The 236,716-nt window shown below is 39.1% G+C and overlaps 2 protein-coding genes across 6 annotated transcripts in view; both read right to left on the reverse strand.

The window, feature by feature from the left end:
• nrxn3a (neurexin 3a) overlaps positions 1-26,296 on the reverse strand; it is a 283,641-nt gene extending 257,345 nt beyond the window's left edge. Inside the window, exons 1-2 of the mRNA XM_044375060.1 lie at positions 25,816-26,296; positions 12,147-13,316 (exon numbers count right to left, since the gene is read on the reverse strand). Coding sequence (XP_044230995.1) covers positions 12,147-12,831 — 685 coding nt within the window. The 5' untranslated portion in view covers positions 12,832-13,316; positions 25,816-26,296. The remainder of the gene's footprint in view (positions 1-12,146; positions 13,317-25,815) is intronic.
• A 41,055-nt stretch (positions 26,297-67,351) lies between these two features.
• On the reverse strand, positions 67,352-195,971 carry adck1 (aarF domain containing kinase 1). 5 transcript variants are annotated; one of them, XM_044374960.1, is made up of 13 exons: positions 195,863-195,971; positions 195,715-195,787; positions 191,443-191,518; positions 188,614-188,753; positions 182,397-182,480; positions 126,365-126,568; positions 120,364-120,522; positions 110,181-110,339; positions 103,756-103,872; positions 96,792-96,941; positions 94,255-94,452; positions 82,178-82,371; positions 67,354-69,663 (listed from the first exon to the last, which is right to left on the reverse strand). In XM_044374960.1, exons 2-13 carry the CDS (start codon positions 195,742-195,744, stop codon positions 69,504-69,506), a joined length of 1,671 nt encoding a protein of 556 aa, XP_044230895.1. In that variant the 5' UTR covers positions 195,745-195,787; positions 195,863-195,971; the 3' UTR covers positions 67,354-69,503. The 5 variants fall into 5 exon arrangements, with proteins under 5 accessions (XP_044230899.1, XP_044230897.1, XP_044230898.1 ...); XM_044374962.1 differs by lacking the exon at positions 195,715-195,787 and having other exon boundaries at positions 67,353-69,663; XM_044374964.1 differs by lacking the exon at positions 103,756-103,872 and having other exon boundaries at positions 67,352-69,663; positions 195,715-195,971.
• Positions 195,972-236,716: the final 40,745 nt, after the last annotated feature.

Raw genomic sequence — 236,716 nt, forward strand, 5'->3', positions numbered from 1 at the left:
GTGCCAGTTTATATCTCATAATTAGCTGCAGGAATTGAGTGAAAATTTTTCCTTTCCTCATGTTCAATTCATTGTATAAAGTTAGGTCATGATTAGCGAAAAGGGGAGTGTTTCAATATTGCAGTCAAAACACTTAGATTTCACTGTAGGTCCTAGAGAGCTGAATTTTTTTCGGCACATCCACTGATGCGTGATAAAAGTTTGCCTTACTGCAACCTATGGTCAATTCAGAAGTCTGTCACTCTATATTTTTCAAGATATGCAAAATCAATTAACATCTATATCTCCACAAGTCTTCATTCATATGCTACCAAAATTGAAACACACATTCTCTAGATGGTTGCTATCAAGTGTTTCAAATGGTGTTCAGATTGGTCAACTAGTGAGTCCACAGTGATATTCACTATCTTGCTGTAATTTGTACTGTGTGCACAACATTTTCTATTTCATCTATTTTTTTAAACAAATTTCACCAAAATATTTGACAATACACTTGAGAAAAGCAAGATGATGTGTGACTTTTTCAGAATTTTATCACCAACATTTTGACTGTTTTAAGTTTTTAAAATGCCCCAGTCTTGCACATGTGTAAGAAGGTGTGTAGAAACCATGTCCCCCCAGTGGTGCAAGCAGTAAGTCACCTTCTCTGGAAAGACAAAGGTCCCCAGTTTGAGTCGCAGGGTGTACAATTCTAACCTGCCAACCATGCTGCATGTTTTTAAATTCTTCTGAAGGTCATATTATATAAGTTGAAGACTGTTTCCTGTGCTTGGACTCATTGCCACTTGCGGCTATATTTTTCTTAATATCAACAAATGTCATGTGCAGAGCAAAACCAACAATGATCTGATCTACTAACAAGTAGGGATGTGCAGAGAGCCCAGTATTTGTATTTGTAACTGTATTTGTTGAGGCAGCAACATTATTTGTATTTGTATTTGTATTCGAATAAAGGTGGAAAGAGGCTCAAAAAGGCTGTTTTTGTTTTTATTATGCTTTTAATATTAGAAAATTCACGTGCTACATTAAGTATCATCAATAAACTACCTTAAGAAGGAGGTTCCCACCCTGGGTCTTGAACTAGAGTCTCCCAGATCATAGACGACTGCGACTACTGAGCTAAAACTTTACTCATCACCTCATTGCAGACAAACCTCTACCTATTAATATACCCAGAACACAGAGACAGCACACCATGTAATGTGTAGGGAAGAACTTCAAAGGCAATTATTGCTTTGCCCTTTCATTTATCACCTATTTTTTACAAGCTAACTTTGTAGAAAGGAGAGCGAGAACAACAGGTTATGGAGAGTTTATCTGTGTGGAACACCCCTAAATGATGTCCAAATTAGGAAATGTGCATCATGCAGCAGGTGGAAGCAATTCCCCTCGTTAAGACCTGCTGATAGACATAACAGTGAAGCAGGGGACAGAGACTGAGATAGCGATGTAACCGACCTGCATGCTGGTATTTGACATGTTTTTTTTTCTTCCTGAAAACAAATCATTTTTAAAATATTTGTATGAAACAAATATCTGTAAAAAACACTATTTTTCTTTGCCGAATAACATATATGTATTTGGGCACACCCCTACTAACAAGTACTGTGTGTGTATCCAAAGCCTGATATATCTGTGCTGTAGATCTCCATTGTTGTCCAAAAACTATTAAAAACACATCAATGAGCCACATCGCTGCATGGGGTGACATGTTCCTTAGTTCCTGAAGAGTGTGATTTTGGTCATTTGTTTGGAAACGGCTTGAGTAAAAATGGCAATGAGATCATATCTCTCAGGATAGAAGTTTCTTGTACAGGGGTTCGCGGATCTATTTACAGAGCTTCACTAGCTTGTTGTACCACATATCACAACCTCCTGACTTTGTACTGAATTTCTTTGAGAAATTTATAATGTGGTACATAGTCAAGAGGTGCTTTTAATCGTTTTAGGACAACAACAGAGGTCTACAGCACAAAGGAATATGATTTATCAGACTTTGGATACACACACAATACTTTTGTTGACAATAAGAAAATTAATCACAAGCCAAATCCTTTAAGTGTTTGACCAAATGACCAATGCTATTATTCTTCTATTGAGGACATGCTGTATGTTCAGTCTAAATGGAATGACTGGGTTAATTTCCTAAAAAATGGGTACTTCCAACCAGAGTAAAAAGAAAGAAGTAACAACAGGGAGACAATAGACAACAGATGATTTTCTGACTAGTCCATCATTCAAATCTCAGTCTGCCCCAGCCCTCTCTCTGTCCTGGTGATCAACTGTATTCACTTGCCCTCCCTCCTGCACTGCTCTATCATTATTTTGTTCTCTGTCTTGACCTACTTCCTTTGACAATTTACTTCCCCTGTATTGTGCCTCTGTTTCTGTTATCAGGCAGGCTTTAGTGTGTGTGTGTGTGTGCGTGCGTGGTGTGTGTGAGAGAGAGAGAGAGAGAGAGAGAGAAATCAGAGGCATGCACCCACACATACATATTTAATAAGATACTAGTCAACAAACCACTCAGAGGTACAATTCCCAGTGGCAGGATTGCCAGCATTTAACTCAACAATTACTGTATCATCGGGGAGCTCTGAAACATTTTTTGTGTTATGAATGTAACAAATCTATATCCTGCAGCTCTCCTCAGAAATTCCTCCAAAAAATCCCAAAAAACTGATCATGATTCTCTGAAGAGACACACCAGTGTTTTGACAAATGTATTTCTTCACCAGTGGACACATAATCTAGGTAAGAGTACGACTGTCTTGTTTAATTCAATACCCAAAAGGTGAGGTAAGCATAGCGGGGGTTGGAGCTCAAAGTAGATTACTACTAGGGATGATTCACGATTTATTGGATAAAGTGGGAGAATCTAGTGATTAATGTGGTATTTCAGATTTTTCTTTCTTTTATCACTGCTGGCTTAATTGATTGTTTTCTGCACATACAGTACATGGAGGGTAAACCGGTATTTGGAAGTTTAACACACATACCATTCCCAAAGGATGAAGTCATTACTGAGTCATTTGATTATTATTGTTTTCATCATCATCATTGTAATAGTCATAATCTTCTCACTGACCAATTTCCCTAACAGCCATGTTTCATGTTTATGTGAACATACGGGCGGCTGGAGAAACAGCTAGAGAGGGCCGCTGATGCCATCTGCTCACATTAGGGTGTCAGCAGCATGCAACTGGTAAATTGTCAGCTGTGTGATGGCAGTGCAGTGCTGAGATTTGTTAGAGAGGGGGCTGCAGATTGAAAGTGGTTGTGTTTCCTAGTTCCTGCACAACAGACAGCGCTGCTGTGAAAATGAAGTACCAAGTTAATAGTGGCTTTAGTCCATGTGGTTAGTGATGGCTTTTATGTATATATTTTTATGTACATTTTTTAAGAAAATTCCTCTTCCACACTGTTTATTGATATACTGTATACTATCAATATAACAATATTTTTTTTCTTTGCGTTGGGTTATCCTACACACAAAAAAATGTGTGACACAGATTCATGAATGCTGTGCACTCAGACTCAATTTACACTTGTCATTTCAAGTTCCATATATCCAGATAAAATCCAGATTTAACACTTTAATTCATATTCTGAAACTGCTTTTCTCCCTGTCTGAAGCAACAGGGAGAATGACGGTGTTATGACCCTTGATTTATTGTGATTTTGCTCCTGCTGGTCATTTGTGTTTCTGCTTTCTTTGAACTTCATTAATGCCATCAATTAAACAAAGGCAAAAACTCTTGCTTTTAAGTAAAACAATATATTTGTGTCCTGTTGTTCAACATGTTACCTAGAGACCAGAGAAAAACAGCTCCCACCTTAGATGGAACACTGACTCTCTTATCTCATCAAATCTTTAAACTTTAACCCAGATTCCTAAGGACTTTTGTGAAGCATCCCTGCAAATCTGAGCCAAACTTGAAATTCATGTAAATTAAATGTCTAATCATTATGCAAGTTATATCATGTTATCTGTCATGTAAATACACAACCCAGTCGCCAGAAGAAAACGTTGGCATTGAACGTTTCTGCAAACCACAGAAACGTTGAATATATACGTTTCAACACGTGAATTATGTATCATATCAACATTTCTACAAACATAGCATATTAACATTTCTACCCATTGAATAATGATGTTTTATGGTGTGACAACGCTGTGGTTATGGTCTGGTTAGGTTTAGGCACAAAGACCACTTGCTTAGGGTTAGGGAAAGATCATGGTTTGGGTTAAAATAAAAATAAAAAATAAAATAAAAAACAGCCGATGTCTCACTAAAAAAAAGCCAGTTTTCTTACCAGAAAAACAGCTGCAAATGTCCTGACGTCTAGCTAAAAACACCTGCTCTTGTTGGTTGAAATGGGAAGCAGACATTGGTTTCAGTTTCAAGGTGGTCTCGAACCGTATTCTCTGCTGATTTCCAACTTGCTGCCAAGAAACTTGCTAACCATCCACCTGTCCCTCCTCCTCCTATACAGGAAAGATATACTCATATAGATCACATGTGAACTACGTCACTTTAGAAATGTTGAGATGATACGTATTGTTCAAATGTTAATATGCTACGTTTTGTAGAAATGTTGAGATGATATATTTTGTTGAAATGTTAATATGCTACATATTTCACATGTTGAAACGTAGATATTCAACGTTTCTGTGGTTTGCAGAAACGTACAGTGCCAACGTTTTATTCTGGCGACCAAGCTGAAATACAAGAAGAATGGTATAACTTTCATAGTTGTGTGACTATCTACCAAAGAGATATTAAACTTTATACTACATGTAACAATACTGCCCTCTAGTGACAACAGTTAAATTCCCTTATGTTAAGATTTGATGAATGTTTGGGAACTATGTATTTGTATTTTAAAACACCTAATTGTTTAACTTTTGATCTATTAACCTCATCGACAATAATATTTTAGTAGTTAAATTAGATAAGTAGTTTTTCTGAAGTAATAGGAAATAAATATATGTTTGAAGGATTTCAGTTTAAAGTTTTCTTTAAACAGTAGTTACATTGAATGCTTGAAGTAAGGGTTATGTTGAACTTGTATTTAAATATATTTCTGAAAGTAATCTAATCACATAAGAGTCGCCTAACTTTATTTCCTTCCACTATTGTGTTAAACTTTTATTTCAGTGTACATGGTTTGAGATGTGTAAATAGTCTGAGTAAGTTGAATCATTGAACGTTGTATGCTTAAACATCATGAAATGTTAATATGAAGGTTAATGTTTGTTACGTTATTAGAAGAACTGACTTATTATGAAACACATGTAAACTGCTTAACTGTTTTCTTGAATGGTTTTACAAATATGATACAAGCTGACAGGAAATGTTCACACCTGACTTTGAAGTAGGGGTGTGCCCAAATACAAATATGTTATTCAGCAAAGCACAAATAGTGGATTTTTACAAATATTTGTTTCATACTAATATTTAAAAAATTATTTGTCTGGGAAGAAAAAAAAACAAATACCAGCACGCAGGTTGGTTACAACACTATCTCAGTCTCTGTCCTCTGCTCCGCTGTTATGTCTATCAGCAGGTCTCAATGAGGGGAGTAACATCCACCTGCTACATGACACACATTTCCTAATTCGGACATCCCCCTGGAGTTGGGGGTGTTCGCCAGAGATAAAGCTGAGTTACTGACAAAAGCGAAGTGCCTTCAAGGGACTCTCCATAACCTGTTGTTCTCCTTTCCACAAAATTAGGTAAATAGACAAAATAGAAAAATAAACAATAAATGTAGGGTTGCAAAGCAAGAATCGCCTTTGAAGTTCCTCCCTACACATTTACACACTGTGCTGTCTCTGTGTTATTGGTGTATAAATAATAGGGGTCTGTCTGCAACGAGGCAATAAGTAAAGTTTTAGCTCAGTAGTCAGCATAGTCATTTATGATCTGGGAGACTCCAGTTTGAGACCCGGTGTGGGGACCTCCTTCCTAAGGTAGTTTATTCATGAACACTTTATGTAACACATTCATTTTCTAAAATTAAAAGCATAATAAAAACAAAAACATTTTGATAGATTTTTAAGCCTCTTCCCACTTTTACTCAAATACAAATACAAATAATTTTGCTGCCTCAGCAAATACAAATACAAATACAAATACAAATACTGGGCCCTCTGCACATCCCTACTTTGAAGTGTGATTGTTGTGTGTAAAAACTCAGAATTAGACTTGCCAAAAAAAGTTTACTTCAAAATTACATTAATGTACATAGAAATACGAGACTTAATGTTACATATAAAACAGAAGCAAACACGTACACTATTTTATTTTGAAGTAAACGCCGCTGAAGATTTGAGCATAGTCAGATTTTTTTCCGACACTCAACTCAAGTTACTACAAGCCAACCAAAGTCTGAATCCTCAACTTAAACTCCCGAAGAAGAAAACAGCACTTGCAACTGGACTTCTAACTGCTTTCAGAGAGCAGTACTCGAAACTAGAAGTTAAGCAGGCCTAAAAACTCTTTCAGAGCAGCCTGAAATGGCTTTACTCTTTTTACCAGTGTTCAGCACTTAAGCACCTACGAAGATGTGCCCACAGTCCGAAGCCTGATTTGGGCTCTTTAACTGCCAGACACCACTAGTGATGCTGCACCAAACAGTGCTGGACCTGCCGAGATGACGCCTCTACCATGACGCAACACCTCCACAGCTTTGTGATTAAGGGTTGATGTCGTTGATAACGATAAATTAAAAGATAATTTATTTAGAGAAGTTAAATTAGCGTTCCCTACGTTTAACGTATTGCAAAGGGGAATACGTTAAACCTTGAGTCACACACTTCTAGCCACTCTAGCTGAGTCATTTTCTTTATTATTTTTAATACAATTTATTGACCTTATTTATTTATTTTACTTTCTTTTTATTCATTATTTTCTGTATATTATCTTATGCTTTATCATGTATCCTCAAGACATTTAGCTATTAATAAATGTCTTCATTCATCCTAAAAGTGGTTGTTGGTTTCTTTTAGCTGTAATAAACAGAGATCACTGTTTGGGACAAGAACTTACGATTATGAGACTGATTCATTGATTAAATTGAACAAGGGTTATTGCTCCCTCCCAGCACTAACAAATCCTAACCAAAAACAAAGGGGTGCCCACAATAACGAAGTAATTCAATAATAAAGTATTAAATGGCAGGGATTGCCATGGTACCTGGAGTACCTTGAGTTTGTTCAGCAGAACAAAGTCTATGACTTTAATGGCCTTAAACATGGCCAGAGCCTGTTTTTTATTCATTATCCAAAAACATCCAGGCTAATTGTCTTATTATATTAGTATATGTTATAATGTATGGTATAGTGTATAATTTAGATTAGTCACTTTGAGATAATTAACAGGAAGACAGACTCCAGGGTTTGCATAATATATTTTGTTTGGTGGTTTGCTTAGAGCATTTGTCTACTAAATTGCCAAATGAGCTCAGAAAAAGGTGCTTTTTATTTGTCATTGTTAATATTAGCCAACTTGACTATAAGGGTTCTGCAAAACAGGAGACTGACCATCAACAGTTATTTGTATGCATGTAGCCTATTAATTTATTTTTTAACCTATTATTATTGTTATCATATATAATAATATTATAATATATTATTGCTTATAAAAAATTCCACCCACTGTGTGTACACATTAACAACACATTCTGGCCACCTCTAGACATGCCTTGGCCACCCCTGGGCCACCCAGGCCCCAACTGCCTCTGGTTTGCACTGGTTTTTATCAGATATCAATAAACTGGCAAACACACACAGTAGCATGCACACTGCTTTCTCTACATGTATTTAAACAGGTGGAACCTATGGATGGTCTAAACTGTTTGAATTTTGGGGTTATAATTCTTTTTTAGAATGGACACAAATCTTTGGTAATGGGTTTATTAACAAAGAACTGAGAGCATTTGTAGAATTTCCACTATATGATTTTGTGGAGAATGTATACGAGGTACTGAGATATGAGAAGATGGCCTGTGAGTTTTGAGGGACAGGTCAACTGAGAAAATGCTAAAATAGTATCTGGCACATTTATTTACTTCAACTGCAGAGAAAACTAGGCCTTTATTTGAAATTGGCTTATATAAGAAACAAGCCTATATTTTTATATATTTAATTATATTTCAGTAAGAAGCCTCTGTTTTCTGATCTGCTCCTATTTTAATTTGCTGTTAATGCAAACTCCACATTTCATCCGCATGTTGTCTTAATGAATTAATATGATGCAAATTCACACAGCACTAATTCCATTTGTACGTTTTGTCATACTCACCACTCTGCTACTCACTCTTTCTCTTCTCTTTCAACAGAAACACTGTTTTCATTCTCACATTTCCAATACCTTCCATTGTGAAGCTATTTTTGTGAATTAAATGGCACTTGTGCTCAAAAGAGAAAGTTAGAACAGCAGAGTGGTGAGACAATATGACTCTGTTGTTGTACTGATGGAATTAGTGCTGTATAGGTGAATCCAGCCCTACACAGTGTCTACAGTATACTCTCATTTTACTGCACAGTGCTTTCTCTACTAGCATCTGACCTTCACTGTTTTTTTCTTGCTCATTATTCCAACATTTAATAATTTGAGAATTTAAGGTATATAGTGCATACATTTTTACAGGTTCAAATAAAATAGTGCCAAGTTAATATGGTGCACTAGGTAACAGAATGATAGTGGACACTGTGTCATCCAGTCTATCTTTATAGATTGAGAGCATTGACAACATACATTTTTTTCTTTCTTTCTCCACATCTTTCATAGTCTGGGAATATTTCCCAAGTTTGTGTTGTAAATGCTTGTTAAATATTTGAATAAAACCCATCAGTTTGACAATATGTATCCTATAGACAACATAGTCATAGGTTTGTTTTTCTCCAAGCCTGGTTCAGTAATGTCATATTTTCTCCCTGATGTATTCAAATAGCAGACCTCAGCCAGCCTCATTAAGCACATTATTTATCCCTTTACAATCAACAATCCAAAGTCCCTAAGGGCTGCTTGAGCTCCCTGCTTCCTCTCACCTATCAGTGCCTCGCAGGAAACATCCCAACATGGAGGCTGTAAATCAACACTAGGGAAAACAGCCTACAAGGGTCACCAGTGCCCTCACATCGATGCCTCACTGAGTCACGCATCACAGTGCTGAGGGGCTGGAGGGTGGTGAGGTGGTGTATTTGTGCTTTAGGGAGTCAGGAAAAGGAGAGGGAGGATATCTAGTGATACCTATAAGCGTAAGAGCTGGAATATCAGTACTAACACCATATTCAGATTCTCCTAAATGTAGCACAGAACTCTATCCTGTGCTGAAAATAATTATTTTAGACAGCTTCTGTGTAACACAGTGTTAACATGGCGGTAAATAGAATCTTCATGGTACTATAGAGGCCCATGTAAAACTGTATGAAATGCACCCATATTTTCTGACTTTTACACTGATATTTTTTATTAATTAATTTGCTTGTTTTCATTATATATTTGCTGTGGTCCCCAGAGGATGATTCCCAATGATTTTGGTGGTCCTCGCTTCAAAATTTCCCTTTGACCCACACTGCAGCATTTTATAGTGCAGGCGCCCTGCCACTAAAGTGTCAGGTACTGAAGTAAATTTCTATGAAACATAATATTAGGCTTAATAAGTGTAAGGAAAAACCAGAAGTGGTGTTACATGACAAAGGTCATGTATTTATTAGCCACTTTCACCAGCTCTGCTAAGCAGTTTCCTGGGGGAAACCCCAAGGGGACATGTGCTTTTTGTGATTTTTTGTCATTTATATACGGTTTTTATGTCAGATGTCTATGTTAAACATAGTCAAAGTTCCAAAACTTGAGGTGAATGTACAGTATGTAGAAATGCCAAGTCTACTCTGAACACTTTGTTTGCAATGTTAACCCTTGGAAATGACGTCAGATTGTTTGCACATGCCCACAAACAGCTATCCATTTCATAGACTTTGTTGCTAAGGTTGTTCCACAGGCATGGATCAAATCAAGACTTGAACATGTACAGCTGTATCTGAGAAGTTTATTTTATAAGTAAAGAATGGGAAAAAGAAGCAAAATCTGATTACTACTGTTTTTTTAAGTAGCCTCCAGAGCCGGTGGAAGTCTGCTGAGGAGTAGTAGAAGCTAACCGATCAGAACATAATGGGCTCATTGGGGGGGGGGACAGGAGCTAAAACAGTCTGTTTCAGAAAGAGGGGCCAGTATAAGATAAACTCGTTGTAACTCATACAAAGATATTCCAGTAGATCCCCAGAATATAAATATAGACTAGAAACGTGCATGTTATGTCCTCTTTAAACATTACTGTGGGATTTCAATGACCCTATTTTAATGCATAATAAGCCTTACACATTTGTGGATCTGAGAGGCTAGGCTAACAGGGACAAAAGCAATCAGATGCTAGACTATGTAGTGCTGTGACTATAACAGAACTCTCATGTATTTGACTGATACTCAGAGCAGAGAGGTCAGTACAGATGAAGCATGGCTCCTCCTCTGGGTGTTAGTCAGCAGCTGCAGCCAGTCCTCTGCTTGCCTGCACCAACTGAGCCCACAGATTATGTTTAATATTTTACACACCTGCTAGTCTTCCTGTTGTTCTTATGTGTCTGCACTGGAAGACAACTAAAAGAGAGGAACTGGCACACAAACATTTCTTCTCCTAGAGATTACCTTGTTTGTCAAATGCCACCCATTCCATCAGTTGAGCAAAAGTCAAGCAGTTCAGCCATCAAGACACGGAGAGGAGGAAAAGCCCCAATACCTACCCCACCCTACCCCACCCTTTCCTTTATTTCAAACACCAGCGGAGATAGATTAAAAAAAAAGAACAAAAAAAACCTAATCTTTAAATTCCAGATTCCCTGGCCTTTTGTCTGTGTGCCGGGGATTTGGCATCAGCCCAAATGGTATGTAAATTCCATATTTGTAACAAGTTAAGAAGAGATCTTGAAAGTCAAAGATGAAGGAAAAAATAGCCAAACAAATATTTTAAAACAAATTACCTTTGATCTGAATTAATTAAATGGAAAAAGAGTTCAGCCATTTTCTTGTGTAGGTGGTATTGATTGTCTTATAAGGAGTTAGATTATTGTGTACTCCTTACCTGCTGGAAGCTGCTAGTTTGGAAAGCCTGAAAAATGTGCATTGATTGTGAATAATTGCATAATAAGAGTTCTTGTTTAGAGCACAGAAAAATATGAATCCATTTCATGTGCTGAGTGCATGTTCATCAATTACCACAACAAAACAGGCATTATCACAGAATGTTCTACATGCAGGATTTATCAAATCACAGGAAATCTAAGTTTTTACATAAAGCAAGTGAGTGCCTTTTATTTGGCCCGCAGGGAGGAAATAAATGGGGGCAAATGAGTAAAGGCCTTTCTTTTAATAGAAATCAATTTTGGTCTGGGTGCAACCAGCTGTTGAGATTGACAGCAAAGCTCTGGCAAAATTCTCTATACAAAGGGATGTGATATAAAATACCTGCCATCTTGTGATTGGGTGAAGAAAAGGAGCTCAGGAGGCCCTATTCTCTCTGTTGGTGTCCTTATCACTGCCTGCAGGACCGATGCCATTAACCTGTGCCTCACTGGCTAACAGTACTTAGATTAGCTTTCTGATTTTACAGCTCAGTCTCTCTCTCTCTCTCTCTCTCTCTCTCTCTCTCTCTCTCTCTCTCTCCCTCACTCTCTCTCTCTCTCTTTCTCTCTCTCTCACACACAAACAATTCGTCAAGTAGAGGAATAAAAGGCAAGATATGTGGCAAACACTGTAACTTTCAAGGTCATGATGCTGGTCATTAATTATTATTATAATTAATTCCTGTAAGGTGACATGACAAATGGATTCACACTGGACATGTGAAATCAGTAATATCAAAAAAAAACAAAACAAAACAAAAAAAAAAACATCCAAAATGCTTTTTCTATGCCATTTTGCCATAATGGCCTCACAGCAATAAATAAAAATAAAACTTGGTTAGAATACAAAAAAGAAATTATCTACATTCAAAGTTGAATTGATCAAGTCTGTTTCACAATTGAGTTCTGCCAGTGTGTCAGGGTGAATGACAGCAGTGTCAGGGACTTTAAAGATGTTTGTTACCTTCATTGCAGAAGCGGCCCTTGTATTCTGTTTTCGAGCAGTCACAGACCGGCTCTCCGTCCACCACTGAGCACGTACCACCATTCTCACACGGGTTCACGGTGCACCACCCTTCTGACTCCAAGGGCACCTTAAGGCTTCCCAGGAACAGGGGTTGTGAGTTGCCGTATTTGAGGTCTGTAATTGTGCCCCTGAAGGGCTGCATGTTTCGCACTGTGGGAAGCGTGAGTGCACCGTTGCGGATGTCCTGAGGCACTCCACCCACAAACAGATCGCTGACTATTTTCATGAATTGACGCTGAGGCTGTACTTCATCTGCTTTGGCCTGGCCGTCCAGTGCCAGCACTGTGCGCAGGTTATACCTGCTCAGCGTGGCAAAGTGCCAGCTGCCATCATCCACCCGTCTTTCAGACACAATTGTGGTCTCAGCACAGTCAATGCTGAAACGCAGCTGTAGTCGGCCTTCCACCACTGACAGCTGCAGAAAGTCACAGTAACCACCATCATCAAAGTACAGCAGCAGCGCCTCTGGGGCCTCTGTCTTGAGCTGCAAGCTGAGATCACCACGGGTGCTGGCATCCCAGCGGAGGTAGCGTGCCCACTGACCTGGTGTGCCTAAAAATTCCAGTCCCATACATGTGCTGAGGAACACCTGCAGCCTGACAGAAAAACTTACAAGATCCATAGCTGCAAAATGTATATTAATCCAACAAGATGTCTTGAGTGGAATTCTGGTTGAAATTTTCAGATGTTTATATTAGATATCTAGGATCCACAGTTTTATCCACAATATGTGCAGAGATATATTCAAATAAATACTTCTTATAAAAATATGTTTTTAAAGGGACATGGGCAGTTGCAGGAGAACAGTCGTTGTGGTTAACAGTCTTAAGGCCGATCACATTGGTTAATTGTCCAGTAACTGCAGGGCAGTGGTCGTTTTTTCTCCTGAGGGTTAAAGAGAGGAGCAACAGAGGGAGAGAGGAGGACAAGGTGATGTTTTAACTGTCTGTTTTTTTACACTTCAGAACAGATGCTATCGAGAGTCATGATGCAAGGTCCGATGGGCTGGACTCCTCTAGCTATCAGGGCAAGTGGAATTTCCTCCTTCATGTTGTCCACTAGGAAATGAAGCTGTCAAGGGATCTGCTGGCCTCCTCAGTTCCATCACTGTCAAAAACAGAGAGGCAGGGGGTTACACTAGGTCCGTCAGCACTACTACAACACATATCACAGGGTGCTTTGTTGCATCTAAATTCAGTCATAGTTGCTGATGACAATGTATATATACAAGAAGAGCCCTTGATGAAAAAAAATGGAATGTTGGTGAATGACACAATGATGAGGATATCTTGAGAGCATCATCATGCTTATATGGCAAATTAACAAAGGCAAAAATAGAAGGCTGTGTTAAAAGTCTGATCCATTACAAAGTGTGTTTGTAGTCAGGAAAACTCATGGTTAGGTTAACAGAGCCTAAAGCATAAGGACTGTTGCTGTGACTACTTGCAGTTTACTGTACCCAGTGGTGGACAGTACCTCATACTTGTACTCAAGTATTTCTACAACTATACTTTCCAGTTACTTTTCAGAATAAGATTCTAAATAAATATGCTGAGCTTATAAAATGCACTGTATCAATACACATTAATTGAAACAGTAATTAAAACTACAACAGTACAACAGTGAAATGCTACATGTGCGCTGATGAATCAGTATTAACAATGTACTGTTATATATATATATATATATATATATATATATATAACAATATATGACTCACACTCATAGTTTTATTTTGATATTATATGTACATATATTATATGTATATATGTGCTGAAAATACTTGTTTGTAGGATATTAAAGCAAGGACTTGAACTCATATTTTATATTGTTGTACTGGTGCTTAAAGCAAAGGACCTGAGTACTCCTTTCACCACTAACTGCACCGTGCACATTCATTCAGAGCACAAATTCAAAATCACTAAATTTGGAAATACATTTTTGTTTGTTTTTTTCTGGTTACAGCAACTCTGTAGACTGCCAATAATAAAACTGGTGGCAAAATAACAAATCATTTATTTATTTATTAAAAGACTACTACTTACTAAAAGATCATAAAAAACAGAGGACTCAGTCAATAAAATATCCACCAATGTACAATGTAAACTTACTAACACCTCCAAATGGCCCATGTATGTAGGATTTTGTTTTAATGAACAAAAAGTCTTTTGTAACACATAGTGAGCATACAGTTTCTTAGAAAGAAGAAAAGACTTTGATGCTATCTTTGTGGACTGTTCACAGCTAATGTGTGCTGTACTGGTAGAAGTCACCAATGTTAATTAAAAGTGTCTGTGATATTGCTGCATTTTTCCCTCCTCCATAAAGGTTGTTGGGAGTTATCGGTCATCTGCTGGGTAAATTAGTCTCATTATTCTCATGGCAGTGCATGACTATCAGTCAGTCAGGCAGAATGCTTTTATCTGATGACCAGCCTGGAGAGTCAGCTTTCGGCTGAGTCCTGCTGCATACTGAGAGGGGCACAAAGAAACACAACTAGGTACTGATTCAATATCCAGAGGCTTTGTTTATACAAATCTGCCTTTATATAGAAAAATACTGATACAAAGCAAAAAAAAAAATCTCCATTTTAAGAGATGAAATGCTCGAATTATTAACTGTACAGCATACAACATGGCCAGAATTTGCTGTATTATGTTTCAGCTTTTGAAAGAAAATGCAAATGTACCATCTAGAAATTAGTGCCAGGTCCTTGAAATAAGACAGAATAGGGCAGGCTGCATTGCAATCAAGCAAAAGATGCTTGATTTTAAGACATCTTCAATAATCTGACTTAGTTTTGGAAACATAAATAAAATAATTTTGAAAGTCAGAAGGATGACATAGGAGATTTTTCAGTGAATACCATTTCATTATATCACATAGTGGTATACATCAACCCAGGAATTGACTGCTGGTGGTGACAGTATCACAGGGCAGCTGATTCTGGAGGCTGACTGCCTACTTTTGGAGGTATACTATATATTCTGAGGGGCCAATAATCTGCTGCTACAAAAGAGAAAGTTAAGATGCTACAACATGCTGGATCAGCACTGACAGCTACCATAAAAACACTGATGTAGACTTAGTGTACAGTGTAGGTTTTGGATTTTTCTTTAGGAAGCAAGACAACAACTATTATTTTGACACAGTTACACAGGCAATATTGTGTCATTTGTGGAAAATGATTCAGTAAAACAGTGGGCCACTAAAACAGATTTGACAATTTATGTTTTGGTATTTATCATTTTCTCCTTTCAAAAGTGATATATAATCATTTTGCAATGCATGCAGCTATGCCAATCTTTTGTTGCTGATTCTGATTTTTTCTCTTACCAAAAGAATCATATTTAGCCTTCGAAATATGTGGCATTTTTTATTAAATGGATAATGGCCATGGTCAGATATGTAAATGAGCTGCATTTCATGCAGGAAAAATAATGGTTTCTATATCCAACTCTCACATGCAAGCAAATATGAAAAAAGTAAATACATGCTGACTGTAGTAATATATCTTGTTGCTCACTTATGTTATAATAGGGATAATAACAGGTGCAGATGACAGTTCTCCAAAGTACTCAGGTAATGTTTTTACCCAATGTACCAACTTGGTTAGTGATTCCAAATGTCAGGTAAATTTTCCCATCATCACAGCTCTACAGCCAATCAAACATATCAGTTACCATCCAATGTAAAGTGTGTATGGGATCTGATTGTTGTCTTGCATAGCACTGACTGGATTTAGTCAACCCCCTCACGTTGCTTTGCTTGCAAAATGGATGACTGGTGATCAAACCCTATTCAGACTGCCTGCCTTGCTAGTGCTGCTAAGTGCAGGACACTCACTTCAGGAGAGCAGAATAAACAACCAATGGTTCTGGTTATGGATTAAACAGAGTAAGATATCCATGAGGAGTGTTTAATAAAGACTTACAGTGTAGCACTTTAAGTCCCCTCTGGTTTGCACTGAAATACCATCAGCTGGATGACATCAAGCTGAACACCAATAATGAGTCGGACATTAACTCAGTGACATACAGCAATGACACTGTCAGGATGTGGGCATGTAATAGCGACAGGATGGGCTATGAAAAGATCTCATAGCAGGACTGATACAGTTCCATGACAACAAGGCAAGTAAGGCCTTTTCAGCATTAGCTCTTCACTTCAAAAACACAGCCCTTTCATTCATTTGAATGAAGCTAGTCTATTAACGCAGTGGGCACCAAAACTGGGGGCTGGTAGCCCTGGTACCAACCAGGGCTAACTTGAAACAATCTCCTTTCAAAACCAAAGCTATGTCAGTAGCTGGGCTTTTTAGGTATTTAGAGGTAAGGCCAGAGTGAGTCATCAGATGAAGACCTGCAGACCTTACTGTGTTGTGTCCAAACCAGCACACGTCAAACATACCAAGGGAAACAACACCTTTTCCCATGCAGTACAGTTGTATGGAAAACTGTTTGCAAGATTTAATCTCAGTTGCTCACAGAATGGTTCAGCATGGATATCACCATACAGAAAAAAGGCAAATGAGGAGGCTGTTTGTAAATGGTAATTTCTCTTTGCTGACAGGCCACAACTTTTAAGACAGCTGACAGCCATAGTGACAGTTTTACACCGGTGTATGTTGTGAGCAACAGCTTTAGAGAGACTACAGAACTCTCCAGTAACATCAACAGAGAGTGTTTAATACTCCATCTCATCACTGAGGTCGCAGATGCTGAAATTTAGTTCAGTAGCAAAGCTGGTTTTCTACACATGTGAGGTGAAGTGAAGCATTTTGTGAACCTCTTTTTTCCAAGAGTGAATATTCCTAACTCATTGACTGACAAACACACATTGTCAAAATGTGAATGTATAAAAGTAGGGCTAATGGTGTTTTCTGCCAAAACATTACAGAACATAAGCAATCAATACAACAAGCAAAGTTTAAAACTTTCTCTCTCATACAAGACTTTACCAAAACTGTTGTTAAACAACAGCTCAAATCATTTACAAAGTTAGAAATTAATTAGTACCTGAAACTACCCAAAAGTTGACTCAAATTAGAGAAAGTCAACATGACTTGAGAGGAATTTGTATGTTCAAAAAACAATTAGTGAGGACTAATGTAAAATATCATTGTATTACAGTCAGATGAGTTAATTTATGGAACAACTGTAGTGAGGAACTGAAAACATGAAAAACATTTAGTAGGTTTAAAAGAAATGTTTAAAAATAGCATATTAAATAAATATGAAATGGAAGATCATAAAGAGACTAGCATAGAAGGACAGGATACAGGATATGTAAGTTGTTATGGATTTTTATTGTTTTGTTTGTTTTCTTCTGGTTGTTTTGTCTTGATTGTTTTGGGTTTTTTTTGTTTTAATTGTTTTGTTTTGTTTTGTTTGTAATTGTTTTTTATATCTTGTTTTGATTGTTTTGTTTTTGTTGTTTGAAGTTACCTTTCGAGATTAAACTATAACATGTTAAAAGGGTAGGCATTATAAGCTGCGGCTTCAGCCTGTTGTTTTGGACTGCAGAAAAAAAACCTTCAAATCGGGTTATTGTGCTCTTTTGAGCTTAAGTATCTGTCTCTTTTTGTATGCACACCGGGAAAAATAAATTCTAAATTAATTAAATTAAATTCTGAAAAATTAACTAATAAGTGGGGCATGGCAGCATATGCCAATAAAAGTTGCCCCATTGACAATTTTATGATAATACCCAATGACCAAGCATTCAGTGTCATCAGATAGAATCTAAAGTGTGAGGTAGGCCCGTGCTGTTATATATAAGCCATTGTTATATTTGTATTTACAATATTATATATTGTTGTTCTAAAAATGCATTTTTATCTAAAAGAATGTGAACGTCTTACACCACATTTGGAACACCATTTCCTATTAAAAAAAATACAGATTAAATAATAGGCACATGTTGTTTAGAATTTTTCACACATGAAACGAAATATATTAAAACATGAATATCACATTTTGGAAAACATATATTCCTCCAAGAAATTTTAGATGGTACCTTACCAATGTCAACATAAGGACTCACCACTCAACCAGATAAAAGCTTTCCCAGTACAGGTGCTTTGGGCAGCTGTCACCAATACAAACTATAACACCCCATCATCATTCAGTCACATGCTTCATCATCCCTTCGCTGATTTTCTAAATATTCATTCAAAGCAAAATGTCTGCAACATCCTGAGCACTAAAATTCGTGATTTAATAATAATGCATTATTTTAAAAGGAATCTTTCAGACAGTACAACCCACACTGCATATTTGTAGCTGTCAGTGAATCCTGATGGTTGTTAAATAGTGTTCATTTTGTCAGCTATTTTTTATTTAGTCTTAGTCTTAGTCCTGTGTCAAATTGTTAGTTGTTAGTTTTTATCATATTTAGTCAACCTCATTCTGTTTTTTTCAGTCAAGTTTTAATTGATTAAAAGTCTGGGCATTTTAGTTTTATCTTAGTCAAAGAAAATCATAACTATTTTAGTATTGTTTTAATCAATGAAAACTGTTGATATTTTAGTCTTTTTTAGCCATCAGATTATATTAAAGATTGTAGTGATTCAGGGTTTGGCGGGCTGCCACAGTTTAATTTTTCCTGCTACAGTTTCACATCAGCATCCCCCCAAATATAAATGACGCTTGCAACACCAACACACACACTGTCACACACACACAGCATATAATCGACACTTGCACTCACTTATTAACAATAACTTACTTTTCTGTAAAATAGTTGATGTAAACTCCTCACTGGGCTCAATGTGCTGGCGTAGTCCTGATATGGTGCACGCAGCACAGGACATGAAACTGCTGCACATGCCATTCAATGAACAGGATATTTGCATTGTCATTTAGAAAAATAAAAAAATATATATATTTTGTTTCCTCTTTTTTATAAACAAAAATAAAAAGAGGATTTGGTAAAGTTTTTATTTTTTAAACTACATTTTAGTCTCATCTTTTTTCATTAACAATATTGCATATTGATATAGTCACAGTTAGTGTTCAATGATAGCAGTGCTGTCTTATCATCATCTTGTCTTAGTCATGGAAAAAAAAGTCATTGATAAGCATATTAAGTTATAGTTTTCGTTAATGAAATTAACACTATTGTTAAAAACAAGACTTAGTCAAAACCAAGTATATGGCTGGACTGTGTATGAAACACTACTTTTAATTTGAAATGAGGGCTTTTAATTTGAAACAGATAGGAAGTGGCCGTATTCTGCCAACCAATGTTGTAACTTCATCACACAGTCAGTTAATCAGTCACAGACTTTCACGTTTAAAGGGCGTTGTGGTCCAGCCAATAATATTCTTCAAACTTTTTTTTTAAATTCATGATCGATTTATTGTAATAAAGGCAAATATGTAAAATAATTGCAATATCATGTTTTGGTTATATCAACTAGCCCTAATCGCAATTCCATATTCACTAGTAAGTCACCATAACCTGAATTTATTTTGGAAAGTATGTCTCTTACTATTTTGTCTCTTACTATTATCCATTCATTCTTAATTCTAGAATTAAAAAAATATATACAAAAGAAATACAAACCTTTGTTTTTCATTTAATCCACAGTGTTTAGCAGTTGAATACTGAGAATTATTTCCAAGCTGCCCACATTAACATATAACATATTACCTCCACCAACAAACATCAACCATGAGAGATTTATTTTGTTTTAATTCACGCTGTTATCAAACCTCAGCAGATCCTTTTCTCTTGTGCCTCAAGGTTAGACCTATACATACTGACGCGCTTATCAAGCTTCTATTAAATAGGAGATATCAGCCAATCAATGTTGTCCTTCTCTGACATCATAGCTATGTATATATTGTATTATGTATCATGATTCATTGTCTTTTTGGAGCAATGTTTGGTTATATTTGATCAATTTAGTGTCATTTCATGAAATTAAAGATTGACTATTACTGTCAAATATTTAAAACCAGGCTTTGTCATTCATTTCAAGACAAAATTTGTATTTTGTCACTCACTGAGAACATTAATAAATTGCAACACAATTCTATTAGTTATTATTTTAAAGAGATTCATATTCTCTTTGATATCTTTTGATATAGTTAACATTCTATAATTGTGCAGATTTTCTTTTTGTTCTGAGCATCAAAATAGTCAGAAGTGCTGAATAGGAGCACAAAATATCAGCTCTCTGCAGCCCCAGTCCAAAAGTATTGACCTTTAAAAACTTGTCTTAAAGCTATAGCTGAGCTGACAGTTAAATATTTTTGACAATCACAAAGGGAAGCTGTTTATTTTTTCCTTGTATTTTCATTTTTGACTTTTTTGTATTTGTCTATAGCAGCAGTACTTTTACAATGTCTCATTTACATTGAGTACATGTTCTACTATCACACAGTGTCAGCTAATGAGCACATAATTTCCCCCAAGTTGCAGCTTGAAGCACCCAGCAGCACAGCAGCACCCACACTGAGGCTAGATGACACTGGGAGAGGACAGATGAAGGATGGAAAGATGGAGAGAGAAAAGATGGATTGGTGACACACTACTGTGGCATCAATACACACATGCACTTGTCCAAAGCTGCATTCAAACAAAAAGAGTACTCCACCAATTTAGCATTGCACTCCTAGAACATTGTTGGATGATGGACTCACAAGTGACATCACTTAGGGCAATTCATCAGATTTCACACAGCCCCCTCTGGGGCCATGAAAGGCTTGATACTACTTTTTACACATTATGCAGCAGTACTCCCAACACCTGGAAACACACACTGAAGTGTAAAATTGGTTCGACTTTGCCTTTAAGAGCATAAATATACTCATGTTTACAAATGCAGACATGCACCAGCATCATTTTTCATCAGTTTTCCACTATGTGTGTGTGTGTGTGTGTGTGTGTGTTTGTGTGCTTGTCTTTTGTTGCAGTGTTGGGAGCGTCAGGGGTTAAAAGGCTAAACGGCATGGATCATTGTTCTCGGTGAAAGGCTCTTTTGACGAACACCACAGGGACGAGTCCACATACACACACTGACAAAAGGCAGCGGCACTCTGGATCCTATTAACAACCACACGAACTGGGATGGAGGGTGGGTGTGTGTGCGTGTGTGTATGTGTGCGTAAATGTAAATAAAAGCAGCCTACAAGTAGGCCCCCCGTGTTTAAATGGATGGCACTTGCCAGTAATTTTACAGCAGGTGCCCTGATCACATACTCGTCACACAAAAACACACACAGTCACGTCGTCCAGATGCAATGACAAAATGTCCTCCACAGCTTGCAAATGATATCTCAAAGGACAAGCTGCAATTTTTTTGATTGGCTCATATCGTTCAGTTTTAGGCCTTCTCACGGTAGATTCAAAGAGGTGCCATTTTCTTTTGCCTGTCTTTGTTGCGACAGTGGTACAATTCAAAATCATTTGACCACGACATGCAACCTGACAGTGGAGTGAAGGAGGACAGACAGCAGAAGGAAAGATGGGTGGAAACACAGAGAGAGGGAGTGACAGAGACTGAGGGAGGGATGTTCCACCTCATCCACTCCCACTCATGCGTCTCATGAAAAAACCCCGACATAACCCTTCCTCTCCTCATCATGTTGCAAACACACTTCAAGTCAGCCACAAACCTTTTTAGGCACATAGAACAGCATTTCCACATTTTGGTTGGGTGGAAGATATGAATAACATTCTCAATCATGGAATTTGTCATTTTACATAGAAATTTGTATACTGTCAGAGATTCTGCTATATCCATGACACATATGTATGTGTGTGTACATATATGTATATATATACATATATATACACACAAATTTATATCATATCATGGTACATATTGCCCAACCCTAAAATAACTATACCACATGGTTAGTCATCGCAAAATCACAAATTAACAAATTAAATCATCTCCTTACATACATGTAAGCACTGTTTGATTTGGACACTGTTGCAAAAAAGGAAATTGATCAAAATGTAAAATAGGTTAATCAAAATATATTTCCAATAAACTTTAATTGCAAATATGCACATCATATCTCCTTCAGAGAGGAAAAAAACAATGTACATAAATGAATATCAGTATTTGGTGCCTCAGCTGATTTTTTTTTTCTTTTAGTTTAATTTAGTTGATTAGCAGTTTTGTGATTATTCACTTGTGAAAAATATGTGAAAATATTCACAATCATACTGGATTTGAACACTGCACAGGGGGACAAGGTAAGGATGGCACTTCCCTTGTCACCATCTACACTAAACTCCCATGCACTAGATTTTAAAAGACAGGACGGTATTTGTCAGCAGAGGGACACTAACACTGCAGAAACAGATTTTTCAATTAAATCAATCAACTGATTAAATTAAATCCCTGAATGAAATAAGGGAATTAGTCAGTGGTTTGTTTGAAGAATGATTACTCTTTGTACATCTGCCCTCTTTTTTGCATTTACCCGTTTTCTGTGTCTAATCTCTGCTACTCTGATTACATATTTTACATCAAAGACAAGACTAATAAATGTCAGGCAAATGTGAAATGAAAGTAAGAAATGGAGGGTGTATGTTTGTGGGTGGGTGGGGGTTATTTTGGCGTTGTTTGTCGGCAGGTGCAGCGTGGGCATCATGTTGTTATCCATCTACTCTGCAGGCAGGACACGCCTTCTCTGGGCAACGTGGTTCTGCTGCAGCACCCTTCACGGCATTACATCACCCAGTTAGAGAGCATCCAGCACCCCATCAAAGCCTGCATATACTGCACACACACTCCAATGTCTGTTGACACCTCACCACAGTCTGTACAGCAAGTCCTACACTATGAGACAACATCACATATGTAGTACACACAAGCACACTCCATAAAATGATAATCATACATACCACACGACTGTACACAAATGCACAAATGACTGCTCAAACACAAAATACACATATATACATATGCAAACCAACAACCAAAACCTGGATACACACAGCGACACGCACACTTCCATCTACACACACTCCACCAAAAACACACCCACCTCGCTTTTTCCCTCACCAGCAGCAGTTTATATAACATCACATTGTCTTTCTCATTGAGGCGTTGACTTTCTTTTCTTTGTGACTGAATTGTTTTTCATATGATTTACTATCACTTTTTTATCTTCTCGCTTCGTGGTTGAAAATACTCTAATTGGTCCATCAGCAGAAATTAAACGATGAGATGGCTATATCATGCCTGTGCATTTTAAAGCCTGGACAAATGTGAAATAATTGCAACAAACAGAAAATCGATTTCCTTACTATTTAATTTCTATTTTAATACCTTACTTAAAAGAATGGCACAGCAGATAATTTATGTAGGGTACGGAATAGAGAATTTTATGGCCCAGCAATGCCACACAACAAGACACGAAAAGTAAAACGAAAAAAAAACAACACCGTACAGAAACGCTATCAAATTAAGAGAGAGCATTCTCCAAAATCCTGCGTAATATTTTACTCTCCCCGCCCAGAGGGATCGGTGTTACCTTGAGAGCCCTTGGCTTTTTGCGGTTGATTTGTCAGCGCAGTTAATCGGCTGCCAACCAGTAAAGAAAAGCAGGACAGCCAAATTAGCCTCCATCCTACCCCCGACACCCCCACCCTTAAAAATAAGGGGAAAAAAGACAACGAGATGGAAAATCAAATCGTCCAATTGGAAAGGGGGTTAATATTTTACAGAAAATATGCGTGTAGGCGACATTACACTGAGGGGATGCACATTTTAAGTTTTTTGCATATAAAATAACATGAATTTCGTGGCTCAAAATGTGTCAATAATGATCACACATTTACTTGTCATATTCAATACGGCCTGATCATGTTATACACGCAATGCAGCAATGAATAAATAAATTAATAAAATAAAATAAAATAAAATAAAATAAATGAAAAGGAGGGTAAAAATATTACACTTGTTTGGACCAATCAAAAGGACAAATTGTCTTCTTTAGCGAAACATATGATATATTAACTGTTATTGGTGTTTTGATACTGGAAATTATTGTGTTTAGTCTAGGACCAGGTGATGAAGCACCTTTGGGCCCTTTGCAGGGAAAAGAGACGCATTCTCTCGCTGGGTCACGCCCATTCTGAAGCCCGGTTAGGAAAAAGCCTGATTAGGAATTCCCTCTGCACAAATTCACAGAATCATCTAATCCTATTAAGTCTTCAGCACCGACACATCGAAATCCGTGTTATAGCGATGAATAAAAATGTAATTGTCATCTTCTTGCCTTCTGAATTCGCAACCGTTTACATCAGCTGATCATAAAGAAAGAAAAAAGTGTGTGTATTAAAAGATAGATAGACAGAAGATAAGAGGCCTACACACCTCACGACTTATTTTGCAGCAGGTAACCTGGTGGATTTCTGTGGCGCACTGCATAAGGCCTCGTATTTTCCTGCGATCAAACTGCTAAATTTGCTGTATAAATGGGACATCCAGCATCGTCGCAGTTTCAATGACAAACTGTGGAAAAGGCAATAATAATGTAAATATTTTTAATTAAATGTCCTGTCAGTAAATGCATTTGAACTCCATGCTCTACAGAGCAGGCCCAAACTGTGGCTTTTCAAATGTGGATTGATGAAGGGAAAAAAAGTTGTCAGCTGAATGTGCAGCATAAAATGCAGTTTATTGGGAGCAGAGCAGTCGCATTTCAACCAACCTCCCTGCAGTCCCTGCGGACGCCATTTGATCCACTAGGGAACCGAAATAATCAAAGTCATAATAATCATCCTTTCACTAAAATTATTTTACCCCGCACCTAATCATTCTCATGTTACGTTTTAAAATAAAAAACGGACTGGTTAATGTATTTTGATATTTCGAGCCCATTTTTAAATGCATGATGATGCCCTTTTTAAACCTCAATCTGCTAAATGTCATAGCTTTTATGAAATGCAGGAAACGTCTCTACCTGTTCAAATAATGTGGGAAATGTGTTCATAAATAGCACCCAGCACCTGGAATTTAGAATACAGATACAGAGAGGAAGAGGGATTACGGAGGAATGTGAGGGTTATTGCATGGTGTGGAAGTGTGCAGCCGGCTGGTGTGTGCTGTCCATCTCCGTTAACAGAAGGTCATGTCTCAAACTACATGTCATATTGAGTGATCGAATTACATCAGAATATGTATCTATATAAATAATAAAGACTGTATTGCTCTGGGCAGAGGGATGTGCGCGGCGTATCGGGTTGTAGGCTATTTCTCTGACACTTTAACATGAACCTGCAGATGAGAACAATGCGTGGACACTGGACACCGGCGTTCATGTTATTTATAATTCATCATTCTAAAAACGAGGTGAAGGAAATCCTGCAGGTCATGGTTTGTCTTAATTCGGGGCTGGTGCTCCTCATATTAGATACACAAGCATAGCTTAAATGCTGCGTTGGCCATATTTGCAAAATATAATAAAACTAAAATTGATCGCTCATATAATAAACGCCGCTTCAGGGAAATGGAGAGGACGTGTGCAGGTCTATACCGGTGCCTCTATTCCACCGAGGGAATTTCGAGGCCATCATGGCAGAAATTCCCGTTTTAAATCCTCACAAATGTCGCTGTTCCTTCAAGGAGGCTTACCTTCTCCTGCTCGCCACATTCACAGCTCTGGTACGCACAAACTGGAAACTGTCCTGAAAAGGTGGCAAGTTCCGTGATACCTGTGCGTCAGGAGTGTAAACTCAAGACTTTTCTGTCCCCTTTTTTCTACAGAATCTGCTCCTTCTTCTCCTCTGTCCAATAAACTGAATTCGGTTGTTTTTTTACGCAACATGAAAAGGTTGGAGTAAAACCTAAGACAATGCCACTGACCTTAGTTAAACAGACTACCAATAGTATCCAAAGGGTAAATCAAGCTGTAAACTCCCCAGAGACACGTAGTTTTTAAAATCCAGGATTCCACTAAAAGAAGCCGTGTTTCTGCTGCTGTCGGTGCTGGTGCGGAGCGGTGAGCACTAGACGGTACCGGGCTGGGTTTACCGTCCCTCACAGGTGCGTCGAGTACGGTGCATCATACGCACAAAAGCCGCTGTCGGCTTGATAAGACTTGCAGCGGCTGCAGGCAAGGGGTGCGCGCACGAACGAACGCACGCACGCACACGCGCTCGGGTCCGCCCCCTACTCAGCATCAGCACACGCCATTTAAAGGCATACATGCTCGTAAGTGGGGCCGACACACACACACACACACACACACACACACACACACACACACACACACACACACACACACACACACACACACAAATATCATCTATGATATGTATGCTTCAGAGTGCTTTAGGGTCTTACTAAATATACAATTCCCATGATTCGTGCTCGAGAGTGAGTGGTCTTACTACGATGTGGGAGCACTCAAGTTTCAAGCTCAGCTTCAGTCACCGCGGCTCAGTTGAAACTACAGATTCACAGTATGGCAGTCTGTAGTGTGCTCACTCTGAAACAAGGATAAAATTAAGTATCTAGACATTTCAGCATGCAGACTAAAATCCCCTAATTTTTGAGTGCAGTGTTGATGACTATTGCTGTCCCAAGAGATGCACGAGATACTTCGCGCAAAAACATTAAATACTTGTCCTAATTTCATGTTTCATACAAATGATACAAAATAAATGTCAATATTTACTAATGTGCAATATCTTCACAGTTTGCAAGAAATAGTGTACAGTATCATATCTGTAGAACATTGGTTGCTCATTGTTTGTTTTATTTTTAGTTATTAGTATTTTAGGTACAGCTATTGTTATTGGAATCAGAATCCAGGACAAGACTTTTCAAGTCAGAATTTTCAAGCTGAAAACAGTATTTTGTTCTCCTGTAATGGTAACCATCAAAAAGCTGAGGTGAGCAGAATTTGTTTGTGTTTACAAACTGACTTCAAAGGTAATTTCCAGTTAGCAGCATACGTCTCCAATCCGGTACAGTATGAACGCAGCACGTAGCTGTCCAAGGTCCTGAAAATGTTTGACGATTACTCATGTGGATAAAATCATTTTTTCGTATTTGTTTTTTTTTCCTTGGGTGGGGGGACTTTATATGGCAGTGTATTGTGAGCCGAGGTTATGCTGTTTCAACTGTGTAATCTTTGAGAGTGTAATTTCTGGTACATTGTATGTTGCCTAAAGTTAAATCAATACCTAGTCTGGGTGTGTTGTGTGTTGTAAGAGAATATACCTCTTCCTTCAACATTATCTCCACCTGTCTACTTCTACACCCATTCTCCTTCATGTCAATAGCACACATGTCACCATCGGGGATAGTGTTACTAGGATATCTAATTCTGTTCGGAGAACACATGTTGCTTGTATTATGTTGAAAGAAAAGTTATCTTACACCAGACACAGCTGAAATACACTATATTCTGCATTTAACATCAATTTGACTAACTGTAAGCTACCATGATCAATTCATTATAGCTCTAAATGATGTTTCAGTTTTCTCCTACGTCTGTGACTTATCTATATCTGTCTCTCCTGACACACACAATAACACTGTAATACATAATTAATTAATTATTGTATCTGATCACAATAACAATCCAGTACTCCAGGTTGTACAGCTTTCAGATCTATGAAAGGACCTCAAAAGACAAACTACTGTAGGTTTCTTGTCAGTGTCTTCAAATACAACTCATATGGCACAATCTGTCACCACCATGTTGTGAAGTTTAGGCAACTAAAAGTTCTTGGTTGTGGTTAGGCATAGATGGTGGTCATGCTTAAAGAAACTATCACTGACTGTTTATACTGGACAAGATGTGCAGTCTCCTGTGCCTCAGTCACATGACCCATCCATCCACCCTAACCTACTCCATAAGACATTTTGCACCAGCAGAATGTCATGCTTTCTGATTCTGCTGTTCAGAGAGGACTAATTACTTTTTTTTTACTAATTACTAATTAAGAGGTTGCATAATAATTTGTTTAAATGATTGACCAATTCTGTAATTTCTCTTTCAGCTCACTGATTTGATTTCTGCTTTATCTGGTTGAGTCCTTCCAACTCTCACCAAGGTAAACAAGTGGCTGATTATGACATAAACACATCTAATAAGGTCAAAGGAGAGTCTTTTGGCTCCCTAGGGGTCTCAATTACCCTTCTGTAATTTTAGCCATTCATAGACATTATGCATGTTTTTTCATACTGTATGTATGTATGTATGTTGTGTCTCTACTTATATCAGTCCCACACTCTATATTCAATACAAACATGGATACTGTCCCATAGGTGAAACAGAGAAAAGACATTCAGGACATGATGCCTCTTTTAAACCAACTTTGTCTTCTAAGATATGTTCATGTACAAGTATTTTACAAACTTTCTGTAGGAAATAAAATTTTATCTCTTGTGGCTCAGGAGGTAGAATGGGTCGTCCACTAATAAGAAGATTGGTTGTTCGATTCTCAGCTCCTCCAGTCTTCATGTCACAGTGTCCTTGGGCAAGATAGTCAACCCCAAATTGCTCCTGATGGCTGTGCCATCAGTGTATGAATGTGTGTGAATGGTTAGTTCCCCCTGATGGCCAGGTTGGGACCTTGCATGGTAGCCCCTGTACCCATTCAGTGTATGAATGTGTGTGAATGGGTGAATGTGACATGTAGTGTAAAAACACTTTGAGTCGTCAGAAGACTACACACACACACACACACACACACATATATACATATATATATATATATATATATATATATATATATGTGTGTGCAAGGAAAAAGCCTCTTCTCTCCAAAAAAAACATTGTTGCCATCTAGGGTTTGCTAAAGACCACGTGGATAAGCCAGAACATGATTGGAAAAACTGTTCTGTGGATGGATGAGACCAAAATCAAACTTTTTGGCTTGAATGAGAAGCATTATGTTTGGCAATGAGCAAACACTGCATTCCAGCATAAGAACCTTAACCCATCTGTGAAACATGGTGGTGGCATTATCATGGTTTGGGCCTGCTTTGCTGCCTCTGGACCAGGGCAGCTTGCAGTCATTGAAGGAGCTATGAGTTCTGAGTTGTACTAGGACATTCTATAGGAAACTGTCAAGGTATCCATCTGTGAACTGAAGCTCAACAGAAAGTGGGTCATGCAGTAAGACAACAACCCTAAACACACAAGTTGTTCTATCAAAGAATGGTTAGAGCAGAGGAAAGATAATGTTTTGGAATGGCTGAGTCAAAGTCCTGACCTTAATCCTATAGAAATGCCATGGAAGGACCTGAAGCAGGTAGTTCATGCAAAGAAGCCCACCAACATCCCTGAGTTGAGACTATTCTGTAAGGAGGAATGGGCTAAAATTCCTCCAAGCTGATATGCATGGCTGATAAACAGTTACCGGAGACATTTTGTTGAAGTTATTGCCGCAAAAGGGGGTCACACCAGTTACTGAAAGCAAGGGCTTACATACTTTTGCCTCACACAAATATCTAAGATTGGATAATTTTCATCAATAAATAAATGAAAAAGTTTTTTTGTCTCATTCATTTAATTGGGTGCACTTCATCTAGTTTTAGGACTTGTGTAAATGTCTGATCATGTTTTAGGTCATATTTATGCAGAAATAGAGAAAATTCTCAAGGGTTCACAAACTTTCAAGCAGCACTGTATATATACATATATAGGGGAGAATGGGGTAACATGAGCCACTTTTTACATTTGATGATTTTACTGCAAAATAAAAGTGTTTTTTCATGGTAATTAGGTGGTTATTAGCAAGTAACTTCTTTGAAATTACTCCGAAATTATCTCAAAATTTGTCTTAACTTTTCATGGTAAGGAGATACAAATTTCCTATATATCGAGAATCAAAAATTGTAGCCACCATAAATTGCTAGTTACTGACAAATACAACTTCATAGTCAAGAATCGAGTTACAAAATGCCCATTTTAAAAGTCCTTGCTTCCTTACTGAGGCCTGATAATAATGTCTTCACACCACTCAACAAAGGTTACTTTTATATTTTGAGATAACACATTAACATAGAAATTAAATTTATACAAGGTTTCTGACATAAAAACACATTTGTGTTGTGCTACTTTTACACATTAAAAAACACTCTGATGTCTTTAAAAAGGCGTCCAACCACTCCATCATGTTTTTTGGCCAACCGGTGGTTCCACTCGATGAATCTGAGGTTCATCTTAAGAGCTGTGGCTGTTCACTTCCCCGTGAAGCAGTAGATGTCCTCCTTATAAAAACATCAGGCTCTCTCAATATGTTGTGTATGAGACCCTGTCTGTAGATACACAAAATGTCGCCTATGGTTTGCATGATAATGGATGGAGCCATCTTGTGACAGTCTTTGATAAGCTCTCCAACAATCTGTGATACAAACAAAACTAATGAAAACAAACTATTGAAAATTGAACTGAAGCTAAACCAAATTCAACATGAAATTCAAAAATAGTGTAGCAATAACAGGCTAATTCAAAAGAAAAAAATATAATACCTCTACAAGGAGAAAAGACCTCCAGGCCACACAAAACACATAACCGCTGACTTAGGAAAAATAATAGAAAATATATTTATAATGGCATCCTGTCCTTTTTCATTTTCCTGATAGCTTCTTTTTATACATACAAAGCATCTCTTTAGAAAAAACATTTCTTTGTTTGATGCAAATCTTTAACTCAATGATAAGACAAAAAATAAAATTAAAAACAAATTAATGTACAACCAAAACTGCAGTAAATTAGAAATTAAGAAGTATTCAACTCTCAGTGCTTCATACACAAATTAAATGTATCCTCTGTTGGATCAAAATGCACTTATTATCAGTTATCGGCTCTTTTCTCCTTGTAGAGGTATTATATTTTTTTCTTTTGAATTAGCCTGTTATTGCTACACTATTTTTGAATTTCATGTTGAATTTGGTTTAGCTTCAGTTTAATTTTCAATAGTTTGTTTTCATTAGTTTTGTTTTTTATCACAGATAACAATCTTAATAAAGAGACCATCTTGTGACTGTCAAAGACTGTCACAAGATGGCTCCATCCATTATCACCATAGGTGACACTTTGTGTATCTACAGACAGGGTCTCATACACAATAAGGAGAACATCTACTGCTTCACGGGGAAGTGAACAGCCACAGCTCTTAAGATGAACCTCAGATTCATCGAGTGGAACCACCGGTTGGCCAAAAAACATGATGGAGTGGTTGGACGCCTTTTTAAAGACATCAGAGTGTTTTTTAATAGCACAACACAAATGTGTTTTCATGTCAGAAACCTTGTATAAATTGAATTTCTATGTTAATGTATTGTCTCAAAATATAAAAGTAACCTTTGTTGAGTGGTGTGAAGACATTATTATCAGGCCTCAATAAGGAAGCAAGGACTTTTAAAATGGGCAATTTGTGACTCGATTCTTGACTATGAAGTTGTATTTGTCGGTACCTAGCAATTTATGGTGGCTACAATTTTTAAAAATGGATATATAGGAAATTTGTTGCAAGGTTGGACTGAAATTATACAGAAATTGGTGAGAATGAAAATGGCTAAAAATCATACTTCAATTTACTGGCCTGCAGAAGTTAGGCAGAAACTTCTTGGAAATTAAGCTACAGCAACTCATTTCAATTTAGGGGTCCGCTCAGTAGAAATTAGATAGAAACTAGTTGGAAGTTAAGCTGGTATGATCCCCAGAAGTTAAGCAGAAATTACTTGGAAATTAGGCAGCAACAACTCACTTCAATTTAGGGGTCCACTCAGTAGAAATTAGACAGAAACTAGTTGGAAATTAAGCTGCAACAACTCACTTATTTACCATGAAATTTGAGGTAAGTGCTGGGGTAATTTTGTGGTAATTTCCACAAAATTTCAAATAACTTACTAGCTTATTATATCTCCTTACCATGAAAAGTTAAGACAAATTTTGAGATAATTTCGGAGTAATTTCAAAGAAGTTACTTGCTAATTATCACCTAATTACCATGAAATTTGAGGTAAATTTTGGGGTGCTTTCAAAGAAATTTCAAAGAAGTTACTTGCTAATTACCACCTAATTACCATGAAATTTGCGGACCCATAAAATGAAGTATTACCTAGTAACTATATATACCTCAGGTTGTTGTGCACCCATGGAATTAGAACAAGTTATCTAATCATTATGGTTTTAGAGCAATGACCCATAAAAAAAGTTAGTCCTATGGCACAGCTTGCCCCAAGGTAGGGGTAAATGAGCATGGGGATGAGGTATATTGAGCGCTCTAGGGGTAAATAGTACTACCATAAAATACTGATGTAAAAATGACACAAAATCAAACACTTCTGAGATAATTTTGAACTTTAATAATGCCATCAATTTAACAAAGGCAAAAACTCATACTTTTAAGTAAAATGATATATTTGTGTCCTGTTGTTCAACCTGTTACCTAAACATTTTCAGTAAAGATTAAACTGTGATCTTTGTGTGTTAGCTACAGACAGAATGTGTGTGTAAATGTGCTTTTGTGTGCATGGTTTGGGTCCACTTGTCCACTTAGAGGGAAGGGTCACTGCAAATCAATACAAGGTTGTTCTGAGATCACCTTTATCATATGATGAAACAGCCTGTTCTCACTCCCAACTCATCACATATCGAAGCTTGGTCAGGAACCCGTTGCGTCACTTTTTAACGCTCTGGGTACCCCCTTTGTGTCATTTTTAACGTGCAAGGTAGTCCGATAGACTTCTGTTCTCCCACAACATCTGAAATAGACACTATGCGACCGATGACGTCTACATAAGGTGACAAATTTCAGCCTGGTTGCCAGAATAAAACATTGGCATTGTACATTTCTGCAAACCACAGATACATTGAATATGTACATTGCAACACCTGTAATACATAGCATGTTAACATTTCAACAGTACGTATCATATCAACATTTCTGAAGTGACGTACTTCACATGACATCTATATAAGCTGACTTTCTTATTAGGAGGTGGAGGGGTCAGTGGATGGCTTGTTGGCAGAAAGTTGGAAATCAGCACAGAGTCAGCACAGAGCACGGTTCGAGACCACCTTGCCATTTGGGCTCAGGCCCTAATGAATTAATACACCACTTCAACCCTAAATTTGACCCCCTAAACATGCTCAAAAACTCACCTAATTTGGCACACACATCAGGTCTGGTGAAAAATTTGATAAAATGTAAAAATTAACCCCCAAAATGCCAAATGTGCTCGAGAGCGCCACATATGTATCTAAAATGGCTGCCACGGCCCATAGGAATGTCATAGAGAGATTGAACCAAAACTCAATTATTCGTCTCATTCGCCTGAGCTCAAAGGGCGAAGACCCTATTGTATTTCGCGTATTTGTTTCTTTCTTTATTAATCCGCCAGTTCAACTCTAAATTTGACCCCCTAAACATACTCAAAAACTCACCAAATTTGGCCCACACATCAGGTCTGGTGAAAATTTGAGAAAATGTAAAAATTAACCCCCAAAGTGCCAAAATGTGCTCTGTACTCTCATTTCACAAGGAGAGTACTCTGAAATCCTTCTCTCCAGCTGAGAGGGAGAGAGAGAGAGAATGGGAGGGGGGGATGGGTAAAGTAAGACCTGTCAGCCCAGGTCTGAAAACATCTACATGCCTGTGACAGAAGCCCTTGGACTGCGCCACACTCCAGTTACTTAGTGTTTCTACACATCTGACAGCAGTGTTCAGTCCTCACACTCCAGTTACTTAGTGTTTCTACACATCTGACAGCAGTGTTCAATCCTTACTTTTTTTTCAAGGAGTACATGTGCTCCTAAATGAAAAAAAGTAGGAGCCCACATATAACTTTAGGAGCACACTAAACAATGTTCAAGTAACAGTTTCTTAAAGAAAACAATTCATTACATACATATTTACAATTTATCACATACATATTTAAACTCTGTGTGTGTGTGTGTGTGTGTGTGTGTGAGTGTGAGTGTATGTAAATCACAATTTATGTTGTTTTTAGGGGTGCTCGATTATGGCAAAAATCATAATCATGATCATCTTGTTCAATATTGGATCACAATTATTTAACACAATTACTTTTTTACTTCTTTTACTTTTTTGCCAGTTGCCGATGCCGATATATGCACATATTTTTTCCCACTTGGCTGGGGAGACTATTACACATGCAATCATATATTGTACTAATGATCAAGAAAGACTATAGCCTATATGAGGGAAGAACTTTAATGCTGAGCTACTGAACTCCAGTCTTCCTAAGTTCTTCCTTCATATATTGTCTTTCTTGATCATAGTATAATCTATGCTTGCACGCATAATAGCCTCCTCAGCCAGCTGGTAAAAATATGTGCATATATCGGCATCGGCAATCAGCCACAATGGGTTGGAAATATCAGCATATTGGCAAAAATCGAATGTCGTGCATCCCTAGTTAAAAGTCTTTACATTCCTAAAAATAGACTTGATGAAAATTAGGAAATTAATTTGTTTTACACACAAACTCATCAAGGGTTTTCAATTTACTAATTGAAATTCAAGTGAATGGGCACAAAACTTGCATGATTTTTATGACACAGGTGTGAGCAAGGCAGCCATGTCTCACCCTGCAGAAAATTCTCATCCTCACACTGTTGAGATTTGATGTTTTGCCATAACAGAGGAAGTTGCTATAACTTTTTTGTAAATGCTCCAGTCTGCACCAAACTTTATATGTTTGATAAGACTCCCAGCCTGAACACGTGTACATGACAATATTCCATCAGTGATGCAAACTGGCTGAATAGCGCCCCCTACGAAATTTCAGTAAAGTAGCCCCAACAGCGGGCAAAATAGTAGACAAAGAAAGTGATGTTTATCTCCTTCTTGCACTGTCTGAAAACAGCCCGGGTCTGAAGACATCTACATGCCCATCACAGAAGCCCTTTGATTGCACCGCGGTCCGACGTGCGCAAGGGTGCAAAGGCCCGTTCAACGCTGCTTGCAGCTTTAATTAGGGCCTGAGCTCAAAGGGCGAAGACCCTATTGTATTTCGCGTATTTGTTTCTTTCTTTATTAATCCGCCAGTTCAACTCTAAATCTGACCCCCTAAACATACTCAAAAACTCACCAAATTTGGCCCACACATCAGGTCTGGTGAAAATTTGAGAAAATGTAAAAATTAACCCCCAAGGTGCCAAAATGTGCTCTGTAGCGCCACCTATGTATCTAAAATGGCCGCCACAGCCCGTAGGAATGTCGTAGAGAGATCGAACCAAAACTCAATTATTTGTCTCATCAAGACCTACAAATCATACACTGACACCCCTGACCTAAATCCAACAGGAAGTTTTCAATATGCCCATCAAAGTATGACTTTATGCCAATTTTGGACCCCGATCAAACGCTATCTCCTCCTAGGGCGATAATGGTATCGGCTTCAAACTTGAATACATGACTTATGACACTGTGCTGAACAAAAGTTGTTAAAAACTTAAAAAAAATAACTCGAACGGTTTAGACATTGTAAGCCCTGAAAGTTGTAGTGCCACATCACACTTTACAATGTAAACCAATGGGGAGGCAATCTCTAAGCATGGACTTTGTGTCAAACAAATGGTTCTGATGTCTAAACTATAAGTCTGACCACTTTGAAACCTGTATCAATGGATTTGTGACGAAATTTTAATGTAGAATTTGGCCAAAGTAATGGGATTTATGAGGATATTTCACAAGAAGAGTGACATTCTCCTCTCTAACTGAGAGGGAGAGAGAGAGAAAATGGGGGGGGGGGCATTAAGTTAATGCTTTATGTGGAGAAACACATAGAAACTGTTTTTGTCAAATTCAAGATGATTACATTGCAGCCATTGATGGACATCATCTAAGTATGCAGTTAAGATCTCCGCTGCCTTGCTAGGTGACTTGGCTGGTACATATATGACCGCGTCATCTGCATAAAGCTGGCAGTTGGCCTCTGGGCAGCTTGTAGGTAGGTGAACTAACTTCAATGATTTGTTCAGCTAAACCATCAACCTGTCTCTTAGACCCCATCCCAACTAGGGTGCTTAAGGAAGCCTTACCCTTAGTTAGCGCTTCTTTAATATGATCAATCTGTCTTTAGTAACAGGCTATGTACCACAGTCTTTTAAAGTAGCCGTAATTAAACCTCTTCTTAAGAAGCCTACTCTTGATTCAGGCATTTTAGCCAATTATAGACCTTTATCTAACTTTCTATTTCTCCCTAAGATCCTTGAGAAAGCAGTCTCTAATCAGTTATGTGACTTTCTACATAACAATAGTTTATTTGAGGATTTTCAGTCAGGATTTAGAGTGCATCATAGCACAGAGACAGCACTGGTGTAAGTCACAAATGACCTCCTAACTGCAAAGGATTTGTGTCCATACTTGTCCTGTTAGATCTTAGTGCCGCATTCGACACAAATGTCAAATCCTTTTGCAGAGACTGGAACATTTAATTGGCATTAAAGGAACTGCATTAAGCTGGTTTAAGTCCTATTTATCAGACCGATTTCAGTTTGCACATGTTAATGATGAATCCTCTATGAAGGCAAAAGTTAGACATGGAGTTCCATAAGGTTCTGTACTTGGACCAATACTATTCAACTTGTATATGCTTCCTTTAGGTAAAATTATTAGGAAAAACTCCATAAATTTTCATTGTTATGCAGATGATACACAATTATATTTATCAATGAAGCCAGATGAAACCAATCAGTTAAACAATTCCAAGCATGCCTTAAGGACATAAAGACCTGGATGACCTGCAATTTTCTACTGCTAAACTCAGATAAAACTGAAGTTATTGTACTTGGCCCTGAACACCTTAGAAACACATTATCTAATGATATAGCTACTCTGGATGGCATTACCCTGGCCTCCAGCACCACCGTAAGGAATCTGGGAGTTATCTTTGATCAGGATATGTCCTTTAACTGCCATATAAATCAAATTTCAAAGACTGCCTTTTTTCACTCACGTAATATTATAAAAATCAGGCACATCCTGTCCCAAAAAGATGCAGAAAAACTAGTCCACATATTTGTTACTTCTAGGTTGGATTATTGCAATTCCTTATTATCAGGCTGCCCAAACAAGTCTCTAAAGACTCTCCAGCTGGTCCAGAATGTAGCTGCACGTGTACTAACAAAAACTAGAAAAAGAGACCACATTTCTCCCATTTTAGCTTCGCTACATTGGCTTCTGTAAAATCTAGAAGATAATTTAAAATCCTTCTCCTAACTTACAAAGCCCTTAATGGTCAGGCACCATCATATCTTGAAGAGCTCATAGTACCATATTATCCCACTAGAGCACTGCGCTCCCAGAATGCAGGCTTACTGGTGCTTCCTACAGTCTTTAAAAGTAGAATGGGAGGCAGAGCCTTCAGCTGTCAGGCTCCTCTCTTGTGGAACCATCTTCCAGATTCGTTCTGGGGTGCAGACACCCTCAGAGTAGGCTTAAAACTTTCCTTTTTGATAAAGTTTATAGTTAAGGCCGACCAAGCTCACCTTGGATCAGCCCTAAGTTATGCTGCTATAGGCCTAGACTGCTGGGGGACTTCCCATGATGCACTGAGCTCCTCTCTCCTCCTCCTCCTCTCCATCTGTATGCATTAATGTAACATCAATGCATGTCACTAACTTTGCTTCTTCCCCGGAGTTTTTTGTGCTTTCTCATTTCACAGGAAACCCTGGGTTCTGGGCCGAGCCTTCGCGGTCCTTCACAGTCCTGTTGGCATCCTTCCCTGGCTATTGCTACTGCTATTGCTGCTGTTATTGTTATTGTTATGATTGTTGTTATTCTGCCCCCCCGGCGCTATATAAATAAAATTGATGAAATAAAATTGATGATTAACAAGACTCAGCACACTACAGGATTTTCAACTTTTTCATCTTCAATCTTTTGATGAGATTTTAAAACAAGCACAGTCACGAACATTGTTTCTTTCTGTTACTCAGCTCAAAGGAATATAATACATCTGTGTTGAACTAAGCTAGTGAACTCTGGCTATGTTTGAAAAAAATACTTTTACTTTGTTAGGAAACTGAAACACAATCTTACTGTTCTGAAGCATCCTTTTGAAATTTCAAATGATAAATGGACTGTACTTGTATAGCGACTTTCTAGTCTTCCGACCACTCAAAGCGCTTTTACACTACGGATCACATTCACCCATTCACACACATTCATACACTGAATGGCACAGGGGCTACCATGCAAGGTCCCAACCTGCCCATAAGAGGAAATCTAATCATTCATACACATTCACACACTGATGGCCATCAGCCATCAGGCGCAATTCTGGGTTAAGCATCTTGCCCAAGGACACATTGACATGTGGACTGGAGGAGCCGGGAATCGAACCACCGATCTTCCGATAAGTGGACGACCCGCTATACCTCCTGAGCTACAACTGCCCCATTCAGGATCAGACTGTCTCCGGCTGAAGACATTACTCGAAGTAAAGATGCGGTGTAAGGGAGCTTGAATTATTCATTAGATAGTATTCCAATTGGCTACAGATGAAGGTGGGGGCCAAACCTCCACCCAACAGGAGTAGGTGGTCATTAAAAATGCTGATTTTATGTAAATAGCTTTGGAAACAGCCTGCAGTAGGACAGAGGGGAATCTAGTTTGTAAGGAAAGATGAATATAGAGAAATCTAAACAACTTTTGGTGAATAAAATGTCAGAATGTTTACAATAGACTGACTTATAAAAATGAGTCAAAAAGGGCCATAATACCAGATCTTTAATGCCACTAGTAAAAAGTAACTAAAGTACTAAAGTATAATAAAGAATTTTGAGGTGCTTGTACTTAATAGGGTTGTGCCCGAATACAAATACGTCATGTTTTTTGTAATATGTATATTTTGATTTTTCGTGCCCTTTGTAAAATGTTCACTTGAGAAAATGAAGACTGTGATAATTAGTCATGTGACTCAAATGCATTTATTACACCTGTGAATACTCAGCAGTTGTACTGAGTGAACCTGAAGAAGCTACAGGCGAAACGCGTTGTTCACTCCTAATAAAGTCACACTAAAGTCATTACAGTGTGTGGTGGTTAATTTTGATTTTCACCTTATATGTTCCTGCGACCGACTAGCACCTGTCTGAAAATACTGGCTGTGCATGGGGAGTTCTGTCCTTTTATACAAATACAAATAATTTTGCTGCCACAACAAAGACGGATACAAATACAAATACCAGGCCCTTTGCACATCCCTAGTACTTAACTTGAATATTTCATTATCATACACCTGTACACATCTACTCCACTTCTACTTAGTATCTTTCATATCAGTACGGAGGTGTGCATCCATGAGATTTGATGATCAGCATAATCAATGTACCTAAAATTGCAATATAAGGCTTTTTGTCTGTTTCAATTGGTTTGTGGGCGAGTTCAATTCATAAAAATGTTACCAAGGAATAAAAGAAGAATTTCACACTTAGCTAGCTTGCTGTGCTACATATCTCAACCTCTTGACTTTGTTCTGAAGTTCTTTGAGAAGTTGATGCTCATGCACAGTGGCATCTGCTGTAAAAGGCGCTTCTCTCCTGAGACTAAAGAGAGCATGAGAGAGAATTAGCATGAGAAAATTGTTGAATACCACACATTTTCTTAAATCACTTGTACGAGCAAATGAGGAATGAATACCAATACCTACATTCTCAATTAGAGATAGGATAGATAGAGATAGATAGATATTTTACACACATTTATATATATTATAGATACATTATACACATATTTATTTTTCAATAAATATGTGGCCTGTGTGGTAAATGAATGTTTAGGTTGTCTGATTATTCTGTCAGTGCAGAGGAAAGAGAAACCGATGATCCTCACACTCCTCAAATGCATAGATGCATCTCAACAGCCATTTGTATCTGTCACAAAGTGACTATTTTTGTGGGATTGCACTATATTGTTTCAGTGATTGCAGTGGTTGTGTGTGACAATGATTTAATTCACCAGATTGAAGTGTTTATCTCCTGAGTATCTTAAGGACCTCCCCTGCATGGATATAGCACACCGGCAGCGAAGTAATAATCATCATTCCAGTGATTGGACAGACAAATAAAAAAGGGACCTAGAGCAGGGCTGCAGATCTGCCGGCTCAGCAGGAAAGACAGCAGGAAGGAACAGACACAGAACAGAGAGCCTGACAAATTAAAGCTGCAAGCAGTGATGAACGGGCCCTCACGCCCCATGCACGTTGGGCTATGACGTGGTCGGTGGGTCTGCACATGGACTTCTTCATACGCAGCTGTTTTCTGGACAGTGCATGAAGTGGTGAAGCTATTTGGAGCTAGAAAACATCCACAAAGAAACAAACATACCTGTGAAATAAAGGCATGTTGTAGTTCATGTTGTTGAGAACATACTATGTAATATCATGCAAATCTGATGATGTGTGTTGTAAGGCAGACTTCCTGTGCACAGTAAGTGGCACTATGAGAAAGAGACAATATGGAAGCATACTGAGTTTCTGTCTAAAACAAATTAATTTCTTAATTTTCATCAAGTCTGTTTTTAGAAAAGTAAAGACTTTTAACCCACATGACCTGGTCAAAGTTTGATTGAAATGTGTACTGTCAGGTGTGTAGAGACAATAAGTAACTGCAGCTGGACACAGAAAAATACTCATATATTTGAATGGAGAGTGTGAGCGAACCGCTAGGTGCTTGGGTCCTAATAAAGGAAAAACTGCAGTACTGAGCTACAAATTTTAGTTTTGTTTTTATTTTTCTGCAGCACTTTATCACTAAACTGTTACTCTCACTCCATTTTTTCCCTTCTCCTCATAGGTCATCCCCACTACTGATGAGACAAATAATTGATGAGATGAATAATTGAGTTTTGGCCTCCCCATTGTTTTACATTGTAAGGGTGATGTGGCACTGCAACTTTGAGGGCTTATAAAATCCAAACCGTTCGAGTTATTACAAAGTTTTTAACAACTTTTTTTCAGCACAGTGTCATGTATTAAGTTTGAAGCCGATACCATTAACGTCCTTGGAGGAGATAGCGTTTGTTTGGAGGTCAAAATTGAGGCAAAGTCTTATTTTGAAAGGCTAATTGTGGACTTCCTGTTGGATTTGGGTCAGGGGTGTCTGATGAGACGAATAATTGAGTTTTGGTTCGATCTCTCTACGACATTCCTACAAGCCGTGGTGCTACAGAGCACATTTTGGCACTTTAGGGGTAAATTTTTACATTTTATCAAATTTTTTACCAGACCTGGTGTGTGTGCCAAATTTGGTGAGTTTTTGAGCATGTTTAGGGGGTCAAATTTAGGGTTGAAGTGGCGTAATAATAAAGAATAAGAAGAAGAAAGAAACAAACACACGAAATACAATAGGGTCTTCACCCTTTGGGCTCAGGCCCTAATAAGAAAGAAACAAACACATGAAAAATTAAAGCTGCAAGCAGCGTTGAACAGGCCCTTGCGCCTTTGCACACGTTGGGCCGTGGCGCAGTCGAAGGGTTTCTGTGACGGGCATGTAGATGTCTTCAGACCCGGGCTGTTTTCAGACAGTGCAAGAAGGAGATAAACATCACTTCCTTTGTCCACTATCTTACCTGCTGCTGGGGCTGCTTTGCTGCAATTTCATGGGGGGCGCTATTCAGCCAGTTTGATTGCACTTCTATGCGGCGTACGTTTAAATGTACATTGTTACGAGTATTTGCTGGACAAAGACGTGTAACTTTAGGTTTTCACTGTTATCTAACATTGCATGAAGGAGTTAAATATCGTTTCATGAGTCCACTATATGGTGCTAGAAAACACCCATTAAGTGAACATCATGTTTACTGTTTTACAGTAGTCCTCTGCCTTTTGGGCTTGGTCCCTAATAAAGAAAGAAAGAAACAAACAAACAAACAAACAAACACAAGAAATACAATAGGGCCTTCACCCTTTGGGTTCAGGCCCTAAAAACAGACCTGCTGGCAGTGTGGATCATCGCCCTCAAGCATGAGAGGTGAGTAAAATGATACATGGACTTTTTGAACGCCTCCTGGTGAATAGTGTTGGTGCTTCACCCTCTCCTCCTCCTGAGGCAAATACAGAGCTGACTTGTTGGACCAAGCACCCTGTGTTGGCACATTGCAGACAGCTGGCTACAGTGAAAGAGCGAGGCAGCACGAGTGAGGAGCAAGGCCCTGGAGCAAGGAAGGTGCACCAGGCCACAGCCATACCAGTCACATGAAAGCCCTTCTAAGGGCCCAGAGTCTCACAAAGGAACAGAAGATTGATTTTCTTCTCAGTGCCATTGAAGGGGATGCCAAATAGGAAATCCAATTGCTTGATGAACAAGATAGGAACACAGCAGACAAAATATTTGATTTTCTCAGTGGATTGTATGGGGGGATCTCATCTGCTGAAGATTCCTGTGTGAAATTTTTTAGCAATAGGCAGGACAGTGGGGAGGCACTAACTGATTTTAGCCTTCGTATGTGGGAAGCCTTTCAGTGATGGAGGGTGGTTGAACCAGATGGAACAGCTCACAAGGAAACCACCTTAAGGGACCAAGTAATCGTCAGTCCACAGGCTGGTCCATTGAAAAAGAACTACAAAGGCAAGTACGCAGAAATCCTAAAATGACTTGTTCTGAGCTGTTCTAGGAGGTTAAGGAGGTTAAAGAAGGAAGGTTGGGATAATGACTGTGAAAGCCAGTCCCATCAAGTCACCACAGTGTCCCCTGACAAAGCTTGGAATTGTTTTGAGGAGCAGCAAGCAAGCTTCTGTTCAGGCAGAAAGGGCCTCCACCTCTGATGCCCATTGGCACACCCTCATTGGGATGAACAGGGGCAACTGCTTGCATTATGGATAATCGGGGCACTTGGAGGCTTACATGCTGACCTGCTTCAGTACGCGTATTGTGTCATTTCTGGTTGTTGACTGTGTTTACTGATAGCGTTTTTGCTGCTCTAAACTCAATTAATTCTGCTATATTCCTCATTACTGTGGATAAATACCTGCTGTACATTTAACCTTATGCTAGTTCTAATCAAGCACTCTTAACTCTCTCCTTCTTTTAGCAACTTTTCTTACTAATCCCACAGTTTAGTTAGCGATGGCTTCTCTCTCTCTCACTCTCCTGCTCTCTCTTGCTCAGTGTGTCATATGTTTAGCCATTCCTCTGCCTCCTTTAGTGATAATGGTACATGTAATAAATGTAGTTTATTTGCAGCGTTGGAGGCAAGGCTCAGTGAATTGGAAACGCAGCTCCGCACCATGGAAAACCAATTACTAGCTATTGTAGTTAGCCAGTCCCCAGTAGCTGGTGCGGACCAACCTGGTGTAGCTCCTACTCCCCCGGTAATTCCCAAGCAGCCGGGAAGCCAGGGTGGTTGGGTGACTGTCCGAAGGAAGCATTGCCCTAAGCAGAAGCCCACGGTTCACCACCAACCAGTTCGTGTTTCAAACATGTTCTCCCCATTCAGTGTCACACCCACTGAGAAACAAACTCTGATTATTAGTGAGAAACATGAAATTAGCAACACCAGCAGCCATAGTCAAATGTATTCCTGAGGCCAGAACAGGCAACACTGAATCAAATTTAAAATTGCTGGCTAAGGATAAACTTAAATATGGTACAATTGTTATTCATGTCAGTGGTAACAACTCCCAATTACGCCAATCGGAGGTCACTAAAATCAATGTTGAGTCGGTGTGCACATATGCAAAGACAATGTTGGACTCCACAGTTTTCTCTGGGCCCCTGTCCCATGCCAGTGATGACATGTATAGCCGCATGTCATCATTCAACCGCTGGCTGTCCAGCAAACGACATGAAATTCATAGACAAATGGCAGATTTTCTGGGGAAGAAAATAGAAATATTTAAGTGGTCTGTCCCCCGACCACTTAAATAAATTAAATCTAAATACAAACAAAAGAGGAGTCACTCATAAAAATCTAAGAAAAATTAACACTACCTCTGCAATAGTACAACAAAATAGGAGTATTAAATGTGGACTCTTAAACATTAGATCACTATCATCCAAAGCCATATTAGTAAATGATCTAGTCTCAGATTATGGTATTGATTTATTCTGTCTTACTGTCATGAAGAATATGTCAGCCTAAATGAATCCACTCCCCCCAGTCATATTAATACACACATTTCTCGAGACACTGGCTGAGGAGGTGGAGTTGCAGCCATTTTCAACTCAAGCCTAATTATCAACTGTAGACCTATATTTAATTATAACTCATTCGAAAGCTTTGTTCTTAGTCTTTCACACCCAACCTGGAAAACTTTACTGCCAGTTCTATTTGTTATAGTGTACCATCCTCCTGGCCCGTACTCTGAATTTTTATCTTAGTTTTTATTAAACTTAGTCCTTAGTACAGATAAAGTAATTATTGTAGGTGATTTTAATATTTCTTCTTTTTATTTTATTTGATAAGGACGATGCAATTTAACATAGTTCCGATACAGAGCATGAAATTGATGTACTGCACAGAGAGTTTATAGCTATTGCTAATTTTCAACTCTTGTCCCTAGTTGGGCTTTACATATACAGTGTAATTAAAATATATAGCTTTCATCATCATAAAAACCACAGTGCACTACAGATATGGGAGTACAATAAAATACACATACTGAATTACATTGATTGTGATGTACAGTTTGAAAGAAAAAAAAAATTACAATACAATACAATTATCTAAAAATGGGTACAGCTCTGGTTTGCTTTTAGCCAGCACTTAACCTTTGTTGTAAAAGATTTTATATCTGAAATTAATTTGATTTCAGTTGGTAATGTGTTCCAGAGTTGACAGCCCTGTATGGAGAAGGCTGATTGTCCAAATTTAGATCTACGATATGGTATTTTACAGTTGCCATTCACCATGCTCCTAGTTACTCTGGTACTGTCTTGTCTTTGGATATATCTAGAAAGAGGCTCGGGGGCTAAAGTATTGATACATTTGAAAACTAATTAAGAAAACAAAAATGAGTAAAGCTCTCAAAACTAAGTAGATTGTATTTTTTCAGTATGTAACAGTGATGCCACCGAACAGGCTTTTTGTCCATTATTTTTAGTGCCTGATTGTATAAGGATGTGAGGTGTCTTATTGTGGATGGTGATGCTTGAGTCCATACTGTCATACAATATGAAAAATGAAAGAAAATCATAGCGTGCATAAATAACTGAGCTGCCTGAGTTGGTATGTAGTGCCTGATTAGTTTGAAACAACTGAGGTTCAACTTTACTGTTTTTGAAATCTTCTTGTTTCATGTTTATCAAATTTGAGTTGCGAATCTAAGATTATTCCTAAAAACTTGAAATCATTGACCTCCTCTATTTCTTCATTCCGTATCTTGATTTCAAAATTTTCAAGTGAGCCCTGTTTTCTAATGGAGAAACACATAGAAACTGTTTTTGTCAAATTCAAGACAAGATGATTACATTGCAGCCATTGATGGACATCATCTAAGTATGCAGTTAAGATCTCCGCTGCCTTGCTAGGTGACTTGGCTGGTACATATATGACTGCGTCATCTGCATAAAGCTGGCAGTTGGCCTCTGGGCAGCTTGTAGGTAGGTCATTTATAAACAGACTGAAAAGCAGCGGACCCAGGATCGAACCTTGAGGAATACCCATTCTGTTGTTTAAAGGGGATGACCTTTCTTGGTCAACTTTCACACACTGCTCTCTGGTTTGAAAATATATATATATATGTCATAGCTGACAGTGTCAAATGCCTTTTCCAGGTCAAGAAACACTGCCCCCACGACATTACCTCTGTCCAATGAATGCTTTACATTTTCAATGAAATAACAATTTGCAGTTTCTGTGGAACATTTTGGTCTAAACCCAAATTGTTGTGGATGAAGGAATTGATTGGTCTCTAGGTGGTCAACTAGCTGTGCTGCGACAACCTTCTCAAGTACCTTTGACAGGTCAGGAAGAATAGAAATAGGGCGATAGTTGCATATCAGATCATGATCCCCTGCTTTAAAGACCAGTGTGATGACTGTCTTTTTCCAGTTGTTTGGGAATTTACTTGTCCTAATTGAAAAGTTGATTAGATGAGTCACAGGTCTTATTAATATAGAGCTGTATTTATTGATGAAACAAGTATCCAAATTATAAATGTCTTTTGCCTTAGTATCTGATAATTTCTTAATAATTTCTGCAATTTTTGCTTCATTGACCTCTTTGATGCAAAAAGAATCTGAAGATTCAACTTTTGTGTTATTAGTTATAGTTGGGGCATCAAAATTTTGTGTCAATTCCTCTGCTGATTGTATAAAATACATATTAAATTCATGCACCATGGTGGCTTTATCTGTGATGGCCATACCATTTATTTTCAGTTCCTTAATACCTTTTTGATTGGATGATTTGTTGGTTAAATTATTTAAGTGTTTCCAAAGAGATACATTATGGCCTTTGGTGTTTCTTATAAGTTGTGTGTAGTATGAGGCTTTTGCTTTGCGTAATTCTAGGACTACTTTATTTCTTAAACTTTTGTAGATCAGATGATCAGTACTGAGTTTAGAAGACAACGATGTTTTCAAGGCCAGATCTCTTTTTTTCATAAATTTATGTATTTCATTATTGAGCCATGGTAAAGTTGCTTTCCTTTGTTTACATTTCATGTTTTTGGTATATTTTGATGTCAATTTCACTAGAGCAGTAGTCATGAAGTTACAACACACATCCGCGTCATCTATTTCTATAAGCTGATCCCAATTAATATTCCCAAGATCACGTTCAAATTGCACAATTTTGGACTTAGGGATGACCATCTTCACCCGGTCAGGGTTGCTGCTACCCTGCCTGCCCTGGGCGATCAGATCCTCCACCAGTCTGATATTTGGCACTTGTGCTGGGGTGAAGCTCACTTTTTGTTCAATCACTGATGGTCCAGGATTGAGATGTACATCACCAGCTAGTAGTATTAGGACCAGTAGGATTCTTGATAAACACCACTTGCCATACTGTGTTGAGAGTTGTGTAACAGTTTTTGTTTTCTTATGTTTAATCAGCCCCTTTAGTGGGCAGATGGAGTATAGTGCAAGATATCCATGTCCAAATGAGTACAGCTTTGTTTGATCAACAAAGGTTACTGACCATTTTAGGGTTGATGCAGCCGGTTTATCCTCAGGTTTAAAACAGTGTCCAACAGGAACCAGTAGGAGCAAACAACAGAGGGACAGCATACAAACTTTCCCTTGATCAAACAGCTTCAGTTGAAGGATTTTCCTTTGCTTGGAGTCATCATGGGCAGTGTTAAAAACTTGCTGAGAGATGTAGGTCAAGATACCAAGTAGCGACAGTGTTAGAATAAGGAGGATTTGAGTGGAGCCCAACAAACCACTCTTGTTCTCGGCAGCCATCTTGGAAACTTTTATTCATGTTGATGTCGATAATGGTAGTCTTAGCACTGTGTTTAACTCATTATTAGACTCAACTGGTTTCTCTCAGAGTGTAAATAAACCCACTCACGGTCTTAACCACACCCTTGATCTTGCTCTGACTTATGGCATTGAAATTGAACATTTAATGGTTTACTACAAAATCTTATTTTATCAGACCATTACTTAATAAGTTTTGAATTCCTGTTAATGGATTACATGCCTTTAGACAAAAATGTCTTCACTAGATGTCTATCTGTTAGTGCTGTAGCTAAAGCAATTCCATCAGTATTGAATTCAGTGCCATGTCTCAATACTACAGAGGACTCTTACGCCAAATTGATAGAAGACTCTTCCCAAATTGATAATCTTGTTAATAGTGCCGCAGGCTCACTGCGAATAACACTTGATAACCAGCAGCCATGGTCAAATGTATTCCTGGGGCCAGAGTGGGTGACATTGAATCAAAATTTACTAACTTCAGCGTTTTCCTCATCTAAACCATCAAGCTGTCTCTTAGACCCCATCCCAACTAGGCTGCTTAAGCAAGTCTTACCCTTAGTCAGCACTTCTTTGCTAGATATGATCAATCTGTCTTTAGTAACAAGCTATGTACCACAGTCCTTTAAAATAGCTGTAAAGTAGAATGGGAGGCAGAACCTTCAGCTATTAGACTCCTATCCTGTGGAACCATCTTCCAGATTCAGTCCAGGGGGCAGACACCCTCTCTATGTTTGAGTAGGCTTAAAACTTTCCTTTTTGATAAAGCTTATAGTTAGGGCCGACCAGGCTTGCTTTATTATTATTCGGCAAAGCATAAATAGCGTTTTGTTTTTTTATGAATAATTTTATCATACAAACATTTTAAAAATTATTTGTTTTCGGGAAGAAAAAAAGCCCATGTCCAATACCAGCATGCAAGTCGGTTACATCGCTATCTCAGTCTTTCTCCTCTGCCCCACTCTTATGTCTATCAGCAGGTCTCAACAAGGGGAACCACATCCACCTGCTACTTTACACACATTTCCTAATTTGGACATCACTCCTGGAGTTGGGGGTGTTCCCCAGAGATAAAGCTGAGCTACTGACACAAGCGAAATGCTTCAAAGGGACTCTCCATAAGCTGTTGTTCCCCTTCTCCTTTCCTCAAAGTTAGGTTGGAAAAAATAGGCAATAAATGAAAAGTGCAAAGCAAGAATTGCCTTTGAATTTCCTCCCTACAAATTACACACTGTACTGTCTCTTTATTATAGGTGTATAAATAGGTAGAAGTCTGTCTGCAATGAGATGATGAGTAAAATTTTAGCTCAGTAGTCTGCACAGTCATCTATGATCAGGGAGACTTTGGTTTGAGACCCGGTCTTGGGACCTCCTTCGTAAGGTAGTTTACACTTTAATTTTCTAAAATTATTCGAATACAAATACAAATAATTTTGCTGCCTCAACAAATACAGATACAAATACAAGAACTGGGTTCTCTGCACATCCCTGGTAAAGACTATGCTACACCCTCAATGTCATATGAAAACATACATGAATACATATACAGAAACCTCTGTTTCTAAGAGATGTCCATTAACCTTTCATCAGTTACTGGAGCAATGAATTCTGAAATGAGCATGTAAAGGTTAAAACTGTGAGCCCTTTCCAGGTTAAAACTGTGAGCCCTTTTCAAGACATAGATAGAATAGTTCCAAGATCAATTTTTCCTCTTATGAATTGCTGTGAATGTAATGATTTTTTGCATATTCAGGATTACTTTTCCTTCAACCCTCCAACATTTTGTTTGAGTGTCCGAATTCTGAGTGCGTAAATTTATCTACTATATAGTGCCCTCAAAAATTCCATAGTGAAACAAAAAAGCACTGGAACTTTCTGTCATCATTCAGCCGCTCACAAGTCCCCACAGTTAGTTAAGTTGTTGTGGAATGTATGAGAATGTAGTAAAAATTAATTAGTGGAATTTACTGTAGTAATCCATGTTATGACAAGAACCTCTCAACTAAGTAGAGTAGTGAACACATCCCAACATCATTACTGTAAGACATGAAGGTCAGTCAATCTGGAAAATTTAAAGTTAAAAAGTTTCTTCAAGTACAGTCGCAAAAACGCTATGATGAAACTGGCTCTCATGAGGACTGCCCCAGGAAAGTAAGACCAAGATCTACCTTTGCTGTACAGGAAAAGTTCATTAGAGTTACCAGCTGCAGAAATCACCAGCAGCACCTCAGATTAGAGCCCAAATCAATGCTTCCCAGAGCACTGATGTGTAGTTCAAGTAGCAGATAAATCTTAACAACTGTTCGGAGGAGACTGCATGACTCATCTCCAGGCTCAGATGTCCTGGCCCCCTCAATCACCCAACCTAAACTCAATTGAGATGGTTGGGAGTTGGACCACAAAGTGAAGGAAAAGCAGCCAACAAGTGCTCAGCATATGTGAGAAGAGATGTGGCAAGACTTGGAAAAGCATTTCAGGTGACTACCTCATGAAGCTGGTTGAGAGAATGCAGAATGTGCAAAGCTGTCATCAAGACAAACAGTGGCTACTTTGAGGAATTTAAAATATGACACATATTTTGGTTTGTTTGACACTTTTTGTTTACTACATAACTCTATATGTGTAATTTCATGTGTAATTTTTTGATGTCTACAGTATTTTTCTACAATGTAGAAAATAGTTAAAATAAAGAAAAACGCTTGTATGAGTAGGTATGTCGAAACTTTTTACTCCTTCACAAAATCCCTGTACACATGTATCCTTTCATCCCATCATCCCTTCCTCTACCCTTTCTTCAGCCACTCACAGCAACATGGCTCCTGCTCCTTCCTTTTCTACCATCACCTACATGGCAGCAGGAGAGTCCTGTTAAGCAACTCAGTGGGTCCCACCACAGGCTAACCAAGTTGGTGATCCTCAGCCTCCTTCTTTATTTTCAACTGGTCCATAGCAGGGGAACCTCTCTAACGCTTCACAAGAAGCCACCTGAAACAGCCTCGTCCCAAGCACACTCTCAGCTTACCTAACCAGCTGGAATTGTTTCAAGGCATATCACGCCACCTACTAGTTGTCATTTTCCTCTCTGGAAATCATGTCTATCTGCAATTTTATCACCAATGCTCATTTCATCCAAAAGATCTGGTTCTCCACCATCCAGACCTACTTAGCAGGAATCAACTTCATCAAACTAGTCACTGGCCTTCATTGTCCTTCAATCTCCCATTCCCATGTCACCATGTTAATCAAACGCTTGCATAAACAGGAACCAACTCTCCCCGCTAGACGCTTGCCACTCACTTCTGACCTTCTCAGCTTCTGCATCTGTTCCCTACATTCAAGCTACATATCCCCTATGGTTGACTTTACCCTAGAAGCCAAGGAGCAAAACATATCAGCTTGGAATTTCTTTGCCTCTCTACATCTTCCACTTAAAATCCTATCTAATGGTATCCCGCTAAGGCATCACCCGGCACCCACTCTTCTCACCAAAACAGGAAAAATGGCCACTCGATTCTGGTTCTAGCATTTGCACAGAGTCAAAGAAGGATTTGACTCCTTTGACTTGAGTCCTCCATATTTCAGGTATATCTTTAGAACACTATTCTAGCCATTTCTTCTGCATTGGTGCCACGTTCACACCAGCCAGATTGGGCATCTCAAACCAAACCATTCGAGTCCTCAGCCACTGATCATCTCACGTATATTGCTCATACATCCACAACAATCTTAATGATCAAGCTCATATTCAACTCAGCTCAATTTAAATCTGACTCTTTTGGGGGCCTGTAATCAGCTCAGGTGGAGACAATGCTGAGACCAGCCTAACAGGTGACATTTTCTTTCCATCTTCACCCACATCCATTCATCTGTGCTCAGTACTTCCTGAATTTCCATTAAACCTTTAAATGACATATTGTTGTGGCGTAGTTCTTGCTAGTGAAGTGCAGAAGTAGAGATCAGTTTGTGCTGACAATCAGGTGGCAGGAGAGCCTTGCTGAACCCTGGCTTGTGGTGGTTCAGGTATTTGACAAAGATGCTTCTTGCAGTGAAAATGTCTTCACATATATTTTTCTTATATTCACTTTCTTTTCAGTCCTATCTACAATTTCAATTATCTAACCACATGCTGTTACATAAACTCAGCTTGGAGTGGATCTTTGCGGAAGATGGAAAGAATAGTTGCCCTTAGAGAAAAAGATATTTTACAGCTGGGGATGGAGTGCTGAGGGACAGTAATGGCAATACATATATGGTGAAATAAAGAGAGAGGAAGAGAGAAAGTGAATCCATTAGAACTTTTACTGCCTTCCAAGAGTATATATCCTAAGGGCACAGGGAGTGGTCACCACCAAAGTGCTATTGATCACATCACTCTGTTATCTCCTCCACTTCAGAGTATTTAAGTCATGCCTGCCCACAGGGAGTATTGGTGTGTATGTGTGTGTTAAGGAGTTTGTGTGTGTGTATGTGTGTGTCTATGTGTCTGTGTGTGTCTGTGTGTGTCTGTGGTCTAACCCGATTCACAGAACAATGAGTATCAGCTGTGTGTGTATGTATGGGTGGGAGGGTGATTGAAGCATGTATCGACAGAAGCAGCATGACATGCCAGTGACCTGCAGTGTCAAATTATTGAGCTGGTCCATAATGCAGAGTGATTACGCAGCAATGTTAATTCACTCCAGCAAGTCCAATACCAACAGTGTCACCCTGGACTCACACACCCACACACACAAACAAAGGCTCTGAGTTTTTTTCTGGTTGGTTCACTTCAGATGAATACTAAACCCTACTAAGAAAAAGCATTTCTTTGTACATGACACACTGCGGTAACAAATTCTGACATGAAATAAGCAGTCATGAAGATAAAGAAGATAACTTCTATCCGAAGTTTGCTGCACTGTAGTCAACTTGAAATAGGACGCTCATTAATTAAGTGAGCAGTGAATTAGCAATGTGAATTGACTGTAGGCTGCTGTTAGCTAACTCAGCTCGAAACAGTAGCTTCGTCTGGACTGCTTCCAACCTGGAAACAAGAGACAACAACCAGATAGCATAGCCATCTGGGAATGCTCAGAATTCCTTTGGCAACACTGGATAACCATCAAACTCTGTGAATATGCCCGAGTGCTGCCATCGTGCTCATGGATAAAGACCGGTGGACTGTTAGCTTTCTCTGGAGGACCACATAACTCAAAAAAAAATGTACCACCCTGCTTTATTTGTTTTGTGCTCTAATTTGAGTGAAGTGTCCGCTAAGTTTTGGGTCCCTACAATCATAAGCACTGAATCAGGCCTCAACAATTTTTATCTTTTTTGTTATCCAAATCTTTATTGTGTGATTGCTGAAAGGCAGCTGTGGCTCAGGAGGTAGAGTGGGTCGTCCACTAATCGGAAGATTGGTGGTTCGATTCCCGGCTCGTCCAGTCCACATGTCAATGTGTCCTTGGGCAAGACACTTAACCCCGAATTGCTCCTGATGGCTGTGCCATCAGTGTGTGAATGTATAGGAATGATTAGATTTCCACTGATGGGTGGGTTGGGACCTTACATGGTAGCCTGTACCATTCAGCGTGTAAATGGGTGAATGTGATTTGTAGTGTAAAAGCGATTTGAGTGGTCGGAAGACTAGAAAGGCTCTATACAAGTACAGTCCATTTACCATTGTTCTTTATTTCCTCTTTATTCTTATTCTGTCTTCCATATGTTTTTTGCCGCATTTCAACTGCTGCATACTTTGTGCTATAAAAACCATTCAAACATCAATCTGTACAGCTCATTCAGCAGATGTGTGCTTGTATTTTTCTGAAATGTAACATGTTTCAGCAATTTTATATAATTTTTTAAAACATTAAAATTTATAATGGCAGTCTATGGGATGAACCATCCAACCGAGTTGGAACCTTGGTCACTTTGACACTCAACTGCTCGGAAGTCCCTTATTGTACAGATGCCATTCAAACTGTAAAATGTTCACAAAACTTTAAACTTTCAAAGTTATCAGATTGTTTAGTGATATCTTTTGTAGTTTTTGCCCAATTTAAGCCCAAAGTCAGGGGTTTTTCAGACTTTTTCAGGTCTCACCAGTGTGTCATGTGATCAAGCACAGTGGAGAGCACAGATAATTTTAGACCAGAAATGTTTTTCTCAAAATGTAAATACATTTCACATAGGACTTATAGTTTTTGAGATCTGAACCTTAATTGATAGAGAGTCCCTGTCATGTTCTCATTGACTGCAATACAGTCTGCAGGACTTAAACTTACAGATTCTCTCTTCCTTCAAACACTTTTTACACATATCATTCATTTTCATGTTAAACTAGTCTTGCTTTCACTAATGATGTACAAATCTCTGGGCTTCAAGCTCTGGTTTGAGACAAATACATCATCAAAATGGAGATTTTTTCCTCTCATTTTTGTGAATGTCTGTTGGCTCAGTGGTTTAGAATACTGCTCTCATGATCAGCAATACCTTAGATGACAAGGTTGTGTGTTGAATACATGCTAATTACAATCCTCCTCATAATATTGCTGTCATGTACAAAGTTGCCTCACATCTTTATCCTGTACCAGGATTCAATTCCTCTCTAGCTTACCTTACTTACCATTACTACCTAAAATATGGAATGATATGCTTGTTAAATATGTCTTTTCCTGTGCTACACAGCATGTGTGAGTAGTCCAGTGGTTTAAGGTCATGTCATTTCTGAGCTCCTTTTAGATCCAAAGGTTGTGACTTTGAGCCCTGCTTAGGGCAGAACTCAGTAGAGATGAAGGAGTCCAGGTGATGTCAATCTGCTTAATGAGCTGAGCTGAGCTGAGCTGAACTGCTTTTTTGTCAATTTCATGCAATTGACAGACTAAATACCAAAATCTGGCCTAGTATTGCTGTGTGACATGTTAGCTCAGTGCATAGCATGTCTGTCTTACAAACATGAGGGTGAAGGTTCAATTCCACCCATTGATGAATTTAATCTTGCTAGATTTTTCAATACTCTTCAGCTTCCAGTTATGCAATCTAAATTCGCTTTCAGCAATCACATGCAATTTCTACAGAAATTGCATTTTCTAGTTCTTATTCCGTCTTCTGTACGTTTTTTGCCACATTTCAACTGCTGCATACTTTGTGCTATAAAAACCATTAAACTTTCAATCTGTGCAACTCATTCAGCAGATGTGTGCTTGTATTTTTCTGAAATGTAACATGTTTCAGTGATTTTATATAATTTTTTAAAACATTAAAATTTATAATGGCAGTTTATGGGACGAACTGTCCTACTGAGTTGGAACCTTGGTCACTTTGACACTCAACTGCTCGGAAGTCCCTTATCGTACAGACGCCATTCAAACTGTAAAATATTCACAAAACTTGGAACTTTCAAAGTTATCAGATTCAATCTTATCAATTTAAGCCCAAAGTCAGGGGTTTTCAGACTTTGTCAGGTCTCACCAGTGTGTCATGTGATCAGACACAGTGGAGAGCACAGATATTTTTAGGCCAGAAATGTTTTTCTAAACTCAGTATATTGCCACAAGCCTCCTCTCTCTCACAATGTAAATACATTTCACATAGGACTTATAGTTTTTGAGATCTGAACCTTAATTGATAGAGTCGCTGTCATGTTCTCATTGACTGCAATACAGTCTGCAGGATGTGTGTCTCCTCTCACTCCGGTTTCTTAAACTTACAGACTCTCTGATCCTTCAAACACTTTTTGTGTGATTGCTGAAAGCACTCAATTGCTGAAAGCACTCAACTGACAGTCAACTGCTCGGACATCCCTTATCCTACAGATGCCATTCAAACTTTAAAATGTTCACAAAACTTTGAATTTTCAAAGTTATCAGATTATAACACAACTTGATGTCACCAATTTACTAAAGTTGTACAGATGGGGATGCTAAACAAGTGTGTAGAACATGATACAAGTGCACCTGTAAGTGGCATTAACAGATTTAAAAACAATCGCTGCTGAATCAGCAACTTACAGCACCAGCAGTTGGAGCAGCCGCTAACACCTTCCAATACTTTGACCTTCATAAACTATTCAAATATTAAAACATTCTGCACCACATTACTGCTATCATCCACATTTTTAAAAAATAACTTTTATACTTAAAGATATTAACATTTCAAATATTACAATTTGTAATGTGAAATCTATGTGAAGAATGTTTAAAGCAGATATCTCAAAAACTGAAAGTGCTGAAGTATATATACTTTATGGAAAGCTGTCCCATGTAGAAATGCTTAACATATTAAAACATAATACCTATAGCACCACCATGTAATCAGTTTTCACATGTTTTACATCTTGGCTAATAACTCATGAACTATGAGGCTTGTCAAAACAATATTTGGACAGTGGTCTTTGGATGAAGCTGATTTAATTGATATAAGGCACACCCTTTTGCACCTTCAAAAACTTCCATCATTTTAGCTAAACTTTTCTTTTCCTTCTTTTGGCACATATTTCATCTTATCTTCATCAATCTCAATCTCTGGTATATACTATATTTAGACAACCTCTATATTAACTTATGAGTTCCTTTTTTAATATCACTTCATTACCAAACCTTTGAAAACATGTCCTGATTAACTTAACAGGCCATAACTCTTCAATGCTAAGATGTATTACAACCAAATTTGGAAATGTTGTACATACAGCAACCCTGCACAAGTGTGTAAAATGTCATACAAATATGCCCACAGGGGGTGCTAAAGTAAGGTTATATAGTGATGCTTCTGCAATTCTATTCTCTATAATTAAATGAAACTTGGTAGACAGGCTCAGCGTGACAATCTGAACAACATACTGAACCATGGCACCAACAGCCCCACCTTGTGGTCATTAATAAAAAAACATCATACTATCATACTATCATAATATCATAATATTCCATGGTAACAAATTCAGCTAAGTTGTACAGATGGAGATGCTTAACAAGTCTGTATCACTTAAGACGATTTCACCCATAGGTGATGCTACAACATTTGGGAAAAAATTCCTGTTGAAGCAGCAGCTTACAGTGGTAGTAGCAGTAGCGGCAGTAGCTAGCAGTTTGCAGCTCTCACACATAATTTCTTTAGAAATTGCAGAATTTTCTAATTGTGTGAGAGCTGCATATGTCAGTTTACTGTATGAGGACTTTAACCCAGAGATTAAAGGACATATACAACTAGAAAATTCTGCAATTTCTAAAGAAATTGTGTGGGAGCTGCAAACTGCCAGACACAGCCGCTACCACTGCCAGCTGCTACCACTGCCGGCTGCTACCACTGCCAGCTGCTGCCACTGCTGTTATTGCTACTGTCGCTGCAAATTTCTGCTTCAGCAGTAGTTATTGAAAATTTTGTAGCGCCACCTACAGGTGAAATTGTTTCAAATACCACACACACTTGTTCAGCATCCCCATCTGTACAATTTTGCTGAATTTGGTCACCATGTAATGTTGAATTTAAGAGATATGGAACTTAATAGGTAGTTTCACTAATGGCCACAAGGTGGGGCTATTGGCACCGTGTTTCACTATGTCATGCAACTTGTGTACCGAGTTTCATTTCACTGAAGAAAACAGAACTGTAGAATATCATGTCATCGTATTACAGTAGCGCCCCTTGTGGGTAGAAATGTATCAAATTTTACATAATGGTGCACTGTCATTATCTGTATAAGATTATATACAGATAATGATAATTTGGTGCTGATCCAAATCAGCATTGAAGAGTTATGGCTCGTCAAATGCATCAGGCCACGCCTTCAAAACTTTGGTAACAAATTACACAAACGGTAAGTGAAACCAAAAAATGAACATATAAGCTCTGTTCAGGATCATCTAAATATGCTATGTACCAAGTTTGGTGAAGATTGGATGAAAAATGTGCCAAAAGAAGCAAAAAAATGCGTTTATGAAAAAATTCAAAGTGGAGGAAAAAATTTCTAGGCGCAAATGGGCGTGGCCTATATCAGTCTACTTGGTACCATCCAAGGGATACACTGTGCAGAAATTGTTTGGATAGGCCTCACGATTTATGAGTTATAAGCCAAAATGTATAACATATAATAACTGACCACATGGTGGCGCTGTTGGTCCCATTTTAAAATATGTTAAGTATTTTCACATGGGCCACCTGTCAATCAAGATTGAACACTTTAGCACTTTTAGTTTTTGAGATATGAGCTTTCAAACATTGCTCCCATTGACTTTCCATTATAAATTTTAATGCTTTAAAAAATTATATAAAATCATTGGAATATGTTAGAGATGAGAAAAAGTAATAGCATACATCTCCTCATGGGGATGTCCAATTTGACACTGAAACAAAGTCGATACGACAAATCCTGTAGGACTAGTTAGATGACAAAAAATGGTGACATAATAACAACTAGAAAATGCAATTTCTGTAGAATTTGCATGTGATTGCTGAAAACTGATTTAGATTGCATTACTGGACGCTGAACACTATTGAAAAATCTACCATAAATCTATTAAAATCAGCAATGGTTGGAATTAAACCTACACCCTTATGTGCATAAGACAGACATGCTATGCACCGAGCTAACATGTCACACAGCAATACCAGGCCAGATTTTGGTGTTTAGGATCTAACAGGAGTTCAGAAATGACATGACCTTAAACCACTGGACTACTCATACATGCTGTGTAGCACAGGAAAAGATGTATTTAACAAGCATATCAATCCATATTTTAGGTAGTAATGTTAAGGTAAGCTAGAGAGGAATTGAATTCTGGTACAGGATAAAGTTGTGAAGCAACTTTGTACATGACAGCAATATTATGAGGAGCACTGCAGTGAGTGGGTATCGAACACACATCTAAGGTGAAGCTGATGAGGAGAACAGTGTTCTAAACCATTGAGCCAACAGATATTCACAAAAAGGAGAGGAAAAAATCTCCATTTTGATGATGAAAATGTATTTGTCTCAAACTAGAGCTTTAAGCCCAGAGATTTGTACATCATTAGTAAAGCAAGACTAGTTTAACATGAGAATGAATGATATGTGTAAAAAGCGTTTGAAGGAAGAGAGAATCTGTAAGTTTAAGAAACTGGAGTGAGAGGAAACACACATCTTGCAGAGTGTATTGCAGTCAATGAGAACATGACAGGGACTCTCTATCAATTAAGGTTCAGATGTCAAAAACTATAAGTCTTATGTGAAATGTAAACAATCTGATAACTGAAAATTCAAAGTTTTGTGAACATTTTAAAGTTTGAATGGCATCTGTAGGATAAGGGACTTTTGAGAATGTAGCTAGATATGCTACACACTGAGCTAATTTGTCACACAGCTTGCCTGGCCAGATTTTTCTGTTTAGACTTTAAATTGTATGAAATGTATGGGTTGTAATTTTTCAGACAAAGTTTTCTTGACTATTATGTGTGCACGCCAGTATCTGATGTTCTTTTTGTATGTATTGTTTTTGTGTGTGTGTGTGTGTGTGTGTTTCTGAGATGAAGGTAATTTTGAATTGAGAAAGAGAGAAATTTTATCACAAGGACTTTGTTTTGCAGTCTTAATCAGCAGATTGACAGCAGCTGTGTGGAACTGTATTTTTTCACCTTCAACTCTACTGAGTTCTGCCCTGAGCAGGGTTCGAACACACAGTCTTTTGATCTAAAAGGAGATCAGAAGTGACATGATCTTAAACCACTGAACTACCCAGATATGCTATGTAGTATAGGAAAACATGTCTTTAACATACATATCAATCCAAATTTCAGGTAATGTTAAAGAAAACTAGAGTTGAATTGAATTATGGTACATGATAAAGATGTAAAGCAACTTTGTACATGAGAGCAATATTATGAGGAGGATTGCAGTTAGCATGTATTGAACACACAACCTTGTCATCTAAGGTGAAGTTGATCATGACAACAGTGTTCTAAACCACTGAGCTAACAGACATTCACAAAAATGAGAGGAAAAAATCTCCATTTTGATGAGGAAAATTTATTTGTCTCAAACTAGAGCTTGGAGCCCAGAGATTTGTATATCATTAGTGAAAGCAAGACTAGCTTAAAATGACAATGAATGAAGTGTTTGAAGGAGTGAGTGACAGGAGACACACATCCTGCAGACTGTATTGCAGTCAATGAGAGTGTGACAGGGACTCCCTATCAGTTAAGGTTTAGACCTCAAAAAATATCAGTCCCATGTGAAATGTATTTACATTTTGAGAGAGAGGAGGCTTGTGGCAACATACTGAGGCAAGATATGTCCTTGAGGAGTTCAAATTGTGGGAATGAGAGCTGTTTAAAAAATCTTTTCTGGTTTAAAAATATCTGTGCCCTCCACTGCCAATCAATTTTTATCAATCAATTTTTATTTATATAGTGCCAAATCACAACACAAGTCATCTCAGGGCACTTTTCACATAGAGCAGGTCTAGACCATACTCTTTAATTTACAGAGACCCAACAAATCCCCCATGAGCAAGCACTTGGCAACAGCGGTAAGGCAAAACTCCCCTTTAACGGGTAGAAACCTCAAGCAGAACCTGGCTCTTGGTGGGTGGCCATCTGCCTTGACTGGTTGAGTTGAGAGATTGTGATTGTGCCTGATCACATGACACACTGGTGAGACCTGACAATGTCTGTAAAACCCCTGACTTTGGACTTCAATTGCTGAAAAATTACTAAAGATATCACTAAACAATCTGATAACAATTGAAAATTCAAAGTTTTGTTAACATTTTAAAGTTCGAATGGCATCTGTAGGATAAGAGCCGTCCAAGCAATTGAGTGTCAAAGTGACAAAGGTTCCAACTCAGTTGGACAATTCCCATAGAGTGCCATCATAAATTTTAATGTTTTAAAAGATTATATAAAATCACTGAAACATGTTACATTTCAGAAGAATACAAGCACACATCTCCTGAATAAGCTGCACAGATCGATGTTTGAATGGTTTTTATAGCACAAAGTATGCAGCACATGTATGCAAAAAACGTACAGAATGCGGACTAAGAATAAAGAGTGAGAAGAACAATGTGTGATTGCTTTCAGCTTTCAGCAATCACTGTCACATCCTGAATGGACTTCCTGTTTTTGGACTCTATGTTTTTGTTCTCTTGGGTTTTCTGTATTACACTTCTGTTGAGTCTAGTCCTTCTTGTATGGTTTTGCTTGTCATGATTTGGGTGGGGGGATTAGAGGACTGCCTTGGTGGTTGGCTTAGGGTATTGTGCTTTGTAATATTGTATTTAGGAGATATGAAATGTAAGTGGTATTGTGGTGTGTCACTAATGGCCACAAGGTGAGGCTAATGGTGCCAAGTTTCAATATGTTGTGCACACTGAAATGGAGAACTTGTGTACTAGGGGTGTGCCCGAATACAAATACCTTATTCAGCAAAGCACAAATAGTGGGGTTTTTTACAAATATTTGTTTCATACAAATATTTTAAAATTTTGTTTTTGGGAAGAAAAAAAACATGTCAAATACCAGTGTGCAGGTCGGTTACATCGCTATCTCAGTCTCTGTCCGCTGCTCCACTGTTACATCTATCAGCAGGTCTCAACAAGGGGAGTCGCATCCACCTGCTACATGATGCACATTTCCTAATTTGGATATCACTCCCGGAGTTGGGGGTGTTCGCCGGAGATAAAGCTGAGCTTCTGACACGCTTAATGAACAAGCTTCATTAACACTTATTGTAACACTTTAGTTTTCTAAAATTAAAAGTAATAAAAACAAAAACAGAATATTTAAGCATCTTTCCACTTTTATTAGAATTCAAATACAAATAACTTTGCTGCCTCAACAAATACAGATACAAATACAAATACTGGGCCCTCTGCACATCCCTATTGTGTACCAAGTTTCATTTTATCAAAGGCACCAGAACTGTGGAAATATCAAGTTATAATATTACACTAGTGCCCCCCTATGGCTAGAATTGTATTGGCGAAATAATAATAACAATAAAGAGTGAAGATAACATAGTGTGTGATAAAGGTTTGGATAACAGAAGTGTGATTGCTTTCATCGATCACACAATAATAAAGCTTTGGATAACAATAAAGAGCACTTTCAATAGGTTCCTTGCACTTTTGGCCCAAATTAAAGCTGAAAGTAGCGATGAACGGGCCCTCACAACTCGAGGAGGGAGCGGCAGCTGTGGTAAAGCTACAGGAGGTTGGACGACGTGGCTCTGAATTTTGAGGATTATTGGACACTGTGTGAATGGGTAAAATATTTTCTGTGTGCTGTGCGTGGTGCTGGAGATGACATATTGGAAATTGTGTATACATTTGCTGAATTATGTGTAATTTAGGCTTCACTTTCTGTTGCCTGTAGGCAATACTATGTAAGTCAAATATTAATGCAGCAATACATTTACCAGAGGGCAACTGACATTGATATGCATTTTCATTAATATAGTACATTGCATGTAGGAGATAACTATCACTTCCTGTGTCCACTATGTGGCGTTAGAGAGCACCCACTAATTTTAGTCACAATTTTAGTCCAGGTGCCATGTGAGGAGGACACAGCCTTACTGAGCTCCTCGACTGAACTATTTTATTTTACAATTTTCAGCTTATCTCTTGCCAATAATTTAGCTCATGTGGCATAGCGAAAACTTGGGAATACTTTGACGCCTGCCTGATAACTGGGAAACTTCAAAATGTTGACTCGTATGAAGAAGACTCCGACGGCACACCTGCTATAACGATAGAGCTGACTGAACAAAATGCTATCCTCCATGCAATTGGCAACTTGAAGATAGAGCTGCTGGCAAAAATTGAGGAGAAGGCTGAAAGCCAGTTGGCAATAATAGGTAGTCAAGTGGACCAAGTGAGAGAGAATTTGAAAAGAGCTGATGAGATGGCTGAAACAGACAGCTTGGCATTGAGGAAACGAATAGCCTCCATTGAGCAGGGGGCAACTGACCATTCAGACTCCATTGCTGCCCTTCGACACAATGTGACTGAGATGAAAAACAAGTGGCCAGGCTTAAAGCACGTAATTAAGAACTGGAAACTCGATCATGCCACTGTAATCTATGTATTACTGGTATTAGGGAGCAACAGGAAGATGGGAAGCACCTGGTCCAATACATTGCTAAGATGCTACAGGATGCACTTGGCTTGGAAAATCCACCACTGCTAGACCGCACACACCACACTCTACGAACCCGGCCAGAAGACAACCAGCCCTCTAGGGCCTTTGTCATCAGAGGCCACTACTTTCAGGATCGGGAGGCTATCATTCAAAAGGCCAGAGAGCAGAAACAAGTGATGACCAAGGATGGACACAGGATCCGTATCCTACCAGACTACACCCAGACAGTGATGGAACAATGTGTAGCATTCAATGAAGTACGCAGCATGCTGAGCAGCTGTGATGGGGTGCGCTTCAGCTTATGGTATCCAGCAGAACTGAAAATAACAGTGGACAGCAGCGTAAGCAAAAGTTTCAAGGATCCAAAGATGGCTAAAGACTTCGTCATGGCTAATTTGAAAAGAAAAGACTCTTAAACCCCTTTGGGAACTTTTATAGTCAGTGACATTACTTCTCTTATTTTTCCTGTTTCTCAGCAAGGACTGTGACAGGAGAATTGTTCAAGCCCACTGAGCTGGTAATTTGTTTTTTTTTTTCCAGGTTAGCTGGACAACCCGATAGACCCAGATAATATATGCAGATTATATGATGTCTACTTCATTTGACACGTGATGTGAAGGGTATGTCACTAAGATTCAACCTAAATACAATTTTGCAGAAGTTCACCCCCAGGTTTTATTTATCTTTCCAATTATTGGCCCAGGTTAAGTATTAAGTATTATAGTAAGCTATGCTCCTTAATTTTTTTATTTTCTTATTTTTCTTTTTTCTTTTAAGGGGAAAAAGCTATTGACTTTCAAGTTTTATATAGTTCTAGGAGAGGCTCTGACTCATTAGTGAGGTGTTATGCAGAATGAGAGTGAGCAGTGGGAGCCAAGAGCAGCTTTTCATTTGGGGAGAGGCCAGCAGAGGGCATTATACATCCAAGTCTGGATGTGTATGTATGTGTTTGTTACGGTTTGGCGTTGTATTTTGTTTTTTCTTTTCTTTTGTTGTTTTCATTTGATTGCTACTTCAAAGTCCATACAAGAGATCATCAGCATTTTTCATAATGACATATTCTAGGTCTAGTGGGCAGGACGATATCAGACTAAATTTACTTGCTGGAATACTTCCGGACTTAATCATCCAGTGAAGCGAAATAAAATGTTTGCACACCTAATAAAGCTAAAAACTGATCAGGCTGGCGACAAAATTAAAATAGACCAATTTTTTGAAACAATTGAAATGCCCACTCTTAATGCTGATGACAAACGAGAGTTAGATAAGGCTATACCAACAGCCGAAATAGAACAGGCAATTAAAAAAAACGAAAGGTGGTTAATCCCCGGGGCTCAATGGGTTCTCCATCGAATTCTTTAAGAAATTTTCTGGTACCACTCCTATGTGAGGTATATAATGAAGCATTTCAACAGAGGACTTATTTAAACATAAGTTTAAGCCTGCATTGGAGAGAGCTAAATTGGATCTTACTCACTGGTCTACACTTCCCATATCACTGGCTGGGAGAATAAATTCTGTTAAGATGGCAATTTTGCCCAGATTCTTGTTTTTGTTTCAAACAATTCCTATCTTTATTTCTAAATCATATTTTAAGGAGCTAGATCAATGTATAAGTATTTTCTTTTGGAATAAGATTATTCCCTGGTAAAGGAAAGCTTTTCTAAAATGTTATAAAGAGGATGGAGGCTTGGCATTACCAAATTTTATTTACTACTACTGGGCAGCCAACATTCACAGGATAGCCTATTGGGTCTCTGTGTACCATGAATCATATGGAGCAATATTTTAGTAACCCGGTGTCCTTAGCCTCTTTAGTATGTGCTTCAGTTCCATTACAACGTCATTATAAAAGGCTCATTGAAAATATGGAGCCAATTTAGGAATCATTTTAGATTCAAGCAGGCCCTGCCCTCAATGCCAATCATGGCTAATTCATTATTTGGTCCATCACTCATGGTTTAGATGGGGGTTGGAATGTGTGAACAACCTGTTCAAGGATCAAATGTTTACTTCTTTTGACAGAGTGGTAAGGGAGTATGGTATTCCACAATCACATTTTTCCAGATATATGCAAGTCCACCATTTTGTGAAAGAAAATTTCACTTCTTTTCCATCCCAGCCACCAGGTGGCTGGTTGGCTGGTTGGAGGAGTGTATAAATTTAGATCCATCGGAAAGAACATGTATTTCTAAAATATATGATACACTCTTGGCAGTAACCTCACCCTCTCTTACATATTTGAAAGATTTATGGGAGAGAGACTTTGGTGGGGAGATTCCTGACAATGTTTGGCAACACTCAATTGAGAAAATACATTCCACTTCTATTTGTGTTGAGCATGGCTTACTACAGTTTACGGTCTTACACAGACTCCATCTTTCCAAAGACAAACTTTCCAGAATATACCCGCAATTGGATCCAACTTGCTCTTAGTGTAACCGAGACTCTGCCATATTCATACATATGTTTTGGTGTTGTCCAGCCTTGAGCTCCTTTTGGTCTGATGTTTTTGAGACTTTTTCCTATATCTGTGGCAAAGATATACGACCCGCCCCTATAGTGGCAATGTTTGGAGTGGTTCAGAGTGGACTGAAGCTATCTGTGGCTCAGTCTGACGCTATAGCCTTTATGTCACTTTTAGCTACACGCCTCATCCTGCTCGAGTGGATGTCTGTTACACCCTCTTCACATAAGCAATGGGTTGGAGAGGTGATGGCTCTTTTAAACTTGAAAAGCTTAAATATTCAATTCATGGATCTGTCCAGACATTTTTTTAAAGTCTGGCAACCATTCTTGGATTACTTTGATTCTATACACTGTGATGAAGAGTAAAATGATCGTCTGTGCTTTCTGTTTTTGTGATGGGTTATGATGTGAGCCTTAGGAAGTAGCTATCATCTGTTAGAGCTTTTGTTGGGTTTTGTTTTTGTTTTGTTTTGTTTTGTGTCTGTTTGGGTTTTGGTTTGGCTAATGTATTTAGAGATATGACTTAATGTGCAAAGGATAGTTAATGTTATGTGTGTTTTTTCTGTTTAGGAAAAATTTAATAAAAAACATTTGAATATGTAGCTGTATATCATGTGTAGACCACACCATGTAAATTTCATGTAAATCGGATGATGTTTGCCATATAAAGCTGACTTCCTGGCACCATGACTATGACTCACTATTGACATGTAGATGTGTTTAAGCTTGGATTCTTATAAACCAAAAAAGGTTTTGGGCAAAATTGACCGGCACACCATGCCAAGGGCGTTCCATGAAAAGTCATGACTGTATTCAAATAGCCAAAGATCTAAATAGGGCAAGGATTCTGATGGTAATACATTTTCATGTAACTTGTCGGAGTCAAGTTTGTTATATATACTTAGAGAGAGAGAGAGCTGAATAGCTATAATAGTGTGGTTGAAACAGTTTACCTGAAAAAGTGATTTAAATATGTTTAATTAAAGATGACATTTTTTATGAAAAGAAATGGTGCTCTGTGTATTCAAAGGCAAAGCATCCTAGGTATAGATTTCATATTATTTGAAATTAGAGTAACTGTGTGTGTGTGGAAACGTGTGCTCACACTTCATTTGGTACTCAAATGGTTAAGGAGTAGAAGGCAGGGCTGGAGATAAATCTAACCATAGTACCACAAACAAATACATAGTAATAATTCTTAGAGAGAGAATAGGTGTGTGTGTTGTCAAGTTTTTGAGCAGCTATTTAAAAGAGGCAACATTAAGGGTAAGTGCCATGGAAGTGTGACATTATCAGCTCCAGTTAGTACATGTTTTATATATATATTTTTTTTAACCTGGCTAATAATGTAATGACCAGCCAATGATACATTATGCATAAGTTCTTACATTATCAACTATTATTACATGAAGAATGGAAATATTATTACTTTATTGGCAGTTATTACATTTATGGTAGTTATTACATTATTGGCTGCTACAGGCCCTTATAATTCTTCGAAATACAAAAGGGCCACTCTGTGCTCGGGCCCTAATAACTGTCAACTCAAAACTCATACCATGGCAGTCTTTTGAGGCATGTTACTGTTTTTATGCAATATTTAATTCTTAAGGAGGAGATATTTGGCCTATGAAGTAAACTCTTACTGATGGCCAATCCAGTCAAGCCATTATTTCTCATGTTATTATATAACAGTTGCACAAATTCAGCTTCTCTCTCAAACCTTTGAAAAAGTGACAATGATTGAAATTTCATAGAAAACCTGGACTCATTACACTATAAAATATGATATTAATATATCACCCACTCTTAACAACTGTTTAAAGAAACAGTTCATCTCAGAACAGGATGGGTCTAGCCTTGCTTAGCACAAAGACCGGAAGCAGGGGGGAAACTGACAACCTAGCTCAATCAAAACAAAAACACCTCAGCATTTTTTTTTTCTTCTTTGCATCTTGTAAACTATCAGTTTGCCAACAAATAAAAGAGTAAAAAGTCAGCTGGGTTGTAGTCGGTTAGGACAGAACTCAAACCTGAGAACCCCACTGTGAAGACAGAACAGTTGAGGTGCTGCCTGTAGTCACTGCACCCTGCGGTTGTTTTGTCAAGAGATAGCTGTAATGTGTAACTGCTGGTACAACAACATCCCATTCCTACATGATTTGTAAGCAAAGAAAGCTACAGAGACAGAAAGAGAGATTTTTGAAAGTAGGTATAACTTCTCATAACTTGCCTGCTTTGCTGAAAACTGACACAATAATTCTGTTGACACTACTAAATACTGGAAACCTAAGTAATATGGCAGTCTTTAAAGTTGTCTCATGTACACAAAAAAAAAACAAACAAATGCGCTCTGTGGTGGGATTTTTTCTGTTATAGAGGAGAATTCACAAACAGCTCATTGTCTCTAAGAGTCTTTATTGCAATCTCAACAACAGCATTTGCAAATGGATCAGACAGCTTGAGGCTGAAAGATGCTGTATGAGGTTCAGTGATGGTATTTGTACACACAGATGCATGCGTCACAAACATCCCATCACCCTAACAAGTGACTTTTACTTCATTCACCATATTTCTAGGTAGTTTCTTTCTATCTCTGTCTGCTTTCCTCCCTAGGAAGTTTCCTTCTCTGCCTCTGTCTAATGAGAAGTAAAAGTTGAAGGCCAAATCCCACAGCTCACTTTATTGGGAACATTTTCACACTGGAAGGAGAGAAGACAGAGTATTACATTGTGCACTTATCTGTTAGACAGTATAACATAAGAATACAAGCTTCCATTTCACCCTTAAATGAGATGCAGTACACAGACTTGTCATTATGGCTTTGTTGTGTTCATTTCCTTTAATCTCTTAGCCAAAGTCACATAACTGTATCCACAGTACACAAAAGTTTGACATTTAGTAAAAGTCCAGAGCAATGGTCATCATTTTCAAGAGCTGTCTTATTATTTTTTGATTGAAATTCACATCAGTATACTATAGGGCCTTGCTTTGGTGTGATATGTGATAATGCTATAAAACAAACAGACCGTCATAACACTTCACAGCTTTACACTCAGCAGTGACATACTGAAGTGTAAGAAATGTGGTTACAACATTTACAGCAGTGACACAAATAAAGATGGCTGAAGCGAATACATAATTTAAGCCACTTTCTGGGGGGGAAAAATAATAAATGCAATGAGCCAGAAGAGGAAAGTAGAAACTTTTCTGCTGGGCTTCACAGTCAGTAATGCCAAATTTTAGACCATCTGTAGTTAGGCACATAATGTCACACACTGGGGTAGGGTAGCATGAACCTACCAAAATCTGTTTCTTGAATACTAAGTTACCTTCAGAAAAGAATGAGATTATCAGCAGGAATGTAAAAATTGAAGAGCAAGCTGTTCATTTCTGATCAGAGCAACAACCAAATAGCAATATGACAAACTGGTGTGCTTGTGGAATGAGTGTACAGTATTTGACCTAAGAACAACAGTACCAATTAAATACTAGACATGACCATTATTATACAATATTTCAAACAATGAATACATCGAAACTATTGAGGCATTCAGTGCATTTTGCATCATCAGGATGCAAACTTCATGCTGAGGTATTCTGTTGAGGAGCAGGGATACACCAGCAGTCTAACAGTGTCCTGGCAAGAAAAACTGTCAGGGTTGAACTACTGATCACTCTTGCAGCCAAAGTGGTCCACTCTAAAATATACCTGCTATCACATCTAAAGCTCACAAATCAACATGTATCTCATTAATCTGAGCTGTACTCAAACAGAAATTTAAAAAACACAGTTTGTGTTTTTAGGGGCCCAATACTTCTGTGCAGCATCTCTAGCTATAGTGTGGGTTGCTAGATACAGTTGGTGAGCACAGATTTTAGTTTTGGTTGGTAAAGGCACGATGGGACCAAACCTGGCAACCTCAATGTGTGATGACAGTGATGACATGCAGCTCCTTTTAAAACCACAAATTGTTTTCACATTTCTCCTTGAGTATGAATTTAACCAGTCTGACACTGTAGGCCCCCCCTCAGACAAAACTTAGTCAACTGAGCCCCCCATATCTACCCCCAACCCAGGGATGTAATTTCAAATTGTGATAATTGAGTTTTTTGTCTGTATGTCCACTGCTTTTCAACACAGGGCAAATTTCTGGATGATGAGTGAATGGATAAAGGAGTGTCAGTGTTCCAGGTATATCAGAATCTGAGCAATGTCACGAGTAATGTCATAAAAACTGTATTATTAACATAAGTTGAATTCATTCATTCATGTGTGTCTGTGGGCACATGTTCAAAATGTTTCATGTTTGTATGTGCTAATATGCATTATATAAACCCCCGTGAGCCACCAGTTGCAGCCTGTTGTTAATGTTATAGCATGAAATCCAGATGTGTCTCAGTGAAGAAATCCCAGCAGAGCAGTCAGCCAGAGTCCCAAAACTGAGCCCTTCAGCCACAGAAACAGTTCATACATGCCGAGTCTCCACAGGCTGAAAGACTCTGCCAGTGTGATCTGCAGACGCCTCCTCTTGGACTGAGCCTTACTCCTCTTGTGCCTGTCAGTCAGAGAGGGAAGAAGATGAAGGGGAGGGATCAAGAGTTGGGAAAAATTGAAGGCATTTGGTCGAATCATCAAGATTTCTTACATTTGATCTTGAAGTTTTAAAATAATTTGCTATTGATCCATATATTTTAAAAAAACAGCAACAATATAACATTAATACATGTAAGTAGCATTTTCACAACTGTAGAACAGCTTAGAAGACTTGGATAAGACCTTTGTAGTGTGAAATATAATGAATGAATATGAATATTCTCTGTTTCACATCCTACACATGCCAGTTATTAGACAGGGTTGTTATTATAAACAATAACCAAAACGGCTTATATATTTAGCTTTATTTAAATCATATTTCAATCATCATGGGGTGTAGAAACATTATATATGTAAGGGTAATCTAAAATCAATTCAACAAAAAAGTTTCTCTGCTGTGATTAAGAGAGTAACAAAAATGCTCATTAATCAAAGTGAGATGGCAGGCTGAACATCTACTAACACAACACTGGCAAACATCTGTTCATGAATCCTGTGAGCTGCATCTGTCTTCTTTAAATGTCTCTGTGACTGCAACCATCAAAGACTAAATGCAGGCACCTCTAAAAATAGGTTTTATGTAAAAGTATACATTTCCACTAGCAACCTCTAAAGCATACATACTCAATAGGTGGACTCCGGTCCAATCAGGACTGAATAACAATTTACAGGATCAGGAACAAAATTTAACTGCAATGTGACTCGGACCGCTTTTGAGTGACACATCACGCCACCTCAGCTGCCATCATTCAGCCACCTGCTAATTGCTGGTGGTTACCAACGTTGTTGTAGAATGTTGGTGCTCCGGCTGATAAAGTACAATGCATAATTCAAAACGCTCAGATACAAAAAGGAAAGGCTGACAGTGAAAAACATGCATTTAAGGATGAGTGGGCTAAGAAATATGTGCAGTGAAGAACTCATACTGTGGCAAACTATATAATGAACACTCAAACCAGTGTGCCTGCCTGACCATGTACAGAGTCCTGGAGTTTTTGTACTAAAATATCATCATTTAATGCAGCCTTACTGAATTTTTGATGCAGTGGAAATTTATTAAGTGGACCTTTAAGACTCGTATTTAACACCCACCCTACAGGCTGCAATGTCTATTACTGCATAAACATAAACATGCATACCCACACCAACATAACAAATTTAGTAGTGTCAGTAGGGGACCTAAAATAATTAGAAAATGAGCAACATTATGAGGATCACTGCTAAGAGCAGGTATTGAACTCAGAAGCTTTTAATCTAATGGGGAAAGCAGACCATGAGAACAGTGTTCTAAACCACTGAGCTGGCAGACAATCCCTGAAATGGGAAAAAAATTCCCATTTTGTTGAGGAGAAATTTGCTTGCTTAACACTAGAGCTTGTAGCTCAAAGATTTTTACACCATAGTGAAAGCAGGATTAGCTTACCATGAGAATGTATGATATGTGTACAAAGTGTCTGAAGGAAGAGAGTTAAAGAAGTTAATTAAAAAAAGTGGAATGAGAGGAGACACACATCCTGCAGACAGTATTGCAGTTAATGATAGCATGACAGTGACTCCATATCAAGTAAGGTTTAGATCTCAGAAAGTATAAGACCTATGGGAAATGTATTTACATTTTGAAAGGGGAGGCTTGTGGCAACATATTGAAGTAAGATATGTGCTTGAGGAGTTAAAACTGTGAGAGTGAGGTCTGTTTAGAATTTTTTTCTGGCCTAAAAGTATCTGTGCTCTCCACTCAGCCTAATCACATGACACACTGGTGAGATCTGTAAAAAGATGTGAAAGCCCTCAATTTGGAAATAAGTTGTTTCAAAAGTACAAAAGATATCACATCACAATCTGATAACTTTGAAAATTCAAAGTTTTGTGAACATTTTAAAGTTGGAATGGTCTCCACAGGATAAGGGATGTCCAAGCAGTTGAGTTTGAGACTCAGCTGTGACAAAGGTTCCAACTCAGTTGGACAATTCCTCCCATAGACTGCCATTATGCATTTTAATACTTTAAAAAATTAGATAAAATCACTGAAACATATTACATTTGACAAAAAACACAAGAACACTTCTCCTGAATGAGCTGCACAGATTGACATTTGAATGTTTTTTATAGCACAAAGTGTGCAGCAGTTGAAAACGGCCAAAAAATGTATGGAATGTGAAATAAGAATAAAGAGTGAGAAGAACAATGTGTAAAGATTTGAAGAATAATAGTGTGAATGCTTTCACAATAACTAGAAAATTCTTCAATTCTGAAGAAATTGCAAGTGAGAGAAACTGCAAGCTGCCAGTCACAGCTGCTGCTGCAAGTTTCTGTGCCAGCAACAATTTTTTAAAAATTCTGTAGCGCTACCTACAGGTGAAATTGTGGGCATGCAGATGTGTTCAGGACTGGGCTCTTGTCGGGCTCTTGCGTGAATGACTTACATATTACTTCCTCTGTCCATTATGTGGCGCTAGAGAGCAAACAGTAATATACAACATGTTGCTGCATATCATGTGTAGACCACACCATGTAAATTGGATGATGTTTTTCCTATAAGGCTGACTTTCTGTTGTCAGTAGGTGGTGCTACGACTATGACTCAATATTGATATGTAGATGTGTTCAGGCCAGGACTCTTATCAAGCATGACGGAATTGGTGCAGGTTGGACAATGCATTCAGGTTACAAGAACTTCCTCCTTCATGGCAAAACATTGAAGTTCGCCATGGTGATGACGTTGAATGAAAGCTCAAGATTTTGATAACTTTTCATTGCAAAGGTCTTTAGATGACACTGTTGGGTTAAATCTATAGGAGGAGTTTGTCAAAATACAACAAAAAGTACAGCACCTGTAACTTCCTGTTGCCAGTAGAATAGAAAAGAATTCCTTTATTGTCATTGTACTGGTGTGTAACGAAATTCAGGTGCACTGCCTGAGCAGATCTCAATATCCAAGAATTATCCTGTTCATTTCACACGCACTGACAGACACGCATCCAAATCCAAACATGCATTAAAATTAGCCTACATATGCATTAACAAATATCAGTATTGCACAAAATAAACATAAAAAAATATAAATAAAAGTATTGCACAGAATTAATGACAATATTGCACAGTACTGTACATTAAGAGTTATCTATGGGGTGGTTGTGCTTTCAGAGCAGAGTTCAGTGTGGTGACGGCTTTGGGATAAAAACTGCTCATTAGTCTTGTGGTGCGCACTTTGATGGACCCGTAGTGCTTTCCTGAGGGCAGAAGGTCAAACTGGTGATGGGTGGGGTGAAATGGGTCCTTTAAGATGCACAATGCCTTCCGCAGGCAATGGGACATATAGATGTCTTCCAGGGCAGGCAGATGCGTGTAATTTTCTGGGCTGTTTTGATGACTCTCTGCAGAGCCTACTTGTCAGCCACCGAGCTATTGCCATACCACACCAGGATCCCATGTGTCAGAACACTCTCAATGGAGCAGCGGTAGAAGGAAACCAGCAGCTGTTGTGACAGGTTGACTTTCCTGAGTGTTCTCAGGGAGTAGAGCTGCTTTTGTGCCTTCTTAACCAGAGAGTTTATATTGGTTGACCATGTGAGATCATCTGAAATGTGGGTGCCCAGGAACCTAAAACTGGAGACTCTCTCAACTCTCTCTCCATTTATGTGAAGTAGGAGGTGGTCATCCTGCTTCTTCCTGAAGTCGATGATAAGTTCTTTTGTTTTTTTGGTGTTAAGTGCCGAGTTGTTCTCTGCACACCAGTCTGTCAGCCTCTGTACCTCCTCACTGTAAGCAGACTCATCGCCCTCAGTGATCAGCCCCACCGCTGTCATGTTGTCTGCAAATTTAATGATTGTGTTTGTGTTATGAGTTGGTATACATATAAAAGTGTACAAGATGTGGAAGGGGCTCAGCACACAGCCTTGTGGAGCCCCTGTGATGAGTGACAGAGTGGGAAAGTGGTGAGGGCCCATCCTGACTGACTGTGGCTGGTCTGTTAGGAAGTCCTTTATCCAAAGGCATATGTTGTATTTGAAGCCTAGTGTGCGTGTAACATCAGCAGTCTGTATGATGAGTGTCTGGCTGTTGGAAGCTGAAGCTGGGGCAGTAGTTGTGACAATCTCTGTTCTCTCCACCTCATGGTGGCTGAAGAAATGATTGAGCTGCTCTGCCAGTGAGGCACTGCCACTGGTGGTCGAGTTGGTGTTATTATTTTGATTGGTGATGTGATGTATACCTTGCCATGCACGACGGGGGTCTGAGTTGTCAAAGTGGCTCTCAATCCTTAATTTGTGGGCTGCTTTGGTGTCTCTGATGCCCCTCTTCAAGTCTGACCTGTCCGCACTGTACAGCTCCGTGTTGCAGGACCAGTTGTTGTTCGTGTATACACAAAGTCCTCCTCCCCTGCTCTTACTGGAGTCTCTATTCCTGTCGATCGGTGTGCTACATGGTTCGGTAGCCTGATAGTCTCCTCCAGGATCGTTGGGTTGAGCCACATTTCCATGATGACCATAATGCAGCGATCCTGTATGTTCTTCTGTGTGGATATAGTAAGTTCCAGCTCTTCCATTTTGTTGGCAAGTGACCTTGCATTAGTGATGAAAAGACTTGGCAGCAGAGGTTTGTGCGGGTCTCTTGCTAGCCTAGCATGTATCCCGGATTGGCAGCCTTACCTCTCTCTGTGTTGTCTTCATCGCTTTCCAAGTGAATAAATAATCCATGGCGACCCTGGCGGTCTGACCAGCTCTGTCGGGATGTTGTGTCCAGAGTTCTCATTGTTGAAAACACAGCCACTATGCATTGAACTGATGCTTAGTAGTTCCTGACGGCTGTATTTTCTGTTAATGTATGCATATGTGGTGCTCAAAAATAAATAGACTAGAAGTATACTGATTAATAAGTGCCGGCTCATGGAGTGCTGAGCCGCTGCACGTACATGCGCCACCATCTTGCCATCTTCCCATCTTCCCACTTCATGGCGAAACATAGAAGTTAAATGTGGCGCTATGACTATGACTAAATATTGACAAATAGATGTGTTCAGGTTGGGACCCTGATCAAGCATGAGAAATTTGGTGCACATTGGATGATGTAAGTTTAAGTTCACTGTGTTGCCTCAGCAAAGGCGTTCAATGAAAACTCAAGATTTTGATAACTTCATCACAAAATTCCTTCAAATACAATATGGCCTTCACACCAGTTGGTGCTCGGAACTAATAATAATAAAAATAACATAGGGTAAAGTCCCTACATGTTTCGAAAGGGAGACAGCACAAGCCTCAAACAGACCTCATCTCTTTCTTCAAACCCCAGGAATGATGGCCAATAATGTATAAGTGAGAGTCCCAAACTCCTCACTGACCAGACCATCTAAATGATGCATGTACCAAGTTTTGTGAGTTTTCAAGCATCTCTAGCCCCTCAAAAACAGCTTCCTGTTTCATGGCGAACAATGCATCACCATGGCAACAGCTTTTGATGAAAACTCAAAAGCGTCAACTTAGCTGATGAAATTTTAGGTGGATCTGGTTAAGCTGATAGGAGTAATTAGTAAAAGAATGGGGCTTATGACTTCCTGTTGCCAGTAGGTGTCGCTGTGATTGTGATTCAATATTGGCCTGTCCATGTCATCAGACCGGGACTCTTATCAAGCATGTGGAATATGGGGGAGATCCAACAATATGGAGTCAAGTTACAACAATTTGTATTTTCATTTCGAAACATCAAAATTCGCCACGTCGCAACGTTAACGGCGTTCCATGAAAACTCACAAGATTCACAATATAGCATCACCAAGATCTTAAGACTTTTCTGACCAAATTTGACATGGATCTGGTCAAGGTCCTGGGCAGAGCTCATGAAAATACAGAGACTGTAACTTCCTGTTGCCAATACGTGGCGCTATGACTTTGATTCAATATTGACAAGTAAATGTGTTCAGCCCGGGACTGTCAACAATCACCAGAACTTTGGGGCAGATTGGACAATGCACATTCAAGTTACAACAACTTCCTTTTTAATGGTGAATCATCGAAGTTCACTGCGTCGCCACGTCGAGTTCAATGAAAACTCACTATGCTGATAAGGTGTTTAGATGACACTCACCAAATTTGAAGTTGGTCGGTTTATATCTCTAGGAGGACTTTGTCTAAATACAGTACTTGGAAATGGCAAGAATTGCACAAAAACTGCAGTTAAATCAAAATGGCTGACTTCCTGTTGGACTTAGGATTTTTTGTATGTCTAGACATGATACATGTGCCTACCAAATTTCGTTCATCTGAAGGAGGAGGAGGAGAGAAATTTTCTAGGGGGCACTATCGAGCCATTTTGCCACACCCATGCTCAAGACATATGAAATATTACATTTTTCACCACTTCTGATGTGTAACGGGGGACTATATAAATCTGGTGACTCTCCTGGTAACCCCCCGTTAAGTTTCTTTTATATTGCTGATGATAGTGACAGCCTACAGTCTTTGTGCTGTGTTGTGATGATGATGGTGGACTAACAGCTGACAGTTAGTAACGTCAATTGACTCCAACGAAGACACCCACGCAGGTCCGATGTCGATTCAATGATGACTGTTTATTGCTTACGGGCACTTCGGGATCTAGGGGATACAAGCCCGGATTCTATGTGAATCAGTACACATAATCACTCTGAATGTCAATATAGTTATAATTAGGGACTGAGCCCAAAAGGCAGAGGGCGAGGACCCTATTGTTTTTTGTGTGTTTGTTTCTTTCTTTATTATTGCAGGACTTCACACCTAAATTTGACCCCCTAAACATGCTCAAAAACTCACCAAATTTTGCATGCACATCAGGTCTGGTGAAAAATTTGTCTCATGACTGGTACAATTGTATGAGAATGTCAGGTTGTTGATCATCTGAGGCCACTTGTTCTTCTCACAAGTGGGCAAAGCTTCTAGCATACTGCCAAGGGTGTGGTTAAAGCGCTCCACGCTTCCGTTCCCAGCGGGATGATAGGCTGTGGTATGGGATTTGTGAATGTGGGCTATGTCAAGTAGGTCGCGAATGAGCTGAGACTCAAAGTTGTAGCCACAATCTGAATGGATCCTCTCTGGGAAGCCATAAACAAAAAATAAATCATTCCACAATCGCTTGGCCACCTGTTTCGCTGTTTGGTTTGCACAGGGGAATGCATGAGCAAGGCATGTGAAATGATCTGTAACCACAAGGACATCCATAGAGCTGTTGTTCGAGTTCTCAGCACTCCAAAAGTGTATGCACACCAACTCAAGTGGAGCGTGAGTTTGGATGGAATGAATGCCACATACTCCTTCACTTCCTGCTTTTGGCCAACCCAGTAAAACCGCTGATGAGCCAACTGAAGTGTGCGACTCTGGCCTTGATGCCCTGCATCATCATGGATGCCCCTGAGTACTATTGGTCTCAGACCTGGTGGGACAACAAGCTGGTGGACCTTATGGCCTGAGGAAAGGTCTTTGGTTACCCTGTACAGAAGACCATTTATCAACCTCAGCTTTTCCCATTGCCTCAGAAGTCTCAGGACCTGAGCGTTCTCATGGCTTCTCTCACACCTGGATGGGCACTGCTTTCACTGAACATAGAACATGGCTCTGGATATGGTGGTGTCTTTCTCCTGCTTCCGTTGGAGTTCTACATGTGAGAGGGCTGGAAGTGTTCTTTGAGAATGGAGGGAGTAGATATTGCCAACTGCCTCTATAGTAGCTACTCGGTCTTGTGAACAGGGCTCCCATACACTATGAGCAGAAAGGAAGGCTGCAACAGTGTTGGTGGTGACATAACCAGATTTTGCCTTTGGTGTTCCAGATTCTGAGGATAGGACCAGAGTGTTCATAGTCAAGTAGAATGCATCTTGGACATCATCGGGCTGAACCTCCTTCGCCTTGTTGACAAGAGACTGGTAGGGCTCTTGGAAAATTCGCCTGGTGATACTGCCCTTAATGAAAGGGATTCTGCTGAGGCGGTCAGGGATGACATTTTGCACGCCTGGAACATATTTGAGAGCCTGTTTCAGAGACCGGAAGGCTTCCTGGCATTCTGTAGTCCAGTCAGCAGGAGACAGCTTATGCCATTTTGGGTGCTGGGAACGGAACCTCCACAGCCCACAACTATTGTATTTGTGTCTCTGCTACTGGAAATGGCTGATCCACCGCACTCAAGGAGGATGTGCTCTGTCTCCATATTTATAGTGCAGGCCATTGAGCCGCTGTCTAAATGTCCACAGAACTGTCTGCCTGCTGTCTCAACTGTTGTATAAAAAAGACTGTCACTGTCCATTAAATGCGGTGTTCTTTGAAATATCACTTTATCATCCTCTTCTTTTTCACAAAAGTAACTATACACTGACTGAAGGTCATCTGCATCTGAACTGTTGGGGGCAAACTCAGTGCCCACACTCTCCCCTCTGAATGTGGACAGGCTAGTTTTCCATTGGAGTAGTGTTGGCATGAGCAGGACTAGGAGAGGCACTGACAGTGTGCTGGCGTCTGGGGCAGTCTTTGATGCTGTGGCCTCTTGAAAAGCATGAGAAGCACAGGTGGTCACGAAGACAGTGTGTTTTTGTGCTGTGACTTCTGCTGTCACAGACATGACACATGTTACGAGGCCTAGGGTACTGGAATTGAGTGTTAAAGGAGGGACTGGGTCTGCTGCTCTGCTGATCATGGAGGAGCTTGGAGAGCATGTCTATCAAGTGAGACAGCAATGTGGCATCAGGGTTGCTGGACAGAGGAACTGGCTGTGAGACAAGAGGCTGGGTGGGCTCAACACACTGGGGCTAGGCCTTGCCTCCACGAGGGACTGAGTATTCACATTATACTCTGACTGTGACATGCAATGCTGTAGGATTGTGTGTTGTCTTTTACTTGCAATTCTGAGCTCTCGCCAACGGCTCTCAAGCATGTCCTGCACCTCCACAACAGACCATTTTTCCAAAGGCTTGCTTCTGAAGAATGTAGCTAGGTGCTCATAAGGACAATGATGGATGAATTGCATTGATACCTGAGGTCCAGGTTCATCAACTGAGCGACCCCTCCAATTTAGACAGTCAACAACATGCTCCATAGCTTTATTAAGCCAGAGCAAACAATCAAACGCACTCTCACCAGTGCTTGGCAAGGTGGCATAGAAGTCAAATAGGGGAGTTGATGAAGAGATGGCTTCACCAAAGTGCCGTTTAAGAATATTAAACACTGCATCAGGGTTATACTCAAGGTTGTAGGGGCTGTTTCTCACTGACACTTTGACTATTTCCTTAGCTTTGCCTGCAAGTCTTTCCATTATTTCCCTAAAACATTGCTCTGTTTCAACGTGTCTCTTGGAGCCATCATCACCTCTATCCACTCATATACTGTGCATTTGTCAGTGTGATCTCCTCTAAATGTGGGGGGCTTTGATATCTGGTTTCACTACCAGATTGACTTTGGACAGATCAAATGTATTGGAACTGGTTGTGCCACTACTGAACCCATGGGAAGGAGTTTGGGTGCTTTGATATGAGTGGAGTTGTTAACTTGCTGAATAAAGCCATTAGCAATCAACTGAGAAGTAATAGATGCTCCAATTTGCTGCCCTAACTGCAGAATTATCTGAGACAGTTGCTCCCCAGGTGCAGTAAGTGTTCTGCCCCATTCTATCATTCACATTACCAGAGTTTACATTGTAACCACTCTGAGAATATACATTATCATATGCATAACTTTCTCTGGGCCCATTATTTACATTGTTGTTTGCTGCTGCATGCCCTGCGGGCACACGCCCCTCGTGACATCACCGCACATCAACACTGACAGAGCGCTGCAGCCACTCCCCTCCTCTTTAGGAATTGCATCTTTAGAGGACATGGCTCACAAAGAGACACTACCCAGGCACGAAATAATGAAAGGTGCAAACAATTAAAAATAAATAGATGTATCCCCTTTAGCATAATCAGCCAAAATAATGCTTTTTGAGCATGTTTAGCCCCTGAAAATGCAATTCTTTGGGGGGAATAATAATAACAATAATAATTAAAGCTGCAAGCAGCGATGATCGGGCCCTCACACCCTTGCGCACGTCCGGACGCGGTACATAGAAGGGCTTTAATTGTAGGCATGCAGCTGTGTTCAGGACCGGACTCTTATTGTACATTGCACAAAGGAGTTAAATATCATTTCCTGTATCCACTATGTGGTGCTAGAGAACACCCATTAAGTAAACATCATGTTGTTGTATATCAATTGTAGACCAAATTTTGAAAATTTCACATGAATCAGATGATGTTTGTCATATAAGGCTGACTTCCTGTTGTCATTGGGAGAAGCTATGACTATGAATCAATACTGACATGTAGATGAGTTCAGGACAGGATTCTTATCAAGCATGAGAAATCTGGTGCAGGTTGGACAATGTACATTCAAGCAGCAGCAACTTCCTGCTTCATGGCGAAACATCAAAGTTTGCTGCGTAGCCATGGCAAGTGCGTTCAGTGAAAACCCAAGATTTTGATAACTTTTCATCACAAGCTAGACTAGCTGACACACATTGATTTTGAAGTTGTTATGATGAATTCTGTAGAGACGTTCGTTAAAATACAAGGCATGGAAAATCGTCAAAATTGAGTAATAAATTCAAAATAGCCAACTTCCTGTTGGGTTAAAGCTATGGGTCCAAGAGACTTTTTTGTGCACACTGGCATGATTCATATGTGTACCGATTTTTGTACATGTAGGTTTAATGTGGCGCGGGGGCTGCTTCCTTAAAATATTGTGGGGGGCGCTTTCGAGCCATTCTGCAACACCCATGCCCGCCACCTATAGAATATTACAGACTTTAAGACCTGTCATGTGTGTGCAAAGTTTTGTCAGTTTTCAAGCATGTCTGGCCCCATAGAAACAGCTATGTACAAACAATATGTCGCCTTGGCAACGGCGTTTGATTATGGGTCATGAGCTGCAGAATGTAGCATCACCAAGGTTTTGCATCTCAACTCAGTCAATTTCAGGTACATCGGCCAAATTTACTATGAGTAATTAGACAAAGTATGACGCATGTTATTTCATGTCGACAGTAGGTGGTGCTATGACTGTCACTAAATACGGGTCTGTACATGTCATCAGACCGGGACTCTTAACAAGCATATGAAATTTGGAAAAAATCAGACCATATGGAGTCAAGTTATAAGGCTTTGAAATTTCATGGTGAGACATCAAAATTCGCTGTGTCGTCATGGCAACACATTTCGACAGAGAGTCACCAACTTCAGAATCTTCAATCTCCAAGGTCTTGAGGCTATTCTTGGTAAATTTGAGGTGGATTCAATCACCATGCTACCCACAGGGTGTCAAAGTGTAAGACATGTAACTTCCTGTTGCCAGTAGGTGGCACTATGACTCAGATCCAGTATTGATGTATGGATCTGTTCAGGGCGGGACTCATTTCAAGCACAAACGGTTTGGGTCTCATAGGATCATGTATGCCGAAGTTATGGCCATTTAAATTTTCATGGCGAAGGACTGAAATTCACTGCCCGGCCACGCCCCCCAGCAATGTCGAAAATCACTGTTTTAATAAATTTTCATCTCCAATTTCTGTAGATGATACTGATAGAATTTGAAGTTGCTGAGGTCAAATCTCTAGGAGGAGTTCGTTAAAGTATGCGGGCTGGAAATGGCAAAATCGGCAACAAAATCACAACTTTGATCCAAATTGGCTGACTTCCTGTTAGACTCAGGGTATGGCTCCAAGAGACTTTTTGGTGCGTCTGGTCATGATACATACACATACTGAATTTCATTCTTCTACAACAATCTGTATCGAGGGGCTCAATTTTCTTAATTTTCTAGGGGAAGCTATTGAGCCATTTCGCCACGCCCATGTTCAGGACCTCAAAAACAACAAATTTCGCCACTTTTGATGTATGGTCAAAGTTTAACAACTTTTTGTGCACGTTCAGGCCTTAAAAATGCCTTTGTTTTGGAAGAATAATAATAGAGAATAATAATTGCTTCAATTACAAGAATTAAATTAAACTAATTAAAGCTGTAAGCAGCGATGATCGGGCCCTTGCACCCTTGTGCACGTCGGGGGAAAACAAAGTTGAAGGGCTTTTTTTGTAGACATGCAGGTGTGTTCAGGACCGGCCTCTTATTGAACATTGCACGAAGGAGTTAAATATCATTTCCTGTGTCCACTATGTGGTGCTATCAAGTAAACATCATTTTGCTGTATATCAGCTGTAGACCACACCACACCACAGTGTGTGAGTGTGTGTGTTTGTCTGTGTATGAATAAGTGGATGAGAAGGCAAAAATTGTAAAGTGCTTTGTCTGTTAAGGTAAAAAGGTGCTATATAAGTGCAGTCAACTTAAAATTTGCTCTACAAGGCTTATATTTCTACAAATGTCAGCAGGCACCAAGTCTGTGTTGTTGAACTTGAAGTCACAATCCATGCAGACTATATGTAGCCTATCCTATCACTATGTAAACAGGGAAAAGAGTACAATCTTGTACCTGGCTATGGCACTTATGCAGGAGCGGGACATGTTGATGAAGGAGGAGGAGGAGGCTCTGGTCTGTAAGATGGTCTCAATGCCCCTCAGCAGGTCGTTGGTCTTCAGCAACAGCAGCATCTGCCGGGGCACTCGGTTCAAGAGATCACTGATCTGGGGCAGGTACAGAGCTGCATTGGTCCGTATTTCAAGGTCCTGCCGATGGACAGTTATCATAATCACAATAATGATCATCACAGCAAGACAGGCAATCTCTTTACTGGTTAAATTATTTCGAAATCACACACACTGATGTTTTCACAGATTTTGATAGACTAAGTCTCTTCCAAGTGGATGGACAGACCCTCCTTCCTTGATTCTAGGTTGTTAGGGTGGACCAACATACCATACACATTTATGATTTTATTAGTTTATGAGGAGAACTGAGCTCAGCAAATTCTCGGCATAGCCCTGTCAAATTTCAGCCTGAGAAGAGATCAAATAGTGTTCACGTGTATGATCAGTGTGTTGACAGTCAGGGATTTGGGTGGTCTGGCACCAGGCTGAAATAATAGTGAGTGATGTACTGTAAGAACATGCTGTGCTGTTAGTCTTTTTAAAAGTATTAAGTGTTATTGTTGCATGTGTGGGCAGCCATGTTGTCACAGCTATTTCATATCTTGAGAGGAACCTGAGGTCGAGAAAACGTACCCAAATTCCCAAGTAGGAACTGCCTTAAAAGAAACTTTTTTAGTATATTTCCAGATTATCAGCAGGAAATGGTGGGTTTCCATTTAATCAAGCAAAGAGTAATGAATGGAAGTAAATCAGAGTTCCGCTTTAAGGGATTTTTCCATTGGTGGACTTGTTAGAGGTATGGAGTATTTATTTGTAAGTGGGGTCTAGTGCTCATTTCCATGTGCATGCATGAAAGAGTAACAGAGAGAGAGAGAGAGAGTGAGAGAATGTGTTTAGACGCACATGCATGTCTAGAGCTGCCCGCTCAGTGCTCCAAAATTGTCATTTTATGATAAGGTGACCTAAGAATATTTCTTTTAGGTTCTTTTAATTATGAGAATATACAGACTGTGAGAGGATATGAAGCATACTTAAGTAAGGAAGGACAGGAGGAAGAACCAGGAAGGAATAATGAGGTTGAGAGTAAGAAAGGAAGGAGAGATGAGAGATGAGGGGAAGGAAAGAGGAAAACAAATTAAGTACAGGTGAAGAATGAGGGGATCAAAACAAGAATAGTACTGAGTTTTGCAACAGCATAAATGGCAACATACTGTAAGAGACACAACATGAAAAAAGAAATAATGAGGGAAGAAAAAGAAACAGAGGGATGACATTTGCCTCCATGATGACAATTTGTTCTCTTTGATGTTGAAGACGGTTGCTTATGTCTCCATGCGAGCGTTAGTGTCCTGCTCTACTCCACTTCAAAGGCCTCTCCAAGCTGCACATCAACAGGCCTAAATTACACTATTAGTCATGGAACAAAGTTGACTGCAAGCTTTCAAATACATCATTTAAGTATCTTTGGACAGAAAGTAAAATCAGGAGGTGCACAATCTGTATGAGTACAAGACATTACAAGAGTGAACTGCAGAACTGTGAAATTCTAAGCTAATTGGAAACATACGAATGCAGTATAATCTGCAATCACCATGTCTTAATCTACACACAGCACACAATTGTGAGATGTATACAAGCACGATAAACAACATAGATCCATATGACGTGGCAGCCCAAGACTGGATTACAGACCCTGATGCACTACTTCTACAGTTATGTGTATTTGCTAACAAGATACCATTAGGTAATTAGCTCAACATTATTTCATTTTTCTAGGCATAGCTTGTCCTGGCATAACGTGTTGTCCAGAGTCAACTGTCACTGTGTTGCCCCTGAATGAAAAGTGGGCAATGCCCCAAGGAAGCTTTATATGCCAGAGATGCAAGAAAGGTATTCTATCAGATACAATATACAGAACAACATTGCGATTATTTGCAAGAATGGCAATATTCCGACAACTAAGTATAATATGTTGTTTGTGTGTGCACACTTGTTTTGGGATTTTTTTTGGATGGACATGCTCCTAAACTCTCAATTTTATACACTTTGCTATTAATTGTAGTCTCACCCATTTATTTCTTATGGCTGGTCATTTTTGTACACCCCAGGTGGACAAAATTTAAACAAAACACCCAAAATTTAATGAAAATGGTCAAAATTTATTTTTTTGTTTTCATATGATCTATGTGGAGGATATCATAAAGCCTTATGCCAATCAGATGAAAAAAACTACATTTTTCAAACATAAAATTTGTAAATCGGTCAAATTTGACCAGAGCACAACAGGAAGGAAAGAAGTGTACTGACATCTCCTCACAGCATTTCCAAGTAAAGCAAAAACAAAAAAAATGGGTTACTTAGTGCATGTGTTTAGTACAGTTTCATTTATTGCCCTGAGTACTGCCCTGAGTGCAGTTGCTTTTTCCTTCTCTGCAGAGCAAAACTGGCACTGGTAATAAAGAAGATAATAGCAGATCTTACGGTGGATTCTGACCTTCTTACGCCCTCTGTCTCTGCCCACCATTTCCTAATGTCTGCTTTATGAAATCATCCTGCCGACTGTCTAATACACTAGGGAGAAAAGATAAAGCAGCACAGTACAGCACAGATTCTTCCTCCCCCCAACTGCATTCCCTTTGCCTTTTGCATGGCCTATTATCACAGCACTCACCATACAATATGTCTTTATTGAAGCTTTCAGATGCAAATGAGAGTACTGTCGCCTTCTCTGTGTCCTGCTGACAGCTGTGAGGCTTGCTAACCAACCTCCTATAATTGCTACTAATTGTTATTCCCCAAGCAGGACTCAGTAGAGCACTTGAGAACATCCAGCCCCCTGTTATTTGGACAAGGGAGGCTGAGGGTTTGTGGAGTATTACATTGTTGGTTTATGTATATAGCCTGGTAGCTCTTGGGTTAGATTTGTTTCAAGTAAATAAAGAACAACTGGAGTTGTAACTGAGGGGGGAAGCTTGTAAGGGTTTGCAAGCAATGAAGGAAAATTAGGTGGGAAGGATTAATGCTACAACCCGGTCTGCTACAAAATATGTGCAAGTGCAAAGTGTTCAATGGCAATGGTCACTGTCAATACAGGAAGTAGTGTCACATTTGTATTGAGCAGTTAACAGTCAAGGAGAGTAACAGGTAGGCAAGCTTTAAATCTCACCTGATGCTCTTCTTGACATTTGGACTTGCATTGAATTAGACTTGCAGAGATTCTGTTTATAGACACAATAGTGGGTTTTTAGGGGGGGCAACCACCACTCACCAAGGGGGCACATAAGATCACACCTTACTTACTACCTTACTACTGTACTATGTGAGGCAGAAAACATTTAAATAAATATCTGATTTATTATTAGTCAAGTATGGATTTTCTTGTACCCGTCCTTTCTTGTGGCACTGTTCATACAGTGTTGTCTGTCTCATATCCTTTGAAGGCCTCCTTGACCTTGATTTGATTGATTGCTTTGCTGTTTTATATAAAGACAGAAAAAACAGTGTGTGTGTGTGTGTGTGTGTGTGTGTGTGTGTGTGTATCAATAAAAGTCCCCAGAAAGATAGAAAAAACAGTTTGTGTGTGTATGTGTGTTAATATGTGTGTGTGTTTCTGTGTCAATATATGTATGTACAGGCACAACATGTGTATATGTATGTATGTATGTATGTAAAGTATGTATTAGGGGTATCACGATAAAACTTTTAAAACTGAAATATTGATATCATGTTAATAATACACATATGATAATATCTTGTAAATAATCCAGTACCTCTTAAAACCCGTTACCATTCCAGCGGCCTGTGGACGGGCCATCACACTGTACACAACTATGCTATGTACAAAACTCCTGTCTTTAAGTGGGTACTCATGCAACACATCTTTGGAAAGCTAAGATTCTTGTGATGCAAATTATTTCAAGATACAATCACAACAGCAGGTACAATCAAGCCTCTGTCAGACCACCAACAAACAAATAAATAATTACAAAATTCACATTACTCTCTTATGAAGCCTCATATTACAGATTTCCTAATCTTCCAACGTATTCTCCATCCTAACTCGCAGTAGCATGTAAACATTAGCCACATTTTGGTATCAAAATGGCAGCTTTACTCTGACCTTTCGATTGACACTTAACTTGACCCAATAGGACATTCCACGTCCTGTCCACAGCCTACAATAGCACGACAGTACGCATTGAAAGGAGGTGCCTGCCCCTCTTCTTTTGTGTAAAGATGGAGCCAGTAGGAACAGATTCTGCCAATACCTGGTGCTTCAAATAACTAATGAAATTCTGAAAAAGACCATATGCTGCTTTATTGTTTTTTATAAAGCCACAACATTAAAATTATGTAAATATAAATAGTTTGCTGTGATTCACTTTTTATATGAACTGCTTTTCCACCATAACACTTGTTTTGACTCTTTCATATGCACAAAGTTTAGTTTCAACAGGGGAACAAAACACTATAATGTGTTTATGCTTCAGTTACTCTGAAGCAGGGGTTAGTTGGTGTCTAAATGGCCTTTTTTTGGAAGATGCCTCTACATACCCTTAGAAAAACATGTAAAATATTCATTTTCTGTGGTATTGTTATTAAATTTGAACTTGGACTAGGTAAGGCTCCATGCTGTGGTGCCATTGTTTTTTCCAGCTAATAAGTCACAGCTATAGTTCATCTGCAGGCATCTGTTTGCAAAAAATATTCAGGCGAAAATAAAAAACTTACACTACAGTGTGTTCCAACTTCTTTCAAACTCTGTATAGATATGGTTACTGACTCTTTCTCCACCTCCACCTAGTATTTTGAGTGTAATTCATTTGCGAGAAAAGACTGGATTGGACTGATAGCATTTTTTTCTCCAAATTTTCTACAGATATTGTGAAAATATCGTTATTGTGAATTCTTTTTGCCACAATAATTATGTTGTGAAAATCTGATATTGTGACAGCCCTAGTATGTATGTATGTATGTATGTATGTATGTATGTATGTATGCACTGTATGTATGTACATATGTATGTATGTACAGTATGTACATTAAGTATGTATGTATGTGGGTCAGTATGCATGTGTATGTGTCTGTATGTGTGTCATTTGCTCCCATCCACTTACATTGTAAAAATATTGTTATAAAAAGCTTAATATCTTAAAAATGATAAAAGTTATGAAAAAAAAACAAATGATAGAGGTAATGTCCTGATCAAGTTGAACATTTGGATATATGAAGTTTTTGTAGCTGAAAGTATGTAGGAGTAGTTAGTGGTCAAAAACATATGGAAGAAAAATAAATAAATGAATAAATAATAAAGAGTGAAGATAACAAGACTGTGCAAGCTGTACCACAGCTCTCACATAATAAAGATTTTGATGACAATAGTGTGAATGATTGTCAGCATTCACACTAATAAAAAATAACAGCATGTGAGCTGCTATGCTGCTGTCACACAATAATAAAGAGCGAAGACAACAGTGTGCGCAGCTCCCACAGAACTAGAAAATTGCGCAAATTCTGAAGAAATTGGGTATGAGAGCTGCAAGCTGCTAGCTTCTGCCAGCTAACGCTACTGCTGCTGCAAGCTGCTGCTCCAGCAGCAATGTTATAAAATCTTATAGCGCCACTGTCAGGTGAAATTATATCAAATGCTACAGACTTGTTCACCATCCCCATCTGTACAACATAACATATTCAGGGTCCTCAGAATATGCTATGTACCAGGTTTGGTGAAGATTAGATGAAATATGTGCCAATAGAAGTAAAAAATTTGTTTACCAAAAAATCCAAAATGGAAAATTGAAAATGAAAAATTTTAAGAGGAAATGGGCGTGGCCTATATCAGTCTACTTGGCATCTTCCAAGGAAAATATTGTGCAAATATTCTTTTGATAGGCCTCACCGTTCATGAGTTATTAGCCAAAAAGTAAAACACATAATAACTAACCACATGGTGGCACTGTTGGTCTCATGTTTTAATATGTAAAATATTTCAACATGGGAAACCTTTTAGTTTTTGAAATGTGAACTTTCAAACATTCCTCCCACAGAGTTTCCATTATAGATTTTAATACTTTAAAAATTATATAAAATCACTGACACATGTTACAGTAAAGGAAAGTCATGGCATACATCTCCTTGAGGAAATATACGTTTTGACATATAAACAAAGTTAATACGACAAATTGTACAGAAGTAGTTAGACACCAAAAAAGGTGAAATAATATATAATAAACAGTGAAGATAAGATAGTGTGCTCAGATAAGATAGCGCAGCTCTCACACAATAAATAAAGAGCGAAGATAACAGTGTGTGGGCTGCTTCACAGCTCTCACACAATTGACACCACCACCACCATAGTACAACATAATAGGAAATTAAATTTGAACTCTTAAACTTTAGCTCTCTGTCATTTAAAGCCAGTTTTTATTCCCCTCTATTAATGATGAGTAACAGGCAGCTCTGGCGTTATGGAGGGCCATCCTATATGTTTTAAGACTATTTTGCCAGACTAAGTGAGATTCTTCCAGTTTGGTGGAAACGCATATCCTTTCAAGTTTTCACAATGTTTCTTTTAATTTGTGGGTTTAGGAGTTATATCATGAAGCTAAGTGCTTTTGTTTTATTATCTTCATTTTCACAGGGGCGATGGAGTCAAGTGTCATTCGTAATGAGCCTGAAACACTATCAACAAGATGATCAATTTGGGAGGGGCTGAATTTAGCATATCTAACCTCTGTTGTATTGAGAAATGGCAATGAATACAATGCTGATGGAATTGCTTCCTTAAATTTATCCATAGCAGATAGACATCTAGTGAAGACATTTTTGTCTGAACTAACTACAGCGATTTCTTCATCTAAACCATCAACCTGTCTCTTAGACCTCATCCCAATTAGGCTGCTTGAGGAGGTCTTACTTTTAATTAGCACTTTTTTACTAGGTATGATCAATCTGTCTTTAGTAACAGGCTATGCACCACAGTCCTTTAAAGTAGCTGTAATTAATCCTTTTCTTAAAAAGCCTACTCTTGATTCAGGCAGTTTAACCAACTATAGACCTATATCTAACCTTTCCTTTCTCTCTTAGATCCTTGAGAAAGCAGTCACCAATCAGCTGTGTGACTTTCTACATAACAATAGTTTAGATGAGGATTTTCAGTCAGGATTTAGAGCGCATCATAACACAGTGACAGCACTGGTGAAAGTTACAAATGACTTCATAATTGCATTGGACAAAGGACTTCTCTCTGTACTTGTCTTGTTAGATCTTACTGCTGCATTTGACACCATTGACTATCACATCCTATTACAGAAACTGGAACATTTAACTGGCATTAAAGGAATTGCATTAGGCTACTTTAAGTCCTATATATCAGACCAATTTCAGTTTGTACATGTTAACGATGAATCCTCCATGAAGGCAACAGTTACACGGAGTGACACGGATTTCCACAAGGTTCTGTGCTTGGACCAATACTATTCACCTTATATATGCTTCCTTTAGGTAATATTATTAGGAAACACTTCATAAATTTTCATTGTTATGCAGATGATACCCAATTATATTTATCAATGAAGCCTGATGGAACCAATCAGTTAAACAAACTCCAAGTATGCCTTAAGGACATAAAGACCTGGATGACCTGCAATTTTCTACTACTAAACTCAGATAAATCTGAAGTTATTGCGCTTGGCCCTAAACCCCTTAGAAACACATTATCTAATGATATAGCTACTCTGGATGGCTTTCCCCTAGCCTCCAGCACCACTGTAAGGAATCTGGGAGTTATCTTTGATCTGGATATGTCCTTTAACTCCCACATAAATCAAATTTCAAGGACTGCCTTTTTTCACTTACATAATATCACAAAAATCAGGCATATCCTGTCCCAAAAAGATGCAGAAAAACTAGTCCACACATTTGTTACTTCCAGGCTGGATTATTGCAATTTCTTATTATCAGGCTGCCCAAACAAGTCTCTAAATACTCTCCAGCTGGTCCAGAATGCTGCTGCATGTGTACTAACAAAAACTAGAAAAAGAGATCATATTTCTCCCATTTTAGCTTCACTACATTGGCTTCCTGTAAAATCTAGAATTGAATTTAAAATCCTTCTTGTTACTTACAAAGCCTTTAATGGTCAGGCACCATCATATCTTGAAGAGCTCATAGAACCATATTATCCCACTAGATCACTGCACTCCCAGAATGCAGGCTTACAGGTGGTTCCTTTATAAGTCTTTAAAAGTAGAATGGGAGGCAGAACCTTCAGCTATCAGGCTCCTCTCCATCTTCCAGATTTGGTCTGGGGGGCAGACCCTCTCTGCGTTTAAGAGTAGGCTTAAAACTTTCCTTTTTGATAAAGCTTTTTAGTTAAGGCCGGCCAGGCTCGCCTTGGATCAGCCCTTAGTTATGCTGCTATAGGCCTAGACTACCGAGGATCTTCCCATGATGCACTGAGCTCCTCTCTCCTCCTCTTCATCTGTGTGCATTCATGTACCATCAATGCATGTTACTAACTTGGCTTCTTCTCGCAGGAAACCCTGGGTTGCAGGCCGGGCCTTCGCGGTCCTTCGCAGTCCTGTCAGCGTCCTTCCCTGGCTATTGCTGCTGTTATTGTTATTGTTATGATTGTTATCACCCCCCCTTTCTCTCTTTCAACCCAACCGGTCAAAGCAGATGGCTGCCCATTAAGACCAGGGTTCTGCTTGAGGTTTCTATCCATTAAAGGGGACTTTTTCCTTACCGCTGTTGCCAAGTGCTTGCTCATATGGGGAATTGTTGGGTCTCTGTAAATTAAAGAGTACAGTCTAGACCTGTTCTATGTGAAGAGTGCCCTGAGATGACTTTTGTTGTGATTTGGCGCTATATAAATAAAAATTGATTGATTGATTGATTGATTGATTAATAATGGCAGTCTATGGGAATTGTCCAACTGAGTTGGAACCTTTGTCACTTTGACACTCTACTGCTCGGACGTCCCTTATACTACAGATGCCATTCGAACTGTAAAATGTTCACAAAACTTTGAATTTTCAAAGTTATCAGATTGTTTAGTAATATCTTTAGTAGTTTTTCAGCAATTTAAGTCCAAAGTAAGGGGTGTTACAGACGTCAGGTCTCACCAGTGTGTCATGTGATCAGGCACAGTGGAGAGCACAGATATTTTCACGTCTTCTCTCACTGCAGTTTCATAAACTTACAGATTCTCTCTTCCTTCAAACACATATCATTCATTCTCATGTTAAACCAGTCTTGCTTTCACTAGTGATGTACAAATCTCTGGGCTTCAAGCTCTGGATTGAGACAAATACATTTTCCTCATCAAAATGGAGATGTTTTCCTCTCATTTTTGTGAATGTCTGTTGGCTCAGTGGTTTAGAACACTGCTCTCATGATCAACAATACCTTAGATGACGAAGTTGTGTGTTCGATACCTACTCACTGCAGTGCTCCTCATAACATTGCTCTAATGTACAAAGTTGCCTCACATTTTTATCCTGTACCAGTATTCAATTCCTTTCCAGCTTACCTTAACATTACTACCTAAAATACGGATTGATATGCTTGTTAAATACATCTTTTCCTGTGTTACACAGTATGTGTGAGTAATCCTGTGGTTTAAGGTCATGTCATTACTGAACTCCTTTTAGATCCAAATGTTGTGAGTTCGAGCCCCGCTTAGGGCAGAACTCAGTAGAGTTGTAGGATGAAGGAGTCCAGGTGATGTCAATCTGCTTAATGAGCTGAGCACACATTGTTCTTCTCAGTCTTTATTCTTATTCCGTCTTCCATACGTTTTTTTGCCGCGTTTCTGCTGCATACTTTTTGCTATAAAAACCATTCAACTGTCAATTTGTGCAACTCATTCAGCAGATGTGTGCTTGTATTTTTCTGAAATGTAACATGTTTCAGTGATTTTATATAATTTTTTAAAACATTAAAATTTATAATGGCAGTCTATGGGACAAACCGCCCAACTGAGTTGGAACCTTGGTCACTTTGACACTCAACTGCTCAGAAGTCCCTTATTGTACAGATGCCATTCAAACTGCAAAATGTTCACAAAACTTTGAACTTTCAAAGTTATCAGATGTTTAGTGACACTGCTCTCATGATCAGCTACCCCTTAGATGACAAGGTTGTGTGTTCAATACCTGTTCACTGCAGTGTTCCTCATAATATTGCTCTCATGAACAAAGTTGCGTTACATCTTTATCCTGTACCAGAATTCAATTCCTCTCTAGCTTACTTTAACAATTAATGGTATCAATAGCACCACCATGTGGTCAATTATTAAATGTTTTGTGTTTTGGCTAATAACTCATGAACGGTAAGTCCTATCAAAAAAATATTTGGTCAGGATGTTCCTTGGATGATACTGATTAGACTGATATAGGCCACGCCCATTTGCAGCTCTGAAATTTTTCGGCCATTTTGAATTTTTTTTGTAAACACGTGCTTTGCTTCTGTTGGCACATATTTCATCCAATCTTCACCAAATTTGTTACATACCATATTTAGATGACCCCGAAATAAACATATTCATTTGTTTTCAGATATCTCTTATGGTTTGTCTGTAATTGGTTAGCAAACTTTTGAGGGCATGGCCTAATGCACATAATGGGCAATAACTCCTCAATACTGAATTAGATTGCAACCAAATTTGGGAATGTTGTACACAAGGTGACCTTACAGAAGTGTTTAACATTTCATAAAGTTCTGCCCAAAGGGGGCGCTAAAGTAACTGTATAATACGATATTTCTGCAATTCTGTTGTCTTTAATGAAATGAAACTTGGTAAACAAGTTTTCCATGAGAATCTGCATGACATACTGAATCATGGCAACAATAGCTTCACCATGTGGTCATTAATAAAACACCACCATACTGATTATTAACTGCCAAATCTCTTAAATGTAACATGCCATGGTAATTGAATTCTGTTTCTACAGTTGGGGATCCTGAACGAATCTTTAGTATTTTCGGCAATGCTTTGCAATTGCTGTCAGAATTCACATGCATTTTCCGCAGGAAATGCATTTCTAGTTATTGTTGTTATCATGCTTCTCTGTCTCTCTCCTCTCTCACGCCTCCTTTTTGTATAAACCCAAATAATCAAGGCAGATGGCCGTCCACCTAGAACCTGGTTCTGCTTGAGGTTTCTTCTCGTTAAAGGGCAGTTTTTGCTTGCTGCTGTCGCCAAGTGTTTGCTCATGGTGGAATGTTGGGTCTCTTCAAATTAAAGAGTATGGTTTTGACCTGCTCTATGTGAAAAGTGCCCTGAGATTACTTCTGTTGTGATTTGGTGCTATATGACTTGACTTGACTTGACTTGACTTGAACTCAACTCAACAACTGAACAACTGAACTGAACTGAATCAAGTCCTGGCTCCAAATGGAAAACATAGGACCCTCAGAAAGCTGCAACTGTGGGCTTCCAAGTGGCTCCAATGCAAACCAAAGAGTGGTGTCACCCCTCACTATGCCTGTCTTTATATGCGGTTTGTAGGTTGAAACACTGCAGCCTCTAGGCTTCAGATGTTTTTCTTCCACCATGTCTACACTGAAAGGATTTCAGCCACGTTTTTCAGTCGTCTTGTCTCATGCGCCTCTGACGGAACAGATACACTTCTATTTTAATCAATCCAGGTATCTATGTAGGCTGTGTAACAGCTCACTCTTCACTTGAGGTATACATGGTATAAACACAACCTAAAGCATATTATTAGGCTTCAAGTCTGTTCAACGTGTGTGACCTACACTCAACACTGTACTTGAATTCCTGCAGTGAAGATACACATTAAGGGCAATCGCTACTACTGCTGCTCTGCTAAACGTGCTACTCATGCTATGCTTTCTGTGTAGATAGAGTGTTAGTCTTTCTTATATTTTTATGCTGCCTTTCATTCAGTTTTTGTGTTTTTTGTACTGATTTGCCTTATGAGCCTCTTTGAAGCACTTTGTAACACAGTTTATCATTTGCATTAATACTATTTATATGTCTGTGTGAGATCATACCTCAGAGTGCGTGACAGGCACAGAACTGATGCCAGCATTGACAGCGGTCCAGGAGCGAGCAGTAAGCACACAAGCAAACAGTGGGTAGAGATCTCCAGCTCCCAGTCTGCGGCTGTAACACTCCACCCCAGACATGTCACCTTCAATCAGAGCCTGCCACAGGCGACAGTAGTCCAACCTGAAGTCTGGTTGCAAGACCTGGGAGGGGAGGAGAGATAATAATGGGAGATTAAGTGTCTTGCGTTAGGGTTTTATCTACTTAAATGGTATGGCAAACTATATTTACAGTAAATTGCATTTATATTAAAAACAATTGTATTGTTCATTTTCTATTGAACTCATTTATTTTTAATCAAAGACCATGTACACTATCACCTGTGCTTGTGGTTATGTGAATGAACACTAATTAAACAATGAAAAAACTGGCAGTGTTGGCTGGTGGGAAGCATTCAAGGGATTTCATCCTCGTCACTGTACTAACAACTCTTACTGGTTGTCCTGAGCTCCTGCACAGTGTGGGTGGAACTAGGGGGGTAGTATGAATTTTCTGCATGTCACACCCTCCTCGTTTGTTTTGATTACACTTTTAATTTTTGTAAAACTGAAGTGTTACAATAAGTGTTCATAAATAAACTGCCTTACAAAGGAGGTTCCCACACTGGGTCTTGAACTGGAGTCTCTCAGATCATAGACAACTGTGCTGACTACAGAGCTAAAACTTTACTCATCAACTCATTGCAGACAGACCTCTACCTATTTATACATCCATACCACAGAGAGAGCACACCGTGTAACGTGTAGGGAGGAACTTCAAAGGCGATTCTTGCTTTGAACTTTTCATTTATTGCCTATTTTTTACAACCTAACTTTGTGGAAAGGAGAAGGGGAACATCAAGTTATGGAGAGTCCCTTGGGAGCACTTCGCGTGTGTCAGTAGCTCAGCTTTATCTCTGGGGAACAACCTCAACTCCGGGAGTGATGTCCAAATAAGGAAATGTGCATCATGTAGCAGGAGGATGTGACTCCCCTCCTTGAGACCTGCTGATAGATGTAACAGCGGAGCAGAGAACGGTGACTGAGATAGCGATGTAACTGACCTGCACACTGGTATTTGACTTTTTTTTTTCTTCCCAAAAACAAATAACTTTTAAAATATTTGTATGAAACAAATATTCATAAAAACCCCACTATTTGTGCTTTGCTAAATAATGTATTTGTATTTGGGCACACCCCTAACATTTACTGTGACAATTATTTACTGTACAGGCAATTTAGAGTTTCTACTTTAAACTCCATGGTGGAGATTCCATAAAACAAAAATTATGTGGAAATTCAGTGTTTCTCACAAAGTAGTATTGTGTGTATCCTTAAAGTCTAACAAACGTGGTGAATGCACTTCCTTCTTCATAGAACATTTGCAAGGCCAATATCTGAAATGTTTCAAATCATGCATGCATACAGCCATGTTTACTTGCTAGCAGTCTTTTTCTTCACTGCCTTTGTCGTTGCATTGCTGTTTGTTGGTGTGTTAGTGCCAACATCTGCTCAGTGAAATAGCGTGAAACCAACAGCATAATATAAATCACGCCACTAAATGCTCCAGAGCGCAACTTGTGGTCAAACGCTCCACAGTGGACCTTAACCTGACCTGCTTGTCCTTGGACTGTGTAGACGGAAACTGGAGCACCAGGAGAAAACCTACACAGACACAGGGACAACATGCTGCACTGAATGGATTTTTATATGGATTATTTTTGTGTGGGTATATATTTAAGTATTTAAGTATTCAAGTGTCCATTTTTATATTGTTGAGTTGAAATTTTCTAATGTTGCTACTTTTAGGTTGCTGGATTACAAGGACCATACACAGTTTATCATCACATTGTAAACAGCCTTATTAATAAAGTGTGTTCTTATGTAATAATTTGTTTATATACTTTCACTGACATTTAGATCTTGCTCAACAGTTTTTCATTTTACATGTCTTACTTAAAACCCATTCAATCTCCCACTTAAAAACCCTCTGCCATTAACAGTCCAACTACAGCACTTCAGACACATATGCAGTGTGTAGTGCACAACTGGTAATGAGACTGAAAATGATTGAGTGTGTGTATGTGTATGTGAGGAGTGGATTAACATTTGTCTCCAAAATGACAGCTAAAATCAGAAGTCATTAGGAATAAATTGGTGCCATTATGGTCTGAGGGAAGTGTGTGTGTGTGTATCATGAGTGCACATATGTGCCTGTATGATTAAGGCTGTGGTGCACCATTCCAAATACAGCACACTGCACTCTGCTAAGAACACATCAAATGAGTTGTTTATCAAAAAGCTTTTAGCCCGCTGGAGTCCTAATAAGAGTGTGTGTCTGCCTGTAAAGTGTGTTCTGACATCCATGTTTTTTATGTGCATCTTGACAGTGTGTTTGCTGCTCTACCTTTTTACTCAAGGTCTCAGTCAGCAGCATGAAAAATGGACTGCAATATTAGAACAAATGGTATTTTTTATGTCTGGGAAGCTTGGAGATTTCCAACCTGATAAAGGCCATGATCGAGCAGGACAATCTCTGTCTTCTTGCTTTGGGGACACTTTCGAACCAACACATTGCCAGGGTGGGGATCACAGTGAACAAAGCCATGGACGAAGATCATTTCACTGTACATCTTGCCCAGGTCCTCTGAAATCTATTGGGAACACAGTGCAGGAGAGTACGGTTAAATCCAAATAGATTTTACCCAAATGATGAAAAAATATAAATAAATCCCCACAGTTAGAATGGCTGATCTCACTGCTATGGTCTGACCTTTAGTACGTGTAACAATATTAGATTATTGGTTTATTATTGTTATTATTAATAATGTTTAAGCACATAGTGCTGAATCTGGCCACTATAAGCAAAACTGAACAATCTGAAAAATTGAGATAAAACAAATTTGATGTTAAAAATCCATCAGATACAACAAATACACTTAATTTTTTTCACAAATTTATCAATCCATGTGGGGCCCTATTTTAATTGTGCAAGCACAACAACAAGCGCAAAGTGGTAGGTATTGGGTGCACAGACAGTATGGGCATCCAAACTCACCTGCTATTTTGTTTCATTCATGCGCAGCAGCACAAAGTGCAAAAGGGCTGGGTGAAGGTGAATATAGATCACAGGGTGTGGTGCTTAATCAATACACTCTCAACCAGTCACATCACTGGTCTCATAGCTCTAAAACAGCTGAGCCAATCACAGTGAAGCAGGACAACATCAGCTCAATAAATAGAAAGATGCTTCTTCAAGAAGGTGCAGATCTTCACAATGTGAACATATATTAACACAAATCTGCGGCTGAAGGCAGATGGTGTGGCTTTTACAGTTAATTAGTACAATGATGATAGAAATAATTAGTTAAAAATAGTTTGGTGAAGCTATTAAAGAAAAAGTTTGATGAAACTATTATGATTACATCTGCAGATTAATGAATATATCTGTGCTGCAAAGATTTAACTAACTGATTTAAACACATCTACTTTTTTCTTTTAATTTTAAAAATTCAAATAGTTTACTTACATTTTAGGCATTAATGCTTAAATGCTGCCCGCTCCTTTTTGTTTTTAATGTAATCTGTTAATAAAAAGTGTCAATCTTAGTATCCTGATGTGCACTGGAATATTGATTTTTAGGTTTACTATGGTTTACCCTGCACCAGCTGGCACACGCCTCCAGCTGGAGAGAAGCCTTGCAGTGCATAGGGTACCTTCAGTTTTTAAGTTTGCTCTTGTTGATAAAATCACCAAAGGGGCAACTCCAGTGACTTTGCTCCAGAAAAGTGGTTCAGAGATGTCTATTCTCAGTGAACAACCAAGACCTAATCTCCACCAAAATACCAACAAGTCACTTTGCAGTGCCTCACTTGAATGTACATCCCTTACCTCAAAAATAGAAGCTCCTCCGTCAACATAGTCAATTTTTCCTCACCCCCAGCTAGTCCCTCCTGTGGTGTCCCACAAGGTTCCATCCTGGGTCCCATGCTTTTCTCTATGCTTCCCCTTGGACAAATCATTCAAAATATGACTTTTCCTTCCGCTATTATGTTGATGACACTCAGCTTTATCTCCCCCTGAAACCAAACAACCAGTCCAATCTAGTCAGCCTCTTGAACTACCTTGAGGACAAAAGTGTTGGATGGCACAAAACTTCTTAAAGCTGAATGAAGGCAAATCTTAAGTTGTCCTATTTGCCCCCCCTGACTCCATGAAAGTGATTACCAACAGCCTTGGCAACCTGTCCACCCTTGTCAAACATCATGTCAAAACCTTGGTGTGATATTTCATTCCATCTTTGACAAGCAAGTTAATGTAGTAGTATAAGCCTGTTTTTTCCAGCTTCATAATATTGCCAAAATCAAGTCGTTTCTCCCTTTCAAAGATCTCAAGAAAGTCATCCAAACCTTTATATCCTCCTGCTTGGACTACTGCAACTCCCTGTATACTGGGTCCCTGTCCCACCTGTAACTGGTCCAGAACACTGCAGTCAGGCTCCTGACAGGTACCTGGAAGAGGGACTATATTACCCCTTTCCTGGCTTCTCTCCACTGGCTGCCTGGATGGTTCAGAATTGATTTTGAGGTTCCTCTGTTTGTTTATGAAGCCTTAAATGGGGCTGGCCCATTCCTATATCGCAGATCCTCTAACCCCTTATTCTACCTCCAGGTTCCCTAGGTTGGCTGATGTGGGGCTCCTGGCTATCCAACGATCTAAACTTAAGCTAAGGGATGACTACACTTTTATGTGTTAAAAATTCTTTATGAAAAGTTTTATGCTCCATCCAGGGCATGCAGTCATATATTATATCTTATCAATATGGGTGAGAATACAAAAGAAATGGAGGAAAGCATCGGTCCATTATGGTCACGTCATGGAATTCAGAGGAATGCTATTTGGGCCCTCATCCATCTTGTGATTACACACACAGACACAGGGTCCATCCAGCACCACTGTCATTTGATAATTCTATTCATCCTGTCACTCTGTGTGTGTGTGTGTCTTTTATCATGTCCTCTATCTGTCTCATCAGCTGTCTTATAATACTCATTATCACTGCTTGATGGTCAGATAGTGTGTCTCTGTATTTGTGTGTGTGGGAATGTACATGTTTAATAAATAATTTGTGTGTTGTGTATTTGTTATTGTCTTCTCTATCTGCTCTGCGTGTCTGTGTGTGTGTGTGTGTTATTAGCCAACCACAATGGGGAGTGACATACAAATACTGTGTTTCCATTGTGTTGTTGTCCTGTGGGACACAGATTGACTGTTGAAGACCATAACATAAAATCTAGTTGAGCATGACATGAAAGCCATATTCAAAGACCACTGACAGTAAATCTAATTATCTCAGCTTTCAGATTTGTTCGATTGGCGTTTCCACTATTAAAACAGTACCGCCAACTATGCAAGTTCAAGTAAACAATTCTAAGTAATAATAAAAAAGATAATTACAATATTATAATTATAACTAATTATATTGATATTGTAATTGATTCAGTGTTAGTCATGTCTGTGTTTTTGATGTAGGTCGTGTTATATAATACTTATACTTAATACTAATGTATCTTATAAGTGTAATGGTGTTGAAAAAAAAGCTTTTTAAAAATTTTATAATGCTGGAGACTAGTGATGAAATGATTAGTTGATTGATCAGTTACAATTTATCCACAGCAAACAACATGGCATGTACTCTTACAATACAGTCAAATTAGGCTAATACTTTTATTCATTCATTCATTCATTCATTCATTAAGAACAATTTAAAACTGTTCCTGGTTGCCAGGATAAGGGCTCTATACTCGCATTTTGTTATACTGATAGCGTTTTTGCTGCTCTTAACTCAGTTAATTCTGCTATATTCCTCATTACTGTGGATAAATACCAGCTGTAGATATGATCAACCTGTCTTTCGTAACAGGCTATGTACCACAGTCCTTTAAAGTAGCTGTAATTAAATCTCTTCTTAAGATGCCTACTCTTGATTCAAGCAATTTAGCCAACTATAGACCCATATCTAATCTTCCATTTCTCTTTAAGATCCTTGAGAAAGCAGTTGCTAATCAGTTATGTGACTTTCTAAATAACAATAGTTTATTTGAGGATTTGCTTGTAATGTGATAGACAGTATTCATTTAAGATAATAAAGCAAAAATAAGCACACACAATACATTAAAACAACCCAAAATTTAGTAGATTTTAATTGAACCATCGAATTTGAGATTTTATTTCATCACAAACAGTTCAAAACAAAGTGTGAGTATTTGTTGGAAAAGCCAACCAGCATACAATGCAGGACACATGGCCACTAAAATGCAAGATTCAATGTGGAGCAGAGAGAGCAAAATTAATTTGCGAAAACATTAACCATTAATCATCTCCCAACAAGTAACCCTTCAACACATAAACAAACAAATACATAAATAAATAACTGGTAAGGCCCTTGACCTCAACTTCACCAAATATCTTTTGAGAACCTCTAAAACGGCAAAGGCAAAAAACATGACACTCAAACATAAAACTTACAAGCAGCATCTTTATTGGTTTAAAATCTGTGGAAAATCTGCAGAGGTGTCATCGGAATTCTGCAGGCACAGATTCCGTGTGGGCCTGCTTATGCCATAGCTACTCTAGATGGTATTACCCTGGCCTCCAGCACCACTGTAAGGAATCTGGAAGTTATCTTTGATCAGGATATGTCCTTTAACTTCCACATAAAGCAAATTTCAAGGACTGCCTTTTTTCACTGCAAAAATCAGGCACATCCTTTCTCAAAAAGATGCAGAAAAACGAGTCCACGCATTTGTTACTTCAAGGCTGGATTATTGCAATTCCTTATTATCAGGCTGCCCAAACAAGTCTCTAGAGATTCTCTAGCTGTTCCAGACTGCAGCTGCACATGTTCTGACAAAAACTAGAAAAAGAGATCGTATTTCTCTCATCTTAGCTTCACTGCATTGGCTTCCTGTAAAATCCAGAATTTAATTTAAAACACTTCTCACCTACAAAGCTCTTTATGGTCAGGCACCATCATATCTTAAAGAGCTCATTGTACCCTATTATCCCACTAGAACACTGCACTCCCAGAATACAGGCTTACTTGTGGTTCCTACAGTCTTCAAAAGTAGAATGTGAGGCAGAGCCTTCAGCTATCAGGTTCCTCTCCTGTGGAACCATCTTCCAGATTCAGTCCAGGGGGCAGACACCCTCTCTACGTTTAAGAGTGGGCTTAAAACTTTCCTTTTTGATAAAGCTTATAGTTAGGGCTGACCAGGCTTGCCTTGGACCAGCCCCTAGTTATGCCGCTATAGATCTAGACTGCCGAGGGACTTCCCATGGTGCACTAAGCTCCTCTCTCCTCCTCCTCCTCTCCACCTGTATGCATTCATGTACCATTCATGCATGTTACTAACTTGACCTCTTCCCTGGAGTTTTTAATGCTTTCTCATGTACCGCTGTCACCAAGTGCTTGTTCATGGGGGAATTGTTGGGTCTCTGTAAATTAAAGAGTATGGTCTAGACCTGCTCTATGTGAAAAGTGCCCTGAGATGACTTTGTTGTGATTTGGCATCATATAAATAAAATTGAATTGAATTGAATTTGAATTAATATTTTCAGAGATTCTGATTATTCAAGAGAATTTTTCTCTATGAAGCCAAACGTAGTACACTGTCGTAAACGTAATGTGCTCTACCATATTAAACCGAATATTAGCCCTTAGGCCTACGTAGTGACTGTCAGTCTGTGCATCCTGACCAGAGTCTCTCACCCACATCAAGTCAAGTCAATTCATGCCAAATCAAATCAGTTTTTATTTATGTAGCCAAATATCACAAATTACAAATTTGCCTCATGGGACTTAACAATGTGTACAACAATACAACATCATTTATCCTTAGACCCTCGATTCAAATAAGGAAAACTCCCTCAAAAAAAACCTTTAACATGGAAAAAATGGAAGAAAACTGAAGAAGAGTAACAGAGGATGGACAGACGTGTATCTTCTGTGTGTACAGAATAGACCTGGTAGTAAAATTACAGAAATGCAGCATGGAGAAACAGGATGACAAAATTATATATAATTTTGGTGGTTAATGTTTTCCTCCTGACACAGTGGATGTTTTGTTTTCCTGATTAAGCTGTTTTAATGCGATACTTCAAAATAGAAATAGGTTAATAGAAACACAGCTATAGTGAGTTGCAACTATCAGCTGTTACCTCTCTGAATGGCATTCTGTGAGCCTTTTGCACCTCAAAGTCGTATGTAATCTGCTCTCCTCAAAAAATTTGAGCATGTACCTGTCGTCACGCAACATGTTTGATTTGGGTCACTGTGTGCTCGCCAGGTGGTGCATTAATTCAGTGATTTAGATAAACTTATTTTAAACTATGCCAAGTTACAATAATGCTGACATTAACCATAACTTATAATGACGTCTTTTTTTGTACTGCTCATAAACAGCGAGGCCTGGCCCAGGAGCAACCACACCCCTCATTCCCTGATACTCCAACAGTGAACGTACACATTTAGAACATGTATCTTCTACATACATGAAGCTCTGCCCTCCTGCAGCCGCGGACACACCAGCAGCTTCTTCAGAGTACATTACTTAAGATAAAAAAATACAGATTCAATGCATCCAACAAGATGCTGGACATCTTCTACCAGTCTGTGGTTGCGAGTGCCATCTAGTGTGCTGTGGTCTGCTGGGGGAGCAGCATCAGCACCAGAGGTGCCAGTAGAATCAACAAACTCATTCGCAAGGCTGGAACTATCATTGGTCAAAACCTGGAGACGTTTGAGTCAGTGAGGAACAGGAGGTCACTGAACAAACTGCTCTCCATCATGAACAATCCATCCCACCCCCTCCATGACACAATACAGAGATGGAGGGGCTCATTTTCCAACAGACTAATTCAACTCTGCCGTCATAAAGAACAATACATCATTCTTACTGTTTACCATAACACTGCACAACAGCTCACCTCTGTGTGACAGGTGAACACACTGTTGCACTACACACCATTGCACTACATCTGTAAATACTGTTTTTCTTCAGATCTATATTGTATACAGTATATTTATTATTGATTGCCACTTTGTCTTGTGCACTTTATTATGACTCTTTTTCTCCATTACTATTACTGCTTTTGATGTATATATTGCACATACTGTAACACTTAAGGTTTTGCTATGCAGACCTGCAATTCTGCCTTTTAATTTAATGTAATTTGTTTTTTGTCATTTGTTGTCATATGTTATTGTCTTATTGTCATTTTTATGACAAAAAGACATCTACCTAAAAATAAACGAAAAAAGGACTGTTACAGTAATGAAAGTGGTGAATGTAATTTGTTACTTTCACCCCTGTGTGTGTGTGTGTGTGTGTGTGTGTGTGTGTAAACTGTTAGCTTCAGTAGCCTAGCCTCGGTCTCAGAGAGAGCAGGCAGAGCAGCAGACAGTACCTTGTTAACATTAATGCCATGTTTCTTCATGTATTCCCTGTCATTGACCTGACCCCCGTCAGCAAACTCCATGGTCAGGATCCTCTTAGTGGACAAGTCCCAGTGGATCATGGGAACCTGAAGACAGAGAGGGACAGTGTTGCTTTTTCCCCAACATTTTTTGTTCATTCTTCTCAAATGTTTGGCTGACAGAGTGCTGGAGTCTACCACTTTTCACTAAATTCAATTCTTCTGTCTGACACGAGTGCATTAGATTATAGGCTTGGGTTCTGATAGCTGGTTCTATTTCAGATCCGGTTCAATGTTGGATAAGCAACAGGATTCATTAAGCTCACAATCCAGGGAATCGCTAATCAAAATTTTTATCTCCCTTTGTTTAATAGCAAAGAGTAATGTAGAATAAACTCAGGAAGTATTTCAACTAAACAGCATATGTAAACATGTAATACGTAAGATATTTGGAAGAAAATTTCAGGGTATATTCAGAGAGAGAGAGAGAGAGAGAGAGAGAGATAGCATCTGGATTATCATTATCAGTCATTCTGTATATTTCATTCTGTATGTAATGACCTTCCATATTTTGCTCTATATTTTGTTTTACACTATTATGGCTAATCTTGAATGACTGATAATCCAGATCCAAAAACTAATCAGAGCCTGAGGACTGTTCGAAGCCCACTTTTATCAGAGGTGTGATGAGGGGCAGAACTCCGGTTATCTGACAGGCTCCTTCACTGTCAGCAGATACACCATTTTAAAGCACTATATTTACATTTTATTCACAGGGAAGAATTTTCTGTGACTATTGTTCATTGCGTCAATATACAGTCACCAGCATAACATTCAAATCATTCTGCTTTTTGAAAGTGTTGTATTTCAGATATTGAGAATATCTACATTAATCACTGCTCCTGTTTAAATTGGTAGAAGACAGCAGATTTCTACGAGGCTTTGCAATTAAACATGGGCCTATGCAGAATCAGTCACCAATGTTCATCACACAATGAATGCCATTTAGAAGGTTCATCCAACTAGCTCATAATTGAATATGGTGTCACACTGAAATCTTAATAAACATGGGCTAATATCATTAATATGCTTACATTTGATTTGATTTGAAAAACTTTATTTCAAAACATGTATAAAAAGCAAACATGAGTAAAAACAAAAAATAAACAATAATAACCAATAGAATTTAACATAAGCAACTAACTCCCAGTAAACAAACCAAAAAATACCACATGTCCGAAAAGGAGCAGGAGGTAGTTAATACTTATAATTTCCTGCCCCCTCTCTCTATATATATATAATATAATATACTATACATAATATGCTTAGTGTTTATCACACATCCAAATATACTTATCTTATGCTCAGCAATAACAAACACAACAATAATAGCATCCACAATGAGTGTCACAGTCATGAGAGAAGCCTCCTCATTCCTGTACCTCTCAAAAACATTTTTTTTGTATATCTTTCTGAATTGATTTATACTTATGCTTTGCTTAAGTTCTTCCTCTAACCCATTCCACAAATTAACCCCACAATTTGAAATACACATACTTTTCAGAGTGGTTCAAACACAATGTTTTTTAAAATTAAAATTTCCTCTCAAATTGTACCCCCCCTCTCTGTCTGAGAACAGTTTTTGTATATTGCCAGGAAGTTGATTATTTTTTGCTTTATATAATATTTGTGCAGTCTTAAATTCTACCAGGTCCATGAACTTCATAGCCTGTGATTTTAAAAACAGTTTGCTAGTGTGTTCACGATATCAAATGTTGTTAACTATTCTTATAGCTCTTTTTCGTAGTATGCATAATGATTGTAGGGTGCTTTTGTAGGTGTGTCCCCATACCTCCACACAGTAATTCAAATATGGCAATACAAGTGAACAACACAGAATGTACAATGCTTCATGATCCAGAATGTGCCTTGCCGTTCCCAGAATCGCTTTTTGCCAACTTTGTTCTCACATATCTTTTGAGGTTTCCAGCAGATTTTGTGGTAAGTATCACACCAAGAAATTTATTTTCATATACTCTTTTGGTGTTGATATTGTTTATCATTACTTGTACTTGTGTGTCTACTTTACGATTTCCGAACAACATAAGTTTGGTTTTGTTCAGATTTAATGATAATTTGTTTCTGTCAAGCCAGATTTTTTAACTTTTTCATTTCTGCTGTGATCAACTCCAAAATCTGCTGTAAGTTCTCCCCAGAATGATAAATATTTGTCGTCCATGAATAAAATAAATCTCAATAGACTTGATACCTTACATATGTTATTAATATACAAAACAAACATTTTAGGGCTTAATACTGACCCCTATGGGACTCCACAAGTAATGTCCAAACACGTTGATTTTGTAGTCGCCAATCTGCACAAATTATTGTCTGTTTCCCACATGACTTTTCAGCCAGTTCAGCCCCACCCCTCTGATACCATACCATACTATACCATACCTTACATGATTTAAAGGTAGGGTCAGTGACTCTGGAGAAAGATTGTTCAATACACTTTTTGTCAAATTCAGCGAATATCCCCTCATGGTTCACTGAATGTCCATTCTGTGTGTGCACTGAAAAAAAATTAGGTGTTCATACACAGCCATGGTTCTGTAAATGGGAAAGGAAAAAAGTGGCTCAGACCAAGTCACACAACATTATTTCAGCCAATCAGCAGGGGGCGTTCGTGCTCGTGCACAGGACAGGGGGAAATCATCAGAGCAGCTGTCTGTGTGAGGACATGACAGTCTCTTGTCTCCAGCACCCACTGAACTGGAGAGAGAGAGGCCATGGCCAATTCACATAGAAAGTGTTTTCTCATGGAACAGATACACTCTCATTTTATTAAATGTATCAATCCACACTGAATCTGAGACAGTCTCACAGAGATCCCCTGTATTTTTTTATGCTCTGAATCTGTTTCTGTCGGGTTTTTTGCGTAATCTGAGCAGGCAGCTGTTTAAATCACACAAATATCCCGCTGTTTATGTGTTCTGAAATTATTAACTGTATCAATTAATCAATATATACAAACACTGTTGATTTCTTCCTGTGGAGCCAACATGCAAATTATCTTGGTTCTGTAGGAGGACAACTGCTTGTTCTTCAATTGTGTTAACTCATCTTTGATTCCTAAGACGAAGAAGAGACAGACTTGCCTAAATTCCAAAGTTGATAAAAGTGGACCCTTGGCCTGCAGAGCTGACCTTTGTAACCCTTAAGTGGGGGTTGATCAGTGATGCTTCACAGACCCAGACAGACCTCCTAAGAGACCATTTCTGATCAAATATCTAAAAATTATGGCCTGAACTAAAAGCATAAACTGACCTGAAGGCCACTTGGACTGAGGAAAAACAACTCCCACCTTAGATGGAACACAGACTCTCTTATCTCACCAACGCCATAAACTCTAACCTGCATTCCTGAGGACTTTGTGAAGCCTCCCTGCAAATCTGTTATGTTATGTAGTTAGTTATGTAATGTCCATTGTCATGTAAATGATAAAACAAGAAGAATGGTATAACTTTCATAGTTGTTTGACTATCTATGAAGGAGATATTAAACTTTGATTGTATTAACTTTCATTAACTTTATACTACATGTAACAATACTGCCCTCTTGTGACACGAGTTAAATTCCCTTATGTTAAGAGTTCATGAATGCTTGGTAACTATGAATTTGTATTTTAAAATCTCCTGAGTGAGTAACTTTTGATCTATTAAGCTCATAGACAATTATATTTTAGTAATTAGGTTAGATAAGTAGTCATATCAAGACAGTGAATCTTCTGAAGTAATAGGAATGCCAAGATATAATGTTTGAAGAGTTTCAGGTTGAAGTTTTCTTGTGTTATTAAACAATAGTCATATTGAATGCTTTATCTTATTAAATAAGAGTTGTGTTGAATTTATATTTGAATATGTTTCTGAAGGTTTAATCTAGTCACATAATTGTTAACTTTAATCATGGATAAGCACATGAGCTGAGCTTTGAGCTAGCCTCCAGACCCTGAGAAAAACTCTGAAGACATCTCTTTGATTTGTTTTTCAACCAAGTGTATGTGTATTTAATGTTTTATTGAAACAAGTTAGTTTGTTTTGTTTTATTTGTAACTTTACGTCTCGTATTTCCACATACAGTAATTATTTTTGAAGTACACACTTACAAAATTTTATTTTGAAGTAAACGCCGCTCAAGATTTGAGTGTAGTCAGATTAAACATTATTCGGCACTCAACTCAAATTACTACAAGCCGACCTGAATCCTCAATTTAAACTCCTGGAGAAGGAAACAACGCTTGAAACTGGACCCCTACCTGCCTTCTGAGATCAATACTACAAACTAGAAGCTAAGCCGGCCTAAAGATTCCTTCAGGGCAGCCTGGAACGGCTTGACTCCTCACCGGTGCGTTCAACACCTTTGCACCCACGAAGAGGTGCCCACAGTCCAAAGCCTGATCCAGACTCTTTAACTGCCAAACACCACTGATGACGCTACACAAAACAACACTGGACCTGCCGAGATGCGATTCTACCACGATGAAACACCTTAACAGTAAGGCATAACATGGCTTTGTGATCAAGGGTTGATGTCGAACAACGTCACACACTTCGAGCCATTATTCTTATCACAATTAATAGGCCTTATTATTTATCTATTTATTTTACTTTTTTCTGTATATTATCTCATGCTTTATCATGTATCCTGAAAACTTTAAGCTATTAACAAATGTCCTAAAAGTGGTTGTTTGTTTCTTTGAGCTGCAGTAAACAGAGGTCACTGTTTGGGACAAGAACTTAAGATTATGAGACTGATTCATTTCATTATATTGAACAAGGGTTAGTGCTCCCTCCTGGCACTAACAAATCCTTACCAAAAGGAGGTGGAGCTGCAGCTGACAGACGGCTGCTTCTGCGGACAGAGACACTAAATGCAGGTTGAGTGAGATGTGGAGAGGCCGCAGAGAGGTGGAGAGTGTGGATGGACTTTTGTGCTCACATGAGACGATTTTTTTTTCCACACATGATAAAGTGTGAGAGGAACAGAAGTGACTCTAAAGCTAATGCATTGCTCTGGTTTCTGCCATATTTCCCTTTTAGTCATTGCCTTGGCAATGTGCGTCCATGAATTTGGTGGATGGAGCTTCTGAAGAAGCATGAAGGGAAGGGTGTATTTGGGTGTTTAGTTCAAATATAAACAATCTTTCTCCAGAATGACTGACTCTATCTTTAATGATTTGACATTTCTGTAAAAAACGTTGCCTATACATTATAACAATGGATTGTAACCTAACGTCAACTTTAATTAAAATATTTTTCATTGATAATTGAACAAATGTCTGATTGCTTAATATTATTAGCATGAAAGATTGCACATATTTAGTATTGTACATCAGAAAGAAATATTTGATTGATTTTCTATATGCATGTGCAGTTTTTGTCCCTGTCGTCAACTGCTCCTGCAGCCAACCTACATCTTAAGTGAGCCAAATGATTGGTTTACAGGGCAAAGCACTGATAGCTAAGATCATCTATAAGATGTTTTTTACGAGCGGATGTTGTAAATAATGAACATAAAGTATACTTAAAGGATCTTGCTCAGCATTTGCACAAGGGTTTGAAAACAATGTTTGTGCCTCCTCTTTTGTCATACTGTTCACTGTATTAAGCCAAGCCAATTTACAAAGCACTGGTGTATCAAAGGCACTTAATTAAACGAAATTTACTAAATTAAAAACTAAAGTACATGATTAAAAAATCAAAAAGTACAAGACCATGAGGTCATCTAAGGTCATAAAATGCTAAAAAATGGTAAAAGTCATTTGACTTTTTAATTACTATTATCTTTAGACTCCACCTAGGCCAACTGGAGCCATACTGGATGTCTTCGAGGTCATTTGCACAATATTATCCTGCATTCTGCCTAATTTTATGTCTCTTTCACATACCAACTTATACATTTAGAACAAAACGAATAAAATGAAAGAAAAGAAGACAACACTAAGAAGTTTTAGCTCTGGGTTTAAAAATCGAACAAAGGAAGACAGCTGGAAGTCCAATTCACATTCGATGGAGCTAATAAAGTTCTGAAATAGGCATATCAAGAAAAAGGACACCAGGAAATTAAATGATAATGGACATGAAGTCCAACTCTCTCTAACAGATGAAATATGATTTGTACCATTCTATGAACTCTGTTTTATGAAGAGCTGACAGGCTGCACAAAGGAAACTGTCACCACATGTCAGAGAACTCTGACCTCTATTAACTGTGTGGAGCACAATTTTAAATACTAGGGCCTTAATTTCTAACTGACTTTCTCAGATTATTAGTAGCTGTGTACTAGTGTGTGTGAACACATCAGATCAACAAAGTAAAAAATAAATCCAATTCCCATCTCCATAGCGTGTGTACCTTGAGAAAGGGGAAGTGGGCCAGCATGCTGGACACCCTCTCTGCATTGTGTCCTTCATTAAGGAAGTCCAGCTCCAGCGGCATGTTCTTCTTGGCCTCTTCCACCAACCACATAAAGGCAAAGTCTGGGAAGACCCAATGGACTGCCCTCAGCAACACCTTCAAAATATAAATCAGAGCCAGTGTCACTGTAATGTACGAAAGTAAGAAAGTAATATCATGCCAATGACTAACATTTTATGCCAGTATTTGCTTTCAATTTTGGACAAGGGCAGTTGGTAGGTGTCTCTACTTCATTACTTGGTAAGTTGACTCTGAGGACAGAAATATATATACAGTGAATTAAAACACACTTAATGTTGCACAGCTAGCAAAAATGCTACCAGCAAAGCCAAATCAGATGTGTTTCATCACCTGTGGAAGAAGCATTCCACCATTCTGCCATTCTACACATTTAGATCTGTTGATCAGTTGTGATTAGTACTACTCAGCCTGTCAAAACTGTTGTAGAATGTCTTTTATGGCATTTTGTCAAATCTGTTGATGTCCTGAGGGTCATCTCAGCTTAGACTTGCAGCAACCATATCGGACATCTTTCTTTTCTTGCACCTTTTTTGCTAGTTGGGGTGGCTGTAGCTCAGGAGGTAGAGCGGGTTGTCCACCAAGATTGGTGGTTCGTTTCCCGGCTCCTCTAGTCCGCATGTCGATGTGTCCTTGGGCAAGATACTTCACCTCAAATTGCTGGCTGTGCCATCAGTGTGTGAATGATTAGATTTCCTCTGATGGGCAGGTTGGGACCTTGCATAGTAGACCCTGTACCCATTCAGTGTATGAATGTGTGTGAATGGGTGAATGTGATTCGTAATGTAAAAGCGCTTTGAGTGGTCGGAAAACTAGAAAGGCACTGTACAAGTACAGTCCATTTACCATGGATTACAAGCACTAAGTCCATATTTGAGGCCACTAAGGGTTGTAAAAGCTGGTCGACCAATGGACTTTACTACCCTGAGTTGATGTTTTCAACTTGACTAGTTGCTGATCATGTGATTATGACACTAACAACCTGACAGCAAACAGCAGGTGAGGAGCCTTGCACCTCATTAGAGCAAACCAGCATCTGTGCATCATGTGTGGAAATACTTCACGAAAGATGAAGCCAGCACTACTGTCACTTACAAAACTTCCTAAATTCCACCAATATGTCCACATCCCCACCAGGGGAAGTAATACCCTGGACCATGTTTATACAAACATTCCTGGCAGCTACAAAGCTCTTCCTTGTTGCCATTTTGGTCTGTCAGACCATATTTCCCTGCTTCTCCTGCCTACTTACTCTCAGCTGACAAAAAGGGTCAAACCATCAGTAAAAACTGTTAAAGTGTGGACAGATGAAGCTAGAGCAGCTCTGCAGGACTGTTTTGAGTGCACAGACTGGCACATGTTCAGATATGTCGCCACCCAGGAGAGCCACATCAACCTTGAGGAATATACATCAACAGTGACATCATACATCATCAGTTGATGATGTGGGGATCACAAAGACAATAAAAACATTCCCCAACCAGAGAACCTGGATGAATGGAGAGGTGAGGGCTCTATCCAGAGCCAAAAAAGCTGCCTTTCGGTCAGGTGACAAGGACGTATACAACACTGCCAGAGCAAGACTGAAAGCTGGCATCAAGGAGGCAAAGCAGCCACATCAGCAGAGACAGGAGAGAGACCTCAACACCAAAGATATGTGGCAGGCAATCCAGAACATCACAGGCTACAAAAGCAGGAGCGTCTCCATAATGTGTGAGGCCACGTTGCCAGATGAGCTGTACAATAGTGCTGTACAATAAAATAACAAAAGTAAATTAAAATAACAAAACATAACAAAGCATAAAACATAACAAGGTAACAGCAAAAAAAAGAAAAGAAAAAAAGGAGTAGAGATGACATAACAATACTATCCCAAATATAAACAAAAATAAAAAAAATAATACTAAAACATAAAGCTTTAAAGGGGCTATATTATGAAAAACTCACTTTTTCAGTGCTTATGCTTATGTATCTGGGTCTCTGATGTGCCTATTAACACACAAGCTGTGAAGTAAGACCACCCAGTCAGTTTGGTTTGGGCTGGCTTGCTCTGTGATTCAACAAGCCTTTCAGATTTGATGCCCTTTCTTACGTCACGTGGGGCAAAGCTAGGCTAAGCTAGGCTAAGCAAAAGGCGAAAAATTCACCCGTATCATGAAGCTGAACTGGGGGACAGAGTAGAGATGCCCATTACGGTAACTGTTCACTACACATCCCCAACACATGGAATCTGAAGGTCCAAGTGCTGTGTACATCAATGATACCACAGAAACATACTGCTGCCAATATTGCTGATTGTCTGTCTCAGATAATCAAGGAATGGGGCAAACTTGCTTTTTGCACTGTCCATGACAAAGCCAGTAACATGAACTTGGAGCCATGGAACTATGCAAAAACTTTTCCCAAATACCTGGGATGCACTTGGCACCACCTAAAGTTGGCAATAAATGCTGGCAAAATGAAGTTACACGTGCTGTACTTTTATGACCTGTGCCTAGCAGGATGAACAGATCCACTTCAAATTTGGTCAGAAAAGCCTTAAGACATTGATGATTCTATGTGGTGAATATTGTGAGTTTTAGTCTAAGGCCTATGCCGTGGTGGCACTGCAATTTTGATGTTTCGCCATTGCAAAGCAAACTGTTGTAACTTGACTCCACATAGTCAGATCTCTCCCAGATTTCACATGTTTGATAAGAATCCCGGTCTGAAGACATGTACAAGTCCATATTAAATCATAGTAATAGCGCCACCTACTGGCAACAGGAAGGTATAGACCTTATAATTTTACTAAATACTCCTAGGGGGTTCAACAGATCCACCTAAAATTTGGTCAGCTGAGTTGTAAGACGTTGATGATGCTAAATGGTGAAGCTTTTGAGTTTTTATCAAAAGCTGTTGCCATGGTGATGCATTATTAGCCATGAAACAGGAAGCTGTGTGGGGCTAGGGGTGCTCGAAAACTCACAAACTTGGCACACGCGTCAGAACGGGTGTATTTAGTTGTCTGATATGGATGTTGGACTTGGGTGTGGCAAAATGACTCAACAGCGTCACCTAGAAAATTTCAAGGTCAAAGCCCCCACCTTTAAATTTGACATACATGAACGAATTTTGGTAGGCTCATGAATCATTTCCAGACACACAAAAAAGCCTCTTGGAGCATACTCTAAGTCCAACAAGAAGTCAGCCATTTTGAATATACTTTTTTTTCACAAAGTGAAGCATTGTATTTTAATGAACTCTTCCTAGAGATTAAGCCCGAGTGACTTATTGTGACCGATTTGGTAGGTTAGATCTAAAGACCTTTGTGATACTAAATTGCAAAGGTTTTTAATTTACATGCAATACCCTCGGTGTGGTGTGCCGATCACTCTGGCTCAAACATCTTTGGGGCATTAATAATTAATAGTTAATAGGGAGTCAAAGGAGTGCCATAAAAAAGAATAAATATGTAAAAGAATAAGAAAATAAATGTGGAAATATATAGAGAAATAAATAAAAGTATAAATAAGTAAATTAAAAAATGTGGAACTATAAAGAGGAATGATTAAAAGAATAAATAAATGTGTAAATATAAAGAGAAATAACAAAATATAAAAGAATAAAGGAGTGACATAAAAAAGAATAAATCCGGAAAAGAATAAGAAAATAAATGTGGAAATATAAAGACTACTTATAGACTAATAATAAAATATAACAGAATAATTGGTCTTACAGATTAAATCTAAAAATTTTTGGTGCCACATTAGTTTGTCTGAATGTAAAGTGAAGCTTCATGTTTCACTGGACAGAACAACAGCACTGCCTCTGGGGCTCTATATGTACAGGTGTCACCACATTTACATAAATACAGTGGAAACTGCTTATAGTGATCACTTCTGTCCGGGTCAAATTGATAACTATAAGCGGATGATTATTATGACTGATTTTTTTTCTTTTTCTTAAATTCTCATGCAGATTATGATCTAATAGACATTTGTATATTTATTGCATGAATATAAAGTAATGAAATGGGCAGCTTTGCTTTTTACTGAATTTTATTGACTGTTTCAAAATACAGAACAGCTGTTTCAAATGGTTGTTGTTTCACTGCTGCATCTCGTTTGCTCATTTTTGGCAGTTTGTCATAAGCTTCAAGGAGACTACATTTTTCATTAAGAGAAAATTACCTTTTCCTCTTCTCCCTCCCGTCATGTTTTCAATGTGTTTTATTTATTTTTCCAATTACAGGCCCAGGTTAAATATTAAGTATTAGAGTTTGCTATGCTCCTTAATTTTTTCCTTTTTTTTGGAGGGGGAATAAGCTATTGATTTCCAAGCTCTATATAGTTCTGGGAGAGGCTCAGATTCATTAGTGAGGTGTTATGCAGTACAAGAGAGGGCAGTGTACTGCCTGACTTAAATACTCACCATCTTATACAAGGGGGGGGACTTTAATTGTGTCCTACACCCCACTCTCGACCGTTCCAGAGACACTACTAGAATTTTGAGCAAGTCAGCACAGTGTTTCAACTCTTTTCTTGAGATGTATGGAGTAATTGATCCTTGGAGATATAAAATTCCTGAAACTAGACAGTATACATTTTTCCCCTTCCCATCAATCCTACTCTAGGATAGATTATTTTCTCCTAGATAAAAACCTGTTCCCTATGTTGACATCTAGCGGATGCGGGGATATCATCATATCAGATTATATTCCAGTGGAGATGTTATTACAATTCCCAGAAAATGAATCTATATATCGCCTATGGAGACTTAATCCGAGATTGCAGTAATGAAGATTTTCATCTAGTACAACCATGTGCAATTTATGGGAAACTATGAAGGCTTATTTGAGGGGGCAGGTGATTATACAGTGCTGGCATGAACAGAAGGAGGATGAAGTGTACAGAAGAGCTAATTACTCTGATAAGTGAGATTGATAAAAAAAAAAACATGTAATCAAGCCATCTACTGACCTCTACAGGGAGAGAGTTAAATTACAAACTGAATTTAATCTATTAACTACTGAGATGGCTGAAGAGCTACACTTAAGATCTGCCCACTCTCGCCACTCCTATTTGATATCACCCTTGAACCACTGGCAATCATGCTCATAGACAACACACAGTTGGCTGGTATTAGTAGGGGCAGACGGCTCCACAAGCTCTCGTTATACGCAGACGACCGTGTTTTCTTCTTGTCAGATCCTGATATTTCTATTCCGATGGCATTAAGTGTTATTTCAGAATTTGGGAAAATATCTGGTTATCAGATAAATCTAACCAAAAGTCTATTATTTCCAATTAATGAAAAGGCTTGATTACTTTCATATGAATCCTATCCATTTAAAGTTACTAAAGACTGTTTTACTTACCCGGGGGACTCAGTCACCCACAGGTATGGGAATTTATTTAAGCATAACTTTAAGCCTGCACTGGATCTTACTCGCTGGTCCACACTTCCCATATCACTGGCTGGGAGAATAAATTCTGCTAAGATGGCAATTTTGCTGAGATTCTTGTTTTTGTTTCAAACAATTCCTATCTTTATTTCTAAATCATATTTTAAGGAGCTAGATAAATGTATAAGTACTTTCATTTGGAATAAGAGCATTCCCAGGATAAGGAAAGCTTTTCTATGATATTTTTAAGAGGACGGAGGCTTGGCGTTACCAATTTTTATTTACTACTACTGGACAGCCAACATTCGCAGGATAGCCTATTGGGTCTCTGTGTACTATGAGGGAGACAGACCAGTTTGGAGTCCCATGGAGCAATGTTTCAGCCACCCGGTATCCTTAACTTCTTTAGTATGCGCTCCACTCCCATTAAAGTGGTCTGGATTACAAGGTAACGTCATGATAAAAGGCTTGTTGAAAATATGGAGCCAATTTAGGAATCATTTTGGACTCAAGCAGGCCCTGCCCTCCATGCCAGTCATGGCTAATTCATTATTTGTTCCATCATTCATGGACACAGCGTTCCATTTGTGGTTTAGACGGGGGTTGAAATGTGTGAATGCCCTGTTCGAGGATAATATGTTTATTTCTTTTGATGGACTGGTAAGGGGGTATGGTATCCCACAATCACATTTCTTCAGATATATGCGAGTCCACCATTTTGTAAAAGAAAATTTCACTTCCTTTCATACAGCTAAGACCTTTGTGCTGCCTATTTGTGCGTCTCCTCCCGGCAGTTCATCCTGCATGCAGCTCTGGGCACCACAATACCACAAAGACAGGCAAAACAAATTTCAAGGTCAGGAAAATACCAAACTGTCCATGTGCTGCTTGCGCTGGTCATTGCACATCATAAAAAATAGGGCCTGATGTTGGATTTGGTGATCAAATTATTTAATCTAGTCTGAACTGGCAGCCATCATAGGCTACTCATGGTCCTCTGTGTTCCGATTAGGATTGGATTTAAAGGTCCATCATCTTAGAGCAGACTTAGACATCATCACTGTGACCATAATACCTGGCTTTAGGCATTCCCACTTTATTACCATAACACCTGAAAGTGGGGGGACAAAAAGTCTAGTTGTCCTGTTGACATTTACACAAGTCCTAAAACTAGATAAAGTGCACCCAATTAAATAATTGAGACAAAAAAACTTTTTCATTTATTCATTCATTTATTGACGAAAATTATCCAATCCTAGATATTTGTGTGACCCCCTTTTGCAGCAATAACTTCAACAAAATGTTTCCGGTATCTGTTTATCAGCCATGCATATCAGCTTGGAGGAATTTTAGCCCATTCCTCCTTCAATCAATCAATCAATCAATCAATTTTTATTTATATAGCGCCATATCACAACAGAAGTCATCTCAAGGCACTTTTCACATAGAGCAGGTCAAGACCGTACTCTTTAATATACAGAGACCCAACAATTCCCCCATGAGCAAGCACTTGGCGACAGCGGTAAGGAAAAACTCCCCTTTAACGGGTAGAAACCTCAAGCAGACCCCGGCTCTTGGTGGGCGGCCATCTGCTTGGTGGGCGGCCATCTCCTTACAGAATAGTCTCATCTCAGGGATGTTGGTGGGCTTCTTTGCATGAACTACCTGCTTCAGGTCCTTCCACGGCATTTCTATAGGATTAAGGTCAGGACTTTGACTCAGCCATTCCAAAGCATTATCTTTCTTCTGCTCTAACCATTCTTTGGTAGACCAACTTGTGTGTTTAGGGTTGTTGTCTTACGGCATGACCCACTTACTGTTGAGCTTCAGTTCACAGATGAATACCTTGACATTTTCCTAAAACTCAGAACTCATAGCTCCTTCGATGATTGCAAGCTGTCCTGGTCCAGAGGCAGCAAAGCAGGCCAAAACCATGATAATGCCACCACCATGTTTCACAGATGGGTTAAGGTTCTTAAGCTGGAATGCCATTGCCAAACATAATGCCTCTCATTCAAGCCAAAAAGTTTGATTTTGGTCTCATCCATCCACAGAACATTTTTCCAATCATGTTCTGGCTTATCCACATGGTCTTTAGCAAACTGTAGATGGCAACAATGTTCTTTTTGGAGAGAAGTGGCTTTTTCCTTGCAACTCTGCCATGCACACCATTGATGTTCAATGTTCTCCTGATGGTGGACTCATGAACATTTACTGTAGCCACTGCAAGAGAGACCTTTAGTTTCCTAGATGTTATCCTGGGGTCCCATGTGACTTCCCAGAGTATTACATGCCTGCTCTTGGTGTGATCTTTGTTGTTCAACCACTCCTGGGGAAGGTATAAATGGTGTTGGATGTCTTCAATTTGTACATGATCTGCCTGTTAGTCAACTGATGGAGTCCAAACTCTTAAGAAATGGTTTTGTAACCCTTTTTAGCCTGGTGAGCATCAACAACTCTTTTTCTAATATTATGACAGTGTCATGAATACTACAGGCCCTACAAATGTATGCAGATGACACCGTTGTGTACACACATGCAAAAATAGCTGAGTTAGCTGCTGCTAAGCTAACAATTGCATTGGAAAGGATCACACATTGGCTTGATCAATCATGTCTGAGTCTAAACATAAACAAGACAAAGGGTATGTTTTTTCTCTAAAACTATGGTACAACCTCCTAATGCTGATATTTTCATCAAAGGTGAAAAAATTGACATAGTTACTTATTTTAAATATCTTGGTGTGACATTGGATCCAAATTTGAACTTAAGAAACATGTAAAAAAAAACAGTTAAAACCATAAAGTACAACTTAGTAAATTTTAGAAATATTAGAAACTGTCTCTCTTTGGACGCAGCCAAGATATTTATGCATGCTATGATTCTTCTAGTCAGCTTTCTCTGTTAAAGGCACAACTCAGTGGAATGCCCTACCTGATGATATGAAGAACTGCAGTTCTATCAACACATTCAAGGCCAAATTAAAAAACCAACTAAAGACGAATCAGCTGTGTGACCACACAAATTTACATTATAAATTTTTAATTGACATTGTGGGTGTATGTGATGTGCTGTTGTGTGTAGCTTTGTATTTTGTATGGTGTGTTCTGTGTGTTTTTGTTTTTTGTTTGTTTGTTTTTGCTTTGTACTGTTGTTGTGCTGTTGTATGTTTTGATTGTGGGGGACTACAGATGCAAATTAGCTTCGAGCTAACTCCGGTGCAGTGCATCTTTAATGTTTAAAGCTGCACACTGTCCCAATCAATAAATCAAATCAACGAACGTCCTCAGAAATATCCTTTGTTTGAGCCATGACTCACTTCCAAAACCTGTGTTGTGAAGCTAAGACTTTGATGGTGAAGACCCAGATTTCTCTTCTTTAAATATGGCAGGGCCTCCCAGACTCACACTTGATTGTCATCCCATTGAGTGAAATACTTGACTCTAATTTCTCCCTTCAGATGAGTTGATAATGCTAGAGGTTCACATACATACATACCCACACACAAATATGTAACATTGGATCATTTTCCTCAATAAATAAATGAACAAGTGTAAGGTTTTTGTCTCATTTGTTTAACTGATGTCTCTTTATCTAGTTTTAGGACTTGAATGGAAATCTGATCACATTTTAGGTCATATTTATGCAGAAATAGAACAAATTCTAAAGGGTTCACAAACTTTCAAGCAGCACTGTATATATATTTAAAAAATATATAAAGAAATAAATGAACAAATGAATGTGAAAGTGCTTATAATATATATTATTTTATATTTTATTATTTGTCTTTATATTTCCACATTTATTTATTCTTTTATTTGTCTTTAGATTTCTGCTTTATTAAACTGACTTATATATTATTTTATTTATTCCTCTTTATATTTCCACATTTATTTTCTTATTCTTTTACGGATTTATTCTTTTTTATGGCACTCCTTTATTCTTTTATATTTTGTTATTTGTCTTTATATTTCCACATTTATTTATTCTTTTATTTATTACACTTTCCACATTTTATTATTTATTCTTCTTTATATTTCCACATTTATTTTGCACTTATTTGGCCCATAACCAGGACTGATTCCCCATTAAGAAAACCCAAAAACTACTTGGCTGTCCCATCCATCAGCATTCCAAGTGACAGAATTTTCTTTCTGGCTGGGAATACCATCATCCAGTAGTGGATGAGCTTCCATCTTGCCAGTTGATGCCCTCTAATCTTTTTATATGCAAACCAGGATAGTAAAGGAAAGACTTTGACTGAGCAGGACTGATAGCAAGTAGGCTTACAGATTAGGTCATGTAGTGACTTTTGTTTTCTATCTCACATATTTTACTGACATTTGCAAAAACCTCTCTTCTTTTGCATTAAAATGTGAGTTGTGGCACACGTTATTGTTGCTGAGTTGCAGCCTGTTGCTGTGATGCAGTATTATATGCCAAACTGATATTCCAGTTTGTTTGTTTTTCTGTTGTGACTGCTGACACAAAAAACAGTAGTGTGACACATGTTGCATAATGTTTCATGGGTTTCTTTGGTAATATGCAAAAAAAAATCAAAGAATTCCCTTTTCGAGTGCATTTGTTTTTTGTGTCAGCATTGTGTGACCCCTAGAGGCCACTAAGTACAGTACATTCAGTTCTGTGCCTAAAATTTCCTTCCACATCTAACACTTCTTCATTTATTTCAGAGTAGTTTTACACACACAGACTCACCTCCATCACCATTATGTCCTTGGAGCTTTGTCTCTGGACTTTGGGGTGTTGGACCTTGACGGCCACTGTCCTCCCATCATGCAGCACTGCCTTGTGGACCTGAGCTAAGGAGGCGGCACCCTGCGGCTTCTCCTCAAAGGAGACAAATAACTCTGACAGCTGCAGGAGAGAGATAGATGCGGAGAGGGAAAGAGTGGGAGAAAGCAGAAGGTAAACCAGGGGAAGATAGAAGGGAAAGAGGTGTGAAGTTGGGAGTGGGAGAATAGTGTGATCATTAATCTGATCACCCCTATTTACAAGCTATTGTCAGTACTATACTGTACAACTGAAGGAGGCTAGACATATTACAGACAGAGGGGTGTACATGTAGGTACAAATGTCTTAATTTTTTTATGTTATTTCAATTAGTTGCCATGCTAAATATTGAGGAAGTGTTGAGTTTGTAGCAGCAAAATAACATATGTGAAAGCAGATCAAAACAGAACAAACACTCTAGGCACCATACTAAATACAATAAAGTATATTTATAAATTCTTTTATAAAGGCCTGGTTCTCTCTTCATTTAAGGTAAATAAAGGCTGAGCTTTGTGAAAAGGTAGTGTAAATGTAAAATAAAAAGAGGATATTAAAACGTTAGAAGATTTTAAATTAAGGTTTTAAATATAATAATAATTTTAAATAATAAAATAAATAAATAAATAGTAGAGGATATAAAGAATATAGTGTGCAAGGTTGAATTGATACGAGCATTGAAAAACTGTGGCAGTTCTACAATACAGTAATATAGAATAGATATAATGCAGTAGTGCAAGAGGATCAGGTGATCCAGTAAGTAACCGCGCTTTATTGAGGTAGTGTATTGGATTTAGTGTGTGTGAGTATGTGTAGGGGTTATGCGTAGTGTCTAAAAGACATACTAAAAGTAAATGGTAAATGGTAAATGGACTGCATCTATACAGCGCCTTTCTAGTCTTCCGACCGCTCAAAGCACTTTCACAAATACACTGATGGCAGAGGCTACCATGCAAGGTGCTAACCTGCTAATCATGAGGAGCTTCTAATGCTCATTCACACATATACTCACACACCAATGGCACAGCCTTTGGGAGCAATTTGGGGTTTAGTATCTTGCCCAAGGACACTTTGATGTGTGGACTGGAGGAGCTGGGGATTGAACCGCCAATGTTCCGATTAGCCAAAGTGTGTCTTTTAGAGAGACAGTTATAGTGTCTCTCAACACACTGCTACCCTCAGCACCCAATTGACTACTTAGCATCATTGTCTTACACCTTAGCTGACCAAATTTTAGGTTGATCTTGTTAACCTGCTAGTAGTAGTTAGTAGGAGTATGGGGCCTATAACTTCCTATTGCCAGTAGGTGGCGCTATTACTAATTACTATTACTGATTCAATATTGGGCTGTACATGACTTCAGACCGTGACTCTTGTCAAATGTGAAATTTAGGAAAGACCTGACCATGTAGAGTCGAGTTTGTTTTTTCATGGTGAAACATCGAAATTCACCACGCCGCCATGGCAAAGGCATTCAATGAAACCTCACAATCTGCACTATATAGCATCATTAAGGTCTTAAGGCTTTTCTGACCAAATTTAAGGTGGATCAGTTCAACCTGTTAGGCACAGGTAGTACAATTATAGCACCTGTAACTTCTAATTGCCAGTAGGTGGTGCTATGACTATGAGTAAATATTGACATAGAGATGTGTTAAGGCTGGGACCCTTATCAAGCATATCAAGAAATTTGGGGAAGATTAGACGCTATACATTTGAGTTACAACGACTTCCTGTTTCATGGCAGGATGCATGGAAATTTGTTGTCAAAGGGCATTGGATGAAAAGTCAAGATTTTGATAACTTTTCATCACAAAGGGCTTTAGATGACACTGACCACATTTGAAGTCGGTCGGGTTAAATCACTAGGAGTTCATTAAAATGTACTGCCTGCAAATGGCAAAAACTGCAAACTAAATTCAAAATGGCTGACTTCCTGTTGGACTGAGGGTATGGTTACAAAGGATTTTTTGAGTGGCTGGACAGGATACATTTGCCTACCAAATTTAGTTAATCTATGACAAATTTAAAGGTGGGGGATTTGACTTTGAAATTTTCTAGAGGGTGCCCTTGAGTCACTTTGCCACACCCAAGTCCAAAAACCATATCAGGCAACTAAATACACAACTTCTGACACGTGTGCCAAGTCTTGTGAGTTTTCAAGCACACCTAGCCCCTCAAACACAGCTTCCTGTTTCATGGCGAATAATGAATTGCCATGGCAACAGCTTTTGATGAAAACTCAAAAGCTCCACCATTTAGCATCATCAACGTCTTACAACTTAGCTGACCAAATTTTAGAAGGATGTGTTTAACCTGCTAGGAGTACTTAGTAAAAGTATGGGGCCTGTAACTTCCTGTTGCCAGTAGGTGGCGCTGTTACTATGATTCAATATGGGCCTGTACATGTTTTCAAACCGGAACTCTTATCAAACATGTGAAATTTGGGAAGGATCTGACCATGTGGAGTAGAGTTACAACAGTTTGCTTTGCAATGGCGAAACATCGAAATTCACAGCACCACCATGGCATAGACATTCAACTAAAACTCACAATATTCACCATATAGAATCATCACCGTTTTAAGGCTTTTTCTGACCAAATTTGAGGTGGATCTGTTCATCCTGCCAGGCAAAAGTCATAAAAGTACAGCACGTGTAACTTCCTGTTGCCAGTAGGTGGCAGTATGACAATGAGTCAGTATTGACACAGGGATGGATTCAGGGTGGGACCTTTATCAAGCATGAGATATTTGGGGCAGATTCAGCGATCTACGTTAAAGTTATAACAACTTCCTGTTTCATGGCGAAACATCAAAGTTTGCCGTGTCGCCACGGCAAGGGCGTTCAGTGAAAACTCAAGATGTTGATAACTTCATCACAAAGGTCTTTAGATAACACTGACCAAATTTGAAGTTGGTGGGGATAATGTAAAAATACAATGCCTAGAAACGGCAAAATCTGCACAAAAATTGAAATTACATTCAAAATGGCTGATTTCCTGTTGAATTCAGGGTACGGTTCCAAGAGGCTTTTTTGTGCATCTGGAGACAGTACATGTGCCTACCAAATTTCGTTCATCTAAGTTGACTTTAAAGGAGGGGCTTCAAATTTGAAATTTTGTAGGTGGCGCTATGGAGCCATTTTGCCACACCCATGCCCAAGACCCATAAAATATTAAATTTTTACCACTTCTGACGAACGTGGAAAGTTTTGGAGCCCCTTTAGCCCCTCAAAAATGTGATTCATTACAGAGAATAATAATAACAATTAAAGCAGCAAGCAGTGATGATCGGGCCCTCGCACCCTAACACACGTCGGGGCACGCTGCAGTCTAAGGGCTTTTATTACAGGCATGGACAATATACATTCAAGTTACAACTTCCTGCTTCATGGTGAAACATCAAAGTTTGCTGCATCGCCACAGCAAGTGTATTCAATGAAAATTTAAGATTTTGATAAATTTTCATCACAAAGGTGTTTAGATGACACTGACCAAATTTGAAGTCGGTTGGGTTAAATGTCTAGGAGGAGTTAGATAAAATACAAAGCCTGGAAATGGCAAAAAGTGCACAAAAATTGCACAGTAAATACAAAATGGCGGACTTCCTGTTGGATTTAGGGTATGGCTTCAAGAGGCTTTCTTGTGCATTTGGACACGATACATGTGCCTACCAAATTTCGTTCATCCATGTCAAATTTAAAGGTGGGGGCTTTGACTTTGAAATTTTCTAGGGGGCACCCTCAAGTCCTTTTGCTACACTGAAGGCCCAAGACCCATCTAAGACAGCTTCCTGTTTCATGGCAAGTAATGCATTGCCATGGCAACAGAAAAGTCAAAATCTTCTGCATTTAGCATCATCAAGGTCTTACAACTTAGCTGTCCAAATCTGAGGTGGATCTGGTTAACCTGCTAGGAGTAGTTAGTAAAAGTATAAGGACTACAACTTCCTGTTGCCAGTAGGTGGCACTATTACTATGACTCATTATTGACCTTTACATGTCTTCATTGCTGGATAACTCCTTCAAAATAAAATATTTTTAAAAATGTTATTGGCATGATTTTTCACTTAAGAGTAAAAAGAAACAATAAAAATGTCATTTCTGTGATTTAATAATTCATACATGAAAGGGTTAGTCATACTATACCAAATAATGCAAATACTGTGTGTTAATAGATTGAGTGGCGTTAATACAGTACATATTTTGGATGCTTAGATAGGGGAGAGTAAGGTATAATAGTTACAGACTTGTATTAAAGTAAGGTTTTAATTGCAGGAGTTATAGTACTACTGTAGTATTACAAGGTGGCATTAGTATTTTCACTTGAAGGGATTGTGTGAATTTTGAAAAAGTTTGATGCGGTAAATGGTAAATGGACTGCACTTATAGTCATCATGCACCAAACAAATAATGCATGTAAAAAGAGTCAAAACAAGTGCTATGGTGGAAAAGCAGTTCATATAAAAAGTGAATCACAGCAAACTATTTATATTTACATAATTTCCATGTTGTGGCTTTATAAAAAGCAATAAAGCGTCATGTGGTCAATTTCGGAATTTCATTGGCTATTTGAAGCGCCAGTCATCAGCAGAATCTGTTCCTACACAAAAGAAGAGGGGCAGGCACCTCCTTTCAATGCGGATACTCGTTGGCTATTATAGGCTGTGGACAGGACATGGAAGCTCCTATTGAGTCAAGGGAGGTGTCAATAGAAAAGTCAGAGTGCAGCTGCCATTTTGATACCAAGATATGGCTAATGTGTACAAGCTAATGCAAGTTATGACAGAGAATATGTTGGAAGATTAGGACATCTGCTGGCCAATCTGAAATAATACAACAACCGTTTGTGGATATTTATTAATGTAATAATGTGTTAAATATTCATATTATTACATCGATCCAATGCAATAAATATTTTACTGGGCGTTTGCCATTGTAACAAGATCATTTCTGTTGGAGTTGTATCAGTCAGTGGAGTAATATGAGGCTTCATAGATGAGTAATGTGAATTTTGTAATTGTTTGTTTGCTAGTGGTCTGAAACCTTGATTGTACCTGCTGATGTGACTGTATCTTGAAATGGTTTGCATCAATGGAATCACAAGAATCTTAGCTTTCCAAAGATGTGTCGCATGAGTACCCACTTAAAGACAGGAGTTGTGTACATAGCATAGTTGTGTACTTAACTTTTACACGCTAAGGGGTTTTAAGAGGCGCTGGATTATTAACATGATATTATTATATGTGAATTATTAACATGATATCAATATTTCATTTTTTAAATATCACAGTTATCGTTAATACCAGATATCACAACACCCCTAATCCAGACATTTCCTGAAGAAAAGCTTTCAGTTTGTTGAACTGTCTTTATCAGGTTAAACTGTGATTGGCACAGCTGTTTCAGAGCTATGAGAGTGGTGATGTGACTGGTTGAGAGAGTATTTAATAGTCACCACACTCTCTGATCTATATTCACCTTCACCCAGCCCTTTTGCATGATGTGCTGCTGCACATACATAAACCAAAATAGCAGGTGCACATGGAGACACCCACACAGTCAGTGCACTTAAGACCTAGAATGCTGCACTTGTTGGTGCACTTGCACGGTTAAAATATGGGCCCTGGAGTTATAGGGAGCTGTTTTTCTATGATTTCTATGCCAATTTATGGATGTTTATCCATGAAGCACATGAGAGATCATCTGAGATCTTCGGGAAGTGTAAGTCACACTGAATCTAAAAATATGTGTATCATGGAGATGTGTTCAGAGGTGAGTGAGTTATGACTCAAATTGTTAGTTAATGCCTCACATCCCCTTCAACACCTCCAAAATCTCTTATTTAGATAGATAACTACTTTAATTATTTTGAAGAGAAGATAATTTCTTTTGTATTTTGTACAAAGATCTAATCTATATGGATTCACCTCCTTGCCGAGGTCCTCTCTGATGACCTGCTGGATCTCTTCCATGCTGCTCTGGGGAGCTCGGCTGTGGAGCACTTTTAGTGTGGATGTGTACTCCTCTGGTAGGAGATAGTCCAGAGCACCGAGGTGCTGGCCCACCTTGATGAAAGTACCCCGATTGGCACAGCACAAATCTCGAAGACGCTCCGCTGAACGCCGATGCACCTACAGGTGATGGAACAGAGAAAAAATTACAAGTCAGAAACAGGATTAACAGTCTCAAGCTCTGCTAGGAAAAAAGAATGAATGCGGGAGTTCAGGTAGGCAGGAGCCGTTATAGTTGCTGTTTTGTAAGCAAGTGTCAGGGTTTTGAATTTGATGCGGGCAGCAACCGGGAGCCAGTGGAGGGATATCAACAGCGGGGTGACGTGCTGTTTTGGGCTAGTTGAAGACCAGCCGTGCCACCGCTTTCTTGATCATTTGCAGAGGTTGGGAGACCTGCCAGTAAGGAGTTGCAGTAGTCAATGGATGATATTACGAGAGCCTGTACCAGGAGTTGTGCTGTATGCTCAGACAGGTAGGGTCTGATCTTCCTGATGTTGTACAGGGCAAACCAACATGACCGAGTGACTGAGGCCACCTGAACTTTAAAAGTTAGTTGGTCATTGATCATGACACCCAAGTTCCGGGCAGACTTCGTGGGCATGAGTTGGGCTGATTTGAGCTGGACACTGATGTTGTGTTGTATAGAGGGACTGGCTGGGATGACAAGGAGCTCCGTCTTAGAGAGGTTAAGTTGAAGGTGGCGTTCTTTCATCCATGCTGATATATCGGCAAAGCATGACAGGACCTGAGCCATGACTGTATGGTCTTCTAGCAGGAATGACAGGAAGAGCTGGGTATCATAAGCATAGCAATGGTATGAGAAACCATGGGAGCTGAGGACTGTGCCAAGTGAGGTGGTGTATAATGAGAAAAGAAGGGGACCAAGTACTGACCCTTGGGGAATGCCTGTGGATAAGCTGTGAGGTTTGGACACTTCACCCCTCCAAGATACTCTAAAATATCTCCCTGAGAGGTAGGACGTGAACCAGTGAAGGGTGGATCCTGAGATACCAAGCTCAGTGGCTGTGGAGAGGAGGATTTGATGGTTAACTGTATCAAAGGCAGCTGACAGATCCAGCAGCAAAAAGGCTGAGGACTGATCAGCAGCTCTAGCTGAGCGTAGTGATTCCATAACCAACAGTGCAGTCTCGGTAGAGTGACCCTGCTTAAAGCCAGACTGATTCGGGTCGTACAGGTTGTTCCTAGAAAGGAATTCAGAGATTTGGTTAAAGATTGTACACTCAAGTATTTTTGATAGGAAGGGCAGTAGTCTGTAGTAGTAGACTACCGGTCTGTAGTTTTCAACCTGGGCTGGGTTGAATGTAGGTTTTTTGAGCGGTGGGGTGACTCGGGCTTGCTTAAATGCGGTGGGGAAAACACCTGTTACAAGTGAGGAGTTGATGATGTCTGTGACTGCAAGGTTAAGTGCAGGAGAAATGTTCTGTAGCAGGTTGGATGGTATTGGGTGCAGTGGACAGGTAGTGGGACGAGAGTCCAGCAGAGGTTTGGAGATTTCCTCCTCGGTCAGAGGAATGAGGAGAGTGTGGCCCTGTTAGCTAGCAGCTAAAAACTGAGTTGAGCTCAGAGAACTGGTTACTGATGGCAGAGACCTTATCAGTAAAAAATGAGGCAAAGATGTCTCCAGTGAGTAGAGTGGAGGGTGGAGGAGGAGGCAGTTTGAGGAGTGAGTAAAATAAATCAATATAAAAATCTGAGATTAGATTGTTTATTAATATGGCTTTAGATAACAGATCCACATTTAATGCTCCTATTCTGTTGTACTACTGCATTAGTGGTGTTTATTGTTTTTAGATTTTTTGAGTGACTCCTCTTTTGTTTACTTTAGATTTAACTGATTTAAGTGGTCGGGGGCAGACACAGTTTCTATGTAGTTTTGGGTGGATAACTGCTCTAATGGAAGCGCAGAGAAGTGTGTAGTCTGCCTCCTGGTCTCAACTCTGGGTTGTCATGGCTTTGGTCTACTGATAAACTCAGCCATATTTCTAGATATGAGAGCAGCTCCATCCAAATTGTATGTATGCAGTCCCGCATGTCATCATTAAACCAGTGGTTTAATGATGACATGCGGCCAACATTGTCTTTGCATACGTACACACCAACTCAACATTAATTTTGACCTGAGTTATCTTATGTGCAATGTTGACTTTCTGACCTGATAGAACCAAATATTGTCTAAGCAAGGGTTCCATGAATACGCTCAGGACATTTCATGGCAATATACAAGCTGAGACAGCCCTCTCAAGAAAAATTACAGCACACACACACAGAGTTCCAAAGCAGGAGATTCTCATAGAATAGTGAAAAGGTGTAGGGAGATGGTCAAGGATTGACGTGCATACTACAACCTTGAGGACCTGGAAAGACTGGGATTCATACCTAGTCTACAAACAGTCAACACTGGCTTCTCTTAAAGGTTCTATATATAGGAATCAGAAATTCCTTCTCCTTAGTGATATCTGTGGCTGTTAAATTAACTGCAGTCGACATCCTAGCGCTTGCGGTGCAAGACCATTGCAGGTGATGTCTTTTTCCTTGCTTACACTTCACATAAAAGATCTCTAACGTTGTGTTTTGCACCGTGTTTCAGCAAAGCATCCCTCACTCCCAGTCAGTCAGCCCCCCCTCTGTACATGTGCTCGCTCACACACAAACACACACACAGAGGATCCTACTGCACTTTGGCCGCTGCCTGGTGTGAGCCGATCTGTACACCCAGCTTGCACAAATATGCGTTACCACCCTCACCTGACCCAACCCACAAACCACCAACTGGCAACTTTTTTTTACTGTGTTTACTAAACACTCGTAGGCTCAGTGAGCTGTGGTCAGGGAGCAATGCACTGCGGTTGGGGAGCAGCACGCTATGGCCATGCAGCAACAAGCTGTAGTCAGGGAGCAATGCACTGTGGCCAGGGAGCAACAGGCTGTCTGGGCAGCAATGCGCTGTGGTCAGGGAGCATCACGCTGTGGACAGGGAGCAACTCGCTGTGGCTGGGGAGCAATGTACTGTGATTTTGATGTGAAATGTGTGTTTATTACAACCTTTGGACTACCAACAGGAAAAACAAAAGGAGTAAGCTATGTTCTGCTTTCGCTCTGGAGCTGGTTTTCTGCTCCTTTGCTGAGGAAATAATGTTTTAGTTGTGTGTGCTCAGGAGTGGGTGACTTGTCATTGTGGGGGTGTTTTGTTGTGAAATGTGATATTAGTTGTCATTAGCTGGACAACTAATATCTGCAGGGTGTTTCTAATCAGATAGCACTGTTCTTGTTGTGTTGTTGTGTCATTATGCTGGTTGTTTGTTGACATTAGTGGGAGAGAGGCAAGGCACTTGGGAGTGCGCAAAAATGTCACTTCTGTTGGATTTTTGTGGGAAATCCGGCCCACGTCTTCCACATAGAAATTGGTCCACAGGGTGTTACAGACAACCCAGAAAGTTGGGGAATGTCTCATTTTTCACATTACATTACTACTCGTAACTCACTGGCAATATAAATGATTAAGACGTAAATTGCTTCACAATTCTACATATAGAACCTTTAACCATGGAATCTACTTATTCTAAACATCGCAACAATCTTTTCCTAACATTAACCAAATAATTATTTTATTTGCATTATCTAAACAACAGCAACAATATTTTGAGAGATGAAACTGAATGCTTCTCCATGTTTAGTTTTGACTCTCGGGACAGAAAGCAGACCTGTCCCAGACAATGTGAGAGGTCTGGATGATTAATAACGTAGCAGCAGATCAGAAATGTATTTTGACCCTAAACCATTCAGTGCTTTATAAACCACAGCAGCATTTTAAAATCAATTCATTGACAAACAGGAAGCCTTTGTCAAGATCTGAGAACTGAAGTGATGTGGCCAAATCTGATCTTAGTGAGGACTCAAGCAGCAGTATTCTGAATCAACTGAAGCTGTCTGATCAATTTTTGAGAAAGATAGCATTACAGTAGTCTATTGAAGATAAACACATGGACAAGTTTTTCCAAATCCTGTTGAGACATAAGTCCTTTAAAGTCTGTGTAAAGGAAAATCAGAGATTTCTTTTGAAACACATTATACGTGTTAGAAAATAATTGCTGAAAACATGTGAAAAGACTGTGAACTTTGTAGTTCTGTATTGTAGAGTTAGAGTGTTAATCTGTTTTTCATCATTTCTGTGTTCAGGAGTTTTTGGGCTGGCCTGAAATGGTAGATCAATGACGTGGGGGGGTACTAGCATGACCCCTATCCTAACACTTAGCGCCTTAGCATCAGCTGGGTGTCTAATCTGTTGTTTGCTTATGGCAGCATACAGTTCTTTCATTGCAAGCTTAGCTTTAGCATCCGGGGGATGTATGCTGCAATCACAACAGTAGATGTAACTCTCTGGGCAGATAGAAAAGTCTACACTTAACTATGAGATATTCTAGGTTAGCAGAGCAGTGCCTCTCGATAATGGCATTGTTTTTCCACAATTTTGAAACCTAATTTATACACTTGGCGAGTCCACTACATCAAGATTTCTGGCTTGGTTTGTGGTTTTTAACATTACAAAATTGAAGCTGAGCACTGACTTCTTCTTTAGCTCCAAAAACAATTACTTCAAATTTATCTTTGTTTAACTGAAGAAAAATTTGGCACATCCAATCATGGATTTGTTCAATGCACTTACTCAGTGCTTGTATTGGACCATCGTCCCTTGTGATATGGTTATGTAAATTTGTGTTGTCTGCATAATTATGGTAAGACATTTTGTTGTTTTCCATAATTTGAGTGGGAGCATGTAGATGTTGAACAGAAGAGGCCCCTGAATGGAGCCTTGGGGATCTCCACATTATTATTGTCTGCTCAGATGCACAATTACCTATAGACACAAAGCAGTCCCTGGTAAGACTCAAAACCAGCTCAGTACTGGTTGCCGGCTGTGTTTACTGATACTGAGTCTTTTTGCTGCTCTTAACTCAGTTAATTCTGCTATATTTCTCATTACTGTGGATAAATACCTGCTGCACATTTAACCTTATGCTAGTTCTACTCAAGCACTCTTAGCTCTCCTTCTTTTAGCGACTTTTCTTGCTGATCCTACAGTTGTTAGTTATTTTAGCTGTGCAGTTAGCTTAGCAGCTAACTTAATCTAAGCAGTTAACGATGGCTTCTCTCTCCCTCTTGCTCTCATGCTCTCTCTTGCTCGATGTGTCATATGTTTAGTTATTCCTCTGTCTCCTTTAGTGATGATGATATGTGTAATAAATATAGCTTATTTGCAGTATTGGAGGCAAGGATCAGTGAATTGGAAGTGTGGCTCCACACCATGGAAAACCAATCACTAGCTAATGTAGTTAGCAAGCCCCCAGTAGCCAGTGCGGACCGACCTAGCGTAGCTCCTACTCCCCCGGTAGTTCCCGAGCAGCTGCAAAGCCAGGGTTGCTGGGTGACTGTCCGAAGGAAGCATAGCCCTAAGCAGAAGCCTATGGTTCACCACCAACCAGTTTGCGTTTCAAACAGGTTCTTCCCAATCAGTGACACACCCGCTGAGCAACAAACTCTGATTATTTGCAGCTCCATAGTGAGAAACATGAAGTTAGCAACACCAGCAGCCATAGTCAAATGCATTCCTGGGGCCAGATCGGTCGACACTGAATCACATCTAAAACTGCTGGCTAAGGCTAAGCATAAATATGATACAATTGTTATTCATGGCAGCGGGAATGACTCCCAATTACGCCAATTGGAGGTCACTAAAATGAATGTCGAGTTGGTGTGTACATATGCAAAGACAACGTCGGACCCCAGAGTTTTATCTGGGCCCCTGCCAAATCTGACCAGTGATGACATGTATAGCCACATGTCATCATTCAACCGCTGGCTGTCGAGATGGTGTCCAGCAAACGATGTGGGCTTCATAGACAATTGGCAAACTTTCTGGGGAAGACCTGGTCCGATTAGGAGAGACGGCATACATTTCACTTTGGATAGAGCTGCTCTCATATCTAGAAATATGGCTGAGTTTATAAGTAGACCAAAGCCATGACAACCCAGAGTTGAGACCAGGAGGCAGAGTTGCAGCCCTACATGCGCCTCCATTAGAGCAGTTACCCACCCAAAACTACACAGAAACTGTGTCTGTCCCCTGACCACTTAAATCAATTAAATCTAAAATAAATAAAAGAGGAGTCACTCTCTAAAAATATAAATATAAATTAACACCACCTCTACAATAATACAACAGAATAGGAGAATTAAATTTAGATCACTATCATCTAAAGCCATATTAGTAAATGATCAGTCCTAGATTATGGTATTGATTTATTTTGTCTTACTGAAACCTGGCTGTGTCATGAAGAGTATGTCAGTCTAAATGAATCCACTCTCTCCAGTCATATTAATACTTACACTCCTCAAGACACTGGCCAAGGAGGTAGAGTTGCAGCCATCTTCAACTCAAGCCTAATTATCAACCCTAGACCTAAATTTAATTATGACTCGTTCGAAAGCCTTGTTCTTAGTCTCTCACCCAACCTGGAAAACTTTACAGCTGATTCTATTTGTTATAGTGTACCGTCCTCCTGGCTCGTAGTCTGAATTTTTATCTAAATTCTCAGAGTTTTTTTTATCAAACTTAGCACTTAGTGCAGATAAAGTAATTGTAATAAGTGATTTCAATATTCATGTGGATGTTGATAATGATAGTCTTAGCACTGCATTTATCTCATTGTTAGACTCAATTGGCTTCTCTCAGAGTGTAAATAAACCCATTCACTGTCTAAACTACACCCTCAATCTTGTTCTGACTTATGGCATCGAAATTGAACATTTGATAGTTTTTTCACAAAATCCTATTTTATCAGACCATTACTTCATAACTTTTGAATTCCCATTGTTGGATTTCACGCCATTAGATAAAAATGTTTTCATTAGATGTCTATCTGATAGTGTTGTAGCTCAATTTAAGGAAGCAATTCCATCAGTATTGAATTCAGTGCCATGTCTCAATACTACAGAGGACTCTTATGTTCATTTTAGTCCCTCCCAAATTGATAATCTTGTTGATAATGCTGCAGGGTCACTGCAAACAACACTTGATTCCATCGCCCCTTTAAAATGGAAAATAATAAATCATATGTGGTTAGCCCCGTGGTATAACTCTGAAACCCGCAAATTAAAGCAAATATCGCGAAAATTTGAAAGGATTTGGTGTTCCACCAAACTAGAAGAATCTTGCTTAGTCTGGCAAGATAGTCTTAAAATATATAGGAAGGCCCTCTGTCATGCCAGAGCTGCCTATTACTCATCATTAATAGAGGAGAATAAAAACAGCCCTAGGTTCCTTTTGAGCATCTGGCCAGACTGACAAAAAGTCATAACTCTATGATCCATGTATTCCTATAGCTTTCAGTAGTAGTGACCTAATGAGCTTCTTTAATGATAAAATTCTAACTATTAGAGACAAAATTCATCACCTCCTGCCCTCAACAGGCACTGATTTATCCACAAACACAGGGACCTTAGAAACAGCTGTGAAACTTGATATATATTTAGACTGTTTTTCTCCAATTGACCTTCCTGAATTAACTTCAACGATTTCTTCATATAAACCATCAACCTGCTTAAGGAAGTCATACCCTTAGTTACCACTTCTTTACTAGATATGATCGATCTGTCTTTAGTAACAGGCTATGTACCACAGTCCTTTAAAGTATCTGTAATTAAATCACTTCTTAAGAAGCCTACTCTTGATTCAGGCATTTTAGCCAACTATAGACCTATATCTAATCTTCAACTTCTCTCTAAGATCCTTGAGAAAGCAATCAGTTATGTGACTTTCTACATAACAATAGTTTATTTGAGGATTTTCAGTCAGGATTTAGAGAGCATCATAGCACAGAGACAGCACTGGTGAAAGTCACAAATGTTCTCCTAACTGCATCCGACAAAGGACTTCTCTCTGTATTTATCTTCTTAAATCTTAGTGCTGCATCTGACACAATTGACCATCACATCCTATTACAGAGACTGGAACATTTAATTGGCGTTAGAGGAACTGCATTAAGCTGGTTTAAGTCCTATTTATCAGATCGATTTCAGTTTGTACATGTTAATGATTAATCTTCCATGCACACAAAAGTTAGACACAGAGTTCCACAAGGTTCTGTGCTTGGACCAATACTATTCACCTTATATATGCTTCCTTTAGGTAATGTTATTTCGAAAGACTCCATAAATTTTCTTTGCTATGCAGATGATACGTAATTATATTTATCAATGAAGCCAGATGAAACCAGTCAGTTAACTTAACTCCAAGCATGCCTTAAGGACATAAAGACATGGATGACCTGCAATTTCTGCTACTAAACTCAGACAAAACTGAAGTTATTGTACTTGGCTCTAAACACCTTAGAAACTCATTATCTAATGATATAGCTACTTTAGATGGCATTACCCTGGACTCCAGCTCCACCATAAAGAATATGGGAGTTATCTTTGATCAGGATATGTCTTTTAACTCCCACATAAAACAAATCTCAAGGACTGCCTTTTTTCACTTACGTAATATTGCAAAAATCAGGTACATCCTTTCTCAAAAAGATGCAGAAAAAATAGTCCACACATTTGTTACTTCTAGGCTGGATTATTGAAATTCCTTAGGCTGCCCAAACAAGTCTCTAAAGATTCTCCAGCTGGTCTAGAACGCAGCTGCACATATACTGACAAAAACTAGAAAAAGAGATCATATTTCTCTCATCTTAGCTTCACTGCATTGGCTTCCTGCAAAATCCAGAACTGAATTTAAAATTCTTCTCCTCACCTACAAAGTGCTTAATGGTCTAGCACCATCATATCTTAAAGAGATCATAGTACCCTATTATCCCACTAGAACACTGTGCTCCCAGAATGCAGGCTTACTTGTGGTTCCTACAGTCTCCAAAAGTAGAATGGGAGGCAGAGCCTTCAGCTATCAGGCTCCTCTCCTGTGGAACCATCTTCCAGATTTGGTCCGGGGGCAGACACCCTCTCTACGCTTAAAAATTTCCTTTTTGATAAAGCTTGTAGTTAGGGCGAGCCAGGCTCGCTTTGGACCAGCCCTTAGTTATGCTGCTATAGGTCTAGACTGCTAAGGGACTTCCCATGATGCAGTTTTTTGTGCTTTCTCATCTCGCAGGAAACCCCAGGATCCGGCCCAAAACTTTGCAGTCCTGTTGGTGTCTTTCTCCAGCTATGGCTGCTGTTTGTTGTTGCTAATCACATCCCTGTTACTATTATTGTTATTGTTATTGTTGTTATTCTACTTCTCTGTGTCTCCACCCTCCCCTCCCCCTCCCTCTTTCTTTCCCTCTCAACCAACCAGTAACCAGATTATGGTCTAGACCTGCTCTATGTGACAAGTGCCCTGAGATTGATTTGGCGCTATATAAATACAATTGAATTGAATTGAATTGAATTACCTGTCAAGACAGGAACTGAGAAAGCTACCAGCACATTTGGCCCCACCTTGTCCTGGGAATAGTCATAAGTGCCATTAGCCTTGTAGCCTGGACCCAGCAGATATAAGTTAGAGCTTGCTGTATTTTGTCAGTTTGTCTTGATAATTGGATGTGCTGTGCTTCTATGAGGCTGGGGAGACAGAGGATGATTGCAATGCCACCGTGGAGTGGTTGAGTGGGATGGGGCATTGTAACTGTGTTAAAAACTGGCTGAGGACTTAAAGCCAATGGTGGAGGTGGACGCCAAGGAGGGTTTAGGGGAGAGATAATGGGAGTAGGGTGGGGGAAGGGGCAGGGTGTAAGTTTGGCCCCAGTAGTCACCAGCTCTTTCACCTGGTCAGTGAACTCCAGGGTGGGTGGGGTGAGAAAGGGTGACTTGAAATGAGGGTGACCTGGATGGGGTCTGGGGGGATGAAGAAGGTGAATCCTCACAGGGTGGAAAATCTCCCTCTTGGCTCTGTCTCATGTTTAATGCTCTCTTCAGGCGGGGGCTGAGGTGGGTCTCTTTCAAGGTTTGCACTGCATTGTGTTATGTCTTCTTGTTTTGATTCCTCTTGTCTCTTGCCCTTGGCAGAGGGCCTTTAACACAGATGTCACTAATGAGAAGGAATTTCTGATTCCTACATATGGAACCTTTAAGACAAATTCCATCTGCCTTAAAAAGATGTCTACGGTCCCGGAAAAAGATGAGATTGTCAATAAAATGCACTGAATGGATGGTACATGCAGTTGAAAGCCATGTGTTCAGTCAGCAAGTCTCCTGAATCTCTCAACTCCTCTTCTGACTGGCGGTAGAGGGCCACTGATGAACAGCATTCAGAGAGCTGACTGTGTTCAACAGATCAATAAAGTCTCATTTCAGTACTTCAGACTGTTGTTTCACAGCATCATTGGTATCTATTAGCACTATGATATCTTTCACAGTTGGGTGTGCAGCCACAATATACAAGATTCATTCTGCCAAGCCAGAGACCATATCCTTGGGAAAGCGGAGTATTTTGGTGTACTTACTGCACATCTTTTACAGCAAAGTCACCCACAATCAGAGTTTGGGTCTTTCTCTGTAGCCTTTTGCTTTCAGACTTACTCTCAGTTCTTACCCTGCTATGTGAAGAAGAGAAGGGCATCCATCCATCTAGGTCATCTGACAGAAATTCAGGGTCCTGCAACACTGGAGTAAATCTGTTTTCAAGTTGTACACTTGGCTGGTGGGAAGGTTTGTTCATAGTTCTCCCTTTCGTAGATGTCTACAGCTGTGTCCTACTAAGAACAGGGGTTGAAGAAGTGCTCTACCTGGATGATAATGCAGGTCAGCCAGGCACATCACAAATCTCAGTGCTCTGGGCTCTGCCTGTTACTCAACCTTCACATTTCAAAGGCAAATGATTTACTTTTAGGTTTTTCTCCAAGAGAGTTCCAGGGAGGACTACCACTTGTAGATTTATTACCTGATACACAGCCATTCTGTTTCTTGGTAGTCTCTTTTGTGCTAATTAGCCTTGTGATAGCCTGCTGTTGTACACTGTTTTGAGTCCATGGTAAAGTCCATGGCATTCACTTCCACGTTCACTTCAAACTGGTGGATTTTGGTTTCAAGCACTGCAATCTTCTGTAGAAGTTTGTGAAGGTTGTCTGTGGATAAAGGGGGTATCTTGCTGCGAATTAGCTTTAGCTAAGTACCACATTTCAAGTCACTGCTGTACAGGCTTGTGCTGTTGGTAGGCTGCGCTTGTGTAGTACTGAGGTCATAAAAGTGTCAAAAAATATGGCAATAGCCTACTATATCTAAATAAATGACAGTCCCAATGATTTGTAAATATTCAGGAGCTGGTGCTCATAATTTCTAGCAGAAACAAAAAGAAAATTAAAGCTGCAAGCAGCGATGATCGGGCCTTTGCACCCTTACGCACGTCTGGGCACAGATTAGTCGAAGGGCTTTTTTTGTAGGCATGCAGATGTGTTCAGGACTGGACTCATATCAAACATTACACGAAGGAATTAAATATCATTTCTTGTGTCCACTATGTGGTGCTAGAGAACACTTCATGTTGCTGTATATCAACTGTAGACCACATCTTGAAAATCTTATGTGAATCTGATGAAGTTTGTCATGGCAGACTTCCTCTTGCTAGTAGGTGGCACTATGACTGTGACTCAATATTGACATGTAGATGTGTTCAGGACAGGATTATTATCAAGCATGAGAAATGTGGTGCAGACTGGACAATGTACATTCAAGCTACAACTTCCTGCTTCATGTCGAAACACCAAGTCTTCTTGGTGTGCCAGGGTGTATTACTAGCACAGATACTGAGACTGACTCGCCACAGTGTCCTCACACTTTCTGCCCCTCAGTGAAAGGAAACAACTAATAAGTACTTTGTATTTTTTCTGCAAAAAAACAACAAACGCACGTCAAAGTGTTTGGGCAAGATACTGAACCCCAATTTGCTCCCAACGGTTGTGCCAGCACCTTGCATGGTAGCGTGCTGCCATCGATGTGTGGCTGTGAATGGGTGAATGAGCAGCAGTAACACTATGAAGCACTTTGGATACAAATGCTATATAAATGCAGCCACTTGCGTCTCTTATTTTCTGTGACTTTTTTTATGCTTTGCACAATAAATAACATGACAGATATGGAAGAAATACAATACTAAATCATGTTTCCTGTCACTTTAAAATGATTTCTTGACTTCTTGTCACTTGTGTTTCAGCAATAAGGCACTTAAATCTAATAAACACTGATTTGTCCAGTAGACCATGAGCATTGATGAGGTCAACCACTGATTTTGGGTGATAAGGCCTGGCCTGCAGTCATCGTGTTGCCACATAAGCTCACTATTGTCTAAAATATAATTGTGTGCTGGAACAAAGGGGCCTAAGCCAGGAAGAACAGACACAGAAAAAAAATAAACCTTTAAAATTCCATAGGAGAAGAAACAAGAAATTAAAAAGAGTAAATAAAAATATTCATGTATACAGGTTAAAATTATTCATAATTGAACAAATAATATTGTGTGTGTGTGTGTGTGTGTGTGTGTGTGTGTGTGTGTGTGTGTGTGTGTTATGTTCCCATCCTGTCTGTCCCATGTGAACCAGCTGGAGGTGATAATGCTTATAGGAGCCCCTCTCCTGAGACCAGTGTAAATAAAAAGCCATGAAATTAGCTCTCCTTAACCTCTGTAACCCCGACAATACACACCATGGATACACCCCCATACACACAAACACAAGGCATGCTCCCACAGGGCCATTTGACATGAGAGCCGTCTGGGCAATGATGACAAAGAAACGACAAAAAACAAGTCGCCAGAGATTACCAGATGAGCCTTCCTGCTTAAAGATGCACTAGGAATCCTCTAAAAAAAACAAAAAAACCCGACAAAAACATCATAACCACCTACTCATGTCAGAATGGAATGGTAAAGGTAAAAGCTTTTCCTAACACATAACTGGTTTAATCATTAATGCGGTTTATCACACATAAAGTGCACAGGCACAAAGTAGACTTCTGGGTTAGATCTTGAATCCCTTGCCCACTTTCATGGTAAAACCTACATTGTATACCTCTCAAACCAAAATGACAAATTAGTCAATTTTAAGCCAATTCAATCCTTATATTTGCAGGATGATTAATAAAAATAATGCATTTTTCCCACTGGTGCCATGTGGAAAAAATAAACTTCTGAGAATTGTGATATAGTCATAATTTCACATTTAGTCTCACAATGCTAGGAATAAAAAATAAAAGCTGAAAAAATGTCTTATTATAAAAAAAGAGAGACAATTATGACTTTAATCTCACAATTGTGACCCTGGATTATGAATTTAAGTAAATTATATAAAGTAGCCTTATCCTCATTCCTTCCATTTTAACTGATTTGCATTCTGACTAAAGAAAAACCCATAAACCCATAAATTCACACCACATAATTCAGCACTGATGGTAATTTTATACAAATTTTATCCTTCATACTTTTTAGGTGTTAAAAAGATAGAAAAAAAGATTTAAAAAAGGATGGATTGAGGCAAAATAATGTACATCATACCCGAAAATATACTTACATTAAAACTGAAAGTATATATGGAAAATGATGCAGGGAAGATATGGGGAATAAGGGAAGATATGATGTAATTATATTATCATATTGTGTAACCGTTTAACACTAATTTGTTGTGTATATATAACAGCTGCATATAACATGTTATTGCGCTGTACTTTTAGTGATTTTATGTGATTTTGTGCATTTTTGCCATATATTTGCAAGGAGGTCCAAGTGTTAATACAGTTCATAAAAATGAGATCAAACAGCATCTTGGAACTATTGAACTATTGCACCTAGTGCTGACAGCTTGCTCAATTCCTGTCTTGATAGGTAATAAAAAAGATTGGTGAATCTGCTAAGCAACAGGAAGCATCCAACCAGTTCTGCAAGTTTATTAAATTTAGCATCCATTCCTCACCAGCCACATCCTGTCCCAAAAAAATTGGGCAGATAATGCTTTTAATACATTAAATTTAGCGTTATTAAATGTCATGTCTTTGACAGGAAAAACATTGTTAATCAATGATTTTATCATCAAGCACAATCTCGATTTTATGTTTTTAACTGAACTTGAACTTAACTTGTTAGACTAACATAATAGTGCAGCTATTCTTATTGAGTCAACCCCTCCCACCTTCAGTTTTATGAGTGAAGCTAGAGTGCATAAGAAGGGAGGTGGAGATGCCATTTTGTTTAATGATTCAATTTGAAATGCAAGCAGATACCTTATGGAAATTTTGCTTCTTTTGAATATGTGGCTCTTCAGCTGAATTCCTCTTCTTGAGCTGACATGGCCGAAAATATTGGTATCCTTCCACCCGTTTTTTAAAAAAACTAAATTTTTATATTATTAAGTTGAAACTGACAGAAGTATATGGTATACATCATTCTTTGTTTCACATTGAATATAATTGAAACTTTACTTCTGATTTACAACTTAACATATTATGTAATACAATAAAACAAATGAAAACGGTATCTTGAAAAAGACATGGATAATCCTCACCAGCCATGGTTACTCCTGGCTTGTTTAGTTTTCCCCCCCGCTAGTTTGTGATTTTGTCCGCTCCATTTCAGTGTGCCAGTGCACCACATAACATGTAATGAAGAAGGCTGGGAAAACTGTTTAAATGGAGTGTAAATGGAGTAATCTGCCTGTAATCTTTGTAATCTGTCAGCCAGCAGCAGCAACCACGTAATCGTCAACTGACTAAACACACAATATCGGCCTACAGGGGCTGACATTGCCGACAAAGCCATGGTAGCTTTCCTAGCTGACAAATAACTGCCAGCATGGACAGTAATGTTCACACTATGATTTTATTGACGCCTGATTGACATTCATCAGTTCACCGTTTTATCAATCTTCCTTGACTTGTTTGTGTTTGCATGGGCCATGTAATCGTGGTGACATAAACGCCACTCTCAAGGCTGAAATCTGGCGGCAGATCTGGCGTATCAGCCAACTACGATAACTGTCCAGCGGTGTGCAGACTCTGGCTACTCAGCACTGTACCAGCGTGGTAATGGTGCAGACCCATTCACAGCACATAGTGGTCTGAACTAGCCACCCGCCCATTTAGAGGGAAGATATGGTTATGATTGATCAATTTACTGTCATTTGAATTACTCAGCCCTCTGTAAAAAATTATAGCTGAACCACCAATTACATTACATTACTTTCATTTAACCCTTCACATTCCAACACAAACTGAATAGGCAGGTTTGAATGGTTTATTTTCTCAGAAATGTTTTGTGAGTCCTGTCACCATACAGCAGTAAAACACATATTTTGAAAAGAAAAATGTATTTAAAATAAATACAAAATGCAGCCATTTAAAGGTGTATGTCCCTCCTTTATGTCGAAATATATAAAAAATCGAGTCTCTCCCAGTGCTTAAAAAATTATTTGATGCGCCTCCCCCATTTTACACCAACCCCCTCCTTCTCATAAATAACAAACAGTCCCTATCACAGCCTTTGGAGGCAATAACTGCAGTCAAGCACTTTCTGTAACTCTGAATAAGGTTTCTACACTTCTCCACTGGTAGTTGGACCCACTCTTCTTGAGCAAACTGCTCCAATTCTCTCAGGTTTGATGGTGGTCGTCTCCCAACTGCAAGTTTCAGCTCTTTCCACAGATGTTCAGTGAAATTCAGATAAGGATTCATAGCAGGCCACAGAACGGTCCAAAGTTTTCTTCTCATACACTCTTGGGTGCTTTTTGATGTATGTTTGGGGTCAAAATCCTGCTGGAAGACCCATGACCTGCGACTAAGACACAGCTTTCTGACACTAGGCTGTATGTGTCACTCCAAAATGCCTTGATAGTCCTCTGATTTCATTGTGCCCTGCACAGATTGAAAGCACCCAGTGCCTGAGGCAGCAAAGCAACCCCAAAACATCACTGAGCCTCTTCCATGTTTCACAGTAGGCATGGTGTTCTTTTCTTTGAAGGCTCAATTTTTTTCTGTAAATATAGGGTTGGTGGGATTTACCAAAAAGCTCTAATTTTGATTGATCTGTCCAAAGCACATTCTCCCAGCAGGATTGTGGCTTGTCAACATGCATTTTAGCAGAGTCCAGTTTGGCTTTTTTATGTCTCCGTCTTAGAAGTGGGGTCTTCCTGGGTCTTCTACCATGGAGCCCATTTTCATTCAGACAGCGACAGAGGGTGCGACTTGAAACTGTTGTACCTTGAACTTGAAGATCAGTTTAGATCTGTACTGAAGTTTTACTTGGTTCTTTCTCGACCATTTCAGCAATCTCGAGCCAATTGTCCTCTTGGAACCACGTCAAGAGATGTTGGACACAGTTTCATGGGCCTTAAACTTCTTAATAATATTGGCAACAGTGGTCACAGGAACATCAAGCTCTTTGGAGATGGTCTTGTAACCTTTACATTGACCATGCTTGGCTATTACCTTTTTTCTAAACCTGGGTTGGAGTTTACCCTCTATCTAAACTAGGGATGCACGATATTATCGGCATGTCATCGGTATTGGCTGATAAAAGCTCTAAAAAGAAATATCTGCATCGGCCATTTCTGCTAATTATGAGAGGCCGATTTGTTGCCATCTCCACCGCCGCCTGACTGTGCTTCCCTCCACGGACTGTTTCACCCTGACGGTCCCGGTGCTTCCTCCGCAGACTCCACTTCACTGAAGCTGTCCATCAGACCCACGGCTTCTTCCCACTTTAACCTGTTAGCCTCAGCTCTCCATGTGGATCCAACCAGAGCATCGAGCCCCGGTTTGTTATTCAGGTTAAAGTGGGAAGAAGCAGTGGGTCTGACGAGCAGCTTGAGTGAAGTGGAGCCTGCAGAGGAAGCACTAAGACCGTCAGGGAGAAACAGTCCGTTGAGGAGTTGCAAAGTTCGGCTGAACAGATAGGAAACACCTCGGCTGACAGGATGTACCGCTCTGTTTGGGGAAAAAAAATATTCTTGGTTTATAACAGCAGTTGGCAACCAGCGTATAAGGTGCATTACCGCCATCTTCAGCTCCGGAGTGTGGACCAGAGATTAAATCCTACACAATTAATCCTGTCTGTCTAATGAACTCACTGAAAACTCTAGAGCTGCACCTAATACGCTGGTTGCCAACTGCCGTTATAAACCAAAAAGAAGAAGCTTTTTTTTTTTCCAAAAAGAGTGGTACATCCTGTTAGCCAAAGTGTTTCCTATCTGTGCAGCCAAACATAGCAGCTCCTCGATGGACTGTTTCACCCTGACGGTCCCGGAGCCTGCTGAGGAAGCACCAGGACCATCAGGGTGACACAGTCCGTTGAGGGAAGCACAGTCAGGCGGCGGAGGAGAAGACAACATATCGGCCTCTCATGATCGGCAAAATTAGCCGGTGCCGAAATTTCATTTTAGAGCTTTTATCGGCCAATACCGATGATGTGCCAATAATATTGTGCATCCCTACAACACAGTGTCATCTGGACCACCTGCCACCAGCATAAACAACAAACAAACAAACTAGACTCTCCACAAAATCCAAGAAAGAAACAACACAACAAAACGTTTTACAAAACTAAAGCCATACACAAATTGTGAAACTTACCTAGCAAAGCCACCCCAAATGTATTGTCCTTTCCCTCAAATCCACACACAGTCACACAAGCAAACAATAGCTTACCTGTATTACCTGTAATATGGAGTGTGTCAGTCAGTAACATCAGTAATGTAGGTGTGAACACGTGAACAATGAAGCGTAAGGTGTTGTGGAGTAATAAAATTAGAGTCAAACAAAAAACAAAAGCCTGTGGCTGCTGGCTGGGATGACTAAAGGTGAGAGAGAGACACAAAACACTAGGAGTTGACCTTTTATCCTATGGGAGCGTTAACCAAACAGACACGCATTGATAGTAAAATATCTTTTAATTTCAACACTGTTCAGGGTGAATGGTGCATTATTTTAATAAAATGTAAGGGTACCAATAATTTCAGCCTTGTCTATAAATACTGTGCAACCTTTTTTGCTGACTTTGCAGAACTGCTGTCTATAATTTGCATTGACTTTGACTGTATGGTTGTTACTGGTGATTTTAACATCCATGTTGACAACCCCCCGGACAAAGGGACTAAAGACCTGTGTTGTGTTCTTGATAATTATGGACTGACTCAGCATGTGACGGAGTCCACACACAACAAGGGGCACACTCTGGACTTAATCAGCTCCAAGGGTCTGAACATTTCCAAGGTTGTGGTGACTGATGTTGCTCTCTCTGAACATTCTTGTTTTATTTGAGAGTACTGTCTCTACTAATTTCACTAATTCTAAAATTACAAATGTTATTGATGCCATTGCACCCACTTAATTGAAGGCTGTCTCTGGTAAGAGAAATCTCCATGGGGAAATACCACACTGGTCAAAATAGAGAAAAGAGAGTGTCGAAAAGCTGAACACAGGTGGTGAAAAACAAATCTCCAGGTTCATTATGACATCTATAAAGAGAAACTTCACATTTATAATTTGGAACGGCAAAACGCAAGGCAGTCCTTCTCTGACATCATCGCCAAAAAAAATAATAATGCATGTGCATGTCTCTTGCTACTGCCAACAGGCTAACAAACCCACCTGTGTCAGTAGCCTCTGAACTTTTATCCACTGGGGCCTATAATGAATTTTCCCCCTTCTTTAGACAAGCAGTCAGTGCCTCTATATCAGGTACAGGATATGTGTTGTTCCTGTGTCCACATAAAATCAATACAAGTAGTATGCCACATTTTTTTCCAATAAACCACAAAAACCTGGAGGTCATTGTACAACATCTGAAATCATCCTCCTGCCGCCTTGATTTTCTGCCTACAGGCTTATTAACAAACTCCTATAAAAATATTTCAAATTACATGGCCTTAGATCTTCTGCAAATTATCAACACATCTCTCTTCTCAGATGTCTTGAAGAGCTCATAATACCGTATTATCCCACTAGAACACTGCGCTCCCAGTATGCAGGCTTACTGGTGGTCCCTACAGTCTCTAAAAGTAGAATGGGAGGCAGAGCCTTCAGCTATCAGGCTCCTCTTCTATGGAACCATCTACCGGATTCAGTCCGGGGTGCAGACACTATGTTTAAGAGTAGGCTTAAAACTTTCCTTTTTGATAAAGCTTATAGTTAGGGCCAACCAGGCTCGCCTTGGATCAGCCCTTAGTTATGCTGCTATAGGCCTAGACTGCTGGAGGACTTCCCATGATGCACTGAGCTCCTCTCTCCTCCTCCTCCTCTCCATCTGTATGCATTCATGTAACATCAATGCATGTCACTAACTTTGCTTCTTCCCCGGAGTTTTTTTTTGTGCTTTCTCATCTCACAGGAAAAGCTGAGTCCCGGGCCGAACCTTTGCGGTCCTTCACAGTCCTGTTGGCATCCTTCCCTGGCTGTTGCTGCTCGTGCTTGTTGTTGTTGTTGTTGTGATTTTTTTCTTCTGTCCCCCCTCCCCCTTTCCCTCTCTCTTTCTCTCTCTCAACCCAACCGGTCAAAGCAGATGGCCGCCCACCAAGAGCCGGGGTCTGCTTGAGGTTTCTACCCGTTAAAGGGGAGTTTTTCCTTACCGCTGTCGCCAAGTGCTTGCTCATGGGGGAACTGTTGGGTCTCTGTATATTAAAGAGTACGGTCTTGACCTGCTCTATGTGAAAAGTGCCTTGAGATGACTTCTGTTGTGATATGGCGCTATATAAATAAAAATTGATTGATTGATTGATTGATTGATGTCTTCCCACAGACCCTGAAAACTGCAGTCATCAAGCCACTAAAAAAGGAAAATCTAGACACTTTACTAATGAACAATTGTAGGCCCATATCAAATCATTGAAAGGGCTGTTATTCAACAGCTGACCAACGTCTTGGCACAAAACAACTGTTTTCATGTTTTCCAGTCAGGATTTCAACAACACCACAGCACTGAGACTACTCTTGTTAAGGTCTTCACAGACATCCACTTAAACAGTGGCAGAATTCCAGTCTTAGTATTACTGGATCTCAGTGCTACATTTGACACAGTTGACCACAACATATTACTGGACTGACTGGAAAACTGGGTGGGACTTTCTGGCCAAACTGGTTTGAACCCTTCTTAAAGGACAGGGACTACTTTGTGTTTATAGGTAATTACACATCGGAGTGGACAAAAATGACATACAGAGTTCCCAAAGGCTCCATTCTGGGGCCTCATCTATTCAACATCTACATGCTTCCACTGGCTCAGATTATGGAAAACAACAAAATATGTTACCATAATTATGCAAATGACACACACATTTACATAGGCATTGTCACCAGGGGACTATGGTCCAGTACAAGCACTGGGTAAGTGCATTGAACAAATCAGTGATTGGATGTGCCAGAATTCTTGATATAGTCATGGACACAGACCTGAATTTCAACAACCACATTAAGACAATTCCAAAGCTAGCTTACTGTCACCTGAAGAATATATCACTAATTAAAGGACTTATGTCTCAGCAGGATTTATAAAGCACTGAATGGTTTAGGGCTAAAATACATTTCTGATCTGCTGCTATGTTATGAACCATCCAGACCTCTCAGCTCGTCTGGGATGGGTCTGCTTTCTTTTTCCAGAGTCAAAACTAAACATAGAGAGGCAGAATTCAGTTTTTATGCTCCACATATCTGCATTAAACTCCCAGAAAACTGCAGGTCTACTCTCTCAGTTCTTTTAAATCAAGGCTGAGGACTTTTCTGTTTGCTGCTGCCTTTTATTAGCCTAATTCAAATTTGAGGCTTCTGATTAATATCTTACACTGCACTGTAACTTTTATTCTCCTGTTTTATCTGTATTGTTCTAGTTTAGCTTATTTTATATTTCCAATTTAACACTTTTTAAATTGTATTTAAATGTCTTTTTTATATCGCCTTGTGTTGCTTTTACATTCTGTCTTAATGCCTTTTATGTTTTATGTAAAACACTTTGAATTGCCTTGTTGTTGAAAAGTACTATACAAATAAACTTGCTTTGCCTTACCTTGCACCTGATCATCACCATACAGTGGATGATACAACAGTATTATGATATTGTGACATCCAGTTTTGCTGTTTAAACAGTTTAAGCAAACTTAGAACTTTGAAAAACATAAAATGTGAATGCTTTTCTTCAGGATTTCTCATCCTGATGAGGTAAAATGAAAAATGTAGAGAAACAGTCAATCAATAACTATGTCCTTAATGTTTGACATGGTTTATAATGATCTCAGTCTGATTAACAAGTCAGTGATTTCAATCCCAAACTCTAGCCTCTGCCTTCACATAGCCAGATCATCTTAAGTCATGTCAGTGCTATTTCTGGCAAAATGTGTTTGAAAGCTATTTGGGGGGCTGATCAGAATGAAAATCTGGCATCAGTTTGCCTATGGCTTGTAGCCTAATCATCAGAATCATCATCACTCCTCTCTCTCCTCTCTTCAAGTAATCAGTATGCTTTGTCCAACAGAGGCGGGCTCACAGCTTGAGGATGATGTCACCATGGCAATGCTGCTCACTGACAGCCTGAGAGGAAATCTACTCTGGGATAGGCTGATGCTGGCCACCACCCACCATCTCCACACATTCCCCATCCAATGAAATGCGCTGTTAGTGAATTAGACACATGGGTTAATTTGTGGTATAACACAGAGACACAGGAGCTCAGTGCAAAATGCCTCTGGGTATCTCTAAACTCATCTTCTTCACACAGTTGGCAAGGACAGTAAATAAAAGGCTGGAGCTGTGTGTGTGTGTGTGTGTGTGTGTGTGTGTGTGTGTGTGTGTGTGTGTGTGTGTGTGTGATGGTCCTATGCTGTATGTTTTGTGTAACAGATGTGAGAAGGTGAAGGAACCACCGAGCAAAGGATAGTAAGACAAAGGAAAAAGATGGATAGAGCAAGGGGACTGTGGGGAAATGAAAGGAAAATGGGAGGTAAGGAGTGAAGGAAGGAAGAAAAGACGGGGAAGAAATACATAAGGAAAACTATTGTGAAAGAAAATATGAAAATTTAAAAAAAGTTAAGGAGGAAGGATAGAATGTAGGAAGAAGAGACAGGAGAAAAAATCTAAAAAGAAGAATGATGAAAAGAATGAGAGTCATAAGAAAGGGCGATGTGTTCACATATTTGTGTTCAGATCAGGACCCTTATGAAGCATGAGAAATTTGGGGTAGATTGGACGATGTACATTCAAGTTACAACAACTTCCTGTTTCACAGTGAAACATTAAAATCCAACACATCGCCACATCAAGGGTGTTTGATGAAAACTCAAGATTTTAATAACTTTTCATCACAAAGGTCTTTAGATGACACTGACCAAATTTGAAGTTGCTAGGTTAAATTTCTAGGAGGAGTTTGTACAAATACATTGCCTGGAAATGGCAAAAACTGCAAGAAAATTGCACAGTAAATTCAAAAGGGCCAACTTCCTGTTGGACTTAGGGTATGGTTCCAAGAGGCTTTTTTATTCATGTTGGCAAGACAGACTCCTGATTATGCCAATCGGAGGTCACTAAAATTAATGTAGAGTCAGTGAGTGAACAAGAATGAGTGTTGGACTAACAGATGGTGGTTTATGTGTGCATATGGACCTGGGGTTATTAAAATTCATGCCATGAGTTTGTTTGATGTTATGTTTTTTAGTGCCATATCTATTAGTGATAACAACAGGAATTATTGCATTGTAAGAAACGTCAAAGGGTCCAAGTCCGGTGGAGAAAGTATTACTGTTAGATGTGGAACTAAAGCAATAGTGACTAAGACCTGGGCGATATCAGTCTCTGGTGGTCTGGTCAGGTAGACAGTTGTGGTCAGCAGATGCACTTGTGTGAACATGCTGTAATCCATATGAAATGTTGGTGCAGAGCAAACGGCTGTCAGTTCTGTTTAAGTGGAGCTTGTCTGGTCCGAAGAGATGCCTCCTGTCCAAGAAAACCTTAAAATTGTCTGTAAAGCCCATGATGTGGGAGTCACAGACTGAGGGGCCTACCTTACATTGTTTTGGGATGAGTCGGCATACAGACAGGAAATGGTGCGGCTAACAGGTCTGTGGCATAGTCCATATTTCCTTTGTACACTCCATGTTTCATTGCAGAATTTATATCCCATTTCAAAACTATTATTATTAAATTCTGTAAATAGATTTAAATTTTAAAAATTTCATTTAATTTTAGTACTACTTTGTTCATTATTATTATTACCTTGCTCTTGTTAATTTTTTATTCATCTATGTTGTGTTTGTGGGAGCAAATGCCAAGACACATTCTTCATATGCTTGCATACTTGGCTAATAAACAGATTCTGATTCGAATGTTCCCTGTTGCACTTGTAGAACTGTGCATGATGTCTATGTCGGAGATAAGACTCCCAAAAAGCAACATCCATATCTGTTTCCACCACATAAGAAGCAAGTAATCCAGAAGGCGCTGGAATACATACTCCAAATTCCGTCTCTCCAAAGTCTGCAAGGGAGAAGTGATTTTGTGTTGACTATCAGAGGGTTAGCAGAATGACTAAGGCTTATGCTTTTCTCATTCATCCTCTTGAGGATAGCATAGGTCAAGTTTAGAAGTTTGTAGAGCAAAACATGTCACAAAGCTTGATCTCCTTAAAGGTTCTATATGTAGAATTGTGAAGCAATTTACATGTATTAATGTGTTCTCTGTTCCATCACCTTAAAAAAACTAATGTTGAATTGTTCAAATTCTGAACAATTATAGACCAATTTCCAATTTTCCTTTTATGTTGAAATTACTTGAAAGGGCTGTCGCTGATCAACTTACTATGTATCCAACAATCTTTTTGATAAATTACAATTTCCGAAAGTTTGACCATCAAAAACCTTGGAGTAATTTTTGATTCTTGTCTGACATTCCAGTTTCATATCAAGGCTATTACCAAGACAGCATTTTTTCATCATAGTAGTATCGCCAAAATCCGACCTATTCTATTAATGTGTGATGCTGAAACCATAATCCATGCACTTGTACCTTCCAGACTTGATTATTGTAATGTCCTTTTCTCTGATCTCCCTAGTTGTGCAACTGGAAGTCTTCAGCTTGTTCAGAATGCTGCAGTTAGAATCTTGACAAAGACCAGAAAATCTGACTAGATAACACCCATTCTGGCCTCTCTTCACTGGTCACCAGTGCAAGCTAGAGCAGATTTTAAGTTTCTTCTTTTAACTTATAAGGCCTTGCATGGACTTGCACCACCTTACCTATCTGAGCGGCATGCTCTCTTCACTCTGTCAATACTGGTCTCCTGGTCAATTCTTCAGTTAACAAAAAATAAGTTGGCTTTAGAGCATTTACCTACCATGCCTCGTATCTCTGGAATGGCCTTCCATTACATGTTAAAGAAGCAAGTTCAGTTGAAACCTTTAAATCAAGACTGAAAACCTACCTTTATTCACTTCATTACAGCCTACCCTACAATTTAGTCAAGTCCATCATCTTTTTAACATGCCTTTGACATTGATGTTTTTAATGAGGTTGTTTTATTTTAATTTTTAATATTTTATTTGGTTGCTGTATGTTTTGTCCTATGTATTCTTGTTATTTGTAAAGGGTATTGGGACCATGCTGCATGGTGATTCTGCACTTTAAATAAAATTGACTGATTGATGAACGTGGGTGCATGAGCATTCAGCAGAGTGTCTTGGGGATTTGTGCTGTGCAAATCGGGGTACTTTCATCAAGTTGGGCCAGCACCTTGGTGTTCTGGACTATCTTGAAATAGATTAGATCTCTTCTAAATAATTAAAGTAATTATCTATGTAAATCAGATTTTCAAACTGTGTTGAAGGGGATGTGAGCCATGAGTTGCAATTTGCATCAAAACTCGAACTCTTTCTTTGTATTGTAACTCTGTCACCTCTGAACACATCGACATGATACACATATTTTTAGATTCAGTGTGACTTACACTTCTTGAAGAGCTTATATCATCTCATGTGCATCGTGGATAAACATGCATAAATCTGCTTAGAAATCAGAAAAAAGGCACCCTATAACTCCAGACCTGGGCCTCATCACGTTATTAAGTTGTCTTCAGTATCAAAGTAACCCAGTGATAGTTGTCTACATGTGTACACTGCAAACAGCTAAATACTTTTAATGGTACCAATTTGCCAAAACGTAGGAAAAAAAAGGCTAAAAAAAAAAACAGGGCTCAAATTGTAGCCCACAGATAACTCACTGGATCCATGGCAACATTATATTTTCTGTTTACATCCTCCAAAGCATTATGGAGACTAGGGTTGTAGTCTGCTGGTCGACTGGTCGATTAGTTGGTTGATATGCTCTCGTCCGACTAAATTCTCATTCGAATAATCTCTGTGTTATTTTCATGAGGACAAAAGTGCTATATCAACAGCTTTCCAGGAGTAATCCATTATTTCCTGTGGCAGGAGGGACAGACTAACAAATTACCTGTGAAAACAGGGGTGTATTCAAAACACCCCCATTGTTTTCACAACTTTGAACTCGCCAGACCTAATGGAGACTGCTGGGTCTAACTGTACTGAACATTTACTGAACGTGCTGAACGTTTACTGAATCTGTGTTTCTCCATAATGACACAACGAGAACCCCCGCAAAGAATAAAAATAGGAGTAACAAAATCCATTTTCATGTTGCGCTATTAATATTTTTATGACATTATTTATGCTCAAATTCCTATATTCCTGGAACTCTCCTTTATCCATTCACATACAGATATTTGCCCTGTGTTGAAGCCACTGGACAAACACAAAAATTCCACACAGTCAATTTAACAGTTTTGAAAATCGCAGGGAGTGATGGTATTCGGGGGTGTGATTGGGGGGTGAGGTGAAGGTGGGGGTGGGGGCGGGGGCAGAGCAGTCATCTCAATTTTGTCTTAAACAAAAACAACAAAAACTTTTACCAATACTATCTGTGCTATGGCATCTAGATAATCTGTATTCCAAATACTTAACAATATACAACAATAGATATATAAGTATGTCTTATTGTATAGCAGGAGTCAAGTGTTGTGTGCAGCTGGACAGCAGAAAGCACAGGGTCCCATACTCGGAACCCAGCTGCAGTAATTGATTTCTACTGCCACACCATGGCTAAATGAGTGGGATTAGTGGACTATGAACAAGGCCTATTTATTATTGGGATGCTCATGATTAGCTCGTTACTCAGCTCACTGAGGTTTATCTAGCCACCTGTCACAGGAGAGAGGGGGACTGTGAGTGGATATGTGTGTTTGTGTTCAGATTCAAGCCTGTGTAGTCAGAAGGTCTCGCCCACAAGTATTATAGCAAGGAAGCCTGAGAAGTTAGCAAAGCCATTCACAAGAAATCCCCCAGCATTTAATACAATGATAAAGACTGTATGGTATATAAACAGACTGAGGCTCAGCTTGGGCCCATCTGCTGCTCCGTGTATTAAAAATGTAATTTATTTCAACACAACTCAACAACAATACAACAAGGTGGGAAAAAAATACAAGCTATTTGTTATCTCTTACAGCCCAGTGTAGATGTAAGCCAGTGTACACTGTGCTTCTGTGATGGTACTGTTTTCACTCACTGTGTGATATGAGAGAAAAAGCACAAATATGAGACTCAATGTCAGATGTGGGGAAAAAATTGAGAAGGGATGAGAGAAAGAGAGGTGTTTGTGATTTTTCACTGGGAGCCATAGTTAATTTAATGCTCTGCATTTTATTGCCATGCAATACCATTGCTGTCTTTGTCACACATTCAAAATCTACATAATGTTACTTCACTTTATGGAACTCAGTGGGATCGAAGTGAACATGAGGCTATAACTGCATCACAAAACTTCTTTACTACTAGTACAATGCCCGTTCAGAAACATGCCTGTTTGGAATGGGCTGATTGCTTGGCCTCTGGCCGCTACTTCAATATATAGAAATATTAATAAAGTTGATGTGAGGTGTAATGAGTATACACCAACAACATGAAGGAAACTAACATTCTATTGTACACAGATGATATAAATAACAGGCTAAATACTCTAATAGTAAATACATGTTCTTTTCTCATTTCAAGTAAAATAAGGGCTGCATTTAAAAATGAATGAAATAATGTGCATCCTAAAATAAAGCGGATCGATCATACTGGGCTCTTAGGTCGATCCTATTTTCTGTGCCTTCAGTTCAGATTTGAGTGGGTATGTTTGCTCAAAAGATTTGTGCTGTGTCTGTAGTGCCACTTCACAGTCGCCACGGTCTCGGGGCATATGAGACAAATTGCTTTTTAACTTCCCAAAGGAGTATTTGCTCTGTTTTACACGCACAACCACAGTCATTGTGTATTAGGCTCTGAGCGCTTCCAAAACGCAGGTGACACTACACTCAACAATTTACCTGAACACCTCTTGTGTAGTCACTCGCTGCTGATCTGCTAAACATGCTGCTAACGCTATGCTTTCAGTCTAGATACGAGGTCAGAGTGTCTATTCTTAATTAAAAGCTCTGTTTTCACTGTCTACTTTTCTCTCTTTGGAGCACTTTTTCTCTGACTTGTGTAACGCCTCGTGTCTGGTCTCTCCCTGATATGCAGAAGTCAGTCAGGAGAGTCCTGAAGCTCTGCCCTGCCCCTGCACAGAGTGAAGCAGCTCATTGAGTGCTGGTTTATTCAAAGTTTATTAACATTAAACATATTGCGATTCCAAATAGCAACAAATTCGATACTGCACTCCATTTGTTCCCCAGTCATACTAACCCTGCCAAGTGTGGAATTGATATGATGAACGGTTCATGGGATACGCGAAGGACATACAGACACACAGACTTACAGACAGAGATTCCTTCCTTCAGTAGATAGGTAAGTATTTCCACATTCCTGGTCAATATTTTGTACATTTAGTTTCATTCTCTTCGATTTCAAATTTAAACCCGTAACAGCTCTTCTCACTTAAAATATACATATTTTTTTATTTCTTTCTGTTTGAAATTATTTTGGATTATTTAATTTTATGTACATTTTGAATGCTATGCACCACAACACCAAGGAAAATTCCTTGTATATGCATACCTACTTGACAACAAATATAGTTCTGGTTCTGATTTATTTTCCAAAGCAAGTTGTGTTTAAATTTCTGGCAGTGATAGAAGAAGTACTCATATCTCTTATATAAATAAAAGCAGTAATACCACAATGTACTCCATTATGAGTAAAAGTCCTATATTCAAAATGCAACTTAAACGCCAGATTTTTGTTTTTTGTTTTTTTTTACCTTGACTGAACTTTAAAATTACTAGGTCATGATTCACACTAATTACTTTCAAATTGAATCAACACAATTCAATTAATCTCAGTTTCAAAGGAAACCATACCAGAGCTGGGTTAACTATTTGAAAAAGCTCCTCTCCTTATTTCAGATTTGTTAACATACGGTATAAAAGTGCAGTATTATATTTTTAATAAAAACAGCAACAGACACACAAATGCCAGAAAATTTAAGTTATTTATTGTAGTAAAGAAAATAAATTGCTATAAGGTGCTCTACAGTGTCAAAACAAAATACCTAACAAAAGCTAAAGGGTGTTGAATGCACAGGCTTTGAAGATAGAGAGAGCTATGCTGAATGCTGGGGCTTTTACAATCTATAGGAGCACTGGGCCCAGGTGCTCCACATCTGGTTGGCCACTGCAATCAGGCTCCTTAGGCACCTTAAAGACAACATAGGTAAATTCATACACCATGGCAGTATACACACACCAGCAGAGTGGGCAGGGGCTGTCACAACCATGTCTTGAAAGGAGGAAAGTTTTTGCCATCAACTCTTGGATTGATGGCCAATCTGCTCTTAAACGAGACTCAGTATATATGCACTCATCATGCCACCAGTCATGTGCACATCACTCATGGTCTAATAGCATTCACTCGCAATAACTTATTGTATAACAATATTGGTAGTGTGGAAACAGTGCCATCACTGTAAAACACAAAAACACCACAAATGCATGAACACACATAAAATGAGAATTATGTCCATTGGCCTGTTGCCACAGTGCATGCTCTGAGGTTTCCCTATATGCCTGCATCGAAATGCTACAATATATTCATCCATCACACTGCTTATCGAGGACTGGTTCACAGTGGCAGCAGACTCAGTAAGGTAACCCCAACATCCTTCTTCCCTGCAATGTCCTCCCTGTTGGGACGGGCAGTAGTGCGTTTGGTTATTAGCAATAATTCATAATTATCATAGATAATTAGCAATAATTCATAATTATCATAGATAATTATGAATTATTGCTAATAAGATATTGAAAATAAGATATTGTTAACCTTAATCAATAATTCGGGCACCAACTGTTGGATCTGTGAGGAACACAGTTGATTATTTGCAATAATTATCAATTATCGAGGATAATTAACTAATTATGACAATTAATAGAATTATTAATATGAATTAACAAATACGGGGCACCACCCGGAAACCGGGACCAATAACCAAACAAGGTAGTCTCATAAATGGGAGTTCACCTAGAATGTTAATATCTGAGAGATATCAACATGCAAGGGTGAACAAAGAAGGGTGAATTCGAGACTCCTTCAATCAGCCACTTTTCACAATGTTACACACAATAATGACAGAAGAACTTCTCTTTAAAGATATAACAGTGTTTATTAAACTTAACAAAATTAACAAAGTTAACAAATGCTTCATTCAATAAACAACTATTCCAAAATCTAATCCTACCAAACAAAGCACAACAGCTATGTACAGGGTTGGACACATGCAGGGGAATGCATGTGTGTGTGTGTGTGTGTGTGTGTGTGTGTGTGTGTGTGTGTGCATGCGCGCGCGCGTGTGTGTGTGCGAGCGTGCGTGTGTATGATAAGATGGTGACGGGGCCTGACATTATGACGTCGTCGGCCTGCGACGCGGACGTGACTATGGGAGGAAGTCACGTCGCGCGAGCACCGGATGGCAGAAGTATGGTGGTGTCTTGGTTAGACAGAAGCAAGATGGCGCTGTCTGGTGGTCGGCGTCTTGCACTCACCCACTTCTGTGAAAAACACACATGTCTGATGGCGGATAAGGAAAGACAAAGCAAAGCTTTGTCTGACGTTATCTGACCATCAGACACGCAAAAAGATGTCGGTGCGTGTATGTGTGTGTGCGCGCGCGTGTATGTGTTAGTCAGAAGAGAGAGGGAAGAAGGAGAGAAAGCGATCGTGAGGGGAAGAGAAACGGTTCCTTTGTCCACAGACAGCGTGTGTACAGACGTTGTCTGGTTTCTGACCAACAAAGCAATTTACTTCCTCACTCACAATGGCACAAACACAGCAGTAGTCCCGAGCGGGACAAACACAAAACAGTCTAGCGTGGTGAACACAACTAAACAGGCAGCAAACTCAAAATACTCTTTAGAGTAAAACAGGAAAAATGGACTCGGCGGTCCGTCAACAACACAACAAACAATAGCAATAAAGCTAAAAGTTAAACGCTATACAACAGAAACTGATGCTGATAGGAACACACAACTAACACTGCCTCTGCCAAGCCTTATGCCTCTTACTTGGTCGCTTCAGAAAGCGAGCAGGGTGTGTGTGTAGTCCGTCTTTATGTCCGGCTTTGTCCTGGGCTCGGATGCAGACGGTGGCCATTCTCGCATGGTCGGCGAAAAGCATGGCAGCTGGCTCTCAGCGGCGTGGCGGAGAGAACAGCAGAGTCGACTCGGTGAAGAAGTTTTTCTTCTTTCTCAAGGGAATTTGAGGACGCTGGTTGCAGCAGCGGTCTCTCTCGGATCCGGGAATGTGTTCGGGTGAACACGGGCGAAGTCTCGTCTCGTCCGCCGAGGGGAGTCTTCGATGAGGGGAAAACACGTGCGTGGGGTACCCCCTTTAGTCATGTTGACTCAGAGGAACAGAAGTTACCCCTAGCTCAGTGACATGGGAAAGGCGTGTGCTTCAGGGCACGTTCAGTTTTTAAAGGGGCGGTGATGTCATGGCTACGTCATCAGGACGCTCCTCTGTGCAGGAGCGTCTCTGCCAATGAGACTGTATGTTGACTGTTCCCTGCTGAGGTGTGAAAATCGCAAAGCATCCTTGGAAATGGAGTTGCAGTGGACTCCCATTGTCTGTAAGCAGCATTTTGGCGCTATTCCTTTGTCTCAGGGGAAACAAAGGATGAAAGCACCTCGTGGTCAGGCCTCACAGGTTACATGTAGGCCCTCTCTGTGTGACCTCATAGTTTGAGGCCCAACATCCCTGAATGTTTCAGGATCACCCAGGAGGAACTTCCTGGGTGATCCTGAAACATTCTCAGGCCAGATGAGTTACAGTATATAATTCCTCAGTGTGTTCTGAGTCTGCTCTAGAGTTTCCTACCAATTCAATGTGCCCAGAACTCCTCCCAAGGGAGGTATCCAAATCAGATGCCCAAACCACCTCAGCGGTTCTTTTCGAGGCAAGGGAGCAGCTGCTCTACTCCAAGCTCCCTCCAGATATCTGAGTTTCTCACCCTATTTCTAAAGTTGAATCCTGACACCCTATGAGAGATCTTATTCTTTTGGTCACTACCCAAAGCTTGTGACTATAGGTGAGGGTTGGAGCACAGACTCCAGACTCAGCTCCTTCTTCACCACAACAGTCCAGTACAACACCTGCATTACCACTGATGCCGCACTGATCCGCCTGTCAACCTCACACTCCACCTTACACTCACTCATGATACTTGAACTCCTTCACTTGAGGCAGCAACTCACTCCCAACCTTCCAGGTTGGGAGTGAGTTGGGAGTGGAACATGAAGTAAACTATATTTGACTCATCACAAAGAGTCTTTACAGAACTACCTTTCAAACATACTGTATAAGGAGAGATTTTTGGTGACGATGATTGGATAGATCCAGTGATCAACACTTGAGCCTAAACTGAAGGTTAATCACTGCGACATATGGAGGACAAGGTCTCGCCACATGTCCAGCATGGGAAGCAGATGCTCCATCCAACTGATAAGTATGGTGTTAAAAAACTTATTAGAAATTATTTTGGAAGTATTTAAAGATTTAAAAGCTGGGTAGAAAATTCACATAATTCCTGTGTAGTAGTGACAAGATATTCATGTAATTCCTATGTGGTATAGGAAACTCAGTGCTCTTTTTCTTCTGCGAAGGCCTCTGAAAGCCCAAAGAAGGTCTGTGCTTAATCAACGATAACCTTTAATCTCTAGAATATGGATATATATTCAACTTTGGTTTGGAATTTCCCTCAAAGCTAAACAGTCCTTTCTCAATGTTAAAGTTTCAGTCTGACTTCACAGAACAATCCCCCTCCCACTCTACCTCCAGAGACTCCCCAACTGTGTCAGGAAGTGGGATTTATGACACAGACTAAAAAGCAGTTACATTATTCTATCAACCACTCAAGTCTGAGAAAACTGGATTACAAAAAAAGAGAGACTGCATTACCACAATTTAACCTCATCAACTTATTTTGAGTTGGGACAATCCTATCACTAGGTTTCTATCTATCTCAAATTCTCTTTCTCTCCCCTCTAACTCCATGCTTACACACACACACACACACACACACACACACACACACACACACACACACTTATCTTTCCCCTTTCGTTTTCCACTCAGGTGTGACTTTAGATAAGAACACTTTCCAGACGTCAGTTGTAAATCAAAGGTCTGTGTGTCTTAAGCAAAAGTTTGATTCGATGTTTATTGAGGATATAATCATCTTGCAACCTATGTACTGGTTTACTGGTCACAAAGTAATGCTAGTCAAAGTGGTCCAACTCTGAATTTTCTATGATAAAATTTAGCTAAGATAATCATGGATGGATTAAATTGTCACACATTGCATGTACCAACTTTGCCCTCCAGTGGTCACTTTCAGTAAAGTTTGAATACCATAGAGGGGATATTGTAAACAGTTTTCTGGCCATGTGATTCACTTAATCGCTGTTAAACTCCATATGACTTGTAGCAGGAATTTGATGTGTGTATGAGGGATTATTTTGATAGGTGTAGTAAAGAACTGATATCCAGTGGTCCAGTAGAAATATAATTTGGAACGGAATTATTCACATGTGTAATAAACTGCAGCTATTTTATTGTTTTTCTAATCTTCATATTTACTAGGTACTAGACATTCAAAAGTTTGATAATTGAAGAATCACCACTAGTAGTTATAAAAAAGAATGTAGTTAACATTAAAAGTAGGTTTGTTATATAACAATAGTATATATAATAGTATATTTTCATTAGACTTAACTGATTGCTGTTTAACCTTTCAGTACGAAATATCCTGATAGGAGTAGTAACAGACCATGTAAATAGGAAATATAGTCAGCAAAGACTGCATTTTTAATCATGTAAACTAATGAAGTTGTTAAACTCAGGTATTGGGATAGTTGATTATATTATAGATGTGTGTGTCTCTGAATGCTTGAGTAATGTATTAAACTATGCAATTTATGCTTAAATGTGAATTGCCATGGTGGAGGCTTTGATTTTAAACTTAATTTTGAGTAGTCAGTTAGTGAATCAACTCAAAGGAATCACAAGTTTTTTCTTAAACAAAGGATTTTCTGGTTGCGCAGGAGAGAGTTAGTCTCCACCCTAAAACACGCCCATGCCAGAGGCCAGGATAAAATAGCGTGTTGGCCTGAACCTGGGCTTCTCCCTTTTTGTATCTCCAAGGAGATACATGTCATGTCTCTAAGGGCTTCCGCTATCTTAATTTCCTCTGTCCTTTTTTTTCTTGTGTCATGTGACCTTCTAAGTTAATTTTCTTTTCTTTTAAGGTACGTGCAGTATTGTAACTCCAGTGACATCTTTAATGCTGCTGTTGCCAGAAACAACCATATCAGATTGATATGATTATATATGTAGTATTTCAGATTTTGTTTCATAGTTTCTTGATTCAGCAAATCAAGAAACTATGAAAGCAAAGTTATATCTTAAGGCTCCTGCAACACTCACAACTGGAAACATCAGCTACGACACAGCTGATTCATTCATCGCCCGGGCGCAGCAACCTGCTGGGTCATCACCAGTTCATCTGAGGACAACCCTGCGAAAAGTAGGATAAATGAACCCTCTCCTGCTCTTCATCTGCTTCTGTGATTTAAGAGTAGGTGTCATTTAAATTGAAGTCTCCAGGTAAATTCTTAGTTACATTATCATTCCTACATTTCACCATCAGTCATTCAAAACTTCTAATTCGCCATTTAGAACCTATTACGATCATTCTGGTTGGTTATTCATTTATTTGTTTGCACTGATACCTCATTTATTCACTTAATAATAAATATGCATTCATTAGTATGTTGTTGACTTTGGCTTCAATTTAAAGCAGAAATTCAGATCTCTGTATCTTTACACACTACTTCAGACGTGAAATCAAAAATGTTTTCTGTCTCCTACTGGCACAGGTGAAAATTAAAGGGGGGTGGTGCCCTGGTTCTTACAAAGTTTTGCTATATTAATAAATGTAGATTATCCTACAGTGGGATTGAAACTATAGAGTCTGAGGAAAAAAAGGAGATAGGATGTTAATGTTAAGAGATTACAACATATTGTTGATATTGAAGAGATGAGATATCCTTATTGCAAGATGATGAGAAAAAGAGAAAAAATGTGTGGTTTTGCCCTACTGTAATTAAAGAAGTTGTTATGATAATAATGGTAATGTTTACAATTGATCTGAATATGTCCTATTTAAAAAGTGTCTGAAAAGTTTGTGAGAAAAAGTTGTGACAGGATTTCCCCCAGAAAAATTGTTAGGCCTGGTGGCAAGTATCTTTGTATGAGGGCTGGCAGCCCGGTGTGGGCCAGTGGCCAAGTGTCTTTTTTGACAGGGTCCTGGCACAGCCAGCAACAGACTGATGGCAGTATTAAGGTAGGGCTCTAAAGTTTGAGAGCCCTATCTTATTACTTACTATTAAATCTGTAGTGTTAATGACTTGAAAAAGTTTAAGAGACTTAAGATCTACTATTGAACTGTGTACTGTAAATGAAACTTGGCATGTATATTCAAGACTTAGTGCTGGATGTCTCAGGTATGTTCAGAAAAATATAAAAGTGCCTCACAAACAACGCTGCTTCTGCTTCTCCTGCAAGTGGATTCAACAAGCAAAAATACGGACAGCGCCACTCTGCCATTGCAACTCACACTGTGGTCAGAGATAGGATTACATCCATAGTGATAAGACCTATCACACAGAATGAATTGAAAAAGTTTTGAGAGTAAATTTCTATTCCCATTCCTCAGGTGCGGGAACTTTGTATGTATGTTCAAGACATGGTGCAAGATGTCTCAGGCACATTTTGAACAGGCACTACAGTTTATCCGATCAACTTCAGCTAAACTCAAAATTGTAGTCTTCACATATTTGCATGTGAGGTGTTTGGGGAGCATCAGTAAATTGTAGCATCTACCAATAGCCTTTAGGCGACGGGCACTGTTCTCTCTAGGTATTGAGAAATTGGCCTGTTCCAAGCAGGCATGTTTTGAATGGGTACTACACTAGTCTACACCAAATTCAGGAACCATATTTTTATCGCAAAATGTGGATCATAATATACATGTAGGCCACAGCTACATTCACAGTTTGTACTGCTCACCCCGCTCTGTGCCAATCAGCACACGTCTGTCCACTCTGACAGCAGCCACACTGCCACTCTCTCACTCTTGCTCACCCACTCACTCACGCTGCTAGTTTACTGTTAGCCATTAGCCTGCATACCGCAGCTAAAAAACTAGTGGTGCCTAAAATTGTCAAGACTGCTCTTCAATACAACTGCTAGCAAAACTTTCTGTCCTTAACTTGCAAGCTACAGTAAGTTGTTTTCCAACCATCATATCTATGTTTCCATCTATGCAGCTGTCTGCACCAGCTCCATGCAGGCTTGCCTCTCAGCTGCATCTCACGGGCATAACTGTGACCTGAAGTTAACTACTGTCATTGTGTATTGGGCCCTGAATCCTTCCAAAATGCAGGTGACCTATGCTCAAACTGTGCCTGAACCCTCCTGTGTAGACATACAGATGCAGCATTCGCTGCTGCTGCTGCTCACACTACACTTGCTGTCTAGACACGATGCAACTGTAGTTTAAAAAACATCTTAAAATACTTTTTAAACCAAAATTCCCTGATGCTTAGGCCTGGAGGGGGCGGGCGTCAACTTAGGCCCAACAGGCCACAGGGCTTGCAATACAATGGCAGAAACCTTGTGTGACAAGAGAAAGTGTCACTATTGAGAAACAGCTGAGAGTCTGTCACACTTATGTATTTGAAAAATCTCAATGGAAGCTTTGGGGGTTTGATGCAGACACTCTTGTTTGATAGTTCCATCCAGGAAAATAGCTATTGGCAATTTTTATTGGCTTTACGGCAATCAGGAATTTCATTTTCTTACTCCCAAGGTGGTCCAGTAGTTGCTATTTTGTCAAGATTTTTGGGTTGATTGATGTCTCCATCAAACAACCCAAAGATATCTAGTTTACAATGACATGAAACCGTGCAAAAGAAAATCCTCACATAGAATAATTTTCAGTCAACTAACTGTTTCAACACTGCGACAAGTATGTGATGACTATTGTATTAGAAACTGCAGTTTACTATCACATTAGAAAAAGAGTCATCAAATCTACTCTGATGCTTCACATCCTCATTCCTGACAGTCAGGATTTTTTCCTGCTTTTTATTTCTTACTTCTACAGTAGAGAAGTTGGCCTAGTTTTTATTATGAAAAGCCTTAACAAATGATTCCACTAACCTCTGAAATTGAAAAAGCCACCCAGAGGCCTGTTTTGTCACACAATATCGGCAAACCTTTTTAATTCGCTAACCAAGCACCAGGCAGAGACTATCTCCTCTCCTGCAATAGCCTTTCTTCCCAGACTGAAAAATCAGAGTATTCCTCGACTAAAACAAAAGTATTGAAAATGTCCTTAGTCTAGAGCTAGGCCCAATTCCTGTTCCAGATATTAACCCTGAGTGTTCTATTTTGGTTATCTAGATGTAGTCTCCTAAAACTAATTTAGTATAAATGTGCCATATTCAATCCCTGATACAATTGTTCTTTAATTCCCAAGGAGGTTAAAGCCTGCAGACCGATGCAAGAGATGCACTGATCATGTTAAAGCAACCACACATGTTGTGGTGGGGACATACAGTAGTGTTGGCTTGTTGCTGACACAACTACAATGATTATTGGATTCAAAAGTAAGGTGTAAGTCACCTACATCAGTAACTAGAACTTCACACAACCTAACTGATCCAGGATTTTTAAGGCTGATTTCAATATTAAATAAATATTTTGGATAAGGATCCCTTACATGTAGTTATTCAAGTTCTGACCAAGATATGTACTGAGCAGGACATCATGCAATTGAAAAATACACTACATTATCAAAAACATTACTAAAAGCAACTGCCACAGTAAACTGGAATTATTAATGTGGTTGTTGTTCATTATAATTCACTACTAAGCAAGGGTTCTCCTTTACAGACAAAAACAAACTGTGTACTATGTGGTGGACTAAACTAAGCTTTGATTAAATTACTGTGATTAGCTACAATAGCCTGTCACAAATGACACCAATGATTTTCATGTATGAATTTATCCTATTTATCCACTAACTTGTACCATCACGTTTCTATCTATACAACACAAGCCACAGAAAAGCATTTTCCAACCACTATTTATGTCAACAGATTGAAAACACTGTTTACTTTAATGATACAGTAAACTCATACAGTGACTGGGAGTAAATGCCACTGCAGAACCAAGACCAACAACTGCTGCATTGACGTCCACTGTCTGTTACTTGTCTCAATGTGCACATGTTTATTTCTAGTGTTTTTCCACCTAATAATCCATCTAATATTACCAGTTCTGGCCAGCTGTTTTGTAATGTGGAGATCAGACATTAACTAAGGCGAGTAGTAACTCTGTAAAGGCACTGTGTCTCAGCCTTAAACTTTTCAGACAAACTACTGGTATAATTTCTCCAGAGACAATCAGACACATTTCCACTGCACCAACTGTAACTGTACTAACATGTACTGAAATGCAAGTGGCAAATATGTTTACCATTTAACACATTTTTAACAAATAAATGTAAGATCAAGTTTGTCAATGGGCTTTACACCACTCAACTGCTGTACTGTTGAGTGCATGAGAGATTACTGATTGTAGTCACTAGTTTACTGTAGCAAAACCATGCATAGCCAACACGACTGCTGTCAGGCTTACTAAGCTCATACAGTAAGGTGAAATGAGGGGCCTGGTTTATTATCATTCAAGTTATTTATTGTAATGAATGTAATGTAATGAGCATCTTACCATGATGACACGTAGCATACGTACAAATGCCGATTCAGCTGAACTGTGATGTGTTGAGTGAACTTATGTGAACTGGTGTGTTTCCAACAGTAGAGTCACAGTGCTATCTGGTGGACAAACTGCGCAACAGCAATGATGGTAATACAACAGCCCAAGCACTTCTCTTTGGGTTTCCAATATTTTATTTTCTTATTACTGATTTATCCGCAATTAGCTTAAGTCAGGCGGTAAAATCAGCCCATCAATGTATCGGTTGGCCTACAGAGCTTAGTATATTTCATACTTTTCAAATTTGCTGCAATGAGTTTCAAAACTGATGACAAAATGATACCCAGGGCAGAATCTACAATTGAGGACAGAGGATTACATTGCTGAAGAGGGCAGCATCAGAATCAGAATCAGATTTATCAGATTAAGTATACACTCAAGATATTTGGTTACGGCTGTTGGTGTCTCTCAAGCAATACAGACTATGTACATATCATTTACAGACAATACACAATATACAAGCAATATACAGACTATATAAAAGACAAAAAATATACAATAGTGCAAGTGTGTGTGGTATAGCAAACAACAATAATGTGCATCACATATGGGAATGAAATTGTGATGTATTTGTACAATACAGTATTTGTAGATGTGAAGCAGGGTGTAATAACTATCTGAAGAAACAAGAGTAGCTATGGCATAGCAGATGATACTGGTCAGCTATTTATGAGAGTGATGACATGAGGAAAGAAACTGCTCTTGTGTCTGGTAGTTTTGGTATATAGGTTCTGTAGCACCTGCTGGAGGGGAGGAATTGGAAAAAGTTGTGTCCAGAGTGTAAGGAATCTGTAATGATTTCCCCTGCCTGTTTCCTAGTTCTTGAGGAGTGCAAGACCTGGAGTGTGGGCAGTGGAGCACCAATGTTTTTTTCTGCTGTCCTTACTGTTCGTTGCAGTCTGTTCCTATCCTGTTTTGTGGCTGCTCCAAACCAGACCGTGATGGACGGATTCAAGGACTGCAGTGTATAACTGACTCAACAGCTCCCCTTTACTTCCTCTGTTGCTGCAGAAGATTCATCCTCTGCTGGGCCTTTTTGAGGATGGAGTTGATGTTGGTCTCCCACTTCAGGTCTTGAGAAATGGTAGTTTCCAGAACCTTGAAGGTTTCCACAGTTGACACAGAACTGTTGGATATTGTGAGGGAGAGTAGTGCTGAGCGGTGTCTCCTAAAGCCCACTTTTATCTCCACAGTCTTGAGTGTGTGTTTTGTATTGGGGTGGGAAACATCCAAATCATCTCCACAGAGATGTCATAGTAAACTTTTTTTTTTTTACAAATACTTTTCAAATATGGTTAAGAGGTTAGCAATGTCATAAACTGATATACTTCACATTCTTATGTATGTCTTTTCTAACTTCTCTACAATATTCAATATAAAAGTATTTATTTAGTCTTATATTTCTCTGTCAGCACTTAGAACCCTAACCTTTTGTGAATTTATCCACATCTTAGTTTTAATTTATTATAGCAACATACATTTTGTTTTAGTTACTCAACAGTGACTTTATGATATATTTCACATATCATATCAGTATAGTGTTATAGGGTCAGTCTGTGTAACTTATCTTCTGCTAAAGGGAAGACATTTATATGCCGGTTGTCTGCAACAGTGAAAGCTCAACAAAATTGGCACAATATTCATAACACCCACAGGACCAACACAAAAAGCCCAACACTGTGTATCAGCGTAAACAGGAGAACACACACCACCCTACCATAGCATTACCATTAGTTTTTACATTTATGAGATCTTATGTACGTGAGTGTAAGTGTTTCTAGGAATGCTCTTATATTTCTACATGTTTTCAAAAGCAGTACTTCAGAGGGAAGTGAGCCCTTCTTGGTCAGCTGACTGTAGTAATGAAAATAATGCTGAATACATTTAAAATAGCAGACATTACTCTTAAGCTCATATTAAACCTAAAATAAAGCAGTAAGTTTAATGAATACTCACATCACCTTTTGTCATTTTTTTATATAAAAAGAAAATAGAAGATATGAAATCTGAAAATATACAATCATGAAGGGTCTTAAGAGATTAATTTATAAGGCAAGAGAGACAGGAGGACAGTGATGACAGAAACTTGCAGATCAATTATGCAACTAAATTATTGAATTAATTTGTGTTCATTTAGTTTTTATTTTCTTTTTTCACGTTTAAACATTATCACTCATTTTTACATCAAACATGTTCAGTGTTCATGGTGAAAGTATTTAAAAATGATTAAAAAAATAATATTAATTTTTTACATAAAAGTTTTTGGTTCCTCCTGCAGGAACAGGGCCCTGATCTACACATATTTGGATCATATCTGGTTGTTTTAAGATATTAGACATTTGTCTGTGTCCAGGTTTTCCATAGGGGAGAACAGGGTAAGTCGAGCCAGTGGGTAAAACGAGCCACCCCACCACCCACCTGTATCTAGGTAACCATAAACATAGGTAATCATGTGACCACAAATTCAGAAAGTACAGTTCACATTACTCAATCCAACTTGGACTCAAGGGCATGGAGAGAGTGGTATGTGAAATAGAGCAAAAATGTTTGTCATGCCAAGTGAATTCATAATGTTACTGAGGTTATCAGTCTTGTATCTTAATTAAAATAGATTTTTTTCATTTTTGGACATTATTACATATTAATTTAAGTAAGCTACAAAACAAGGCCATGAACTTAGCATAATTGTGGATCTGAGCCACTGTGTGGAACAGTTTTGTCAAAATGGAGGTTGTGGGATAAAACATGCCAGTGATGTTGGGGCAAGTTGAGTCAACGGCTCAATTTACACCCAAAAGTTTAAATAGGCTATATATGTACAGAGTAACTTGTGTATTTAAGGGATACATAAGGGATGAACACCATTCTTCAAAAAGATATTCCCTCATTTGGTGTTTTGATGATGGTGGTGGAGAGCGCTGTCTAACACGTCAGTCCAAAATCTCCCATAAGTGTTCAATTGGGTTGAGATCTGGTGACTGTGAAGATCATAGCATATGATTCAATTTTCATACTCATCAAACTATTCAGTGACCCATCTTGCCCTACGGATGGGGGCATTGTCATCCTGGAAGAGACCACTCCCATCAGGATAGAAATGTTTCATCATAGGATAAAGGTGATGACTCAGAACAACTTTGTATTGATTTGCAGTGACGCTGCTCTCTAAGGGGAAGAGTGGATCCAAACCATGCCAGCAAAATGCCCTCCACAGCATATCAGCCACCAGATCCCCTCACTGTAGGGGTCAAGCATTCAGACCTGTACCGTTTTTTCTTTCAATTTGTCACCCATCTGTATACACAAAGGCACATTTACACACACATTCTTTCTGTAGCTAACACACAAAGATCACACAATCTTAACTGAAAATGTTTAGGTAACATGTTGAAAAACAGGTCACAAACATATTTACTTAAAAGAAAGATTTTTTGCCTTTGTTAAATTGATGACATTAAGTAAGTTCAAAATGATCTCAAAATTGTTTGACTTTGTGTCATTTTTACATAAGTATTTAAAAATGGCACTACTTACACTGAAGTTACCCCATCCCCATGCTTGTTTTACCCCTACCTTGGGGCAAGTTGTTCCATAGGACTAACTTATTTTGATGGGTCATTGTTCTAAAACCATAATAATTAGATAACTTCTTTTAATTTTCTTGGGTACACAACAACCTGAGGTATACATAGTAACTATTATTTGAAATAAAGACACTTTTATTTTGCAGTAAAATCATCAAATGTAAAAAGTTGTTACCCTCATTCTCCCCTATCAAAAATCTAGTCTACAATTTCATTTAAATCATTATGCCTCAAGCCAACATTTTAACAGTAAAAATGTGTTTTAAGTTGACAATTTAATATTTCAAGTTTCAATATCTGCATAGGTCATCTGCTTTTTGTGGCAGTATTTGCCACAGGCTGTGCAAAAACATGTTGAATAAGCTATATGAGGGTAATAATGTGCAAAGGCTGAAACATAAAAGCTGTCCTGTTTTTTATTATGACACATCATGTTTTAAAATAGTCGAAAATAGTCAATATTTAAGTGTCAGGCTCTGAGGCGCTGTGCCTGTTGCGTTTGCCCTGGGTGGCACAGACAGAACAGCAGTGACAGAGAAATTGAGTATTCATGCTACTGCTGCTGCTGCTGCAGATCAGCTTGTCAGTGATGATTTAACTACAGCAGGCAGCTGGGAAGCAAATGTTAAACGTTCCCTCCTCTCCATATCCCTCAAGGATTTTCCCGCCTTAGACTTGTTTGGCTGATAAACTGCTACCCACGGCTCGTCAAGGTCAGCAGTTCTCTAGTCCCACCCCATCGTTTACATTGTGTGTCCCTAAGAACAGCCGTAGCTTGAGGAGGGACGGTGGCCACTTATCTGAGCTGGGCACCCTCCACATGTGGGAGAACAAATACCACTGAGGATATACTAAGGATGAAGTCAATTCTGACATCTGCTGATGGAACAGTGAAGTGCAACCCTGTCCACTCTTAGATTCCAGAGAGTGGTGGAGTTCGTGTATGCGTTGGCTTATTACACTCCAGGTTATTGGTTACAAGAGGTACAAAATAACTACTTTTACTAGTACCACTAGGACTATCCTAAAGTATAGTTTTAAGTATAGTTTTTATATACTGATACGTCAGTATTTCCATTTTGACAGACTTTATATTTAGCTCTTCTACATTTAAGAGAACAACTTTGTACTTTGTAGTGCATTTATAATCATTTGACAGCAGTAATTATTACTTCATTTATATCTACTGGCCATTTATAGAGCAACCACTTGTTATTGTTATTAATTGTTTTTGTACTTATCTTTGCCTTAAAGTCAACCATTTCCAGGTAATGGAAAAAATGCAGCAGTCTCAACTGTACTTGAACCACATCTATCTCTTATTTAGGAAATCTCTTGTAAAATGTCTACTTGAATTATACATTAATTTTGAATTTTGAATTTCAGAGTAGATGAGTGGTTTACACATATATCATGAAACCATAACATATCTGGTTTGAATACAGCAGGATACCTTTGTTGCATGTCAACAAGTGTTGTGCAACACTTATATTTTTTATCATCTTCACCGTGAGTCTTTGTCCTGGGGAAAACTGAAACTCTGGATGCCAATGAAGAACAAATGACAATAATATTTCCCCTCCAAGCTTTTATTTCTACTTACAAAGCTGTAATAAACAGGTTGTGGTGAGCAACCAAATGAACAAGAGCCTCTCCAGTACTTAAACCCAACCCCATAGTGTTGATGTCTAAGTCAGTGGAAGTGGCACTGCTATGATGTACGAGTCCAAAGTAAAACTTAGGTCCTGTGACTGAACTCTCATCACACACATGAAGAATATGTCGATGCAAATGACAGAGAAGTCAACTTATACATGTCTACAACTATCACATGACCTCTGTGTTAGGTGAATTATGGTGAACTGCAGAGGAAATCTTGCTTAATTGATTATGAACATGGCAGATTCACATAGGTCTATGACCACAGGCAACCTCTGCAATTATTACAAATAAGACTTGGAGTGATATGGGGAGAAGAGCTTTAATAAGCTTTCTATTAGGGCCAGGGACACTCACTAGAGGTCCTAATGGGTCCATAATTTTGGGCTTCATCTGAAACAAACCAGTGGAAAGATTATCAAAGTCTGACATGCATAAATTCATTTACATACAAAAACAAAACTGAGAGAGACCTGATCTAAAAAGAACCTAGGACGATCAGATCTGATCTGAAATAGACAAGGATGATTAGACCCAATCCAAAATCCAGTGGACCCCAAAAGACCCAAACAGAGAAAGAACAGCAATGGCAGCAGCATGACAGCTCCACTAATTAACCAGTAAGTCCTGTCCTTATCCACTCTGGTATTAGGCCATACTCGTATTAGCTCATACTGGTTTTAAGCCAATTTGGTGAAACCATATTAAAACACAGGTTCACAGCAACAGAACAGGACCTTTCCTAAACCCAATTAGACTAAATCAAATTTGGACCTGTCCTGACTCAAGTGCTATGTCAGATCTCAGTTGAAATGAGATTTGTTTCAAGCAAGTGGCAACCTCTGGGGCTGTAAAATGAAGCCAATGCAGAAGTGCCAAAAACTGCAGTTCCTTGAATGGCCACTTGAGGCTGGCTCCAAAAGCTCCCCATAGAACCCCATGTTAAAATGCCCAACTTTACAGCAGAAATAAACATGTTTACAGCCTGGTACAAAAAACAGTTTTGGTCTCTATAGCTAATTTCCCCTTTCATGACAACTGTACGGGGGGTGAATTTTTTTATAACTCACCCGTTTAAATTTTATTAAGCTGTTATGTTAAGTTAACTGTTAAGTTATGCATAATGACATGGCTGCTTTGAGTGACAGGTCCACAAGCCGCTAGGTGGCTTGTTTCAGCCATTTGGCCCGCCTCTTTGCCCATTTTTGATTGGCTGGGAGTTTCCAAGATGGCGACAGCCAGAGTGGCTCACTTTGAGCTTCAAAACCGCTCTTCAGAAACCAAAAGGTGACGTCACGGTAACTACATCCATATTTTTATACAGTCTATGGTTTCAAGACAGGAAAACAGGTGGGGCAAGTGGAATTCACAACTCATGTATGATTGTGAATGTTTTTTCAGTCATGCAACTGAATGGGTTAAGGTTTGTTCACAGACTGTGGGTACATTAGTCAGCTAAATGATGGATATGTAAAATGAAAATAGAGAAGAACTCATTGTCACAATAGCTGATGTCATGAAGATTTTTCCTCTGGAGAGAAGTCACACTTATCACCATCAGCACAGCCTTTGATTTCTTTCCCCACGGTGACTTCTTATTACTGTGACAACCTCAGACACATTCACTGTAATGGGGGTAAAAGAAAACTCTTTATCTCTAACCTTGGGGTGATGCTGAAAGAGAATTTGCATGATACTCTGCAGATGTACTGAGTGAATCAGTGTTTTGTTCTCCCTTTCATCTCTCAACAGACGCTTTCAAAATGGCTGCTTCCCCAAATCATCTCAATGCCTCTGTTTTTTTCTCATGCAGCTGAGGAAGCAAGGGCATCATTAGACATCAGTATCTGTTTGTCCTAGCTGTCACTTGTTCATCATCTCCCCATCCCTCCTACCCCTTATCCTCCACTTTCACCCCATTCCCTGAAATAACTGACTTGTAGAGCATACAGTCTCATCTCCTCATGAAGCTGCTTTCAATGTGCCTCACAAGCAAAGACTTAATCTATCTCCTTGTATACGGCATCACAGCCTTTGCCCAAAATACTTAAGGTTATGCTGAGGTTAATGACGCTATCATTTAAGGTAAATACATGATGGGAATATTAGTCTAATGATGCAACCAACCTCAGGAAAGTTTATACTGACAGAGAGACTCAGACTCATCTTGTTATGAGTAAAGTTACCTTAATATCAGATATTAAATGATTGTTTATTTTATTAAAACAGTACCCCTATGACAAAACTACCAGGTATTTTTACCTGACTGTGCACAGTTCATAATACTCAAAAGCAGGGTTTTACACTGGAAAGTTCTCACTGGGCAACTATTTTATGTGTCATCACAAAAATCACGAGGTAAAAAGCAGAAAAACAACGTTCACATTACAAAGTAATCCACCAGGAATGTGCGGTTGCATGTATATGATTGGCCAACGCATCTCCTTGCTGGATGATGTCACGTTGAGGCAAAAAAGTTGAACTGGCCTCAGCCTTTGCTGCAACGCAATACAATGCCCAGGCACACCTGACACCTGACAGCCAGCCACGGAACTATCATTGAGCGTCTCTGGATGACCTTCTCATGTAGGATTTACATAGTGTGTCTTCACTGTTAAATTGGTCAAAAAGACTGTATGATAACAAGTGAACTAGCCATTAAGGCCTCAATTTATTTTAAATGCTGAAGTGTTAACCCCACGTCACACACTGACTGATCAGGTGTGTGAAAGTAAGCAGGTTTTGAACTTCTCTCTCACACTCTTTATTTTCATTCTTCACACAAATACAACACTTTTCACAATCAAGTGCAAAACCATGAATGCCTGTGAGGAGTGACCTACCGAAAATGTGCAGCCTTATCCCCCTTGTACAATTCATTGCATCACGCTCTATAACTTACTACAGTGGGGTCCAAAAGTCTGAGACCACTTTGTATGTTGAAGCCCCAGTATGCTTCGCCTCAGTATGCTTCGATAGAGGTGTTATTTGGAGAAAAAGTAAGCAGGGTTTGAATTTTTTCCGCAAGCTCTCTTTTTTATTTGTTATACAACTATCGTCATTTTTGCTGTGTACAACCTATGAATGCCTTCCAGGGGAGGCAGTCAAAGTGTGTGCGATTTTCCCCATATTTACACAATTATTGCGTCTCCCCCCTCTCTGCGACAGCCATATTTTCACTCCGCCTTCAAGTTTGGCCATTCAGTACAGCTATGAATACTGGTAAAGGACACAACAACTCATCCTTAATAGTCATCAAATGTTTGTCACACATGTAACATTGGAGTTTAATGGAGTGTGAAGCCACAGTGTGTCCGAGGCAGCCTGTATATTCCTGAGATTCTGAGAAATCACAGCAGAACTTAGCTAGCTGCTGGGGCTCAGGAGGTAGAGCGGGTCGTCCACTAATCGGAAGATCGGCGGTTCGATTCCCGGCTCCTCCAGTCCACATGTTGATGTGTCCTTGGGAGACAAGATACTTAACCTCGAATTGCTCCTTATGGCTGTGCCATCAGTGTGTGAATGTATATGAATGATTAGATTTCCTCTGATGGGCAAGTTGGGACCTTGCATGGTAGCCCCTGTACCATTCAGCATATGAATATGGGTGAATGTGATTCTTAGTCTAAAAGCGTTTTGAGTGGTTGGAAGGCGCTAAACAAGTAAAGTTCATTTACCATAGACAAAAAGCAGTCCATCTGATTTCTCATTGCAGGGCATGTTCCTCAACTTATTTGGCAGACTTGAGAGTGCTTGCATGCATGTCCTGTGATACTCTAATTGGCTGTGAATGGCCCCTTGGTTCACTTGGGGCAACTTTTGATGAGCCTGGAAGGCTGGTTGCTTAAGCTTTGGAGTGAAGCTCTTCAGGATGAGGAGGAAGATAAGATGCAGAGACAAGTTCATTAACGAGTTCATTAACTGTAGTCAAATGTGCCCCTTGTGACAAGAACGTCAGAGGGCACTGAAATAATGACATCTGAGAAAAAGGCTTAGAATATGAGGTCATTTTATATCATATTGCTGGTACTGATATACACTTAGGCACCAGTTAATTTGGTCCACCATAGCTTAAATCAATGCAGTCCAATGCAATCAAATCCAATATCCCGGCAGAAAATCATCCCTTCATAAAGGTTCTAATGTTCAGTTTTTGCTTTCAGAGAGGTTTTGATTAAACTTTATGATCATTTTGGAGGCTCTAGTCTGTGCAGCTGTTGAACTATATTGAGTTACACTAGGGCCGGGTGATATGGCCTATAAATAACATCACAATATTTTTAGGCTATGTCACAATACACAATATATATATCTCAATATATTGAAATCTAAACTACTAAAATACTAAACTACTAAAAAATGCTGTTATTTTAAAGTTAAATACAGTGCTGTTATAATAAAATTAAATAAAGTACTGTTATAATAGAGTTAAATACAGTACTGTTATAATAGAGTTAAATACAGTACTGTTATAATAGAGTTAAATATAGTAGTCATAATAAAGTTAAATAAAAATGAAATTAAGTACTGTTATAATAGAATTAAAAGGATAATGTTATAATGAAATTAATCAAAGCGGAACCACTGGTGCTTTTATTCTGAAGCACCTAGCTCATCTTGGGCAGGAAGTGTAGTTGCATGAACTTGAAGCTTCCAGTCATCAGAGGATTGTCAACGACAACAGTTAGCAGTTAGTGGAAAATTAAACCGTTACCAGTCAGATACAAAAACACACACCTCACTTAACCTACATACGTTGCACACACTAGCCCAGGAGAGTGGTCTGGATGAATGGGTGATTGTGTGCGATGCATATATGAGAGTTTTTTTTCTTTTTTATTATTATTATTTATGTATATGTGTAAACATAAATGTTACCATTTGACGTACTGTACCAGAGTTAGCTTACAGCTAATTTTCATCTGCAGTCCCTTAGGCAGGTCATAATTAAAATATATAACAGTACAATAACAAACAGTACAAAGCAAAAACACACAGGAAGTGCAATGTGAACACAAAATATATAGACAGAAAGACAGACAGCCTTTAATAATTGATTATAGTTGAATAATAATTTATTATGACATACAATGACAATAAAATGTTTTTCATATCAAATGAACGCGCTGTCTTTCATTTCCAAATATTCAGTTTGTGCATTAAGTAATGCAATAGTGTTTTATTGTACTGCTGGTTCATGTTTAGCTGAGTTACCATGATTATTATATTATGCATTATGATGCATTTTGGGCTGAATCCACAAAGAACGGATTGCTCCCGCTAACAGCATTGTGAATTGCGCAGCATTTGCACCTACAATCTGCTCCGTTTTAAGTTTTTATTCACAAAAGATGCAGCTGAGTGCAATTTGCCCTTGTTTTGCGTCTGACTGAGTAAAGAGCGGTTTCCAGAGTTTCAGGCTTTTCTCCACATTTCAGCACACAGATTGGTTCATAATGAAAAAACTGCAGAGAGCACAAAAGCCTTAATTTGCATGTCTTTAATTAGCAGAGGTGCGCACACACACAGCTCGCCACAATCACAAACCAACTTTCATGTATTTTGCATCTTCTACTTCTCGCATCTATAATATAATCAACTCAAATGTCAAATGTCAAAATAGGGCTATTAATGTGACTCAGGCAGGTCTGAAATGTGTTAGATTAATGTCTGAATCTTACAATAATATTATTTGGGTGTCACTGAATGTATCCGGGATATTGCAGAAACATCAGTACTGTTGTTCTGTTTGGTACCCACAGTTGGCTGTGTGTCACCGCTGGCTGCAGCATTACACAGCAGCTAAAACGATAAATGCGTCTCCAAACTGAGAAAGAGGCTGTGTGTATTTACGCACGCGGCACAGCAACAATAACTTCATTAACAGGATCGGTCAGGATCTGACAGTATTTAATGTTCTGTGTTCTGCTGCACATCTACAGGTCAGCTGTTCGACACAGATTCCAAGTTCATACGGTGGGAATGTTTGTAATGAAGAAGCCCTGATAGATGAATCCTGAGCTCCATCAGCGCTGTTATTTTTATTTTTAATTCCGAGATAAGCTCACAACCCCACTTGATATCCCCCCATGTCTGACTGTGGATCTCGCCATTAATATCATTCAAAATCAATTCAATATCATTCAAGCTTCACAAGCTTGAATATTTGAAGCGAGAGAGACAGAGAGACAGAGTGAGTGTGAGTGATAAGTCAATGTGTGCACAGTTAACACTATCTGAAGACGCTAATAACACCACTCTAACTGCGTGTGGCAATTAGATTGTTTTTGTAACGAAGCTTATTTGCATAGAAAGGGGCAAATTTTGCGCCAAATGTATGAATATTACCTAATTAAATACATGCAAATGGAACAGGTGTCACACTGTGTGAACCTCCTCTTAGGTTTGTACACTCAGTGTCTCAAAAAACATCAACTTTTTCAAAGCTTGTCAAGTCAAGTCAATTTAGTCCAACATAACAAATCACAAATTTGCCTCACCCTGTGTCTTCAACCTTGTTTCTGCTCAATGCTCTCATGCTCTAAGCTCTGATGCTGAATGCTAGTGAGGTCAGATAAACTACTCAGGAACCAGATGCTGGTAACACTCCTGCTGCAGTCCACTGGATCACCACTTCAGCTGAAAGCTGTCAGCGGCCCATCAAGAAAGACACTCTGCAGTGTGTTAGTGTGATTTTATTAATGAACTTAGAGCACTTTTAAATTCCTTTAACTGTGTGGAAATATGTGTAAATGTTTTCACATTACAGGTGATCACAAGGACTAAAATGTGAGTCTTACAGGTGAAACATGAGACATGTCGGCTGTTATAGGAGTTTACAGTATAGAGTAGAGTAGTAGTTTTGAGTAAATTACAATATTTCTTTTTCTAATTGTAGGTAAGGTGTATTGATGAATCAATAAGGATGGATACAGAGGACAGGTCGCAACTTGGTACCAGTTCTGGACTGGTCAGAAGAAACATGAAACCAATAAGCTCCTGCAGCAGGCACTACTGATACTGGTATTTGAATGCCATTCACTCATTCATTTTTTACAATTAGCATTTTCAGTTTACGCTTAAATTAACTTTTATTCAACATGTTGCGGTCCACTAATGATGATGCGCTCCTTTGTGTTGTGCGACTACATGTGGGTGTGGTCTACATTATGTGGATGGTGTGGTCTTCTACAGTCAAAAACTCTCATCTTAAATGAATGCCATGCATTTTCAAACAATTCCTTGCATCTAATGCAAAACTAACTACCCTTACGAAACTGTATGAGGTCATCAGCAATCACATGACAAAACTGGATGGTATTTTTATTGTAAGTGGTGATTTTAATCAAACAGACCTCAGAACTGTTTTACCTAAATTCCTCCAACATGTCCACATCCCCACCAGGGGAAGTAATACCCTGGACCATATTTATACGAACATTCCTGGCAGCTACAAAGCCCTCCCTTGTTCCCATTTTGGTCTATCAAACCATATTTCCCTGCTTCTCCTGCCTACTTACTCTCAGCTAATAAAAAGGGTCAAACCATCAGTAAAAACTGTCAAAGTGTGGACAGATGAAGCTATAGCAGCTCTACAGGACTGTGTTGGGTCTCACTTGCTGACCAGACTAGGAAACAGCAGGAGTCCTCAAGAAACTCCACCCATGGATCCAGGTAATCAAAACTAGAGATCCCCCTCTTATCTGTCTCTCATTCTCCTCCAGCTGTGGCTGGAGCAGCTCCTTGCTCTTTTTCACCTCCAGCTGCTGAAGGGGCAACTCTCAGCTCCTCTTTCTCCTCACAGCTCTCTGCTCTCTTGTGAGACCTGCTCACAGCAGACACACACAGAACTCCTTTCTTTACAGCAGAAGACGGGAGAGTCTGCCTAAGACTCAGAAACTAAGTTTTCTAGTGCCAGCAGCTACCACACAAGTCTGCTGGCTGGTTTAACAAGTACAGGAGCCACGAAACAGAGTTAGCTTGCTACTAACTCTACACAAAGGACTGGACCTGGGCCCTCTGACCTGCAGACTGGAGCACCAGACCTACACAGCAAATCCTGCATCCTCTCAGCTTTGGAGCCAAACCCCTGTCAGCCTGTCTCTTCCATGGATTCACCAGCTAAGAAGCAGCACACCACAAAGCATCTTTCTCTTCCCCCCCCCCCACACTTGTATATAGGTACACTTAGCTAGACTAGTATTGTGTGTTTTGCTCTTTTACCTGTTTGTTAAATAAATGCTTTTGGATATACCTGTTGTCTGTTTTAATGTTGCACAAGAATGAGTTTTGCCAACCTCTGCTCTGCAAAGAACTCCAAAATCCTTCAACTTTAACTAGCTATTGATATGGTAATTTTGTTTATAGTTATTAAATTAATTATTAATCAAAGTTCCAAATTGATAGATTAGTACCCTTTGACACTGAATTGGCTATCTTTTTCCCTGACTCCAAGGTGGTGCCCCGTTATTATTAATTCTTCTTATTAACTCCAAACTTATAGCCAAGGCCGAACAACTGTTTTGAGTGCACAGACTGGCACATGTTCAGAGATGCCGCCACCCAGGAGAACCACATCAATCTTGAGGAATATACATCAGCAGTGACATCATACACCAGCAAATGTGTTGATGATGTGGTGATCACAAAGACAATAAAATCATTCCCCAACCAGAGAGCAGTGGAGCAGGTGAACAGTTTTAAGTTCCTAGGTATCAGAACCTGTCATGGACATCACACATCGCCACCCTAGTAAAAAAAAAAAAAAGCTCAGAAAGAACTGTACTTCTTATGGAAACGTAAGTTCTTGTTAACTTTTACAGAGGAGCAATAGAAAGCATCCCGACTGGAAACATCACAAATGTGCGTAGCCCGAGACAGGAAGGCTCTGCAGCAGGTGATTAAAACTGCCCAGAACATCATCAGTACCCATCTACCGAGAAACAGTGATATCAGTGAGGTGAGGAGCCTGCATAGAGCCCAAAGGATACTAAAAGACAATTCCCACCCCTGCCACAGCCTGTTCACCCTGCTGCCATCTGGCAAGAGATACAGGAGTATCTGTGGTCGTACCACCAGACTACAGAGCAGCTTCTTTCCTCCGGCTGTGAGACTCCTCAGGTCATCCTCTGCACTACAACATAAAGAATAGTTTTGTTTTTGTGACTTGTTTGTTATGACTCTTTGTGTGGTTTCTGTTTTTGTGAGTGTTGTAAACTGATAATAAAAAAGATATTGAACCTTGAAATATCACTGCATATTTCAGACCTCTTATTGCCTTATGTCCCTTCCCACTCACTGAGATCCTAGAATGTGTCTTTTCTTGTTGTTCCAAGCTCCAGACTTAGGCACAAAGTGATAGAGCCTTTGCAATTAGCCCTCCTTTCCTTTGGCATGACCTGCCGTACAAGGTTAGGACTGCAAACTCTGTTTGCTGTTTTTAAAATCACTTTTAAAACCTGCTTTTTTCAAATGGTTTTTAAGTAAATTCATTTATTATTTTATGGTATTTTATTTAATTTTAATCTTTTTGTGTTTTTATAATGTGTTCTGATTTTACTGTAAAGAACTTTGTGACTGTTTTGAAAAATGCTTTATAAAGTTTAGGCTATTATTTTTATTATTATAAAACATAAGTCATCATCACAACCTCCATCATATGTAAAGGATTGGAATCAGTTTCCATTTACTGTTTACTCCTTGTCAGTGACCTGTTATCTCTCCCTCCTATCCTCTGCTTAAACAGAAAATTACACTGCAAGAAAAATCTGCAGCACAAAGACAATGAACAAGTGTGAAGCTGCTGTGCTGTCAGCTCACCTCCATGACTTCATAGTAATTAGGAGATGAGCCTCTTCTCTGTATTAAATCTGCACCATGCATTAATTGTAATCAGCATGTGTAGCCAGGCTTGGCCAGCAGGGCCCAAGGGGCTGTATTGAGTGTGTGTCTGTCTGTGTGTCAAATATACAAGGCCAGCCATGCTGAACCATGCTCTTCAAGGTTCACTGCAACTCTCTTGCTGCAGCAGAGCTCTCTGTGCAATTTTTGTCAGAGCAGGTGGTCTCTGACCTTCCAAGCAGCAGTCTCCTGGGTGAACGTGACTAAGCTGTGGCCTTTTAACAAACACCAGACCACAAATCATGCAATGCATACCAGGTGACATTTACTGTTATTATCCTTACCATACTAGTAATATGATTCTGTTTGGAGTGTTTGAAATAAATAAATAATAATGCAATCTGATGTTGAAACAACATGTATACTGCTAAATAGTTTCATGTTCATGTCTACTTGAAGTTCATCTCAAATCTGAAACCACAAATTAGGGTTTATGTCATTGCCACTTCCTTCCTTTGACCTGACCGCTGTAAAAAAGGAACTAAGAAACTTTCTCTTCAGCACCTTAAGAGAGGCCTGCACATATTTAGTATATTGCTGTACTTCGGACGGACAGTGTTTAAAAAAACAATATTGTCTTTTTTATGCCATGCATTCGTCCTCCTAGTCAAAACCTGGCACCTACATTACCCACAATGCATCGCCATTCATTTAACTCTACATATTTGGATGTGTCATGCTAGTAAGCTGCTAATGTACCCTGGAACAGCTAGCTTTAAGCAGAGATGAGGAGTGGGTTACAGAGGTCTGGTAACCTCACTTATTTCTAACTCCGGGAGCCACAAAAGACTATATGACCATGACCTGAGCCGTTTCATGGATGAAAGATCATGTTACTTAATCTGTGTGCTCACTGGCCTAACTTAAAGCTGCTTTAATCAATAGTTTGATATGAACAATCAATCACGTGGTAATGTTTATGAAAGGTGTCACTAACAGTAATAAAGTCACAGAGAATAATCACCAACTTTGCATTTCCCCTCAGCTCTATGGAATTCTTTAGCATCTTTTAGCATCATTTAGCTGATTGTTTGGATTTTCTGGCCTGAAACTTTACTGTTTCACTCTCACTGTTTGTACACTGCCTGCCCAGCACCAAACAGCAGACACACAAAGTTAGAGACTAGCTTGTGAATTTTTCTCAAAGAGCAGAGTGAATATTGGTTCATCAGGTGGATACAAACTAACTCCAAATGAATGCTAATGTTGCTCTGTGTCTGCTGGATTTGTAAAGAAAAAAATGTATGCTAACAAATTATTCATATCAACTTCAAAAGGTAATAATCTGTTGTGTTTACATCTTGATTCTGCTGCCCCTGAAGGCAAAGAAATCAGATATTGCAGGTTAGTATTTTATTCAATTGGGAAAAAAGTTGTGATATGTCAAAAACAAAACTACTGGTGTGACCACATGGTTAGGCTCAGCAACAGGAATAAAACCCGAATAGGAATAAAAGCAGGACAACACAAAAGCAATTTAGTCTAAAAAAAAAAAAAAAAAAAATGTAAATTAAAAAAAATCAGGCAACACAAGATAGAAAGCTGTGGTGCTCCAAGCCATGATCACATTATGATCATGTATCAGTGAGTGTAATTTGGGATTGATGTTCTGTTTGCTGCCCACAGCTGGCTGTGTGTAGAATTCTTTCCTTTTAGTTTATAAAATACCTGCAGCATCACCCAGCAGCAGAAATGAATGCAATTCCAAAATGAGAGGTGCTATTCGCATTTATGCATGTGGCACAGCAGCGATAACTTCATTAATTCATTAAAAAACACGTCAACAGGATTGATCAGGAATCTTAATGTTTTTTTCTGCACATCCCACATATCAACTGTTAAGTGATTCCAAGTTAATACAGTGAAATTGGTATAAAACAGCAATTCTCAGGATGAATTCTGAGCTGCATCAGAGCTGTCAGGACATTTTTATTCTAACTAACTAAATCTTACAATATACACTAAATGATATTTTCCTATTTGCTGATCACTCTCCAACCATATCTGAGCTAAATTTGAGCTGTGTTTATTTATTGTTTATCTAAACTAAACAAGTCCTGCTGCTGGTGCGTCACACTAAAAGATTTCCACCAGCAAACCAGCGGGGGGTTCTTATTGTGAAGCAGCTACAGGAAATACAATGTGTTGGTCACAGCATTAACAGAGATTGTTCAATAAAAAAAAATGTTCTGAACAACACTATATGGACATATTCTGCACTGTTCGATAGACAGACTGCAGTTTGTGCAATCCAGCACAACTTCAACTCATCATTAAGATAAACAATGCCTTTCACCTTACTGTGCTGTGGAAAGCATGCCCTGAATGGTTGCAGTTGCTCATAGCTTGGCTCTGTTCAAGTATGCCCACCCATATGGAAAATCTCTTTGAGTATATATCTACCTTGGACTTGAGGACCCAGTACTCCTCTGTGCCATATTCGACATGTTTGAAAGCAGTCAGATAATCGTAGCTGATGGCCGCCGTCTGCAGACAAACAGAACAATGACATGTAAAGAACTCAGTGGTCAGCAGGTAGACTTCTCTTTAAAATACAGCACTCACAAACATTTCAGCAAGTTTAATGTCAGCACAATTTAGTAAAGTAGCTAACGGTAGCCTAAGTGTACACCGCTCAGTGTTCACAGTAACAACCCGCACTCCTTATTTGGAAGGTCCTGGTGCCAAATGGAAAAGATGGTGCCGACTACAAACTGCAAATCTGGCCTTTAAACCAATGAGTGACGCCCCACTAAGTCTATCTTTATTACAGTCTATGCGCCTGACATGTTTTAAGACATACTCCTCTTTGAATAATAATTTGTGTCTGATTTGTGTCACAAAAAAGGTTCCTTCTGAGTGTAAAGTTTCCACATCACGCTTGTTTAAGTTGCATATTGGACCATGAATGGCTCTGAACTAGTTGTGATTCTGCACAGTGAAGCTCAAACACACAGGTGAAGGAACAAAAAGGAAAAACCCATTTTTGAGTGGAGGGGGACTTTACTAAGACAAAGCAGTATTACTTTGACAGCAATGATGCTGTCAAAGTACAGCATGATGTTCATTGAGATGTCCTATCGCCCATTAGAAGTAGGTTTCAAGTCTCTGTAAGCTGCAGCTGGATCCAGTGGTAACTGGACTAACATTCAAAAATCAATAACCCTGCAGTAAGCTTTTGGAAATTGGTGATGTAATTATGTTAAGTATACAGAATTTGTATCAGGTTTATTTTGATTCATTGAAATATAATCACAGTCTCAATGCAAACACATATTTTACCAGCAAAAGTAACACAACAAATTAGTACAACCACCTGAAACATCACAAAAAGGTCAGAAAACTTCAGCTACAAGTCCCTGTCACCCAACTGTTGTGTAAAAATTCAGAGCATTGGTCAACACCTCAGGTAGAAGAAAGTGTCAAGGAGCCTTGACGTCTTATGCTGAGCTATATGCTATATTTATTGAAACACTTGGCCAAGCGGAGAAGAGAAACTGTAAAGATCAAGGTGTTCTGCACAAGATGTAGTCTCTTCCTGTTCTGCCTTCTGAATGTCTGACTTTTAGTCTTTAACCCCAACAAATCATCCCACGATATGAAAAATTAGTCTTGTTCTCATTTAGTTTCTAAACAAGGAACTGCACTTTACCCGTGTTAGTTCAGGCCACATTGCATGGTACTTTCAGGTCACCGTCAGCACAGTCTGGTTATGCTAATGTCAATCTGTTCAATCACCTATCTGTCATGTCTAGAGAATCTTGGGCCATCTTCCTGACCCTTGTTACCGCGACAACATCGGTTCACTCTTTATCAGAGTGGCTCCAGTTTTCCCAAACATCACAGACAGTTACTCTGAGTCTCAAGGAAAAGAGAAAATGTCTCCTTCTGCAAAAAAATATTAGTGTGACCTCAAGGCCAATGCTTGACCCTGTATAACCCCTAAAGATGGAAAATTCCATAACACCAACCACTCAAACATCCATCGGAACATAATGAAGACTTCGGAGACAAAGATTTATTACCTAAATGAGGCAAAGATACGGCTCTGATCATCACCACAAAACAAAGGATGAATGCTTTGCTGCTGCCTTCCCACAACTGTTCTTCATGTTTTTCTGCCTGCGCTAATTGTACACTAACGTTAAATGTCAAACAGCGGTTGAGGCAGAATTATGAAAAATGTGTCATTTTGAGGCCACAACAGGTTTATGATCAAGCTGAACTATGGAATTGTACATTAGTACTTGCAGTACATTTTTATCAGTAATTACTTTATCATGAGCAGTCTGACTGTGTGTTCTGACAGAAGGCAAAGTGAATTTTAGTCAATGCAAAGAAGCACATAGATACCAATTTGTATCCCAGGGCTTTATGATTTTCATTTTATCCAGTGAAGTGATCAGTAGTAGCAATGTAGTAGTAGGCTGTGGACAGGTTTTGATCTGATCCTCTGAAGTTAACCTGCTACCTTTTTTTTTTTTTTTTTTTTTTTTTTTTTTTTTAAACCAAACTCACCAACAACTGTACAGATTGTTGACTAGCTACAGCCCGGCAGCAGTAGTAGCAGTTGTAGGAGAGTCACATCGACAGTGGTAAATCTGAAGTGGTAAGTTTTTAGTTTAAATGTTTAAAACATCACAGAATTGAAAATATCTTCACTGGACAAAACTAACTACTAACTAAAACTAAAAGTTGATATATTTAAATGTCAGGTATATTAGCCAATTTTTAGGGGTGTAACGGTACACAAAATTCACGGTTCAGTATGTACCGTTGGTTTTGGGGTCATGGTTTGATACATTTTTGGTACAGCAGAAAAAAGAAAGGTAGAAAATAATATTTTGTTCCTTTATTTTGAAAAATGTAAATATCCAACAATGGCTCATTGGCCAAAACTATTACTGAAACAGTTTAGTTGTGCTCAGTTGTGTTGAGTTGTTGCTTAGGTGTGTTTAATTGTACAGCTATTTTATGATGATTTACAGTCACTCAGAACTGGTTCTTATGATGCGCTGTACGACCATGTCGGAAATCAAATATATTTATAGTTGTTTTGAATGGCTTCACTCAAAGCCGACTGTCACAGAAAGGGGAGGGGGATGGAGGAGATGCAATATTGTTTAAATACAGGGATAATGGCCCATATTTTAATAATAATGGTGGCAGCGACACTAAATGAGCATAGGTAACCAGGGTAATTTGGCTGAACATACATCTATGAGCATGCTACCCGCATGCTACAGCTAAGTGGTGCACTGCTAAAAAATGTTCCAGGTGGAACTCAAGCATTATTGTTCCACACATGGGAATAATTGGATTATTAAACTATTTTGACAGTAATTGGGTCAGGGAGCATACCAAACTGAGGAAAGTCACATACTGAACTGAATATCCTGTACCAAACGGTTCAGGACAAGTACACAAACCGTCACACCCAAACTTATTATTGATTGTTGCTTTAATTTTTATCATTTGAATGGGGACAGTGCTTTACGCTGCGAGAGTGGGGACCGCATAGGGCTCAGCAAAAAAACGCAGCTGCCATCCAGACTCAACATATGCCGAAATACAACCCGACATCACGCTGCGGTGGCCACACATGCATGCAAGCACACATTCCTGGTTGATTACTTGTCAAGATGGCGGAGTGCATAGATGCAGCAGCTCAGCGCTCTCCAATACTTAGCACCTCTGTGTCTATACTTAGCAGCTCTGCATCTTTCAAGACCTACACCCGAACTGAAATCTTGCAGATGAGAGACTATTGTACTGCATGTGTCCCCATAGAGCTCAGCTCTTTCCCAGAGGACATCACTCGCTCCGCGAAGTGAACCAAGTTCGACAGGCACGGAAGGAGGCACAGACAGCAATGCAAGAGGAAGGTGTGCTAGGCGACACTTAGCCCCGCATAAACTTGCTCTAACTTCTTTCTGGCGGCTCTCTCATTAACAAGCTGGACTATCTGAGATTACGGACTTCCTAGCATCGCTTGGACAGCTGCATTATGATAATGACGGAGACCTGAATACATGAAAACATCCCAGACACAGCCGTGGCGCTGCAGGCCACACCATCCACCAAGCAGACCGCACCACGGACTCCGGTAAAACAAGAGGAGGGGGGGGTATGTGTGTACATAAACAACAACTGGTGCACGGACACAATTGTTACTAAAAGACACTGCTGCCCCAACTTGGAGCTTCTAATGTTGAAATGCATACCTTTCTACCTGCCTAAGGAAGTCTCAGCAGTCTTTAATCGCAGCTGTGTATGTCCACCCTCATGCTAAGCTAGCCATGAGCAAGCTACACGGTGCCATCAGCAGGCAACAAAACAAGCTATCAGACAGTATTTTCATTGTGGCAGGTGACTCCAACCACTCCAATCTCAGTTTTACTCAAGTTTCACGAGAATGTTGATGTTAAAACAAGGAAGGGCAAAACACTGGACAAGGTGTACACAAACATCCCTGGAGCCTACAAACTGACCCATCACCCCACCCTGTGCAGTCTGATTATCTGTCCCCCTTTCTGACTCAAGCATACAAACCTCTCATCTGCAGATCCAAACCACAAACCAAAACGGTACAGATTTGGACTGACAAAGCAGAATCATCACTGCAGGACTGTTTTCGTCGGCAGAATAATCACTGCAGGACAGGGATGATCGTGGCCACCACAAGCCGCAGTCACAAGCCTAAATGATTATCAATCAATCAATTTTTATTTATATAGCGCCAAATCACAACAAAAGTCATCTCAGGGCACTTTTCACATAGAGCAGGTCAAGACTGTACTCTTTAATTTACAGAGACCCAACAATTCCCCCATGAGCAAGCACTTGGCGACAGCGGTAAGGAAAAACTCCCCTTTAACGCAGAACCTGGCTCTTGGTGGGCGGCCATCTGCTTTTTGTTGACTTCAGTTCAGCCTTCAATTCCATCAACCCACACAAACTGCAGACACTTGGTCTTAACACCCCTCTCTGTCTGTGGATCATGGACTTTCTCACTAACAGACCCCATGTGAGACTAGGCAATCTCACCTCCTCTACTATCATCCTCAACACCGGTGCCCCTCAAGGCTGCGTCCTCAGTCCACTCCTCTATTCCCTTTTCATCTACAACTGCACTCCCACCCACAGCTCCAACGCCATAATCAAAGTTGCAGACGACACAACCATAGTGGGTCTGATTACAAATAATGAGCAAACCGTCTACAGGGAGGTCCACATACTGTCTACATGGTGTAACAACAACTTGATCCTCAACACCAAAAAGACAAAGGAAGTCATCATAGACTTCAGGAAAAACAAGAAAACGCACCACATTGGACTATGCATCAACAGGGAGGAGGTGGGGCAGGTCGCCAGTTTTAACTATCTTGGACTCCACATATCAGAGGACCTGACCTGGAGTGTGAACATCGCACACCTGGTCAAGAGGGCCCAGCAGCGCCTCTTCTTCCTGAGAACTCTGAGGTGCAACACACTCCCCCAAAAACTCCTGATAAAGTTCTACCGCTGCACAATAGAGAGTATCCTGACATACTGCTGTACAATCTGGTACTCCAGCTGCACTGCAGAGGAGAGGAAGGACCTACAGCGGATAATGAAGACAGCTCAGTGGATTGTTGGCTCCCCACTTCCAAAACTGATAGACATCCACTCAAGTCGTCTTCTCAGACGTGCAGACTTCACACCCTGTCACCACCTGTTCACCACCTTCCCCCCAGGCAGGCTCAGGGTCATGAGGGCACAGACCAACCATCTGAAAAACAGCTTTTTCCCTAGAGCTGTGGACATGCTGTTAAACTCATAGGGTTGTTCTAACCCCCGACTCCCCACTGCCACCACTGCTACCTCAAGTGCGATAACTGTGCAATATTTCTCCTACAGTTGCAGTAAGATATTTATTATATTGGTATGTATATATTTTGTATAATACTTTCTCAGATTTAATTGTTATATTTTATTTTATTATTTTAATAATGCAATGACAATATATGTATGTATCTATCTTTGTAACATGAACACAGTATTCAGCTCTTCACCTCATGATCATCGCAATGAAAGATAAGTTGCCACTGTGAAAAGTTTCCGGAGTTATAGAATCCCGCTTGTGAATATTAAAAACCGCTGTGCAGTGTTTTGGCTTCTGATAAGTCCTTAAATGCATTAATCTGTAACTCCAACTCGACTTCTTGGATTGTATTTCATTGTCTCACCGGTACCTCAAACAACAGGCCCCTACCATTATAGCCCCCTGCACCTAGTGCCGGATGGCTGGGTTTGGTGTGAATGCAACATAAGCACATTACCTGCAGGTTTTTATACATTTATGTTCTTGTAACAGTTATTGTGAAAATCTAAATTTAGTTTCAGATTTATATTAATTTTAAAAAATGCTGAAAAAATTTAACATAAAAAGGTCGGTACAAGTTATATCAGCAAATACATATTCAGCAAAGTAAAGTTTTTGCATAGCTACACTCTTTGTGTGTATGAACGAGCAAGTGCACATACACAACATGATTTGTTTTGTCCCTACCAAAGCTAAAACCATCTACACTCTTGATCTAAACTTTAAGGGCGCATCAAATTCAAATTCATAACTCACGGTGGCTGCAGCTCGTCCAAAGCGGATGAAACTCAAGTCATTGAGGTCAAGCTGTCTGTTGTAGAGGTAAAACCCAGATGAGGCAAACACTGCTGTGGCCAAAGAGGAGACTTTGAGGAGCCGACCAGCCATCAGAGACACTATGAGAGGAAGAATGAACATGAAGAATAAGATCTCACAGGATCTGAGACAGGGATAAAGAAAAAAGTGTATTGGCAACATGTGAACGCAACATGAAATGTTTCAACATTGGATAAAGGTAATAACTCATTATGTTATTAATATGCAGTGAGTGTTTCCTCTAACAGGACAAGTGGAACCAAATCACGTCAGGAAAATACCTGCCACAGCAATACCCCCTCACAATAGGGGTCAAGCATTTAGGCATGTACCTTTCTTGCTCACCTGCTGAGAATAGTGAAAGATAACTCATCTGACCTGATAACTTTTTTTCAAATCTTTGTAGACCCCTGAACTCTCCAATGTCACATTCATTCTTTGTCATGTAATGAGAGGTTTATGCACTGCAACATTAAACATCCCTCCCTATGACAGACTGTTAACTGTTGAATTGCATTATGTAACACACTCATATGGTAGCATCTGCATTAGTTATGTTTCTCTTCAGTTTTTTCCCCTTATTTGTCATCCATCTGTATATGAGCATGCTTTTTTCCTGAGAGGATAAAACGTGTAACACGAGTTAAAAAGGCACTTTAATAATTCTTATTTCCAATTTGCATTTGTGAATTTTATCTATGATTCAATGATTATGTTGAGTATTTGTGAATTTTATCTTAATGGGTTACCCAGTTATGTATAAGGCCCACTCAACCCAACATCACTGAATACACTACTGCTGCAGATATATGTTCACTAAGTTTTCATAGAGAATTCTCAACTCACACATTTACACTGAGCACACAGTGACATCAGATAAAGCCTGTAAGGGTTCAGGTCTCAGGGCAGAGAGTGCACACCATAGACTCTATATGAAGATGGATGTAGCGAGATGTGACGTCACCCATTGGTCTGCATTGGAGCCAGTTTGAAACCCAGAGTTGAAGCTTATAATCAGCCCCAGCTTTTCTGTTTGGACCCAGGACCTTCCAAATAAGGACTGCAGGGTATTGCCTTTTTTCACACTCTGGAAACATACCCCGCTACCTCGGACCAAAGCTAACGCTAGCTTACCAAGAACATCAAGCACTGCACACTTAGACTAATGTTAGCTAACTAACACGACAGGTATTGGTATCAAGTAAGATTCAACTTACCAAAATATTGCAACAATAGTCTGACTCAGTGTGAGTCCAGGACGGGGGAGTGCAGCAGGTGAGCAAATTGTCAATCACACCTGTCAATCAACGCCCACACAGTAGACATAAAAGCTACTATACATCTTCAAATCTTATTAATGGAGCAATGATTTCCAAAATGACCACCAGCGCACTTACTAGAGGGCCCAAATTTAGCGACTGAGACCATGATTCAAGATTCAAGATTCATGATTCATTTATTATCATTTTGCAACACAAGATTGTATAACAAAATGTAGCTTGTAGTCCCTTAATGCTATTCACAAAAACAGAAATTATATGAATGGATTAATGAATAATAAGTCATATAAATAAAATTTTTTTTATATCGTACTGCAGAGGATGTATTGAGATAGCGACAGCGGATACTTCTGTATCTCTTGCCAGATGGCAGCAGGGTGAACAGGCTGTGGCAGGAGTGGGAATTATCTTTTAGTATCCTTTGGGCTCTATGCAGGCTCCTCACCTCACTGATATCACTGATGCTAAGTAGATGGGTAGATGGGTACCGATGATGTTCTGGGCAGTTTTAATCACCCGCTGCAGAGCCTTCCTGTCTAGGCCATGCACATCCCATGCCAATATGTGAGCAGCATGGCAAAATGGCTCGAAGGCATCCCCCTACAAAATTTCAAACTAAAAGTATCCACCCTTAAGGTTTATGTGGATGAACAACATTTGGTAGGCACATGTATCATGTTCAGATGCACAACAAAGCTTCTTGGAGTGATGCCCCAGTTCAACAGGAAGTCAGCCATTTTGAATTTACCATGCAATTTTGGTGCAGTTTTTGCCATTTCCAGACATTGTATTTTAACAAACTCCCCCTAGAGCTTTAACCCAATCGACTTCAAATTTGGTCAGTGTCTTCTAAAGACCTTTGTGATAAAAAGTTATCAAACTCTTGAGTTTTTTGCAGAACACTATTGCCGCAGCAATGTGGCAAATTTTGATGGTTCGCCATGAATCAGGAAGTTGTTATAACCTTGATTGCCTAATCTGCCCCAAATTTTTCATGCTTGATAGAGGTCCCGCCCTGAATTTATCCATGTGTCAATATTGATTCATTGTCATAGTGCCACCTACTGGCTACAGGAAGTTACAGGTGCTATACTTTTATGACCTGTGCCTAGCAGGTTGAACAGATTCACTTAAAATTTGGTCAGAAAAGCCTTACGACCTTGATAATGTTACATTGTGAATATTGTGAGTTTTCTTTGAACACGGCTGCTGTGGTGACGTGGTGAATTTCGATGTTTCGCCATTGCAAAACAAATTGTTGTAACTCGACTCCACATGATCTGCTCTTTCCTAATAAATACTCCTAGCAGGTTAACCAGATCCACATAAAATTTGGTCAGCAATGTTGTAAAACGTTGATGATGCTAAATGGTGAAGCTTTTGCGTTTTCATCAAAAGCTGTTCCCATGGCGACGCATTATTCACCATGAAACATTAAGCTGTTTTTGAGGGGCTAGTGGTGCTCGACAACTCACAAAACTTGGCATACCTGTCAGAAGAATTGTATTTAGTTGTCTGATATGGATCTTGTGCTCAGGTGTGGGAGAATGACTTGATAGCTCCCCCTAGAAAATTAAAAAATTAAAATTAAAAAGAGCAAAAGCCACCACCTTCAAATTTGACATAGATGGATGAAATTTGGTAGGTATAGGCCTATATATTGTGTCCAGATGCACAAAAAGCCTCTTGGAGGCATACCCTAAGTCGAAAAGGAAGTCAGCCATTTTAAATTTACTTTGCAATTTTAGCGCTGTTTTTGCCATTTACAGGTGTTGTATTTTAACAAACTCCTCCAAGAGATTTAACTCGACCAACTTCAAATTTGATCAGTGTCATCAAAAGATCTGTACGATGAAAAGTTATCAAAATCTTGAGTTTTCATTATACAACACTGCTGTGGCAACGCGGTGAAGGAAGCTGTTTGAGGGGCTAGGGATGCTTGAAAACTCACAAAACTTGGCAGACGCGTGTGAAGGGGTGTACTTAATTGTGTGATAAGTGTGTCCCTGCCTTTGGTGTTCAAAACGACTCAAGGGCGTCCCCTAGAATATTTCAATGTCAAAGCCTCCACCTTTAAATTTGACATAGATGAACGAAATTTGGAAGGCCCATGAATCATGTCAAGACGCACAAAAAAGTCTCCAGAAGCCATACCCTCAGTCCAACAGGAAGTCAGTCATTTTGAATTTTAACACAGTTTTTGCAATTTGCAGCCATTGAATTTTAACAAACTCCTCCTAGAAATTGAACTTAACCCAAATATCCATTCATTCGCAAATCAATAGCGTTTGGGAGCCTCCTTTTAAGGAATAGGGCAGTACGTAAGCGAGTGAGTGGTTAAAAGAGAGAGCGAGCTTCAGAAAAGTGATGGTGAATGCGAACGGAGCAGAGGAAAGGGTCAGCAGTAAGTTGTCAATCTTGCAGTGAATGGACAGTACAGACTACAGTGTGTCATTTAAAAAATGCTGCAGCTTGTCAAGACCATGAAGAGTCATGTCTGTTGTTTCCTCCAATTTTCTTGGCCAATTCTGATTTCCAATTTTTTTAAAAGTCTGACCTACCGATTCTTAGCGATTCTGATTTTCTTTATGAGAATTAAAGAGGACCTATTATGCTCATTTCAGCTCTTAATTTTTATTTTTTGACCCCACTAGAGTAGCTCTGCATGATTCAAAGTTCAAAAAACTCCTTATTTATCTTGTACTGGCCCATTATGCAGCCCCTCAATATACAGTTTCTCTTACACTCCGTTTTAGCTTCCTGTCTCTTTAAGGCCCCCCTCCCTATGAGCTCACTCTATTCTGACTGGCCAGCTTTACATATCAGAGTTGTGTAACTTTACAGTCATTGCAAACCAAACATTTCCTGCTTTACTAATTCAAATTAAAAGCTTTTAGATTACTAACTAATGGGAGACTTTTATTGTGGAGAATTTACAGGAAGTAAAAACATGTTATTACAAAGTTTTTGATAACTTTTGTTCAGCACAGCGTAATAATTCATGTATTAAAGTTTGAAGCCGAAAACATTAACACCCTAGGAGGAGATAGCGTTTATTCAAGGTCCAAAATTGGCACAAAGTCGTAATTTGATGAGCACACTCCGGACTTCCTGTTGGATTTAGGTCAGGGGTGTCAGCATATGATTTGTAGGTCTTGATGAGACGAATAATTGAGTTTTGGTTCGATCTCTCTACGACATTCCTACGGGCTGTGGCGGCCATTTTAGATACATAGGTGGCGCTCTCAAGCACATTTTAGCACTTTGGGGGTTAATTTTTACATTTTATCAATCTTTTACCAGATCTGATGTGCATGCCAAATTTGGTGAGTTTTTGAGCATGTTTAGTGGCTCAAATTTAGGGTTGAAGTAGCGTATTAATAAAGAAAGAATAATAAGAAAGAAACAAACACTCAAAATACAATAGGGTCTTCGCCCTTTGGGCTCAGGCCCCAATTAAAGCTGCAAGCAGGATTGAACACTGCTGTCAGATATGTAGAAACACTAAGTAACTGGAGTGTGGCGCAGTCCAAGGGCTTCTGTCACAGGCATGTAGATGTTTTCAGACCTGGGCTGACAGGTCTTACTTTACCCATCCCCCCCTCCCATTCTCTCTCTCCCCCTCTCGGCTGGAGAGAAGGATTTCAGAGTACTCTTCTTGTGAAATATCCTCATAAATCCCATTACTTTGGCCAAATCTTACATTTTGGCACTTTGGGGGTTAATTTTTACTTTTTATCAAATTTTTCACCAGACCTGATGTGCATGCCAAATTTGGTGAGTTTTTGAGCATATTTAGGGGGTCAAATTTAGGGTTGAAGTGGCGTATTAATAAAGAATAATAAGAAAGAAACAAACACACAAAATACAATAGGGTCTTCGCCCTTTGGGCTCAGGCCCTAATAATAATAATAAGAAAGAAACAAACACACGAAATACAATAGGGTCTTCGCCCTTTGGGCTCAGGCCCTAAATAATAAGAAAGAAACAAACACGTGAAATCCAATAGGGTCTTCCCCCTTTGGGTTCAGGCCCTAATAATGCAGGGAGGAACAGTACAAGCAGTAACAGCCACAGTGAGATGTTTTATGAAGAGCTGCAGATAACCAGCAAACCTCCAAAAGGTAAACTACTAATTTTACTTTGCTGTGTTGAGTAATGGCGTCGTGGCTAGGTGTAACTACTCCCAGAGTGGGAGTGACAGAGATTACTGCTACATACATTTACCTCGGTATTTGACACGTCAGCCACTGTTAACATGAATTTCCAACATTGTGACATTATACATATGTCTGAAAATAAGGAAAAGCATAATATGGCCCCTTTAAATAAGTTGGGGGGTTTTTTGGACTTAAAAGTATTACAAATTGCGAGCTCTGTGTCTGTGTTCTTCACTCACACTAAAGAACTTCCATACCAACAACATGTGTATGTGGCTGTAGTGTCTTTGCACTGTGTGCACCACTACATGTTGTGTGTGTGTGTGTGCGCGCATATTTAGTCCAAAACACATTATTACATCAACGACAGTATGCGGTGAAAGGAGGTGCCTGCCCCTCTTCTTTCGTGTAAAGAACGAGCCAATTGAAACAGATTCTGCCCATGACCGGTGCTTCAAATAGCCAATGAAACTCTGAAAATGATCATATGCTGCTTTGTTTTTTATAAAGCCACAACATGGAAATTATGTAAATATAAATAGTTTGCTGTGATTCACTTTTTATGTGAACTGCTTTTCCACCATAGCACTTGTTTTGACTCTTGCACAAAGTTTAGTGTCAACAGAGGAACAAAGGACTAATGTGTTTATGCTTCAGTTACTCTGAAGCAGGGGTTATTTGGTATCTCCAAATGGCCTTTTTTTGGAGGACGCCTAGACATACCCTTAGAGAAATGCGTAAAATATTCATTTTCTGTGATATTGTTATCAAATTTGAACTTGGACTAGGTAAGACTCTATCCCATGGTCCCATTGTGTTTTCCATCTCATAAGTCACAGCTATAGTTCACCTGCGGGCATCTGTTTGCAAAAATTACTCAGGCAGAAATAAAAAAATAAAAACCTTATACTTCAGTGTACACAAACGTCTTTCAAACTATGTACAGTTATGATTACAGACTCTCTCTACCTCCCTACACATATTTTGAGTGCAATTCATTTGCCAGAAAAGAGGCAAAACACACAATAAACAAATTTAAAGATGATCTGACTGATAGCATTATTTTTTCTTTTTTCAAATTTTCCATAGACATTGCAATACTATCGTTATTGTGAATTCCTTTGGCCACGATAATCATGTTGTGAAAAAATGATGTCTCAACAGCCCTATTACACATCCTCTTGTTTAAAGTGTGTCTGACACTTAACCTATATGAACTAACACATACGTTTGGACACCACCAGGTGCCACTCTTCAATTCAATTCGGCATTCAACAGTGAGTTACGGTTCCAATAAATTACAACCCTTAAATCCAGTTCTTCTGTAACTCAATTTTTTTCCTGCAAAACTGAGTGGTTTGGGTTCTGGTAGAGGAATGGAGAGGCGTTACAGCTCATTTTCTTAAGAGCTCGTTCCTGTAGCTATATAATGTGTTACCGAAAGCCCACTTGTACAGTGTGTTATGCAATGACATGCTGCGTTTTGTAACAAACCTATTGAACGAGACAAACGCCGGAATCCCGCCAGACTATCAATCATCTGCCCACTGAACCGCCAGCTGACAACAACAATGCTTTACATGAACAATTAGCTACCTTACCAGTGTCTCCACGCTTGTCGTCTCTTTCATTTGCCGGTTTTGTTTTGACCTCCGGATTCTGGTTAATGTAGTACTACAACAGATGATGGCTGTTGCATTGTAATTTATTAGCAGATTTGCACGATACTTTGATGAATAAAGAGATTACCTTTATGTTGTTTATCAATAAGGTCCGCGCGTATCTATTATTTTAGCGAGGATTTATACTTAGTTTGCCACTGTGTATGGGAGAACACGATTACTCCGCCGGCGACGACGATGACGTTTTTAACATGCGTCACACACATGCGCGACTGTTTATTAAAGGGAACGCTAAGGGGCTCTTCTCACTTCTCTATTTGGGGGACTGAATTTGTCAAAATCCAAATTAAATAAAGAAATATTTAAATGACTTTAAATGAATGTAATGAATAATAAATAAATTAAATAATAAAGAAAGGAATGTAGAAATAAAAGGCTCAATTGTCAAATAGATGTGCAGTTTAATTTGAAAATAAATATGCACAGAAATATAAAAATAAATAAAAGTGGTTACTTGACAAATTACTTATTTTTGTATTCATTTATTTTCATATATAATTATTTATTATTATATTATATTATTTATTCTTTTCTGTTTACATTTATCTCTGTTTTTGTTTATTTCTCCATTTATTCATTTCCCTATTTATTTATTTCTGCATTTATTAGGGCCCAAGCGTGAAAGTGCCAGTGGCACGCAGGCTCCACAGTGCCCCCAAACACAAGGCCATTTTGGGACAAAGTTTCTTTGATGTACATAAAATTCGGTGCGATCATTGCTCTCATCATTCTCAACATAATACATAATTAGGATGCATGAAAACTAACAAAACTTTGCATATATGTTCAAACTAATAAATGCCTCAATTAGTATCAAAGCTGGGATTGGGCGTGGCATTTCAGCTAACGCTAGCTAAAGGAGGTTAGTTCCAGCAATTTCTCATGCATATGGCGATACTTTCATTGCCTTCATTTGACACGTGCAAATGTAACGGGGGACTATATTAGCCTCACAGTTTATAATGCCCCCGTTAAGTTTCCTTTATATTGCTGATAATAGTGACAGCCTACAGTCTCTGCGTTGTGTTGTGATGATGATGGTGGACTAACGGCTGAGAGTTAGTAACGTCAGTTGGCTCCAACGAAGACACCCAGGCAGCTCCGATGTCGATTCAATGATGTCTGTTTATTGCTTACAAGCACTTCGGGATCTGGGGGATACAAGCCCGGTCTCAGTAAAACTATTTAATATAAATAAAATCATAATCAAAGGAAACTTACAATACTAATAAATGATTTCTGTCACGAAGCTTAATAACCATTAAATAACAAATTACAGGGCCAACGGTCTAACCTTGACCAGGATCAAAAACTCACTATATTACAGATTACACAAACACACTATTGATACAGATGAATCAATTCACACAGATAATCACTCTGAATGTCAATATAATTATAATTAGTAATAAAGTCTATCTCAGGTCAGCTATACATTATTATGTACAGGTTTCCATTTAATAGTCACACACTCTGACTTGTCCCCCCAGTGATGGGCTTTATATGTGATGGACTGCATCGTTACCTTAGATACCATGTAGCCAAGTATTAAATATTAAATATAAGATAACAGCATAAAATAATGAAACTAACACAAATATGTACACCTTACAACTATTAAATAAAAGGTAAAATTACTGACAAAATTATATTCTATATTAAAAGATTTTGCTATTAGACATAGTGACCATTTAAAGCACAACTAATGTATTTAATGTAACATGCAAGAGGCACATGTTACACAAAGTTAATATCGTTGTTGATGTTATTTTGTTGTCACGTAAGGAAATACAATGATAGTATGATGAGGCTCATTTTTTATAGTGCTTGAACAAACCAGGAGAGGGGCTGCACTTTCTTTATGTCTGGACATGTTTGTAACGGGGGTGGGCTGGGCTCTCCTACCACACACAGACAGACAGACAAACAGAACTGGCAGTGGAGCTAAGTGAGGCGAAGATAGTGAACCTCCATGGACACATTTTATCAAATTGACGGCTGAAATGCACACTGCTGTAAGTGATATAAACCTTTGGAGTAAAAACGAAAGAATTTATTAAAACTTATACAAACAAAACAGAATTTGACAGAGGTGACATGCGTTTGCCTGTCCTATCTCACATCCACAGTTGAAACAGAGGTAGCCTTCATTGTTCACAATGGATGAGATAACTTTTTTAATTAATAGCAACAGGTCAGTGGCGGCCTGTAAATAAATATTATCAGCTATCATGAGAAAACTGCTAAAAATTGGGCCAAACCAATCCAAAATGCATGTTTTGGCCCACTACACAGTTCTAATACGTTACAAAAACATATGCAGGGTGCTTTTTTTTTTTTTTAAAGATCAATGTTGAATTCATGCTAATAAACAACTGTTCCACTTCAACCTTGATTCCTGGCTTCCTTGGACAAGCACCACAGCAAGCTAATTGAAATAATCAGAAACAAGGAAGGAGTTGTCAGAGAGAAGACCCGGAATATACTGAAAGTTCTCGATCAGGTCTGTACTTGCTCAATACATCAAAATTTTATATCACATAAATAGTAACATTGTAAATAGAATATTTTATGGTCATTTTGTCATTACATTTGAGTGGAGTTAGATTACACGTTGAAAGATGTGCTAAGGTTATCTTCTGAGTTAGACAGACCTTTTAACTGGTTTGCTCAAAGCATTTGTAAATCTCAATTCCTGTAGCTCCGAGTGCCCATTTGTGCATTGTGTAATGTTTGCATCCTCAGTCCAGTTGCAAAATCGGACAGCATAATTTTGCATTATGTGTGTGTTTGCACTCTTACCTAGAACCTAGAAAGAGTGTCTGCTGAAGTGTCTTATTGTGTTCCTTGGGGAAGATGTGGACAAGCTTATCAAGGAGTATCTGGTAAGAAGTTTTGCATTAATCATTTAACCTTCAGCCAAGATAAAACATTTAATATTTAAATTTTAAAGTTTGTATACATGGTCTCAGGTCCTATAAAAATACGCTTACTGTACATTCATGTACATTTGCCTATGCCCATAATTGTTGTGGATTTCTCTGTCCCCTGGTGGTCATCAGTCATCACTGTTATTTCGAATTTAATATGTCTAATACAACAACAAAGGTCTCTGTGCTGGTTTATATTTTATACAACATTGCATAGTGTGGCTACATGTGCAAATATTTAGATATTTTAATTACAATGTGAAATATTTGTCACATTAGAGTGGTAGCAGCAGTGCAGATGGAGCAGTGAAAGCCTGGAGATAAAATGGATTAATGGATTATATCCAAATATTGCATTGTGTAAAATTTCAGTCTGGGGCCAGATTCTGAAATTAATGAAAATATGAAAACACAAGGCAGTATCTTTTAACATTATAGTGAATCTTAATTTAAGTATGTATACTACTGTATTGTGCTATTTAATATTTTTTGTCACAGCAGATGTTATAACTTTTTGGTGGATAGCTATTATTAACCCCCTAAACTCTACAAGGACACTGATGTCCTCGGCTGACATGACTGTCTTTCAGAGGCTGTAGCGGGCTCAGTTTCAAAGCTATTACCATATGAAACTAGACGACCTAAGGCATCCATTGGCACTAACTATGTCATGCTAGCTTTTCGGGAAGGGGGCTAAATAAAGATGGGCTAAATTTTGGCCAGGGAAAAACTGACATTTTCAAAAGGTTTCCCTTGACCTCTCACCTGAAGATATGCGAATGAAAATGGGTTCTATGGTTACAGACAAGTCTCCCCTTTACAGGCATGCCGACTTTACGCTAATCCCATGCAGTTTTCTGCATGCAGTATAAATGTGTTATTTTCACTTACTCTGAAAATGGTGTATTTGAATATTATTTATATACATATACTGGGGTCCTAAACAGTCTTGGAATTGCATAAATTGGGTCTGACTGGAAAGCTGAGACTCTTTTGGATTCAGTGAGCCCAATTATATTCATGTGTGATGATAATGTTATTCCTCATTGTAGCCATTTCATTGTAGTGAGACCATTGTTTGAAACTTGATCTCACTGTATAAAATGACCTATAGTGACCTCTAGGATAATCACAGCCTCATGAAACTTTACAACCACAAACTAGAGACTGAGGGCATTCAGAGGATGTTTGGCTTTTGTAGGTATATTGACAACAATAGGGTTTCTGAGCAATTTTGAGAACAGAAGTGCTCGCCATCCAATTGCCTAAAAATAGAATTCTTACAGAAATCTCCAAATGTCAAAGTTCAAGGTCTTGGTGTCTTTATGTGGAGGGATATTTGACCATTTTTATCAACTCTCAATTGGTCAGAACTGGTTAAATTTTGCACCAAATCTGTGTAACAAATGGTATCAACCCAAAAATTGCTGCAACAACTTAAGATCATGTGAATGGCCGACACAAACCACAATCATAATGTTCTAAGCCCTTATACACTCTAAATTTTCAAAATTTGAATAGGCACCTAACCAAAACACAATGTTTATTACAGATTTATGACTAGAAAAACTTGACACACAGTGCTCAGTTGCATCTCAAATTAATCTTACGGTTCCCAGCTTTCAGATGATGTATACCACTTTTATATGGCATATACTGTTGACTTGCTGAGATTTGATTGGGAGAACTGTGTGTGTAGATAATTTTTTATATTGGTACATCAGACATTGGCTTCATCATAATAACTTTCCAATAAATGTCTTGTCTTTTATCAGGTTGCTCAGCAGGATGAAGCTGAAACAGAACTTCAGAGGTGTACAGTAGCAGTGTTTGTCATCAGGGAGGAGGAGAATCCTCTCTAGCCACCACATGACATTGGTGTCAGGTTGAGAAGCAGGATTGGACGCAATTGCAGATACCAGCTTGCAGAGATTGCAGGGTAAATGAAAACCTTTAATCTTGAGGTGGACAGGACAGGACAAGCTGAACAAAACAAATGATCCAACAAAGACCTTAAATACAGACTAAACTAATCAGGGAATGGGGAACAGGTGACGAGACACAAGGGCAGGCTGGGAGTGATTGGCTGAGGGAAACACAGGAAGCAGGGCAGGGCTGACGAGACTGATACAGGGCAGGTGAGGGGAAGACACAGAGCAGAGCAGGGCTAAAGAGGGTGATGCAGGGCAGGTGAGGAGGAGCACATGAAACGCACAAGGGAAACACAGCAACAAAACCAAAACCCAAAAAACACAAAACTCCAAATACAACCCACACCAACCCGTCAAAGAACCACTATGAACCCAAACCCAAGTACACAACACACCAGGCCAAACAACAAAAGGCAGTCCAAACCCACCACCCAAATACAACAGGAAAACCCACAGACCACCAGAAGGACCTGGGGCGGCTGTGGCTCAGGAGGTAGAGCAGGTCGTCCACTAATTGGAAGATCAGTGGTTCGATTCCCGGCTCCTCCAGTCTACATGCCAATGTGTCCTTGGTCAAGATACTTAACCCCAAATTGCTCCTGACGGCCCCTGTACCCATTCAGCGTATTAATGTGTGTGAATGGGTGAATGTGATTTGTAGTGTAAAAGTGCTTTGAGTGGTCGGAAGACTAGAAAGGCGCTATACAAGTACAGTCCATTTACCATTTACTAAACAGAAGTGCAAACCAGTAAACCCCAAAAAACACACAAAGTCCAGACAGGGTGTGACAATTGGGATCGGTCGCACATGCATGTGATATGTTATATGGCCTCATCTATGCTCTGAACTTGAGCTATCCACGCACTGCAGAAAATATTCATGGAGATGGAACCAAAGACGCAGAGAATGTACAATCTTAGTGTCTAGCTCTAAATACTGGATTGATCAAAGAAAGACATTTGGATACAGCATGTTTCTTTGTTCTGTTTTACAGCTTGTATTCAAATACATTCCAGGATAATGGAAGGGGTCGTTGTTAAATGTAAATGAGTGAAACAGACTTTAATTCAAAACTGGCCCTCTGATTTTTATCTGTCTGTGGTATAAATATCATGGCACTGATATTAACACTGAAAATGTGAATAATGCTAAATTCACAATGACCAGTAATCCAGTTGTACTAGTAATTCTAATGTTTGTTTTTAAACTGACTTATGCACAAAACACTGACCTTTGTTCATAGATTGCACCCCCAGTAATTAAGCTGTATTTTTTTTTGCATTTTTTCCTTCTTTTTTTTTGTCTCTCGGTCTGCATTTGTAATGTTTCAAATTCATCAATCAATGGATAGCCAAATTTTAACACTGTTAGAAATTCTGGTTTTACACTCAATGGCTATTAGATTACATATCTTATAAGTATCATATAAGTTTTAAAAGAGAGATGTAAAAACAGTAATGGTGAAATTTAAGTTGTAAAAAAGCAAAAAATGTTATTGACTTGCATTTAGTAATGTTTTTGCTTGTGACTAAAGAAAATATATTGATTAAAGTATAATCAAAAATTATAGTTTGTACTGAATCAGACATTTAACTTGAATAAAGTTAATAAAATTGCCTGTAACAAAATCAGAGTGTTTCAATTAGTTTATTCAAAAGTAAAAATTATATTTAGATGAAATTGTAAATATTAGGTTTTCCAAAGTGAAAAACTTAAGTTGTAAAGAAGTAAAAAAAAAAAAAGGTTTATCGTCTTTATAATAAAAAATGTTTTTACTTGTGTGAATGTACATTTTTGTCTTTGGTTAAATAAATATTTTGATTGATATTAAATCAAAATGTAAGGTTTCAACCAAATCATAAATATAATTTGACGAGAACTTATAAATTTAGGTGTAACAAATTAGCGTAATTTTTTTAAGTTGATCCAAAGTAACATTTTTTTCAGTGTAGCAAGTTGGACTGATCCATGTCAAATTTGGGCAGAAAAGCCTTGAGGCCTTGATGATGCTATATTGTGAAGATTTTGAGTTTTTATTGGACGCCATTGCCATGGCAATATCGATGTTTCAAAATTGCAAAATAAATTGTTTTAACTCAACTCCACATTGTCAGATCTTTCCTAAATTTCATGTATTTCATAAGAGTCTCGGTCTGAAGACATGCAGAGGACAATATTGCACCATAATAATAGCTCCAGCTACTGACAACAGGAAATTATAGGCCCCATACTTTTACTAACTACTCTTACCAGGTTAACCAGATCCACGTAAATTTGGTCAGCTAAATCATAAAACATCTGATGAGTTTTCATCAAAAGCTGCTGCTATGGCAATGCCTGTAACTGAATGAACTCCTTGAGATTTCACCCAAGCAACTTCAAATGTGGTTAGTGTCATCCAAAGACCTTTATGATGAAAAGTTATCAAAATCTTGAGTTTTCATATACGCCATTGCTGTGGCAATGCCTTGAACTGTTTCGCAATGAAGAGGGAAATTGTTGTAACCTGAATGTACATTGTCCAACCTGCACTGAAGTTCTCATGCTTGATAAGAGTCTGCCCTGAATACATGTACATGTCAATGTTGAGCCATAGTCATAGCACCACCTACTGACAACAGGAAGTCAGCCTTATATGAAAAAAATGATCCAATTCACATGGAATTTGCAAGGTGTGGTCTACATTTGATAAATAGCAACATGAAGTGAAATTAGTGGGTGTTGTCTAGCACCACATAGTGCACACAGGAAGTGACATTTAACTCTTTTAAGAAAGGTGCAAGGGCCGATCATTGCTGCTTGCAGCTTTAATTATTATTATTATTATTATTATTATTATTATTATTATTATTATTATTATTATTATTATTATTATTATTCTAGTATGCCATTGCATGTTTGAGGGGCATAGGATGTTCAGAAACTTGGCACACGCAAGTTCCATAGTGATTGGGCTTGGGCATGGCCAGCGGGCTCCATAGCACCCCCAAACACAAGGCCATTTGGAACAAATGAACACACTTTGATGTCCATGAAATTCGGTGGATTTATTGCTCATATCATTCCAAACATAAGCCATATTTTTTCAATTTTTTTGCCCAACAGGAAGTCAGCCATTTTGGATTTCATGCGTGAATTTTCATTTTACAAACACATTTGAGGCCTTTAGGATGCATGAAAACTAACAAAACTTTGCATATATGTTCAAACTGATAAATGCATCAGTTAGTATCAAAATGGGGCTTGGGTGTGGAATTTCGGCTCATTAGTACCCCCTAAATTGTTTTGAGGTTCTAGGGGGGTTCGAAAACTCACAAAAGTTTGCACATGCATCAGAAGTAGTGTATCTTGATATTGGATATGGGCCTTGGGCATTGGTGTGGCAAAATGGCTCAAGGACACCCCCTAGATAATTTCAAAGTCAAAGCCCCCACCTTGAATTTTGAAGTAGATTTATGAAATTTGGTATGCAGATGTAACATGTCAAAACTTTAAAAAAAGCCTCTTGAAGCCCTGCCCTAAGTCGTTAAGTTAGTAAATTGTGCATTTTTTTTGCAAAATGAAGCCATTGACGGGGGTTGTATTTTAACAAACTATTTCGAGTGGAAGCACAGTTGGAAAATTTGATAGAGTTATCCGAAACCATAGACATGGAAATTGACCCTATGGTTTTCAGAAAGTTGAATGAAGTGATTCAGTGATTGAGCCTTGAACTAGCACAAAGTTCCCATAACAGTGGACCAATCGGGTGCCCATCCCACGAAGTACCCATGGAAGCTGTGGAGAATTATTTGTTAGCAGGTTGACATGGTTCATCTGCCTGGAGTTGGCTAACAAAAACGGTATACCGTCATGGTGTTATGGTGAGTGTGCATCTGGGACATACTAAAGCTCCCATGCCAGCTTCAGGGCACAGGAATTTTAAAATCCTAACCAATTTTGAAATCTATAAGAGAAACTATAAGAGAAGGAAGGGTCATTATGTCACTGTGTAGCGCATGAATGCACATTGGTGCCATACTTGAAAGCTGTTGGCGCATTTAGCGTAGTGGTGAATGGGCAGACCACTCCTTTATCTCTCCCCTCTCAGTTTCACAGGCTATTAGTCTGGGTGATGGAGGCACCGCTATTTTGATGTGTTGTTATTTAGCTAATGTTTCATGTGTTGTCAAGGTACATTTAATTTGATTTGTATGTTAAATCAATAATTTATTTGCATGCAAGTTATGTTAATGTTATGCTAGATTTACATGTGATTGAGGTTAGTAACAGACTAACATTAGTAAGTTAGTTAAACTGTGATGATACCCTAACTAAATTAACTCTGAGCCTGTTAGCTAATGTTATGTAACGTAATTTACAGTTTAAACAGTTTTAATATGGTGACCAGGCTGACAGCAGGGCACCAGACAAATGGGATTACAGCCCACGTGTTGATTTTATCACAGCAGAGATTGCTTCATTCAGAATTACAATACATTATCTTCTGATGACCAAGTTCATTGTTAAAAGTTTTTCTTAAAGTTTCTGATAACCATGAAATGTGTGCCCTTGTTGTTTTATAGTTAAGCGTTCGTTTACAGCCTACCAATGCACAATTAATAATCAAAGGAGGTGTGGCAATCGTTAAATGTAATGGTTAAACATGGTTGAATTGATTTTGCAATTGAAATAATTGTTTATTCTGCTTATGATGATCTATGTTATTGCTAAGAGTGTTAATGGTATTGTTTTTGTTTTGTTTGGGATTCCTTTTATGTCCATTGGGCATGTCGCCACCAAGGGGCATGTTGTGTAACAGGTGAATATATGGGTCAGGTGTTGTGCCGCGACGCATAGAAAAAACACCCTAAATGTTTGGTTAGAAGGAGGTGGTTAAAAACAGTTTTCGTTGCCATAAAAGGAATTTTCATTTTCTCTTGGATGTATTAACAATTAAGAAAACAGTTTGGAACGAATTTGAATTATAAAATAAAAGTTATAATTTCTTAAAGTGTGGCGAGCGAAATTTTGTAAAACGTGCGTTAAGCAGGCCACCCCCTCAACACCACGGCTTTTAACAAGAAAAGCTGACACATTTAAAATAAAAAAACTGTATGGATCGAAGATAAAGAGATGTTGTCTTTAAAGGAAATGAAGAGCTCATGCAGGGAGAAGTGGTTTGCAAGTACCGGATTTCATTCATTTCTTGTGGTGGAAAGAAAGGAGCTGCTGCGCTCCAATTAAAGTGGATATTGTTGCTTGCTTTGGGTCAAAATATTGTGATGCAAAGTTGGAATTCAATGTGAATAAATTGTATACACCTGCACAATACAATGTCTGTCACTGCAAAAGACTGATGAGACACTGCTGATAAAAACGATCGCATCGCGCCTTGGAAAACTTGGCGTTTTGACGTGCAAAAAGAATTAAATTAATAATCTGTTGGAAGCTGGGGAAAATAAGGAGACAGTCAACAAACATATTGAAGCTTTCAGTAATTATTTGGGAGAGTTTATGGAGTTGCAAGTGGCTGTACAAAGCCTCCTTTCAAATGAGGAGGAAAAGGAAGTGGATCATACGGACTGGTATGAGCCTAAGTTAATCCATTTTCGAGACTTCTTATTTGGCATTAAAACATTGGTGGCTGGTGGCGTGGATACAGAAAAGGAGGTTGGAGAGGAGCAAGAGGACCAAGAAGAAGCAAATGCATCATTGCTGGGACCGGAGGATAGTGCGTCCCAGACCAAAAGATCTCTAAGCAAGGCTCCAAGCAAAGCCACCAGCTCCTCCAGCGCATCCTCATCTTACCATGCGTCTACTACTTGCTTAAAGGCTAAGGCAGAGCGAGCTGCTCTAATGGCTAAGGCTAAAGCCTTGGAAATGAAACATGCTCTTGACCTAGAAAAAGCTCAGTTAAAGGCAAGGATGGAAAAGCATGAAGTGGAGGCTGAATTGGCTGCAGCAGAAGCCAAATTAAATGTTCTCATGGAGAGTGAATTATCACAGACTACAGCTGTACAACCATCCTCATCATTAAAGCAACAACTAAAAGTCTCACAACCATCAACATCAAAGCAACCAAAATCGGAAATACTAACACCAATACACACACACCAGTTTGAGGTTACTGGAACATCTACAGAGTACAAAATTCCAGTAACATCCAAAAAATCTCAAAACCCTCAAACCTCTCAGCAACAAAATATCTCCCATCAAGCTACACCACGTAACGCAAAGGCTAAAAGCAAACACCTGAGTTATGACCAAGAGGATGAGGATGGATCCTCCATTTCAAATAAAACCACAGTGGATGAAAGTTGTCTCACTGATGTATTAAAGAGACAAAATTAAATAACTGGACTACTTGTAAAGCAACAACAGGCAGCTCTTCTCCCCAGAGATTCCTATATTTGACGGTGACGCTCTGCAGTACCGACCATTTATTAAAGCATTCGAGCAAGGCATAGAATGCAAGGTGGATGATGTGCAAGATAAATTGTTCTATTTGGAGCAGTACACAAAGGGAGCTCCCAATCAACTGGTACGCAGTTTTCTCCACATGGACCCAGACACAGGTTTCAGAGAAGCAAAGGAACAACTTGAATGGCATTCTGGGAATGAAATGAAGCTGACGTCAGCACACATGGACAAGGTCCTGCGTTGGCCTTCCATAAAAGTGGAGGATGGACCAGCGCTGAGGTCTTATGCGTTGTATCTGTGAAGCTGTTTTAATATTATGAAAGGTGAATTTTATGGAGGAACTGGAAACACCATCTCACTTGAGGACAATTATATCAAAGTTACCTTTTAAGCTCAGAGACAGATAAAGAACAATCAGTTGTGAGATTCAAGATAAGAGCAGGTGACGAGCTAAGTTCAAAGATCTTGTGGAATTTGTGGAAAAGCAGTCAAGAGTTGTGCTGGATCCCTTTTTTGGAGATATACTAGATGTGACTGATGGGAAAGGAACAAAAAGGCCAGCACAAAGACCCCCCCCTTTAAACCACTCAGTAGGGGGAGTAGTTTTGCTACTGCTGTTGCAACAATCTCAGAGAGAACAGAGCAGGATGAAAGTAAAAAAAGCAAACCCAAAGTCAACCATGGGAAGTTAAAACAAGATTCTTTACATTCTCTTGACAAGCCTTGCCTATACTGCAGCAAAAATCATTCCTTGGAGTTTTGTGTTGCCCTAAAAAATAAACCTAACAAAGAGAAAGTCAAATTCATTAAAAGTAAAGGTCTGTGTTTTGGATGTTTTGGAAAGGGGCACATGAGCAAGCTTTGTAAGAACCGAATAACTTGTCAAATGTGCCATCAAAATCATCCAAGCTCACTGCATATTGATAAGAAAGAGAGGGTGGAAATGCATTGCAACACAAAGAAATCTGGAGAAGCAGCAAAGGTCACGTCAAGCCTAGTGTCCCTGGATTCTGGTAGCCATACTGGGGCCGGTAATAGTGAATGCAAGTTATCTATTGTGCCAGTTCAAGTAAAGCTGTGCACAGGTACCAAGATAGTGCAGACGTATGCTTTCCTTGATCCAGGAAGCACCGCGACCTTTTGTACAGAGGAGCTAATGATGGAGCTTAACACTACTGGAAAAAAGTTAAAAAGTTCTCCTTAAAACTATGGGGCAGGAGAAGCCTGTGCCTAGTTTCAGAATTTCTGGTATGAAAGTGGCCGCACTCAAAGGAAGTGAATTCTTAAAGTTACCAGACGTGTTCTCACAAATGTCTATTCCTGTTACAAAAGACAACATCCCTACAGAGGAGGACCTCAAAGAGTGGCCCTATCTGAAGGAAGTTGAACTGGAATCAATCAATGCAAGCATTGGGCTACTGATTGGTGCAAATGCTCCAAGAGTATTGGAGCCGTGGAAAGTCATTAATAGCAATGGTAATGGACCACTGTAAAAACCATGCTAGGGTGGGTAATTAATGGCCCACTTGGTAACAGAGAGGACAATGACATGAATGGTTGTTATACTGCATGGGTTAACAGAATAGCCATTGCCAACTTGGAAGAGCTCCTAACCCAACAGTATAACCAAGACTTTGCTGAGCAGCATTATGAACAAAAAGAAATGTCATTAGAGGACAAGAAGTTCATGAAAATTGTCTCAGATTCAGCAGTGCGTCAAGATGACCACTACTACCTCAAGTTGCCTTTTCGTGAGCCAGATGTGATCATGCCCAACAACAGGCATATGGCACTGCAAAGAGCACAACAGCTGCTGAAAAGGTTCAAACGAGACCAAGCATTCCTGGAGGAATACCAAGCATTTATGCAGGATGTTCTGGCAAAAGGATATGCTGAGGTTGTACCATCAGAGCAACTGGTAACTGAAAGTGGCAAGGTGTGGTATATACCGCGTCATGGGGTCTTCCACCCACACAAAAAGAAATTACGTGTAGTGTTTGACTGTGGAGCCACATTTCATGGAACTTCTCTGAATGGAGAATTGCTGCAAGGTCCAGACTTGACTAACAAGTTGATTGGCATGATGTTAAGATTTCGTCTGAGTCCTATTGCTCTGATGACCGACATTGAAGGCATGTTCCACCAGGTGAGGGTTGCGAGAGAAGATGCTGATTTCTTGCGCTTTCTCTGGTGGCCAAATGGAGACATTACTAAAGAATGTGTGGAGCATAGGATGATAGTTCACATTTTTGGAGCTGTATCCTCACCTAGCTGTGCCACATTCCCCTCGCTGAAGACGGCAGAGGACAATCAGGACAAATATCCAGCTGAAGTTGTGGACACAGTAAGACAGAACTTTTATGTGGACGACTGTCTTAAGTCAGTGAGTTCTGTGGAGCAAGCAGTACAGTTGTACAAGAACCTCAAAGAGATGTGCAGTAAAGGAGGATTTCACCTGAATAAATAGTTAAGTAACAATCACTCAGTCCTTGCCAGAATTCCTGAGGAAGACAGAGCCAAAGAGGTCAAGACCCTGAATCTTGACAGGGATAAACTTCCCATGGAAAGGGCCCTCAGAACTCAGTGGGATATTGAGTGTGACATCTTCACCTTCAGCACAGTTCTAAAACCTCAACCAACAACAAGACGTGGCATTCTGTCAGTTGTAAGTTTAATCTACGATCCCTTAGGGTTCTTAGCACCAGTCGTACTATCTGCCAAGCAGATCTTGCAGGAGTTGTGCAAGGCCAAGCTGGGGTGGGATGAGAATATCCAGAAAGAACATTTTGACAGATGGCAAAGATGGTTGAGTCAAGTGGTTCTGTTGGATAACTTTTCTGTGAGTAGATGCATCACACCCCCTGTGTTTGGTGAAATTTCATCCGCACAGCTGCACCACTTTTGCGATGCGAGTGAGGTTGGCATTGGAACAGTGTCATATCTCAGACTGGCTAACTGTAGAGATGAAGTGCATGTTGCTTTCATCATGCGAAAAGCAAAATTTGCACCCCTCAAGCAAACCACTATTCCCAGATCGGAGCTGGTAGCCGCAGTCCTGGCAGTACGAATGGATACAATGCTGAAAACAGAGCTGCAAATTCAGTTGGATGAATCAGTATATTGGACTGATAGCCAGTCTGTCTTGAAGTACATTACAAGCACAACAGCAAGATTTAAAACCTATGTTGCGAACAGAGTCTCCATGATACAGATGTTGTCTGAAGTTGCACAATGGAATAACATCAGCTCAAAACTTAATCCTGCAGACATAGCATCACGTGGCCTGCAGACCAATGCCTTTCTTCAGTCCAAAACTTGGATCCATGGCCCTGAGTTTCTAAGGAGACCTCAGTCTGAATGGCCAGGACATGAAAAGGAACCGGACATGATCTCTTTGGATGATCCAGAGGTGAGGAATGTGGTCTCAGTCTGTGCTGTTATGCTACAGCCCAATGAATCTCCCTCTGCAACACTCTTAAATCACTTCTCCAACTGAATGGGCTTAAAAAGAGCAGTGGGATGAATCCTCAAGTATAAACAGCTGCTGAACCAACTGCATCAGGAAAGACTCAAGGCCATTGCCACACCCCAAGCCTCCAGCCAGCAAGGTAATGCAGTAGCAAAGCATCTGCAGCAGTTTAAAGCCAGCCCAAGGATCCAAAGACTTAATATAGAAGACATGTCTAACACTGAAAAGGCCATCATCTGCTTTGTACAAAGACAAAATTGATTTGTGATGAAAATTCCTACTAAAATGTGATTTTTAATGTAAGATTTGGCCAGAGTCATGGAATTTATGAAGATATTTCCACATTTTGGATCAAAGTTGCTCTGAAATCCTGCTCTCAATCTGACAGGGAGAAGGAGGGAAGAAAGGCAGGGAATGGGTGTGACAGTTGAATGTAGCTCAGTTTTATAGGATATAGCAGAAAGGTCTATATACTTACAGTACATTATATACAAACTTTGTATGAAGTTTGGGGTTATTATCATTTATTTTACAATAATTGTAGGTCTTATATGTATAATCAGTAGTGGGGATGACCTATGAGGGGAAGGGAAAAAATGGAGTGAGGGTGACTGTTAAGTGATAAAGTGCAGTAGAAAAATAAAATCATAACTAAATTTTGTAGCTCTGTACTGCAGTTTTTCCTCTATTAAGGCCCGATCACTTAACGGTTCGCTCACACTCTCCCTTCAAATATATGAGTATTTTTCTGTGTCCAGCTGCAGTTACTTATTGTTTCTACACATCTGACAGCAGTGTTCAATGCTTAATTTTTGTGCTCACAAATGAAAAATTTTGGAGCACACATAGAAATTCAGGAGCACAATGAAAAGTGTTAAAGTAACAGTTTATTAAAGAAAACAATGCATTACATACATATTTAAACTAGTTGTGTGTGTGTGTGTGTATGTAAATCAAAATTTATGTAGTCTTTAGGGATGCATGATTGTGGCAAAAATCATAATCATGATTATTTTTCCTCAATATTGAGATCACATTTATTCAACATGATTAGTTTTTGACTCTCATTTTTGCCGATTGATTATGGTGATATAGCACATCATTTTCCCACTTGGCTGAGGACACTATTACACTGCAATCATATATTGCACTAATGGTCAAGAAAGACAATATATGAGGGAAGAACTCAGGAAGACTAGAGTTTTTGGGCTCAGCATTATAACTTTAATGAACATGCCAAGTGGGTGGAGCAGCAGTGTTTTTGTCTTTTTAAGTTTATTATACGAACAGGATTAATGTGTAGGATTTAATTTTTGGTCCACAGTACGAAGCGTAGGATGACTATAATGTACCTAATATGCTGGTTGCCAACCACTGTTGGCCCTCTGCACGACTGGAGTGCTCTCTCCCCAGCAACGCCTGCATCTTTCAGCTTCAGAGCCAAAGCCTCCTCGGCCTGACTCACCCACGGGTTCACCGGCTACAAAGCAGGACACCACAAAGCATCTCTTCCTTCATGAACTGGTAACAACTGGGCATAGCCTAGCAACACAGTGAAGCATAGTACGACTAAGCAAGAATGTTTAACTCAAACAATGTACTGTACGTGTATTGATTTGGTTAAGGTTATACATTGAAATGTTGTTGTGATGTCCTTGTTGCGTATAGTCAGGTTACTGCATAGCCACACCGCTAGGTTAATGTTAGAATGCTTAACACATGTTACATCCAGTAACTAGGCCTTGCATGCAACTAACCTCATTTTAACCTGGAACCTTTAGCATACACCAATTGGCCTTGAATAGAGAACCACACAGTTAAGAGGTTAAAACCTAGTTTGGCAAACTTTGGTTCAGGCAGCATATGTGGTTCAAGACACCACATGGTCTGGTCTTTTATCTCTGTAGTTCCCTTTATCAGCCAAATTGTTAGCATGCCATGTGCTCAGTCATCAGGTGACTGCAGCCATCTTGCTATTGTCTTCCCTACACACACACACACACACACACACACACACACACACACACACACACACAAACTCACACTTGTATATAGGTACACTTAGCTAGATTAGTACTGTGTGTTGCTTTTACCCTTTTGTTAAATAAATGCTTTTGGATATACCTGTTGTCTGTTTTAATGTTGCACAAGAATGAGTTTTGCCAACCCCTGCTCTGTAAAGAACTCCAAATCCTTCAACCTTGACTAGCTATTGATATGGTGATTTTGTTTATAGTTATTAAATTAATTATTAATCAAAGTCCCAAATTCAACGATTAGTACACTTTGAGACTGAATTGGCTATCTTTTTCCCTGAGTCCAGGGTGGTGCCGGTTATTATTAATTCTTATTAATAATTTAATTGATTTTAATAATTAACAATTATCTTTGATAATCATTAATTATTGCTGATAGCCCAACTTGTAGCCACGGCCCAACAATGTCAATATTTTATCAGTGATGTAAACTGGCTGAATAGCGCCCCCTACAAAATTGCAGCAAAGCAGCCCCAGCAGCAGGCAAAATAGTGGACAAAGGAAGTGATGTTTATTTCCTTCTTGCACTGTCTGAAAACAGCCCGGGTCTGCCCTTTGACTATGCCACGGCCCAACGTGCGCAAAGGCGTGAGAGCCCGTTCAACGCTGCTTACACCTTTAATTTCTATCTTTTACTGTTTTTGAGATATATGAGTTTGACTTTTAAAGTCTTTTCTTGCTCCTCCTGTGATTTTATAATGAGTGTGTATTGCAGAATGTTTCACAGCACTGAGGGAGTGACATCACCAGGAGCAGCTGGAGAGGAGAATTTTAGAGTATGCTTCTTGTGAAATATCCTCATAAATCCCATGACTTTGGCCAAATCTTACATTAAAAATCATATCTTAGTAGAAAATTCCATGGTGAATCCATTGATACAGGTTTGAAAGTGATCAGACTTATAGTTTAGACATCAGAAGCCTCTGTTTGACACAAACAACTTTGAGGGCTTATAAAATCCAAACCGTTCAAGTTATTACAGAGTTTTAACTTTTTTTCAGCATAGAGTCATAAGTCATCTATAAAAGTTGGGCCTGTTTTCAGATATTGCAAGAAGGAGATAAACATAACTTCCTTTTTCCACTATTATGCATGCTGCTGGGGTTGCTTCATTGAAATTTCATAGGGGGTGCTATTGAGCCAGTTTCCATCACTGATGGAATATTGTCATGTAGATGTGTTCAGGCTGGGATTCTTATCAAACATTTTTGGTGCAGTTTGGAGCATTTACACTAAAATTGTAGCAATTTCCTGTCATGGCGAAACATCAAAACTCAACGCCATGCAACAGCTTGGTATTTTGTGGCGAACAATGTGTTGCCATGGCAACAGCTTTTGATGAAAACTCAAAAGCTTCAGGAGTTATCATCATCAAGGTCTTACACCTTGGCTGACCAATTTTTATGTGTTTCTGGCTAACCTGCTAGGAGTACTTAGCAAAAGAGTGGAGCTTAAGACTTCCTATTGCCAGTAAGTGGTGCTATGACTATGACTCAATATGAGCCTGTATTTGCCTTCAGACTAGGACCCTTATCAAGCATGAGTCATTTGGAAAAGATCTGATCATGCAGAGTCAAGTTAGAGTCAGAGTCAACACTTTTTTGTTCGTGGTGAAATGTTGAAAATCGCTGCACCACCTCAGCAAAGGTGTCCAGTGAAAACTCACCATTTTCACAATATGGAATCATCAAAGACTTAAGGTTTTACTAACCAGATTTCAGATGGATCTGTTCATCCTGCTTGGTACAGCTCATAAAAGTACAGAACATGTACCTTCCTGTCGCCAGTAGGTGGCGCTATGGGTATATCTCAATATTGACACATAGATGTATTCAGGATGGGACTCTCATGAAGCATAGGGCAGATTAGACAATGTATGTTAAAGGTATAACAACTTCCTGTTTCATGGCGAAACATCAAAGTTTGCTACGTCCCCACGGCTAGGGCTTTCGGCGAAAACTCAAGATTTTGACAAATTTTCATCACAAATGTCTTTAGATGACACTGACAAAATTTGAAGTTTGTGGAATTAAATCTCTAGGAGATAGGAGTTCATTAAAATACAATGCCTGGAAATGTCAAAATTTGTGCAAAAATTGAAATTAAATTCAAAATGGCCGACTTACTGTTGAATTTAGGGTATGGCTCCACGAGGCTTTTTTGTGTGTCTGGACATGTTAAATGTGCCTACCAAATTTTGTTCATCTATGTGAAATTTAAACATGGGGGCTTTTAATTTGAAATTTTCTAGGGGGTGTCCTTGAGCCATATTTGAACACCCGAGCCAAAAACCCATATCTGATATCAAGTTTCGCCACCTCTGATGAATGTGCAAAGTTTTATGAGTTTTCAAGCATTCCTAGCACCTCAAAAATGCCAAAAGTAATTAGGAGGCTCTAGAGAGCTGCTGTACTCCTATATTTAGGATTTTTTTTTTTGGAAGGGCCTGAAACGGTGGATCCATGATGTAGAGGAGCGATGTCAGAGCTTTATAACCTTGGCCTTAAGCCAGCCCTGCTGTTTCCTGCCAGGCTTACCATCATAACAAAGGAGGGAGGCAGGAAAAGATTTTCCTTGGTCATGGAGGCTAAAGACTACTTAGCCTAGTATAGATTTTCTGTATTTTCTCCATGAATGTAACTGAGATGTTGATCAGTAGTGACAAAATATAACTTTTTTGTTTTATTTTGTTTTTTTGTTTAATTTTGTTTCACATTGACATTGGGATTGTAACACTCTCATTTGAGAATTTAATTACTTCTGTGATGGCAGGATGATGATAAACGAAGGATGTTTGATGCTCAGTTTTCATTTTTCATTACAGATGCATATTTCTGTAGAGTTTCTTTTGTTCATTCAGTCCTCAGTATATTTGAGTTATTATGTTATATTATTAATTAACATTACAGACATAATGAAGCAAAAAGATAATTCCACTATGGTATCAGCACTGGAATTCACTTCAGATAATAAGCTGTTACTGGTGAATGAAGTCGTTTTCAGTTAGCACTCAAGGAGTTATTTTAAACATACAAAGCATCCGTTGATGGGTGGAGCCGCCAGCGGCTTCGGCTTTAGGACCAGCTGACTGGGAAGATGGGTAGAGTCACCTTTGACTCTACCCATCTGCATCCTTATGCAGCATTAGCAGCAGCCAAAACCAACCACCACCCTTTGCTTCAGCTTCAGCACCAGCTGTGCGGCTGGGAGGTCCCCGACCAGAGGGAGTGCATTTACTAGGCAGCACTTCACCAAAAATCAAGGCATGAGAGGCTTTTGCTCCAAGGGTGATGGCCATAGTAAAGCCATCAAAGACGTTTCAGCAGAGGAGTGAGTACCGTTAAGTGCACTGCACTCCATTGAAAAAAAATCACAATTTAACATAACAATAATTGGTGGTTCACTTGTTAACTAGTCATTTAAGTTACATTTTTACTGAAACTGTTCTGTACAGAGGAATTATAGCGGAGTTTTGTTGTTGTTAGATGGAATCTACAGAAAATGGGTGTACACTTCTGGTTCTAAAAGTAAATGTTTCTGCATCGTAAGCTTGATGTCCCATCTCTTTATCGTTAACCATGGCAAGGCCTGGTAGTTAACGTAACAGAAACAAGTAAAAATTAACCTACAAAATATGTGCTGAATTAAACAGTGGCTCCTAATGTTACTTTATTTTTAAAATATCATCCATAGCTTGTCTTACATCTACAAACAAGGCCTTTGAAATTGAATATTTTCATATGGGAGTTTGGTAGAGCACTGTTAACTCAGACGCTGTTCAGTTGGACCGTGCTTTCAGCGCCTTCAGTGGACATGCCCCAGCGTTTCAGAGCAGAGAATACTGCTTATTTTGAAACCTAATTTTATATATTTGGCGACTTCTTTAATCATTCAAATTTGGCTGGGTAGTTAATTACTCATTTTTCTATGGTGCGACTATCTCAGAACACATATTTACTATTGCTTTACACAGACTTTAGGCACTTCATGGTTCAGCTCCCAGCTACATTGGTGATTTTCTGCTCCCCTATGAACCAGAGTGCAGCCTCTGATAAGGCTCTGCTGGCTGTTCCTAAAGACCATAGGTGACCAGGCTTTTGCACGGTCCCCCCACCACCCCCCTTTAATGTAAATCATGAAATTGTAAATGCCAGGTAAAAAGGTCTTCATCCTGCTACAGTGTCTCCTTTTTGGATTTATGATAAAGGGACATGAAATCAATAACAAATAATCAAATGAATGAACAACAAACAACTCACCAGTCACTCCATCCAGTCATGCTCTGATATCTTTGATATGAATAAGGACCTTGGGATTGACTGCCAGACTCTTCTTTTTTGCTTGTTTCAGTACTTTAGAGCCCTAGATCTTGAACATGCATCTGTTGGTGGAGGAGTGGTATATAAAAGGCTTGACATTGTTGTCAAATGGCTTACATTTACACAATTCTGTTCATTCTCCCTGGGCCTTGGCTATATACCTTGATGATGCTGTAACCTAGGGTGTGCTGCTCTCAATGAATGTTTAAAAAAATGGGCTTTTGTTCCTCTAGATCCTAGTGCATAGCAACAGTGTCTTGATTTGTTCAGCTTTACATGCAATAGGCAACCAGAACCATACTCTTGAATTCAGAAGGGCTAGCACAAGTTAATATGATCATTTACCCAAAAAAGGTGGTCATGCCAGCTAAAAGTTGCTAAATAAATAAACAATATTATGCCTGTTAAGCCTGAAAATTTTAAGCCTCCATGTTGCCATTTGTTACCAGGACAACTGACAGGCTTATGCAAAGTTTTCAAACAATAGCTGCCATTTGTTACCCTCAGATTTCAATGGTCAGCCCATACTCCTATGCAGAGCTGCTTCTATGCCTGTATGTCACAGCCTCCAAAACAACTCTGCCCCAAGTGCCTTATTACTGTACCAAATCCAGACATCCACAAACAAGGTGGTTTGAAAGAAAATGCGGCAATAACTTTGAATTGCGTGTATACAGAGTATCATAATTAACCAAATATTAAGCTTGTCTGAACATTTATAAGTTATGCAGTGATGCAGTTATCAGAAAAGTAAGCAGACTAACTTTTCTGCGTAAGGAAACCATACCTTTATGGCTGCGTTCATTGCTGTTTCCATGGAAACAGTGAATAGACAAGGCTGCACAGAGCCATTAAGTGACATTATTTAACCTTTTTCCAACTCATTTCCAGTTCTTAGTTATAAAATAGATTAAAAAATATTGGGGGAACAATAAAAAATATTATTTATTCAATATGTTAAGGGAAAATAATACAAGTATAATTAGCACCAATTTCCTCCTTGGGCAAAAATATTGAATGAACAGTGGAATGTCATTCAACTTCATGCATAGGAGTGTGGCAAGTGGCAAGTTGGCTTCTTCAACTCTTTTAGAAGAATGTGTTAAAAAATATTTTTGAGAAGTACTTACTGGTTGACATTAAAAAATATTGTTTGAAGTTACTTACTGGCTAGTGTTTACACAAAAATACATGGTTAGTGAAAGTGCAATATGTTCCCTTTGTTTCTGCCAAGTAGGGCTGGGTGATATGGTTCAAAAATCATGTCTATATTTTTAGGCTGAATGGCAAAACACAATTTATACATCTTGTATTCTCTACAAAGAACTTTTTTCACAACCATCCCAAAAAGATATTTTAATCATCCAAAAGTATACATTGACTGTCCCAAAATATGTTTGTTTTTTGTTTTTTTACATAATATAGACTCAGATATAGACATCATTTATGATCATATTCAGATACTCAATAAAGATAAGATTGAATTAAATTGAAATTGAGAAAAAGCTGACTTAAGACCAATACATTAGGCAATGATTTAGGCCTAATGAAGAAAAACAGAGAGAGTATAAGTGATGTCTTTTGAAATAGAAAAGTTCAAATATCCAAATTGTTTGGGCCTACCCAAAGTTAGTTAGGCTCTGTACTTGTTGACCAAATTTCCCGTACAGTGTTGGAGCCGGTTGTTGCCAGTTACAAGTTAAATAGCCAATCTAAGCAATCAAATGCAAAAAAGAAAAAAGTATTGCTTGTCCAAGGCCATCTCCATCACTGGACACAGAGGTGTTGCAATATACTGGTATTGATGATAACTGTGATATTTAAAAAATGAAATATTAATATCATGTTAATATTACACATATGATAATATCGTGTAAATAATCCAGTGCCTCTTAAAACCCCTTAACATGGAGCGTTAAGTACACAGCTATGATATGTACACAACTCATGTCTTTAAGTGTGTACTCATGCGAAACATCTTTGGAGAGCTAAGATTCTTGTGATTCCATTGATGCAAACCATTTCAAGATACAATCACATCAGCATGTACAATAAACACTTCTGTCAGACCATCAACAAACAAACAATTACAAAATTCATGCCACTCACCTATGAAGCCTCATATTACTCCACTGAATGATACAACTCTGACAATAACAGTCTTGTTACATTGGCAAAGGTCCAGTAAAATATTTACTGAATTGGATCAATGTAATAATGTGAATGTTTAACACATCATTACATCAATAAAGATCCACAGATGGCTGTTGCATCATTTCATATTGGCCAGCAGATGTCCTAATCGTCCAATGTATTCTCTGTCATAACTCATGGTAGCTTGTAAACATTAGCCACATCTTGGTATCAAAATGGTAGCTGCACTCTGACCTTTCGATTGACACCTCACTTGACCCAATAGGAGCTTCCATGTCCTGTCCACAGCCTACAATAGCCAACGAGAGTCTGCATTGAAAGGAGGTGCTTGTCCTTCTTCTTTCGTATAGGAACAGATTCTGCTGATGACTGGCTCTTTAAATAGCCAATGAAATTCTGAAAATGACCGTATGCTGCTTTATTGTTTGAACTTCTTTTACACCATAGCATTGTTTTGACTCTTTTATATGCACAAAGTTTAGTTTCAACAGGGGAACAAAGCACTACAATGTGTTTATGCTTCAGTTACTCTGAAGCAGGGGTTATTTGGTGTCTCCAGATGGCCTCTTTTTGGAAGATAACTAGACATACCTTCAGAAAAATGTGTAAAATATTAATTTCTGGTATTGTTATTAAATTTGAACTTGGACTAGGTAAGACTCCATGCTGTGGTGTTTTCCAGCTAGTAAGTCACAGCTATAGGTCATCTACAGGCATCTGTTTGCAAAAAAATATTCAGGTGGAAATAAAAACCTTATTCTTCAGTGTGTTCAAATGTCTTTCAAACTATGTACAGTTATGGTTACATCTCTCTCCACCTCCCTACACATGTATTTTGAGTTTAATTCATTTACCAGAAAAGAGGCAAAACACACAATAAACAAACTTAGACTGATTAGACTTATTTTTTTCTTTTTTCACATTTTCTATAGATATCGTGATAATTTCGTTCGGATATCGTGAATTCTTTTGGCCACGATAATCTTGTTGTCCCTCTCTTTCCCTCTCTCTCTCCCTCTATCTCTCTCGCTCACACTGTGCCCTCTGCCTATCAGAGCACAGATGAGCAATCTCCCACTCGCACTGATTCACTCTCAAACACTTTGCTGCAAGGACTTCATAATTAAAAGTTTATGATACCAGTACTTAGTTTAAATGTTGTTCATGAAACAACAACACAAGTAGACTTTGCACTTACTGACTGATTCAGACTTGCAAAACAACTATATCTATAACATTATCTCTATCTTAGCTTGGTGGATCAAAGCACAGACAAACATACACACACTGAGACGCATACATTTGCAGTAACCCTATGTTACTAACATTGTTAGAAGCCCACACACTTAAGCACTTAGCAATACACCAGCAGTGAAAGCCACTCCGCACCACAATGACCAGGTGCTACACCTAGACCCAGCTGATGTCCAGCAGACCCTGAAGAAGATCAACCCATGGAAAGCTGCAGGCCCTGACATGATACCAGGGTGTATGCTCAAGGGGTGCGCGGATCAGCTGACTCATGTCCTAACAGACATATTTAACATCTCCCTGAGTCAAGCCACCATACCATCTTGCTTCAAATGCTCAGCCATCATCCCAGTTCCAAAAAAACTCACAGTTACTGGTCTAAATGACTACCGTCCAGTAGCACTCACCCCCATAATAATGAAGTGTTTTAAAAGACTAGTCAAGGATGACATCACATCTGTCCTTCCCCCCTCACTCGACCCACTTTAATTTGCCTACCACCCAAATTGTTCCACTGAGGATGCTATATCCACTGCACTTCACCTGAGCCTGGAACACCTGGAGAAAAAGAACACACATGTACGGATACTGTTTGTTGATTTTAGCTCCACATTCAACACCATAATCCCCCAGCATCTGGTGAACAAACTGGGCCCACTTGGGCTACACACTCCACTGTGCAACTGGATCTTGGACTTTCTCTCAGACAGGACTCAATTCGTGGGAGCAGGCAACAACACTTCATCCACCATCTCACTGAGCACCGGATCTTTGCAAACTGGTGCAGGAACAACAACCTTGTACTGAATGTTGCAAAAACCAAGGAGATGGTGATTGACTTCAGGAGGAAACGGCCCATGCATACCCCGATCCTCATCAATGGAACTGCTGTGGAGACTGTACAGAACACTAAGTTCCTGGGGGTTCATGTAGGCAACAACCTGTCCTGGTCCCTGCACACCTCCTCTCTGGTGAAAAAGGCTCACCAGCGTCTACATTTCCTGTGGAGGCTGAAGAGGGCTCAATCCATCCATCCTCACCACCTTCTACAGGGGCACCATTGAGAGTGTTTTGACCAGCAGCATCTCTCTCTGGCATGAGAAGACCTCAGACAGAAAGGCCTTGAGGAGAGTGGTGAGGACAGCAGAAAGGACTATTGGGGTCACACTGCCACCTATAGAGGATCTGGCCCAAAAATGCTTACTGGCTAAAGTGACCAGCATCCTGAGAGACTCCATTCACCCCTGCAACAAACTGTTCTCCCTCTTGCCTTCAGGCAGGAGGTACAGCAGCCTGCGTAGCAGCACTGTCAGGTTCAGCAACAGCTTCTACCCGGCTGCTATCAGACTGCTCAACAAAATAACACACCACTGACTGTGCTTCTGTGTTCTTCTCTCATCCACAGCCAGGCAGCCGCTATACAAAAGTGCAATATTATTTATTTCTGTACGTGCAATATAACACAATCATATGTGCAAAAACTCTCCCCCTTCCTTTTTATGTTTACATTCCTTACACCTCACACCCATGCAATGGCCAGAAATTATTTATTTATTTTTAATTTTATTATTTATTATTCAGTTTTGTTCTGTTTTTATATAGATCTTTTTATATACTGTTTTCCTTTTATTTATCTGTGTTTTTAATGGGACCTATGCTTGTAATTTTGTTCTGCTTTTTTGCTGAATGACAATTAAAACATCTTGAATCTTGAATCTTAAATCCTTTAATCCCCATGTATGTCTGTTTTTGGAGAGGAGGAGACCTCTGTGGTCAACCCCTGACAACCCCTCTTCTCCCCACTTCTCCCTCTAAAACAAGCTGTGTTGCAAGACTCAAGACATCTGTGTTGGAGACGAGGGAGAAAAATGTTTTTAAAAGACTGTGTGTGTTCAGCTCTCACTACTTTTGTAGCTTCCAACCGAATCTCTGTGATTACTTTCTCTCCCTTGTTTCCTGATGGCTTTCAGCTGTATCAGAGACGTATTAAGTTACTGCAAATGAAAACATTTCCTGATGCTGCTGCTGCATATTAGAAGCTTTTAAATCAATCAATCAATCAATCAATTTCTATTTATATAGCACCAAATCACAACAAAAGTCATCTCAAGGCACTTTTCACACACAGCAGGTCAAGACCGTACTCTTTAATTTAAAGAGACCCAACAATTCCCCCATGAGCAAGCACTTGGTGACAGCGGTAAGGAAAAACTCCCCTTTAACGGGTAGAAACCTCAAGCAGAACCCGGCTCTTGGTGGGTAGCCATCTGCCTTGACCGGTTGGGTTGAGAGAGAGAAAGAAAGAAGGAAGGGCGGGGGGCGGGAGGGTGCATTGATGTTACATGAATGCATACAGATGGAGAGGAGGAGGAGGAAAGAGGAGCTCAGTGCATCATGGGAAGTCCCCCAGCAGTCTAGGCATATAGCAGCATAACTAAGGGCTGATCCAAGGTGAGCCTGGTCGGCCCTAACTATAAGCTTTATCAAAAAGGAAAGTTTTAAGCCTACTCTTAAACACAGAGAGGGTGTCTGCACCCCGGACCGTATCTGGAAGATGGTTCCACAGGAGAGAAGCCTGATAGCTGAAGGCTCTGCCTCCCATTATACTTTTAAAGACTGTAGGAACCACCAGTAAGCCTGCATTCTGGGAGCGCAGTGTTCTAGTGGGATATTACGATACTATGAGCTCTTCAAGATATGATGGTGCCTGACCATTAAGGGCTTTGTAAGTTAGGAGAAGGATTTGAAATTCTATTCTAGATTTTACAGGAAGCCAATGTAGCAAAGCTAAAATGGGAGAAATGTGATCTCTTTTTCTAGTTTTAGTCAGTACACGTGCAGCTGCATTCTGGACCAGCTGGAGAGTCTTTAGAGACTTGTTAGGGCAGCCTGATAATAAGGAATTGCAATAATCCAGCCTAGAAGTAACAAATGCGTGGACTAGTTTTTCTGCATCTTTTTGGCACAGGATGTGCCTGATTTTTATGATATTACGCAAGTGAAAAAAGGCAGTCCTTGAGATTTGATTTTTATGGGAGTTAAAGGACATATCTTGATCAAAGATAACTCCCAGATTCCTTACGGTGGTGCTGGAGGCCAGGGTAATGCCATCCAGAGTAGCTATATCATTAGATAATATGTTTCTAAGGTGTTTAGGGCCAAGCACAATAACTTCAGTTTTATCTGAGTTTAATAGTAGAAAATTGCAGGTCATCCAGGTCTTTATGTCCTTAAGGCATGCTTGGAGTTTGTTTAACTGATTGGTTTCATCAGGCTTCATTGATAAATATAATTGTGTATCATCTGCATAACAATGAAAAAAAAATGGAGTGTTTCCTAATAATATTACCTAAAAGAAGCATATACAAGGTGAATAGAATTGGTCCAAGTACAGAAGCTTGTGGAACTCCGTGTCTAACTTTTGCCTTCACGGAGGATTCATCATTAACATGTACAGACTGAAATTGGTCTGATAAATAGGACTTAAACCAGCTTAATGCAGTTCCTTTAATGCCAATTAAATGTTCCAGATTTGATGGTCAATTGTGTCGAATGTGGCACTAAGCTCTAACAGGACAAGTATAGAGACAAATCCTTTGTCCGATGCAGTAAGGAGGTCATTTGTGACTTTCACCAGTGCTGTCTCTGTGCTATGATGCACTCTAAATCCTGACTGAAAATCCTCAAATAAACTATTGTTACTTAGAAAGTCACATAACTGATTAGAGACTGCTTTCTCAAGGATCTTAGAGAGAAATGGAAGGTTAGATATAGGTCTATAATTGGCTAAAATGCCTGAATCAAGAGTAGGCTTCTTAAGAAGAAGTTTAATTACAGCTACTTTAAAGGACTGTGGTACATAGCCTGTTACTAAAGACAGATTGAACATATCTAGTAAAGAAGTGCTAACTAAGGGTAAGGCTTCCTTAAGCAACCTAGTTGGGATGGGGTCTAAAAGACAGGTTGATGGTTTAGCTGAACAAATCATTGAAGTTAGTTCAGAAAAGTCGACTGGAGAAAAACAGTCCAAATATATGTCAGGATTTACAGCTGTTTCTAAGGTGCCTGTGTTTGGGGAGAGAATGGTGCCTGTTGAGGGCAGGAGGTGGTTAATTTTGTCTCTAATAGTTTTAATAATAATTTTATCATTAAAGAAGCTCATAAAGTCATTACTACTGAGAGCTATAGGAATACATGGATCAATAGAGTTATGACTCTTTGTCAGCCTGGCCAAAGTGCTGAAAAGGAACGTAGGGCTGTTTTTATTCTCTTCTATTAATGCTGAGTAATAGGCGGCTCTGGCATTACAGAGGGCCTTCCTATATGTTTTAAGACTATCTTGCCAGACTAAGCGAGATTCTTCCACTTTGGTAGAACGCCAAATCCTTCCCAATTTTCGCGATGTTTGCTTTTATTTGCGGGTTTGGGAGTTATACTATGGAGCTAACCTCTTATGTTTTATTATCTTCCTTTTTAAGGAAGCGATGGAGTCCGGTGTTATTCGTAATGAGCCTGCAGCACTATCAACAAGATTATCAATTTGGGAGGAACTATTTGGATCATGCTCTTCCTGGTATAACAACAGACACTAACTTACTGATCATCTCATGAGTCAGGCTGCTAGAGGCTGACATGACCGGCTGGTCACCCAGCCAGCAGCTCTTCACATCTCCGAAAACATTGGAGCAAGTTTCCAAATAAGCATATTTTTATAAACTGGCCACGTATTGGGAAATTAAATGGTTACTTTCTCACCTGAAAATATTAAAACTTAATAAAGTGACATATTAACTGTCCTACACTGAAAATTGCAACAGCTTTTGGCCTGGTTCAAAATTTCAAAAATGCATTCTGGGATACTTGGCTATCCCAAGCTTCAGCGGCCATCAGCCGGCTTTGGCCGACCAATGATGTAACTTCATCATTCAGTCAGTCAGTCAGTCAGTCAGGGACAGACATTTGCATTTATAGGGCTGGCTCTGCTGTTTGTGTCCAGCCAAAAAGAGGGACTTTGATGCACTCACATTGTAAGTGCATTATGTAGGGATCTTCTAATGATCATTATGAGCAGGTAGAATGATTATGGCAAGAGAAACCTGTTTCAATGTTCATTTTGGTACCTGACTGCCACAAGTTCACCTTCATAGTGACTATTTTGATGCCTTTTGCCCTGTGTTCACCTGCCTGATCACTTACTTTCCTGTCATTACAGATCCTGCCATCCCCATCTGCCCTGCAATCACCTTATTCCCCTCACCTGAGTGCCCCAACCCTCTCCTCACCTGGTTCCCATCATCCTCATCAGTCACCCTTCATATACTGGCCTAGATCCACTGACACCTTGCCGGATTGTCTGGTGTTTTTTACCTTTCAATCCAGCATTCTCCTGCCTGTTTGATTCTGCCTGCCTTAGACCCTGCCTGTTTTCTGGTTGAAGAATTTGCCTGTTACCTTTGGTTAGTCTGCCTGATTTGCCTGCCTGTCTGGTTTCTGACCCTTGCTTGTTTTTTTCTGGACTTGAATTAAAGGACACTGGACTCTGCCACTATGTCTGAGTTTGTGCATTTGGTTTCTGAGGTCTGAGTCATTATACTGAGTGTTGTTTTAAGACACACTTGAAAATTGTCACTCATGATGAGGGGACAACCGTCCTCCGGATGCAGTAGGTTCATGAGAATTGATCATTAACATAATCAACAGCCCAAAATGCTATATACAGCTACCTGTTTTGCTCCATTTGTGGGGAGGTTTGTGGCAATGGCAGTTGCAGTAGTAGTAAGGGGACAAACAATGAAATGGTAAAATATTTCTAGAGCTTTCAACACCTTGTTGTCACAGAGCTATAAAGTAACAGAAATAAAGAAATTATTTAACATGAATAAATAAATTGTTTAACATGAAGATGCTTAAAAATGTCTTACTAAATCAAAGTGGTCCATGACTTAAATGTTAGGTGGTCAAGAGGATGTGACAGACATTACATAGGTGTTATTACATATTTGGTTGTAACAAAGGATATTCTCTTGGAGGGTCACTGCGTATGCCATTTATACTTCATTCATTCTAAGGCATTACACTTCTTAAAGGAAAACTACAGATTATTACAAGTTGGGTTTTATTATTGTTGCTCCCACTGTTGCCTTTATGATAACACTGAACTGGCCATAGTAGCCAAAGCCAAATTTCTGCAATCTCAGAGCACAGGCCCAACAGGGCAACAAGCACAAACAGTCAGAGGACCAGACAGGTTGTAAACAAACCCCCAGATCTGTCAATATTACTTTGGGTAATAATTTTACATTTGCCTTCCGCTTCCCTTCAAACTGTCTCTTGTAAACATCCCCAGACAGACTACAGACTGACTTCCTGGTTCAATTTTGTCCTCATTATTTAGCTGTTCTTTCAAAGCCAAAACATAGCAACAAATGTTGTAATCACCACCCTTTTTATCCTGTGTCATGCTTCAATTATATGCATGCACTTTGTTTTATGTGTTGTTGTTGTTCTTCTTGTTGTTAGTTTTCCTGGAGAATATGTGGGAAAGTGTGTTATGTGTAGGCTGTTTTATGACAGAATAAAACCAAACTAAACTTATTGGGTCTGCTGGAGGTCTATCTAACAATGCTATAGAATCTCTTGTAGCCAAACCACCAGCAAGGTCACACTGTAGCTAAACACACAGCAGACGTTATGTGGATGGACTCTATAAATCAAACCCAGCTCTTTCGTGACATTATATAAGGTTATGCCACCTGCACAGACTTACTCATTGTTACATATTTGCCCAGCCAAGGGTTAGGGTGATGGGGGTGGTAATAGAGTCCAGCACACTGTGCCACATTTATTGATCCATCCTCTTCCATGCACAATCTCCTACCTACACACGCTAGTCCTCTTCCCACATAGTATTCTATCAGGCAGTGGATAAAAACAACAGAAACATAATATAGTTATTATTACTATTCAATAAAATGACTCTGCAGTAACCAGTTGTGAATACTGGTATATATTGTATACATTGTTAATATATATTGTAAAACTGTTATTGCAGCTGAGTCAGGTTAAACTTCATGGTATTTTTAAAAGTATTAGGTTGGATTAAACTATAAGTCATTTACTACTGTGCCTTGATTTTAGCTCATAGGTGCCTGTTATTACAACCTCTAAAATTATCATAGAGTTGAATCAAATGTTCAAGGATAACCTCATCTAACATTACATAATCTCACTCAGTCAACAAATCCTACATGTTGCCCTGGCTCTTGTAAAGGAAGACCAGTCAGTTGTACCCCAGTTGTAAATGTGTTGGAGTCAATGGAAATGAACAGTAATGAACCCAAAATTCCCACATCTTGAAGTCAACAATTTTGTAAATTATGTTACATAAATTAAACCAGCCTATCTACACTTTGGGGTTATCAAAATATTGTTTTAAAGATACCACATTTGAGAATACCTCTTTGTGATCACTGACATTTAGAGCTGATTAAAATGAACATGACGGTCAAGATTGTCTTTGTACTAAATTCAAATGGCGAAAACAATAGCCAAAAGGTTATAGATACTGCACCACAATCCTCTGATGTGTGCTTAAAGTCCTACTTCCTGTTTCTTCAACTGGATGTTTGACCGTCACTGTTTCACAGCTTCATGTGCAGTATGTGCAGAGTTTGATAGTCTGACAGTTTGACAGTCATCTGCTGAGGGTGAAAAGTTCCTCGGTGTTCACCTTAAATGTAAGCTCAAGGTTTGTATCTATGAGCATAAATTTGACATCAGAATGATTTTGGAGCCAAGAGGTCCAGTATGCAACTACATGTGGCAACTTAAAACTCCAATACACACAGTGAGAATGGACTTCACAGCAAAGGAGACATCTTACATCCAGCAGTTAAACTTTTAAACTTTTGAAAGTAAATATATTTGCATATTCATAGATTCTTGACCTCTCAGCGAGGGAGAAGATTTTTAAGGAGGTATTTGAACTTAAGTGGAAAAACTATGTCAGACTCAAATAATTAGCAAAACAGACTATTTTTGTACATAGTCAAACATGACTGGAGGGGATCTGTAAACTATCAGTGTTAGATGTTTTGTCACTGCCGAGAAGAGCTGCTGTAATTCCCTGATTAGTGTGTGCAGCTGTTTTTTCTTATGGTTAGGTGGGGTTTAAAAGGTGTATTTTTTTTGATTGCCAAATAAACTCCATTCACAGAATATATGGCATGCTGAGAAGTTGAGCCATACCTGGAAAGGAAAGTTGGTACAATATAAAAGGAATTTTGTCTATGTTATGGGGTAAATTCCAAGATGCTACAGGCAAGAACCCAGGAAACCCTGGGTTCTGGGCCGAGCCTTCGCGGTCCTTCACAGTCCTGTTGGCATCCTTCTCTGGCTGCTGCTGTGTCATTGTCATTATTGTTATGATTGTTGTTATGATTGTTGTTATTCTGTCCCCCCCCCTTTCTTTCTCTCTCTCAACCCAACCGGTCAAAGCAGATGGCCGCCCACCAAGGGCCAGGTTCTGCTTGAGGTTTCTACCCGTTAAAGGGGAGTTTTTCCTTACCGCTGTCGCCAAGTGCTTGCTCATGGAGGAATTGTTGGGTCTCTGTAATTAAAGAATACGGTCTTGACCTGCTCTATGTGAAAAGTGCCTTGAGATGACTTTTGTAATGATTTGGCACTATATAAATAAAAATTGATTGAATTGATTGATTGAAGAATTCATACACACAGAACATAATGTGTGTATTTCCTAAGTACATCCGTTAGGGGGAAAGCTTCTTAAGTTGGATGGCTGAACAATCTTTCATAGATGTGAAACTTTATATAAATAACAATAAGTAAGAAAATGAAAAGGTCATGATGGGTATACTTGAACATTGTGATATTGTGACATTGCACATTGTTCTACATCTATTTGAAGACCACTGACTCTGCAACTACAGTAACACATTCCAGAAAGTAAATAGTGAGAAATAGTGACAAATCAAAAGGTTTGGTGATAATGGGATAATTATCTGCAAATAATTAATCCTGGTTTGGTCTGTAGAGAACAAAAATGGGTTGCAGTGAAGAAAATTGTTGATTATCGAAATCCTGATAAACTGAAAAAAACATTTATGAGGATGACTGCAAACTTTAAATTTTTTGCACAATTCAATCTATAATAATAATAATAATAATGATAATAATAATATATAATAATAGCATCTTTCATTAGACCTTTATCACATGATACATTTGTCTGTCAGAGTCCTTTTCTAATGCAGGCTTCCTGCAATACATTTGCAGTCTTCAAGGCTGAGCTGAGATAACCCTTTTATGTAGTTATTTATTTTTATGGAAATATTATTATCAATACTACAGTATATTGCAAAACACATCAGGCAATTTGACATTCAGTGACATTAGATAGATAGATATCTTTATTAATCCCAAAGGGAAATTAGTGTTACAGCAGCAGGTGGATATCGCTTAGGTAGTAACGTGCAGGATTGTCCATGAATGTGAAACAGAATTAAGTGAACATTGATACATTAATAATTTACACAATACATATATATATGGTCTACTGTCAGTAACATTGAGGAGATTGTTTAAAAGAAACATTTGTAATAGGAATACCTGAATGGCCGTCATTCAGGATAGCATCTGACTACTCTTGAGTGAATACAGAAGAGAGAGAGAGAAAAATTAAAATAAAACATATATACAGTACCAGTCAAAAGTTTGGACATACCTTCTCATTCAATATTTTTATTTATTTCTATTATTGTCTACATTGTAGAACAATACTGAAGACATCAAAACTATGAAATAACATATATGTAGAAAGCAAAAAATAGTGTAAACAAAGATTCTCCAAAGTAGCCACCTTTTACCTTGATAACAGCTTTGCACACTCCTGGCGTTCTCTCAACCAGCTTCTTTGAGGTAGCTGTGGTGTGCCGATGTAGTGTTGGTAAACAGCAAGTAGCCCGAATCTACTACTGTAGCAATCCATATTATGGCAAAATCCGTTCAACTAAGAGTCGAGCTAAAGAGAAACTGAGTCAAAACCAAATGTGTCCTTGAAATTTGTTTTATGTGAGAGTTAAAGGATATATCCTGATCAAAGATAATGATCCCAGATTCCTCACAGTGGTGCTGGAGGTCAGGGTAATGCCATCTAGAGTAGCTATATCATTAGATCATGTGTTTCTAAGGTGTTTAGGGCCAAGCATGATAACTTCAGTTTTATTTGAGTTTAGTAGCAGAAAATTGCAGGTCATCCAGGTCTTTATGTCCTTGAGGCATGCTTGGAGTTTAGTTAACTGACTGGATTCATCAGTCTTTATTGATAAATATAACCGGGTATCATCTGCATAGTAATGGAAATTGAGTGAGTGTTTCCAAATACAATTGCCTAAAGGAAGCATATATAATTTTAATGTTTTACAGATTAACGGTGGAGCTATTATCATTATTTAGCAAAGCTAGCTAAGGTTACCTTTTATGGAAACGTTAACCTACCGTTAGTATGCTTGCTAGCATTTTTTTTGTTAGTGTCATTAAATATCTAAAAAGTTAGCTAATCTTAGCTGGCCGACATGACGTCAAATGGAAAATAAAACAATTACTTTCATTCAAATATACATTAGCTAACTCCGAACTACTGATATTTCAACATTAAATTGTGCAACTTGTCTTTCATCAAGATTTCCCCCACATTTGTTCACTTAAATTTACTGTGATCAATATGTAACTCAACATTAGTCTGTTTTTTGACAGTTGGAAAAGTCAGAAATGAGCTTAAGCCACCGTTGGAACTGCCAAAGCTGGCGCAAGCCATACAACATATGACTAAGGCAAAGGCAAGACCAAACGGTACAATTCAAAAAATCAAGCAAATAGCAGAAAACAATTAACACTTGCTCTGTGTATGTGTTTGTAAAAGACTCAAAGTTTGTGTTGAAGTTGTTTGTGTGCATGTGTGTGTGTGTGTGTGTGTGTGTGTGTGTGTGTGTGTGTGTGTATCAGTACCTGGACAGTGGAAGGTCTGGGTGGTGGTGTATTTAGCTCCTATATTAGACCCTCCATCACACAGTGAGTATCAGTCAATATAAGAGCAAGGAATTATTCAAAATGATCAAATAATTAAAGTCTTTACAGAGTTATAACAAAATTATATATAGCAACATATATACAACCAGGTTATAATTGCCAAATGTAGTCATTAACTTATTTACAAACAACAAATAATGTACATATATTAGTCAAGTTTTAATAAATCAGATAAATTGAAGGCCTACCAACCAGGTTGACTGATATATACAAAAAACTAAATAAATGATTAAACAATGGAAAAGAAGTCAGTACAGAATTATGTTTCTCACGTTCCATTGGCTGTCCTCAGGTCGTGGCATGAGGTGATTAATTTTGCTGCAATCATCTCACATTTGGGCCTTTCCCCAAATAAATATGGGGGTTTCACAGTTTGTTATGTTTTAAATTCAGGGCACATTTTTATATACATATATGTCCATTTCTGGTATTTGGGGCATGAGATGAGGAAGTGTAACTCTGACTCAACCTCATGTCTGTCACACTTGGAGCAGAGTCTCTCTGCTCTCTGGCAGCCAGCTCTGTCTATGCCCAATTCTTCTCTACAGCTAGGCTGTGCTCACTAAGTTTGTACATAGTTAAGGCTTTTCTTAATTTAGGATTTTTGACAGTGGTTAGATAATTTGCCAATATGAAATCTCTTTTTTAGGGTCACATACAATTTTAATTTACTGTGTTTTTGTTGTTTTCTTCCAATATGTGATATAAATTTTGTTGGTTGATAATTTGGTGTTGTGGTCCACTCAGTGACACATCTGCTGAGAAACCAACTCTGATTATTGGCAGCTCCATCGTGAGGAACATGAAGTTAGTGACACCAGTGACCATAGTCAAATGCATTCCTAGGGCCAACATGGGTGACACAGAATCAAATTTAAAACTGCTGGCTAAGGATAAGTGTAAATATGGTATGATTGTTATTCACATTGGTGGGAATTACTCCCGATTATGCCATTCGGAGGTCACTAAAATTAATGTTGAGTCAGTGTGTACATATGCAAAAACAATATCGTACTCTGTAGTTTTCTCTGGGCCCCTGCCAAATCTGACCAGTGATGACATGTATAGCCGCATGTCATCATTCAACTGCTTGCTGTCGAGGTGGTGTCCAACAAACAATGTGGGCTTTGTAGATGGTGTAATTGGTGGACTTTCTGGGGAAGATCTGGTCTGATTAGGAGAGATGGCATACATCCCACTTTGGATGGAGCTGCTCTCATAGAAATATGGCTGAGTTTATTAGTAGACCAAAATCATGACAACCCAGAGTTGAGACCAGGAGGCAGAGCTGCACTCTTACATGCCTCTCTGGATTTCCATTAGAACAGTTACCCACGCAAAACCAGATAGAAACTGTGTCTGACCACTTAAATCAATTAAAACTTAAGTAAACAGAAGATGATTAATTCATAAAAATTTAATAAAAATTGACACCACCACTGCAATAGTACATCAAAACAGGAGAATTAAATGTGGACTCTTAAACATTAGATCTCTGTCATCTGAAGCAGTACTAGTAAACGATCTAATCTCAGATTATCATATTGATTTACTTTGTCTTACTGAAACCTGGCTGTGTCATGAAGAATATGTTAGCCTAAATGAATCCACTCCCCCCAGTCATATTAATACTCACATTGCTCGAGACAGCAGCCGAGGAGGTGGGGATGCAGCCATTTTCAACTCAAGCCTAATTATCAACCCTAGACCAAAATTTAATCATGACTCATTCGAAAGCCTTGTTCTTAGACTCTCTCACCCAACCTGGAGAACTTTACAACCAATTCTATTTGTTAAAGTGTAGCGTCCTCTTGGCCTGTACTCTGAATTATTATCTGAATTCTCAGAGTTTTTATCAAACTTAGTCCTTAGTACAGAAAATAATTATAGTAGGTGACTTTAATATTCATGTGGACGTTGATAATGATACTCTTAGCACTGCATTTATCTCATTATTAGACTCAATTGGCTTCTTTCAGAGTGTAAACAAACTCACTCACTGTCTTAATCACACCCTCGATCTTATGGCATTGAAATTGAGCATTTAATAGTTTTTTAACAAAATCCTATTTTATCAGACCATTACTTGATACCTTTTGAATTCCTATTACTGGATTACATGCCATTAGGCAAAAATGTCTATTTGATAGTGCTGTAGTTAAATTTAAGGAAGCAATTCCATCAGTATTGAATTCAATGCCATGTCTCAATACTACAGAGGACTCTTATGCTAATATTAGTCCCTCCCAAATTGATAATCCTGTTGATAGTGCCACAGGCTCATTGCAAATGACACTCTACTGTATCGCCACTTTAAAAAGGAAGATAATAAAACATAAGGGGTTAGCCCTATGGTATAATTTCTAAACCTGCAAATTAAAGCAAACATTGCGAAAATTTGAAAGGATTTGGTGTTCCACCAAACTAGAAGAATTTTGCTTAGTCTGACAAGATAGCCTGACAGGCTGACAAACGGCCCTGTATTACGCCCGGTGCAAAGTAGTGCCAAGCGCAATGCAAGTGTCTGCTAGTTTAAGACCGACACAGTTGTCATTTTCAGCGCCCATGTTGTTTAAATAGCAAATGCACTTGCACCCATCTGAGTGCCCATGGGCATGGGTTTTAAAATTAGGTGTGGTGAGGTGCATTGTTGGCGCATTGCTACCTTGAGGCAGCAGGAAGCGATTGCGTGATTGGCCAACAAAAACCTGGTCTGAAGTCAGTGGCACAGTGTTTCACCATTATTTTAAGAACACATTATCAATATAGTAATATGCACCTACATAAGCAGGTGCACAACGTACACCCTGCTTGTTATACACATGGACGCGCAGTATTGCACAAACATGCAGATTACAAATAAAAGGATTACAGTGTGAAAGATTATTATTGTGTCAGCCACATTAACATATTTTAAAGTATACATGTTATAATGGTTAGTCATAATATTTATCAGAATAAGTAATGACCAATGGAATTGTCTAATTATTTGACCAAATCGTGGCAGTACACATAAGTATTTAAACAGACCCGTCAGGTTGAGGGTGTCTGTCAAGACCCAGCAAACAGATATCAACAACAGATCAGACACGGATCGACTTTCCTGCTACATCAGTACATGAGGACATGAGGAACACATGGGGAAATAAATAAGGTGAAGTAAACTAAAGAAGGAAATAAATCTGGACAGCTCCTATCTGCTGCTAGCAGCAGGATCAGCACCTTGGAAAGCTGATCAAGTCCTGACAACTGTGTATGATGATTTTTTACATGATTAAAATTAATGATTTAATTTCTGAACAATATTTAACAAATATTCTTTGACATTTTTGAAATTACAATGATCAGGTTTGCATACTTTCAGCAATTAAAACCCTGCTGATTTCACCTGTTACTTCATGACTGAACAAAACAATTTTAAAAAGAACCAAAGCTGAAATTAAAAGAATAAACCAAATGAAAATTTGCAACAAATTTATGAACAGGATCTTAAACTGGTGGTCTGGGGCTGGCCATGGGAGGGTCCAGAGCAGCAGGGGCCAGTGTACTCATTATGGATCGTGTGCTTTCACTTCTTGCTCAAGCAGATCCGATTCCTCTGCATAGAAGCGTTCCTTCTCACTACTTGGCAAATGCGCTATAGCAATCCACCAAGGTGCAAGCACACCTGGATTTTAAAGGGAATGGGAGATGACACATTGATTGGTTTATTGAATGTTACGCCCAAAACACACCCATGATTAATTAAGAGACTAAGGACAACCTTTTTGAACCCTGTGCCTGGCACTGCGACCATTTTTCTGCCGTTAAACTAGCAAAAGTGGATTTGGACACATCCTAAATACACTTGTGTCATACGCTTCAGACCGTGCTCTTAGATCATTAAAAAAGGTCCCAAAGGATCATACTCTATTGATCTATGTACTCTCATAGCTCTCAGTAGTAATGACCTCATGAGCTTCTTTAATGATAAAATTGTATCTATTAGAGACAAAATTCATCACCTCCTGCCTTCAAGAGGCACCAATTTATCCCCAAACACAGGAACCTTAGAAACAGCTGTAAAACCTGATATATATTTAGACAGTTTCTCTTCAATTGACCTTCCTGTACTACCTTCAACGCTTTCTTCATCTAAACCATCAACCTGTCTCTCAGACCCCATCCCAACTAGGCTGCTTAAGGAAGTCTTACCCTTAGTTAGCACTTCTTTACTAGATATGATCAATCTGTCTTTAGTAACAGGCTATTTACCACAGTCCTTTAAAGTAGCTGTAATTAAACCTCTTCTTAAGAAGCCTACTCTTGATTCAGGCATTTTAGCCATCTATAGACCTGTAGCTAACCTTCCCTTTCTCTCTTTTCTACATAACAATAGTTTATTTGAGTACTTTTAGTCAGGATTTAGAGCACATCATAGCACAGTGACAGCACTTCTGAAAGTTTCAAATGATCTCCTAACTGCATTGGACAAAGCACTTCTCTCTGTACTTGTCTTGTTAGATCTTAGTGCTGCATTTGACACCACTGACCATCACATCTTATTACAGAGACTGGAACATTTAATTGGCATTAAAGGAATGACATTAAACTGGTTTAAATCCTATTTATCAGATCGATTTCAGATTGTACATGTTAACGATGAATCCACAAGGTTCTGTGCTTGGACCAGTACTATTCACCTTATATATGCTTCCTTTAGGCAATATTATTTGGAAACACTCAATAAATTTTTATGTTTATGCAGATGATACCCAATGATATTTATCAATGAAACCTGATGAATCCAATCAGTTAATGAAACACGAAGCATGCCTTAAGGGCATAAAGACCTGGATGACCTGCAATTTTCTGCCACTAAACTCAGACAAAAGTCATTATTGTGTAAATGATTGTGCTTGGCCCTAAACACCTTAGAAACACATTATCTAATGATATAGTTAGACGGCATTGCCCTGGCCTCCAGCACCACCGTAAGGAATCTGGGCATTATCTTTGATCAGGATATGTCCTTTAACTCCCACATAAAACAAATTTCATGTAATATTGCAAAAGTCAAGCACATCTTGTCTCAAAAAGATGAAGAAAAACTAATCCACCCATTTGTTACTTCTAGGCTGGATTATTGCAATTCCTTATTATCAGGCGGCCCTCACAGGTTTCTAAATACTTTCCAGCTGGTCCAGAATGCTGCTGCACTTGTACTAACAAAAACTACAAAAAGAGATCATATTTATCCCATTTTAGCTTCTCTGCACTGGCTTCCTGTAAAATCCAAAATAGTATTTACAATCCTTCTCCTCACTTACAAAGTTCTTAATA

This window comes from Thunnus albacares, chromosome 15 (genome assembly GCF_914725855.1).
Source record: "Thunnus albacares chromosome 15, fThuAlb1.1, whole genome shotgun sequence".
Taxonomy (NCBI): Eukaryota; Metazoa; Chordata; class Actinopteri; order Scombriformes; family Scombridae; genus Thunnus; species Thunnus albacares.

What these genes read in the sequence shown, in the direction of transcription:
- adck1 (XM_044374960.1), bottom strand. Translation starts at nt 195,744, where the DNA reads ATGAAAGAGACGACAAGCGTGGAGACACTG. An exon ending in CGACAAGCGTGGAGACACTG is followed by an intron (nt 191,519 to 195,714) that starts GTAAGGTAGCTA and finishes TTAATTTTCTAG; the next exon opens with GGGGAGCTATCAAGTCATTC. An exon ending in TCGATCATGGCCTTTATCAG is followed by an intron (nt 94,453 to 96,791) that starts GTTGGAAATCTC and finishes CTCCCCTCCCAG; the next exon opens with GTCTTGCAACCAGACTTCAG.